This window comes from Dromaius novaehollandiae, chromosome 6, assembly GCF_036370855.1.
Source record: "Dromaius novaehollandiae isolate bDroNov1 chromosome 6, bDroNov1.hap1, whole genome shotgun sequence".
In the NCBI taxonomy this organism is placed as follows: Eukaryota; Metazoa; Chordata; class Aves; order Casuariiformes; family Dromaiidae; genus Dromaius; species Dromaius novaehollandiae.
In genome coordinates, this window is record NC_088103.1 from 28,602,178 (window position 1) to 28,838,984 (window position 236,807).

The 236,807-nt window shown below is 41.4% G+C and overlaps 8 protein-coding genes and 1 long non-coding RNA gene across 19 annotated transcripts; 4 read left to right on the plus strand and 5 right to left on the minus strand.

Moving 5' to 3' along the window:
• Positions 1-3,322: 3,322 nt before the first annotated feature.
• Positions 3,323-17,644, plus strand: LOC112979746 (lysosomal acid lipase/cholesteryl ester hydrolase-like). 2 transcript variants are annotated; one of them, XM_064514004.1, is made up of 10 exons: positions 3,323-3,427; positions 5,759-5,891; positions 8,008-8,122; positions 8,982-9,180; positions 9,944-10,053; positions 11,611-11,747; positions 12,750-12,890; positions 13,870-13,941; positions 15,396-15,464; positions 16,947-17,644. In XM_064514004.1, the coding sequence occupies exons 2-10, from the start codon at positions 5,766-5,768 to the stop codon at positions 17,178-17,180; spliced, it is 1,203 nt and encodes a 400-aa protein (XP_064370074.1). In that variant the 5' UTR covers positions 3,323-3,427; positions 5,759-5,765; the 3' UTR covers positions 17,181-17,644. The 2 variants fall into 2 exon arrangements, with proteins under 2 accessions (XP_064370074.1, XP_064370075.1); XM_064514005.1 differs by lacking the exons at positions 13,870-13,941; positions 15,396-15,464; positions 16,947-17,644 and adding an exon at positions 12,978-13,232.
• Positions 17,645-21,201: 3,557 nt separating this feature from the next.
• On the plus strand, positions 21,202-54,504 carry STAMBPL1 (STAM binding protein like 1). Of its 2 annotated transcripts, none has more exons than XM_026094176.2 (11): positions 21,202-21,651; positions 32,682-32,888; positions 33,770-33,987; positions 35,214-35,289; positions 36,675-36,770; positions 38,142-38,496; positions 39,078-39,202; positions 39,873-40,010; positions 40,693-40,805; positions 42,896-42,995; positions 52,844-54,504. In XM_026094176.2, the coding sequence occupies exons 2-11, from the start codon at positions 32,805-32,807 to the stop codon at positions 52,868-52,870; spliced, it is 1,332 nt and encodes a 443-aa protein (XP_025949961.2). In that variant the 5' UTR covers positions 21,202-21,651; positions 32,682-32,804; the 3' UTR covers positions 52,871-54,504. The 2 variants fall into 2 exon arrangements, with proteins under 2 accessions (XP_025949961.2, XP_025949960.2); XM_026094175.2 differs by lacking the exon at positions 52,844-54,504 and adding an exon at positions 44,627-44,936 and having other exon boundaries at positions 21,203-21,651.
• On the minus strand, positions 45,419-53,661 carry ACTA2 (actin alpha 2, smooth muscle). Its single transcript, XM_026094179.2, has 8 exons — positions 53,519-53,661; positions 51,621-51,749; positions 49,917-50,027; positions 49,365-49,449; positions 49,110-49,271; positions 48,769-48,960; positions 47,641-47,822; positions 45,419-46,859 (listed from the first exon to the last, which is right to left on the minus strand). The coding sequence occupies exons 1-8, from the start codon at positions 53,645-53,647 to the stop codon at positions 46,716-46,718; spliced, it is 1,134 nt and encodes a 377-aa protein (XP_025949964.1). The 5' UTR covers positions 53,648-53,661; the 3' UTR covers positions 45,419-46,715.
• A 3,393-nt stretch (positions 54,505-57,897) lies between the features above and the next one.
• On the minus strand, positions 57,898-135,724 carry LOC112979761 (uncharacterized). 3 transcript variants are annotated; one of them, XR_010389728.1, is made up of 11 exons: positions 132,806-132,872; positions 131,205-131,282; positions 130,941-131,083; positions 130,612-130,765; positions 128,281-128,411; positions 69,822-69,938; positions 69,257-69,296; positions 63,479-63,847; positions 62,136-62,311; positions 58,175-58,314; positions 57,912-58,079 (listed from the first exon to the last, which is right to left on the minus strand). It is a non-coding gene; the product is annotated as an uncharacterized LOC112979761 (long non-coding RNA). The 3 variants fall into 3 exon arrangements; XR_010389726.1 differs by lacking the exons at positions 130,612-130,765; positions 130,941-131,083; positions 131,205-131,282; positions 132,806-132,872 and adding an exon at positions 135,457-135,724 and having other exon boundaries at positions 57,898-58,079; positions 63,479-69,938; XR_010389727.1 differs by lacking the exons at positions 128,281-128,411; positions 130,612-130,765; positions 130,941-131,083; positions 131,205-131,282; positions 132,806-132,872 and adding an exon at positions 70,230-71,500 and having other exon boundaries at positions 57,898-58,079; positions 63,479-69,938.
• FAS (Fas cell surface death receptor) lies at positions 71,593-86,966 on the plus strand. 3 transcript variants are annotated; one of them, XM_026094180.2, is made up of 9 exons: positions 71,593-71,859; positions 79,327-79,492; positions 80,077-80,211; positions 83,275-83,386; positions 83,746-83,810; positions 84,133-84,210; positions 84,642-84,715; positions 85,231-85,255; positions 85,613-86,966. In XM_026094180.2, exons 1-9 carry the CDS (start codon positions 71,830-71,832, stop codon positions 86,026-86,028), a joined length of 1,101 nt encoding a protein of 366 aa, XP_025949965.1. In that variant the 5' UTR covers positions 71,593-71,829; the 3' UTR covers positions 86,029-86,966. The 3 variants fall into 3 exon arrangements, with proteins under 3 accessions (XP_025949965.1, XP_064370080.1, XP_064370079.1); XM_064514009.1 differs by lacking the exon at positions 71,593-71,859 and adding an exon at positions 75,093-75,474; XM_064514010.1 differs by lacking the exons at positions 71,593-71,859; positions 84,133-84,210 and adding an exon at positions 75,080-75,474.
• Positions 135,725-151,902: 16,178 nt separating the features above from the next.
• Positions 151,903-159,305, minus strand: CH25H (cholesterol 25-hydroxylase). Its single transcript, XM_064514012.1, has one exon. The coding sequence runs from the start codon at positions 153,272-153,274 to the stop codon at positions 152,450-152,452; it is 825 nt and encodes a 274-aa protein (XP_064370082.1). The 5' UTR covers positions 153,275-159,305; the 3' UTR covers positions 151,903-152,449.
• Positions 159,306-159,448: 143 nt separating this feature from the next.
• On the minus strand, positions 159,449-174,029 carry LOC112979725 (putative lysosomal acid lipase/cholesteryl ester hydrolase). Its single transcript, XM_026094121.2, has 9 exons — positions 173,698-174,029; positions 171,931-172,051; positions 168,093-168,291; positions 167,598-167,707; positions 166,791-166,927; positions 165,142-165,288; positions 163,457-163,528; positions 162,240-162,311; positions 159,449-161,423 (listed from the first exon to the last, which is right to left on the minus strand). The coding sequence occupies exons 1-9, from the start codon at positions 173,815-173,817 to the stop codon at positions 161,190-161,192; spliced, it is 1,212 nt and encodes a 403-aa protein (XP_025949906.2). The 5' UTR covers positions 173,818-174,029; the 3' UTR covers positions 159,449-161,189.
• Positions 174,030-182,809: 8,780 nt separating this feature from the next.
• On the plus strand, positions 182,810-188,488 carry IFIT5 (interferon induced protein with tetratricopeptide repeats 5). Its single transcript, XM_026094152.2, has 2 exons — positions 182,810-182,952; positions 185,123-188,488. The coding sequence occupies exons 1-2, from the start codon at positions 182,948-182,950 to the stop codon at positions 186,555-186,557; spliced, it is 1,440 nt and encodes a 479-aa protein (XP_025949937.2). The 5' UTR covers positions 182,810-182,947; the 3' UTR covers positions 186,558-188,488.
• A 223-nt stretch (positions 188,489-188,711) lies between these two features.
• On the minus strand, positions 188,712-225,945 carry SLC16A12 (solute carrier family 16 member 12). 5 transcript variants are annotated; one of them, XM_064514014.1, is made up of 8 exons: positions 206,588-210,741; positions 206,266-206,465; positions 201,649-201,866; positions 199,462-199,565; positions 198,021-198,164; positions 195,145-195,736; positions 193,796-194,055; positions 188,712-191,848 (listed from the first exon to the last, which is right to left on the minus strand). In XM_064514014.1, exons 3-8 carry the CDS (start codon positions 201,756-201,758, stop codon positions 191,586-191,588), a joined length of 1,473 nt encoding a protein of 490 aa, XP_064370084.1. In that variant the 5' UTR covers positions 201,759-201,866; positions 206,266-206,465; positions 206,588-210,741; the 3' UTR covers positions 188,712-191,585. The 5 variants fall into 5 exon arrangements, with proteins under 5 accessions (XP_064370084.1, XP_064370085.1, XP_064370086.1 ...); XM_064514015.1 differs by lacking the exons at positions 206,266-206,465; positions 206,588-210,741 and adding an exon at positions 225,610-225,945; XM_064514016.1 differs by lacking the exons at positions 206,266-206,465; positions 206,588-210,741 and adding an exon at positions 225,141-225,223.
• Between the last annotated feature and the right edge of the window lie 10,862 nt (positions 225,946-236,807).

Here is a 236,807-nt window from a genome sequence, read left to right on the forward strand (position 1 = left end):
GTCCCCTGTAACACTGCACCCCTGGACACCTGACAGATGAGCCAGCATGATCTAGATAAGGTACACAGCCAGCAAATACTCAAGCATCTACAGACTTAATTAGTGTTTGCCAAATTAAGTAATAAGGAGCTAGGTTGGATGGAGCAATAAGGGCAAAACTGTGACTTGGAGGGAGCCTCAGGCTGCTGCAGGGATGGTCTATCCCTCCCTTCCTCTTGCTCAAGACCACACAGGTTTCCTCAGAGGGAATTAAAAATAGCTTGAAGTTGGGAGCCACCACATCGTGAGCTGTGTGTGCATGTGTCCTTGTCTATGGCTGAGGTTTAATGGGTTTCATGAAGGGGGTGAGGGGTTGCCTGGCTGATCCCAGGTGCAATGCTCTAGATGATCAGTAAATTCCCTTCCTTCTCCACCTGGTACTAATATGGTTGCTCCCGGGGCACTTCTATAACAGTGCCTGCTGTGGCTAAGCCACTGGCTCCAGCATCTTGGCTGCTCTCATGAACATCCCCAGTGCATGACCAAGCCACTGATCCATCTCCACCCTAGTTTTCATGTATCATGTCTTGATCCCCAAAGGTTTTTGGCAATTATCATTATCTACAGAAGATATCACTGGGGCAGAAAGCAAATGGAGAAGGTGAAAGGCAGAAGTCACCTGGGCATGCAGTAACTGAAGAGCCTTAGGCTCCATAAGCTCTTTCTACTCTCTTCTGTACTACACACTCATCTCTTCATGTTGAAAGTATCTCTTCAAGGTGCACTGAGCAACATGGCTAACATCTGTCGCATGCTGGTGTACCCTCTTTCTTGAAGAAAAAGATGACTTTCGGTATGGAGTTTATTTACTACCCACCTGGCTCTAAATATGTGCTGGAGACATCAAGGGCAGAAAAACACACTTTATGCTGAGAATGAAAAGTGGTGAGACTGATATAAGGACTGCGATAGTGGGTAGTTCCCAGGAAATCCATTCCTTTAGGCTCAGGATAGTTTCGAGAAAGCTCTCCCACAAACAGGAGTTTTATCATCACTGGAAACAGTTGTAGGGCTAAAGCTGTTATATTGACTACATCTGCAGAGTCCAGTGCATTTGATAACCTCCCCAATGACCGTAAGCACTATAAAAGGACACAGACATGTGCCCACTTCACAACATATGATAAGGAGAGAACAGAGAAGGAAGCAAGGCTTAATGTGTGACCTTCTCTTTTGTATCACTCTTTCAGGATTCCTCATTCACAAAGGCTGATCCTGGCCTGCTCGAGATAATATTCCCTAGAATGAGTTCTCTGGCAGTTCTGCACGATGGGGAATACAGCAGTCCTGTACAAGTGAGTGGGGCTGTATATCTGCACAGAGTTGTTGACATGCACAAGCATTTGCAGGATCAGTGTTATTTTATTGGTACCTCTCTGTTTAAAAGTAGCCCAGTAGCGTATTGACTGAGTGATGCCTCAGCAGATTGATGCAGCTGATAAACAACTGGCTTCTTTCCCATACATGCCTGCTCAATCAGCAGATAATTATCTGACAAATGTAGGTAGAAAATTTATGAGAACCACTGAAAGTGCTGGGGAAGAGGAATAGGCTTCAAAAACAAAAGGAACAACATGCACAGAGCAGCTTCTAAAATGAATGCTACCTTTGAATTTTACAGGATTTGGTTTGTCTTTCCCTGATGAATGTGTGTGAATCCCCTCCTTTGCCAGGCATTGTAGAAATGTCTTCTTCAGTCTGCACAGCTAAAATGTGAAAAACATTGACGTGGTATGTGTAACTCTCATCAGCTCTACTGAGCATTTAAGCTTCTGCTCCCAAATTTTTTTCCTGGGAAACACACTGTGGTGTGAACCTTGAAATCCAATTTGTCAGCATTACATTGCAGGGAACCGTCCCCAGTAATGGACTGTGATACCCTTGGGTAGTCCCATCACTATCGGGGATCACTGCCTCACCCCTCACAAGAGAGGTTTACCAATCCTTTGCTCTTCTCTCCATTCCCAATAACTAACAGTATCAGAAATGATATAAGCATTATATATCCCACCTGCTGGAACGAGGTAAAATGTTACAGATCATTCCAGGCTGACAACTCCATAACGCAAAAAAATGTAGTGTGGTGTTAGCTGGGAATACAGCAAAGAAAAGTCTGCTGCATCTCACACTGAGGAGGGATATCAAGAGCTGCTGAGCTGTAATGACTGAGAAATCATTTTTTTGGCCATCTCACAGAATATCTCTACTTTGTAACTCAGAATTGTTACTGTGGTTACTCTCATGTTATGCTCTAACAAAGACTTGCTTCACTCCTTTGCCCCACATGAGACATAGATTAATAGAACCCACATTCCAGAGAACTTGCTGAACAAGCATCACTTGCATCTGGTGTTCTTCTAAATGTTTTCAGACTGCTCACCAGGCCATGCAGAAAAGCAAGTTCTTCAGAAGACATCCCCAACTTAATTGGCTGAAGGAACTGGTGCTCATGCAGGAGGATCCTACTTTGTTTGTAGCCTTGCTGCCTAAGGACACAGAGCACGTCCTTCTGGCTATGGTCACCTGTCTAATTTCAGTGAGGACTGAAGCCCTGGGCTGATTACAACTAATTCAGCGATGGGATGGATGTCTCCAAAGATATTATATTTTCATAGGGTTCATGAAAATGGCTTGGAAGAAGCAAGAGGCATCTTGTTAGTGTCCTCTCCGAGAAAAAGTTTACATGATGTTTTCAAACTTTATTCGATATTTGAAAATCCTGACAGGAGGCAGGCTAATCCAGAGCAAACTGGTCTTTGTGTGTTGTGCTGCACCTCAACAACAGATTTAGGAATGTGTGTAGTGTTAAATATACACCTTTTAAATTACTTGCATTTTTATTCTAATATTACCTAACAAAAATGAATCATCCCAGAGCAAACATTACAGAAGACCAGTGACAGGTGTAGTCTGCTTGGCATCTTAGAGCAAATCTAACACACAAGTTTCCATACAAACGACAGCAGCAGAGGCCACATTCTTGGGGAGAATGTGTCAACAGAAGCTGGACTCTTCCTCCTCTTCATCCTGGAATAATATAGTGAAAGCAGTCCCCAGGACAGGTGACAGCACAGAGCAAGATCTGTCATAGCCCCAGGTCCCTGCTAAATATCCTAACCACATGTTGGTAAGCACTTCTTAAATGTCTCCTTCCAGAATGTTGGACAAAGTGCTGTTTATCACTTCTGAAGTACTGCCCAATCATCATATAAACATGCTCTCCCATACAAGCAGACAACACACGACACCCTCTACTGCTGCTCTTAAGTGAGTGCTTACTGTGTTTTGATTTCCTTTTAGTGGCATAGTTACTGCCAGTGAATCAGTCAGCTAGTGAAGGCAGCCTAGGAACTGCCAGCAGAAGACAAGTAAGGCACTCAAAGCAGAGGTAAGCTTCTTTTATATATGTGTTCATGGTCTCTTCTCTCTTGCCTGTCTCCAAAAATATGCACAGTCTCTGTTTTGTGTAGTTGCTTGTGAGAGTAGACAGCTGTTTTCCTTTTTGATTGGTAAGCCTGCTGCTATGCAATGAAGTGCACGTTTGCTAAAGCTGAGAAGAGGAAGAAGTCTTTGACCTGCACAAATGGGAGAAAGGAGTAACTGATAGTTTCATCTTGTTCTACTTGTTTTTTTCTGAGGATGTCTGGGTGTATGAGTGAATGTCTCAGTATTGTAAGATTGTGCATAAATTGGCCATTTTGCTCTCATGGTTTCAAATGCATTTAAATTTTTCTCATGAGTTAACCAAGAGATTCTGATAAGCACTAGCTACTTTAACAGCCCTGGTGGTTTTGTGTCCCACAAATGTTATGACTCTCTAATGGGTACATTGATGAATTTCTAGAGGTTGTTTAAAGCTTATTTTCATTAAATTTCAGAAGTCTTCATAACTGGCCTTTTGAATGTGAACTGTCTTCCTCTACTATTTTTTTTTAGTGCTTCTCTTAATTCCTGTTTAACATGGCAAATGATTCCCTTTGCCTTTGTTTCATTAGATAAAGAGTAGATGGCTGTTCAAAGCTCCTACAGTCAAATCTTTGCCTCTGAAATTAATGAGGCAGTTCCTGCCAAGCTTTGGAGTTAATTGGCCCACTCTATCTGATTTAGAGAGCATTCATCTGGAAGTGCCCTAAGGCATGCCAGCTACCACAAGTGATAAATAAAGTATATAGAATAAAAGGTTACCCTAAAAAGGGCAGCAGTTTAGCTTTCTCATTGCCTCATCTATTAGTACAAAAACAAACTCTGATTTAAGCTGAACTTAAGAGTTTTCTTCCCAAATGACATTCCACATGCAGAAACAGAAGGACATGTTTACTCCTGTTAGAACAGCACAAAACAGCAGAAAGCAAAGATTATCTACTATACAGCTGTGCCACCAGAGCACGCAGGTGGAAGGTGTTCTATTCTGTTGACAGAGGATAGGAACTATTCACTTACAAAGGGAATAAACTGGAGTGAGTTCAGATGTCAAGATTAAAGTTGTGAGTATTTCCCAGTTCTGGTTTAATCCACTGTCTAGTGACTCAAAACTGATTTAACTGAAGATGAGAAGAACTAGGAACTCATTCCCTCATGAGAAAGTTCAGAGATAACAAATCTCTTGGTTATACCTCCCAGAAAAACCCCTATCCCCCCCAACTTTACGCATCTTCCCCGTGACGTGCCAGGCTCCTTTTTATGACCTGGGTGTTTCCTCTCTGCTGCTTACAAAAGTAGCTACAGCCAAAAAGAACACCTGACTTCTGCCTGCCTTCCCCTCAGCAGGGCACTACCCCCAGCAAACACTCCTTCCCCAACAAACACTCCCTAGAAGCTCCTGGGAAGCCCATTACCTTACAGGCTTGTCTCACTGTTGAGCTTGCTAGAAATTCACCAGTGACATCAAGAAGTTAATTACGGGATGGACAGAAAGGTGAACTAACATAAACACACCGCAGTCATACAAGCACGCCTTTTTCTTCTGAGGAAACCAAGCCTACAAGGGCAGTAATGTCCCCATGATGGTGAGGCAGTCTTACAAACAGCCTTCATGAGCTGGAACCTTACATCGCGTTACGCATCCCTTTTGTTCCACAGATCCTGTTGTTGCACATTTTTAGGTGGCCTGCCTGATCTTGAAGGTCCTTCTCCACCTGCAGAAGGACTGCGCCTTTTCTCCTCATAGCCCTCAGCCTTCCCTCACTCATGCAGGCACAGTGTACAAGAACTGTTAGACGAAAAAGGGCTTTTCCAGTTACGCATGTTCCTGAGCTTCAGGGACAAGTCCTCTTTGTACAGTTCTTTGCACTGGAAGGAAAACTCCCATCCCACCTACCCCTAGCTGTCTTGGAGGCAAGGAAGGTCATCTTGCACTGAGCGTTGAACATGGCAGCCCTTCTCTTCCCCTCCAAACAGCTTTAGCTGGGAGTCCCACACCCAGCACCTCTCAGAACAGAACAGATATAGTCCCGTGCCACAAACTGGCACCGATCTCACACAAGCACATTCCCCAAGCCCATTCCACATCCTCCTGGAGCCCCTGACTCACTCCCGACCCCCGTTACCTGGCCTGAGCTCCACACCATCCCTCCTCGCACAGGTACTTCTTTCTGTCAGACCCTGGGGGAACACACCCTGGGTGGCTTTGGGGAGACTCCCCACTCAGTGCTGTGGAATTGCACAGAAAGACCCTTTTCTAACGCAGGGAAAACACACGTGCATGTGCTCTTTCACACAGACCCAAGATGTGGTGCCTCCTTATGCTGCTGGGCTTCCAAGGAATTGCCTTTTCGGCAGGATTCCCCTCCACTCTCAACTCAGAGGAAATCCAGAAAAGGAAGCCTCGCAACCCCGAATGCTTCATGAACGTTGTAAGTTGCATTGCTCTCTCTGCCCTTCTTTTTGAAGCATCGGTTGCACTATCAGTGCCCCTGTGCCATCACTAACAGTCTGCGTTAAGACCCTGAAACTAACTTTCCCCAACCTCCCTTTGCCAAAGCAACTGCATCAGAGTCATGACTGCAACAAGGGCCAGCTCCGAACGTGCAGGGGACAGATGTGACCCTGGCACATTGCATGAGGACAGACACAAAGCACTGCAACAGCGAGCGCCTGCTGCTACTTTTCACTCAAAGGACAAGCAATTCCCCAGGACCTGCTGAAGGGCTCTTGGGATCTGCGCTACTGAATTTTGACCCCCCAGCAATGTCACTCAGTCCAGGACTGTGGCCAGAGCACATGCTACCCAGACCAGACCAAACTGAACACCAGACTTTCCCTGCCTGTATTTCGGGTGAACGCCAACAGATACATGAGGAACAGAAGCCTGGGCTATGCTTATAACAAACACCAAGTCTTCGTCACGCAGGCACCCTTCCCACCACGCCTTGATGTTTTGGGCTACTGCAGGAAGAGTGGGAGAGTGCAATCACGGCAAGAGGACAGATTTCCCCCAGCAACGTGACAGGCAGCACCAGCCCAGGGGAAACCATGGCTTCTTACCTGAACACTCTGAGCTGCCACAGAGAACACCACCTTAGCAGTCGAGGCAGCAGCTGGTTTCTTGTCTAAGGGGAAGCAAACCTCCACTAACAACCTGTTTGCTCGATACAAGGGGCAAGGGACGCTGAACCCCTTCTTCAAACAGTAGACTCTCACAACACAAAGCAACACAAGACCCCATGCTCTGACTCACCAAAGCTCTCCTCACAGCACAGCCAAAACTAGGGGTAGGTGGTCTCAGGAGTACCTTCATGATAGGAGCCCCACTCTTGCTTGTCTCGCCTGTATGGCTTGCCTAATCATGCTTTGGCAAGAAAGCACTCATTATGGACCAAGACCACGTCATTTGGCATCAATCCAACACAGATCCTGCCACATGTTTACTCTCCAGAAAGCTACGACTTGCATCAGCCTTGCACAACACGACAAACTGTTGCACCTGCACTTGCTGAAAGGGACGAGACTGCCTCCTCTTGGGAGACTGCACCTGAACTCAGTGAAACCCGACCCTCCTCATTCCTTTCCCAAGCCACTACACTTCCCAGCAAGCAATGGATCCATTCACTTTCACTAGAACTGCCCCTCTGAAAATGGAATGACACACGGTTTCAAGCTCTGTAACGCACTAAACGCTGAGCCTAGTCTAGTGCTACCTCCCTGCCTTCCTATGTATATATGCATCTGCTTCACACAGTAGAGCTTAGGAACAAGATGGTGCTGAAACGCAATTCTGACATTTCTGCTCTGCGGCACACACGAGCAAGGAGTCGATGCAGCTGAATACTGCACTCAGGCAAGCAGGTTAGCCAGCCAGTGCAGTTCCAGTTTGGCCCACATGGAGTCAAGTACCAGCCAACTACCACCTAAACAGGTCTGGCTACCCAGCTACCCTCGCAAACAGAAGGCAGTCGGCAAGACCTTTGCTGAATCTTTCACAAGACCGGTAACGTTCAACTCTCAGCCACAGTCCTCATGGCCAGCAGCCTTGCACTACTGTCCCCGACAGCCCACAGCCACACTGGCCAGCTTGTTTTCCTTCCAAAATAGGACAATGCAGTCCTTGGTATTTCTATTTGAGAGACACAGCATTAGAGACCATGCACATAACACATCACCCAAGGAAAGCTCCCTCGCTCTCACTGCCTTTTGCATCCTCCAGCCTTTCCTTCATGGCTACCTTAGAGGACGCACCCAGTCTTCTCCGGGAGGGAGGGGCATGGGCAAAGCTGTGCTGTGCTGTGCTGTGCCGCCCTGCGGGAATCTTTTTAGGGACCCTTCCCACCAGCACAAGGTACAGCAAAAGACAATAAGCTCCGTGGTATCACATTCGCCTTCCTGGCCCTTCCTCAGCTCCTCCACAGCTGAGCAACTTCCTGGCTAGCTTTGCAGTCTGGCACAGAAGCGGCCTCCAAACAGACAACACCTTCTCCACACACCTCTACACTGTCAAAGTTTGTTAACAAGCTCTCCTTTGGCTTCCTACAGAGTGAAATTATCAGATATCACGGGTACCCCAGCGAGGAGTATGAAGTTACTACTGAGGATGGATACATTCTTCGTGTTTTCAGAATTCCTGGTGGAAGGAACAGCCCAAATACAGGTGTGTCAGTTACAGCACATAAGGAAGGTCTGGGAGCCAGCTCTTACCTGGGTCACCCATCTTTCACCTTTGCACATGCAACAGCATGTTCCACACATTTCAGCTGCAGCAAAAGCACCTAGTCAGGAATTTGGGATGAATTCTGAATCTAACTCAAGTCTGCACATTCACTGTCTGTTCAGATTTGAAATTCCTACGACTGTTTTCCACAATTCCATTTCTTTCCTTTCATATAAGATATGATTGCTGACAAGTCTGGAAAACGTTCTTGTCATTAGCCTCCTAAATAATTCAGATTTTAAAAAAACTTTTTTTTTGTTATGCTGAATGAGAGAGTTTTAGCAAAAAACTCTCTTATTTGACATTAGGATAGAGATTCCTTGCCTTATGAGAGACAGAAAACATATTGTCAAGGAATCTGAGTATTCTGAATCACCCCATTGGTGAGAAATCCTTGATATAATGAAAATTTGTACCTGGAATTCAAGGCTATAAATCATGGATACTGATATTTTGTTTGCTGCTCTTCCTTTGTTGTCTTGATATGTTTGCTCACAGTCTTTCACCTCTACTGATTGGTGGTAGAGAGCAAGTGAGCTATAGGTTGGTTTCTCAGTGTAGAAGGATGTGGGGACTGGCCAATTCAAAACATTCTTCATTTGGTAGGACTCACATGAAACAATGAGACTGCTTGCATGGAACCCAATCTTCCAGGCATTTTAGCCGAAAAACCCATGGTCAACATCCATAGGCTTATTGAAGGAAAGATTAAAAAATCCTCTCAAACCAAGCTCTGCACACCAGTTTTAACTAAAAATAAGCTATTTCTACAGCATAAGAGAACCCTTTTCTTTTTCAGGGAAAAAGCCTGTAGTCTTTCTACACCATGGTACTGTAGGAGACTCTATCCACTGGATTTCCAACCTGCCCAACAACAGCCTGGGATTCATCCTAGCAGATGCTGGCTATGACGTCTGGCTTGGAAACAGCCGAGGGAACACTTGGTCTTTAAAACACAAAACCCTTAGGCCATGCCAAAAAGAGTTCTGGCAGTTCAGGTATTCTGCAGAGTTACTGACTTCTGTGGAATTAGTGATGAAAGCAACTTTCAGGGGACTAGCAAGCTTGGGGAATTAATACTGGGGTGTAGAACCTTTCCCCTTCAGGCTACTGGTTTTCATATTACTTGATTTCAAATGGAACATACAACATTCAAGGGGACTAAAGCAAATCATCTTCCTGGATGCAGCCACTTATGGCCATGTCATAAGGGTTTGGGGAAGGGCTTGGTTGGGCTATCTGGACAGGCCCTTCTGGAGTCAGCACACACAGAAGCAAAGCTGGAAACACCCAAGTCACCCACCACCTTTGTTCACACACAGTGCTGGATTCTTTGGGGGAAACACCTCCAAAGTTGGGAGGCATCTGTAACCTTTAAGTCTCCCACCAAAAACCATGACCACGGTGCAGACAGGAGAGCAGGCTGCTCAGCTCAGTCTAGAAATCTGTGATGTGTCACAGCTGAACACAACCAAGAGAGAAATAACTAAACAGAGAAATAAATGACTAAATCCACTTCCCCAAGGGCCACAGCTAACAAACAAAACTGGTACTTCCTCAGCAGAGAGCCTCAGGCAGCCTGGTAGCACAGCTGCATGCCTCCACCCCTTTCCCCACTCACAACAAAGAATCCAGATTATGTGCGTAATCTCATCTTTGAACATGTTCTTCTCAGTGCTATAAAGAAAACCAGCATTCAGAAACTCATGCTGTGATAGCCAACCTTTCCATTTGTCAGCTTTTTGTGTTTCTCCCCTGTAGCTTTGATGAGATAGGTAAACATGATATTCCAGCAGAGCTGTACTTCGCCATGAATAAAACTGGACAGAAGCAAGTGTATTACGTTGGCCACTCAGAGGCTTCAACCGCAGGTAATGTTAGGACTGCCTGAGTACAAAACAATTAATATCACAATCTGATTGGAATGCATCTCTCTCTGTTAGCTATCTTTCTCTCTCATAAAAGTTATTAAAGGGAGAAGTACTTTCTGACCTGACATTTGCAAAATACAGGAAAATTTTCTAAAACTGTTCTGTTTATCTGAAACACAAAAATAAAGAGGATCCAGAAATGCTTCCAAATTCTGTAAGTAAGGATTACTAATACATAAAAGCTATTATTTACCAGGTACTCTGTACCTAGTTTGCTAAGTATCCTTATTACAATCTAGCCATTTACTGTTATTTTATCATAGTTTTGCAGCATTGCATATTTTTCTTAAAGTTTCAGCAACAGTAAGCTTTTACTAAGCTCAGTTTTTAAGATGGATATATATAATCCTCATAGATTAGATGTAAATACTAAAAACAACAATCCATAAAACAGTTCAAAAACAGTCATAAACACTGGCAGAAGACAAAAAAAAGAACCTAATTGTTACTAAGTCTCATGACTTAATCTCAGTTAAAGCATAACTTGTGAATGACTATAACTGGCCACTTTACTGTATAAAAACAAATTACCAGACTCTGGAAAACAGAAGAGAAAAATCAATACTAAAAAATTCCTTGCTATTAGCACCTATGTACCAGCATCAATTCACTTAATGGCTTTTGAATGCAACTTACTTCCATCTAGCATCATGATGTTTCTGGTTTACGCAGAAGATCCTTGAATGGATGCTGGGTTTTAACCAATGGGCCATAGTGTACCATGGCTATTTTACAACACTAAAATCAGAAACAGAGAAGAAAATGGGGGGAAGTAACATGGGGCCATATGCTTAGATTATTATTTTCCTTTCCTCTCATAAGGGTCTTCTGGTAAAACAAACAATTTAGGCAAAGACATCACCTTCTTTGTCTTCAGGTACCTATGTTTTAGACAATCATCAGTTAAAATTGTCATCAAATCCATCAGTGGAGAAATTTGGATGTGTTCAGAAAACAGGATGAGATTCATCCTTTCTGGTCTCTCTTCCCTTCTTCCCCAAATTCTTCCTTTATTTGTGTGTTCACTCACCCTTCTAAGTTTGCACTTACTTACAAGTCAAACAGTTGTTCTTAACCTGTCAGCCGTCAGATAACTACTGTACTACTGCATGCCAGCATGAACATATACAGTCTTTTAGAGACTACAAGCTGAAAAACTCTATTCTATTACAGTCTGGGGAACTTTAAAGGTAATGAATTAAGAAAATCTGAAAAATACATCTTTTCCTGAAAAATGGCCTTAATACAAAATTGTCAGTTCTGAGAAAGTCAAAGTCTGGACACACTGTAATGAAGCTGTCTCTTTAGAAGGAACTCAGCTTCCCAAGTGAAGTGTCAAGCAACAATCACTTTCCTTAGGTAAAATACGCAGCACAAACAACAGACAATGAACTGCTAATGTAGTCTCACTTCTTATTTGCTGCCTACTGCTTTTTCAATTATTTTGTCCGTGGAAGATCTCTTCGCTAACTCAGATTCTCTGTTCTATGTTTGCAGGCTTCATAGCATTTTCTACTTATCCTGAGTTGGCTCAAAGGGTCAAAGTGTTCTTTGCTTTGGGACCAGTAGCCACAATCACATATGCTTCCAGTCCTCTGGTAATACTTGCATGTATTCCTCAACCACTTCTCAGGGTATGTTATTCTTCCTTCTAAAAGACCTAATTGTCTGCTTTGTCTTTACTGGGCTCACTCAACTGGAGCTGATTTCTAAGGAAGTGATGAATTAAGACTTGAGTTTAGTGTATCAGGGTGCTAATGGTGGTGGTAGACTTTAGATTCCACAGAGCTAAATTGCAAGGGTTGACACAATCTCTGTTTTGGAATTTCTTTAAGATAACAGAAATATTTTGCCATTATTTATTTACATCAAGTACTTCTGAAGAAAACTCACAAATACCGGAATAATTGAGTCTACATACTTTACTAAACCTAGCCTTAAGCACTAGTAGAAAACTGCAAATAAGACATTTAACATTCTAAATTCATTAGACTGATCATGTCATCCTTGCAGTTTCTTTATGCTTGTGAAATAATTACTCATTACTACACAAGGAGCTCTTAAAGGGAGGTACCTATTTCACACCAGAAATTCACAACAATTTAATATATTTTTCTGGGAATGGCAGAAATCCTGCATTCTATACTTTTAAGTCAACTTGCAGGAACGTGCACTCTTTCTGCCTCTGTATCCACTGTATCCCTGTATCTTTCTGTATCCACTATGTGGCTATAGAGTGTCTGACTCTACACGCTTCTCGTTTGTCTGCTCCCTCTTTGCTTAGTCTCAATATTCAGAGTACAGCTTTGTGTACCCACCTAGAAGACTTATTAGGGCAAAGAGGGACTCCTTGCATTTTGCAGCCATGACTGCAGTCAACTGCCCTCTCTCACTGAGGTCACTGCAGTAGAAACAGAAGTATAGCTCCTTCCAGGACTCCTGTCCAGTAACACACGGCAGCAAGAACACATGGTGTGCTCTTGGGAAGAATACACTTTAAAGGGTACGGGGAGGACAAGCAGTTTCAGCAATCTGAGTTAAAAGACTAGGCTATTAGGGAAGACGGAGTGACAGTTTCCTGCATGGTATGCTCCTGTAACAAGAAAAAAAAAAGTTTTGCACTTTTCCCTCCTCAGTTAACACTTGGCTACAAAGGAGTCTTTCACCAGAATGAACTGCTGAAAAGGCCTCTGACATTGATTTGTAGATCTTGGGGAAAAGTCTGTGGAAGTATCCTCTCTTACGCTGCTGGGGGCAGGATACGAAATCTGAACACGGTAAGCATGTCCAAGAGCACCTTAATACAAATAAAACTAAAATAACTTTGACAGAAAATAATGTTTCTGCCCTGTATCTATATACAGTTGCAGAGGCACACGGAAATATGTCGGGGTTTTCAGAGAATTCCAGCTAAGACTTCAGCTAATGATGAGATTAACCACATGACTTATTCAAATCACACAAGGAAGAAACGTGAATTCAGCCTGGTTTCATCTTGCACTGATGACCCTTGGTGTCCCCTCTTCTGAGGGCTAAATCAAAGAATTGTTAGATAAATACCAAATCATTTTTAAAGGACAAACAGATGATAGAGAAATATCTTTTTTCTTTTGTATAATTCATATTTTCCTTCCTAAATAAGACATCCACATCTTCAGAATGTAAGAGATTGTTTCTTTCTCCTTCCTACATGTCAAAACTTTAAGCCAAAACTGAGTCCCAAAAGCTATTCCTCCACACTTCTCTCAACAGCAAGATATCATCATTTTGCTCTGGCTGCTATCTTTTTCCCCTCCACCAAGTCCACATCTCTGTTCTCTGCTCCCCCTATTGCTCTCTCACACTCAGATTATATAATAGGTCTTCTCACAAAACCCTCCCAGCACACATAGTCTCACTATGCCCATCAGACAGTCTATTAACAACCCTCTTGTACTGATTAAGCACAGCACTGCTTAAAGGCATCAGACGAACTGTAAAAACTGGGAAAAGCCTTCCTACATACTCCCCAAATGCAGTTTTTCATATGACTAAGCATTAATGTGGGAGAGACTCTTTCAAAAGCATAAAACTCTACCTATTAATTCCTACTGTAAAATCATGTATTTGTGAATCTCTCTTCAACTGTTTGCTATTTCAAGAATATCCTATTAAAGTGGGATTTTTACACAGCAGTACGTTACTCAGGCCCTTCACAGTTTTACTCTGTCATAACACTGGATGCCTGCATTTGTAGTATTTCTGCTTTCTCTTCAGAGTCGAATAGATGTATACGTAGCACACTACCCAGCTGGGACATCGGTTCAGAACATCATTCATTGGCATCAGGTATAACTGCACACTGACGTATAAACTCACCCTAACTATTGCTTTCTACTCAGCTAGCAGACTACAGGGAAGTCCAGAGGCGGTGGTTCTGGGAACCTGCCCAACAGATCTTCTCACATACTGCTGTGAGCACCTGCCACAGAGGGAGGGTAGTTTACCTCTGGTCAGAGCAGTTGCCTGAACTGTCCCTTTGGTGTCAGGCACTGAGATTTCCCTGTGGCACATCGGGCCTTTGCATGCTAGCCTCGAGTGGCCTCCAGCCTTCATCTTTATTGCTGAAGACATTTGCCTTGAAAAGCTGCAAAGGAACTCGAGTACAGTCTAGGCCCTTGGCAGGAACTAGGAGGAGAGCGGAAACTCAGGCAGCCAGGGGATAAGCCAGAACAGGGAAGTGATCCAGGTTAAAGCTTTCTCCCAGAGGACTAATTGCAGCCTGGGTCAGCTCCCAGAGCCAGTTAAATACACAGATGCTTCCACTGGCATAATGAGAAAGTGGGGAACTGCCTCTGCTGCTGTCACTTTACATCACCCTCGACCTGAGCTTGTTCTATCTATGCTCTGAACCAGACCAGGGCAATAATTGTGGCCATTTCTGCCAACACTTAATATGGTCCTAAATATACATTGGTTCCTGGGCATACGCCTGACAAAAATTCCCTGCATTCAAAAATACCCGCAGAACCCAAAGCCAGCAAATGGAGACAAACTAGCAGATTTCTAGCATATCCTCAATTACTCAAAGCCTTGAAGTCAATCCACATAATCCAAGCAGACACTGTAGGGATAACTCAGGAACAGTTCCATGATGTTCTCTTACCCTGAATCACAGACAACTATTCACAAATCAAACTACTTATCAGGTTTGGATAAAAACAACAACAGCACTTACCTCTTCAGCAGGACAGATTCCAGTTTTTTCAGACAATACAGATTCAAGACTACTGTTAAGTGGCAGGCTAATCACACCTCACCTCCAACAGCCAAACTCCTGTAAGAATTATGGAATCACTGGAAATGTTATCACTACTGTGAGCAGACCAGACACAACTGACAGCCAAAAGACAAGACGTGTGAAGAGAGAAAACACAGTACACTAGACTAGTAATAGCCCCAACAGCTTCTAGACATCCACGTCCTCTTTCCAAAGGGAAACCTGAACCTAGCCACAGGTCAAGATGGCAATCCCAAGTTTACTCAACTAAGTCAAGTAACAGTTTAATAACAAAACACGCCAATGGTGGCGTCTGAGGATCAGGAGAGAATGTTAGCAAGGGGAAAGGCAATAAAGCCATGCACCCTATGATCCATACTCATTCCTTATTGAAACCTCCAACCAGAGTGAGGAAGAGGTAGGAGGCACTCACAGTCCAGTGCCTGGGCATCGTGGTCCCTGAACTCTGCTTCTCAGTCTCTTAACACTTTCACTGTATCTGTTTTTATTACAACATTAACAGCTAATACCTGCAGACCGATTTCAAGCTTATGACTATGGCGCTAAGGAAAACATGAAGAAATACAACCAGGTAAGACAATACGGTTTTCTTGAGAACTCATCCTTAGGTTCTGGCAAAACTAATAGAAAACTTCAGATTTTAGGACTTGTGACCTCACCTGGTACTGACAGAAGGAGAGAGTGGTCTGAAATAATCTTTCACTTGAACCTAATTGTCATGGGTGTAAAAAGCAAAGCATAGGGAGTTCCTTGTAGACAGCAAACAAAAGTGGATTTTGGTTGATTTCGTCTTCCTTACTGATGCGGGGATGTGTCCCATGACATGTCAATTTACTTGCCATTCCCAAAGGGCAAGACCCACACTTGAGTCCTGGGACTGGATAAGTATGGAGCAGTAACTCTTCCCAAAAAATCCTCAAGGCCCACCTTCCAGTTAAACATCAGCCTGACCAAAAAATGTGGAGGAAACAGATCCCTTACCTAGGCTATGGGGAGCTCCTTACTCCAAAAAGAAAACAGAAGGGATGCTTCAGAACAGCACTGCTGTGGAGAACTATATGCTATATGGAAAAAGCAGACAGAAGAAACTGGGTTCCAAGGAGCTTTGGTCACTGCCTAGTCAATGCTCAGAAATGCTGTGCTCCTCCTGCAACATGCCAACTTGCCTAACAATTTTTTGAGATTTGATAAGAAGAGTTGACTTGCAGAGCCCTGTTCTGAATTGGGGCAGGTAGTTTTACAGGTGGAGAAAGGCTCCAAAGATATAACAGACACTTCCATCCATGCACATGGTGTTTAAGTACCATGGCTGTATTCATTTTGGAATGACTGACTTTCTCATCCCAACACTTTGGAAAGTTAGGAAACTGTCCAAGAAAGCAGTCAAGCAGAATAACAACCACCGCCCTGAGATTATAGGGGACAATTTAAAAGCATTTTAGGAATGGTACCTTATCACCATGTAGACAAATAACCACCTGCATTAACTCATTTAGTTTAGGGCTCAGAAGATCTCTGCTCTATACTTCGGTGTTTCTTTGACTTCCTCTGTGATGACAGGCAAGGCAAGTAGCCTCACTAGTTATTATTCCATCTGTAGCAACACTATGACCTGAGAGAGTCAGCAAAGTCTGGAACACTGCAACTAAGACTGTTTCACTCCATACCCCCAAAAAGCATGAAGAGAACCCCACATTAGTCAAAAATGGGACACACAGGAACAACAGCTCTGCAGTCCTTGCTCTATAAACACAAGTATCTTCTCTCTCCATAGCCCCACCTCTCAGGGGCATGGGCAGAGCTCATACTGCAGGACAACGTGTATCCATGCACTAGAGAGAGGCCAAGGAATAAGGTAGAACATTGTTCTTCACAGCAGACAAGGAAGGGTGTAGGGGGAAATAAACGCTGAGAAGGCAGGCTTGGTCCTGACTGTTTTAGTGGAGGGAGAGAGGGAGGGAGGGAAGCAAAGAGATGCTCACACAGAATCTTTTCCCTAAAAACAACTTCTGGCATGACAGCATTCACTTCAAGTCTCCTCCCTTCCTTCCAGTCTACTCCTCCTGTGTATGAGATAGAGAAGATGAACACAGCAGTTGCTGTTTGGAGTGGTGGACGCGACAAGTTTGCAGATCCAAAAGACATGGCAAAGCTACTTCCTCGGATCACTAAGCTTATTTACCATGAGGATTTTCCTGATTGGGGACACCTAGATTTTATCTGGGGCCTTGATGCAACTAAGAGAATGTACCGGAAAATCCTTGAACTAATACGAAAAAACCCTTAAAGCTTCACAGAAGAAACTCATCCATCCAGTAAAAGCCCTCAAAGACTTCTGTTTAGCAATACGGGTGATTCCCGGGGAAGTGGTAAACAAACAGATACACCCAATGGATATTGGTATAGGGGTTTACAAACCAGTGTAGACTGGTTTGTACTTTGTTGCATTTCTAATAGCTCTAGGTTTTCCACAGTGCTACAGTTAGGTGACTGGAGTCTTCCTGAGGAAGTTGAGGTCCATGGGGATGACTACTGAAAATACAAGCATATCAGAAGACATACTTCACGCATCACTTACTTTGGGATATATTAACTGCTATAACTGATTTTGCTATAACTAAACTCTCTCTTCCCTTGTATATCAATACCACATACTCTAGCTGAGACAGAGGTATTATGCCATGAAAATACACAATGGGATTTACTCATTTCTCTGTTGAAGTACTACTGATCTTTGTTTAGATTAAATCATCTATCCTCTTGAGAGAGTGCTTGGCCTGTTTTTGTCTCCCCACATTTACCAACAGTGGCAAGACAGGCTCAAGAGACCTTCAGTCAGAAGATGACTCCGGCATGTAAGCAGACACTAGTTGGCTTCAATGGCTCAAACGCGAAGGAATCTGAGCTAAGAAAACTTATGTCATAGAGGGATCACCAGATTGATGGACAGATGCAGATATTCTCTTGCCCCTCATGCCCACACACCTACTAACGGTTTGTTCATGCATTCCCACTTAAACCCCGTGACTAGAAAGATTACAAATGTCTTCATACTTATAACCTGACAACTGAGGATTAAGGAAATGCAGACCCATCACACAGCAGTACATCCATCTCAAGAAATATTCTTGGTACTGGCAATTGTTGCTAGTTCTTCCAGCTTCTCAATTCACCACATTAGTGCATCCTCTCTGCTCACCTACAAGATGATCCAGTAGGTGAAAGATCACATTAAAGCACTTGCCACTACAGGCAAAGACAGGGTAGCTCAGGTACTGTGGGTATTTCTGAGTGGGAGCATAAAACTAGACTCTTGAATCAAGACTCCTGTCAAATGGGACCCATTCAGTCATCATCTGGCAGACGGATATCAATATCTAGGCAAAATGTATTTGTCTCATGCAATATAGAAAACATATGCTAAGGAGATAACAAACCTTGTCTAACAACCTGTGATATCAGTGGGAGTTGATGTCACAACCCCTGGAGATGTCGGCAGTCCCAGACACACAGACCAGAAAGCAGCTACTCTCACCTACACCACACTGCTTATGATCTCCCAGTGGCCTGACCACCCCCAAAGAACTCAGAACAGACCTAGCCCTTCTCCTCAGCGTAGCAGGGGAGATGTTGCATAGGCACGTAAAACAATACCTGCAATACAAACGACAGCTTTACGTCTGAAGGGAGGGGAAGCTAAAGAAAGAATTCTAGCTCAGGCAAAGAGGAAGCAAGTGCCTCCTTGGCCTGTCTCGCAGTAAAGCCCTCCACCTCTGCTCTCACGCGTCTGCGGCACCACCTAACATTCAGACAAGCTGCACGCTAGGAACCTAACAGCATGGCACTGCACAAATTGTGTGAAGGAACGGACAGAAAACAAAGGATCACAACACCAGACTCCTTCCACCCTCACCAGTGGTGCCTTTTCCCTACCACAGATTCAGCGATAACCATGAATCCAGGTTCTCCGGGACCCAGGCCACACTGCTCTGCCAGGCTGAGGCAAGCAAAGGGCAGACGCTGGAGATGGGTTCTGGGAGAGGAAGGAAGCGGGATCTAGGAGTTCCTCGAAACACAGTTGTGTGCATGCACGTCTAAGAACGAGCTCACTCAGCTCTGCTCGGAAGCAGCCACCACGGGGCACTCAAGCACATAAACTTCAAGCTATTCCAGAGGACCTCCCCATCCGTTACAGGAAGAACTAGCCACAGGAACAATGCCATGTAAGAGCCATAGAGAAGCATTCAGGTCAGTGAACGACATCACTCAGAAAAGAAAGAAGCATGCAGGATCTTCCATGCTGAATATCAAAAGGTGCCACGATTACAGAGAACTGATATTTCAGCCTAACGCCACCTCTGACACAACTGACATTTTCAAAGGGTTACCAAATTCTCTCACACAAGACAAAATCTATTTCCAAATGCCCTTCAGACAGGCTCCCTACTTACCAATACAGTTCCCTACAACCAAATGTCTTCTTCTTATTAACATCCATCAGGAATGCAATCCTGGAATGATCAGTGCCTGGACAAGTACAACATCCACACCCCTTATGCTTCCCCCTGGAAGACTGTTGGCTAACTAGACTATATCCCTGTAGCAGTGCAAGGCTCCCTCACACCTCTGCTTCTTCTCTGAGATGAACAGAACACACCTGAACAGCACCACTGAGCACAAAGAAACTCTCCACCACAACACAGACCGGAGCCTGTATTTTCAAGAAGATGGACTCATACTTCAGGACCTTCATCAAAAAACTGCAGCTAAAGGAACTTTCTAGTATGCAGAAAGGGCATACTAGAATGCACTAAGGCACCGAAGTCACACTGGCTTGGTCCCCTGTAACACTGCACCCCTGGACACCTGACAGATGAGACGGATGAGGCAGGCCATCCACGCCTCCAACACTGTGGCCACTGGAAGAAGACCTTATTATCCCCATTGTGCTGGGAGCAAAGCAGAAAGAAAGGAACACTTAGGCCTGCCAAGGGGGTTAGGCACACAAACGCTTCTGCGGACCTGACCTGTCTGGATTCCCAATGGAGAGCTGGGGCAGCAACCTGGGAAAACCCTAGGCTGCAACCCCTGGCTCTGATGCCTTCTCCTCAGAAGACGACCTTTGGGAAGGAGGATATGTGGACAGCCTCTATTTCCTACCTAAGCCACCCAACCAGAGTTATCTACCACCACCATCACCATCATCATTCTGCTCTCATGTTTCCTCCCTCTCCCAGTCCTTCATCTGGCTCCTGCCTGTGCAGATCGCAGAGCGGAAACTGACTCCATGCAGTAGGCAACGCGGCCAGGTTATTCATGTTCACAGACTGAAACAGCCTAAGTGGGGGAATCAGACTTAGCGATCTCCCTGTCTCCTGGCATGCTGATAAAGCCTCTGTCTAGAGCACCAGGCACAGCCCACTCTCTTGCCACAGCACACACTAGTAGCCTTATTCCAGCATCAGCTCTGCTACCCTGCAGACCTTCCTAGCCATACCAGCATCCTGGCAGATGCCTCGAGTGCAATCCAGGAGAAGCCAAAGAGAACTACACTGGGGCCCAGCACCACAGCACGCGACACCTGCACTTTATTTCTTCCCCCCCATGTCCCCACCCACCCTAAGTGTCCCATCCAGACACCTCCCATGGACTAGTCGGGGGGGGGGGGGGGGGAAGTCCTTTCATCTCCAGTGAACCTTCCTGTCACCTACCACAGTCACAGATTGCCCACTGCACTTTCACTTAAACCTTCCTCTCCTATGGCCCCTTATCCACAGACACCTTCTTTAGCAGCAGTTTTCCTTAATTCATGTTTCTCCTTACTTAACCCCCTCCAAGTTTTAACTAGCCTAGATAAAGTATGTATGCCCATTAATACTCAAGCACATATGAACTTATTTAAATGAGGACTGAACATAAGGAATGTAAAATCGCAGAGGAGGGAAACACACAAGGTAAGAACTACAACAAATACCGGGCGCGATGCATTAACCCTGCCTTAGGAACCTGCCTCGTGGGCCCACAAACGGCACACAACAGACTCGTCTCCCTACGTCTCTACCTAATTTTGCAGGCCTGCGCCCCCGCTGCTCTCCTCCCACGCTGCTGCACACTCAGGCGGGGCCGCTCGCTCTCGCTGGCGCCGCTCCGGCTCTCCCGTGTGGCAAAGCCACAGCACCCGCCGGCCGCCACTGCGCGCGCCCGTTGGGCGCTAACGGCCGGCGGCGGCTCATGGGCGCGCGCGCCCTCGGCCGTTGGGCAGCACCGTGCGGGCGGCGGGGCGGGGCCGGGCCGGGCCGCGCTCCCCGCGGGGCAGAGCTGGACGCGGCCATGCCGCCCAGGCTCCTCCTTCCGCACCGTAGCCTGGGCCGGCTGCGGCAGAGCGCGGACCGCAGGGGGCTGCTCGCTGCGGCGCCGGGCGCGGGCAGCACCTGCCTCCCTGCCCCCATTCCCCGCTCGCTTCTCCTCCGGCGGCCGCGAGGCGAGGGCAGCGGCGCCCTCCTCCGCGCCCGGCGGCGGCGGCCCAGGCGGGCCCCGCGGTTGCCGCCTTCCCCCAGCTGCGCCCCGGCGGCGGGGGCGGGCGCCGCGTGCGTGTCAGGCGCCCCGCGCTTTGTCTCCCGCCGCGCCGCGCTGCGCCGCGCCGGCCGCTCGCAGCCGCTTCTAGCGGGAGCCGCGGCGGCCGCTGGGGCCGGTCACACGGATGCGAGACGCGGCACCGCGCGGCATCGCCCGCCGGCCGGGAGCAGCCCGGCTCCGCGGTAAGCAACCGTCGCCTTCCCCGGGTTTCCAGCGCGGGAGCGCCCGGGCGCCCCCCCGCCCCCGCCTCGCTCCTGTTATTTGGCGCATGTGGTTTCTCAGGCGAGAGGGGGAGAAAGAAGCAGCGCCGTGCGGCGGCGGCGGGAGCTGCCCCCCATCCCGGGGGCTGGGATGTGGCGGGGGTCGTGGGGGGTAGCCTGGCTAGGCCGCTTCAGGCTGCGCAGCTCCTGGTGACCGGTGACATCCCGGTCCGCTGCCCCCTTGCCCCCCGCGATGCTCACATGGGCCCTGCTGGGGCCCGTCTGTAACGGCCCATGCTGTGGCGAAGCCGGCGGCTCCAGCAGCTCGGCTGCTCCCGTGAACGTCCTCTGACCCATCGCCATCAAGTTGTCAAGTCATTCCTTGAACCCAAAAGGGCCTGTTGGAAATCACCATCAGCAAGAGGAGGCCTGATGTAGGCAAGGCATAACTACTGGAAGCCTCAGGCAGGGCATGCATTGGAGCAGCCTTACCTCGTGGAGCAGGGATGGACCGTAGGCAGTGTGGTCATTGACAACTTCTCTCTTCTCATTTTGCAGGAAGGTGGGGGAGCAGTGAGCCTGTGTTTGTGTAAAGCTGCCGCTTACACTGTGTCCATAAAAATAGGTGATTATAGGATGGTGGTGAGCAGGGTTCAGAACAACTTTATCATATTTCAGAGAAACCCCAAACCTGTAACAGTACTCCATTTTTTAATAATTGTTCCTGTCTCTAGCCATATGCAAATGAAAGAATATCCTCAGGGCAGAAAGAGAAGGAAGAATATAAAAAGAAGAAACAGCGCATCTGTAACTCTTTCATAAGCTATTTCTGCTCCGTTTGTACCTCATACTCATCTCTGTAGGATCTAAGTTTCTCTCCAGACTGCACTGAGCAGTTAACTAATCTCTCTCACACATGGGTGCACTTCCCTTTTAAGAGGGGTGACAAAAATCACCCTTTTGTTTTGGAATGTATTTAATATGCACATGGTTCTGAATATATGTTGAAGAAGTCATGGGCAGAAAAAGCACAACTTGTGCTGATGAAGAAAAGTGGTGAGATTATGAGGTCTGAGATGGTCTGTGGTTCCCAGGGAATTCATTCCTTAGGCTCGGACCAGCTTTCAGAAAGATCTGTCTTCCGCAGAAGTGGGTTTCATCCTCTTTGTAGGCTGAAGTGGTTGACTGTCTAAAGCTGTCTGCCGTATATTTGATTTCCTTAGATCAACAGGTCCTAGAAAATGGGATACAGAGCCATAACTTCATGAGATATCCATAGGAGAGAGCAGGACAGTTTAGTGGTTGATGGTGTTGCTGAGGCAATATTCTGCATTACTCTGTAAGAGCTGGATTTTCGCCAGTACTAAAAGCATTTTTGTCTGGTAAATTGCATTTCTGTAGTTCAGCTGGAAGGTGCTAAAGGTATGAATAACTAAAGGTCATTGTTGACAAATGCAGAGTTTCTTAGATGACAGGAAAGTGTAGGAAGCATTGCTTCCAAAGGCTACATAATGCTGCAGGTGCAAATTTCATGGTTATGTTTTTATATAGTATTTTAAATGGCTGTAAGTGCAAGGTTTTTATATTGCAATATTGTGTTTGAAAATAGGGTTCAGTGTCTTGATCTGTCCTGCAGACATGTATTACTGATATTGCTATGTGAGTACTGCAAAGGCATTTATCACGTGGTTTTCTTTACGTGCAAGTATGCATAAGATCAGGCCTTATGGCATTTCCTGGAAGTTAATCACCAAGCCGAGAAAGTATATAGCTCAAGGTGAGGGGTGTCATGAGATCTTCAACTGTGCTGAAGGAGTGACAAGGTGACCTATGCATGAAGACACTGAGCAAATGCTTTATAAAAATAAATGTTTGGTCTCTGTTTGCCTGGCATATATGCATGGAGGTTTTTTCTCTTCTTATCTGACTCATGAGATTTTATTTGTGTATCGAAGGTTACACTTCCAGTTTGGCTTCTGACAAATTAGTTTGCTGCTTGTAATGAAAGTCTTTGTCTATATCATTTTAACAAATATTTAACATTTAGATTGCCATGACAGAAAATACATTTTCTGGTCATAGTTTCTATTATCAGTGGAAGTATCGGTCCATTACATGAAAACACTTGTCTTGCCAATACAATTCCTGAATGATCAGGCTTTATTTCCTGTTGCCTTCACGGTTCACCACTTTTTTTTAGCTTGATAATGTTTTAAAGTTACAGATTTTTTTCAAATGTGTTAACTCTTGGCTTCTAGGAATTATTTTTTCCTTGGAGAAAATGAGAGGGAATAACGGTGTAACGTCTTGAATTTCTTACTTGACATTGAAGGTGTTATTCAGATACAGACAGGTACATTCTTTCAAGTCCAGCTGGCATATCTCAAAGTTACAAGTTGCTGTACCTCACAGCTGAGATGCAGTAACTGCTTGTATGAATATTTCATATTGAGCCAATAGGTTTTATTTAGCATTAAGACACCCAAGTGAAGCTAACTCGATAGTTAGGCTACTAGTAGTAGGTTAGCACTGTTGTTTTGTAGGCATCCCTCTTGTAAAAAATCCAGCATTTTAAATTTTACATGGATGAGGACACGTCACAGTCATGCCACGCGTCAGGCACCTGCACAGACGCAACCCTTTCTTTATCTTAGTGCTTCCTATTGGCAGCTCTAGATGGCTCACGGTTCAGCACACAGCATGCTGAATTGTATTACAGAGGCTGTAGGCTGTCTGTAAAATCAATGTAGAAAGTATTCCTATTTCAAGTCCTCTAAATCACTGTCGAAAGGCCTTCAGAAATGTCTAGCTCTCTCCATTGATTAGGAAACAAATGAATTGTTGCAACTGGTAACTCACTCTATTAACAAGTGTCCTTATTATAATCTGAAAATGCTATAAAACTAAGTAGCAAATGTTGTCAGAAAAATCACTGCCATTTATAGAAAGAAAAAGAAGGCTCTAAAACCTTCCATTTCAGTGGGGCTTTGCCTCTGAGAGAAGTAGGACTACCGACAGAAAATCTGTGAAACCTGAGAATTTGCAAGGAATCATGCTTTGTTTCTTGTAAATCTATGAAGTGTTCCAGACCTCTGTGCTGATCTTAGCCTCCCACTTGTTTCCCTTAGCAACACTGCTTCTTGTCTCTGTAGTGGAAATTAGTTTTATCGGCTATGTTGTAATTTTGCCAGTGTGGCAGGTATCATTTCTTTCAGTACTTTAACAGAATCATCAAAGAATAAATCATATTATAACAGCTATTTCTTTTATTTCTGTCCACTTCTGGCCTGATGTGCGATGGTACACTGTAATTTTGTTGGAGGGTTGTTGTGCATTTCCTAAAGGAAGGAAATGGTACTCTTTCTCTGACCCTTGTCTAAAATATCCCTTTAATGGTTCATTGGAAAGATGCTGTACTGTGTAACCTAAGTCTATTTCGGTCACTGCCTAAGGATGTTACTGTTCTTTAATCCAAGATATTCTAGCATTGGTGATTTTCTATGTATTATGTTAAAAATGCTTTTCTACATCTCTGCTGAAAATGAATGGTGTTACCATAACGGAGGAGGGAGGGTTTAGGTTTTTGTTTGACAGTTCAGTAGTAGTTCAGATGCATGTTTGAATATTCAGTATTTCCAGTTTGTTTTTCAGAACATTTTCTTAGGAGTGACTGATAGTCTTGTAGACAGAGTATCTTAATAAATCTGTTAGCAAGCCACCATCTATGCTTACAGCTCAAATGCATAGGGTTACATTGTAGTAACCCAGACATATTAGATCTTACTTCCAAACGGTCTGCAGGTGAAGGTCAGAGCTCTCTTTTGTGCTCTAAAGCTATGGGGAAAGCGTTTAGGTTCTATGTTCACAGTGCAATTTTTCCCCTCTTTGTAGTGGTGGGGTTTTTCATCTAAGCAGGAGTTCAGTTTCCTTATCAACTTATTGGTATCTTGAATTCTAAACATACATCAGCAGGCACCTCCATCTTAGTTGCTGACCTTTAACAGTTAACATCAATGGGTTGGACCAGGGTTCTGTTTGTTGAGCATATAGATGCCACATGTTAAAGGAGAAACTGAAAGGATATGACCCTAAATCAAGATCATGCTGAACTAGAAGAGGATTGAGCAGTGGAGTAAACTATCAGTTACGTATTATTCCTCAAGATAGCAAGTGAGGGTTTCTTTTTGTGTGCTTCTTTTTGTGGAAGGGGAGATAAGGAGACACATTTTACTTCCTGTGCATGAGGATAAGAGAATTCATATATGGCTTTGTGTTGAAAACTTTTTTTTCCCCTACCAGGGACATAAAACATAGAAGAGATGCTCTTGCATGTGTCATATTGCATGTTATTTGCATGTTGTAGTTGTTTATCGGTTCTTAGGAGACCCAGTAACAATCTAATTTTATTGAAGTGGCTTATTGATGCAACAACATTTGTACCTCTTCCAAGAGGAAAACTGTTATTAGAAAACAGATAAAGTCAATGATACTGTATCTAAGTAGTTACATTCAGTGACTGTAGTCATCCAGATAATTGCAGAATAACTTTAAAGGTCTTCAGAGAATTGTGCTAACTTTAACTGTAGGAAAACAGGTCCTTTTATCACCCATATTTTCTTTACGTGAAAATAAAGCTGAATTATGTGACGTAAGATGGAATATGGAGAGGTGTAACCATGCAGAGAGTGGCACTAGATTTGTGTTCTGCAGATCTGTGCGTGGAGGATCTCCTCTGCACATGATTTGGGTACTCTCAGCACCCAAGGGGTGAAGATGCTGCTCTCTGTATGCTACTGACAAAGCCTACAAAGAGATCTTCAGATTGTGCTGGAGAGGTGGTTGGGACTGTCCCTTCATAGTAGGTGAAAAGAGAATATAGCCCTGACCAACATCTGGGAGAGATGACTGTATATCTCACCAACTGCTTCTGGGAGCTGTTGGAGCCTGGAAGGAGATCCTGGCAATGCAGGGCAGTGAGGCCAAGGGCAAGTGCTAGATTATGAACCAGCGCTGAGACAGGGTTTCCTGGAGCCGAGCTACTAAGATGAAGAGCAGCTTCTCATTTGGAAGATGTGGGACTTTCAGCAAGTGGTTCCTTCTGCAGCTACTCTCTATTGAAAACACCTTCTGTTGTTTTTGGTTGTTCACTTTTTTTCTCTGCACAGGAGGGTGATCTTGCCATTACATTCAGTGCTTTGTTGTTTTTTTCCGGAAGCAACTACTTAGTGTACTAGCTGAATCATTTGCTGTAATAGCGAACCGTTGTTTCAAAAAACATGTCGACAGATGAACATGCTGCTGCTTTTTGGAGAGAACCAACAGAAAGCAGTTAGCTATTTAGGTTATTTTTAGAATATGTTGTACCAAACCCACGTGCGTGTATAAATGATTATATGCTGTACCAATATATGGCCTGGGCATTTCAAAAAGAGTTGAATAGGTTAGGTGCTTGCATTTGTAACCTGTCTTTCACCAAATTCACTTGAACATCCAGCTCAGAGTACAGAAGTATAGGTATCTCCACCATAGGTTACTAGTTGGCATGAAACAGCCCTTTGTGATCTAGCAATCACTGGATGTGCCCTTTTACAAGTTTGTTGAAACAATTTAGTTTTGTTATGAGTAAGTAACAGGTGGTATTTGCACTTGCTAATTTGATCATTTTAGTGAAGACTGACCTCATTATGGTTTTAGGCACATCTTTATTCTGGTGGTCTGTAATCGTCATGCTTCCTAGTATAGTGACACTTAGTGTTACCATTTTAGCTTCTACTATTACAGTATTTAAGTAAGCTTTTTACCACAGGATGAATGCAGAGCAGTGATCCCAAGAGTAGTTCATAAAAACCATGACATGTTTTAACTCTTATATTAGCAAATATGTCTAGATATGCTTTAAGGATCTGGATCATGTTGAACTCCAGTGCATGATTTTGATGGGAACCACATCTGGGCTTTACAGTCCACCAAAATACCAAACAAAGGATGAGTATTTCTGAAATAATCTATTATTAAAAATATGCAAGGGGTAAATCATTGCTAATGATATTTTTAATGGAAGCTAAGCTTATACATCAGGAAGTGCATTTGAAATTTTTACCAATGATCTCCTTAAGGCAGCTTTTTAATAAGACCAATATTCAAAATATTGACAAATGTTGTTGGCAGTATTGAAGTCAGAGTGTTATGATTTTATAAGCCCTTCGGAATTTAGAAAATATATTACGAAGAGGGAAAATGGAAACTAATATATTAATTAATATTTATTTATGTTAAGCTGCTACCTCTTTTAAAATTTTAAATCCTCATCTTCTGAAGAAGGCAGCCTCAAGTTGAATTTTAGTCCTTGTGTTTCTGCAGTCAGCTAGTTTCTCGGGCGTGCTGGTACTCTGAACTGCTCTTTGTGGCCTTGTCTTCTCTAGAAAGTTTGAGCAGCGCCAGTCCGGCTGGGCTGCTGGCAGTCGCTGGTGTGCCTCCTCTGGCAGAACACATCCCTGCTTGTCTTCGTTGTCTTTGCTGGAGCACCATGGTCTCACATAATCAGGTCGTATCAGCAAAGGACATACAGCACAGTAAATAGGCATTTCAGAGCACGTCACAGAAATGTGTGTAGACTGATCCAAGCTCATTCTGTCCAGTCTCTGAGCTGGCATTGCAAACACAAACTATGTAACTTGATTAATTTAGTACTGCACTTGAGCTAATGAGCCTCGTTAGGCAGCCATGTGTACCACCTTACTCTATTGCAGAGCACAGTTACATAGCTTGCAAGCTTAGCTGGTTCTTACCCATCTGGCTCTGAGCACGAGCAAAGGCGCTCTTGTTTGTCCACATCCATCCATGCCAACGCCTGTTAGAAACATGCCAGTGTGTGGTGTACTGTGAGGGCACTGCAGAGTTTGTGATGTATTGTCAAACACTACTAGACTTCTCAAAAAACACTGAGAGTTCATGTTTGCATTCTCCAGGTCTTCTTATACCATCTCTATCTCATCAGCTGACTCTCTGTGCTCTGCTTGCATATAGCTGAAGTTTAAATTGCTGCCTTTGCTTTCCGTTCCTTCTCTGGTACTTGGTACCATACTAGTTAGCCTGCATAAAAAGAATGACTTTTAATGCCATATAAACCACTGCCCCCCTTGCTGAGACCTTTTCTGTTAATACAGCTGGATTTTACAAGGGATTAGTATATAATATAATAAGCTGTGACCTGTAGGAAGACAAGTGTTTTTTAAGGAGGGAAATGGGATATGGTGAGAAGTGAGTATAGCTACAGTGAAATCAGGAAAAATTGCCTAATTCTTGTATTTTGATAATGACACTCAGCAAATTAATTATTAGAGAAAGTTTGATTTGCATGTTAAATATACAGACTCAAACATTAACTTAGTCTAAGTTTGTTGGAGTGCTTGAAAGTGGACAGCAGAAAAATGCATATTCACTCTTAGAATTTAGAGCACTTTACACTCTACTCTGATTGACTAAAACAGGTCCAAGCTAGCATAACTACTTATTCCCTGTGCTTGGGGTTGAAATATAGTTTACTGTATTAGCATAACTATTTTGTATGTTTGAATATACTTAGTTTCAGTTACACAGAAGGGTTTGATATTTGCATTTTTCTTTGCTCTTATAGAGTAAAATATGAATTTATTTCAGTAAGACAAGAAGTCATTCATCAGGACTGGGCAATTTTTCTTCAGCCCTGTACAAGTTCTTAGGGTGTATTTTCAAAGCCAGTTCACAGCAATCTGAAACAGCACTGCCTCTGAAAAGCACAGTGTGTCTATCACTAGGTGTATGTTTCTGCCACCCCGCTTTCACTGTGAGATCGAGAAATTACAAAAGCAAGTAATTAATTAAAATAAGTCTATTCAGTTTTAAGTTGAATCAGATCTGTCTTGTCTTGAAGTCACGGTAGCCAACAAAGTGGAGGTGCAAAAAAGTATGTTGAGGGCAAGAAGAGCCCCCTGGCAGTACCATGGTCTTGGACTAGCTGAATGCAACTGTGAAACTGCACAAACCGAGGCATACCAGAGAACTGAGAAGCCAGGTTTGTGGTGGTGTTTTTGGTAAAGCTTAATCTTCTGCATTTTAATGATTTGTAATTCTGGCCAGTGTGTCTACATGTTAAGGATAATATATAGTAGTGCAGTCATAAAACCGCACATGTTCTTTTTTTTTTTTTTTAATTGTGCTGCCTTCTGTAAGAGCTAGTATGTTTGAGTCATTTGACATTTTTGTAAATGTAATGCGAAGTTGTCCTAGTATTTCTAGTATTCCTTCTCTATTTACAATGTCCATTTCTGAATGTGCTTCTCAAGCTAAATTAAAAAGTAAGTTTCCTTTTTTATTTGTAGTGATTCTTCTGCTGACCTCTTTCACTGTGGCTTGACTTACGCTCAGTGGCTTGCAGAGCTGCAGAACATCGTTATTCTTTCACAGCTCCGACACAATTTTGAGGAAGTCTGAGTTTCTGCTAATACCAGATGGCTCCTCTTTAATACACCTGGTGTTCTAATTGATCTTCTTCTTTATTAATGCTTCTTTAGGTTAAAGATCACTTAATCACGCTTATCTTTTTAATCGTCATATTCTTAGAGGCAACCAAGATAAGAAACATCTGCAAGGGTTCCATGATGTCTCCCTGTGCGAGTTCAAAAGAGACTTTTGCTGGGGGATACCACAGGCTTCTTTAACTAAGACCTCTTTGGGAATACTGGCATGAAACAAAATACTGGTGGCTTTTGTGTGTCCCACCTGCTGCACTAACATTTTTCTATTTGCCCATCAGCTAGGCTGAAAAGTCTTAAAGCTGTGGTAGCAGTTGAAATTACCATACGGTCAGTACCCTATGACATGCATATGGAAAGATGTCAAGAGCACTATCTTAAACATTCATTTCCTCACTAGATTTTGAAGGAAGTCTGTAAGGGAGAAAGTGCATGAAAAAATAACTTTCTTATTCAAAAGAATCGAAATAGGGAATTGAATAGAAATACATTTCTGCACCCCTTGCTTTTGGACAATATTTTCTAGAATAACTTGAATAACTAGAATATTTGGCAACTTAGAAAGTACTTGTCAGAGTTATATCCATACTTTACACCATAAGCAGCCTCTCAATCAACCATCATAAATCTCCCAGGTGCTTCAAGGGGAAATAATAAAATTCATAAGTAACAGATAAGTGAATGAATAATTTTTTTTTTTACATCATCTGTTCTAAAATAGATTATTTTTAGTTCTCAGATATTTTTTTATTACTGCTCCTGACTCACACAGACCATATGAATGCACAGTGTCCTACTGAAGACTTTATTTCTGCTAAGAATGTGAGCTGTAGGGGAAGAAGAGTAATATAAGCTTTGCACAGGCCAAGCTTTTAGACCTCTCCTTCAAGTCTACCTCAGCTACAGTGGTCCAGCTGAAGGAGGCTTTCAGGTGAAACTAGCCACAAGGCAGTATGACTCTTGAGGTAGGCTAAAGCAAAAATGCTCCGTTACTGTGGTCCCATAAGGTCTTTCTGCAGACCATGAATAGGCAACGAATAGGACTTTGCTGCCAGGTTGATAATTTACACCAGAGCTCTATTCATATGAAATTAAATTGTTTAGAGAACTATTTTCATCAGTGCTACCGCCACAGATAATGTTGATGTCATGGGCATACAAGCTAAGCTTCATTTTTTTTATTTCCAAAAGAGTGTTACAAATTGTGCAAGCATTTTGCATACCTTAACTTGAAAATATAAACCATGAAATTGAATTCACAGACCTATGGCATAGCTGATGATGAAAATAAAAATCCTGAAAATGGAGAACATGGGTATAAAGTCAAGCGTGAATATATTCATTTAGATTGATAGGTCATTTGTATTTTATCAAAGCAGGGTATGATTGATTTAATAAAATGGAATAAGTATACCAGTAAGGGCTTTTACAAGTTAAAGAGGAAGAACCTGAATATTATAAAGGAAGCATATTACTTACATGAATTTAATGTCTCCTACAAAACTTGAGCTAATGGTGAAAATTAAATGCTGATTTAATAAATACTGTTAGTTTTGGGAAAAATGAGGAAGACTCAAATACAGGAATTAACTTTCGAGAAATAGAGCCAGCTAAAAAAACAGTCTCTTAGGACTGTTTTTCTCTAACCCAGAGCTCTCTGGCCTCTAGAGAGAAATGCGCTGAGAAAACGTCTTTGCTGAACCTTCTCTGGGTGCAGGACTTCTGCTCTGCACCCACTTTTTGTTTTTTGCAATACATAAAGTGGGTTTGACATTCAGGATCCAATCTGTTTAGACCGAGAGCATAGAAGTGAAAAACCACATTAGTAGCTTCATTTTTGTATTTCCAGCATAATTTAAATAATTCATTTCCTTTTCAGATTTTTTCTTCTGATGACCGCAACATGTCTACCTATTTATTTTTACTTGTTCAGAGCTGTGCAGGGACAAATTATTATCAGTTGACTCATCGTATTTCATTATATTTTGAGTGTTGTTGAAGTCAGCCAGTTGGGCAGGTGGAACAAATGGTGCTTGAAACATTTCCTGTACTTTATGTTACTGCTGTTAGTTCGTATGCTAAGCTGGGTTTTATTTTTAATTATAGGTTTAGCAGGAAAACAGATGCCAGATTCGCACTGTTTATAAATATATTTGTCAAAACATATGCTGAAGGAATCAGGTTTGTGATTAGGCTCTTTGAACTTTTAATTTTTTACTTAATGCTTGAAAGTATTTTTGAAGTTGCTGTAAAAATTTGTAAAAATTATTTTGTTCAAATCCACTGTAATAATGTTAGAACAAATCCACTAGTCAACAAGTGTCCTGAAAGCCCCTCATAGATTCCTGTTTTAAATTCCAGATACTCGCTACGTTCTAGATTATTAAAAAGTACGTAAGTACTGTATACTGAAGTAATGAGTGGGAGGAGCACAGCATGCAAACCTATGTAGCATACGAATGTATTTATCTGAGTGACTTCTTGTCCTGTTTCATCCAGCACATGACGACAATCAATACATCTGTACTGAAGCTTCCCTTGGACTAACAGACTCTGAGACAGCTTGCTGCAAATACTGAGCACTGGATTGATACTTCAGTCCATCTTGTCTTTTGTAGCCAGATGGAGAGTTTGGAAAAAAAGAGTGATTTCCTTGATTTGCAGACAGAGGGCACCATGGAGCAGCCATTCTCTGTTAGTTCATTGGTATGTATTGCAAAGAAATGCTAACGGCTCAGCCCCCTCTTTCAGATAAGCAACAATTTACAAGAGCTGTTTAGCAGTGTCATTTGTTAGCTACAGCGCTTTTTCCCTGAATTCTGCCAGTTCTTCACACATTCTGCCTGAGGACTCCTTTGTAATTTAAATATTTTATTTCTATAAAGGTGGTTTATGGGGTTTTAGCTTGTTCCAGTGATCAGCTTTTTAAGAAGTTGAAGTGAACATTTTGAATAGAAAGAAGTAAAACTTTTCAACAAAGTAAGAGGAAGCAATTTGCAGTAGCCACTTATTAAGCCACTTAGAAGGTAATGATTATAATAAGCAGCTATGCTTCTTCTTCAGTAGAATTAGTTCCAGCTTCTTAATCTTCAGCTGCATCTTTTAAATCTATAAAATGAACATCTGAAGTGAACTTTTGACCTGACTAGGGAAACTCTTTGTCAGCTGGACTATATGCAGCAGAGTAAGTGGATCATATAGTAGGAGTTTGAGTATACAGATTCTCCACCAAAATGTTTCAGTATCTTAAAACAGACCTTTCAGAATTTCATGTTTGGGTGACTCTAAAGATGACACACTTTGTGTTGCGTTTGATCATTTCTACAGAGCTTGACTTAATTTTATCTCCCCCCCCCCCCCCCGGGGTTTCTTGTAGTTTGAGGATTTGGGGAGAGGGATAGGATTGTTTTTATTTGTTACAAAATTGAAGAAACATGTTAAGAATGTTTTAACTGTTGCTAGCAGTGAGGAAGAGGTTAGCTATTTCAAAAAGAAAGCTGAAGTTTCTTGGATGAGATGACTTGCTGAAGGTCTAATGAAGGCATAATGTCTTGTTCTCTTTTTCTAATCTCTCTTCTCTTTTTCAGAAAAAGCTAGTAGCTATTCCTGACCATACAGACATCTCTGTGACTCCAGAGGAGAGAGTACGTGCCTTAAGCAAACTTGGCAGCAATATCACAATCAATGAAGATATCACTCCACGTCGTTACTTTAGATCTGGAGTAGAGATGGAGCGAATGGCATCCATATATCTGGAGGAAGGAAACCTGGAAAATGCTTTTGTCTTTTATAATAAGTTCATAACGTAAGAAACAGTTTGTTGTCATTATAGCTTTTGATTCTGAGTAGACTGAAAGACTCACAGTGAAAACAGGGCACCCCTTTAAATTAGGAGAAAAATGTTTATAATTGTTTTCTTACTGAGTAGCTTTGTTTTGAGATCTTTACTCTAACCACAGTCTTTGTTATAATTTCTTCTCAACTATTAGTATATTAGTCATATCTGTCTATTAACTGCCAGGCATGAATTAACCTAATATACTGAGCTTTCAGATTACTGTACCAGCCTGTACTATGGGCACTCTTGGCTGCAGGTTATTCTGTTACAAACATGCTGACAGAAAAATACAGTGCATGGTTTAAAAAGCAATATTTACAGAACAGGTCTGAGACTTTAACAGGTGAACACTATGAGCTTCTGCATATCTTTAAGACAACTCTCAAAATAGCCATCTGAAAAATACATCCATGGCAGATTTAAGTGTTTTAACTCGCCTAATTTGCTGTAGGAGTGAATGGTTTGTTTCACTACTTTTGAAAGGTTTTTTATATGCTTTTAAAAGAATTTTTATAATAGGAAACCTTACTTCCCTCATGATCTGAAAACTAAAACGGAATCTTGCTTATTCAAGTTCATTTTAAATGCATATATCTCTGTAAAAAGACTCTGGAGGTGAACATTGCACAGAATGCTGAAAGACCAGGGAGAATGGTAGAGCTGCGTATCCCAACAATTTTTTGCAGCTGAGAGTGTTTCCATAACCGAGATGGCTAGATGGCTTAATACTACAGTTAGCTGTGCAGGTTGGTCTGGTAGAAATAACTGCTTTAATGACAGTCAATGCTGCATGCTAGACTTCCCATCTAAGATTCTGCATTTTATGTAAGGACAGCAGAAATAAGATTTTTTTAACACTGGCTAGGTTGAAGAGTGCTTTTGAGGGCTATTTTCAGGTGCTGAGTGCTGGTTGTTCCTTTCTTAACTGAATCCATAACCTGAATGGAAAAAACACAAAATATATTCCGACATAGAAAATGACCTCCTGTCATTACATCATGTGTCCAATACCAGTCCATACAAGAACTTAAGTGATAGTTTAAAGTAATGAGTATGTAGAAACCTTCTCAAGTCACCTGGGATGCAAAGTTTAACATTTGTAACATATGAAACTTATCTCCCTGCCAACATAAAAGCTATTATGAATCTTCCTCAGACTACTAAGGCAAACACATGCATGTTTAATTTTCTAGCTTGTTTGTAGAAAAACTGCCCAGTCACCGAGACTATCACCAATGTGCAGTACCGGAAAAACAAGATATTATTAAGGTAGGGTTATTGTTTCCTGGCCTTTAAGAAACTTTCCTACCATTCCTTTTTTCCCAGTGCAAGCAGAAGCCCAAGGTAGCCACCACAGCTTGAAGTTCTGAGAACTTTCTCCATTTCTCATTCATGTTTTATTTCAGTTTAGTCAGTTGATCATTACTGGAAATTAAATTATCATTCTAAAGGGTGAGCAAGAACTATCTCTGAATTAAGTCTGTGGATTGTTGGAAACCCAAGTACATCTATTTCTAAAAATATATATGTTTAAAATACACTAACTTAACAGTACTTAGAGCTTGATTCTGGTCCCAGTTACACGAACAGCTAATAGTCCAACCTCTGACTGTTGCAAACAGAGGGAAAGAGAGGTGTATGGAATTACTGGTGTCTGTACATTATTTGCTTACCCTGCCAAATAATCAAAGTATATTTTTGCTTTCTCTATTGCCAAATATGCATTTAGTTGTTCTGTTCCATTTTTACCAGATTTTTTTTTCCTCCACTTGTATACAAAATGGTTTCACTATTGTTTTGCTACAAGAGAATTTTCAAATACAGCCTTATACTGAATTTAAAACATCTGGAATGAGAATTTTTAGAGCATACACTTTCTTCTGCTTCATACTGCCATATTTGCGTGGCTTTTTTGTACTGTTAAAGTTGAATAATGTTATCTGCAAGGCCAAAAGGCTTCATGCCAAATTTTATTTGAGTTTGGACCAAAATCTAGGAAAACATCCCTATTGAAAAAAGGCATCTAACATATGCTCCCCTCCAACAGAAGTCAGTAGAACTAAGCACATGTTCACATTCTCACCCTAACCAACAGCCTCTAAACTATTTTGCAGTTGCCTTTGCATCAGTAGAAAACACTGATGGGCATTTTTTTTGTTTAAATGAAGAATCTACCTGGGAGGTCCCAGGAAGCTACCTGTGTGGATATCTCTGCAAATAGCTCTCCCCGTACCCTGCCAAGGAATGCCCATATGCAGTTCTATTTCTGTCCAGGGAATCCTAGAGAAAAGTGTGGCAATCCTACCTGAAATAATGAAAGTTGGAGTTAGCTTTAGGTATAAAATACAGCTAAATCAAAAATGTTAGTCATCACACATCTGTTAAAACAGAGATAACAGACGGTTAGAAAAATGACCCATCTTTCCTTAACAAGCAGTTACACCTTTAACTGATGTAAATTAATATAGCTTCATTGAAATCAGTGTACTATGTAAGTTCACTCCAGCTGATGATTTAGTGTTTATTTCTTCCTTTCCTTCGGGAAAAGAGTAGTTGTTTATTTTGAATTTTTTGAAATCTGTATTACAGCTGAATTTGTTTACCAGGTGGTTCTTTTGAAAAGTAAATTTTATCTATCTTTTTTCCCCCCAAAGAAATTGAAGGAAGTTGCATTTCCAAGGACAGATGAATTGAAGAGGGATCTTTTAAAAAAATATAACTTAGAATATCAAGAATATATGCAAAACAAAGTAAGTTTTATATGGATATTGAATCATTGTATGAGTATTTTTCCATCATATAAAACTTCTTTAAAATTTTAAGCAGTAAAATGATAGCTCTAGAAAAGTTAATTATTTAAAGGACTACTTTAAAATGATTTTTTTTTCTCAGAATTTCATCTGTTTATCATCTGAAAATAAGTAATGCAAGTGTGTGCTTGGAAACACATGTTCTGTGATGATATTAACGTAATAGAAATCTAGAAATATCTGAATCGGTCTTTGGTGCACTCTGGTTTTCTTTTTATAAAGAAGATGCTGTTCAGACACTTACATGAGTATGTGGAAAAGGCCAATTGACTCTTAACACTTTGGATTTTAATTGATCCTCTTGGAGTCTTTAGGTAACTGTTAAGAGCTGTGTCTTTTGTAATAACATCACTGAAAACAGGATCTGTAATTTTAAAAACTTGTCTTGCAAAGAGTGTCTAAGAAAGTGTCTTTTCTATCCTCCCCTTGAAAAGGACCTAGGGAAGTATGCAACAAAAATGTGTATTCTGTCACTGATTGGTTTGAGGCTTCCTTTTCTGCTATAAATTGTTCATGATATTTAAAAAACTACTATGTTCTGTTTGTTTTTTTTTTTTCATTTGCTTCTGATGATGTTTGATGCCATCCCTTTAGCATGGAGCAAGAAGGACTGTTGACACCTGAGGCTTCCCCGCAGTTTGTGGAAGAGCAGTTTGTTTGGGGGCAGGTAGCACAGACCAGAGCAGAGAAGGCACCTAATGTGTGTGAGGCTGGGGAGGCTATGCGCGCAGAGCCAGATTAAGCCTCTTTCAGTACAGGGAGCAACACAAGGAAAGTTAAACTGACCTAAAGGAAGAAAGGTGGCAGGAGAAAGTCAACCAAACAAACAACCGAAACAGCAGCAACAAGTAGCAAAACCAAGCAACACGTAACAAAGTGGGTTATGAAATCTCTCCAGAAAACCAATATGCTCATGGATCTCGTTACATTCAAATTTGTAAGGACTTACACTTCTGTCTCATCTCCTTACCACTACTATTCTGAAAACACTTGTTTTGTAACACTTTATTATAAAAGGTAAATGAGTCAAGTGTTATCACTGCTGAAGGAAAAACACAAAGCATCACAGGTATGTGTACTGAAAGCTTTGTGTTAGGAATTCCATACCTACAGTATTTTATCCATGTCAGGCTACTTTTGTGGATATAGCCATGTCTGGCAGTTCAGCTTACAGGTCCAAAGGCTTTTAAAGTTTAATGACAGGATTTGGTGGTCTTATTAGCAATTAGATTGCTTACTTTCCCTTTCTTTTGTAGTAGTAGTATTTTTTATTGTTGTTCTGAGAATCTAATTACTTTGCATATGTTTCAGAACAAATGTGAGGCTGAATTTCTGAAGAAATTAGAGCAGCAAAGGCTAATAGAGGCAGAGAAGAAACGAATTGCACATATGCGGCAACAGCAGCTTGAATCAGAACAGTTTCAGTTCTTCGAGGATCAACTTAAGAAGCAAGAACTAGCTCGAGATCAGAAGATTAAAGAGAACATGGTTATGTCCGAACAGATAGATGGAAGTATGCTATCTTGTATTTCTGCATCTGAGAACAGTTCTTTATCTAACACATTGCTTGAGAAAAAAGAGAAGAGTGCCACATTGGGCTGTACTGGACATTCACCTCCAGTAAACCGGGCTCTAACGCCAGCAGCTGCTTTAAGTGCTGTTCAGAGTAAGTGCATAGATCTGTTATTTTTTATTTTATCTGCTTCTTTGCTGCTTATAGCAACACGCACATTGCATATGCATATGTACTTATTCAATGTGAGGGTGCCCATAGTGAAATAAGAATGAACAGGTTAATGTACACACAACAGTTCCATATAGTTCCAAACAGTTTCACATTTCCAGTTGAATGCCAATAGATGGATCTGGAGATCGAGCCTCACTCCTCCTATGGAGTCTGAATCTTGCCATAAACTTCAAGGGAGGAGAAGCAGAATCTGCAGGGGTTCATTTGGAGAGCTCTTTTGGAAAACCTTGGCCTGGAAAATGGTGTCAGTTCACTGTCACCTCAAAGGCAAGTTAGCTGGTGTCTTTCATGGGTTGGTGACCCCCATTTAACACAAAGTGCTTACACTTTGAAAGATTATTTTTAGTCTCATTAGAAATCTGTTATGGGATAAGTATAATTCTCTCCTTTTTAATAATTGCATGTAACTAGGTACATTTGAGAAATTCACTGTGTAAATTACAAATCAATCTCTCTCTCTCTCTCTCTCTCTTTTTTTTTCCCCTGTGTGTGTGTGTTAGCTCAATTGGCCGAAGCACTCAGAGGTGTAATTTTACCCAGGGATCTCTGTCACAAATTTCTGCTGCTAGCAGAGACAAATACAGTAAGAGGAATAGAGACATGTGGAATTCTCTGTGGAAAACTGGTACAGTTCAACCTTCACATTTTTATCGGGAAGGCATTTTTAAGAGCAGTGTATTTTCTGGTAATGCACTGATTTTACAGCAAAAGCAGATCTAAACTAAGTTTAATATGATTAACCTCATAACATTCACTTCAGATATAGAACTGTGGCCTGCTGCTTGGCTGCTGGGGTCATCAAATTCAGAACAACAAAAAGGAGAAGAAACCCCCCCTGTCAAGCTGTAGCATTGATTTACAGGCTGTTTTTTTCCTTTGACCTAGATAATGGTTAATGTCTTTTCAGAGCAGGGAGAAATGTCATGCCGATGCTGGCATACAAAGAATTTTAAAGTCAATATCCAAGTGCAGTTGAGTCATATAAAGGCAAAGAATAGCAAGAGTAGTAATGTTCCAGGTTTCACAAAAATAATTATAGTATTCTCAAATAGCTGTGTGTTAAATTTTTTAAAGTACATGTTTTTGACAGTGGTCTCTGCAAACATTTCAAATACAACAACCTTCTGTTGTTACTAATACTGCCCAATGCATTTTCACAATAAAACACTAAGGTGTACATTCAGGTGTCGTAAGTGAATATAGCTGAGGCTGACATGTTTCAGATTCCCATTCAGCATTTATTTATTAGTTCATTTGTTCTACTCTAAGTCATCATCTCAATGTTTATTTTACAGACACACAATCAATTTACTATTACCCATGTAATAGTGCCAAAGCAGTCTGCAGGACCAGACTACTGCGACATGGAGAATGTGGAAGAATTATTTGGTGTTCAGGATCAGTATGATCTCCTTACTTTGGGATGGATCCATGTACGTATGCCTCATAGGTTCTGGCTTTTCCTGTTTTGGCTCTGCATGCTATATGAAACCAGCCCTGGAAATAGCAAACTAAAGGAATAACTTGTATGATCCAAGTGAATTTGCTCACAATTCTAATCATTGTGATGTAACTGAGCATTAATGTTCATCATAGATAATAAGTATTTATTAATCAGTGAAGTTGTGAGGCATCTGGTTGACAAAATGAGAATGGTTTTGCTAGTACAACTTCTGTTTATGTCTATTTAAGGGTATTTTTTTTTTTTTTTACTTTCTAATGCCATTTATTTTCTTCCATGTTCAAAATTTAATTTGGGGGAGGTATTGTGTTGTTTAAACTTTATGTTAATTACATGGAGTGGGATTTCACTCTTAGGGATTTTGGCCAATCAGGTCATTTCCCTTTGTCCTGTGCTGCTTTGTTCTGCTTTCTTTTTCCCCATGATCAGAAAATTGCTTGCACATCTGATTGTGAACGTGTCTCCATGAACCTCACATTGAAAAGCTACCCTGACAATGTAGAACCTGGGATAATCTGGGAAGTTAAGAGCCCAATCTGGGGGAATTACTGATACTTTGAGTTGCTACAAATTATTGTTTTTTCTGGAATGTATGTCAAACGTGATTTGTTAGATATAATTCACCATGTAGAGATTTCCCTTTCTTTTTGTAGACACATCCAACACAAACTGCATTCTTATCCAGTGTTGATCTTCATACTCATTGTTCTTATCAGCTAATGTTACCAGAGGCCATTGCAATTGTTTGTTCACCAAAACATAATGAGTGAGTTCTGATTTTTCTAAGTAACGTTTAGATATTTTTCTCTGCTCCTTATCTTAAAACTTGATCAAATACAAACTGGGATGAAGGATGGGAATGGGTGTATTGTGAGTTTGTTCTCTTTACGTTGTTTAGACTTACATTCCAGTGAGTCTGTATGCACAGTATCATTTCTAGTTTCTCTCCCCTCCTCCCCTCCCAGCTCCAGGTTTTACATTGTATGTGTTTTTATACTCTGCTCAATCCAGTAGTAACAATAGAGGATGCTTTCCTGTAGGCCTTATTGTCAATGGCCTGCCCGAGACCTATCTTTATTCTCTCTGATGAAGGAAGTGGAAGGGTTTGGAGATATTTGTCTAGGGTGATACGAAAATTGCAAATGGGGAGTGAAGGGACAAAGCTTACACTTAAGGTCATATTTTATATTTCATAAAATACAAGCAGTAAGTAGCTAGTTAAAACCTGGAACTGCACAACAACTACTGTGAAAGCGTATAGCCTTTTCTGTGCTTGGCATTTCAAACTCCTAGGGCTGTTATTTAGTACTGTGCATTTCTTCAGCCTTTCTTACTGGCCATCTGCTCCTATAGATGACTTCATGGATCCCATTTGAACTTTTTGTATGGGTCATTCAGGTAGCAGAGTTGTAAATACAGCTTGAGTGGCTAGTGCACAAATGCTAGGGTTAATAATCCTGAGCAGCAATGTCCCCCTACATTTTAAAAACTCTGGAAGTCTTGTAGAAGTCTTGTAGATGTCTCAATAGCTTCTGCTGCTATCCTGTAACCAGCTGTAACCTATTACTCCTGTCTGTAACATTTATTGATCATGTTTTGCTCTGTAATCATTAGGTATTAACTCTTTTTTTTTTTTTTTTTTTTTGGGGGGGGGGCAAAAATAAGCATAATTTAATGTGACCAAAGTAAATGAAATAGGTGTGTGATCAACAGTAGTATCATTTTATAAGCAGATTTGCTTAGAAGTTGCATTTACCCAGAAAAAGCAATAAGGTATATCCATTTCTTGGAAAGAGAAGAAAAGTGTCAGGCTGTTTCTGTTCATGCAGAATTCTGATGAACAGAATTCTGCAGCAATGCAGCAGAAATATTGCTGGTGGGACTACAGAGTCTGATCAGATTGTGCTGCCAGCTGTGACTGTGCTACAAATTACCAACTGTGGAGCCTATTTGTTGCACAACAGAGGGGCAACACATTTGTTGGCAGGATGGAGGTGGAATTCTGTTCCTCCACCTGTAGGATGCACAGCAATACTGTGTGCCAAAGCAGCCTTCACAGATGGCTGAAGAGCTCCTTGCTTACTTCTGTTATAGCTGGCCTCAGCAAGATCCAAAGTATATGTAAATAAGAAAGAAGATAACAAAAGCTTCATGCTCTGTCTTCTCAATTTCTTACCCCACTTCACCTGAGCAATGATCTTGACTTCATGGAGACTCTTTATCTGAGTATAGACTAAATGTCTACAGCCCAGCCCTTCAGTAGTATTTCTGATAGTCTGTTTCCTACCTCAGGTTAAGCACAGTGAGTCAATGTTCTTTACAAAAGAAGGGTAGTTGTTTTAACTTACTAAATACTCCAAGTGTTAATCATGCATATGCATGATTATATTTTCTTCTGCTTTGAATTATTTGATTATCTAGGTTCAGTACCTAAAAAGCTGTGGGGAAATGTATTCTCTGTAGTCATTTATACAGCTAAGCTTAAAGGCTGTTCTCGTTAAGCTGTCCCTGTATAGAGTTCAGTGAGGGAAATGCAATCCAGACCAGCCAAGTTCCTGCTCTGAATCTGTTCCTGTATGAACTGGCCTCTTCCCTTAGTGGGGCTGCCCTGCCTAACAGGAATAGCACCAGTACTCCCCTCCTCCCCCCCCTTCCCTTTGCCACCTCTCCTTTTACAGGACTAAAACTCCATTTAATTTCAAATATCATAAGAATCTGACTCAGCCTTATCTCCTGTGAATCAGAGGTTATTGAGTATCATCTTGTCCTTCTGTTGAGCCAAGCAATTTGTATGTGAAACACTGGACTTCTCTTACAAGGCCAGTACTTAACAGTAGTTTCATCTTTTACTTCCAGCACTGGTATCTTCAGACTTACTAACACTGGCATGCTTGAAGTTTCTGCTTGTAAAAAGAAGGGATTCCATCCACATACAAAGGAGCCTAGGTTATTTAATGTAAGTATATAATACATGTTTTTTACTATTCAAACAGAAATTATAACTGATTCAGACTACGTTTCCTTATGCTTTTTTCCCATCTTAGAATAATGTAATTCATTACCTTTTCTTCACTGAAAGGTGGACCTCTCAGAAGTCTACTTAAAAGTCAATAGCTGTCATGAAATTACTTTTATTAGTAGCTGCCTCTGGTTAGGAACAATCTGAATGGCAGTTTCTATCAATCAGCCACTACTTCTTGCTTTCAACAGAAGCAAAAGCCACAGATTCAAACAGGAGTTGTTCTTGAGCTCTTCAGTTTTTAAACAAAGAATTCAGTTCATCTCCCCAGCTACAGTGTCTCAACAGAACAGGCCAGATGCTGCAAAGTGCAGCTATGAATAGATTAAGCCCCATTTCCTTCATTATCTGTAATTTTCCCCCAGCTTCTCAGAAGCTTTTCTCAAGAAGTACAAAATTCTTTGGTGTTATAAGAGCCTAGTATGCTATTTGTATGCCTGAACAGTAGTCATTCATAATTACTTGAAATGTCATTGTTTTCCGAAAGACAACGATCTTTTTACCTTGGAATAATTAAGACTTTTTTTTTAAATGGGGCTCAGTTCAAATACAGACCAGCTCATACCTACAGCTCAAAATTAAATAATCAAATGCAGAGAAATAATACTGAAAGAAGACATTAGAAATTACTTTTTTGTGGTACAACTCTTAGAACGTCAGCATTAATCCTCAAAAAGGAGAAGAGTTTCAGTTTTTTGTTTGTTTTGTTCTTTTATCATTGACTCTATGGCTATAGAGAAGGTAGTCCAGGTCTGAAAAATTTTAAGGCTTTTGTTCCAGGTTAGCTCTTCTCAGTGGCCCTCTACCAACTTGAGTTCATAAGTGAAATCACTGGCCACTTGAACTCATTTACAGACATTAGGCATACTGCTGGTATCGCATACCAAACACAAATTTCCTTTCAAGTATGGTCCCCAAAACAGATTGATCTTCCAACAAGAACAGTAAGATTTTTATTTCCTTATTTCCTGGAGGGAAAATATCGGATGCGATAATATGAAATAGTACTGACCAGCAGAACAACCCTAATTTGCATCCATCTGACTTACAATAAAAGCTCTTTCCCACAGCCCCAACACAAGCATTTAGGACTAGTTAGTGTCTTTAGACACAGTCATGACTAAGTAATAGCTTAAAAATTCATCATTTGAGCAGAAACATCTGAAGCTACTGCAGGAAGTGAACAGACTTCAAGCTTGTCTTGCTGCTGTCACCCATGCACCTGTTCTATTGCAGCACACTGCCTTTTCCCCCTCCATTTCAAGTATACCAGGCTGTGATTCATAAAGGACAACACAGAACTATAATATGTTTTACAGGCCAAGCACTAAGCAATAGCCTTTTTAGAAATCTATGTCTGATTGCATGTTGTAGTCCTTGCCCTGTTTAGCAATCTACACTTGTGAAGATAAGTTTGCCTATTAGCAGGCACAGTGATAGGTACAATCACAGTTGGATATATAGGCATAATGTTAAGTAGGCTCAGAAAATTACAAGGAAAGAGTAGCCCACATCTGCTGTTTTACACAAACTGATTTCTGTGAGTAATGAGTTGACTTCTTCTACAGCCATGTACCCATGTGGTCGGGAAAGACATAAAGATAATTGTGCTGGATCTGAGGTGATAAGGATGGACAATAGCGATACTACTAAGCAAATGGCCAAAACAGAAAAATGGCTTCCAGTTTTCCTACGTTTTCAGAAATGACTTTTATATTTATACATTTTAGATTGAATGGTTTGATATTTATTGGTCTTGACCATTTTGGAGTTACTTTGTTGCTCTGTCAAGATGGAGTTCAGTGACATTAACCCTGAAACTGTAAATGTATCTCAATAATACAACACAACAATAAAATGAACTTCAAACAACTGTAATGCTGTTGAAGTAATGCTTCTTTTGTCACTGTTGGCATTAATTGTCTTCTGAGAAATACAGGTTTTTAACAGCGTTTGGCTTTTCCTGACTACCAGCTACATACCTCTCTAACTGCTTCAGTGCATTTACATTATAGGTACTAGTGGCAAGTAAGTTGGCTTGGGTGATTTGTCCTTCTCCTGCCCCCACCCTGCCCCCCCCCCCATTCCATATTTGTATAGTTCTGGTTTCTCTTATGTCATTAAACAGAAATCACTTAGGAAAACACAAGTCCTTTACCTGAGAGCTGACTCCCCATCACATCCTGGAATAACAGAGATGCATTGGACTCCCTTGGAGGAATGTGTCTTCTGCAGCAACCCTCTAGTAGAAACTCCTACTTGAAATCAAGTTCTGCTCCTGAAAGGGACTCCCCAGCTCTATCTAGAGTTAGATTAAAAGATCTTTCTAGAGTTAGAAGGACGAAGCATACAAAGTAATATTCTCTTACAAGACTTTATTCAGAATCTGCTCTGAGAACCTAAATGACCTGTACTTGAAAGAATAAGGTTAGTATGAAGAAGTTTGGAACATATACTAACCCTCAGAAGTTGGACAAGATCTGGAACCCAGGAGTTAAGCAGACATGGTAAGAGGTGCTGTTGCAAAGACCTTACAGTCTGAAGGATAAGGAGGAACAGGCAAGTGAGGTAAACTGTTAGGTTTGAGGCAAGGAAACTGGGTACCAAAAATAAATAGTAGCCTGGTTCTTGAATTCTAATGAATATAGATTGTAGCAATTTTCTTAGAACTGACTTTTTCCAGGCCTGTCTCAGTGAATTCTTTATTTATATACACTTTTAAGACAGTAATACTGGCTTCAGCTTCTATACATGTATTTCTAGTTTAGCATCAGTTTCAATGTGTTTAAGACAATAAATGGAATCAGAAAATCACAGAAAAAGAAAATTGTCTAGAGTCATTTTATCTGCTTTGATTACATTATCCAAAAAACAGTTCAAAAGAGAAAATATATTAAGCCAGCTTAATTATGCTTTAGGCCTTGCCAGAAGTCACAACACAAAAATAGTAGGTCTGCACTCACCCTGAGGGCATATGACAAAGTCATGTGCTCAGTCTAATTCTAATGGCAGAGCTTGGTCATGCCCTCCCACCAAGGAGCAGGTTTAGTTTCTTTAAAGAGGAAGCATGGAATTGCTGTAGTATGTATCATACACCTCTGGGCCACACTTACACTAAAAGAATTGGCTTTTCCAGCGTGACAGCTGTGAATTAAGAAGTGATGTGGCTAGATAATTATTTCTGGATAGACCAGGTGCAAAGCAGGGTGCCTGCGCTCATCTTCCTATCAGTCAGATGCTCTGTGCCTTTGATGCTGCCCAGAACTTTGGAAGAATCAAGATTGGGTCTATTTTCAGACATGAATGTTTACTGAAACTAGACACCGGTAACGTGGAGCCTGATAGCTGAGTGCTTTCTAACATTCATGTCATTGAACAAAACGTACCACTTTTCTATTAAGCCCAGCATAGTGTAGTAATAAATTCATGCCACGAGATGGAGCTTTAAACCAGTTGTAATGGTGTCTCCACAAATGCCTGTCTCTTTTGTAAAATAGGAGCAGCAATTTTGTAGCATATTTAAAATTTATTCCAAAAAAATACACAGTATCCAATTACTCAGAGTCATTATGATGAAGGATTTATGGAATGAAGTTATAAGAATGTATTTTCCTGAATACATTCACCATAATACACTAAAGAGAGATATAAAAGAATTTAAAAGCATTTGCGGTGAACAATGGATGGGCCTGCTTCATCATATTCCTGTTTGCTGATCCACATCTGCTGGAAAGTAGACAGGGAAGCAAGAATAGAACCTCCAATCCAAACGGAGTATTTACGTTCAGGAGGAGCAATAATCTGTTTAAGAAACAAAGGAATCAAATACAACCTTCCACTGTGAATAAAATACATTTGTTAAACAAAATTACTAAAGCAATTGTATTTGATGTTAATGGAAACACTGTATCTGTATGCTAGTGTCATCCCTTGTATTATTGCTTGCAGCAATGGCTAACTGTAAAGTTAGAAAGTTTATAATTGAGTCTGTGACTTAAACTCTCAATTTCTCTGACTCAGCCTACCCAGCAAGAGTAGTGCATTTGCGTATTCACGACTGGAAGTTAGAAAAGGGGAGCTTATTAGTCTGGAAACACATAATGATAGCCAGGAGATCTTGGAAAAATAAGTGGCCTATGCAATACTCTTATTGGTATAGCAAATAAAGTGTTTGCAAAGCAAGGAAGGGGAGTTTGAGGCAGCAGAAAGACTGACTTATCAGAGGCTCGCTCTCTTCTGATCCTGTAGGCCAAGGACAAAACGAGCATTTCCTCTCATCTCCATACTTCAGCCTAAAAGGGCTGAAGAAGCTTACTGAAGCCCCAGGGGAAAATTTACACTTCTGTTTCCACACTATCCATAGTCCTTGTTAGGGCAGTTTTGCACAATTCAGCATGAATGAGGAAATGAGGAGAAGCCTTTCTTTTACTAGCAGAGTTACTTGGGGTGATTATTTGCAAGAACATATACTGACAATTAAAAATATCTACAAAGCAATTTGATAAGTTGCCATTTTTCATTAGATTTTTGACAACTTTGTACATGCTAGCTCAAATATAGTCTACAAATAATTGCACTGTACCTTGATCTTCATAGTGCTGGGAGCAAGAGCAGTTATTTCCTTCTGCATCCGGTCAGCAATGCCTGGGTACATTGTAGTGCCTCCAGACAGCACATTGTTGGCATAAAGATCCTTTCTGATATCTATGTCACATTTCATGATGCTGTTGTAAGTAGTTTCATGAATGCCAGCAGACTCCATGCCTGGGGAAGTTACAGCAGAACACTTAGGAAGCAACTCAATACAGAGATTCAAAATTGTTAACATAGAACTACCAACATGAAGTAAAGTGTCCCTCTGGGAGATGCCAGTCTTCAGTTGCTGTGGAAATCTGGAAAGTCATTCTGCAACTGCCCACGCTATTTACTTAGGAGTACCCTGGGATACAGTCTTCTTCCCCTCCTTACTTACACGTAACTCCTCCATAAAAAGAAAGCTGGGGTGTGGAATAGTTGAGTTTCCAGTAGGCTCTTGCAGACAACCTCAAATGGCCTAAGAATTCCTTATATGGTTCTGGAATAATTTGTTTTCTTTATTTTTTTTTAATTGAGCCAGCTCAGAGACAGAACAGTCAAAATATGTCCTAATACCTCTAAGTATGCAACTACTTTATCTATTTCTGAGCTGAAATTCTGCCCATTGGCAGAACCTACACTGGATTCCTGTGTGACCTCATTGCAAGCCTGCCTTCAACACTGTTGATTAGCATGGCATTAAGTTGGCTTTGCTCTGTAAACATGAAGCACCGTGGATTCAGGATTCCCAGCAGTCCTTTGGAAGAATAAAAGTAGTGCTCCCCTGCCCCCCAAAAGCACATTCAAACTACAGTCCTCCACTGTTTAGAAGCGGCTCTGCAGCCACACTTCTCAGGGTAGCCAACTACATAACATACAAAATGGCATGGGCCCAAAGCCAGAAGCAAGGAATAAACATTCAGGGTTTATTTTGGGAAAGCATTTTGCCTTACTGTTTGACATGAAGTTCCTCCCACCATATTAATAGTGCTGTTCTAAAATATTATTTTGTAATGGGCCCTAGGACATACTCTTGTATAAGTCTAAGTGAACTAGCAATGGGAAGGAATCAAAAGGAACGAGGAATTTGATATTTATGTGCAGTTTACCAAGGCAGAACAATCATTCAACCTACCAATGAAAGATGGCTGGAAGAGGGTCTCTGGGCAGCGGAAGCGTTCGTTTCCAATAGTGATCACCTGACCATCAGGAAGCTCATAGCTTTTTTCCAGAGAGGAGGATGAGGCAGCAGTGGCCATCTCATTTTCAAAGTCCAGAGCCACGTAACACAGCTTCTCCTTGATGTCACGGACAATTTCACGTTCCGCTGTTGAGAGGATTCAGTTTTTAGCTTGGCATTCAGTGAGGACTTTCTTGTTTCTAAGCAACTGTAGAACCACTGCTATTCCTTCTAACGCTATTAGAAACATTACACATTAAAATAACTCTCCTCCTCAGTTTGCACTATGTCCTTACCAGTGGTCACAAAGGAATAGCCACGTTCCGTCAGGATTTTCATGAGGTAGTCTGTCAGATCACGGCCAGCCAGATCCAGACGCATGATGGCATGCGGCAAGGCATAGCCTTCATAAATTGGCACGTTGTGGGTGACACCATCCCCAGAGTCAAGCACAATCCCTTTGAGAAGATAACGCAAATCGTTCATTCTCAGATGCACAGGAGCACACTTAGTTATTTAGAGTGCCTGTGCCGCCTTCCCCAGAAGCCTACCTGTGGTACGTCCAGAAGCGTAGAGGGACAGAACAGCTTGAATAGCTACGTACATGGCTGGTACATTGAAAGTCTCAAACATGATCTGAAACACAGTTAAAAAAGTTACCTAACAATAGGGTTTGTAGTTTAGTTGAAGCAATATACTGAAAGAGAGCGAAAAGACAAGATTTTCATATTTCTTGATGGCCAGTAATAGCAAGGAAGGAAAAACACATCTAAAAATATTTGTTCTTTCAGGCATCTCTCTGTATCTGGCCTGGAACTATGGTTTATGAATATAGACACATGCACACATTAAAGATAATTCTGTAATAGGCCTGGGCCTTAAAAAGGATCAAGATAACAGCTTGGACAGACCTAAGTCCTCACATTCAAAATGATTCAGAAAGAGTGTGCAAATTTGACAGATGGTCACTATATGCTATTCCACCTTCCCTAACTCAGTGATGTAGACAACTGGAGAGTCAAGCTGGCATGACTAACTGTAATGATCAAGTTCACATCCTGCTGAGTTCACAAAATTGGAATTACTCCGTAGTATGAGCTTACCTGTGTCATTTTCTCTCGATTGGCTTTGGGATTCAGCGGCGCTTCTGTCAGCAGAGTCGGATGTTCTTCAGGTGCAACACGGAGCTCATTATAGAAAGAGTGATGCCAGATCTGAGGACAATGGGAGAAGCCAAAGGAAAGAAACACTATCACCAACAGCTCAAAATCACTTCCAGCCAGCTATTGCGCTCCAGCACTCTGACTGCCTACTAGAGAGAGGTTACTGATGTTTCACATGCAGTTGGTGTTACTGCCTTCATAGAAATTACCAAAGTGACTAGAAAAAGAAAATCACTGTCCTCAGGTTTTACTGCTAGTAATATATTACTTTTAAAAAGACACACAGGTTAATGAAAATAAATATGCTATTCTTACAGTAGAAGAGACAGAGCAGGAGAGATTTGATTGCAGCAAGGCTATTTCACTCTACATTGCTCTTCAAATATAATACGAAAATGTGGATCTTGCTTCTGTTTGGATTCCTTTGCTCCATTCTGGCTTTCTGCTGATTTACATAAATCAAGGGAACTGTCTTATTTCAAGTCAAAAAAGTAAAATCCATGAGCCAATGGCATTAGGACCCAAGTGTACAAACGCATTTTTCTTTCCATCTTTTAAACAAACTCTCAAGAAGCAGTATCAATACTGACTGGAAGTGAAATAGCTTCCCAGCATCCCTTAAAAGATGTTTATTCTAGAACATACAAGGACCCCTGCAGTAGAGTTCAATAGATAAGGGGTCTCTTGAAGACAGTTTCTTCTTTTGGTTTGTAGAGGTCAGCCCAAGAATTCATAATAAGAAATGAAAGCAAATGTTTTGTGGGGCTAAAAGTCAACATGTGTTTATCACCTCCTCATGGCTAACTCATATTCTTATCAGCCATTAAATATAAGGCCAAGTGGGCTGCAACGAGGAAGTTAACACACCAGTAAGAAGTAAACTGTAACAGAGTTTCTAAATACCAAAACAGGTTTGTTAAGCTTCCTTTCAAGCTGGTGGTGATTATGGAGTACTTTGTTGGTTACATCTCTGAAAGATTTTCCAATCTTCCCCAATAAAGCCTATGGTGCTATGAGAATCAGCAAGTCCTATGTGGCTCCACACTCTTCTGCAGTGTGTTCTGCTGTCCTGACACTCTGCATAGCTCTAGCTCCACAGCACAACATAAAATAGAGATACCACCTTATTTATTTCAACAGTACAGCCTATCACAAAACACATGGCTCTGGATGCCTTTCATCCAAATACTATCTCTGAAATGGATTCATTTCATCTCAGTTTTGCTAATCTTTCAAACATTAAAATGCACATCTGTAAGCAGTGCCTTTCATATCAGAATTACATACGTGTTTTGTATGTATGTACATACAGAGTTTTGCAAGAACAGAGATACTTTCTTCAATTCCATTTCCTCACTAGCAAATTGAGGATATTGCTATTTTTTGCTTTACAATAGTTAGCAAAGATGTGTAGCTCAGACTGGAGGAAGAAAACTCCTAACAACAATTTGATGTATCCCTAGCGATACTTTAGCTTTAGATGCATATTAACCTTTGCTAGTCTGGCTTCAGTTGCTAAAAGCTTCTGACTAACCTACACTTGATAGCACAACACTTTGATCTACAATTTACTGAGTAACCTGTCAACATTAGGTTCAAGTAGGCCTACCAGTGATACACATCATTTTTTCAATTCTGAAATACCTTCTCCATGTCATCCCAGTTTGTAATGATGCCGTGTTCTATGGGGTATTTCAAGGTCAGGATTCCTCTCTTGCTTTGAGCCTCATCGCCTACGTAGCTGTCTTTTTGACCCATGCCAACCATCACACCCTACAAAATGACACAAAAGGAGTTAGTCTCTCAAGGAAAGGTGTAACAAAGTAGTTAGAACAAAGTATTTAGAACATTAGCTGTCAGATAACCCCAATTGCCAATGACAGTAGTTACAAAATACTTTATGAAAGCTAATGACTGCAGAATTACTCATTGTTCTTCAATTTCCAAAATTAAATTTTTAGTTAACTTAAACCTCTGGAGTTCATGTTTGTACTACTGTTTAAGTAAGCAGCACAAGTACAATGTTAAATTCATCAAGATAATGTAGAACAATAGGGTTGTCTTAATGATCATTATTATTTAGGGATGAACTGCCTGCTAAAGTATCATAAAGTGGAGTTAAACTGGAGAGCGAAGTTGTGCCATCTAATGGTCAAGAGTGAGCAAAATATACTTTATATTTCCCAAAGCTTGAATTTCAGTGTTTTTTAATCTTGTTTTATGTTTGAATGCTAAAACATTGCCCTTGGAGATACAGGCAATTTAAAACTACTGGTATAGGCTTCATTTTAGGTATTTTCATGGATCCTGCAGTGGTCCATGGACCAGAAGTCAAAAACGGCTTTGGATATGCTGTTGTCTCTTACTACGTTGAAGTTAGAAATACTGGAAAAAATAAATGCACACTACGATGCTTTGACTGCATTATGCTCTTATCAAAATTTAGTCATTACATGCTCCAAACCTTGTCTTCTCTAAACTGTCCTGTCTTGGAAACAGGCAACCTGGATTTGCAATTTATGATGGGAAGATCTTTTCGTCAGGAGACTAATGCCACCTGTGATTTGTGGTCAGGAAAGAGCAGTTCAAGAAATCTGCAGTATTTTTTTCCCACCATGACTGTGTGGCTTATTTTTGAACACTTAATACCATTCACACTGAATGGTATTTGATTATTTCACACAGAAAATGGTATTTGATTATTTCTTTAATTATGGTAATGCCCAGAGGCCTCAGTTAGACCTCCAGCCCTAGGTCCTATACTGAAAGACATACATTTCTCCTGCCCTGAAGAGCTTAAAATGTACTTCCTATGTGTATAAGTGCCACCCATATTAAAACCAGTTTACCTGTTTTCATTTCACCAGGTCCTTGGATGGCATAGAAGCAATTAGGCGGATCTTAAAACCCAGCAGCCAATTTCATTTTTGTGACCTAGCCAAGCCGCTCTTGTTCATGCTAATGATGATCTGACTCAAAACTCTCTATACTTAACATCCCAGTATTTTGTAAACTAATAAAACAGACTGGAATGCATCATAGGCTCAACTGCAAACCTTGAAGCTATAGAAACTCAACCCTAGACAGGTGCTCATCTGTGAAACAGCTAAATGAATCAAGTCAGGAAGGTTAACAGGAAGCTGACTGAAAAAATCTCCTTCCTTCCTTATTCACTCCACATCATCTATCACCAACTTTTACAGCAGTCAAAATTTCTAGATACTTCTCTGTAGAGTTTGTTTGTTTTTCAAACTCGCTTTACTTGACAAATTCTCCAGGTGACCTTAAATTAAGGACAGAGAGAAGAGGGTATAGCAGGGAGAGAAGAATTATAGGATTCTGCCGTCAAGGAAAGAGACGTGGTTGGACTCAGATGGGTGCACTGCTGGACTCCTTTTGCCTGGAGACGCTGTGTTACGCAGACTGCTCAGGGCTGGGCTAGCCCCAGACACAGGAGAGGGTGGATCTGGGATGGAGACCTGGGCATGGGGCAGCAAGGCCTTCTGGAAACTCAATATGGAATAATCAAACCAGTTCATTACCTGGTGCCTGGGACGACCCACAATGGAAGGGAAAACCGCTCTTGGAGCATCATCCCCAGCAAAGCCGGCTTTGCAGAGCCCTGACCCGTTGTCACAAACAAGGGCGGTGCTGTCCTCTTCCTCGCACATCTTCTACGTCAATGTCCTCAGGCCCTCCTGAGAGAAAACAGCCCTTTGAAAACAGCAGGAAAAGAATAAAAAGAACACACTCAGGTACCAAAACCACTGCTGAAGACAGAGACTGCTGTACGAAAGGGACCAGCATTAGCAAGCAGAGGTTTGGCCCTGGTTTGGTAAGAACAAGGCTGGGAGGGCACAGGAAGGAAGAAACTTCCTTTTGAAAGTGCGAAAGTTTTTGACCATGTTGGCAGGAGGGCTGTATGCACAAGAGCTTATTCAAGGAGACTCCAAAGGAGACTTCCAGTCCTGCTGCATGGACAGACAGACCATTAGCAAATGTTATCTAAATAGCAAATGTTTATCTAAATTTGGTCAAAAAATCCATGGCTGGGGCAGGGGAAATAAAAGAATGCTGGACTGACAGCTGCAAAAACAAAGATCCCTTTACATCAGATTCAGCACAACACTCCCCACTTTTCTGTCACCCTGACAGAATTCTGACCCCTGTGGAAAGCCTTTAAAGGTAAGAGCACTTCACCTCCACCATTCAGTCTTGGGCTTCTGCAAGACAAACCACATTAAACACTAGTCAGGTACCAGTGGTATTTTAATGATACAGATATTAACCCACTGTGTCAAGATGACCAATTACATTTATGTTTCCCCTTTTAAAAGAGAAGAAATGTTCCTAATTTTTTTTTAAAAAAAAAGCTTCTCCCAGCCTCCCTCTAGCTATTCAGAAAAAAGATCATGCCTTTAGAATCAAGTTGGGGGAGTACGTGTTTTAAAAACAGGCCATAGCATATGCTCCATCACCATTTAAAACCAGCTAATAAACTGCATTTGTAAAATGGCAAAGCAATTTATGTTGGCTCCCTGACTCAGTAAAACTGTTTTCCTCCTCAGGCAACAGAAAATAGCATGGGTAATAAAAATGCTTCGAAGGGTTTGTATTAAAGTCAGTTATAGAAATGATCACTGAATACCAAGGCTTGAGAACTATTTGCCCACAGTTTATAGTGTGGTAGGGAAATCCCTTGACTAGCTCTGAGCCTAGACTTGCACGCGGAGTTCAGCAAACTGCAACGTGTTAACAGCTAAAGGAGACAGCTGTGATCCACAGATCCAGCTGACTCCACACAGTCACTAAACTCGTCTGCCACAGGAATGCTGGAAGTGCAGGATGAAGAGGGGTACAGGGTCAGTGAAAGCCCTGGCTGATCAGGAAGGCAACACAAAAATGCTGTTTAGCCTCTATGACAGATGGAAGAAACATGGACAGTTCTCCTAAATCCTCCTTTTGAGATACTCCGTCACTCCACAGCCAGGCAGCCCAGGGACACGGCTGCAGCTCAACTTCTGCAGGCTGCACGGGCATAGCTTACGGAAGACACGGACAGGGAAATCCTGACCCGATGTGCTCCAGGTATTTTATTGTTTTCACTAGGAATGGAGAATAGGATGCAGTTTTTCCATTTACTAAACTCTTGAGAAAACAGGTTCTTTACATTCAAACATTTACTCAATGGAGTACAATTGTTATCTAACATGAATGAACAGACTGGTTTAGACAAACCATTTCCTAATTAGGGAAAAGGCTTTTCAACCGTCTGTTTTTGGAACAGAGTTCGAGGTCAGGGGGTTTGCTCAAACCAATGCAGCTAATGCAATGCCAAAAATCACTTGGGGGAGGGAAGAAGAAGGGGCAGGAAAGGCTACATTTCTGAGCTTCGTGAACTCTAAATGAAAACCATATTTAGTAATAAAGCACAAAAAGTTGAAGAAATCAAAGCTGAATTATTTCAGACAGGGTGCTCTCCTGCCAACCAGTGAGTTACAGCCCACGATTGCCATAGCATGCAATGGTAACATCCTACAGCAGCAAATATCACTCAGCACTGTGGAATAAAGGTAATTTTTTCTCCCAAATAATTAATACAGTATTTAGCCTCTTACTTCTACTTGTTTTCCATCTAAAGATAGCCAGTCACCCCACCAAACTCCACAGCAACCTGTTGAAAGAACTCCAGCCTCACAAGAAATACTGTGTGTAACCTGTCCCTTAAAGAAATGTTTGGCTTTTTGCAGGACAGTGGTTTCATGCACATAGAGACAAGGACAAATACACAGGCAACCTCATTGTATCATATTAGATACTGCTATTTTGCACACTTCTCAGCTCTTTTACAGCCACATGCCCCAAAACACTTTCTTAAAACATGTCACTTTACACTGAGTTAATAGCATTGAAGCAAACCTGCTAAAAAACCCTACTACACAGCAGGCAAATCCACCCCAAGCAGAATCTCATTCCGTCCAAAACTAATGCCCCAGGGTCACATGGGTTAATTTGTACACAAACGCAACCATAATTCCAGTGGTGCCATTACACAGTCTTTATACTATTGCTTGAGTGTTGGTAGAATCAGCAAACTCATGAGGCAGAACTTTATTTCCCTTTCAAAAGTGCTAAGAAAAGAAAGACAATGCAGTATAGATATTACAAGCAATTGAATTCAAAATCAAATCATCTCTAATAAGAAATGCATAAGCAGAGTACAGCACAACAGTACATCCTCCTGAACAGCTTCCATTTGACTGTATTTAATAAAAGTCTTCCAGAAATCTGTCAGTCGCTGTTGGTTCAGTCCCACTTACCCTGACAGCGCCTGGCTGGGGATAGCTGCTCTGGGATGGTGCACTGTGTATCCGAAAGCTCTGACGCTATATAGCCCCTGCAGCTCTTCTCCTCCCACTGGCCTCCCAAACAAGGAGCAGAGACAGGCAGAGACAGAGCTGAAGTCTCTAACAAAACCATATAGGGACCTTATTACAAAAACCTCTAATCTGGGTGGCCACAGGCCCTGGGTCTCTTCCACTGCATTCCAGTGCAGAGCTCATGAAACAGGAGGAGACTTTCAGCTGTGTAAGATAAACACTTTAAAACTTCAGGAGAGCTGCTAAAATGCACTGAGACAGAATGTGCCCATGATAGCCACCCTCAGGCAGAAAGAGCATGTGTTCAAACAAAAGAGGTCTAGGCCTCCATAGTAACACCCAAGAGATAGACCGAAAAGCTGCAATAGCAGCCATTTATAATAGGGAAGGTGTTTTAACAAAACACTTGGCTTTCATTAAAGATTGTGACAAAGACATTGAAAATATTTCTGCTAAGCTAAACCGCTGCTGAATTTTGCTACAAACTCTCTTTAAGAGCTTGATATTTTGATTTGTACACTAAACGTTGCCCATAGGCTTAGGCGTAACAGCAAGTACCTGCTCTTGTGTAGGCATAGAGTGAAGTCTTGGCAGGTTGAGAAAATGGGTTTTTTAAAAGATTGTCATAATCCCCTTTGGGCTGTGGTGGGTTAGAATCAATCTTCTTTCTCTGTCAAGTTTGTTTCCTAATGCTAGTAACTGTGGGCCAACTTCATCCTAGTGTAACTCCACTGATGCCACAAATCTGGACAGCTCTGAACTGACATCTCAAGCACATTCATGATAAAGTTGCTGAATTTTATAACCTTCAGCTAGCTTTGCAGCTGAACATATTTTTAGCAAATAAAGCAAGGATTCTCACTGTACAAGTTATTTTCAGAGCAGGACTGGATTTTTACAGCTGCAGTCAGCTGTTCTCCAGACAGACAGGCTCTATTGGAGAAGCATTTTCATGGTCAACAACGTATTCTCATTAGGTTTGTACTAAAGACCAAAAATCAGCATTTCTAAACTGCATTACTAAACCATTTTAAATTCAAAATTGCTCTACACACAGAAGCTAAGAAGCTAAGAAAGATGTACGGTAAGAATCCAAATGGGATCCTTACTTTATGAGTCTTGTTACAACGGGGGAGGGAAGTGTTCATGTGGTTGCTGCCTAATTGAGTAGTCTTAATGCAAGAAAATCTCCCATTCAACCACAACAGGAGTTTTTCTGGTGTATAGACTTGAGGCTTAGACCGCTAGCAGAGATACCAGAATTATGGACTGAAGACCAAAAAGAATTTAACTTTTAAGGAAAGGAACTTTTAAGGAATGTATTTGCCTTTGAGGGTCAGAAACAGAAGCTAACAAGTATTGGAACATGAGCCATGCAAAAGCAATACGTTATTTCACTTCCAGTGTCTGGGCAAAAGATAAGAGATATTTTAAAAGGAAAAAATGGGGGGTGGGGGGGGGAAGAGGTAAGCAACCTACAACAGAGGATATTTACAGATCCTTCCTTACATAACTCCAACTGACTCTTAAAGGACAGCCAAAACTAAATACTTTGTCTTCAAACAACACTCAAAAACATAGTTGACAATACCTTTACATACCTTGCATAAAACTGTATTAGATGGGGGAACTCAGATCAAGGGGAAGGAAAATTTCACACAGCAGAATCCTTCGCTGCATTATCATCTGTCTGATTTTGATACAAACATCAGTCTTGTACCCCCTAGATTGGAGCAGGTTTTCAGAAGTGTAATTTACTACTTCTCCTTGGAAATTCCAAGATCAGGACACAGATACAAAAGAATCCAAACTCCTCACCTTAATGAAAAGAGGTTCATCACCTAAAAAAGTTTACTGACGATGATGTGCTTGTGGATACAGTAGATACGGGATTGCAGAGCCAAGTAAATACCCCTTCAGCAGGACTGGCAAGCAATTCATGTTGCGCCTTAGCAGAGCTAGAAATAAAGGAAACACTTTTCTATGGAAGAGCTCTCCAGATATTACAGCAGGCAACAGCCATGCAGATATCACTGAAAGTTTCATCTCTCTGTCAAACTTCATTATAGCTGCTGTAAAGTTAGCCTGGTGGGTACACAATTAATGGTGGTGGTGATGATGGCAGTGGTAGCAGCTTGGCTGCTAGGAGGACTGGTCATTTGGGTGGGGATCACACATCACTTCGAAATATCTTGCTTATTGTGGGCACCAAAGGTTTGGGAACCCTGGCTCTCAAGGTGCTCATGAAAAAGACACAGCTGACACAAAGAGGAGGCATTCAGAGGAGGCAGTTGTTAGTATGACAGTACGAAGGAAACACCAGCTGTTTGGAGGGACCTACCAGATGAAGGACATCTGCTAGAGACAGGGCTATTCAGATGAAAGGTAGAAGTAAGCCCAGAGCCTGCATAGTAATGAATACAGAGGAACAGCACTATAAAAGTCTACAGACACTGCACAATCGTGCCTCCAGCATACAATGGAGAGGCAGTGCTCGGCACGCAGCTTGTCTCTGGGGTGTGACGCTATGGAAGGTCCTGGGCAGGAAGGAAGGCAGGCAAACAGGTGAACTATGCAAGGAAATTAGGTCAGTCCAGCTTGAGGGACATTATAGAACGTAGCAGGTTATTTTTTCTTTTTAATGATGCCATGCTCAAGTTATGATCACACAGATATTATTAAAGACACATGGGAGGAAAAAAAAGGATATTACTAGTTTACACCTTTTTTCCTCAACAACATAGGTAATTGCTGGGGGGGTGGGGGGGAGGGAAGGGGAGGAATTTACTTGGCATGAGATGGGAATAAGAGCCTAAACATAATGGAGCAGAATGAAACTTCCCAGAACCGAACCTGAACGCTGGGGATCAAATTTGTGAACTTGCCTCCATGGCTACAGACACATATCAGCTTAGCCCATACCTCTATTGGTTTTTGGAAACAAAAGAATACAATACCACTCCTGAAAGTGGTTTAGCTCCCCATCTGGAGGCCACTTCCATCACCACTTTTTGCTGCCAATCTTTCAGTACTTAGCCCGCTCATTTCTATTGAAACTGCCAAAGTGCAATTTGCCCTGTGTGTTTATATTCCAAGGTTTTAGTTCTTTTATCGTGTCTGCACCCTAAAACTGTATGTTTTGTACTTGGTTTCCCATAAGATCTTCTCTGTTTGTCCATGCTAGACCCTTCTGCAGCCTCCAACACAGGAGCATGCCTGCAGTATGATCAGAGAAAAGAAAACAACTGGAAAAAGTCATTTTGCCTTTTTCTTTCACACCCTTTTCCCTGTTCTCTTTCGAGTGATACCAGCCAAGCTCCCATGCACACCAGGAGCTTCCCCATTGACTTCAAGTATCTTTCAAGACATTGATGCAACTAGTTACCAGTTTCACATATAAAGTTCATGGGTTTTTTTCAGGAACCTGTGCAGATTGTGGTACGGACAGAAAATGCGCTCAGGACTTCATGCCAGCAGAAGCCGTACAGCCACCACATCTAGGATATGGGCTGCAGCTGTCCTGAAGAATGCAGGCTCAGAGGACACGCGCTAGTTAGTCAATGCCATACTTTTTTGGTAAAGGAGGGCAGAAGCTGCAGTCTTATCCCCACTGTTTCAGAAAACCGGGAATAAAGTAACCTCTTTACTCATAACACTACAAGCCATTACTTTATAAGGGAAAGCAACTTCTCAGATGTGTGTAGAGACCTTCCTGCTTAGATCTAATTGGCTGTTTAGGAATGAGGCTCTGCTAAATATGTCTCTGGCTTCTTTTTATTTGGGGATTCCTTTCATCTTCACAGCATTAGCAGAATCTCTAAATGTTTTGGTTTGTCTGGCTTCAGGCCCTCTCTATCTCATTGATAGGCTTTACACTTTTTTCCCCCCTTCTCAGAAAGGCAGGAAGGAATAAGCTTTAGGAAGCAGGAAAGTCCTTCTAATAACCTGATTCATTGCAGCCGTCACATCATACGCATCTGTAAAGCATCAGATCAACCAAAAGCTGTCAGATACATTGACTAGCCTTCTCTGTGATTGCCAGGCTCTTATACTGGCCTCTCTCTAACATCCAAGACAAAATGGCTCTAACCAGTCTCAAGACTGCCACTCGGTTCTTTTCAACTTATAAAGTTTTGAGAACAGTTTTGCCAGTGCTGTTCAAGAGCTAAAGGATGCTGAGTTCTTCTGACATGCCTCTTGGGTGGGGTAACGAAGCATGTTATTCACAACCTCCCTTCCTCTTCTTGACAGGATATCTTTCTCTATGATAATGTTAAGTAAAGCTGCTCCTAATTCAAAATCAAAGGAACATATGCAAAACTAAAAATGAGTTAATAGCTTCCTTCCCATCCTTCTTATATAAATAAATAGAACACAAGAATGAGCCCTGCTGGGTCAGGCTGATCTCTAGCTAGCCTGGTATACTGTCTCCGAGATTTCCTGATAGCAGATGCTTAGGAAAGAAAGGGGATGCCTACAGTCATAATTTTCTCATATATCCTCCCAGCTTCCTTATGTGCAGCATAAGGATTTCCTGAGACAAGAGGTTGTACCCATATCTTCACCTGTAATAGATGTTGACAGATTTTTCTTCCATAAATACATCTAATGTAAACACACAGTTTTGGAGATAGCTTGTCCTCCATGATTTTCTGTGAAAATAAGCTATATATTTCATCTGCAAGGCACCATCCATAGCTCAGACTCTAACTGGCATGGACGTGCCTCAACATTAGAAAGAGGACACCAAATGTATCTCAAGGGTAGCCAAAGGAACACAGTCTTTACACCCAGAGCTGCAAATCCGCCAGAAATCCCAGATAAGTACTCAGGCTGATAGCCAAGGCTGAGCTCTGCCCTACTACGGGTAAGCTCTTAGCAGCACCTCAGTAGCCAGTTTACAGCTTATGCAGACGTACCTGCTCTAAATGACACCATAGACAAGGCTTCACAACAATGTTACATTATCCTGTCTCTTTCTCCTTTTCATTGCATCCATAGCCTAAAACCGTATGTTTTGTATTTGGTTTCCCCTGAGATCTTGCCTCTTTGCACACACTAGATCCTTCTGCAGTCTCCTGCATCAGCAATACACATTGGCATATTTCCTAGGAGCTTGGAGAGAACAGATCAGAACTACTCTGGTAACATGCTATCTAAATTTGTCCAGATAATAAATGAGAACTTCCCACCCTATTATTATGAAATACAAGCACTGTACTTCTAAGGAACTAAGACCTAAAAGGTCTATGCGACGGGGCAAGCAAACAGGAGAGGACAGAAGTTCCTCTTCCTCTCTTCCCCTCACAACAACTTTTGAGGTCCCTGACCAATGTTCCCTCAGACTGAGAGCAATAGGGACACCATGTTCCCACTGTACATTTATAAACAGGTGACTGGGTAGAAACAAGCCCTACTATTATCCCACCAAAGGAAAGGTTTAAGGGTGAGCTTGCACATCATGAGGAACCAGATAGTACTCATCAGTGAAATACACTAGAAGCAGGTTTCCTAAGACTCTTACTCACACATTAAAACTGTGAACTCTTATTATGACTAGTTATAGGCCACAGCTTTACAAGTTTAAGTGCCTATATTAGCCATTAGGCTGCCCCTCCAGTGAATAATGAGGAAAGCACCTCTAAGGGGTAATTTCTTTCACTACTGCATTTAATCATTTTCTATAACGTCAGAATTTCACTCCTCTTTTTCTGACCAACACACAGCTTCGTTGCACATGTGCTCTGGATGACAAAAAACTACGGAGAGTCTCTCTCACCATGAACTTTAACAAGCAGGTAGGTACTTCTATAGAAGGCCCAGCCATGGTTTCAAGTCCTCTTCTCTTGGTGCCTGGGCTTGGAGCACTCAGAACGGTTAGGTGTCGCTGCTGGGCAGGACAAGGAGACATCTTACTGCAACTTCCTTGTCCTCTGTATGAGTCACTCTGCAGAACTAATAAACAAAAAGCTCCTGAGACCACAGTTTTACTCTTTTTCTAAACTTATGTGAGAAGCACTGCATGACAACGAAGGACTGAGTGGTACATGGCAATAAACTTAAGAATGTAAAAAAAAAAAAATACAAAAGAAAATCTACAACCTGTAAGACTAAAGTAAATACATAATTTTAAAAATATATTAGGATGAAAGGAAATATACTTCTGGAATTGCTATGCTATCATATGGAAATACATGCTGTTATCTGGAATTATCAAAAATAATGCAGCAAACGCAAACACATTTAATACACGAGTATTTTCTGTACTGTGAAAAGGCCAGATGTCATTTCCAAGGACTGTGAAATGGTTTCAACTGTATCACAGGATGACGCTAAAAGAGCGGGCAGTAAAATTAGACATGATGAGGGCAGCAGATTTGAGGTTTGGGTAGGCTGCATCCATGCAGGGGTTCCACAGGGGCTGGCCAAAGGGTCTCCAGAAAAATTAACATTTGTTTTCAATTATTCTTAGAAGTGCTTAGGGGAGTTCAGAAAACAGGAAGAAAGCTGGCTTAATGAAAATTTTAAGCAGGTAACTGCAAAACATGGAAAAATTAGCTTCTTGTCCAATGTTTTTTAAAGAAATATTACCAACTTAGTTGTGAAAGGTTCCTCCTAAAGTATTTTACTTTCTAAAACATGAAATAATTAAAAATTAGACCAATACAGAACTGACATATGTTGAGCAGCATGAGAACTGTCTGGTTGAAGTCTCACACACAAAATGGGGAAATCACTGCTGAGTGGGTGTGATTCCCTTCTCATCTCTGGCTATGCTACTTAACACCTTTATCAGTGATCTGAACAAAAACACAGCAATTACAGATAAATTTCACAGATGAAACAAAAGAGTTTTTTTTTTATAACTTGCTACAATCTACATTATAGATCTAGAATATGTTCTTCCTTCGCAAACTGTGAGTCACTGTTCAATATAAAACAGAGCCCTCATCAACACTATGCTGTTTGTAACGTGACGCCTTGAGACAAATCTTCGTCCCTCTGATCTGCGCAAAGGGATCCCTACCCCCATCCAATCCATAGCTCTTTTGCTCAACATCATTTTGGCTGATGAAAACAAGATGCAGACAAATACACCTGGCAAAGTGATGGCTAACTCACCGCATGTTGCAGTAAGGATAGGATGTCACCAGTGCTGTGTCTTCTGCTGTGTGTGCAGTGTCAGTCTGCTGTAGTCACACCTTCCTGCTTGCATCCCGGCTGCTGCCTGGGCCTGGAAGACCCTCCTGCTTTCTACTGCAGTGGTAATAGAAGGCTGACAGCTGATGATGGACAGTCACTTACCCAGGAGACACTTACCACACCCCTCTTGTTCATGCTCCAGCACATCTAGGTCATAAACCTCTCCACAAACAACGCTCAAGTCTCACAAGAAGACTGACATGGGCAGGTTTTTTGTCTTCATTTTGCAGATGCATCTTAGTTGTAAGTCAGGCTCTTATTCCTCTTTCTCACAGACAGTTCTGAGAACTATGGAAAAGTACAAGACAACATGCAATTTTTGTTTAATAATCTGGTTGGTTTTCTGAAAGTGTGCCAGTATTTTCCAGCCAAATGCTCTTTTTCCTCTTCCACAAGATGGGAAGAGGAAACTTTCAATTCCTTCCGCCTTTAATTACTTGTTTAAATTCCCTCTCAGACCAAAGAGTAATATTTTGCCCTGTTTTCCTTTGATAACTGTAGGAAAGACTTAGACACACACTTCTGAAACAAATATAACCATCCTCCAGAGCGAAGGGAAACCCCAGAATTCGCAAAGCTTTCCTCTGTTCCAAGGCCAACTGTTGCTCCCCTGGAATCAACGGCAAAGCTCTGGTGCCCACAAACTGTGGCAGGGGATGACTCAGGTCAAATCTGCCTGCAGCCCAGCTAGAGGCTTCACTGACTTTGATTGGTTTTTGATCCATTTCTTAACAAGGCTCTAAGATGACAGATATTGTTCTGTATTGCACATAAACATATAGTGTCTATACAGAGACTGGGACAGCTACAGCTCTCGCCACACGTAGCTTGCCATTCCATAGATGATGTTAACATCTGCCTGCTTTCACAGACATTTGCAGGACTCCAGTAGTATCCCAAGCACATACAGGTAGAAAATCATAAAGCCTGCTGGCTCATGTTCTGTTCCCCATGCAAATCAGTAACAACACTAAATAAAATACAAGGCTCTGTATATCTCAGTCTTATAATTATGGTTTCATTTGTCATTCCTGTAGGTACTTCCCAGGTTTCCCTTTCAGTTCCTCACTAATAACTTCTTGAATATACCTCATTCCTTTCACCTCTGCAAAACACTGTTGCTCAAACATCTTGAAAACGCCTGGATAGTTTCCACATTAGGCTACCAGAACTGCACACATCTCTTTCATCTTCCTAATTACCGCCTGTTACTGCATTATATTTAGCTGTCTCTGGGACTTCACTTACAAGGTCAAATGCTCAGACCTCTTCAACATAACACAAATCTTTCTTCCACGCTCTGATCAGTCTGCATTATACAGCATGAACATGCTGTTTAATAAAAGGAGAACATTATGCAATTAGCAGGTCTTCAGTATAAACACATTCTCCTTGCTGAATGGCATTTAAATAAAGCAGTGTTGGTATAGTATTGGCACAACTAAAATCTCAGTGCCACTTAAACTGCAAACAGCCCACTCCTCTCCAAAATATGAGTGGGGAGTCAGAGGGAGAGAACCACACTTGGAAAAAGGACTAACATTTGTTTGTTTTTTCTTAGCTTATGTAATACAAGCCGCTGTTTCCATCATGGCTAAACCTTCCCCCTTAGCTTGATTTTAACAATTTATAGTTACTGTTGTGCAGACTTTCTTTTTTTTTTTTTTTTTTTTTTTTGGTCAGATCCTGTTTTCCAGGTAGGCCCTCGGAACAAGAAACAACACGTGGAGTTTTGTACCAGGTCATTCAGGAATTGTGAAGCAGTAGCTGGGAGAGAAGGGAACAAGGTCCACGCAGCGACGGCCCTCACTGCACCCCAGCTGCGATGTTCGAAGCCCTGGTGTATGGGAAGAACTGCGAAGGCTTGGCGCCCTTCGCTAGGCTGAGGGAGAAGGAGCTGGCGGCCAGCCCTGCCTCCCAGAGGAGGGAAGTCCCCAGTTACTGATATAAAATATCTTTACATCCGCTTTGTGCACGTGCAGTGAAATCTTAGCTTCCTTTAAGTCAACGGCAAAATTACCATTGACCTCAACGGTGAAGTTCCGGCTCACTGAAGTGATTCAAACGAGAGCTGAGAATCTAGTCCAGGACCTCTACTTCAAAAAGGTAAGACAATTTCAGTATGCTAACTGTTATAGTGAAGGGATATGAGACCCCCTTCATTGCTCATGCAGAACTGAGGAACTGTTGTCCTCTCGCCAGGCTACGTCAGTCTGCAGGGCTTCTGAGCACCCCTGGGTAGGGGAGTACAGAGAGAAAGGCATGGGAAAGGTGCAACTGTTAAAGACTCGTGCCAGACTCTCTCCTGCCCACCTCAGGGACCAAGAAACATAAATGCTGTTTATTCTTCTATGGCTCCCTGTCCTGTCTCCAGCTCCTGCAAGAGACACAGGCTGAGCTGGCTGAGAGAAGGAGAGAGGCAGCTACCACGCAGGGTGGAAAGGATGCCTCTTCTGAAATACTTGGCTTCAAACAAGTATGTGAAAAATGATTCAGCTGAAAAATATCACCAGCATCTTATCTGGGAACTTAACAGACAGCTTCATCGAAAGCACACATTAGTGTATCCCATTTTGTTATGACCACCCCAGAGACGTACAGTTTTCCAAGCCCATCGTTTAATTGCTGATGAGAACCAATGACAGAAAACAATCAGCTGCTTTTTGATAGAAATATAAATTAGCCTGTATTACATACTCCTTTCATTTGCTTTATATTCATAAAAGCTTGACTATGCAGAGAAGATATGACTCACTTATGTAGCTGCATGATCTACTCAGGCCTCATGTCCGTTTGTGCAGATGTGCGGTAGAAGTGGGTGAGCAGGTGAAGGCAAGTAACGGCAAGTAACAGCGAGAGCCCCACCACCCTCCAGGAGACTTCCAAATCTTGCCCCTACCACGACAACCCTGTCTGGAAGAATTTTGTTCTTGGTATCTACCTGAAGCACAAGCCCTAGTTAAAAGCATACATCACTGCCTGGGAGACACACATTCAGAGTGAGACCATTGCATCCTGTTGTCTCTTTGAAGAAGAGCGTGTAACGTGTCGGAGGATGCTGAACTGCATGAGACGTTTGTAGGAGGGATAAAACTTTCCACATCGCTGTTCCTCCCCCTAAAGAATTTCAAAGGTTAAGCGATATCAGAAAAACAAGAGAGCTCAGAGTCCCAGCCACAAGGCCTTGTTGTACCTAAGTGTGCTAATCTCACTTGTTAGATGATATCCTAAATACAGTAGCATGACAGAACAAAGCAAAAAGTGGTAGAACTAAATACCAAAAGACATAGTATTTAATACAGTTTCATAAATTCTGACCAACTGCAGTGAGCTAAGAGATCTTTCAAAATGCTTCCTTTAGGTTCTTCCCTCTGCCCTACCTTTAATAAAATTTGTCCTAGTAAACTTTAAAAATATTATGTGAGCTTTTTTACTTGAAGGGCGGCAGTTTCCGTGTAACTTAGTCTACATCTGAAATAAAGCCATCTGGTGTTCCTCTTACTGCCATCTTCAGATCAAAGGTTAAAAACAAAACCAAAGACATCATTTAAATAACATTTACCTTTCAACTCTGGACATTTCCATACAGATCTTTCCTTCCTCATCCTCACTGCTAGATTCAGCCTTGGATTTAACTCACAGTTGCAGGAAACTAGTACAATGCTCAGACTAAACCAGCCAGGCTCTGTCCAGGCAGTGCCTGAGGGAACAGGGTTAAACCCCTCCTTGCTCACCTCTGGATAATCTAGTCTCCCAAGCACATTATCTCAAAAGCTTTTGCAGTGCATCTGCTTTACACCAAGTTTTGCAACCACGGAGCACAATCTTAGTATTACTAATAACATCCTCACAGAATGACTAAGAGCAGCTACCCTGAAAAAAGAAAGGGAGTGCCACAGGCCAGCCACTGCAGCTAAGCTGTCTGCTGCAAGTGCTGGGAGACAGAGCTCAGCATCTACAAAACATTTCAGAGAGATGCATTTACAATATATCAAGTCACAAACTCAAATTTTTAAGTGACCTAGGCAGATGTACAAAACATTTGCTGAATAATGCAACATTCAGGATCTCAGCACTCATGGGTAGAGTACACACACACACACACACACACACACACACACAGAGGACTGGGACAGGACAGTCCCATGGCTAAAACAAAGTCAAATAATCAACCCTAAGATAGAAACACATCTACATTTATGGTAAGGTTATAGCGATTGGCTGTGAGAGACACCAGGCATCCAGCCAATTTGCTTTTCCAGTCTAAGGAAATGCTCGGTCTGTTTGAAAAATGATTTTTTTTCCTGCTGTGAAGAATGCATTGACGTCATCAAACTGGGTCTGCTGAATGAAAGCATGGATCCAGGGTTGTGTCAAGAACTTGACTTGCAAGAGAAAGGACATGCATCTACTTTAGCTTTCCTCTAGAGTAACAGGGACTATTCCCAATGCTCCTTCCTCCACCTTCTCTAGAGGTGAACTGTTGGAGAGGACAATGACCAAGAGACCTGCTGCGAGTTTCAGTTTCCATTCTGTTTTGTTGCATCGACCCCATGTGCACACAGGCTCCAGAGAAAGGGATGCTCCTGAGATGTTCCAGCCCAGAGATCTTTTGTTAAATTCAGTTGCAAACCTGGATCTCACCTAGGTGCAGATGTCCTCCACATCCTCCATCCCAGCAACCTTTCTACTGGTACTAACGCTTCTAACATCCAGTATCACCTAGAAATCTTTTTTCTATTTTTGACACTAGCCTCTACAGTTCCACAGCCTGATCATCATATTACTATTATTTCTAATAGGAACATGCTGCATGCCAGAACTCCCTGATCTGACTTGATGTAGCACCACATGATAATCTCACAAAAAATCACAGGGACAAGTAGTGTTTCTAAACCTCTCGGATCTCACACTGCTTCCCCACTTGCATGCTGCCACATCAGCTTGTTTTCCGCTCCCAGAACATGGTGTTTGGGCCAATACAATGTTATGCTACCACATCATCTGACCAAGATGCTTTTGCTACATCACTAACCCAAGTGATTATAAATATCACCTTAGAAAGGGAAATTGGTAATGTCGAATTGTCAGAAGCAGGCCTTATCACACTGCAACCAAACAGCCAATAATACAGTGGTTACAGATCATTGCTGGTCCACAAGACCATAGATCATGGGGCACAGCTGGTGGGTGGAAGGTCACCATTATAATGTCTCAGTGGAGAGGTGGGACACAAAGGGCAAAGCCTTCCCCCATAAAACTGCGCTCAGTAAGAACTGATGATTTCAGGACTGATGCTACTCAGAACATTTAACAATAGGATTATCCAATGCTTATGATAAAAACCACAGAACCAGAAGGCTTTTGAAGCAAGGACATGCAAGCAGAGCTGCAGAGTAATGGATTACTCGGTCTCAAATCAAAAGTCAAAATTAGGTTGTTCTGAACATATATGGGAGGGGGGGGAGGCAAAACAGAAAAGCAAAATGCAACAAAATGCAGACAGAAAGTGAAACAAAATGACTTTATTTTGGGCCAGATTATTAATTTGTGACTTTTTTTCCTCTCCCCTTTAAACTTTAGATTATTTGCAAAATAAGAACTCCCATATCAAAATGTTTTGGTTTTACTATCTCCAAAAACATATAGTATCTCCTCTTTTCCTCCCTTTTTAACCAAAACTATTTGTTCAGATACCTTGCTCTCCTGAACTCCATTTTAAGGCAAACATCATCTGCTGAAAGACAGGGGAAAAGTCAACATACACAAGACAAAAAACCACAAAAACATGAAGACAACTGTAGCAAGGAGCTCATATTTCTTAATTTCAACAGCTAATACCTCCTACAACTATGTACCAAAGGTACCAAAGTTAACACATAAATCTTTTACACAACAATAACTTTCTAACATGTCTTATCAGTCAAAGGGCCATTTAAGTTTGATAGAAATACTTAGTTTAAATTATATTAATCTAGATTGCCCAATCATAGTACACAAGAGTTGCTAAATAATTACCCACATGCAAAAACACACAAAAAACAATTTTTAAAAAAGTCAATATATTTTAATTACAACAAATCTGTAACATCTTTAAAAAAAAGGTAGTAGAAAACAAGCCAGATCTTATGGGGTTTTTTCCCCCTATTATTTTCCCTCTGGAATATAAACATGGATTCAACATTTTGAAATCAGACCCATACGATGCACAGGCCTCAGGGACCTTCAGTGTAGTCACCTTTTTGACCATGCCTTATTTTACCTTGTCAAGGCTCTCTTCACCTGGAGAGACCAATTAAGGTAACCTCTTCAAAGATTAGCAATTCATTTGGTTGTAATGTCTTGATGGAGTCACTTTTCTTAGGTGCAAGTTGGCTTCCTGAGAGGGAAGAAAACAAAAGATCTGATGCTAATTAAGGCATGAAATGAATTCCAACTCAGTGATTCTCAGAGCCAGAAAACTGCAGTCACATGTCTCAAAAACTATTCCTTCGGCATTTTTTGCAACCATCTTTAACAAAATTTGCTATGACCAGTGCACACATGTGGACATGGAATAAAAAAATCCACAGAAATCAAAACAGCACAGTTAGCAGCTCAGCAACTTCACTTTAGTAAAAGCAGAACACCTAAGAAACTAAAAAGGCACACTGCTATGTGTTAACTGTACCTGGAGTTTGATCCCCTCCACAGTCTGATCCCTCTTTGCATATTAGGAAAGATGCAAGGACATCTGCTGGCAAGAAAAATAATGCAACAACCTGTACTCTTGCTTTGAACTCCTCAACCAAATCTGAATTGTGCCTTAGCCAGAAAGTGAGTAAAGAAAATAGAGTCAGAGCCATCACTTTCAGCAGCCCAAGAAACTGCTGCAATGCAAAGAACAGTGCAAAACTGAAAGCACTGGCTTTACAGTGCCCTCAGATAAGAGTTCAAGATAATCAAACAACAACTAAATAAAACTCCAAAGACATTGTTGCATCTTGGTTTGCATCCATTACATAAGAAAACAAACAGCTACAGTTACTATCTACATTAAGTCTGTCTCAGTACTAAACAAACAGCTACAGTTACTATCTACATTAAGTCTGTCTCAATACTAAACAAACAGCTACAGTTACTATCTACATTAAGTCTGTCTCAATACTAAGTCACATGCAGAGACTGTTGTTTTGACAAGTATCTGATGGCTTCTCAAATATATCTCAAAACCACCTTCCAAGCTAAAAACACTCCACTGCAAAACACACACTTCAGTGTAAACCACATGCACCTAATAGACACAGCTACGTTACTGGAGAAGACCCGATGATGAGGGCTAGATGAACAGCCAGGTGTTACTGAATGCTAAGCGATGCCTGCTGAGGGCCCAGTCTTGCTGAGTTTTGTTTTTAGGACAAACCACAATCCCCTGAGTGATGAATGTGAAAAAACTCTGCTGAGCTTTCTGCCAGGGAACCCACCGGGGTCAGGATCAGGACAACGCTGCTTGCAGTCTCCGCTCCCCCGTTACTCACACACAACTTTCTGCTAAAAATAATAGCCCAGAACATGGATTTGGGTTTGCCCAGTAGGAACTAAGCTATAAACACAGGCAGTGCAGCCAACACAGGTGTTTCTTGTCCAGCATAGTCCATACTGTCACGTTACCGAATAATCTGAAGGGGAGTGAGTCATAAACCACTGAAAAACGGGGTTTAAAATGAAAATGCCGGTTCGGTTATGGCCCCAGCCCTACCAAGGCAACAGCATTACGCTGAAACCTGAAAGACCAACACACAAACCGATCACTGGTGCTCTCGCACGGCTCCCACCGCTGCGAGGGCCAGACCACCTCCACCTCCAAGCACAGAGACCGCAGGGCAAACACAGCGGCGGCCCATCCTGAACGAGGACAGGGCGCCAGCCCCACGTCTCGGCCCTCCCCGCCCAGCCGCCGCCGCCGCCGCCGCCGCCGCCTGCACCCGGCTCCCGGCTCCCGAGGCCCGGGCCGCCCCGGGGCCGCCCACCCGCCACGCGGCGGGGCAAGGCCAGCCGCACCGCCCGCCGCCGCCTCCTCCGGGCCGCCGCGATGGGCCGCGCCGCGCCGGGCTGGAGGCGGGCCGGGCCGTGCCGGGGGCGGGCCGGGCCGTGCCGGGCCGGCGTGGTGTTTACCAACATGGGAGGAGCTGGGAGCGAGCGGCGCTGAGGTGGGAGCCCGGCGGCGGCTGCTGCTGCTGCCGCGCCGCTTTCTCTTCGCCGGCGGGCGCGGGACGGCGCTGCGCCGCGGCATGGCCGCGGGACTGCTTGCGCGGCTCCTCGTAAGTCTCTGCCCTGCGCGGGGCCGCGGGGGAGCGGGGCGGGCGGCGGGGCGCGGAGCTGCCGGACCCGGACTCGAACCCGGACCCGGACCCGGGGCCCGTCGCGGCTCCGCTTCGCGCCGGTGCCGCCAGGGCGCAGCGCCGCGACGGGGCGTTCAGAGCCGTCGCCGCGTTACTGGTTGTCGCCAGGAACGGGAGGCGACGCCCAGCTTTTTCCGGGAATTCAGGTAATTCGTTGACGTGACTTTGTGCTCGTCGTCGTCGTTCTGGGAAGCGACGCCCGCGAGCTGAGGCGCTGCCGGGCGCTCGCTGTTTCGCCGCACGCCGCTTCCCCGGGCGGCAGGCGGGGGGTCGCGGGCGCCGTGGGGCAGGTGGATGGTGGCGCGGGGTGGCAGGTGGCCGTGGGCCGGGTGGCAGGAGGGCCAGGACCGCTGGCCGTGGCGCACGGCGGTCCAGGCCCACGGCCCAGCGACCCGGCGTAGGCTGCACCGATGAGCCCGGGTGCCTGCCCGGGCACGGGCTGCGCTGGTGGGAGCTGCCCTGCACAGCAGCATGTGGCCTCAGTGAGGGGATCTGTTAAATCAACGTGATGGAGAATAGCAGTGTTTGAGGGGCTCTGAGCCACGGCCGAGAGCGACCCAGGAAAAAACAAAGAAATAGAGTCAGTTTGACGGGAACTGCAGCATTTACTGGGAATGGGGCAGGGCCTGGTTTTCTTGCATTAGTCATGCCCCACGGAGAGTATGAGTCTTCGCAGCTTCAGACTTTGTGTCACATGTGTAAAGTTCACTATTATTAGTAAAGTGATCTTTGCTACCCTTCATTTTGAAGGGCTGCTGTTAACAAGGAGGGTAAGCGAGCATTTTGGTGGCTTCAGCATTGGGGTCTCCACTGACGTAGATATGGTGGCCCCAACGGCTTTAGTGGCAGCTCCCACCCTGCAGGTGCTCAGGGGCAGCCCTGCTCCAGGGGCCAGGAGCTGGGGTAGCAGGGACCGGGCACGTGGCAGTGAGCCCTGCTCCCTAGCGCAGCCGGGCCCCCCGGATGCATCTGCGCAGCGTAAAATTGCTTCCCTGGCCACAGGTCTCACCCGTGGCAGGGGGACACCACGGAAATTCATGCTCAAAATCTCTCCACCCTGTGGCTGCGGTTGATCATGGATATAGTTTGTTTTGAATTTGGCAGGCCAAAACCTGGTGTTAAGGTAGAAACTATTCAAAGTCTGATCTTGCTTATTATATAACGGGTAGTAAACTATTTTATGTAAAGAAATTTAGAAGGTTACATCCATGCTCCTACACAAAGCATCAAACATTTAAATACAAAGGAGGATTTTCAACTGCTGGTAGAAGTGTATAATACCTGTTTCTATACAGGGAGAAAAGTCAACAGCACACAACTGGCTGAAATGTCAGTCTAGCTCTGTATCTTAGATCCCTTCAGAAGATAAACTCAGATAAACAATACGTCTCCTCCTCACACTGCTGCCAGAGTATAGAGATCATTCCTAGCCTTGTTTTTCATGAAGCTGTCAAATTCCAGCCCCCCTTAGAAAGCACTTCCACACACTTTCTATTAAAACAAATTCTGGGTGTTTATTAGTGTATTGCTGCACTACTTATAAATCAGTAAACTGGAGCAGCATTTGACTTATTGATTGGATTAAACCAGAATATGAAAGTAGTAAGTTGAGTTACACTTCAGTTTTGCAAGCAACTTTGTGTTGTGCTAAAGCAGGAGCAGTTGCAGGGATATAATGCAAAATAGCAATGGCCTACTTAGTTAGAAAACTTCTAACTTTACCCTGTAAAACAAGCCACAAAACCGCATGCTGTTCAGAGAGACACTGTAGAATAATAGGCCATCTTAAGAGAAAGAGAAATGTTATATAAGTATTTCATAATAATCCAATATGATTGCTTACAGAGTTGGCAATAGAAGATGTGCTTTTGAAAACAGGACATTGTACATTACTCTGCTGACCCTCCTTTCTCATTTCCCATAGGACTAATGCACCTGTTTAAATATATACAAACAAGTAGCAACAAAGTCACGGCATGACCCAAGTGTCAAGTATCATAAGGACCTCAATTCTGGAAATGTTTATCTGCTCATCTTTCTGTAGTTAACTGTCTTTATCTTTGATGCAACTCACTGAACAACAAGAAAGTGTCCCAAAGCAAACTGTATTGTGTCGCACAAGGAGAAGGGAGAAAAATTCCTAAATTTCTACCCTCTCCGGCTTCTCTTATTCATTCTTAGGCACAACATAGTTGGAGTGAGATGGGAGCTGTTAATACTGCTGCCTATCTCCTAAATGTAGGACTGTTTTAGATGAATATTATTCAGTGCTTCTAAAAAACAAAACAAAAACAAAACAACTAACCATTATTTCCCACATGCACACATAGAATACTGCACTGTGATTTGCATGTGAGACAGCCTGGATGAGAAACAGCAATGGCTTGAGTTTGGACAACAACTATTTTAATATGCTGGACTGTAAGTAAGGCTCCTTATTCTCACAGACACTCAGTAGATGCATCTTACTTGAAATCTCAGAAGCTCAGCATACTTCTAATTGTGGGGAAATACGAACTCCCATCCCCAGGCTTCAGAAAGCTGAGTGTGATTCTTTGTCTTGCTTCTCATAAAATATTTTAGAACATGAGGAAATGTTATTTTTAGTGGTTAGTTTGATGCTGTCAGCTTCCACCTTGGTGGGAAGAAAAGGAGATGGGGGGGGGGAAAGTGATACTGGAAAAATTGCTTATTGTATAGTAAAGGAACTGGAGTAGAGAATCCTCTTAACAAATGGTGTAAAATTACTACTCCTTGAAAAAGCCATCCTGAAAGGGATAACACAACTGTGTATTAAAATGGAGTTAACGTTAGCAATCATTTGTCAAAGAAATAACAGATGCAGATCAAAATTAGACCATAAATGAAATTTTTTTCTTTGCTCCCACTGGGTAACAAAGCAAGAAAAATCCCCCCCTCCTCTTTTTTTAAACACTAAAAGCCCCTGGTGACCTCACACATGTTGTTCCTCATAACAAATTTAGAGAGGGGGAAAAAAAGACCACCGAGCTCTGAAGGCATCAACATTAAGCATTTGAAATAGCATAAGGGGCTTACTAAAAAATAAAATCATTACAAAAGTGACAGGAGAAGCAGAGACTTATTTTTCACTTAGAGGGTGAAAAATTGTTGTAAAGCTTTTAAAAAGGCCTGCATGCAAATAATGCATGTATACATTTCGAAAGCCTAGATCTGATCCCCATAAGGTTGATCTGCTGGAACTTGTCGCTTGAAGGAAATTTACCCGGTATGAAGAACACTCAAACAGGGGAAGAATCTGAGGCCTGAGAATCCACAAATCACATCAGTTTTCTAAGAAACTGGAGCTCCTGTCACTCTGCCCTAGGAACAAAGATGAAAGCAGGTCTTCAGAGTTTCCTTAGCTGATGCCTGTTGCTGAATGCACTTTGGAAGACTGTCGGGGTGAAGGGGAGAGGGAGAAGGCAGAACGATCTCGGAAGTGCCTGGGCAATGCAACAGGAGCCAAACCAGAAAATCTGCACCCGTGTGATTGGTTTTATAGATTCTGCTAAGGTTAGCTATCGCTGATTGATTTTACTTCTATTGACAGCTCACTTTAATCTTTAGTTTAGATATGACAACTATTTTTTTAGATTAGGATAAGAAAGTTAAAAGACAGCCTCTATGAGTCATTTTAGACTGGAAAACATATAGCCTCTTCTGTTTGAATGTACACATCAGAAAAAAGCACCTATCAACCCTGCCACTGTGAAAGCCCCTAACGTGCTTCCTCTCTGTTATTAGCAATCGTTGCTCAGTGAGAACAAGGAGAGGAATTAAGGTGTGCTCAGGAAACTAAATGCCTGATGATGCGTTGCTTTTAAGAGGGGGCAAATCTATGAGGTACTAAAAAGTGAGTTTGAAAAATCAGGATGTTGCTTTGAAAGCTAAGCTCTCCAAAGGTTCCTGCTTTGTAAGGCGCTGCGTGCGGTCCCTGCGAGCAGAAGCTATGTAGGTGTCTGGTGCTGCTTCAAAGACGAGTTCTGAGAAGTGTTCCACACTTCTTGTAAGCGTATCAGGAAGTTCACCTCCATGAACGATGGCGAAAAGCTTCCATCGTGAAATCTTGTATTTCTCCCCTTCCCTAGCCCGCTGCTATAAAAACGTAAGAGGCACGGATGTTTGCTTGAGGGAAGAGCATCTCTGCGCTGCAGTATGACTGCAGTAGTTCAGTAAACCGAAGCAGTTTTACTGATGTTGGTCATTTAGAAAGATGTCTCCGTCTTTCCTTTTCTCCCATTTCCTACATGCTTCTCTGCGCGCTTTCTGTTCTGCGCTTCTCCAGTGTCGCCCTGCGCCTGTGCCGTGCCCAGGTGCTATTTATAGGTGCGTTTAGGGGGGCTGGAGCTGTGGTTATCTACCCTCTCCCTTTCTTTACGCTATTGTTTCACAGGCTCTTTTTTTTCCCCTTCCCTCACCCCAAAATGACAACTGCCGAGCTGACTTTGTTGCTCTAGACCAGGAGAGACGGGCTCACGAGGCCGGGTGGACGATGGCTCCCTGAGGGCCCGGGGCGGTACCAGATCCTGGCGTTAGGGCGCGCGAGGAGGAGGAGGAAAGGGTCAGGCCGGGCGCAGCGGAGGCGAAAACATTGCCGAGACGCTGGTCGGCTTTTTGGGGTCTTGGACCGTGCGTTTAAGCACGCAGCTGAGCGAAGGAGGGGGTCTGTGTGGGGATCCGGAGTCGCCACCACCGGAGTCGCCACCCCCACTCCCTCCATCTCAGGGGGAGACAAAAACGCTCGTCGCCTCGCGGTGCAACCTCACTGGCGCCTGCAGGCCGTGCGTCTGGCCACGCAGCCCGCGTGAAGGGTGGGAACCCCTCTGGCTCCCTTGTGCTTTCTGGCGCAGGCAGATTCCCCCAGCGCCTGCCTCGGACCGCCCCATTTCCGGATCCTTCTGCCGCGGTTGCCGGCCTCGCTGCAGCCGGCACCTCGGGCCGGCGCTCAGCCCCACGGCCGAGGCAAAGCGGCAGAGCCGCCACGGAGGGAGCCGACGAAGAGGTGGCGGAGCCTCGGCCGCCGGTGTGGGGCGGCAGGGCCGGCGATGCGGCGAGTGGCCCCGCAGGGCCGGCGCTGGCGAGGGCGGCCGCCAGGAAGCCGTGCAGTGGGGTGGCGAGCGCCATCGCTTCCTGTCAGAAAGCAGGGGACCGCACGCTGCTTGGATAAGCGCCTGCTGCTTCATCAAGTATTTTACGTCACACTCTCCAATCCCAGTTTTCAAATCAGTAATCCCAGTTGAAAGAAAGAAAAAAATCGTGTTAATCTGAGGTAGCGATTTGACAGCTTCTGTTGAGGTCTGCGTTAACTTGGTCTTTCAGCATCACCACGGACAGGTACACAGCAGCGCATCCTCAAGGCTTTGGCAGCAGCGAAAGTCCAAGTGCTGAAGGGGGGAAGTGACGGGCTGAGCACTGGGCTCTCCGCGCTCAAGTGCTAACCAGGTTTTTTGGCAGCTGAACCTTTTCTCAGATGCAAAGCATGGCTGCCCTGGCTTCAGTCTAGTAACTAATGTTGTTTAAATTTTAGAACAGATGGGTGTTAAGGAACGAAAATATTTTTTGTCCTCCTGTCTCTGCATAGACTCGAGGATGAAAAGAAGTGACTCCATGTAGGAGTCACCGGACAGTGGGCATTTTGGTCACTTCAGTTCATTAGCCACAAATAACGCTTCCTTCACTTGAGATGCCAGTTTGAGACTTAAACCCATCTTTCAATAAGTAGTTATGCTAATTAAAGAGTCTTTCTGCAACTAACTGAAGTTGAGATTGGCATCAAGCAATTTCGCACAAACTCAGGAAGATGGAATTAATCAGCTAGGCAGGAAAAAAATGTAAAATAATAAAAATAGCCAGTATTCAGATTATTAAGAGTTGTTTAAATATGTATATAGCATATCCTTTGCTCTTAGCATTAACAGATATGGTGCAAATTTGCATTAAGCTGCAATTGCTGAATGATAACCAACCATTCAGAATTAACTTCTCTTAAATATCCATGGCAAGATTAAAAATCTATTATTCAAATTAAGACTTTTTGCATGCTGATTTAAAATAAGAGTGGATCTGTGCCTGGCAAGACATCTGTGTTCCATCAGCTGTGCTACTGGGATGAGGAGTCTGCAGTTTCTTTGTCTTGCACCTTATTCTCCAGTAATCCCCTTTTGGAAAAAGACAACTTTCCATCTTTCTTCTTCACAACCTACCTATTCTATCATATTCCCAAGGACAATGTCATTGGTCCATTTCTTCCCACACATGATTTTTCTACTTTCCTCGTATCCCTCATAGACTTTGTCTTTGGGTGTTTCGTGAAATACTAAACATAATATTTTGTGATTAAAGAGGAGCAAGAACAAGGAACGTAGAGTTCAGCTTAGATTTTAGACTGAAAACTCTTCAAGACAAGGGCTGTCTTCATTTTTTTCTGTTATGGTTCCATGCAAATAGTATTACATAAGTTAAATAAAGAGTCAAAATACACAAATCACTTTGAACTATCATCAAAATGGGGTTAAGTAAAGGCAGGCAGTTTTTTAGCTCTCCTGCATAATAATATTTCAAGAAGGGGACCTAGTTCTTCAGCCAAAAAGCTGTCAGTTCATTATGTAGCTCCATTATAGAGATAAGACATGTCATACTTAGTGCATGCCAAGTATGTACAGATTTCCCCAGAAACCATTGTAAAGAATAAAGCAAATTATACCTATCCTGTTCTTTTTCCCGTTTTACTTCCAAAACAGAAAGAAAGAATGGTTTGAGCTCTATTTGTTCTACTGCGCTTTCTTATTATCATGAAAAGGGACAGGACAGTGACGGCTGGTAAAGTTACTACTGACCAGTAGTAGCGAAAAAAAAGAAACAAGGACCATGCAATTTAACTTGAGGAAAAATCCTCCCAAAATAGAGCAGGAGGGGTGGAAATTAATTTGGAAGGAAAGCAACACTTCTTCCAGGACTATGTAGGCATCATCTTCTAAGGACAAAAATAACTGAATTGAAAAAAAAGTACTAAGAAAGTACAGATTTAGGTAGAGTAATCTGAGGTAGAGAAAGCAGTTCAAGATACAACAGGAGTTCTTTAGCTTGTATGTAAGGTCATCTGTTAAAGTCAGATATACGGGCCTGTTCTCAAATACTAATTTCCAAATAACCAATACCTACAACAGTAGAGGTTATAGCATTAAATCTAATAAGTATTCTCATTATCCATTAACTCTTCTGACACAGTGAACAATTTCAGTAAGGGAGTGAATATGGACATCTTTAGCAGTGGAATAATGGTACTGGTGTAGCTCTGTGCTAGTAGTAAAATGCACCTACAATCTTTGACAATTTCTTCCATAATTTGCTGTTCTTCTCTTCTAGGTGGTTGGCTTAATTATTGAATCACAGTGCAAAAATGGTACTGAAGCTCCAATACACACAGCATATAATAAATTTATTGCAAGAAGGATCATTGCTAGAAGGGAAATTAAGTGTACCCTGGCTGAGTACAATTTAGGCGGTACATGTTGCAAGAAATGTGAACGTGGTGAGTATCATGATAAGACTATACTGAAAAGTGATCAAGTAGAAATCACAATTACTTTCTGCTGGGATAACTTAGTGGTGTGCTTTGTTTCTTGGATACAGTGCTTCATTCTAGCTCTACCCTTCTCCATTACAGGACCTCAGACACTTCCAAAGTATTTCTTGAGCTCAGTACACCAATAACTTTTCATAGATTTTTATATAGATAGTTCATATATAACATGCTCACCACAAAAGGGCTAACAGTAACATACACAGCTTTGAAAGAGGTTAGGAACATGCTAATATGGGCTTTTGCCTACAAGATTCTCCATGGGTTTTCACATTTTTCATGTAACATTTTGCTTGATGTCCTAAATTGTCCTTCAGTCCTAAGTTGGAGGAGGAGGGAGGGATATCAGATTGTATGTACGCTACATTGCTGAAAAGCACGTATTTATGCATAAAGAATATGAATTCTGCCAATATTTGTAAATCAAAAGGTATTACGTACTAAATAGGAAGTTTGAAGTAGGTCTTAGAGCTGATGGCTTCTGACCCAAGGTATTACAAGTCTAATTCTTGTTTCTCTCTCTCTCTCTGCAGGCTTTGTTAAAAATACTAAGTGCCCAACAAACATTAGAGAACACTGTGTTCAGTGCAAATACGGACAGGAGTACATCGATCATACCAACGATTTGGACAAGTGTCTGAGATGCGATTCTTGTGACAATGTGCTTGGTACGTCTATAGAAATAGCAACTCAAGCGATGACCCTTGTCTGATATAAGAGTAGACTGAAAAGTCTCGGAAAACCCTAAGTAAAGGGTAATATGCAGATTAAGATGTCCTAGGAACAGGACAAAAAGGAATTTATGGCAAAGTCGTCCTTTTATCCTCCGGTTCCCTTTTGTTGAGCACAGAGTAGGAGGAAGAACAAGCTATGTTGGTCCTTTATTTCCCCTTATACCTGCCTTTCCTCAGCCTGGGAGTATTTGGAGAGTAACACTGCACCTCTTCTATGCTTGCCTCTGCAGTACCTTTCCTTACTTCCCAAAGAGGCAGGTAACCCACTTGTACTGGGATGTTCTGGTGTTCTTAGTAGACCTTATAGCACTTAATGTTTCTGCACAGGCCTCAGCCTTGAGTTATGATACAGTCCTATTAGATTATCTTATAAACACTGTGATATTTTATGGATTATAATAAAAAGCTACCTGCAGGTCATGCTTTTATATGGCATATATTAACACATTTGTACGCAGGATGAAAAGTAGTACATCTTTCAGTAAGCCAGCTGTAGTACAGTTAGGAAAAACTGACAGGCTTCTGCACCTTGTTTTCTTCACCAGGCCTGAGCTCCTAAATTTGCAGTGGGCTTATGTTCTCAAAAGCTTCCATTTTCCTTTACCTTCTCACCTAGTACATTAGTTGGTCTAACAAAAGATAATACTTCTCCAAAAATTTTGTCTCTTAGTAACTAGTTTTCAAAATTATGCAAAAATGTGAACTAGGATATATGAAACAGCTTTGTTTTCCAAAAGACACTCAGTGTTGAGCATAGGCTTTTCTCCTTGTAAAGCAGGTCCTACACAATTTGGTCAGAGGCGAGGTAGAAAAGTGCACTCTTCTTTTTTCTCTATTTAAACAAGAGGTGTTGGGAGAAGTAGAGAAGGAATAATTCCCTGTGACTACTTTTGTAGTCTTTTATGTAATTAATAACATTATCTAAAATTACTGGAGCTCATATCATTGTTTGTCATACATTCAAGATGCTACATGGGGTACAGGACCAAATCTTGAGATGGTAAGATGCCCTACTGGATCAGACCAGTGGTCTGCCTACCCCACTGTTCTGCATTCAGCAGTAGAGGTAGGAGATGCTATTTATAGAGAGCACGTAAACCTGACTGCTGTCTTTGGTCTGATCCCTGCATATGCTCCCAGCATCCAGTTGTGGTTAGGGATGTTAAAAGGTACATCCCTATCTAGTCCTTTTAGTATCCATTTATGAGCCTGTTGTGCATGAACCTGCTGGGGGATGTTAAATTCCAGGAATTCACTACCCATTACATAAATATCCATCATAGATTTTTTTTTTTTTTAATCTATTAAACTAATCCCCTACTGGTTCTGCCAAGTGGCCTTTAGTTGCAGTATAGCTAGATTTAGGGAATGACAGTTCTGCATTCATCATATCCAAAATCCAGTTTGGTAAGCAGAGAGATAACTCTTATCTCCAGTGTGGTTGTACTCTAACCACCTGTTAGAATACTGATTTTTAATGTTTTCCCCTTCCTGAAACACCATGTGCATTAGCTCTCATTAGCTACTATAATAAGCATTTTTAGATGGGTAATGAAGATGCGTACAGGATAACAATTTAGTATTTTGCATACTGCCACAAAGGAAACTATCGGTTAAACTGGACAGGAAAGAAAGGGTGATGGGATGACTACGCAAAGTATGCCATGGACAATAATCACAGAATGGTTGAAGCTGAAAGGGACCTCTGGAGATCACCTAGTCCAACCCCCCTGCTCAAGCAGAGTCACCTAGAGCAAGTTGGACAGGATCGCGTCCAGGCAGGTTTTGAGTATCTCCAGAGAAGGAGCCTCCACAACCTCTTCCAGTGCTCTGTCACCCTGCCAGTAAAGAAGTTTTTCCTCATATTCAGATGGAACTGCCTGTGTTTCAGCTTGTGCCCGTTGCCTCTTGTCCTGTCACTGGGCACCACTGAAAATAGTCTGGCCTCATTCTCTTGACACCCTCCGTTAAGATATTTGTGCACATTGATAAGATCCCCTCTCAGTCTTCTCTTCTCCAGGCTAAACAGGCCCAGCTCTCTCAGCCTTTCCTCATAGGGGAGATGCTCCAGGCCCATAATCATCTTCATAGCCCTATGCTAGACTCTCTCCAGTAGTTCCATGTCTCTCTTGTACTGGGGAGCCCAGAACTGGACACAGTGAATAATGGGGTTGAAGAGATGTCAGATAATTGATAATATTAGTAAAGAAGGAAATTACCACTGGAGTTCCATGAGAATCATTTTTAGGATCACTCATTTGGTATTTTCATGCATGGCTTCAGCACTTGTTTTATGGTAGCACGTCATCAGATTATGAGAGATAACATGGTTTTCTGTTATAGCAGGGGACTGAATGTGATAACTCAAATTCCTTTCTATTCCTATATTCCTATGAAAACAGCTTTTATATTAGATAGATCTACTTATAGTATTTTTTTATGAAGAAAGTTTTTTTCATAGATGGAATGGAAATCACTTTATATACATTGAGGACAGGAGAAAAATAATTCACTTGTTTTGATATTTAAGCAGAGGAACATGTTAGCTAGAAAGAGTAGAATTCCTCACTGTTGGAAGTCCACAGGAAGAGAAAAAAGAGATCATCTATCTGGGATAGTAAAGAACTTAACTCTGCCATAAAGCAGGGTGGTGGGTTCCACGAATTTCTGAGGTCCCTTCAGTCTGAATGGGAAAAAGAAGCTGACAACATTTGGCAGTGCTATAAATGAGTCCCCTTCTACCAAGTACTTTATTGTATAATCAATTTTCTGAGCTTTTTGGCCAGCAGAGGTCTCATTGCCATCTTCCTCCTTCCAGTACTCCCACAGCAAGGTTCCTTATAAAAGTTATGTTGTTGCTGCAATTAAGCCTCGCCAGCACCAGCAGTGGTAGAGCTAAAAACACTAGAGTATGAGTACAACAGCTTGCAAGCAGAGGACTGACATAGTTGTAAGGCCTACTTGTTCAAACTAACAAACTTTAAGAACTCATTTTAGGTTTGGAGACTGCAAAGAAATGTACCCCAATACAGAACACAGAATGCACTTGTATAAAGAACCACTTCTGCAATTCTTCTGGGTCATGCACACACTGTGAGCCATGTACCATGTAAGTTTATGCCTTCATTGATTCATGTTAAATATCCAATTTTGATTCACCTTTCTCCAGCCAATTTAAAGATGGAGTCTATGATAATATCTAATCTGGGGGAAAAGACGCTAATTTTCCTTTGCTTAACTCTGTTAACGTAACTTGCATGCAGACTTTCCAAAGGCACATGAAAAAACTTCTATAAATCCACCAACTCTGCATATACCTTAAAAACTAGTTAAGTGGCTAAGCTGTAATATATCTTGATATAATAAACACCTTATAAAAACTGATAGAAGATTTTGATTTGTTCTCTTGAGAGTTTCTAAGCAGATAAAAAAAAATCTCATAATAATATTTGTTTGTGTTTTCTGCAGATGTGAAAATGGCCTAGTTGAAAAACAATGTAATTCAACTTCAGACACCGTATGCAAAATGAAAGGTACCAATTTAAAACCTAGCATGGTATGCAGTGACCTGGCATGATTCCTGACAGCTAGGGGCATCATATATACCAGGCACTGCACCGACCTGTGGAGCATGGTTGCTCTTTTCCCTTGATCAATGTGGAAATTTTGGGGTCATCATTCCTTTTTAGGGGTGACTTGTACTAGATAAGCCTTTAACAAAGTAGTAGCCTCTGCCATTAGGAGAGAACAGAAAGATCCCTATAATCTGACACAATTTTGTTTAAATTTTATAGTGTGTTGCAGTATTGCATTTCTTGACTTTGCTTTCATGTACTGTTTCCAATGTTTCAATAGAAGAAGGAAGCCTATCATGGATCGCTGGAGTTGTTTTGGGATTTGTACTGTTAATGCTAGCTGGAGGAATATTCTGGTGTAAGTCATTCCCTATTCCTTGTTCCTATCCTACTCTGAATAGGATGCTATTCCTCAGATGTAATTTTATTTGGTTGGCATCTGAGTAATCTGAGGTAGAGAAAGCAGTTCAAGATACAACAGGAGTTCTTTAGCTTGTATGTAAGGTCATCTGTTAAAGTCAGATGTACGGGCCTGTTCTCAAATACTAATTTCCAAATAACCAATGCCTACAACAGTAGAGGTTATAGCATTATATCTATTAAGTATTCTCATTATCCATTAACTCTTCTGACACAGTGAACAATTTCAGTAAGGGAGTGAATATGGACATCTTTAGCAGATGTAATTTTATTATTCTTTCTCAGATGTAATTTTATTATTCTTGGAGTGCAGAGGAGAAATCCACTCTGTGTTGGATTTTAAAATTGTTTTGTGTTGTATTGTTTCAGATAAGAGAAAATCTAAGGATCTTCCTAGCAAACAGTCCCCGGGTGAAGCAGTCCCCAAACCAGGAGTTCCTTCTGTAAGTGGTGTTGCTTAAGTCAGATAAAACTCAGCTTGGTGCCTGAACTTTTGTCCCCTTTAAATTACGCTGGGACTTCCCAAGCACATGGATGCCTGTCCTCTATTACATGAATGCAGTAGATTTCACCAAGGGGATTCCTTTGGGAGAAGTAAGAAGAAAAAGAGTAACCACCTCAAATTATTTCTTCACGTTACCTAACAATTTGTGGATGTGCTTCCTGAGTTACATGACCAAGATCAAAATTTTATAAATTATCCTGCCTCCACTGACCCAAGGTACCTGTCCCCATGCATACTTTTAGGCCAAAGCAACTGTGAGGTGATTTCCCTAGCTAAGTCACACAAAAAGAGGTGTGTCCAGTCTGATTCCCTGGCTAGGAAAGAGGGAAATCATGGGGAAAGCTAAAATAAAACTGGAGAGGCAAATGTCATGAAATCTGTTTATCCTGTTATGCAAGGTTGGTATCATACAAAACTGGTTTCAATTAACTTCTCCCCTGCTTCACTTTTCAGGAGATGGTACCTCTCATATATGCAGGTAAGAAGCAAGTAATTTCTTAAAATTCACTGTAAGAAAAAAATATAGACACAGAAATCTTGCACTATTTTTGTGTGTAATATTTTTGTGTAGACTTTGTCATTTTCTGGAGCTGTCACTCTGGTACAACAGAGAAGGCTTATTATAGAAATGCCAGCTCCTACTGTGCTTATTAAAGCATTTAGTGGTTTCATGTTAAGGAAAGTTTTAACTCAGGAGGAATTTCACATTCTTTGTTGTGTAGGAAACATGAAACTTTATCTGTATTGGATAGGGAAAGGATCAACTTTCCGCATAGGTGATTAAAAGCAGTAAGATATCAGTGCCAAGAGTTTTCCTTTCCTATTATGCTTCTAGATATTGACCTGAGCGCCCATATTCCTGGTATTGTGGGGGAGATGACACTCCAAGATGTCAAGACATTCGTTCGTAATCACAAAGTACCAGAACCCGTCATAGATCAAATTCTTCGGGATAATTTTAGTGATACATCTGAACAGAAGATTAAGCTGTTTCAAGTCTGGTATCAAAGACATGGGATAAAAGGAGCTTATGGAACCCTAATCAACAGCCTGAGAGAGCTTAAAATGCGTACTGCAGCTGATAAAATTGAGGAAAAACTGAAGGCAGCTGTTCCCAACAGCCAGGAAGGTGGACAATCTTACAATGATCACATTGAGCAAAGCACAACCTGCACTCTGGAAGGTGAAAACTCTTATGTTGATAATGCTGAGCTAAGTAAAACCTATTCTGACAGTTTGGAAGAGACATAGCATAGCATCATTTGAAAATTATTTCTAATTCATTTTGTATTTTTGTAATAATATAAACCATGAAGCTTTTAATTGTCATCTTCTTTGGCAGCTCACTAAGATCCAAGGAGTTTATAATGTGAACAAGGAACAGTTATGATTTTTTGAGATGCATCTTTCCTTTTTTAAAACGAAAAGTTATAACCATCTATTTAGGTTATTAAGAACTGTGAGGAAAAGTTTTAGAGCTCATTTACTAAAAGTTACAATATAAGAGTTCAGCTATTAGACTCAGTACCGAAAGAAAGAAGTCGATCATTACTTGAAGAAAAGGTTTAGTTCAAATGTGTGGTCCTGCATACTGTATCACTATAATGTTTTGCTTATATTAAAATTGCAGGATGTAGCTTTTCCCTCTTACTGAATTTTTCAAAGAGAAAGTTCTGGTTTTAAAAGTCTATGAAGTGTACCAGGAAAAAGCTTGAACAAAAAAATCTGTTCTTTTACATACTACACCCCTCATTATTTCTGAATATAGGTATTAATCTATAATGAAATTCTATTCTTTTGTAAGCAGGACTTTTCACTTGTATAAAAGTACAGCTTTGAGTGTGTGTGTGTGTGTAGGTGTGTAATATATTTCTGTGTGTGCATGTGTGTATACAAACTGTGTATGTGTGTACATATATATGCGTATGTATATATGCACAAGTTTTTATGTGCAGAAGCCCCAGGATAAGGGAAAGGTATTATTTCCCTTGTTTTCTGCAATGATTGCAAGGCTCTTCTAATGTTAAAACTCTTCAGAGATGCAGGAGCTGGAATGGCGCAGAACTGTGGTTTTGGGAGGTCAACCCAGCACAAGCTGTGGAGTCTCCAAACTTAAGTGTGCAACACTAGCTTTCCTAATGCAAGAAATGATAATAAGGAAAATGTAATAATAAAATCAAAGTAGTGAATGACTCTTCTCTTTCCTTCCTACAATGCACCTATAGATGTCATTTTTAGGTTTTATTTTACTCATGTCAGTAAATCACAAAATGGGGATCATTCTCCTGAAAAATATTTCTCCCTCTTTCATCACAGAGCCCAGAGGTCTCCTAAAGCCAAATAATCAGTGGTGCTGCTCTGCAGCCTACCTGCTCTGTAAGAATTGAGGGACCGTACGAGACTGTTCCGAGAGAGGGGGAGTTTCACACATGTGAAATATTTCTTGCCCTAGGCCGAGCTCTTTTGCACCCCTGTCTTTTGCAGTTCAGAGACAGAATTAGATACATGCCTACTACGCTGCTTCACATCATTTGTCTGCTGGTTTAACATTCTGACTTACAGAAGAAGCAAACCTTAAAAAGAAAGAAGGCAACCTACCTAATACGCATCTGTCCAGGAAAACCTTCCTACCCTTCCTGTCTCCCAGTGAAGCCTTCCCTGCTCAAACAGTAATTCACATGCAGTCTCACAAAATGTTTCAATCATCAGGAAGAAACCTTTCTAATTTCATTTTTCAGGTCACATAGGAAGTTAGATGACTTTTCTGTTTGGCTGTACTATCTGTTCCCCCGAGGGAAGCTCCGGTTTGTATCAAGGATCAGCCGTACCCAGTGCCTTTGCTGAGGAGACCTGCCTGAGGTCATTCCCTGCTGAGACATGCATGCATGCACCCCCAGAGCAAGGCCTGTCTGGTGTGTTGTGTCCTGACTGCTGCCATCTGCTCCTGCAGGTGTGGAAAGGGCAGGGCAGATGTGCCAGCAGGAAATCAGGTTCTGGGAATCCACCCCAAGGCAACGCTGGGTCCCCCAGGCCTCCAGTGGGGACTTGCTCCTAAAGGTCGTGCTACTACTGGCAGTAAAACACTTGTGAGGGCAGTGTGTAGCCCTTGAAGAGAGTTAGAAATGCAGCCATGGTTCTGTTAGTTGCATTCAGCATAAGACTGAAATGAAAAACAGGACTTAAAGAAGCTTCAGAAACTCTCAGTCTTTCAAAAACTTACCTGTGGGGCTTCCAAAGGCCAGAGAGGCCATTTTGTTGCCAAGCCAAGGCCCAGCTTTGATTGTACAGCCCTTCCCCAGTTCTCAAATGCTACATAGATGCCAAGTGCTTGAAAATACCTCCCAACCCACTTTGGAACCTCTTACCTCCAACCTCCTTGCATTTTTTAAGTGATTCACAGGTCTAATATGTCAGTATGCCACTACTATATTGCCAAAATCCCGACACAGTGCTGCTTTTCAAAGGAAAACTTTCAAGCACCTATAGCTAGATGGTTTAACATCCATGCACCAGACTTGTGCAACCTCTGGACTGTCTAACCACAGAGCCTGATGAAGGGATGCTGTTGTGTAAGTGAGTTGTGCCTATGCTGTCTGTACAGATCTCGCACAGGCTGGTCCAGCATGTTACTCGTTGCCATGTTTTGGCAAGGCTCCACTCATACACAGAGGGGTAACATACCTGCCTGGGAGTTTCCCCTCAGAAGAGTAGCATAATACTGGTGTATGTTGTGCCACATTATTTCCTAGCTTGCAGTTATATAGAAGCACAGTCAAGACAGAAAGAAGGAAAGCTCCATGCTCTCACTAGCCCTGGTAGACAGACTGCTCCTTGTACCATGTCCCACCCAGGAAGGCATAAATGAAGCTTAAAAGTATGTTGGCATTTGTATGACTTGAACTTTGGCTTTTCTCAGCTCCCATCTTTACCTCTCAAAGTAAGGCATTTGACATCTGGCCACCAGAAACTAGGGTTGTCCACCTCTCTCAGGGCTTCAGTGAGTCAGTATAACTGATCTGAACGAGACAGATTGTAAAAAAGAGGACACCAAATCTCTTAAATCTGTGATAATTAAATAGAATGTGAAATTTTTGTTTCATCACACTGGAATTTCCCAACCTCAGTACAACAAGGATGGTTTAAAAAAAAAGTCCCTGAGCAATGAGTCATATCCATAAGTGGACTGATTATATTATATAGTTGGCTTTTCAAAGCAGTGCATGTGCCCATATGTATCTACAGTGCAGTCAGCAGTGCAATGTAGAGCTATCTGACCAAGCTTAAACTAGCTGGCCTGGAGACCAAAAGCAATTTAGTTCTGATGACAAATGTTAACACATCCTGTTTTCCATCACTTCCCGTTTCTGGCCTCATTTGCACACTAGCGCTTCACAGAAAAGTAATGTCATGCAGGTTATATTAGCACTATTTCACCTTTTGTTCTCTTTCCCAGGAGGAAAGTCTGCACTGAGCCTCATGCTGATAAGCAAGATTACTGCCAGTAGTCCTACCTTAGCCACTCACTTAAACCTAATTCTGGTATCTTTATTTTATGCTCTGCACTTTGCACACTTGCAACCACTAGCCTCTTTCTCCCCAAAGGCAAGGCTGTGTCATGAAGAGGCAGCCATGTAAAATGACTCTTTTCTCTAGTTTAGGTGGCTGTGGGGGAGGCGGGGGGGGATGGGGAAGCATTAGAAATTATACCGAAAAACGAAACCTTCCTGCTGTACAGAAATCCAGCAACAGAAAAGCAAGTGGAAACTGAAACAGAAACTTGCTCAGGGAATGACTTGACACTTTTTGAAAAGCAGAAGGGGGAAGCTCCCTCTTCAGGAAGAGAAAACCTTGCAAAACACTTGCCTGTGTTATTTAAAAAAATGTTATTTAAAACTAACAAGAGAAGAACAGGAACGTAGAAATATCAGGCTAGAAGGCTGATCTAAGTTCTTTCCCCTGCAATTGAAAGTGACCACATGAGAGATGGTCTGCCCAGAAATTCCACATAGCATTTTGCTGCACGTATCCCATGTCCTCACTGCAAACTAAAATATTTCCTGTTGCCGGCGAAACTAGATCACTGTTACAATGTGGCACCTGAAGAAAGCATGAGATGTTAAAGACAGTTCTGCTATACAGTACTCCTACAATATGGAATAGTTATTTTTAAAGTTAATCTCATATTCATACTGAAAACTGCCAGTTCTTGAAAAGACACCACTGAAAAACAAAGTGCTGAGTACAAAGAGTCCAAAAAGTTTCTTTACAGATAGCATGATAAGCATGAAGTAAGTGTGAAAGAGCTCTAGACTTATTTCTTGTACAGAAAAGAGGGAAGGAACACAATACAAATTCATGAAAATAAAAGGGTATTGAGAAAACCCTTGGAGCTGGACAGATTTCCTGTTTTGAAGGAGTGATACGACCTCACATTCTGCTCTTACTGTTTGTCAATACTTTGATTTTGCACTTGAAAGAGAAGCTTACATTTCTCCTATCCCACTGCTGGCAAGAAGGAAAATGCCCATGTGTCTAGCCTCTCGTACGAAGCTGCGGTTGAGAATTATGAGGGATGTGGGAACAGTCACAAAACTTAATGTACAGTCAGTATTTTCTGGATAGCTTTTCAGTGGTTTTAGTTCATGTTCCTTTCCAAATTGGAAGCAAGGCTTAAAGCAGACAGAGTGCTAGAGAGTCTTTTCCCATTGCTTTAAATTGGGGTTTCTAACTCCCCCAACAAACCAACAACTGCGACAGAGTGCTGTTTTCATAGCAGGCAATCCAGCTGGGTATCACCAAAAAACATCCGTGATCCCAGGCATTTTGAAAAGAGGGTCCTGAACAAATACAGGGGAGGTGTAGTGACAGAAAGCAAGAGCAGGCAGGAGCCTAAGGGACAGCCCTCAGCCTCCCGCATACCCAGGGAACACAGCACAGGGAGGGCCTCCCTCCTCCCTCCTCTGCTGCCTTTTGCAGTGGTTCCCCTACGCATGGTTCTCAGCAGGGGAGGGCAGACATATCCATACATGCAGAGCTGGGATACGAATGAGAAAGGACAAGAAAGAAGGATTTTTGATTTTACTGCTGAAAAGTGCCCAGTTTCATTTCTTGCATATTTATCCTACAGTCACCAGTGGGATTGATACATTTATCAGATGATCTGCATCTAAGGTCTTACTGTCTCTTTTTTTCGGTCTTTTCCTGGTTCTTTCTGCACACAATAGGAACACCCCTCTCCAGATAAAACTCTGGGATAGCCGGAGCTGTGGGGAGCATCTTATGCTGTCCCCGGTGATTCATAGTCACCCTGCTACCACGGGCCAGCCACCATCCCCGCTGCTGCTGTTTGCGCCCTGATAGCCCCGCTCTGCTGGGTGGGGACCACAGTCGTCATGGCAGCTCGTGGGGAAGGGCGGCTGCGATCTGAGCTGATCTCAAAGGGTCTTGAAGCTCGAGGTCTGTCTCTGAGACATGAGGACAATGCCTATGCCTGCACATTTCTGCGGGGAGACTAAGTTTATACCAGACAGTGCCCCCTCATTTGTACGAGAATGGATAGTTGTCACCGGATAACTCAGTATTTTCGAACGTCTTGATCAAATCTCTTTAAAATGAAATTCTTTTAAACTTGAAATTAAAAAAAAAAAAGAAACTTGAAATCACATTAAAAAGGCGGTTTCCTGGTTTCTTTTCGTTTGTTGTGGGGAGGGGAGGGTAACAGCTGCAGAACGGCTCCTTGTTCACAGAAACCACACACCAGCCTCTGCGGGCTGCTTGCCCTTGCCGGCGCCCGGCAGGTGGCAGCCTCTGCCCGTGCAGCCCCCCGGCGTCCCCCTCCCGGCCCCCGGCCTGCTCGCGCCCCGGCCTGGTCCGACGAGGACGGACAGCCCACAGGAGCGCTCCTTCCCGCCCCCTCTCCTCCTCCTCCTCTCATCCCCCAGAGCTGGCGTGCTCTCTGGTGGGAGAGCCTTTCCCTCAGGGCAGTGACATTTTACAAATGAGCTCAAACATAAGTAAAAGGGTGGCTGGATGCGGTAAGGCACAAGCTTTGCCTGGGTAGAAGGGATCTGCCGTCAGGCTGAGGCCGGCTTGCAGCCCGACTCCTGCCTCGGGGCTCACCGGGAGTGAGGGGGCACCTGCAGGCTCGCCAGCAGCCCCTGTCCTTCCTACAGGCAGAAAAGTCGAACTCCGGTTTTATATGATTCCTAGAGTTAATATTCCACTAGATTTGCCGTATCAGCCTACCAACAACAGGACCGAAAAAGACATCTGTAATGTCATAAGATGACAAGTAACAGCTTTCATAATGCTCTTCTGATCTGAGGATGAGCACAGCCTGATTCCCTTCAACTAGCCCTAGGATTAAGCAGCTCAAGAAGTCCCACGCTGCAGTGCCAAGCTCTGCAGCCGCACAGCCAATGGTTTAGCATCACTGGTTTTCAGTTTTAACAGCACATGGAAAAGTTTCTGTCATAACAAAACACTCAGGCTGCAAACTGAACCCTCCGGATCTGGAATTGGCGTTGTTACTGAAGTACGTGCAACATTACCTGTGCCAGCATCAATATGTATTGCAATAAGGGCTTAATAAATGTTCACATATAAAATAAAACAGTTGCCACTTAGACATTCCCTTGATCATGACTTCTGTGACTGCCAAGGTGCCATACAAAAATAGGCATTAGCAGCGGCTGAAAAAGTCTAGGAAAGACTGGACAGCTGTTCTGAAATTTGGCCCTCCTAAGGGCAATCTTCATGTTACCAGAACAAAGTAAAAAAAAAACTGCGGAAGATGGGGGAGGAGAAAGGGTGGGCGGTGACGATTTAGAGGCTTTCTGGAGAAACTGGCTTATGAATAATACCCTTAGTTGCTACATGCCAGTGTAAGCAGTCTTGTCTTCTTTCTTTTCCAGGCTTATAAACCAGCCTATCACTCTAAATAACTATACATTAAATGTAACATTGACTTCTGTTCTAGCTACAGAAATGTTGGGAATAACGACTTCAGGAAGCCGGTTGCCAAGATTTTTTTCTTTTTTTAACCATTATAAAGTCCATGGCTGTTGCTTCAATCAGAAAACTGAAACAATCATGAGTGCTTGAAAATACACCGTCTCCTAACACGAGATATCAGCGTTTACAAAGTACTCCATGTATTATGTTTTTTGTTGGCTCTGTTTATGTATCCTTAGCAAGCAGCAAATCAGCAACTAGCTGCACAAAGTACACAGCTCCCTTACTGAGGTGTCGTAACTCGGAAAGAGAGCTTTATTCAGGTCTCCCTGCAACACGCAAAAGCCTTTCCCTGACATCAGAGGGGTTAGTGTGAGGAACTTCGAAAGAGCACCCTATAGAGATGTTGTAAGTAATGAGTAATGCTACTCTGTATACTTTAAATTGTAAAATATTATGGGGGCAGGTACTCTTAAGCACCCTCTTAGGAAGCACTTAAGTATTTTCTTAAATGATTTGTTGAACAGTTACACTAACAGGTGCTGCCAAGTCTTGCTGTGCAGTGGCTCTGCTACAAGGCAGAAGTTATACTTGGGGCTCAATGTCTATGGACTGCAGGATAATGTTACCTTTACCTGATGGCCTTAGGGAATACACACTGTAGGGCAGAGCTGAGGAGATGCATAGAAATTCTGTGGGGTTGTCTTCTCATTGTTGCCTACCTTTACAATTGTAATGGTCTGTTAACCTGCTGTCAGTGCAACTTCTTAGACTCTCCTTTTATTTGTAAATGAAAACAGACAGGAGCAAATTCATTAACTGGATTTTTGGAGCTGGAGACAAGACAAAGGCTCAGTTTTCTGTAAGGGCCAGAGTCAAAAAGTCTTTCAGAAACCAGCTTCCTTCTCCCTTCTCCAACAGCATTCCTAAATGCATCACTATAAAAACATACAGACTGTGCAGGAAATGCAGTTTTCAACATCCCCTAACTCCTCCAGGTCCAAGCCAACTACCAATACAATGTGCAAAAGCATTCCTCAGAAAGAAATGCTGTTTTCCTACCTTCTTTTCTCAGCTGTGGACCTATTCCAAAGAAAGATAGTTACATATTCATTTGTTTAATAAATAGAGGAAATGGTTCTTCCAAATGTGACTGAAAATACTGTTGCTCAAATTAAATCAATACATTGTTTGGACAGCAACCAAGCCCAGAAAATTTCAACAGAGAAAGTTTTGGAAGCTGTCTAGTTCAAAACAGGACTTCACGTGAAATGCTGCTCTACTTGGATTCAAGTTTGCAGCTGGGATTGAAATGGCAAGCTAGTTATCACTAGAAAGCAAAAAGAAAGCTTTTTCTTTTCTAGGCAGTATTCCACCTGAGGATCTAATCATTCATTAGCTCGTACTCACCAGATAGGATTAGAAACAACTTCCACTTAACAAATCTGGGCAGATTTACTGACAACATTAGTATACATAAGGCTACAGTAGGAATCCATGACAGAGCCAAAAAGCAAAATGAGACCTTTTAAATCTAAAAATGCTAAAACAGCCTTCCTGGGTCTAATGGCATAACTTAAAAACATATGATGCCTATCTCTGTGGTCTTGCCACATTATCAAATCCAGAAACGCAAGTCAGATATTTTTCCTTCTTCTTCTGCTCTAACCCCATATTTATTGGCCCAGTAGCTTTGAACACTCACGTGAAATGTGGCAGAACTTGGCTGGAATCCCCTTCTCTGGTCTGGAGCAGAAAGTTGCACATAAGTCTTTCACATCCCAGAAGCATGTCTTAACTCTGGGCTATTTAAGGACATCTCTTTCCTGATCACTCTTGTTGAAGTTGTTCCATTATATGTAATTAAATATTTGCTGGCGCGCGAGTTTGAAATTGATTCTCTCCGTTATAGGAAATGCCTAAAGTACTGAGTTCTTTATATTACTTATCTAGTGGACCACACATCATAGGTAAAGCAGCCAAAGAATTGTCCAGTTTGTGAAACCAGCTAAAGCATGTGGGCTCAGCAGTGTGCGAACTTGCTTTTACACACTGGCATCTACTGCTGATAGTAAGTACCTAAAATCTTCTGTGTGACTGTCTTTAATTAATTTGGGTAAGGTTACAGGAAGTAGCAAGAGCAAATAACTTGCTGGGAAGGCAGTGTTACACTATTAAGTTTTTCACTTTGCCAGACTACACTGTCCTTTGGGTTTTTTTGTTTGTTTTTGCTCTTTTTCCTAATAAAGCATCTGGGACTTTCTTCTTTGAGAATACAATACTGTTCATGATATCATACAGGAAATTAAGTCTTCTAGCTAAGGGTGAAATCCAAGAATTTTGCCTGCTGAACAATGAACTTTACGGATAGTTCCTATTTAGAAAGAAAGAGCTGGAAATTCCAACCACTTTAGAACAGACCCACACAGTCCTTCTGCTTTAAAAGCTACCTATTACTTGCCTAGACTTCTAAAGCAGGAAGGGACTTTGAAAGGTCACTTATTCCAGTCCTTTGCCCTGATGCAGGATTAACTAAGATGGTTCTGTTCCATCTCCAGAGATGGAGACTCCGAAACCAATACTGATGTTTCACAGTCCTTATTTTTAAAAAGTTTGTCTATCTAGTTGAATCCTCGGTGTACTTTCAGCCCTTTACATCTTGTCATACCCACTATGACATGAAGAGCAGATTGTTCCCTTTCCTTTTACAACAGCCTTTAACACATAAGGACATTGTTATCGTGCTTCCCACCTCATCAGTTCTGTGTTTTTAGGCTACGCAGCACCAGTTTGTTCAGCTTTTAATCCAAGAGCACATCTTCAGCACTTCTTGTAATTTTTTTTCTACTCTTCTGAACGTTCAAATTATCATGATTAAACGTGCTAATTCAGTTACCGTTGAATTACATTATCTGTCTTTGAAACATACTAATTAATCCACAAAGTAGGAGAGTATTTTTAGACGCAGATGCTCCTGTGTACTTTCTGTGTACTTTTCAGTCCAGAATTAGACAAGCAGGGGCTTCTGACTCTCTCTCATGTATGCTTAGGGGCATAGATACCTTTGAAAGTCTAGCCTAGTACTCTTCTTAAAAATGTTATGCGCAGAAAATTTCAAGTTATTAGTTAGGATCCAATGCTGCTAAATCTTCTGGACATAGAGAACATGACTTACGTCAATAATTAGGTAAAGACGATCAAGAACTCTCATATGTTTTCAGCATTAGGGTTTTCAGAAGTAATTTGGGAAAAAGAAACAGTATAGCATGGCTGTATAAATTGTCTACTTATTCTAATAACTGCAACTTACTTCCATACTCTATTTTAACTCTATACTGTACTTTGCAAAAATGTTGATGTATTCTTAATGGCTGACCTCACTCCCTGTGTCATTTTAGATGCTGGAGTCAGTCAGGTTTTGTGCATCTATTTGAAATACAGGGATTTTATCACATTTCCACTGGGCCTTCTATAGCTATAATTCTGAAGAAGATATATTTGTTATCACCTTAGCAAAGGAAGCAGAATTTATGTAATTAGTTCTTTAGGTCCACAAATAATTGGCAGAAAAATAATATAACAGCTGAAATGAATTTCCTTGGACTCTAGCCAGGCACCTTTGTAAGTGTGAAGGTATTTTACACATGGCCAAATTCACTGTCATAACTAGACCTTAGTCTATTCTGGCACATTTTCATGTATCTCTAAATACCACTCTGCAGGGAGCCCCCCTTGGAGCTGGGCTCTGTACAAAACTGTTGGGTATTAAAATTCCTTGGATTTTGTTTCTAGAGAAAACACTGCATTCATCAAGATGGGGTCTTTATTCAGCTAGTTTAGATATATGATCTAAAAGAGCTCTGTGCATCCATTTCCTTTATTCTGCTGTCATGCTAAAGATCTTCTGAGGAATTCTCTTTCCTATCTTGTCCTTATTGTAACAATGCCACAAATATTAAGTTTGTGTCTTTAAATGGAAGTCATTCTCTGTTACTGTATCAGGTCCTGAATGCATTTCTTTTAACTCTAACTGAATTATTAAATCCCTGGAAGTGTTTGGAGTTATGATTTCAACATTACAAGAACAATACATTAACATTTTGTGCTAACCAGAGTCCTTTGACCTCAGCCACGACGGCTTTGCTGCTTTACCCATTTTCTTGTTATTTAGTTACAAAATACAGCCAGACCATTACCAGAAGAATTATTCTAACTCTGACTTGTCTAAAATCCGTTCTTTCCTGGAATAAGTCTTTAAAAAATTATTTTTAACATAATTCTTTCGATCTTTGTGACTTCAGCCCTTTATGACTCATTTTAATGAAGCTTTCTATCACTATAATCAACAACTCCTCCGCTGTTGGGACATTGCAGACAGCCAAGATGATGTCTACCTACTCTTCTAAGACGTAACACCTGATGTGCCCTACCTCAGCTGCCATCCCCCTAGGGCAGTACTTGAACAGCCCACACACCATACCCTGCTATACGTCATTATTCTGTGGGCAACAGACACAGCCACCTTCAAGTTACTACCACCTTCCTTTGCTCCCAGTTTTTGTTCCATTCCTCCGCCTATTCACTAAGCAAGCCTGGATATGTGGAAGTATTAACAAGGTGACACAATGAGTAAACAAAGAACAATGCAGTTCAGGTAAGACAAGGTATGAGGAGCTCATACATGGCAGCAATATGAAACATGATTATGTGGATAATAAATGAGAAAGAAAATAAATGAAATAAAACAAAATCTTAGATTTAAAGTTTTCTCTTGAAGATCAGTAACAGATGGCCAACCTCTTAGGAAATAGATTCCTTCCCTAAACACACAAATTCAGGCGCTATCTTTGTATGTCATGTCTATGTACTCAGTACTAGTAGAAACCCTTTTAAAATACCTTATCATTAAAATAAATTCTTAATCTAAATGAGGTAATTGGATATCAATAATACTAAACATCTTAATCTAAACAAGATAAGGAAGCACTTCTATCACTAACTCAAGGGCATCATTTTGTAAATACAGCAAGCAACAGGATCTATTGAATGTTTGAGCTCAAGCTGACCTCAGCAAAGTCCCACTCATTCCTTATAACTGTATCTTTTCCCTTTTGAAGTTTTCCACACATCATCTTCCATATTAGCATGATTAAGCCTTGAATAAAGGGGCAAAACTATAGAATGAGCAGTTCACAAGGAATAAAAGTGAAAGTGTCTAGATGGTAAAGAGATGGGGAGAAAGAATTGTGAGTTCATGCAGGAGATTAACAGTGAGCTGACTGTTGACAGAGCAGAAAGATACTGTGTTTCCCTTGCCATTGGTGTAGGTGGCTAGGATCAGGAGAGGGCTTGCAGAAGGCAAGGACCTGGCTGGTCCATGGGCATCACACTGTGCCTGTAAAGGGCACAGAGGCAAGAATTTGGCAGACCATGTAGGCTTCACGTAGGGGTCACACAGTTTGGTGCTGCAGGCCAAATTTTATTGACTAATGCACCTACTTCCTGGCAACAGGTGGTGTAGCAGGTTAGACTTATTGTCTGTGGTGGGGCTTTTATAGAGATTAAAAGATCTGCTGCCTGATAGGTGTTGTCCTCTCCTTCCAAGATAACTGATCCTATTACTTTGGAGGGGGTTGTGTTACATGGCACAGGAAAGGACTGCAAAGCTCCAAAGTCTTTTTTGCAGAAGGGAAATTTCATAATTTTAATGACAGAGCAGGAGCGCCTACAGAGTCATAGGAAAGGAAATGGAAGAGTGTGACTGAGCTGACTTATCCCTGCCTTGTGAACCTCTCAGCAGGGGCCCTAGCTGTCTGCAGTGCCTCCCATTCTATCAGTAGAGAATTAGATGTTTGCCCTGGGGTGGATATCTAGCAGCTAAATGCAGCTAATGTTGGATATCTAGCTATAGTCAAATAACGTGCATCTTCCTTGTTTACAACAGGCACTAGATGAAGCCTAAACTTATTAAAGGGACCAGTCCCTTGGAAATTAATAGACTGAATTTTCCTCTCATTTAGATGGCTGGCACAACTCCTTCATTTCAGTAGAATTACTTTTAATTTCCACCACCAGTGTAAGTCAGACTAGAATCCTAACAGGATCATGTCTCCTCACCACAAAACTCCAAATCAGATCTTCGAGACAGCTGATGGCACCTAATGGCTGCCAGCCACATTATGCAATGGCTGCAGGAACTTTCAGTTCCATCTGTGTGCAAGAATAAAAATACAGAACTGAAGAAGAATCTGGTCTTGAGATGCATAGGAAAAAAAAAAAATCAAAAAAAGGGCTATGGGGTGTTACATCATGGTAAATCATAGGAAGAGAATTTCCTACTGCCTAATATGGAAGGGAAAGGAAGAAGAAATGTAATACATAAAAGTTGGGTACTTAATGAGATGTTGACCCTAAATAATTCCAGGACTTAAATTTAAAAAGAAAGGTATATTTGGGTTTTGCTTTTAACTGGACAAATTTCAATATTCAGTTTTCACCTTTTTATTTTTAAGTTTTCAAAAATATAGTCAAACCCACATGTAATTAACAGAATGAAGATTTTACTGTCTTTCAGAAAGCTAGACTCTGTTTAAACAGCTGTAGCCATTGCACTTAAAGTGGAAGATAAAAGTTTTGCATGATAAACAGTTTGACAGTAACTCCATAGAGGATATAGCTGCAAGAATTTAGTTTTCCTCCTTCACTGTAAAATGATGGTGTCAAAAATAATAGCAAAACTGCACATGTGGCCACATATCTTTCTCTCTACCCTCCATCTTCCCATTCTTAAATCTCAGCCTATCATTTTTCTCAGGATGCATTTAAATCTCTGTCATGGCCTCTGGCATCCCCAGTGTTGAGGACAGAAATACAGCAGCACATTTGAGCTTTTTTGTCTATGTTACTTCAGGGTCATCAATTCAATTCAACCCTAAAGTCCGCAAAGTCATATGCCAGCCTTGGGCCATTTTTCCCAAAGTGCAGCTAACTAGTCCTCAGTTTTCTCGCCATTCCCCTCTTGGAGGAGAGGAAGGGATGGTCCTTTACATCATCGCCTAGCACAGCAGTACCCAGCCAGCTCAGTGAACCCCACATCCAGTGCACCATGCATCTCTCCTTTGTCACCTGGCTGCATCAGCTGCACTTCAACAGCACAGCCTTTCTCCACAAGAGCAGCACGTCCAGAGCTGTTGTGGAAAGATGGATTTATCACACGTGTGTGCACACACACTGAGCGTGCAACGAACACACAGTCCGCCTGATGCTCCCTGAAAGCACTGATATTACTGCTCAGGCACTGCACAGTGCAGCCACAGAGAAGGACGTGCATGCTCAGGCAGGACAGCAGCAAGGAACAGGCTGCCGTTGCCAGAATAATTGGTACCAGCTGCTCCCAGCCGCCTTCTTTTTCAGGAGTAATTTGAGAGCACACAGTGACTGAGCCAAAGACTGGATGAACTGTTCTGGCAACAGAAACAGCTTGAACCTGGCCACCTGGAGCTCCTCAGCGCTTCCTATCTGATACATGCACATCTTCCTCTCTCAGAAACCACCAAGTGCTCTTCAGGGTGACGGCTCCCGGCGTTGTTCACATAACCTGCTGAGATTCACCCGGGGCGAACAGGAAGAAGGACGTTGCCCTGTCTTGAGGGCTGCTGCTTTTCACCTAGCAGTGGTTTGTCCTTGCCTTGAAATCTGCTCTGCACAGAAACATCCCACTGATCCTTCAGGACTGTCCCTAGAAAGAAGAGAAATTTTCTCAGCCTTTCCCTGAGATTCTTTGCTTTCTCTTCTCCATCAAAGCATATGCTGCTACCAAGCCCGAAGCTTTTCCCTCCTAATTAGCAGTATGGTTCAGAAGTCCTGCCTTCTAGGATATATTGCATGTAGCACTTGGACTCCCTGTTCTGTGTTCAGCCTTACCAAGGAAAACATCCCGAGCTCAAAGCACCTTCACAGAGCATTTCTGGATGTCTGTTCTGCTGCTGGGACAGCCTAATATACCTCCTTGCCCTCTCCCCCTGAGGGACAGAGCAGTGACACTCTGTGCCTAGCAAATTCACGACAGAAGTCACCAATGTGTCTCCCAAAAAACATTCCACAAAAGGAGCTTATTCCCAGCACTGTTTGTAGGGATTTTGCTGGAGAAGAAACAATAGGCAGTTTCCAGTGTCTTAACTATCTTGTTTCCTGCCTTCTCAGTAAGGCAGTCTGAAGAGGCCCGCACACAGTGGAAACAGCAAGGCTAACCCCAGTGAGGTGGAAGAAGTGCATGAGAGGATATGTCTGCGGAGCTGCTGAACTGGATGGAGTCAGCTGAAACATAGCGATAGAGGAAGCACTCTGGAAAGAAAGATGGGGACAAAATGTGTTGAGTAAACAGCAAAAGAAGCTTGCTAATGAAACAACCAGCAAAGAAGTTAGCTAAGTTAGCTAAATGACCAATTTAATCATGTTTCTATGGGGGTAGCAAACAGAGATGTAGAAACAGCTAGGTCACTCTATAAAGGATGATCAGCTATACCACTTGTCTGGGACCATTTTAGAAGAGGTAGACTGCCCTGCTGCCTGAAAAAAATCTCTGGGATGCTGTGTGTTCTGATTTTGCCACCAAGGTAAAAAATTTCCATTCATTAAGCAGCAGCCCCAGACATTTTTACTCTGTTCCCATCATTATGTCAAGACAGAAAAAGATACAGCTCTCATCCAAAGCTCCTCCACTGCTCATCTGACCCAACATAGTAGTACATCTCCCTCTTCTTTAAAAAGATGCCAGAACGATGTTCTTCCTCTGTCCCTTAAAAAGCAAACATCCGGTCACCTAACCGGAACTAGCTAAGTCTTCCATCTTCTCACTCCACCACTTCTCATTTCCTCTCCTGAAGAAAAGGTTTTTTTAATCATCTCCATGCTCCACAGTACTGGTGGTACAAGCATTTCCACCCCCCAGATATTCCACCTGATGTGGCTGAAAAGGAAAGAGAAATAGCATTTTGCTAATGGAATCAGTGTGCTAAAAGTCTCATGTACTGTCCCTTCCTCTGAGCTTGGTATGACGAACTGGCCACAGTTCCAGGAGTGTTTACATGGAAGTGGTTAGATTTCGTCTTGTTGATTGCTTGTGATATGCTCACTTTGCTTGTCTGCTTTCTGTGCTGTATATTCTCATTTTAAGCAAAAGTTTTACTGCTGTAGTACTGCTGTAGCAGATCTCTTCCTGATTACTACAAAACCATGCACAGGCTATGTCCCCTTATCTCCCTAGTCGGAGCTGCCTTAAAGCCAGGTGCAAATATGAATATAAAGGCATAGCACCACAGTGCCACCTCAACTTTACAGGAAGCTTTTTTTTTTTTTAATTGACCTTGCATAAGGCTGTTCAAAATCAGGGAACAGTGGCTTTACTTCCTCCCACCAACACACCACCAACACTTCTCCTTTCATCAGCCCGCAGTGTGTGCCAGCTGCCTGCCTCACAGCACTGCGCACCCACGGACGAGGCGTCGGCAGGGCAGCTCTCCGTGAAGACGCCTTCTATCAGCCTGGCACCGGGGCATCTGCATGACTCCGGCCTGGTGCCTTTGCAGGGTGGTTGCCAACAAAATTACACAACACGGATATCATCTCTGCTGAGTCCCTCTAGATTTTCCTGCGCTTCGGGCTGCAACCGTCCTCCCACAATACCAATTGTGGAATACCAATACCTGTCTGAGGAGGCTGAGCTAGATCCTTGAAACAGAAAAGCAGCTGTGTGTTTTTAAGCACAGATTTTCCCCTCCCTGACTCTAAAGGAGCTGTGGTTGCTAAGGGCCAGTGGACCTACATCTTTACATATATAATGTGGAAGAATAAAACTATTTAGACATTACTGAAAAAAAAATCATACTTAGTGATTACAAAAGTAACTCTTTGTGTCCACATCTTACTCTCATTTACAATTTCAGCTTGCAGCAAAATCGCTAAGACCTTCCCAGCAATTGAGAGCAGAAGTAAACCCAAAACCAACTCAAAGTTTTCAAAAATCAAAAGAATCTAAATTCCCAGCTAGTTAAATGGGAGGTGCTCTATTCAATTCAATACATTCACACTGACACATGAGAAAACTTGCTGCCCATATTGTTTAAACTTATAGCCTGGCACCTAACTAAAAACATAATAATCCAAATGTAATCTTTTTGTCCAGCCACCGCTGAGAATATTCTAGCTCATGATTCCATGTGGAATGGATCAAAGCTTAGAAAAGTTGCAATGAGCAATCACTGGACCTTCACGTTTGAGAAATGTTTTCATATCTCAGAGTTTCTTCAGAAAAACTTTTGGTGGTATATTACTGTCACGATTTTTCTTTGTTGATTAATGTAGCAATTCATCTTATACACTATTTTTTGTCTCATAGAAAACTCATATGGAGTAAGAAACGTCCCTGTGTGAAAACAAAAAAGCAAACAATCCTTGTTAGTATCATCTGAAATTTTGCCTCTGCTTACTGTTAATAGGGAAACTATTAGAACATTTGGTCAAAGGTCAGGAAACAGCAGTGGCTACTTAGGGAACTTTGCCATAGTGAATTAATAGATTCAAATGGAAACATTATTGGAAAACATGTTTTCTATCTCAAATAAAGTCACCTTATCAGGAAGTGTCACCAAAAACAAAAGGACTCTAAACCTTGGAACAGCCAGGCAAGCCTGAGCTTGTATACATTGAATTCAGTGGGCGCTGTTCCAGTAGGTTCCCTGGAAATAGAAACAGATCGTATCTACCCTGACAAATTATTAGCAAAAATAAAACCTGTTTTAGTGAAGAATCATTGTTTCAATGGAATACCATAAGTTTTACTGATTTTCACAAAACAGAAGCCTGTAAAAGAGAATTTTTCATCTTCCCTCCCTTGCTAAAAGGCTAAAAAAATTCCAGTTTTGCACAGGTGAGGGTTTCCTCAGTGCTGGCACCTTGGAGCATAGCCATAGGGTAGGGAAGTCCACATGCACAGCAGACAATACAGTGAAATGCCTGGGTTTTACTCTGAAGCATAAATCAGAACCATGACTTACATAAAGTCCTAATTCTATTGACTCATATCCAAGTTTTCTTCAGCTCCCAGAAGAACATGAATGGAGCTTACACAGCCTACAGCTCACTCAGCCTGAAGTTTTCTATTGCATATCTGAGAGGCACCACCCAGAATTTTACCTTTAGACCTCCCTGAAGCTGTTGTGCAGCCAGGATCCTTTAAGAGTCTGCAAAAACTAGCACAGGTAACAGTGTCAGTATTCGGCCTTGATTGCATTCTTTGTTCAAAATTTGTCTCAGCCAGTTGAACTGTACATACCATTCAAATTCTGAACCATATTAAGTTTTTTTGTTTTTTTTTTCTCTCTTCAAAAGATCCCTTTAATACTGCATAACTTAGCTGGCAATAACATCCATAGTGTTAAGTACAGGGAGATGCAGGTGCCTACTTGCCAAATGAAAATTCATTGGGCATTAGCTTTTGTTCTGACGCCAAACAGTGAAACTTTTCCTCAATTTCTATTCAGTCTTTCCAAAGGGAATGCACCTGTGGTCTTGACAGGTGCTCTACGTGCTATTCCTGGTCCACAGAGGTCTCCATGGATTAGCTGTGCACAGAAAAGCACGTTTATAAGACAGGCAACTGCGGAGCTTATGGCAGAGAAGCAAACAGACACTAGGAAAGACTGTTTCCAAAACCTCTGTAGAATAGAAAATAAACTATACATACTGCATTGTCTCATCAGTTAGCCACCATCAGGGAACGTTTAATCAGTGTTTCACTTTACTAATCTCTCTCTCTCTCTCTCTCTCTCACACACACACACACACACACAATAAGCAACACATAGGATAGAAACTGTTTACGAAGAAGAGCCAGCAGAGCCGTTCTGATCCAGCATCATCCCCAGGGCTAGGTTAGAGTTATATAAAAAGGGCTAAGACTGACTTCTTCCACTGCGTCCAAATTAAATCCAGCCAAATACCAGCAATAGGCTCTTTAATCTCAGGGAAAACATCAACAAATTAAAGAGAAAACAGACATTTAGAGTGACCAAGCTTACATTGCTCAAAAAAGAGATCAATCCTGTGGCTGCATTCCCAAGCCAAGGCTTGTGGTGATGGAGAAATTCTGTGGAGTGACCTTTAGCTTCTTCGTTCCCTGGGAAGAAATTCAGGGAAAAGCCAGCAGGCTCTTCAGGACATGGCAACATTCCCTCCTCTTTATAGCATCAAAGATTTGAGGCATAAAGAGTGCTTGCTCTCCTACACAGGCAAACTCCTCAGTATTTAGAGGCGTCTCAAGAAGCAGAGAGCTGGAAGACACCCTACCACTTGCGTGGCTGGGGCAGCCACTCCTGCAATCCATAGCTGCAAACTACACTTCTCCTGGGCATTTATAACAGACTTCTTAGCTCTTGCCACAGTTAACCAGCCCATGAACACTGCTTCTGCACTTCAGTGCTATCCAAAGCAGGCTTTGCAAGGTCTAGAGAATTCCCCTGCATCAGTTCCTCCACTCCACTCTACCCCCCTTTCCTCCCATTATAAGGCAATAAAACTGCAGTTCAGTCGCTTTTAACACAAAGGTTTATATGATCACTCTGCCTGTGTGTGTGTTTGTCTATCATTTGGTTGCCTCCTTTTCCCAATAGCTTTACATCCTCTGACCAATTTCAAACAAATCCGACAACTGAATAGCAGGCTTAAAGAAGTAGGTTCTCCAGGTTGCACAAAAGCAGACAAGGAGAAGGAAGATTTCATAGTAAAGAAAGGGCTGGAGTGTGAGGTCCATATTATTAGATACTGGAAAATCCAGGCACAAGCCATGACTCTACAAGAGCCCAGGGTGCCATTAACTCTGCTGCTGGCAGAACACTTGGAATCGTGCCTTCGGGAGCATTCGGTCCTCATTATTTATTTGGGGAAAGTGGGTTTGTCATCAGAGCAGGAAGCCAAAACAAAGTACTAATTGCACTGTATCCTCACAGCTGGGGAAACTTGTTATCTTTGAGATTGCTATCCCACCATCAGATTTACTCGAAATTGGCCAAAATGTGAAAAGGGAAAAGGAGGCGACTGGATAACGGACAACTGTATTACTCACTAACATAATTCTTTTTAGACATGGATTACCATAATATAACAAAAGTGATTGGTAAAGGAGGAAGCTAGTCCTGGAACTGTTTACACATGAATCAGCTTCCATAAACATAGACCTTTCTCAGAATCTAAATATAATTGACATGATAAAATTGTCAGAGCTGTACAACTTTCTCATGCATGTGAAAGGGTATTCACGATTTCAGTGTTTTGTACAGCATTAGGGAAAAGTAACACATTATATAAGAAATGTTTGCTTGCACTGTGTAGAAAACCTCTCCATTTCTCAAGCTCCTGACTTCTACATTTTCTGATCTAGCACTCAGTAACTAATCAAGCATATAATCGACTCTTTTGTGCCTGCAAGGAAGCCCATATGAAGGAAAAAAGGTATTATTATGATTTAGTAAAAGCAGAGAAGCAGTGTGGTGATCCACCACACCACTGCCTCATGGTTATTTCAGCATCTGTGGAAAGATTCATATTACAGTTTCGTAACACCAGTCTCTGGTAGCAATAGCACCATAAAGTAGTCCTGCTCAGGCCTGTCAGCCACTCGCTCCTGCTCCTGGCACACTGTCCCCCCAACGCTGTGCCAGATCGTATCAAGGAACTGACTTGACTTTAAAAACAGAAACTAAAGATAATCCTGTTTTCTTTTTTCCCCAGAGCTATTTTTCACAGCAAATCAATTTCCTGACCTAAGTCACAGGATAGCTGGGCAAACACTTGTACCTGCGCTCCTGAAAGAACAGGAACAAGCCACAGGTGCCTGGGAGCAGCATGTGTGGAATCTGGGTTGGAGCAGGAATGTCGTAGCTGATACTGCCTTTTAAGACTTTATTCTGTACAATCACAGCCTCAGACTCTGGTTTGAATATATGCAAAAGAAAGCTGCAGGCCTTCTATTCCCTTTGATTGGGAATGCTATGGACTGATGAAAATAAACTGTTGATCCTTTCTAGAAGCATTCTGACAGTTCCAAAAAATGTTGCTGGTTTATGGATGTGTCCCCAGAATTTATGGGAGAGAATGCTCTTAGGTCTCCCAGGGCTACCCTGCATGTATTTCTATCAACCTGTTCTTCCCTCTCCTGCTCCCTTATGTCTCTGCTCTTCTTTAAACATAGCCCTGTATTGATGCCCTATATTTTCCATTTCTCTTTTTCCCCAGTTTCTAATAATCTACACCCAGATCTTGACCTCAGATTTCTTTTTAGTTGTCACCTTATGAGATCTTTGCCTCAGGCCCTTTCCAGCCCTTGCTTTTGCATCCAAGATAGTGTGACAGCATAATATTGATACCAAGCCAGAACCTCTCCCTCTGCAGTCTGGAGGCTTACCCTTCTCTTGGCTCTCATCCCACACCATGGGATCCACACTGGAACCAAGCACAGCCGACAGAGTGGTTAGCCCTGGAGGAAGGCGACTCTGTGTAGCCATGTGGCCTTTGCTATGGATGCAGCGTCACGCTGGTGGCTTGGCGTGTGCACCAAAGGGTGCTGGAAGAGAGCAGAGCCCAAGCCAGGGCTTGGGGTACAAGACAACAGGGGATGCCAGAGACCACCACACATGGGGAAAGGCACCTTGTCCATATTTCAGGGCACTTAACCACGTCCCCAGTGGGACCACAGGTCCTGATGAGGTGCCACAGAGTTCACAGGAAACCTCCTAGGGCTTTCCTGCCCTCCATGATAGTTTGACTTCCTTGCAGGAGCAGGAAGAATTTAGGGGGAAGAATTGTGAGGGAGGGAGACAGAAAACCCTCAGCAAGAAAGATTGGGCTACTGGTAGTCACAATCTCTTCAGTTCCCCAATAACTCCAGGAGGTAGCAAAAACTTAAGGACACAGTAAGTTGTTACCTGGTCAGATAAGGAGCTTGTCCTCTTCACCTCTTTTTTCACTTACTTATGTTTCTTATTATTTTCTGGCCTCACAGCTGGAAAAAGCTCACACTGACAGCGACACTGACCCCCTCCCTCAGCCTGGCCTGAGCCTCTTTGCCTCTGCGCCTGCTCAGCCTCTGGAGCAGTGCCACGTCCTCCATGACAACTCCCAGCCTGACCTTGCAACATTTTCTTGTCCCAGATTTCCTTTCTGCCCCACCTCTGGAGCAGGTCCCAGAGCCATGCCTCTCGCCACACCTTTCCAGCAGCCTTCTTCCTCCCCCCCACATACACCTTCAGCTGCATGCCACTGGTTTCCACTGCCAGTTAGATTATTTTTTTTAGGAACAGATGCAGAGACAAAATGAGCACAGCTCCAGTGATAGTTTACTGAGCAGTACATTATGACAAGTATATATGAGGATAGCAGGCTTCTTCATTATCCCTCAGTGCAACCCTTTCTCTGTCCAAATGGCCTGGACCCACCTGCCCTTGGCTTAGGTAAGTCCTGACATGGATGGGTGTAATATTATGTAGCCTGCAAAAAGATACTTGTGAAACCTCCTTTCTCTATAGCATCTCACTCCCCTGCTCCTTGGATCCCATCATCAGCCCATCCTGCTAACACAAGGTGACCAAACCAAGGACCACAGTACCACTAAAGCGACAATGAAAACACACACATTTCAAAAAAGCAGCATACACTTTTCCCTAGACATTCTCTGCACAGGATCAGCCCTGATCAGGATCATTCAGTAAGTACTAACCACCTCAGAAGCTGGCCCAAGCAAAGAACTGCAGCTCTTACGGGGAATTATTAGAGAGAACAGCTGACAGGGGGAAAAATGATAGGTTTTTTCTCAGGAGTACTGATATCCTCAGCCAAAGCTGGACAGCCACTGGTAGCTAATCCATGGCCACAGAACACAGGCACAGAGAAGAGACTGGAAGCCAACCTCTCCTATGATGATGAGTGTGAATCTTTCTGTGGTTGCCATGAATCAGAACCATATGACAAGTGCACTGAGGTCTTCCACACCAGCAAGAAACAGGAGCAAGATGGGGCAAGATGATGTTGAAGGCTGTATGAGACGTAATGCAGTGGTAATAAGACCCCTGGAGCAGTCACGTCTTCAAGACCTGTACTTATCTCTGCCCCATGGACCCGAACCCTCCAGCACATGCTCTGCCACAACAGGATCCCACTCTGGTGGACCAATGGCAGGCTGCAAAACACACATTGCGCCCAAGCATCAGCAAGACTCCGTTTAATTTAATCTAGCACTGTGGTTCTGCACTGTCTCTACATTGCACGCAGCCTAATGCTGAAGAAAGCCAATGGCAAACAACATATTTCACTCTGCTGGCAGAAGCTCAGCCAGACCAAGACCCATGCCCCAGCTGCTGTTGTTGCATTCCTCGGTAATTCTCGGGTAAGAGGCTGAAGTGGAACATTACTTGCACAATGCCAAGATGCAAATAATGACTAGCTCTGGCACTGCTTAGAAAAGTTACTTCCTGAGATAGCAACTGATCTGAGAAACAGAAGGCTGAACCACCAAGGAAACTGCCCCAAAATCCCCACAAGGGAACAGACTGTATGCCAGAACATCTGTGATACAACACACCCATAATTCTTGCCAGCACAAAACCATCATTGCTGTATAATCTTGCTTACTGTGCCAAGAGAAATCAGATTCGACCATAACCACACCTTAAAAAGTCTCAAAAATTTTTAAGTAGGAGATCCCACAGTGCACAGATGTGTTATAATTGCTTGTCAGAGCGTGTCCTCACTGATCTCTGGACATGATATGCAGATCCTGCCACATCCTTTTCCAGTCCTCCTTTCTCAACCTTGACAAGCCAATCGACCATTCAGCAAGTCCCCTATCCCCTTCAGGGTGTGAGTTGCAGATCAGGTCTTGCATATTTTATGCTGATTCAGCCTGCATTAATAGGCAAAAAAATTCAGAAGGAAATTCTGTAAGTTTGCCAATGATGCTGCCACAGACATCAGATCAGTCACTTTCTGCTGCAACACCTCTGTCCTCCACGCATACCTCTCAAAGCCATAGAGCCTCACAAACAGGATGTTCCCCCAGAATCTCCCTTTAAAACATGCTGTAACACATTCTGAAGGTATTTCTTTACATAACATCACACCATATTTTACACAGATCAGTGGAAAACACCCTGGCTCTCTTAGGATGCACTGAGACACTCTTCAGAGACATTAGAGTTAAAATAATAAAAAAGAAGGGCACATTTTCTCTTTTTCCCACCAACCACAACCTTAAAGTCTTTTCATCTCGCTCCTGTGTCTTTCCCCCCTCCCTCTGGTCTGACTCTTGACTCCTCAGCATTCAAATCAAGTGGCTTCTTCCTCCTTGCTGCTGAGATATGAGCTCAGGCGTAGGGGACCCAGCTCTCAGTTCCTTTGCCTTTGATGAGTCAGAAAGGACCGAGCATGCTCAGTGAGGAGAGACCTTCATAAATTTTTGCTCTTCTATTTTAAGAAGCCAGTGCTGAGTAAACTGTAACATTTCAAAGTGGCCCAAATTCGGGAATTTTTTTGTTAGAAAAGTTCATGCTCATTACAGATTGAAAGGCCAGCCTCTGCCAATTTTTGAAGCCATGGTTTGATGCAAAGGCCTAACAGACCATCTGAAAGAAGGTATCAGAATTTTTTTTAGCTTTGCAAACAACCTCATTCTCAACCCCTAATGTGAACCTATTCCTAGCATTTGACTATTAGGGGACTAAATCCACTGTTTTTATCTAATTTTTAGTTTTATTTTCCTAATCTTAAGGCATATTTCATGACTGACATTAAAGTATTTAATGCCTTTCAGGAAGAGCTGGCTCAGGATTTTTCACTTTTGAAGGTTTACACTAGAAGTGAATCTGTCCATTTTGCAGTGTTGCATAGTTTGGCTTGAGATCACGTGTTACATGTAAAGCTGTGTGTAAAGTGTACACGATCTTAGATGTCTTTTCTGAGCAGGCTCTTAGAGGCCTGTCATGTATTTGCACATGGAATGTGTATGTTCTATATGTATGTTCTTGATGATATAGTTGCTTTTGGTGCATGGTCTGCAGAGGAGAACTGCTGGAGTCTGGTCTCAGTATAATTTGTGAAAGTTTCATGTCATGCAGCAACTACGACAGTAAATAGTCAACTACACAGTCATTTTTGACACCAAAATGTAGATCCCCTAATATCATTTCTTAAAAGAAATCTGAAGAAACTTCCAGCTTTCAGAGACAGTTTACAGTATTTAAATAAGAGGAAGGTCAGACAGACTACACTTGACATTGCTGGGAACAGACAGATGGTTTTGAGAAAAAACAAAAAAGGCCACTTAAAGAAAAGCAGCTAAAAAAGATTCCCATTTGTCTACTATCTTGTTAATAAAATGAGCTTTCAGAAACACTCACAAAGGAGAGCAAGGAATTTCCCTAGATTTCAGGGAATGTTATCCATCTATCTCCCTGTTCATATTTAAAAATCAAATAAACATTATGTAAGAGAAGGAAGACAGTATATATATAAATACACATATATATATATGTGTATATATATATATATATATATATATATATATCTCACCGGCCTGCAGTGCAGTTACAGCAATTGAGTAAGAGACCATAAATGACAAGAAACAACACAGGAGACCTGGAAAACCCAGCCAGTAGAGAAAGTAACCTAACTTTGCAAGAGAACACTGTTTTAACTTTTCCATGTTTTATCAAATCTATTTCCCTAGATCACATCACCACTCAGATAACCAGGTAACGAGCCCATCACCCCAGAGATGGGCTCTCTTCCAGGCCAGTTGCATTTTCCTTATCTGAAATAAAACTAATACTTTCCTGGTTTATTAGGAGTTCCATTTATACCATATTTAACATCTTTTTTCCTTGAATAAAGGGGCAAAACTATAGAATGAGCAGTTCACAAGGAATAAAAGTGAAAGTGTCCAGATGGTAAAGAGATGGGGAGAAGGAATTGTGAGTTCATGCAGGAGATTAACAGTGAGCTGACTGTTGACAGAGCAGAAAGATACTCCACACAACATACAGTAGATCTGTGCCTTTGCACCCCAAACAGCCATGATCATCTGGTCTTTCCCAGGATTATACAGAATTGAGCTAGAAGAGAACCTGAGCAGATATCTGTTAACACTGTCTGTTTTTAGGCAGAATCACTAGTGCCTATGGATCCTAATGGATCTCTCTCTAAACTGCTCTTTCTGACAGTGATGACTGAAAACCCTCCCGAGAAATCTCCTTGAACATTTCACGATCCCTACCTTCATAAAGTGTTTTCCTACTGTCTAGCAAAGTCTTCCTTATTGCAGTTGAAACTCCTTATTTCTCATCCTACCTAACGGAGATGTGGAGGGAAAAAAAAAACAACAGACGTTATTTCCCTCATCTTTGGAGCAGCCTTTTATATATTTGAAGAGCAGTATGTCTCTCCTTAGTCTTCCAGTTTTTTCCATCTTTCCTCATAGGTCTTGTATTCCAGATCCCTGATCACTGTTACTGCTCTCCTGTTTCATCTCCAGTTAGTCCACATCCTTCTTAAAAGCATACTGCCCAAAACCAGACACAGTGTTGCTGCTGAAGTTTTGCCAGTGTCTAATGGGGGGTTACTTCATATATCTTACAAGCTAAACTCTTCATTTATATAACCCAGGATTTGTCATTTCACAGCAGCAGCACTGTTGACTCATTTTCATGTTTTTACCCACTCAGTCCTTTTCCTGTCACTTAACCGCTTGCTCTCCATCAAAACCTATGACTGACTGTTCCTTATACATGATTTAATTTAAATCCCATCGTGTTTTTACCAGTCAGATAATTTTGACCATTTCTTCCATTTGTCAAGATCATTTTGAGTTCTACTGCCTTTGAACTTACTGAAAAATATTATTGTACACAAGACATTCTCCTGAAGCATCAGATTCTTCCACTTTACCCATCCTACAGTAGTTTAATTTGCATCATGTTTCCCTAATTTGCTTATGTGAACAACATCAAACACCTCACTAAAATCAAAAGATCTGAAACCTACTCCTTCCTCCATACTCGCAGGGCCAGTTACACAAAGTCTTAGAAGGAAATAGACTAACCTGCTTAGAAACAGTTTCATAGTTTATTATGACTCAAAGCTAAGCTGATGAGCCTTCAGCTCTATTCTTCTATTTTCCTTCTCACTGGAATGGAAAAAATAAAAAAGGGTCTGAGCATTGGATACAAGGGTGAAAAGACCAGTATTTATCTCAGGTCAGAAGAATTTTGCAGATCAAGCTTCTGAAGTCAACAGTAAAGAAGAAGATATCAGAAAAAATTATTATAGAATAAAAACCATAATATTATGATCAGCTATTTGCAGCAATGCAGCAGCTTTGGAAGCTGGTGGATTTCAAAGGTAAGAAGTAAAGGGCAAATGCTCAGAAGAAACATAGTAGAAAACCACATCAAAAGTATATGAAAATTATTAGTGCAATGCTGAAAAATGCTTCTAAATTGTAGCCTAGAAGTGAGTTTGATAATTGGAAGAAAAGAAAAACTCTATTTTATTTTGTTTACTTATCCCTGGGAAGAAAAAATAAAATCATATTTCCAAATCTGGTTTGAATTCAAATAGCCTGAGGATTTGTGGATACTCAGAAAAAAAGGGAGCAAATGTGTTTTTCTTAAGTGAGAAAATTATTGTCTTTACTCCAGTAACTTTAACCAGTAAGTGATTTTAATGGGCTGAGAAAGATCTGTCTGTACAGATCTCCGGTACAAAGATCTCTCCAATTCATATTATTATTCCAATAGTCATCCACTAGGGAAAGCCCTTCTTGAGGAATACTGTTGCAATCCGTCACGTCAGTTGGCTTTACCATGCATACTGCATGTGGTACAAGCCTTGCTCCTCTCACAATAGGATGCAGCCAAACTCGATTACTGCAGCGTCAGCACTCTATTTATTACATATTTTGTTGTTTTTTCCAATAGGTCCTCCTAAAAGAAGTGCTGCCACCATGTATCAGGGAGGATCTGGATAAATACTAGATCAGGAATTGACATGAACTGAAATGCTTAAATAGCAACCAGTTAATTCAGGGAGTTGCTTCTCCACACGTATCTTGGTGCTTATAGAATCACCTATAAAAACCTTCCAAACTACTAGAACTACAGATTCCACACATTTTTATGGTATTATTTAGTGAAGCAAGAAACCATTTGAGGGCTAATACAGAATAAGGAAGGCAGGATTTGGCATCAGCAAGCCATTCAAAAAGTATCTCAGTTTTAAATAAAGAACAAGGAGAATTTGTCTGCCAAGTATCTGTGCTGCACAGAGCTGTGCAAAGTGCACCCAGGGGGCAAGGATAATTTCTGGAGCACCTTACTGTTGGAATGGAAAGTATGAATGTTTCTGAATGCTGACAAAAGCATACGTAGGAGTGTAAAACAATTACATGTCACCTAGTGAAAGTCCACAGGCCTACTTCAGTTTCAATCACCTGATATCAGCTAGTTGAAACAAGTCTAATATAGGCAGATCTTCCGGTACTGTTCATCCACTGCTGGAGGCAAGCGTGGGTAAACAACTAATCTCATTATCAACATTTCCATTCTCCCATTCATCTTCAAGAAATGGGAATCCCTTCTAAATTGAAAGCAATCGTCCCACATGCTTGCCCATGCATTAGGGTATGGGAGGAACTAATACACTCAGAACTCTTGAATTTAATTTATTTAATTTCTCTTCCTTCTTGATGCCTATCCAAGAGAGAGAAGCCGACATGGGAAGAAATTTAGAATGTTGATGTATATGTTTCTTGAAAAATATTATGAACTGAAACACCCTTCAGCTAATCCTACCACCATTTTCAGCCAACCTATTTTATCCACTTCAGATTTCTAGCAAAAAGAAACTCTTTCAAACCATAAAACAGAAAGAAAATTGAAGAACTAGTTTACACATCCAAAAATCATGATATTAGTTTAGGCTTCTTTGAAAAACAATCCTAGTCTTAATATATATTATTTCTGTTTCATTAAGATGCCATTTTACATATTTAAAAACACCCTGAAAATAAAACAAAGAGTTTGCCACAAAGTAAATAATCTGATTGATGTGTTTCCTGGGGAAAAAAAAAAAAGAAGAGCTACAGTATGATTCAGCTAATCCAATCTCCTTTTGCATCCAAGCTACTTTTCCCCTTTATATTCTAAATCAGTTTGTTCTCAGCATTGAATATCCCTCCCATTACTGAAGCCAAAAGTATATGCATGCAGTGCAATGACGCATCCAACCAAGCTTACCAAGACCCAACTTTCTCCAAAGAGTAAAATGAACAGGCTGATGCTGCTTCCAACAAACTAAGTCTGCTTTGTGCTCTCACTGTTCCCAGGGGCCCAGTTAGACGAACACAGACTCTAACTGCTGAACTGTGTTCTCTAGCTCTTGCCAGTGCTCACTGGCTGGCAAAACATTCCTTCTTTCCACATCTGTAACATCATCCTCACCAATGCTGCAAACATGCTACTCTTGAATTTATACTTGCAGAGAGCCAAACTCTACTGAGGCTCTGAGCCTTATGGCTCCCTCCATACCATAAGATGTGGGGAAGAATGTGGGAGGATTGCTTTAAATTTAAGAAGGATACCCTTTTTCTTGAAGCTGAAGGGGAGAATGGTAGTCTTCTGATGCTGCCGTTTTCACTTCCATCAAGCACAAAAGTAAGATTCCCTTCCTGAAATAGCAACACTGGCATTTTCTTTAATATTGAAGCTTTATTTCAAAATGATAGGTGAATTCTCCACCCGTACTCCAAGAAAAGCCAGACTCTGGTTCACACCTTTTCTGTGAATGCTGCAGACATTGCTGTACAGAGACAGAAGAACTACCTAGCTCAAGGTCACAGTCACGCTTACGTTGGGGGCTGACTCTACGGCAATTCAATTTTCCCCAAAAGAATTAGTATAATTACATTGGGTGTTCTTGTTCAGCCCCCATTTATCCTGTCTACCCTTACAAGTGATATGTGATTGACACCAGACAAACGAGAGGGTCTAGGATCATTTCTAAAAATGCCCTAACACTGCCTGCCATAGAGATGCATGGTTTGCAACATGAACATGAGTTTAGTGTAAACTGCCTAAAGGAACAATGTGAATATGAAGCAACGGCCTCAAGATAACCCAGAATTTCTGGCTGCTCTGGCCCTGGCCAGCTCTGGTGGAATGCAGACACAGGCAGGGCAGTAAATCTTTGACCACCAAGTTGAAGGGAGATGCCTGCAGCGACCACCTAAGCAACAGAGAAATCCTGTCTGGCTGAATCAAACCACTCTGAAGGGAAGGGTAGAAGAGGATTTAAAGTAAATTAAGGAAAGAGCCATATAGTGTTAGTGTCTGGGATAAAACTTTAAGGATTATATGCATTTCAGCTGTAGGAGTTGGGAGCAGGGGAACAAAGAGAGACCTACGGATTAATCCTAGATACAAAAGATGACACCTGAGAAGTGGCTTTGGCTCCTGAAAGTAGGTGTGATAAGCATGGACACTGAATACCCCAACTGAGGAAATGTTAGACTGCTAACACTTCAAGTAAGAAAACATTTCATTAATAACATTAGAATAAACATTTATGCCAACTACAAAAGATAGTTCTCCTGTGTACCTCCCAGTGTCCCTCAGCTCGCACCAAAACAGAAACCTTAAATAGTTCATAGGCATGAACACTGAAAGAGACAACTTAATGACTCACTATACATTTTGAGATTTCAAACAGAAGGGCATGTCCCCAGAGGAAGCATCTGGAAAGATCAAGGACTTTTTACCTTGTTTGGTTCTGGAAAGCATTGCCTTTCAAGCCTAGCTTCTTCCCGTAAGTAGATAAAAGTCTTCTCAGTGGAAGACTAACTTTCGCAAAAAGTATTGGCTCAGTTGTATTTGGTGGAGAAAATAAGTATGTATGTTACAATGTGTGAACAACATGGAGAATCTACAACATGGAGAATCTATCAGAGGTAAACATATGCCAGGAAAACTTCCTTATTACTTTCTTCATTATCAGAATTTCTCAGTCTTAAAAACAAAGGCTATTCTTTTTTGTACAGTGAAAATTGAAACCAAATTAATTTCATCTTCTGATGCTGGAGACTTACTTGCCAAATTATTCTGGCTCAGCTCGGACTTGGTAGCATTTAGTTAGTGGTGGAATAAACAGCTGGGAACATGCTGCATCTTTGAAGACTGCGAATGAAGCAAATGTTGCAGACAAATTTCTCTGACTTCAGAGTGTTCACTGTTCCAGTGAAAATTAATTCAGCACTGATTTATAGCTATCACCAAATGCTGTCTATACTTGCAGAGTGGTCAGCCTAATATTTTCTCTGTGATTACATCCCACATATTTTGCAGATGTTTTTCACAAAAAAGACCCCTAACAATTTGGTTGCCTCTGCTGACCTGCAGCACCAGGAGATACCCACTGCTGTCAGAGGGGAAGTGGCTGGCACAACAGGAAGGCACGCTCACTACTTCTTTGGCCATACTACTTAGTATCACTATAGAAAAAGCCTTATTCTTGCTTTTAAAGTGCTCGATAATGGCACCATGGATTTTCAGTACAATGCAGGGAATACCTGGCAATTCTGAATTGGATTCAAGAGCCACTTTCTGGTAACTATATATTGCTCCTCTGGAATCAAATAGGACAGTACACTGGGCTTCAGCCTTTAACATCTCTTTTCATCTTTTACACACCCATAACACACACAAATTCCAGTTGCTGGACTCAATTTTTCACTTTCCTACACCAAAAAGGAACACTCTGCCCAGCTCTCAAATCACTCTTGGTGAAGATTTTTCAAAGGGTCTCTCTGCTGGGCCCTTTTGCAGCTTCAGGTGTACGGAAGGATGACAAGAAGGAAACAAGGTAAGATGAGCAGCTGCAGAAGTAAAAAAATCTGCTCTGTGCCATTCTGTGACTCTGGAGCATTCAAGAAAATTCAGATCCACTGCAAACTGATACTGATACACACCAGTTACTCTCTTAAAATACCTCCCTGGCTTCTCCTCCTCACTTCTGAGTTTACCCTGTAACTTGCTTTGAGAGAGTGTAATTGCTCAAAAGAGCTCTTTAAAAATGAAACCGGTCATCTCTACTGCATACAGTGGAAAGGCAAACATCCAAATAAGTAGAAAGCTGGGAAAGAAGCAATTGTTCTAATGAATTGGAGACTATGGGTTATTGAACTGTACAATGAAAGAACATTTCTGAAAAAGCAGCTTTGCAATACACAGTTGAAGTTCATATGTGGAGTTAGCTACCACTTCCCCAGGCACTTGCTATGCTCTGGCAAAAACTTCATTGTAGAAGCATGAACTTACATGGTAATTTAATAAGTTAAAAGTTTAGTCACAACACAGGTCATTCCTTCATGAAGCACTTACTCAAAAATATTAAGTTCATTTATAATTAAAACACTTAAATAGAGACATCCAATCTGTCAGTAAACATTGCCTTTCTAGGCAAATTCAGTAAAGCCTAGCTTTTCCTCTATTTACATAGTGGTCTGTTCACTTAGCGTTATTGTTGTTACTGGCTTGCCTGAAACTATTAACAGTATAAATCACCCCCTACTTTAAAATAATGCTATTGGTCCTGAATACACTCATGGTTCTTGCCATGACACTATCACCAAGGAGCTACTCTCAATCCATAGAAAACGAACTTCCAAAATGGGTTTGCCAGGACTCCAAGAAAATTAATACAAGGCTTTGTATCACCAAATATAATTAGATAACATTGTAGGCAGCTTTGTAATCAAACAACATAATAGGCTGGCATTACATATGTCAGAGAAAGTAGCATGCTGCGTCTATGTTTTGTCAAGAGGACAACAAATAGGAGTAAGGATGCTAATAAATACACTTTAAACAACATGCCAGAAGCTGAAACTGTAGGTCTTGAACATAACTTTCTACATGTCAGTGGCCCTGGAATTTCCTTAAGAAACAGAATAGGGAGATAAAACTCTGACAAAATGTGCTTTTGTAATCACATTAGAATGTCCCTTGGAAGACATATAAAGGCATCAGCTGTGTCATCTGCAGCTGTAAGACTCTTAAATGGAATCCTGTGAAGGCCAAAAGCTTTTGGCATCACTGAATTGGGCAAAACAGGACATGATAACAATTTTATTCTTAAATATGTGATATTGGTACCTATGTTTTTTTAGTTTGCCTCAAGACCTACCCTTACCCATTCTGAGGGCTGCGGATGCCATCTGCAGAGCCCTTGTGTCTACCAGGTAACTTTCTTTAAGGGTAGAGGAGATACTATGGGAAGCAAAAACACTTGAGTAATATTTTAACTAAGATTAAGCATAGGGGAAAAAAAAGTCTTCAGGAAGTTAGTACTAATAAAAGTAGGTACTTATAGAAGGGACACATTCATCACTAGGACATCTGCAATGGCATAACTAAGGAACAGTTTACAGTCCAGAATGATTTTCTAATAAGCTATTCTCTGCACAGATAATTATTTTGAATAAAATTTTTCCTCCAGAAAAAAAAAAAACTTGCTGCCCTCACTACACCTTTTCCTTTCAAATGAACGTATTAACAAAATATTGTTCTTGCTTCATTTCATAAAAACACTCAACTTGAATAGCCTTTTGCATAGCTCCCAAAGTAGAAAAGATAATTTTATGGAAGTAGGGCTCTTAGAACATCTGTTATATTTCTCTCAAAGCCAAGAGCAAAAATCCAAAAAAGTAAACACAAGAACCAATCTGTATGACACAGGGCCAAATGCAGTCATAATATAAATCAATACTACTGCCATGTCTTTTATCTCCAGCCTAACATAGCTCTAAACCTAGCTCATGTGGGTTACTTCAACGTATTCATAAAAAAGAGAAAGATTACTATGTCATGGTACTGCATGTTTTTCCCATCAGTTGTAGAAATAACTCGCACACTCCAACCCACCCAGTTTCCATTGCACTTCTGGCCCAAACCTAAGGCCAGGGCCTGGGTCCTCAATGTTATTTGGTCCATTGCTGTTATGTCCAACCAATGAAAGGGTCAGCCTCCAAATCCTAGCTGAAAGGCAGCGGATACCACATCCACTAAGAGGCCACAGCAAAACTGGCTCTTAGCTGCTGAAATACTTCTCCATTATCTTAGGGGGAAGTGACACAGGGGAGCTTAAAGCATGCTTGGCTTAAACTAACGTGCTTGCTCCTACATGGGAAAAGAGAAGAGCACTTAAATAGTCGGATGACAGTGTTGGATATTAATTGCCATAGTTTCCATTGTTCACTAGCCACACTGTACTGGAGGGAGCTTGAAACACCCTGAAACTGCCTGTTCTCTCACATATTGCTCCCCATTGTTTTCCAGCACAGAATGAGGAGGCCAGAGGAGGTACCAGAAGAAGGATCATAAAGATTAATTATTTGAATGATCCACAATACAGTTCACAAGCTCTGGTCTGACAGAAGGTCTTACTAGTGCTAAAAACATGTCCAACACTTGACTTACACAAGTTTTTTCTGTGGAATAATTGCTGTACATTTTACAAGAAATGGAGCTATAAGATAAGTGCCCATTACAGTGGATGAGAATTTTAACATGATTCCAACCAGAACAGACTGTTGCCCAGAGGGCTCTTTGAAAGTGGCCTTCTCAAGACCATTTTAGGGCAGCTCACGTGGCATATCTAACGATAAACTAAATTTCAGAAGGCTCAGTCTCAGCCAAGATTCAGTTATTTTGATACTTGACCGCTTGAGGTGTTTGTTCTCACAAGGGCCACTGAGAACGTTAGACCATGTAATCTGACCTCCTATATATCACAGACCGTTACATTGCACCCAGATTGCTGCTGATCAAGCATTTCAGTCCTCTAAAAAAGGTGCAGAGAACAGGAGAAATCAAAGTTAACAGCAAAACCTCAGAAACAGAACAGAACCAGTGAGATGATATGTACCATGTGATCCCAAGAACTAACTATACTGCTCTTCAGCTTCTCTTTCAATCCTGCTCCCAGACCTGCCCTTTCTCCCCTGCCTCCCCCCACACCATGGTCACTGCTTCTTGGGATGGAGGTAGCAGTAGGCAGCGGTATGGGCAAGGCAGGTTTGTCGGATTTGGTAGGTAGTGACAGGAGAATCCCAAGGCACAGATGAGGCTGATTGAGAGCAAAGAGGAAAAAAAAGCTAACCTTGTCTTCACCCAAAATTGACACTACTATTAGTTCTTTGTCTCCTCCTCAGAGCCCCTTGCCCCCTGCCAAAATGCCACTACCCTCTCTCAGCTACCTTTCTATTTCACCCAAGAGCCCACTTCCCTACTCCCAGCCTTCCTTCCCTTTTTCCTCTTCTTCTGACTCTTTATTGCTACTAAAAAAAAAAAAAAAAAAAAAAAAAAAAAATTTGGAAGCCTCAAGCATTCTCTGGCTAGGAAAATTCAGTTTGTCCTAGCCCACTAAAAAGTCTTTGGCTGGCTCTGCCAGCCAGGAGTTTCCCAACATATGAAGACCTAATTAATGTGAGACTTGGAAGTCAAGTATTGTCCATACCTACATTTGCAAAATAGATCTAAAAATACTAACGTAAAGTGTTATTATATTTCCACAGCTGAGATATTCCCTAATTTCCCGTAATTATAGATAAGCCTCACGCAAAGAGGATATAATTAGAACAATGAAAGTGTTTGTTACAACATTCACTTGGTTGGACTAAAATTGCAGTTTTAAGTAAGAGGCTTGTGTTTTCTGAAAATTACAAGCATCAATTCTTCTACCAGGAATATGACATGAAAATTATATTTTTATGTACTAATATCAGGTCAGTTTTATATTGGAAAATAGCTTCTGGAATGCAGAAAGAAAAGATACTGCTGCACAGTCTCTTTCCTAGCAAAGTCACCAAAGATTGATGCTTACTTCAGTCATAGCTGGTACAACCCCTCCAATAGAAATAAATCTAATGATAGAAGTAGGGTCCTATTTAATCTGTGCAGAAATGAATTTGTGCTTTGTTGTAAGAACTAGAAAAAAGCATTTTGCAATCAAGTTTGTTAGTATACTTCTGCTCTTCCTTATATAATTAATAAACTGCTTTATTTTTCATCAAAGGATGAAGTTATTCACAGACAAAATGAATTTGGAATTAGAGACAGACTCTACCATGTTACATCTAGCCAGGCTGATTCTCATCTTTGTTTAAATTATTTTAAATTATTCCTGAAAAACCCTCAAAATGACTGAAAATTGCTGGGAGCCCCATTTCAATACCAGAAATTCTGTTTGACCAATGTAGAAGTAAAAACTTCTCTTAGATGTTCATCCCAGAGTCTTGAGTATGGAGTAGAGATCATGAGGTAGATCTCAGCATACCGATTATACAGATTAGGAAAATACCCTTGTAATGAAGGAATGATGTCAGCTCCCACACACACTGACAACCTCTTCCTTCCCTCTCGCACAGGCACATACTCAGTGAGTAAGTCTGCCACCTTCATAGTTGCTTCACCTGAAAAATTACTCCTACTACCCATATCCCATAAATATGTGTGGGTTCTTTGGGCTGATGAAAGTGTGAAGTCCAAAAAATGGCAAGGCTGATACAAACGAACATTACTGTAAGAAAAAGCTATAGCCTAAAACATTGCCCTACTGGGAAAAAGGGCACTTGGAAAACAGAAGGTGAAGTGAGTTACAGACATCTAAAGAAAAAAAAAAAACAGTCAGTCCAGCTGTATAACATAAGGCAACTCAATACTTAATAGTTAAATAAGGCAGTATGGATGGCCTTCATTTATGAAGCAGATTGGAGTTCAGTTCAATCTGCATTTTAAAGGCTAGTCATAGTTCTCTTGCATGTTATCTGGACACTTCCAAAAACCTTGCAGAGCCAAGGACAATGGCTCAGACAAAACCAGAGTCACAATAGGTGTAAGCAATTAAAAAAGGAGTGATCAGCCATCATCCCAACCAAATCCCCCAAGCTAGCGGACCCTCCAAAACCCTATCCTTAAACCTAGTACACCTATCTCCACAATGCCTGAAATACTGCAGAAAGCACTGACTCTTATTTCTGTATCTGCAGGCACTACGGTTTTCAGCATTTAAAGCCATTCTCCAGGCCCTGTTTGCTTGAAGTCTAATTCTAAACCAAAACCACACCCTTACTTTAAGCACACGGTTAGCTCCTCAGCAGACCTCAAATTAAACATAATCTTTAACAGCCATAGAAGCTCTCTCTTGCTGTAAATCTGTAGACATTTCATGATCAAATAGCAAAACCCTTTCTAGACTCTGCTTTCTCAAACTAATTCTAGTCCCAAAACTCAAGGTAGCCTTAAGCACTGTACTGGTACCTCAGCCAACTGCAGAAACACTACAAGCTATTTGTTTTCAGAGAACCATTTTCCCTTTGTCTTCACAGATGCTACAGAAACCAGTAATAAACTTTGCTCTTCCAGCCCTGCTTTCTCAAACATTGGCCCCTAACTCAGCTTTATATATACTGCAGATACTTCAGTAGGCCCCAGAAATAAGCGTAAGGTATTTGATCCCAGTCTTTCTCTGTCCTGACAGCATACAGCAGTAAGACATCCTCTCCAGGCCTCAGTTTCTTGAATTTTCTCTCCCAACTCTAACTTACTCATCTCCATAACCAGAGATTATGTACCTCAATCATTACCAGACATAAATATTATGAAGCAGACAGTCAGCTCTTTGTTTCTGCAGTTTCCACAAGCAAACCTTCCTCACCATCTTAGATTGCCTCAAACACTACGCCTGGTCCCAAGTGTCACACTATCTTTAGGTCTAATACAGGTATCCCATCTGGCCACTGAACTCCATGAGAAACGTTCCTTCCTACTGGTACAAGTTCTTATTCTATCTTTACAGGCAGTAGAGGATTCCTCACCACCTTTCTCTAACACTTGCCTCTCATAATAGCAAAAGAGACTGGAGGAGGAGAAGTGATACCAGTATCAACTGGACAGGGTCATCTAGTGACACATAAGTAATGACAGAAGACCCAACTTTCAAGGGTGCACTTAGAGAGATAAAAGATGGGACAGGAACGGGGCTAGCCCATATGACACGTCAATGTTAATTTTAGTCAAATGATATAAACACAGTGCCCTCCTGTTCATGGAAAGATGGCGAAATGCTATTCTGAACTTGTATGACAATAATTTCACTTCCTCATCAAGGTCCACATTGCTGATTACATTTTCCCATTACATCCTCTGAGCCAAGCTTTTGTACTGCGCTTTAAAGAAAGTGATATGGCAGGAAGTTTCTTAACATATGTTTTCTTGCATTCAATCATTAATGAAAAAATCCTCATTTCTGAGAGTTTTTTTTAAAGGGATTTTGCACTACTTTTTGTTCCTTTACCCGTCACACCCAAGGCAGGAAAACTAATTTTCTAAATCTCTCCCAAAAGGACTGATGTTTTTCATCTCTCAGTAAGTTAGCTCTCAATAAGTTCATAATCTTTTAACCAGACTGTGGAATCCTTCCTATACCTGATCTAGAAACATCTCAAAGATACCTTTCATTGTTATATTTCTGAATACTAATACTTTGACTTATCTATAATTCCAGATCTAAAAACAAAGTCGAGTAGCATTTCTGTGACAACTGAAACCAATAACCAATTTAACAAAAACATGAATAGTTTCAACCAAAGATGATAACCAGAAAGAATATTCTGAAGAAGGCAAAAAAAGCAGTTAAAAGAGTCCCAAAACTAAACAAAAAGGTAAGCAAACGGTTGGTTTCCAGGTTTTTATATTATTTAGGCATCCAAATTAACAGTTACTCTGAAGCAATGTTTATTTCTATGCCTGTAGGAAAAAGTTGCAGATCGACCCCAAATTAAATATTTTGGGCTATCAGATTGAAAAGTCCATTGTATGAGGTACTATATTTTACTAGGCAATTTGTTATTGCTGAAAAAGCAAATTTAAGATGTGTTATTTTCCAACAACATTAGCCAGTCTAGCAAAAGACAGTACTTCCCACTACAAACTCTGTTGTACATATACTTATGACAGTTAAATTAACTTTGAAGTCTGCTCAACTTCCTTCCTTTCTTCCTTGCTAAAATTAGTGGTTCATGTCTGAAGCCGTCATCTCCATCCTTCCCTGCGCCCAATAGTGAAAGCAAATTTCATTCCAAATCTTGGATATTAATTCTCCTCTTTCATTTCTGTTTTGAGACCAAAGTTTTCATTCTGTTAGAATTTGGGATTGGGTCAGTTAGTCTAAGCCAAACTGTTCAAGAAGCTTCAAACATAATGTGAAGCTTTCTCAGCATTTTATTCTGGTGCTTCTATATCCAGTCACAGTTTAAATCACGTAAGCAATTTTTGCACGAAGATATAAAAGAAATCTGGGGAAGTATTTGCAAAGCCTGATGAGGCCAACCTCACAAAGTTGCCTCCATAGGTTCCTCTAAAGATGCTGATTCAGAGCAGGAGCCTTGCAGGTATCCTGAAGTATCCTCAGTAGAAACCCTCTCCCCATTGATTATAGAAGGAACAATAAGGATTGACCTCCTAGGTGGAAAAATTAGTGACTCACCCCTTAAAGCTGAATTCCTATGAAAGCAACAGACAAAAAAGCCCTTTTTTCATATCCAGAAGTCCGTGACTGAACCTGGCAGAAGCATATCTGAGGAGAAGTGCATGTTGTATATGAAACAGTTGGATACAGAAAGTTTTATCTACCGCTCCCAAACAAATTAACAAATCCTACTTACATGTACTTACATTTGCAAATGCAAAGTTTAATTAATGACCTAAGAAATAAAGCCTACTGATTTGCATGCAAAAAAGTTATCCAATACTGCGCAAAAAAAATGATTGCACAAATACAATTGAAGCCATATTTTGGTTTCACAGGCTAGGACTCCAAGAAAAGTAGTTTGATGAAAAGCTTTCCTAAGGAAGAGCTTCTTGTTTCTCAAGGAATTGTTTATTTACTGTGTGAACTGTTTTCAAAAGCATCAAATGAAATTTGCTCAAAGCAGAAAAGTGTCACATAAAGGCAATTACACGGAAGTCTACAACATGAAAAAATACGCTGCCACTGAAAAAAATACTCAAGCTAGCTTTCAACCTCCCAGCTGCAGGACTGGGAGCAGGAGAGGCTTGTTAGGTACGAATGTCATAAAAGCTCAATGTTACTATGTATTTCTAAGGCTATTAAAGCCAGATGGCCATACAATGGAACTTTTCTTTCCTCCTCCTTTGTTAGAGCCACAGAACTTTCATTTGATCTCTCCCTTTTTACCTACTCCACTTGCTCCAGTCATTCCCTCTGGGCGTGTCCCCTGTTTCACTCATAGTCACATCACTTTCTGTTTTCTCTTAGATCTTTTCTGAATTTTTCCCCTATGACTCCAACACGCCTTCATGCTCCTGTATGCACAAAGTCCATGCACATCCCTATCTTCCTTCTGCCTTTCACCTCTAAATTCACTGAGCATATTCTGTGCAGTCACTGACAGAAGCAGTTTCTTCCCTTACCATTCTACCTCCTTCCAATGCTGGCACTCAAATGAAGCGGCTCCCAGGCTACATGCAACCCAAGAGCCAATATGTGATTCTTATCCTTCTTGAGTATCAGTTCTTTTCCAAGCTCTGTCCACGATCCCTCCCACTTCTTCCTTTCTACCTATCCCTTTTGCCCAAACTAGAACTTTCTCCTGTATCTTAAGCATCTTCTAGATGTCAAGATGTCACCTCAAGCCCAGAAAATCTAAACAGGGCTCATAATTCCTTTCCAAGCATCTGCCATCTTCTTCCTCACTCACTATGCATAAGCTGCATCACTATCAGTAAAACTTCAGGACACTGTTTCTGGAACTGGCCTGTCTGGGTCCTCATATTGAGGCTATGCCTAAGTTTCGCCAATTTTTTTTGTACAGCACCACTAAGATTTATCCTTCATTAACTATTTACACTTCTAAGATGCCCTCCTTCAGGCAGCTACCGCTGCAACATCTTTCTCCTTAGCAAGAACTTTCTTGGCCACACACAGCCAATATGCTCTTTCAAAGTTCATTTCTCTCATCATTTCATTTTTGTCATCAATCTTTCCTCATTTGACTTTGTCAATGCTCTCTTTGCATCTTTTCTTTGTTGTAGTACATCAAACAGATTACTGATCTTCACCTTTAAAACCTTTCATAATATATTCCATTTGTATTTGCCATCTCTCATATAACAGCAAGAGGTTGTATTTGAGCTGTGATTGGCCAGTGATGCCTGTTGCCTGCTTACTATATTTTTAAACATCTGCCTTTGTTTCTATATCCATTTTGCACTTGAAACTTGGAGGAGCTCCCATTGATATTTACAAAATGAAAACTGCTAATCTCTTTTGAATACCTGCTTAAAAACCTTCTTTTGTTATGATACTTAAGAATCTTGAAAACAATTTGGCATACAGAGATCACAGTCCCTCTTGGTAATCATTACTGTCCTATTGTCTCTGTGTGCATGTAGTTCTTCCAGACACTTCTGTTTTTCATACTTAAACAGTAACCTTTGTGAGACAGGGATTATCTTTTTGTACACTACAGTCAAGACATCCTCCTCCTCTGTAACTACAATTTCTAGGCATTGCAATAGTACTGGTAATAATAATAACAAATAACATGCAATCCAGAAGATTTGTGAACTGAAAAAGAACTAAGTCAATTTAATAAATTATTCACAAGAGATAGCTCTACCAGATGAGACTGAGCTAAGGAATAGTTAATCTCTCTGCATGAAGGCAAACTTTTTTTTAAGTTTCTCCACTTTCCATGGCTAAGAAGTTGGATGCAATGCAGAAGTAAGACTCAGAATGAGAGCGTATGCAAAAGAGTTACAAAATTCCTCTAGGAGTCATTCTGCCAGAGTATGATAAATCTGTTTTGTAATTCTTCATTTCTTGAATAAGGAATTACTGATGATAGAACTGAAGAAGCAGCAGATTTGTATGGAATGTAAGTAACTTTGGCACTGGAAAGGATGATATTCTCCAAAATAAGGAGCATTCAGGAGATTTTAATTGCAGTGTGATATCCATTATTTTATACATATCTGAAGTCTGATATGAGGGTGAGGAGAATTGTATCTTAAATGAAAACAGCATCTGGGAAGTAGGGTTTGTTTGCTTTGCATTTTTTAGCTGTAACCTTACTTGTGAGAGATCGTGGTTTCAGCAATTACATTACTGCAAATCTGTTCTGGAAATTTCAAAGTTATTTTTACAATTAATTTTATTTTTTGCAAAACCTCAAAGATGAGAGAAATAATGAAGAGCTTAGTTCATACACTAAGGGGAAATTTTCTAAAAAGATAATTTCAAGATAGGAAATGAGTGTGTATGACAGACTTGTTACAACAATTATAGTATCATGAGCTGCTATGGTATGTCTCAGTACCAACACAATACTGAAGGAAATGTATGCTATACTTCGCATCGCATCTCCAAACTCACCCAGAAGAAACAGGACAGTTGCTCAGACAGGGCCTGATCCCACCACCAGGAATCGATCCCCTTCTCTGCCCTGTGGAGGAGCTCCCATGCCTTTCCCACGTGGGCGCTTTCTCCACCATCCAAACAGCAGCCTGCAAAACGCCAGATGCCAAAGATGTAACAAGGATTGAAGCAGCTATACAAGAACGTCCTGCTCCTTCCTAACCAGTCTCCACACTTCTATTATTAATCTCTGATGAAAGGAAAACCACCTCTGTCCAAATGGTTTTCTGTTACTGAGACCGCATTTACATCGAATCTGAACGCGGCAAGACCAAGGCATGCCAAGCACCAAAATCTCGCAGGCACTGACGCTCTCAACACTTTGAAATCACGCTAATCTCATAAGGCACCAAGGGAATTATGCAAGTATAGTAAAGTATAAAAGACATGTTTGACAAAAATAAATAACAACTATTTACTGTATCATGAATTAGGATTTTATAGTAGCCAAATATCGCAGCAAACTTAGAGCAAATGAAGCTTGCTTTTCTCCCCCATGGCTTTTGGAAATGAACACTTAATTTGGAGAAAGGACTCCCAGAGCAGAACTATTTGTACTCTTGAAAGAAAAAAAAATTTGCTTCCTTAAATAAATGCGTTTTCAAAAGGTAGAATCATCTGATATGCATCAAGTCAAAAATGGAAACATGGTAAAAAGGGGGGGGGGGAATCATTTTCTTTTACATTTTTATATTTATATGTAACAGAGGGTGAAAAAAAAAACAAGGAAAGTCTCTGGAAATGGTGGGGCCCCTTGGAGGTTGAGAAGCAGTACAACTACACCAGTCACTTTTGCCCAAGGTCGCCTCTGTGTGCAACACATTGCTTGTGATGTCTTCCTACAAAATGTAAAGTTACAGAACCTAGAAGGCAGATTAGGGTTTCTATCATGAGATCCATATGCACTGTTTCCCTCAGGTATTCTTCCAAATTCTCTCCCCTCGTGCTTCTCTCCCATTTCCCAAGCTACTCTTTTTAGGCCTAATTAGCCAATAGTGTCTTCTCTCAGTTTTTCCTCATGCTTCCTTCTCTGCTTACACTAACTCAAAACCCAGTACTCCGCTCTCCTCTGACAGGCCTTGACTTGCTGGTTCCACCCTCTGTTGGCCTTCAAGGGTCTGACTCCAGTCTGGGCACCTGGCTATAAATGGGTCACTGAAGCGTCCCCTTTTCTTTCATATCAAATATGAACGCAAGCATCCGCCACCTATCCCTACCATCCCTGAAGGATGAGAAGGTGCAAATATTAGTAGAAAGAAGTTTAATTTAATGAAGGGAAAGGTTTGAAAATACTTGTTACCATGTGATACTTTGTTTCATCAAGGCAATCCCTAGCCATGCCAGGCAGATACATGATCTAGGGTTATTTCAGAGGAGTCTCCAACCTTCAGTGATCTATAAGCAATATCAAATAAACAGCAAATGCAGGTCACTTCGTATTTCCCTTTTCTTGACAGTCTGGCATATTTCTGTGACTGTGAATGTTGGAAAAAATACAGACTGCGGACCAACCATTTTTATTAGGTTCTTCATTGACGCTGGATTTTCATGTAATACATAATAGGATATAAACCACATTTAGCTAGCTGAAAGTCTACGCACTGATCTTTCAAAAAACAGTTGTAAATGCCTTTGTTAAGTTCAAAGTTGACTCTTGCAATGTTAATTCACCTTGCCTTGAAAGAAACAGCATCTCATATGAAAAGTGGTGACTGGCATTTTCAAACTTTCAACTGCCAAGCACATCCCTTTCACAGATCTCATCACTGTTGGCTTCGGCAAGGGGAAGCATGGCTTGGAAGGGCCTGCTTCCACCCTGAGGCATGATCATTTTAGACAACCCGAAAGAAACCCCCGATAGCCTATGGCTAATCTTCCCCTGTAAATGGACGGGGACGTTGCCTTAAAGAACAGTTTTGACTTGTCCATCAAAGTTAAGGCCCTGCACTGCATCATCATGCTTTAATCATTAGGGATAACTGTTTGTTTGCATTCCTTGACTTGGCTTTTCTTATTAATGGTCCACTCTATGCCATAAACAACTGACTAGGACCAGGAAGACACTGAGATACACCAAATACTACTGAGTACTCTGAGGTGAATTCTACTCCTGTCTCTCCCATCTGCATGGCAGTTCAGGACAATGCAAGTTAAGATTAAAATATACATAGGTCAAGAATAAAGCCCAGGTCATTGCAGGTGATTCACTCAAACCTGGATACTAAGGAACTGCACTGATCTTGAGATCGCAAGCTCCCTGAGATACCCTGCTTTCCAAGAGCTATTTACCTTACTACACACACAGCAGTGAAGGCCTTTCGGCTGCTTGCCTGAGACTGTAGAGTTCACTCCCACACATTAGAAAAGGTCACAGATCTTGAAAGAGCACTGTCCTCACAGCAGATTTAGTTCTGGTTCTGCTCTCCCATAAACCAAGAACCTACTAAAAGTAAAATAAAGAGAAAAGACTGAGCTCAATTACAAAACTTACTTTCCTCAATGCAGGACAAGGAAACACAGAACATTTTAATTACTGAGACAGCTCACTTCCTATGTTATTCTTTGCAGGCTGCTCTGATGCCAAAGTGCAAACACAAATAGAACAGAATTCCACTTACTGAAATCAGACAGCAGGTCATGAAATTCCGCTCATGAAATAACCATTTCTTGCTGTTTCATATTACATGCTCTTTCTCATTGCAGACCAGAGGAATTTTAGAAGTGAATTTACTTCTACTGGGAAATTCTTGTTAAAAAACTCCTACAGTTTGTGCATCAAAAACCGTAGCAGGAAATGTAACATAAAAGAAGCACAGTCAGTAAGTATTCTAGTTACTGCAAAACCAAAAGAGAAGAAACAGGTTAAATGTAGTTTTACGTACCCTACCTCTCAAAGTTCCCACATCAGGTTTCATCAGTTTATGGTCATATTTTCCTTTGAAATAAATTTTCTTCTTTCGCTGTAAAAGAAGCTACATTGTCATCAGAGGAAACTAACTAGACAGAGGAAATAGTGCTTTCTCTATAGTCAAGCTCATACCAAAATCAAACTGGAAAAAAAAATTATAGTGATTGGCTCTGTAATTGCTCCCGTGTAGTTTATAATAAAAAATAGGTAAAGCAACATTTCATTGTTCTTTGTGATTGCTAAGCTGATAAAGATTAGGCTCTTTACTTGGGAATTTGCCAATCTCTACAGCAAATAGCCTTAACTACAACCAGTTGTGTGTGATCTGAGCATTACATGTGCTTAAACATATACTTTGACTTTTAACACTTCAATTTTAACTTCTATCGTTGTGAGCTGCTTCTCATTTATATTTTTAATTTTGTTACTTTATATTTCTGTGAATTGTTCTGCATGGAATGTGAACCCCCACAAAAAATCTGATATGTAGTGTAATAACCACTGTTTTGTGCTTTGCACTTACTGGGGCTACTTCATCATCATCAAGTGGCGGGCAAAAATTACACACTGAGTCTAACTCTGATCAGCAGAAAAACTTCTGACTGTGAAATCAGATTCAGACTCAGAATGTTAAATGAAAATGGATATCAACATTCACTTCAGAGTGGGCTTTGAAGAGATCCAGCAGCAACCAGGGAGGACCTGCCCGTCCCTTCTTACTATCCACTGCAAAATAGCAGGTGAGAGGAATCTCCAGTGGGACTGGCTAAGGAGTTGCCCTGATGAACAGGGTCTACAGCACCTGCTTATGGGATGGAGAAAAGATGCCTTTTTTTTTTTTTTTTTTTTTTAATTCCTGTCATTCTTCCTTGTATCATGACTGGACTAACCCATGTGTCAACCAGAGATGGAAGCCACATCCTGCAGCTGCTGAATGGAGGGTCATGAGGAATGGATGACTAGGGACCTGCGTGCCAGATAGGGGAAAAAATGTTTCAGTTCACCTGTTGGTGAGTAGACATTTTTGGCTTTATTGCTTTAGTACTCATGTGTATTGCCAGCATGACGGCTGGTTCTCCTATGATGCCAGCATATATATTGATGGCCAAATTTTCTCACAGGGCATAGAACGGATTTTCTCATATAGCAAAGCTTGCAAACTGTAGTGTAAACATCCCAGCAGTTCAGGCCTCTGCTTGAATTTCCTTCTGTCAAAACTTTGGAATGTTCTAATGCATCTGGCTAAAAAAAAATAAAGGGGGGTAGGAATCAATTATAAAGTGAAAAATCCTGCCAGGGCTACCAGTCTGCAGGAGCTGAGGTCTGTAGAGCCATCCTAAGGTCTGCAAGGACCATGGTGCTCCACTAACTCTCCATCGAAATGGCACTGCCTGGTGCCCTAGGGAATGTTTGTTAAAAGTTTTAATAAAGCTGCAGCCTCTGTATTTAGCTACCATGTGGAATATGTCTCATTACTTCTACGCCTTTATCAAACCAAAGCTTACTAAAATAGAGCACTTAGGTTCTAAAACATTGAAATATTATTTTTAAAATATTTAATAAAATAAAATCAACCTTTAAATGAAAATTGAGGATTCATGTATTCCCCTCTGATGTATGTGATGGAGATGATGCTGGTATTCTAATACATGAGGCATAGACAACCTGTTAAATGAAAGAGAACTCTGTTCAAGTTCCCTACAGAACAGACGTATTTTATTGTTAAAGTATTTTGATCTGTGGGAAGCTATAATCTTCTGAGTAATGTATCTGATAAAGACACATCCTTGCTAAAGAGAAGCTGAGCCCTGGTAGAAGGGCAGGGAGAGGATTATTGCATCGTTCAGCACTGATTGCTCTTTGTGTTAATCGGTATCTGATGAACTACAAATAAACTAAGCTACATTTTAGCATTCTAACCATTTTCACTCCATTTATGTTTGTCCAGATCAAATGTAGGGAAATAAAACTTGATAAAATCAACATCTAAAAAATCTACCTCCTTCTTCTTTAGTGTTGTAAGTGGTATGTCAGTGGTATAAACAAACATCACATCTCCTTGCTAGAATTTTGGCAGTATACAAAAGTACATTTAATTCTGCTTTTGTTTAATTTGGGAGACTAGATGTTCTAATGCTTCCACTGTTTTCTCTATACTCACACTCCATGAGCGCTCTGTTTATTTCTTCTCCATCCTTTTCACTTTATTCTCGGGATGGGGAGGAGGAGAAACATCTGTAATCCACCCACCCACAGAATCTGCTAACTCCATGCTGTCATTTTCTACACTCCTACACACCTATGACTCGGTATTCTTACTACATCCTATTTTCAACAGATCTGACCCTTCATCTGTCTTCCTTCCATCCTTTTCTCCTTTTCCCTTACATGCAAGGTACACTCCCATAGCTGGCTTCTATCCACTACCTCTAAATATTATCTGCCCTCATAATTTTACCAGACAATTTAGAAAGATACGAGAAGTTTGTCTACAAACTGTAATCTGCACAAAACAGAAACAAAAAACTGTACATAAAACTGAAAAGGGAGTTACTGTATAATAGAAAAGGGAAATGAATTAAAATACAAGCTCATAATAAAAATTTCTAAGAATGTGCCACGTTAGAATGCCAGTGATAATGGTAGTGGTAACGCAGACCACAGACAAGACTATGCAATGAGCTAAACAGAATTCTTATAAAATCTGTAAGAGCTGCAAACTGATTGTTTACTTTCATCCAGGCATGCCAACCTTTTAATTTAAATCAATCCCCTATTTCCCCCTACCTACTTTTCAGAGCTAGTAACCACTTTCCCAACTGAACCCACACGAACACTGCAACTCATCAGTCAGACACATTAGACATCATAGAGAGCTTTTTGCATCTACATTACAAGCTGGCAGCCTCAGTAAACTAATTCATGTACTTCTGCTTTGACTAAAAGGGGAAGAAACCCTCACTAAGTAGCTCACCAAATGGCTGGTTTAGGCTCAGAAATAATGAAAGGGCTATTGTGAAAGGAATAATGAAGTTCAGGTGTCTGTCATAATGTGTTCCCCCAAAAGTCAAAATGAATATTACTGTATTTACATCCCCAAGACAGCTTTCAATTCATCTACCCTCCTATCTCTTCACTTGACTTTATGCCATCTGCCTGTCCAAAACCAGGGGAAAAGACTTGGGGACTGGTTTCTCTGTAAGTTTTCAGACCTAAGCCACAACTAAATCTCACCAGTTCTTTCTGCCTAAGACATTTCCTATCCAGCCAGTCAGCCAAAAACCTTAACCACATTCTCACCATGTCAAGTATTGCAACATTATTTTCTCTGGAGTTACAAAGCACAGTCTTGTCCTGCTTCAATCTGTCTAGAGACCAGCTGCAAAGATCAGCACTCTCAGCTTTTGCCCTTTGCATCCTTTTCTCTGCATCTCTTCACTGTTGACCCCTATCTATATCACATGAAATTGAAGCTCTTTTTCCTTCCTTTTAAAGCTTATCCCATCCTACCTATCTATTCATCCATGAGGAAAGATTAGGTCCCACTTGCAGTCAGACAGCTCACCATCATTGCTCTTCTCAAGACAGCACCTTCCTGCAAAAATTCATGCTTGCAAGCAGCTCCCATTAAACAAGGGCAAAAGCACTCTGCTATCCTTTTTCAGGCCTTTCCTGTTCACAATCCTTTGTCATGATAGACAGACTAGCATGCTGACCCAAACTGCTTCACTGTCTCTTCCTATCTCCTTCTCCTTCACTTCCAGTCCTCTGCTTGGACCCATCTGTTATCTCATGCTTTACACTTAGAGTGTAAGTTGCATTTGGGGGGAGAGGGGAGGAGGGAAAGGAAGGATGTTGTAGGTATCATATGTTTATGCAGTTCTAGGCACAACAGAGGTCTTCATCCAAAAGGACAGTTCCTAGACACTGTGAAAACAAACAAACAAAACCAGCATGCCCTGCTCTGTCCAGGCTGTGAGAGTTGAACCCATCTCCAGACTAGTGCAGGTTTCATGTATAATTGTTAGCTACTGTCACTTCAGCATGGCTCCCCTTAAACAGGCCATCCTTGGTCACCGAGTGCGTAGTCCTGCACGGCTTTCAGAGCCCTGTTCCCACAGCCATAGCGAAGGAGCCATCTTTTAAAGAAAGAAGAAGGAGCTCTCTCTTAAAGTAGCTTTACATCGTGCCTGTGACTTGGAGCAGGCCCCAGCACACTGACTCACCTCGCCTGCTGGCAGGGCTGCTTCCTGTCTGACATGAAATGAGGAGCTCTAGGCTTTTGCAGTTAAGAAGAGAGGCCCATGAAGTGATTTCCAGTCTCCCAATAAACGCTCTCCCAGTTCTGATGACTATGCTCCCGGCCTCACACACTTTCTGCTGACAGACTGCACACCAAGTTCAAAAGGTCAGTGAAACTGCAGCAGCCGCTGGGAGAAGGTGGCAGGCACGGCAGACTTCAGCTCCACCACTGAAAAGGAGGAAGGGTGGTGCCACTGCATCACATGGCAACGGGAGCAGGGAGAAGGAGGATAGGACTCCTGCCAATTCCTTGTGGAGCACTGCCAGCCATTTCTCTAACTCAGTGAACTTGAAAAACACTATTGAGGATGGAAAAGTGTTCATCTACCTGCTAGCAGAAAGTAATGTATAAGTCTCTGCACTTGGGAGTGGAGAAAGGGTTCTGCTTGGATTCATCCCTCCTTTTCCAACTGTGCAGGCAAGTACTGGTAAGGATGAGAAATACTGTGGGGGCAGCAGAGAACTGGAGAAAAATCAGAAGCAGCCCATCACCCCCAGGGAACAACAGTACCTGGAACAGACCAGCATTAAGCTGGCCAGTTTGGGAACACCTGGAGACTCAGGAAACCACATAACCCTGGAGGTTGGCAGACACCTCTGGAGATCAGCTAGTCCAACCTCCTGCTCACAGCAAGGCGAGCTTCAAACAGTGCCCATAGACCTCAGGGAGGATTTGTCTCTTTGCTGACCTCAGATGGCTGGTAGCTTTCAGGGCCTGAGCTGAAGTCTAATGTTTGTAGCACTGGAAACAGGAGGTGGCTTAAACCAGACTCAATAGATCATGTGAATGTCATTCTTAGACTCTAGACTTCGTAACACATGATGCTTGTACTGCCATTTGTTCCTCCAGCCGTCTGCTTTCTCTGCAACTTCTGCCACATCAGTGTTATCCAGCAGCCTCTTCATCTGCGTGCAAGATTGAAAGGACACAGAGCCAAGCATCACACACACAATGAAGACATTGTGTCCCAGACCTCTTCAGTATCTGTGTTGCTCGTGAAGGAACTGGGGGGGGCGGGGGGGGGGTCAAAACCCCTCAGTATGAGGAGCATTTGAATTGACACTCAAGTACAAACAGATTTGCTCTATTAGACTTTCTGCCACCAGAACCGATTACATCAGTCAGGAATTGAATACGCCCTGACCTAGATTTTCAGAAGCCCATAAAGGCAGCAGTTGTCACAATCTACTTTCACAGATATTTAGGATTTGCTGTTACATTTGTTGTTGGGGGGAATGTATGGGTTGAGAGACAGATTTTGGGTAAGGACACAGTGATCTGCTTAGGGAGCAGGAGCAGCAGGATTTTACTTGACCAAAAGCCTGGGGAATTTACATCCTGTATCACTGTTTGAGAGCCAGCAGGAATGTTGCACGCAGATTTATCAAAGTTAGTTAATGTCCTGGTCTTGCCACTGTGTTATACTATGAGCCAGTGTTAACTGATGCTTGGACAATGATTCATCTTGTATTCACTGTCAGTGATGACCTTTCTTCATTGTGGGCATTTCTAAGCTAAACTCAAAGGCAGAGTATGCTAGGAGTCTTACTGGAATCTTCTTTAATACCATTTCCTTTGGGAAGTTAACTGGCAGATTTGGGCTTTATGCTAGATACCATCAAACATCTGCTGTTGTTTTACAGCAATTCATGTAGCAATATATTACTGAAGAGCCATAAAAAGTCATGTTTTTCATAATGTCAAGACTTAAATGTATCAAAAGTTTTCTCAAAGAGCTATTAGAGTTCTATGGTGGCAAGGAAATTATAATCGTTAGTTGAGAGTATAAGAGAGATTATGGTGCTGATCTATTTTTTCAACAATTTTTAGCATCCCTTTTTAAACTGTTAATATGAGAGGAATGTTTTTAATTAAATTGAGTTGATAGGGAACACATTAATCTCTGCTAAGTGAGGAAATGCTGTCATGAGCACTCAAAAATTATTCACTGTCACAGCCTACTTTTAGTTTTCCTTCTTGTGGGTGGCCATGTCATACTGGACACATTAGCCTAAGCAATTTAGCACTAAGTGATCATAACTGTCTATTACAAGCCCCCTCCCCAGCCTCACCCGTTATCTGGCCACACATGTCAAGCTAGCCTCCTCCTCCATAAATCACGTTCCACAGCCTTACTACTCAAACCTTCTTTCCTTCTGCACCCTGCCCAGTTCCACACACTGTTCACGATTTCCCCAGGCTCCACATGTCCCATGCTTCAGCTCTTTTCTAATAATAAGCTAAGGATTTTGTCCCCCCCCCCATCCCCCAAGGAAGACAGTAGCATCTTCTACAAAGCTACCAAACCTTCATTCACGGGAACCTGAAGTTGGGTTAGAAAGTAAAAGGCACTGACACCAGGACACATTGTCTTACTTCAGTCTCACGTTCAAAACTTCTTTAAAAGTTGAGGAGCATCATTAGGAATCTCTGCTCTGCTTCTGACCACACTTTTTGCAAAGTGCTGTCCCATGCTGCTGTGAACTCTATCTGACTTTAAGTTCCTTGCCATACAAGCTACCCTCCCCACTTCACCCCATTTCAACAGATGGATGCACTCTTTGTTAATCCAGCTCTGCCCATCCCATTACTGTGAGTTTTTTTGCTCAATCTCGCCCATTATAACTTGTATAACTCGCCACATATAACTTGCACATTATATAGTTAGAGATTACTGGCATGCAGAAAAGAACAGATTTAAACAAAAGAGCTTTGTAGACCAAACTCAGATAAACTTTAGTGACCTCTTGAATAAAGAGCTAAAGATTAGTTTCGGTTCTGAATCATATGTGATATTTTCTATGGTTTCTAGTACCTATAGTTATGACTTCTGTCAAGTTAGGAGATGTAATCAGAACAGACTAAGCAAGCAGGAATGACATTGCTTTACATATGGCAAGAATAACTCTTGGGTTTAAAAAGCCACAGAGATCAGGGTAAGAAATCATAGTTTCTGTAAAACAAATGTATTAGGGATGATTTGGCTGTAAAATGCAGCCAAATTAGCTGCTTTTAAGAATGCCTGGATATAGATTCTTGCTCTGGCCATTAAAAAGCAGAAGCAACGTTTACAGGTTTTTCTTCTAGATAATCCCAAAACCCAGAATAGGTCTCAAATAAGGTAAGACACAGTGGTAGGAATTACATTATTTTCACCATCAGACTCATGCAAATTCCATGTATAAATTGTGCACAGCATCCTGAAAATAGAGCATTTTTTATTTCCTGATGACATCAAACCATCCATCACAAAAATTTAAAGGAATAAAATATCCAAAAAACCATAGCACATACTGTAAATAGTCCAACTAGGACAAGCTTTTTATTAATGAGGTTACTAGATGAAATATACATAGCAATATGCATAAAATAAGCATCTTGCATGCATGGGAAGTTGCTATACAAAACCTCAAAGATAAGCCTGATCAAGGCAATGTAGAGAAAGAACAGGAATACACAGCATTTTGATGTCAGAGAGGAAATAAGAGAACGTGTCCTCCAGAAACAGTGTTGTGCATATCAAATTCCTACATAGTAGCTAGGTGATTTTTTCCAAAATACAACTAAAGTTTTATTGGCTGAAAAGAATCATATTCCGATTACTAAAAACAAAAAATTCTTATTACTTTGGTGTGGATAAGAAAAATATCCCACTTGATTAGATTTCAAACAATGTTTTTCCAAGTGAGACGATCAAAGCCACAGAAAAGCTGTGAGGTATTTTTTCTTGTTTGTGTGGTGCATACAGCTGTTTCCAGAGAGCAGAGCAGGGGCTCTGCACATCTGGGCACCAATTCCCATGTGCCCGCTGGAGGATGGGATCAAGGCTCTGCCCTGCTGAGGCAGACAGAGACACCAGAGGAATGGACCCTGTTCTGGGCTTGGGTCTGCCCTGGTTTATCAGCATCTCTTTGGCACAGGCACCGTTTCCACCAAGCTCTCTTCTACAGAGCCACTAAGAGTTACTCCTGTACTACTTCACTGTAGGCTCTGAGAGGACATGGGAGCTTGCGACTGGAATCCCAGATGTGATGCAGAATTTAGGGACAAGTGTGTGGGTCAGACAAGTCTGTGGAATTCGTAGTTAGGAGCAACAGCTGTGGAGATGGTAAAGGAAAACAGTATAGGATGGAACAAGATGAAATGAAGAGAGAAAAATAAACAAAAAAAGACTGCTGCCAGAAAACACATTTTGGCAAGTACTTCTGAAGCGAAGAGTCAAAGCACTGCATCCCAATAAAGTCAATATTATGTTTCTGTTTTCACTTCAGAATGAATTTTAAATAAATGTAACAGGTTCTTGCAGAATATTTGCATGTCATCAAGGTGACAAGTCCCAGTAAGAAAGTATTCATACTGGCCAGTTTTAGTCTCTTGATCCTCAGCTCACCTGCCAGCTCCTTCCCTTTCCAACTAGGAAAGATTACAGTCTTTCAATTTTCATTGCCTTAGATGGAGGCCCAGTAATGAAGCGGACTAAGAACCAGAAAGCTTTCAGAGGCAAAACTAGTACGACAGAATGGTGGTATTGAGTCAAGAAAAAGAGTGGGGGAGAGCTAAGAGAAAGGCAGCATGAATGAGAACTATAAAGGACAAAAATGTTTATGTTTAGAACAGAGTAATTCCTTTTTCCCTGCTATAAAGCCAGAGAATGATGGGCAAGACAGAGAGAGTTAGCTTTAACCAGTGTTTAGGTTAGTCATTTCCCCAGTTTTGGTTCTACGGCCTTCACACTCCTGCTCAAGCTCTAACAAAGGATTTTGCATGGATGGGAAACTCCCCCTTTACCACAAGAAAAATTCCGCTCTTTCCCTCCTTAAAGGCTGTTATTCCCCTTCCTTATTACAAAGTTGAGAAAACCCCAGAATACGTTTCAGATCCTTGTGCTTTTGAGCAAGCTTCTTTCTTCCTTCCTATGAGCTGAAACTAACATTTGGATCTGGAAGTATTGCTGAAGCCTTCATCAGCACTTCCTTTTTTCAAAGGGGAGGCTTAAATAAATAATCTTCATCTTGGCATGCTACCAGCCAAAACAAATCTTCTACCTGGGAGAAAGGATTTGGGCCCACTCAGTCCTTCATTCATTCTTTCTCTTCCACATGCAAGACAACCTACAGCAACCAGGATGACACAACTCAGATCAGTGAAATACCGGCAGGTGAGGAGGAATGCTTTCAGACTACTGCTCAGAGGAAGTTAGTGTAGCTCACTGCAACTGCTCTGCAAAAGAGCAAGTATTTCTGGAGCTGCTAACAACAGATTTTAACTATCAGTCGCCTACTCAGGCTAACAGTGAAATTCTAACCAGAAACAAAATACGGGGGAAAAAAATCCCTCCACACCAGTGTTTTCATTTTCAGGTATGTTCCAGGGCTTTTTCTCTCTCTTCCCACTCCTTCTGGTCTGCCTCTTTCTCTCCCCACTCAAAGCCTGCCCTTTCCTGGCACTGCTGTGAGGGGTATTACATTTACTTTGGGTCAAAGCAGGTAGAGTTTTAGGGTGTGCGCGGGGCCAGCGAGTAAAAGTGGGGAGCTTTGTTGGCACCTGGAAGCAGGAACATACTGAGCCATGCAGGCATGGGAGAAGGGAAGTATGGGGAAGCAGCTAGAACAGAGGGCAAGGAGGCTTTTTGGAAGCTGGGATGCTGACCCAGGGCATAGTTGAGCTGGATGGCGCTATGGTTTGGGATTCAAAGGAGTCTGAAGGCAAGGTACGGAAAACTGGACAATATGGATTGCTACACCCAAGGAGCCTGGAGGTCAGGGTGCACAGTTTGGGACAGACCAGACTGGTAGCACATGAACACGTGTATGGGTGGGGTCAGATGAAGTAAAATTATTGCAGAATTATTGCAGGAAAATTATTGCAGAAAAGAACAGGGAGGCTCAAGATGAAAAAGCTTGAGTAGGAGCTGCTACTGGGACAAGTGGAATTTGGTAGGAAGGAGGAAGAATTTTATTCTTTGCCAGTGTCTGTTGAAGTAGAACACGAGTAAGAGGGGGAGGGAGAAAAAAAAAAAAAGTCTTGTATTTCAAAGATCTAGTTAGTTCTGCTATAGTGTCATGGTTTGGATCTATAAGAGAATCTTATGTAACAAGAAAAAGCCAAATGAACTGAATCTGCCTGATTACTTCCCAATTAGCCTACTTAGTTTTCAAAGATCTTACAATTTACAGCTAAATGAAAGCAGTTTGTAATTTCTGGGACAATCTGTCACAGTGATCTCACTGCCACTTAACCTAGAATGCTGTTGGTCTCAGAAAAAGCTGCTTTATATTATGACTAATGTCTCTACCCCAGGATTTGTAATAGTTTACTATCATCCAACCTTGGGTCATAAACTAAACTATGTAATTTACAAGAAAAATGATTAAATTAAAAAAAAATGTTGATGGCAATGATATTGCAAACATTTTTTCAAAGGTCAGTGGCAATTTAAAAATACAGATACAATTGAATTACAGCATTTCTGTGACTTCACTGAAAATTGCTGCCATCCTATAGCAAAACTGCATTGCCTCCAAGTCTCGGTCCTGAAAGATGGCCTCTGAGGTCCACAGAAATCCTTCCTTCATTGACTTCCATAGACTTTGGAACTCAATTTTAGGACAAAGATTATTTAGTCAATGTTAAAGCTACCTTTTTCAGAGAATGTCAGGTAGACTGCTACTCTCCTAATATTTTCTACCACTCAAACTACCACTGACTGTCAGATGAAAAAAAGTGTCTTCATTAGAGATCTCTTCAGTCATGTTCCTGTCTCATTCCACTCCTGGTGTGGTTTCAAAAACTGACCTTCCCCATGTATTTTTTTTAGCCTCATATTTGTTTTTAAGCCTCTCCTTCTCTTCTGTGTACATGCCACTGAACTTCTATTTTAGGCAATATATTGTGACTGTAAATGCATCAGATTTTCCAAAGACCAACAGCAAGTACATGAAATCATTCAAAGGCGCTGTTTCTATAACGCATTACATTGTTTGAGTTTGCTAATTCAAATGGCCAGCTGGTTAGCATGCAATGAGAGCCAAAATAAAAACACAGCAGCACAGTTTCACTGACTGCTAGTCCTCTTGTTGCAGTGAAAGCTAAAGATAAGAAGGTTCTTATCATAAAAGACTTCTGGTACTATTGCACATCAACCAGACTTCAGGAAATAATACAAGTTTGTGTTTAATATGCACAGAATTGGTGTCATATGAATTACCTCCCAAAATTTACTCCACAATTCCCATTACTCACTTTTCTATGTGCTGAGTCTGCCTCAGTTTCCTCTTCAGCATTCACCAACATTGTTAATTCTGGCTCTCCCTTTTTAAAGGGTTGCTCTCCCTTTTACAAAGCAACTGCCACAATTCTCAATCACCTTCTTCTGAAGAAATGTGATATTGCTGACCTTAGCATTAGGTCTTTTCTGCAGAACTGCTTAGTTTGGATCATAATTTGGCTTTCTGATTACAAAATATTTGTTTTCACCCTTCTCAAGGGGGGGGGGGGGAGGCATAGTCCAAATCCAAGAAATTACCCATGAGCCAGAAATGAATTATTGTCTAACACTCTCCCACCACAAAAACCACAGACCCTCTGCCCAGTCCTCTGATACAGTAATATCTCCAGCTTTCTCCAGGTTTCCTATACATTCCACAAAATTCTCAATTCTCTCCCATGTCCCCCAAACCCCCCCACCTCCCGACACACACACAACAATGTCACTCCTATCTCATTTGGTCTTTCAGCTAAAAAAGAGACAGCACAGGCTGCAGTTAATCTGGAGCTACACATCTCCAAAAGGACCAGCTGGCTACTTTCACACGAATTGAAGAATGATCAGTTCCTCCCTGCCTCTTCATAAATGGGCCTGTAAATATCTTTCTCTTCCACCTAGTTAATGATTTTCATATCAAAGCTTAGTATCTTTGAGGCCTCTCCTGGTCTGTTCAGTTCTGCTGAGCTGCGTAACAAGTCCAAAAATTACTGGAATATCCTGACAGGCGCTGCAGTTTCATAAGCGTTGTTTCCTTCTGAAACTGAGTTAAAAATGACACCATCACCACACAAAAGCTTCAGCTGTCTTGTTCTCTCAGCATGTCTTGACTTAAGGAAAAAGCCCTTAGATTGCTTCTGAGATCAAGCATAAATATCCATCTCCCCAGATCAGTGCTCCCTCTCAGTCCTTTGAGGAGTTGTGGAGAATTTTGCCTCTTTCATACTACCAGCCACCACTCTGGTTTTTTGTCATCTCCAGCTTCCCTACCACCACCACACATTATATATCACAGTTTTATATATAAATAACAGATACACATACACTATCATGAACTATCCACACATATTGCTTGACAATCACCTAAACTGTCACACATCCATTTTTAATAATTTCATATTGGAATAACTGCACAAGCAGGGTGAAAATGCAGTTCTTCTCTAGAAGCCTCTGACAAAGGTGGTTAGACTAAACACCAGTTACCTTGCATTGGTTCCTGTGCTGATTTTTTCCTCATACTGCCATCAGCATTTTCTACATTAGAAGGCAGAGGTACTATAAGTCATGACTTGGTATAATTGTCAGAAAAACCTTATGGAACACTGGATTTTACACCTTCGATCATGTGCAGTGCAACAAGCAAAACTAGTTTCTAAAACCCTCTCTATGCCATGGCCAGCTGGAAATTTAGTAGGTTATTCTTCTACATTATTTAATCAAGGTTTGTAATAACAGCACTGGGAAATAAATAACACCCCACTATTATTTGTTTTGATATTAATGCTTTCTAAATAAGATACATCAGCTTTACAGGTACCTGAAAGGACTAGTTCCTGATAAATTAAATTTGGCTGTCTTATTGAGAAAGTTTTGATTAAATTGTGCTTCTGAAGAAGCAAATACAGCTTTCAGAAAACACATGTTATAGGCTTCTTTGCTCTTAGTTCACAACTCCACTGTAATGACCAGGAAGGTTTAAGTACCAGGTAAACTGTCTGGAATAGCAGAGCAAGTATACTATTGAACCCTTCTGCTAAAATGGTTGGTAGGGAAAGAGTGAATACTTACTTTCCACTGGTATCATCATATTTTTTAGTTAAAATTCTCCTACAATTATAAGGTTAGTTCTTATTTCTTACTCTCAGATGTAGTTGGAAAAATGCATGACAATGGATGAAGAACAAGATTGATTTGTTTGGTTTGTTTTTCTCCACCTGTAACAATTGGAAAACATAATTCATTCTTAGTGAATCCTTAGTTCTCAGAACAAAGATTGGCAGCAGGAAGCAGGTGCTATCGATAAGCCATTTTTGAATGCAGAAGGTCCTTACTATACCTATTATTTCTTGGGAGTGGGAGCTGTCTTTTACTGTGTTTATAGAGCACCTGGCACCTCAAGTCTGGCCCATGGTCAGGGTTTCAGAATTATATTATAAACAATATTATTTGCAGTAGTGCTAACTGCAAGTTATTAGGATCTATCAGGAAGGCTAACTCCTAAAAGTGATACTGATGCTAGTACATAAGCACTAATGTATCATATAACTCTAGGACTAAAAGGTTTGAAAGAACAGCATTGAAGTGATAAGCTGAAGCTCAAGACACAAAATAGAGAATCATCTGGTTACACTGATACGCAGAGAGGCATGTATTCTCAGCTGTATGTGCTCTCCTCTTTTGTTATGATGAACAGAAAAAACGTGTGCATAAGCTTTTAGAGAAAATCTGCTAGCTGTGCCAAGTGTGGAGGAAAATGAAATTCTTTCCTCTAAGAAATGATTCAATTAGTCAAAAAAGGAATCTGACTCACAGAAAGAAAAAAGCAAAAAATAATCACCTAGAGGTTGTATATGCAATATTGGGTAAACTATGCAAATAAGTTATCCAAATTTCAGAAGGAAAAAGAAGCAGAACAATAGCTTTGGGGCCCAGACTGGACAGTGGTGGAAGGGAGATTTTGGTTATAAACAAAGCAACAGGATTTGCTGGGGGGGGGGGGAAGAGAGAGGAAAGAGAAAGTAGACTACCAGTCACAGTACGACCAAAACAGGGTTACTCATGCTCTAATTGTCTGCCAGCCGATCGCAGGCCAGTGATTTTGCTTCAGCTTTCTGACTTAGAAAGCGTGCATGCTACATAATTTGAGAGCGGAAATGTCACAAATGAAAAAAGCAATTCCCATGGGCAAGTCACAAGAAGAACCAGATACTTTGCTGAAACTAGGATGAGCCATGGCTGCTGCTCAGGCTTGTTTCCTTTCTGCTCACAAGTGTAGCAATACTGCCAGTTCACTGTCTCCCACAGGTTTCAAGTGGGAACAGAGAAAAGATACTAAGTGCAATTAAATGTTCTTTTGCTTTTCTCACCAGCTTAGCAGCACAGCTAATAAGCCATTACTCACTTTCTGGCATACACACTCCAGATACTTTGGGTTGGGCCTGATCATGCTACAGTAGTTGCTGGCAAGAAACTCTGACATCTCAGACGCTGTCCTATGGGCCTAGGTCAGCCTTGCCCTGCAGATCCAACAAACACGGCCCCGCTAGAGCATTCCTCTTCCCCTTACACATCAAGCTACAGAGCTTCCTCGCCAGATGCTCTGGCCCTCACTGCCCATCCAGGGCAAAAACCTTGGACTGACAAGAAACCACAAACTGGAGCATTTGAGAAAGCCCACCACCCACAAATGTACTTACTGCTTAGTAAAGAAGTCCAGCAAGAGTTAAGCTCACTACAACAAGCACAGAGAGCCACACGAAGACCTCCTAGGACTAAGATTTAGGAAGGAAAAGCTTTCTCTTCTGCTTTTTTTGAGCTCAGCTCTTCAATGGCCCAGGGATGAACCAGGCTCCAAGAGACAGGTGGCTAAAAACAGCAGGGCAGATAACAGGAAGCTCTTCCACTGCAGGAAAGAGCTAGAGAGAAAACATTTGAAATGCAGCCTCAATTGCATTTAGCTGAGTAGGACAGGAAGAGGGAAAGTCAAGTGGTTAGCTTCCCAAACTTTGTTTTCAGGACAGAATATGAGGTATAAACCCCTGTCTGAAGAAGGACACATGCATGCAAGGCATGAGTTCTCAACTGCACTGTTATTCAGATACAAGGGAGCAATCATCTGACTGCCTAAGTGAAAAAAAAAAAAAAAAACACCATAAACCTGGCAAACCAGCTGACAGCACTCAGCCAGTTTTCTCAGGGGAGGAGGGGAAGCTGTCAGCAGCTGCTCAAGGTAAGCATTTTGGGGCACCAGGAAAAGAGAACTGACGGTGGAGAAGACAGAGTTACGATAAAAGAGAGGGAAGGCAGCTGGTTGGCATTTGCTCTATCTGTAAATTATACTGACTAGGTCATTTCTGAGCTTGCAGTTTTTGCAAGTTGCAAGCATCAGACGAGCATGCTCACCCAGTATTTAATCATTTCAGCCCTTAGCACCTGTGTAATTCCCATATACTTTTCTCTGGTTAACCTCACAAACTTTGTTGTGTCAGATATTTTGACTGGCTCCAGAAGTTTTGCAAATAAGCCACTTGAATGGGCTTTTCAATTACTCAAGTATGTTGTCTCTTAGCGGTGAAGTCTACTACAGCACCTCTGGCTGTTTGAGATGGTATAAACAGGCCTATGCCAATACAATTGCTACTAGTACTTGTTTCATATCCTTTTGATACAAAGGGTACATCATACTCACCCTAAAAAACAGATTTTCTATAGCTCATCCTAGACTTTGGGCTACTTAATCCCCTAAATTCCTCACTGCTTAGTTCTCAGGGCAAATAAAAGTAATTAGTCTCTAAACTCTCCCTGGAAGTATATATTGCATCCTTCCATGTCCCTCCCTAATCACATATCTGTAGAACTGAAGTTTCTCTCAATACACTGAAGCCAAACTAGTCAAGTTTCTGCCTGCCTGGCCTACCAGCCATCCAGCTTAGTCTGTTAGCTTTTTGCTTTTCCGTATGTAAAACCCATTACCTTAAAACTGAGCATGGAAGAGGCACTCCAGTCCATGTGCCCTTAGATTTTTTTAACTTCATTTTATAGCCAACTACACAAAACTATTTTTGCATTTATGCTGACCAGGGGCAGAGTTACCTGTTGCAGGTTGCTGTATTCCACTGCTGTGGGAACTTCCAGAAAGAATTAAATAGCAGAATGGAAAAGATGTGAACGGATGTGGAATTTGCACAGCCCTGGCAATGCAGGATATGAGTAAGAACTTGAGGGCTGAAGGCAGTTGTGCTGTGGTGGGGACAATATATCAGTGCAGCCCTCCTTCATTACCTGATTGGTAGTGTGCACTGCACCGAGTGATGGTGACAGACATGACTACAGACACATCGGTTTCCTTTCCCTGTCTCCTTTCTGTCCTTCTCCTGCCCAGTCCACTTCTGTAGCCTTGATCATGTCAATTACTGCAATGTGGGGGACAAGGTGATTAGTAGGCTTTTTAAACTGTCTTTTTAAAAAGAACAATCTCTGAAAAGTAAGATTTAAAAACTTCTCAGCATTATTCTCCACAGCTAAAGTCTCCTTTATATTTATTCTATTCCCTTTAAGAGTTCGGAATACTTGTTTTGCTTGTTGGAGGGGGGGATGGAGGCTTTTTAGCATCCTAAGCAACTTCAAATTTCCATAAATTAAAAACACACTTGACTTTTGGAAAACAATTGTTTGGCAGTTGTTTTTATAAGAAAAGCATATTGAAAACACAAGTCCACATTGTCCTACAAAGACCTTCCAGGTCTGATTATACTGAACAATGCAGGACCAGCCTAAATATTCCTGAGCAAACTGGCACATCCACCAGGCCCAGCACACCAAGCTAGGGTCTAAGATGCAGTTTATACACAGGTGTGGTAGTAGGCGCACATTAATTACTCTCTCAGCCAAAGTAATCTGGGAACAAATCCACAGCGGTTTTGTATTTTGAGAGTGCTTTTTTCTTAGCCCAAATCACTGGGTTTTTGGAAGCTGTACTGTCACTGGTTCAATAAGGATTGCATGGATGAATACAGGTAATAGTGAAAGCTGAATGACTGGGGATGAAAGCAAGAATAAGTAAAACTGCTGAACTGACTCCTGAGGGGCAACATATGACAATTAAGTATTCTGTCATTACAAATTGTTTCAAAACTGCTTTAGAGATGGAATAGTCAAATAATCTCAAAGGGACACTAGTTTTCATTGAATACAGATAATTCACAAGATTCACTGAGTCACTAAATCCATTAATATCATAATTATTTTCCAAATTAAAAAAAAATCATAATTGTTGACTGTAGACTGCGGGGGGGGGGGGGGGGGTTACTGGCATGTGATCAATGTGAATAAGGACAAAGTCTGTTCCAAAAGTGAACAGTGACTCTGCATGGCTCTAAGCTTCACCCATTCTCACTGAAACAGCTGAAGAACATATTTTCCAGCAGCACAGAGAACGTACCCACTAAACAAAAACCAGTCTGTTTGCAAGGTTGTAAACTGCTACCTCAAAGTTGCAGAGCCAGGCATCGTTTGAAAGACTCAGCCTAAATTTCAACAGAAGTATAGTGCTAAATTGCCAGTGAGAATTTAGGAAGTCCAGGAATTTATAAGATCAAACAAATATTTCAAATATTTAGCTTTGTGTTACTTTTCAGAACTAAAATACAGTAACAAAGAGAAAGGTACATAACATCTTACTGCGTTGACCTTCATTAAAATAGCATTCTTAAAGATATAAATTTGACAATAATCAGCATCAGACATCTCATTTTATGGCTTTAAAGATCTTTGCAAACATCCACTATTTACTCATAAATCACTACAGATTAGCTTTCAGCAGATTAGATAGGAACTCTTTGTGGCACATTGTAATCCATGTCACATTACAAGGAGGAAGGAAGCTAGCAGAATTTTGGAACAGGAGAGAGAAAGTTGGTTTTGGTTTTCTGACATAAACTGTTACAATACAGTATCATGATGTTCCATTTGTCTGGTAAAGACTTGTGGTAAGGACTATGGGGAAATACAAATATAGGAAGTAACATCTGTAAAATTCAGTTTTAAAATCTCAGCACCATCAACACACAGAACTCACTATGCTCTCATGCTCATAGGAGAGAATATGCTGACCTTTCAATGAAAACAGGAAAAAAAACCCAACTTCTATTTGCTTTATCTTCAGCATATCTTTTTTTGTCTATATTTTACTTTTCCTTCAATTGCAAAGATCTGATGTTACAATCTTATCCAGGTCTCCTGCCTACATATTTCTCTCACACGTACATCTAAAGCTATATTACAATACTATATTACTGTTACAGAAAGTGCTTCAAAGTACCTGCAATACACAAATCATTTTAGTCCCACGCGGTTTACAACCTAGTGAACAAGGCATGTTAGGATTATACCATGGTGACAGAATACAGAGATTTCTAACACAGAATTCAGATAAGCCATTCCAGCCATGGACTAGTCAAATTTTCATACTCTTTTTTTTTTTTTTTTGGCTTTCCAAGGTCATGCAAAAACAAGCCTTTAAGCTGAGAGTCTAGGTGCAATTTACAAGAGGTTCAGCCAATATAGTGGGGGAAAATTCCATATTTGAGGAAATGCATTCTTGGTGACTGTCTAAAGTCATGCAAAGGTTTAGGTTGTTAGGGAGAGAGCAGCACGCACAATTGTCATGAAGTACGTTCTCGCCTTCCATTACCATTTTCACTGTTACTATGCTATACTGTAAATGCTGAATGGAACTATCTCACTTGACTTGATAAAAGTAATCACTGTTTTGCCTGCAGGTGCCTAAGACATTTTCTCCAGTAGTAAAACACTTGTTATATCAACTCTTAAGCATTCACAAAAAAAGAGAAATAATCCCCATGGGTTCAGTTGCATCTTTGCTTGTGGGATTTGCTCGTAGGCTTCCTACAGAGACACTATCCAAGTACCAGCTAGCCCTAACCTTGCTTACTTAGCCAATAGTACATAACACAGACTATTATAATGTATAGTTACAATATATAGTTATAGTATACAGTATAACCCACTGAAACCACAGAGCATCCTCATCAGATATCAGTATGTGCCAAGCTGCATGCACAGGGAGTTCTAGAACTAAGAGTGCAACTTTGGGATACCTCAAAAATGGCATAACAGCTCAAAGAAATCAGAGATTGTATTTTGCTTCCTGAATTTGGCAGGGAAAAGAATATTAAATTTTATTTGCAGCACACCCTAAAATACTTAAAATTATAATAATCAGTAAGATTGAGAATTCTTCCTTCCAACTGAATAAATGCATCACAGAAATTCCAGTTTTATATTCTTTTAAGCTTCAGATTATGCTCTCAGGATGCAATTGTGTGTCACGTTCTTATCCCTGAAAAAGAAGTGTTGCACTTTTAAAGTCCATGATGTCCAGAGAGCAAAGGGAGAGGTTAAATATAATGAGACTGAAGCATTTCATACTATTTATGAAGATGCTTATCAAAATTATTTTGTATTATCCGAAAGATGCAAGGTGTACAAATATACTGCTCCTTTTATAATTTTATATTATTGCCAATACTAAGAGCTCTCTTTTCTCTTGGACAAACAGCCTCTCTAAGGTCACACGACCCTCTAGACATAACATGATGACAACTACATTTTTGGGTGATGACGAGTAAGTGGTTGTTACTCACTTTCTCTCATATTTGCACCTTCCCTGTTCCCATCATATTCCTGAGTAGTTTGTTAGTAACAGAGGATAGAAGGTTATAAGCATTAAAGTGTTACATAGTGGAGATGCCATCCTAAGTAATCCATATGGATTTCTGCTGAATAAGACACATAAGACCTGCTTATCTCTCCATGTTCATTTGCCAGACTACCTGGCAAATGTTTTATATATAACTATTCTTCTAGCAACATGTAGCCTTGTTGTTCTATGGTTTAGGCTCTTCAAAGGTTTGATTCTACTCCTCTCAAATCTGCTGTATTTTGTAAAAACTGTTAATGTTCCTTGCCAGTGTTTTACACACCGCTAACAAGTTAAATGATGTGGTTGTAAAGGAGAGATGCAGGACTTTGTCCCTTTTATTAAGAGGCTGCTTACTCTTCTGCTCTCACACCATAATTAGCATGAAAATAATTCAAGCTTCTCACATATGTAACTCAATAAAATTTCACCCTGCCTTTTTAAACTGCATTTTTCATTGTTCTGTTTCTAAAAGATTAAGAACTATTAAAAGTGTCACCTTACTCTGGAGAAAAAGCAAATTGTTCACTTCTGAAACAATATGACAATATTTTAATGAGGAAACTCCTACCTCTGAAACTGAAATAAACTACAACCTATGCAAAAGGAATCATACCTGTTCATAATATTAATGGAGGAGCGAATATAATGAAACAGAACATGAGTTTAAAGGAATGATCACATTTATTTCCTATTAAAAATAGTACATCAAGATTTAAAATATAAATATCAAAATTATTGCACAGTCAGCAAACTGGCTTTGGCAGCATTTTTTAACATCAGTGTGCAATAATATGCTCTGGCAGATTAAACTCCACAAAATCCATGATGTGTACCTTTTCTGGTTACATCATAAATCATCCTACAACAGCAAGATAATTTTTCCTGTGCACGTATAGAACATCATACAGTAATACAATATATGCTTTATGAAAGCTGGAAAGAAGGAAAGAAGAGAGAATGTCTCTTAATGCTTCCCTTATACCTTTGACTCAAACAAATTTAAGCAACAGATATTTACTATCCCATTTGCAGTCATTCAACATAGGCAGTTCCAAGTATACATACAGACACATATATTGACAGGTTTTGTTATAAATAGCTATGGCTTTCATAGGTAGCTTCAAATACACAATTTTCTGTATGTCTTTGAAAAATTAATATCCTGGTTTAGTCTATCAAAAAAATGAGTCCATCCACAGGCAAATATCCTTAATGAGAATGAGACTCTGTGAATGTCCCAAAGAGTCTGTCCCAGTGGGTGAAGTATGGAGCATAGTTTGATTTGAATTTCAGATGATGGAGATCATGATGTGGAGCTCCTCCATACAAACCAAAAGGCACAAGTCGGTGAGTTGACCACGGAAGGTCATATCCTGAATGGTCCTCCACTGACAACCAAATGTTTACAAGGAAGAAAATCATTTCTGTCAAAGGATGGCATCTGAGGAGCACTGGATTGATGGCAGCAAAAAATCCCAGTGAAAGCAATTCCCATACACTGGAGTACTGTGTAGTAAGAGCAAATGTTGATATATGCTTGTGATGCACCTTGTGAAAGGTCTTGTAGAGCCAAGGCACTCTGTGATGAAGCAAATGCCAAAGGAAATACTCAAAATCAAACAGAAGCAGGCAAGCTCCTACTTCCAGCAGGACCTCAGGCAGCTCTGGAGCCATCACAGGTAGATTCACCGGTCTCCAGTACCAGTGGAAAAATGTCACTGGGAAAATCAAAACAACATGATGATAGGCACTTTGAATAATGCAAGGCACCATCATTCCAAGAGTTGGATAGCTCTGTGGCTGGATTTTGTATTTTCTCAAGTTTGGTAGTCTAGTGCTTAAAAAGTCCAGTGCAATGTAAGGAAGACAGAAAGCCATGTATGCTGTAAAAGAAAACAGCACTGGAAAATACGGTGACTTGATCAATGGCTCCTTTGCTGTGACAAAGTCCCAAAGGAACTGAAGGCACAGCCTATCCTGCTGTCCATCCATTCTGTAGCTGAGCAGGACTCTGTTGGGCACGCTGCAGTTCATGCTGCTTGCAGTCTGAGACGTCTGTAAGTCCTGCAAGCCTTTATCTAGCCTGCTCAAATGAAAACTCCGCCCAGTTAGAAATCCTCATTACCGAGCTTCGAATACGTAGCTTTAAAGAGGAAGTTCCCTTTCCTGTTACACAGAAGCAGTATAATGCATTACAATCTCACAAAAGAATTATCTCACCGGTGAAGTGCAAGAATTACAGCCAGCTTGGGTAATCACTTGAATTCTAGAGAAGACTTGGGTGAAAAGAAATGTGAGTAGAAATGCACAACTCTCTAACACTGGAATTCAGAGAAAGAGGGCAGGAACATTTTCCATTCCACTTACTGCATACACTTGAAAAACTACCACCTTTCACTGATCTTAAATTATATCATCCTCTGTTATCCTTTTGCCTTTACATATAAGGAAATGCAAGTTAGCATTGATTTTTCCTATGACTCCTACCAAAGATGTATGTGTAACTCAACTCCAGATCTAACCTTTGGATGTTGGGTGGGTAATGCATGTGTGCAAACACACATTTTCCTAAGAGTTCCTCAGGCATACAACATGGTAAGTTGAAACCTTGATGATATCTACACTATGCTTCCAGTCTGAATGTGGGGGCTACAATTTGTCTCCATCCACTTCTGTACTTATTTTCTCCTCTATTTTCCAGTACCTACTTGGCATGACAAAACCCAGCTGACTTTGGCTAGACACAAAATTGAGCCAACAATTACGGAAAAATAAAATATCCTCCAGTTGCTGGGAGAGATACAAGGTTAAATCTCATTTCCTTTCCAAACAGATACTTAATGACAAGTACTATTGCATTATTATACTGTTCAGTCCACAACTTAACAGCTCTTTGAGTGGCAGGATAAGGGAATCATCCTTTAACCCAATCATGTAATCAGAAGGTCCACTGGTTAGAACTGTCTCCTTTAAAGGATCTTCCTTCGACCAGTAGCAAGCACACACCAGACAGAGGCTAGCAGGCTCAGGTCCAGCATTTAAAATTTCTTAAAAGTATTTCAGGGATAAAAGATGGAAGTTTTGGTTTAACCACTGTGAGATGCTTCTTCTGTGCTTTTTGAAGAAGATGGACAAAGCTTAGAATATTTGGGGAAACAGAGTTTGCCATCAACTTCCTATGAACTCACCTCCTTTGTAGGTACAGCATTTATTCTAACATTGGAAATAAGCTCAGCTTCCTGGATGACTTTATTAGCTTGTTCAGATGATTTTAGTTCTTTGCTACTCAGAAAAGAAATCTGATGGAGGAAATGGGAGTTAGAATTTCATTGCTGCTTAATAATTAAGAATGATGAATTAGCAGTGACCTTTTTTGATCTATGCACAGACTTCTAATCCTGAAGTTTATTTTCAGTCTCAACTATTTTCTTCTCAAGAGATTCTGCTCTTAATAAAGATTTTGTTCCCTCCTTAGACTCTGAGGGGTTCACTAAAACAGTAACATTAATATGATCAGTACTATTATTCAGGGAGTCAGAAGTTATCTTTTAGAGACAACTATGGTATGGTCTTCAGAGACTCTACCTGTTGCATCTATGTTTTAGGAATAGATTCACATTTTCTACTGATGTGAGACTGTTCTGTTCTGTTGAACTCAATGAATTTAGACTGTTGAATTTAGTGAAACTGAAGCCCAGTAAAATACACTGATTTAATGGCTGAGGATGTATGTCTAGGAGTTTCATTCAATCTTCTGCCAGTATTTTATCCTGACCTCCATATCATAACAAGGACATGAGAGATGCATTTCTATTGCAATCACTGTCTGAGACAGAAAATTTTCTTGTGAGAGATGCTTTCTCCTGATTTATGTATATACAATCAGAAATTAAGTCTGCCACATGTGATATGTGATCCTCTATTTTATAAGAATTATGCAAAGACTGAATTTGTTCTATAATGTACTCCAAATCTGCATACAGGAAGATAGACAGAAATTGCTCAGCTGCCCTAAAGACACTCCTCCAACTAATCCCTAACAGCTATGTGAATTCTCAAGAAGTTTTAGCACCAGTGCTGCCTATAAAGTAAAGAATGGGCATTTTGCCTGCAGATTAGGTCATAGAAAAATATTCTGAAGTCCCTTCAGGAAAAATCAGAGAATTTTGCAGTCTTATTGCTACTATATCCTGAAACACAAAGTCCAAGCAAGTGAAGCGCTGCAAACAGAGCTTACCTCAGTGACTGCCTGCAGCTCCAATCTGGAATCTGCACACAAGCAGAGCAGGCAGAGGCAGCCATGGTCATGCTGCACCCCATCTGCTGGCACTCAGGAGGATGAACTCTGCTGGCAAGTTTCACCCCTGCTGGGTCTTGACTCAGGCTCAGCAATGAGTATGCTCAAAAAATGAAATCCTCATGTGTCAGAGAGGGCAAATCCTCTTTAGGTCTCTATTCTCCGGTAACTGATTTCAAGCTATTTGGCTTAGCCACGAAAAAGCACCTATCTCACATATTTATACTGCTTCTCTAACTTGGGTTTCTTTGTCAGTGCAAGATACAATGCAAAGAAAAGACAAAATACATGCAAATCCTATCTGTATTTAATTCAGTGATATAACTCCAGCTTTTTTCACTTAACTTACGGTGCTGCCAAACTTTCCCATGTGTTGCAAGATTCTAAGTAGGTCTCTAAAAATCAAGACTCTTGCGACGGCGTTTAGGTTGAAGGGCACATAGTTTGGAATGAGGCCCCACAAAGGGTCTTAAATAGATTCCACATGAGGACAAGACGCAAGCACCGACCCCAAGCTACACTGTTAGGTACACGCTATAAGGTGAATAGCAAAACATTAACAAGTGGGCAGGAAAATGAGGAAAAAGCAGCATGAGGGGAAACCAGGATCAATATGCTGTAAATAGTATCACAACAGCAGAGACAAAATATCTTTCTCTCTCCTCCTCTCCCTCTCTATGGTAGGATTATTGTTGTAACAGGGATAGATCAGAAGACAGGTCTCAGGACACACTGAACCTTCTATCAGAAAAAGGGTGCTGGGGAACAGGGTTGATAACTTAGGTAGGACAGTTACAGCAAAGCAGGGTAGCTACTAGAGCAAATGAAGAGGGAGGTAGTCCCTTACCTCATTTTAAAACAAACTGTTAACCCTGCTGGAAAAAAGCAGTTGAGGTCTTTAAATACTAACTCACCTTACTCCAAGAGACTGAGCGCAGGCAGACTATTCAGCAATAGTTCATGGCAGCTCTGTGGGGGTGAGGGCTTAAAAAAACTCTTTATGCTCTGTGTGTTCCCCTGCTGTGGCCTTTCTGCATGCAATAGCACCACCCAGTGCAGAAATGCATTGTCAACAGCTTCGCTCAGGACAATCGCACTTCAAAACAGCTTTCCTAAGATTTCATTTTAAGAACTCCTTTCAAAGTAAATGCTTATTTTCTGTTAATGTTACAGTTCTTAGGAAACATTTCTTCCATCTTGTCAAAATTGCATGGGATAGAGAAATATGCACTACTTTGCAGTGGGACAACTTTCCAAAGTTGGTACGCACAGGCCAATGTCACAGGCCTCACAGATAAACAGGTTGGGAGGGAAAGAGGGAGCTTTGCCTATTTACATCTTTTCAATCTCCACTCCTGTTATGTTTAGGTATACTGAGATTCAAGTCCTGGAACTGAATCTAGAGAAGGGATGTGAGCCTTTATTTCTCATATCCTAGGTAAGCAGCTTTAACCTAGAGCCCTTAAATATGCTGGGTACTTGAGGATAAAAAACACACATTCCTCTTCGGTTTTGAGGGAAAATTTTAGCCTAAACCCAAAATGCTTTTCTTAACAGACCTGATATGTTTTCTTAATAAACTTGTTTTCATATCAACACTCCACCTCCCCAAACAAATTTCACTGAAAACCTCTCCAGATAGCAGGGAAAGAAAGCTTAATTAAAGGTTTCCAAATGAATTCTTAACAACAGCTGGGGAGGGAAAACTGCCAGCAAAGCAAACTGTTAATTCTCAAGTTATATCTTAACACCAGGATTAGTTTTCAAAATAATAACAACCAAGGTAGGATCTTAAAATTTGTTCATTGTCCTTCATAATTCAGTAGTGTGATACTGATTTGTAACCTCTACCACTACACACATTCATAATTTTGGGAGGCTTCAGAATATGATATGGGCGCTTTCCAGCTCAGTTTCCTCAGAAAATAACTTAGGCAATCATGCTACAGGTGTGGCTACTGTCCATTCATTCCATGTCCTTCTTAGTCTTTTATTTCATTGATATTTTCAATCAAATCTAACTGCAGGGTAGCAATCTCAGAACTATTATCTGCAAGTCAGTTATCTGAAAATAAGCTGCTAGAGAAGAGAAGCCATATGAGCTATGGGCAATGCTGCAGCATGAGTTTGCATCTTGTAAGACATCAAAGAAGGGGAGAAGACATTATGAATCCTTCAGCTACAGGAGAATCTTCCATTTGGACCATGTTTTACTATATACCAGAAAATTTGTTCCTCCATCAAGGAGGAAGAATGCCATATATAATTTCTCCTGTGATTAAGGTATTCATGTTTCTTTTTTTGTACGGTATATTCACCATAATCTAAAGAGTGATTTAGAGCAAATCAGTCTGTTTTGTTCCCAAGCTGACAGAACTATTTCTCTTACATGGCCCCATGGAGCAGGTGCTGTTTTACCACCACTTCCTATGCTGAGGCACTTCTGTGTTGTCTGAGCTGATGTGTAACCCTCTGCCATTACTAGATACAGAATCACTAAATACTGTGAAAGTGCTTTGCACTGGGCTAGTACATCATCCAGTACAGTACACACCACTAATGTACCCTGATCCAGCCATCATCAGGGCTTGTGTGTGGTAGGCCTTCTGCATGAGAAGAATAGTCTGAATTTTTTTGCAGATGATTTTATTAAAAAACCCTGTTCAGATTCCAATCCCAACATGGACATAAACACATGTCCATCTGCATGCATAGGCCCTTGTATGCCCATCTGTGTTGTAGGCCTATGAGAGTCCAGCATTGTGCACGTGCTTCAGATGTGCAGAGGTCTGTGAGCCTAATAACCCATCAGCTGCACAGGGACTCCTTTCTCCTGCTTCTAGCATAGCTTGATCACATCACAGTGAGCCTAAGTCAGGAAAATGATAAGCCTGTCAGAAAAAAGATGTCCCGCACCTTCTCTTTCTGTTATGCTAGCAGGCTTTGATGTTATCCCAAGCTGACGTTTCAGCCAATCTTCAACATCATTGTAACACACAGGTGGTGATACAACAGGCACTAGATAGGTAAGATCTGCTTTGAAAAGTGTATCATTTATCACTACTCATTTGCTCTTCCCCTCCAGGTTCACAGGTCTCATTTCACACATTTCTATCCATTGATGCCTCTGCAAGTTTGTCACACACTGCTTGCAACTCCAGCAGGCTAGGGACAGCAGAGTAGTTTATAATTCCCATACCCATCCCTGTTCCAGCAAAGCAGAGAAGTTCCCTAATGGCTTTTGTGAAAAATTTTCCTGTTCTGACTTTATTTCCAGTCATGCAGGTGGGTCATCAGCTGATAAAACCGACAGCAAATAAGATTTTATATATCCTGCTATCTTGACTACACATCTCCTAGTGTATTCACAATGTACAGAAAGGAACAGACTGAGCATATTTATTATCAAAGATGACAAAGGTGAAAAGCTGAGTTACTGCAGTACCTAGGTGATCACTCAAGTGTACCAAGGCAAAGATTAGTTCCTTGCCCTACAATGTGGTTAAATGCTATTTATGAGATTACCGGACAGTCAGTTAAGCAATCCAATTACACAAGGTTTAAGAATGCGATACAAGAAGCTTTCCACCATGTCAGTGATTTGAAAGGAACTCTTTACCTGGAGGCTTAGAAAACACCTCAGTCCTGCAAGCAGTTACTCACAATTAATACCTTACTTTGTTTCGGAAAGGTCTCAAAGTCACCTGAAACAACGTGAATGGCCTTTTACGTTTAGGCAAAGCCTCTTTCACAACAGAAGTAAAATGGAGCTTTACTTGGCTACTTTATTTTGTATTGTACTTGTTGTACGGATGAATAGCTGTGAAAGACAGACTCTGGATTCTCTGTCCCCAAAATTCACATGCTTTCATGAAAAAACATGAAGTGAAACAGAACACATCACTCCGAACTCCAAGCAGGACTTCCAAATTTATTGAAAATATCTCAAGCGTAAAAAACATTACGCATGTAGCTCTTGCTGTATCACACACTGTCACAACGGCTGTTTTAGCCACTTTCAATTCCAACAGACTTTCTTTCAGCACAGCAGTATGAAGCAAGTACGGCTGCTACGAATATAAAGCAAACTTAAAGGTCCTACTAGGAATCACAACTGAAATATCAAGAACAACTTTTTCCTTAAATGAAACCTGAGGACTCCCTGAGGTCTGGATTAGGAGTTAAAAAAAAAAAAAAAAAACACACACTTGATTTATGGCTTATGCATTTTTTTGCAATTTGTTTACAAAAAAACCCTCTGTCTCAGTTAGAAATGCACTATTTGCCATGCCATGCGAAAAACTGTTCTTCCTGTTAGGATTATGGACAGAGATCTGGGTTGAACTCCAGCTATGGCACAGAAATTATTATTTGGACTAAGACAACTCACTCTGGAGATTCTTCATACCATCTACACTAGGCTTGTAACTTGCACACAATTCAGAGGAGCCAAAGTCCTCCACGTGGTCACTGGAAAGAGCAAGGCACCTATGCCAGAGACAGTGAGAGCTCCAAGTCAGATCCCTGAAGCAGAGGTGAATCCTCTCCCCCCATTAAGTGCGGGCTTAGCCCCATTTTACGGTGGAAACTGAGACAAACAGAAAATGAGACAAATACTGCCAGGCTTTACCAAGGTGTTTTGAGGTTCCTGAATACAATGGTGGCAAGCACCACATAAGCAGCTAAAAAGTAAACAGAACTTCAAAGCAGCAGCTGATTAAGGGGGAAGTCCCTACAAATGAAGCCACTTGAATCACAGAATAACTGCTTTGATTCCTCCCTGGCCAGTAGGATACTGGGGGGAATCTTGTTTTCTAGTGATCATTTTACCAGTGCAAACAAAACACCAGTATGTTACATCATTCTATTTGAAACTCATAACCTATTGACAGAGCTAACAAAAAGTGGTATTTCCTTTAACTATTTGGCTTGTTCCAGGAATCTGCAAGGGTATACGACAATCCTATCCATGGCTGGTACATGAAACATGAATGGCTTCAGGGATGCCATTGAAATCAAGAAAAATGCAGTAACGAATCAGTCCCAAAATAGGAGATTTCAGCTGACAGTGGTGATATTGTCTGGCTTCATGACAGTTGTTTTGGGCAACATTCAAAGAGAAAGTCATTTGATGTAGCTAGCTTGTAAGAGATGGCTAAAATAATAACACAGAAAAAAGTTGCTAAGTGCTTTCTAAAGTACCAGCACCAAATGGGATCACTGCAGTACAAGGAGTACCTCTAACAGGTACTCAGAAATGACAATATACTGAGAAATGACAGTGCTTTCTGCACAGCAAAATACTAATTGTTTGAATTTTCAAGCACCTGAGGTGCTGAGTGGACTAACTTGTCTTTTAGACATGTCACTAAATCTATATGCATATGAAATACTCCCTCTGTGCAAAGTCAAACTCGTGTTTTCCGAGCATTACGCCACTGTGTGCAAAATCAGCAGGAAACGATGAGGATTTCTGCAGAAGAGAGCAATAATACTGAGAAAACCAAACCAAATATGAATCCAATTCAGTAGTCATTGCTGGCATTTTAAAAATGCATCATAAATACACAATGTAGCATCATTGCCAAAAAAGCACAAGCTTCAGAAAGACGAATTTCTGATGGACTAACCCTCATGAAATACCAATCCGGTTTAGAGATATTTCCTCATCAAGTTCATTATTTCATTATACATGCGGTAAGGTGCATCAAGACCCCAGATGAAATCCAAATGTTCCCATTCTGGAATGTTTTTGTGGTAAACCAAGTTTGTGATCTGAGTGAGCAGCATGGCAACATCCTTTGGGTCTGCCAGCCAGTCCTGTCCACCAGTCCACACAGCAGTTGGCACAGTCATCTCTTTTATTTTGTAGAAAGGGGGGGTAGACTGAGAAGGGAAAAAAAATGGGAAAACAAATATACAGACATTAGAAAGAACAAGTCTTCAGAGTAGTATTAAACTGCAGGGTAATACACTAGCAACTGTGAGAGGAACATGTCAGATTACCATCTCCTCTCTTTTGCTCTTGGGCAGACAGAGATGGAGATAGAATACTGGCTTTAAAAAGAAGATGCAGCTCCTACAGTTCTGCAACATTATAGCATGTGTAACAGGAAATATGTGGTTTGGGGAAGTTACAAGACAGCTGTGTAAGGCTAGTGTGTAGTGGGAAGTCTGGGAGAGTGTATCTCATTCAAGTATTTCCAAACCCTAATCAAATATTAAAAGTGACTGTTACTCAGAGTAAGATACTGCAATCTTTCCCCGTCACTGAACTGACAAGGGGCAAAATATTTTTAATGCTGTGCACAGCAATTTAGAAACAAACATGGGTGGAGATTAAACAGGCTGAAGATAAGCACTGTATATGAACTGCCAGTTAGTTCCTTCTTGTGAGACGTGCAGTGGGATCTAATGATCTAAGCATGCAGGACACTAATTAAATCTTATCAAAAGGATCACCCCCAAGAAACAGTGTGCAGGCACAACTGTGTTTCCAAGCATGGACTCCATACAGATCAGTAACACCTCACAACACTCTAGCCCTGCCTTTTTTCCACAGAAAGCAGTGGATCCTCAGTCTGGGTACTGGACCACATGCAGCACTATCACATCACAGTCTAAGGCAGCATCAACAGAACTGCCCAAATCACTTTTATTGTGCCTCTCAGGAACTGTAACACATCTGTAAAAGATCTCTACCTGGTTGTAGTGAGCCATATTTGCAGCCTTGCTTCCCCAGTCATAAGCTTTGAGTTCCCCAGATCTCACAGCCTAGAAACGAACAAATATTCACACATACAAAGAAGAATCACAACGCTTCTATCAAACATTTTCAATAGAGAAAGTAGGATTAATATTTACCTACCCAATGAAACAAAGGCAACTGACACAGGTAACTGTGAGACACCGGTATTAACCAGGACAAGTATCGTTGCCTTGCTCAGTGTCACAGGCATGGGAAATATTAACACTCAAGAGGATCATGCTTTGTCCCTTAAGATTCCACACGCTTTCACAGCAAAATAGGAAAGATTAAGGAAAACAGTTTAATGTATCCAAAGCCAGGATGTGGCAACTCCATGCTTACTTCAGAAATATTTACAGAGCTGTCTAAATATATATAAACACAGCAACAAAGCTTTCTTATAAAGTCTACTCTGCATCATTTACCACCTATTATTTTTCAGAAACAGCAGTCTACGCAATGAGGATCTGAAAAAAAATTAAAAAGTCTTCACAAATTTCCTTCCAGACAACACTTAAGCAGCTATGTACCGCAAAACACTCCAGGCCCACATTCCTTCTGAATGGACTATCAAGCCCAGCTACAAGATCACAAGTAGCATTAACCACTGCTTCCATGACAAATGTCTTCTCTCATCTGTCAGTGTATAGCTATGCCTGCTGAGCAAGCATCAGGCACAAGAGCATCACAGGCATGAAACTGTACAATGAGGTGAAGTGCAAAATACACTAACAAAATATATAATGAAATCAAACAGAATGATACAGAACAGAAAACCTGCTGCTTTTCACTGGCTAAAATATAGCTTGTAATCAAAACAAGGTTTGTTGAAGGGGGAGCAAACGCTTGTCACGGCATCTTTCTGAGTTACTTTTCCTGCTTGTATTTCTTGCTTGTATTGTTTGTTGGCCTGAAATACTTAAAATTAGCATGGCTTCAAAAGAAATATACCAAATTGGGGATTGGGGGGGGGGGAGGGGAGAAGGAGCTGGCATCAGAATCATTATCATAAAAGCAGCTGCAGTGAACAGCTGCCATTCTGACAAATTCATCTGGGATATACTACATATATATTCTGATATTTTATTCTCATTCCATTTAAATATCAGAAGACACCAGTATTCTACAAACAAGCTAAAGCCATGGACATTTGAGATTCTGAAAACTCTACCTGGCTCCAGTGGATCATGTTTTGCACAGATGTGCCTGCAGGACAGTGTGTTGAATACACATCCACTCGACTCTGCAACAAGATAATTATCATGGTTTATTCCTCACAGTGCAACAGTTGGACCTGCTATTGCTTTTTGAACAACTAACTGAAAATTTTCCATTCCTCTTAAAACTGTTCTAACAAAAAGTTAACTGAAGCCATATATACAGAAGAGGTAAGCTGTTCAGATGCTTTGGGGATTACTTACCATTAACTGCAGAACATTTGGCCAATTTAAATTAAACTAGAATATGGGATTATTTTTTGATGCAAATCTTTAAAGCAAGAGTATGACCACAAACTCTCTCTTTTTTCCTTTCTGTTTTTATTTAATATAAGATGTGAATGTAAGCCTTCCCCTGGGGTACTGTGAGTCCAAAGACAAAAGTACTGTTAATATGATTTCAACTCTCGGTAATAAGAGTTACTAGAAGCAGAAATGGAACCCATTTAACTTTTTTTCCCCAGATGAGTGGAATGCAAAAATGTAAAGCACAGAAAATGAAAACTAGAATTACACAGAGAAATAAAGTATACGCATGTGCGCATATACATGTGTATATGCACACACAAACACAGAAAATAATTTAACACAAAAAAGTTTACAGCTGAACTTTAAACATGATGATGATATCCTTTAAGCTTAAATACTTAAAACCACTTTTCAAAAGTGCTAGTATTGTAAGAATTGGGAGTACATTAACTAATATTTAGATGCACCTCCTCAGAAACCTGGAATTATTCTACGTCTACACTGGTAGCTGCCAGTCCAAAGTGATTCAAAATCCCATACGCCTTGAGTTAAGAAGTACATAACATCCGGGGAAATATATTATAATTTAAATCCTAGCAGAAAAAAATTATTATCCACCACTAAAACCATGAACACTGTATGCACTGGGCAAGAAATAAGGCATAACCCAGTGCTTTCACCTTGATGTAAAATATACAAAGTGTGCTCTTTGGCAGACAGAATGATGAAAAAAAAAAAAGCTGATTCCATCCTATTCCATTAAAATAAAACGTCCTCAGAGTTCATCCACCTGTGGGGTATACTAACACCAGCTTCTACTGATTTCTGAGAGTTAAGAAACACTTCAAGAAGCATAATGAAAAAAGGTGTTCTCATGCCAACTGCTGTTAATTAGCTTTTAGAAAATAAAAATCCTATGAATTACCCCTCTGGAACTAGGGCCACAGTTGAAGGTATCAGCAGAGGCAGAGACTGGCACCAGAAAAAATAACTGCACATATCCACCAAGAAATCAGAAAAAATATCAACAGTTCTCTTGACAGTGATGGAAACCAGTATCTTTATTCCTCTCTTCTTTGCAAAAGGATTGAAATACTTGCTCCATCACCCATGATATTAATGTACTTTTCTTACCCATTTCTCCAACAGACCTAAAAGAATTTATTTTGACTTTCCAGTATCTTTTTAAAAGGTTAATTCTATCCATTTCAACTGGACAACTTTGAAGTTGAATTCCCATTGACACCAAAGAAAGATCTATATCCAAACTCAGTATGATGAAGAATTTTTTTTTTTAAATGCATGTGAAGAGCAAGCGGTTCAGTGGTACACAGTCGATAGTGTGTTAGAGTTCACAGTAAGTTAACTACTCAAAGTCATCAAAACATACCATATTCAAGTTTCTCTCATTAAAACCACACAGAAGAAAGAATATGTTGCCACAAAGGTCATCAAGAAGTCTGTGGGTGCAAACATGGGTAGCAAGCCACTTCAGCAAATAATTCTGAGGAAGGAATTGTTTCTTTCCAAACATATCCTACAAAATAACAAACGCAAGAAACAAACATGTAATTGCATAAGATGATTTGGTTTTAGTTTTTATACTACAGCATTCTTGAGGTAACTACTTCCGTTTGCACTGATGACAGGTAAGTCATATGAAAATGATCTATCCTCTTATCAACCTTGCTTACAGTCCAATGGGAAGGTCAAAATTAGTGCCTCTGCTACAAATGATGCAGTCAATTACCCCCACAAAAATTATATGGAAACAGAGTCCTCCAAGAATTTCAAACCTAACCTCAAATTCCAACTGATTTTAAACTCAGTATTTCACAGCACTACTGCACAGATTCTTGTCATTAGAATTGTTTAAGGCCAAATATTTTAAGCTGTATCTGCTAATAAGTGGCTTTTATATTTGCAACTTCCTCTCTTCTAACCATGTAAGAAAACAAGTCGCATGAGCTGCAGTGGCCACTTCCTCTTGCTGTTTTTAAAACCTCCAAGGATTGCAAAATGACCCACTGAGCACTTAAGAAGTGAAACAACCCTTCAAGCATATGCCTGACCCATGGGTTCATGGCTGTCATGTACTCCTACACTCAGGCTTTTTTGTAAGTCACCATGACAATCAAGTTCCCTAGCACAACACAAACATCTGCACTGCAGTAAAACAGAATGTCTTACATGAGGGCACCAGTCAACAACTATCCTGATTAGACAAGTTCATTACATGAGGAATAGGAGATGACAATTGTTAGCATCACTTTTATGCTAATTGCCTCTGGAAAAGGAAACTAGTCATGTGTGCGTGCACACATACACACGCATTAAATTTATACAAGGTACATTAGAAAAGTGTTTATCTCACAGAATGAATAGCTCTGTGTGGGAATCTCCATGGGTAGTGCAAAGAATGGTGCAAAGATGGTTAGAAACGACACGCAGTGGGGTGTTCACAATACCTGACTTCGGGCACCTATTGCAGCCTGACAGCCTGCCTACATTCCCTTTCTTCTTAACAGAGAATGGCATACTCCTCCACAGAATGATTCACAGCACCTAAATAAAGCTGCTGCTCTTAATCATCCTCTGAAGAAGCCTCTTCCAATACTAAGTGGTTAATTGTGAAACAAATATGTTAAAGTTCATGGAAATTCAGATACATTATATACATTCAGATGCATTCTACATAAAGCTATCAAGACACTCCTAAAACAGACCAGCTATTTAATTAATCCTGGGATTTTTGTAGCCACATTCTAGACACATGTAAGTCAGGAGAGAGAATTTTATTCTGTTATATTGTACTTGCAAATACTATATTTTAAACATACAAATTGTCATATTAGACAGCAGTAAAGCCGGAGCAGCCACTGTTGACTTCCAAAGCATTATAATGGAAAAACTGCCCTACTATTCTTGTGCAATATGTTAATCTCTAATCCACAGCTATTAACATCCTTTGCTACACTGCTTTCAAACAGAAAGGGACATTCTTCATTTGGCTTAGAATATTTATACCGAAATACAAACCTTGAGGAGCAGGTCAGGAAACACACCCAATTTTACCAGAGGGCTAGTGGCAAACTTGACTGTAGCTACAGGTGCCAAGGCAAAGAACATTTTTATTTTCTTAGCCAGGTTTGGTGAAGTTGAAAAAGCAATGAAAGCTGTAAATAATATGAAAATAATTAACAAGTCTCACTGACACAAGTTAGATCAGAATTTTAGCTGGCTGTAAATGTGTAAAATCTAAAATCTGTGAAACGTGCAAAGGTATTTTTAGATTATTACCAGTCTGGAAATAGTACTGTACTGATTTAGTTTGATTGTTGTCTTTAGCATCAGTTTAGGTATTTTAAATTCATCTAACTACTAGAGAACACAAATTAAACTCAGCATATCAGAAGGATTTTTCTTCTGAAAAACAGGTTCCAATAACATACTAACTAACCTAACAAAGTTCTTTCTATCTACAAGTCTAAAAGCACCTGAGTCAGGCCATGCATATAGCAAAATATTCTGGAAAGGGAAATTTTTATTCCACATACTTCTGATGATTCTAGATCTCATTATGTATAACTTAAAATATTTCCTTGAACAGAAACCGTACTGGTGGCTACCTGTGAATTCGATTTATTATTTTCACAGGTTCCTACTTTAAATAAGCACATAAAGGTTAATTCTTTTCTTTTTAATGTTAATGAATATTCCTAGAAACAGCTAAAAAGCAGAAGCAGTATATTACTGAAGCCTTATTTTCTCATTATTAAACCAGATATGTGAAATTGTTATCAAGTCAAACACAGCATGTTCTAATTAATGCATCTCTTCACATACCCATTGTGGTACCCTGCGAATGGCCAACGTAAAATACTTGTTCCTGGCCAGTTTTCTTCAAAATAAAGTCCACAAAGGCTGGAATGTCATACTTAGCCATTTCATCAAAGCTACAAAGCAAAGATAAGAAGTTGGCTGTATAAGTAAAATTATCAGTGTGGAACAGCTACATAGAGCTTTACTGCACTGTAGATCAGTTGTCTGGGCATAAAGAAAAGCTTCCTTTAGATGAAGCAGAATGCTCTGGTGATTGAATCTTCACATAAAGAACTACCAAAAGCAATGAGAGTTCTGCTGATCATCTGTGAAGGCCCCTATACCAACCATAACACTCCCCTTACTACTACATATGTGACAGCATATGTTATCAGAAAAAATGCCATATATTCACAATGTGACTGAATTGAGATGATAGGCAAAGAAAGGAAGATGAGCCAGTTCACAAACACCATTAAGTTTTTCTGTTTCTTTAGTTTCTCTACCAAATGAGGCTACCTGAAAACCCAGAATTCTTCTTGCTTCACTGTGAAGTGTATATGTTTCCTGGACCAGGTGTTCCCTCTGCTGTTTCCCAGCCATACATCATAGCCAGCATCTGCCAGCATAAAGCCAAGGCTGTTGTAATCCAAGTTTGTGATCCAGTTACTGCCATCTGCAAGCAAACCATGCTGCAGAAACACAGCAGGCTTTGGACCTGAAAAATAAAGACAATACCAAATTAGGATGCTGAACTGTGGAAATGCAACATCTCTGCTACTGGTACTGATATTATCACTATCCAGCTCCCTTCCATGACTAAAACTCTGGCAGAGTCCAAAGAGCAGTATGGGTAGCCAACAAAGGAATCAATGTTTCAAAGGCCTTTCTCCCCTTAACTTAAGTAGTTGAAAAGAGCCAAGGTCAGGACATGCATGAAGTTTAAAAAGCCTCTGCCCCGATTCCCCCACCCCAAAAAGGGAAATTATGAATTTATGTGAAATGCAAATAAAAAACCCTGAAGGTTCCTGCTCCTAAACAAAGAAATCAAAATAACATATAATCCTTTGGGAGAAACATGAACTTCAGAAAACCCAAAGACCTGTCTCTGGATCTTGCAATAGCAAAAGTACTATTTTTTCTGCTTTAATAACTGGAATTTGATAGGTGGTGATGCTAACTCAGTGCTAGAGATTAGTCAGGAATTCACCTTTTTCAATGACACATCATTCTACTACAATACTAAACTCTCACAATACCTTCTCCATTGATAATTTGGATTTAGATCTTTCAGCAGAAACAGCCAAATCACAGATATCTCTGTCGCCACACCCTACATTCCAGGTCATGTCCATAGACATTTGCTGTGGATTCCAAAACCCAAATTATAAATATTCCTTCCCTCCTAGCAACCTTTGTATCTGTATCTTTGATTCCTGTGATCAGGAATCTTTTCAGTATCCGCTTTTCCTATTTTGTTAAAACAAACAAACAAACAAACGAACAAAAACTGCAGTACACAGTTCCTGCAATCAGCAAATTCCTGGGAAAGTGAAACCGGCACTAGAGCTAGCATAGTTCACCACCACTTTTTACTCCACTGTTCTTACCATACTTCATTGTTTTATTAAGAGCATGCAGGATTTTCAGGACTAACATTAAATTTGTTTTCAACAATGTTCATTTTTAGTTTTGATGCTTCCCCCCCCCCCCCCCCCTTTTACTCAACTCAGATCCACCAACTTCTGTTTTTTGAAAAACTCTCCCCTCGGGCTGCTACTCCCATGTTTCATAAAATAGGAAGGATAAAAAGTATTTAACTATTTTAATAGTTTAATTTTGTCCACTGATTAGCCACCAATTTCTGCTAGTTCCTTTTTCACTTATAAAGCAATCAGCAGATCTACATGTGAAATGCACAATCACATGACAAACTGACATGGACAATGATAATTTTGTAGAACCTTTGTTCCTAAAATCCCCAAAGGGGGAATGAGGGAGGGAGAATCTTAAACTATTCTCTCCCATATAGAATATTTTTTTCTAATCACCTCCCTCCCCCCCGAAATTCTAAATGCAAAACACACTTCAAAATTTAAGTGACTCCCATTCTTACCATGATGACCCCTCTCAGTATTACAGCTGCAACTCCTTTCAGTAACACAGATTTATTAAATTATAACTGTAAGGGGAATAAATAAGCTTACCGAAAACAATTAACAGAACCACACTTCAGGACTACAAGTTCTCACAGCTGACAAAAACAAAGAAGCTGAAGAAGAAATTATTTCCATACCCTATTTAACCATACGATGCAGGCTTTTTTTAGATTTTTAGTTAATGCTAAAACAAAGTCACTGATGTTTTGGTTTTAAGCTCTCCAGACATCGTCCCACTTTTTTTTTTTTTTAGTTGTGGAACCATAGGAGTTGGGTTGTTTTTTTTTTTTTTTTTTGCAAAACGTCATGTGATACCTAACTGCAGTGGATCCTATTCACATTAAGTAAGTATTTCACAAGAAGAATTATGGCATACATACACCAGGTCAGCAGTAACACATCATCGGTATCTTCTGAGAAAAGATACAAGGTCTATAAAAACTTTAGATCAACATGAACTTTGAAATGTTCATTCTTCTTCTAGGACATCATACTTCCTCAAACGTGCTTAGTAATCCTTGTTTTTAAAATTAAGGTACTTTGCAAAACATGAACTTGGGGTCGAGGGTGTGGCAAGGGGAATGCGGAGAATTCCCACAGGTCAGGAAACTTCTGTTTGCTTATGTCATAGATGAAAGAGCCAACAAAAAAAATCAACACCTGCAAAGGCAGCCTGTCTTTTCCCTGGGGACTTTCCTGAATTTTTAAGTATAGAGGCATCCGTATGATATGACTGGCATCATCCGTGCACTGACATTCACACATCTACCTTGTGAGTGATAAAAGTTAGGGCAAATATCCTAACCCATATAAAACCAGCAGTTAAGGTCAGGCAGACTCTTGTTTGGCCTTTGGTAGCTAGAAGGTCTTTTCTCATAGGTCTTGTTCATACCCCAGGCTGCAGGACTCTTTCCTTATGTAAGCTGCATATTTATTCCCCTCACTGCAAGTTTTTTAAGTTCAAAAGGCAGTCTGTAGGATATGCACGGTTTCCGTGCAAATGGGCAGCTGTTGCACATGTGTATTTGTATGAAGAATTTTTTGAAAAGGGCGATGACATAATTCATGTCTGTCAAATTCAGTGATTGCTGTTCAGATAGATGAATGCCATTTCTGTACACAGAGTAAGAGTATAGCAAGTTAAAGGCTGTGTCTCTCTTCTTCCACATACATTTTGTCTCATTTTTAAAGCATCCCATCACTGAGTCCTTGCAAAAACCTTTGCACATATTTCTCCCTATCATTTAGTCTCAGCTTATGCTACTGTTTTCTTTCTTCCCCCCATGACTCACCACCCAAACACCCCTGCATCCCTTCCCACAGTTTTATGCCAGCTTTCATAGTAATTCTTACAACAGCCAGTTCTCTTCCCCAACCCCCTCTATCAAGTCACATCCAAAAAATAACATAGTCTGGGCTGACTGTTGTCAACAACCTGTTAGGTATTCTAATTTGCAATGCATTTTTAAGATGTATTGTACTCAGCATGTCCTGAAGGGATTTTACTCTTATTATAATGTTTACCTATTTAAGTACCTGTGTGCAACATGACATCAAAGTAGCATGCAGTATTGCTCTAGCTTGTAATTTACTGCAAAGGCAGCTTCAAAAAGGTTAAAATTAACAAATTAATTCTTATTTCATGCAGAAATCAGGCTGTAATTATTTTGTGAATGTTCTCCTGGGATCTTTGGTAGTTTGGTTATATTTCATCAAAAGAAAAATATTAACTGCCCCTACTTCTGAAAATGGTCAGGTAATTTTAACAAAATTCTTCTGTATAAAAAAAAGTATTTTTAAAAATGTGCTTTGAAACAACACAACAGCAACACAATTAATCAAAATATTTTATTACTTGGGGGGAGGAAAAATAACAGGACAAATTTCTAGTAAATAGAAAACACTGGGTGAAAACTCAGGCACTTGGCCCCTCAAGAGTCAAACAAAGAGTTCGCATTCATGTCACAAAATAGAAATGTCAAGAAAACACAGCTTTCTAAATTCTTGTCCCTTCCTTTACTCAAGTCACTCTACAAGTGTCTGATCTATTTGAGCTATAATATTCACTATTAAAACATTCTCACTGCATAGGTCATAGACTTTAATCTTTGTCTGGGTTATTACAGGGGCAAAAGTTTTGTAAATCAAAGCAATCTTTTTTATGACTTCCCTTTTTTCCGAGCAGAAATATATCTTACCTTTGTTCCTCTCATAACCTTTTCTTCCATAAGGAATTCTGTTAACGGAAAGGATGTATCCATCTTCTGTTGTCACCTCATACTCCTCACTAGGGTATCCCCTGAAGGCAATAATTTGACTCTGAAGAAAGAAAAGAAACTGCCTTGGAGACAGACTGTCACCCTCCCTAATTCATTAACATTTGTAAGGTACTCTGGGACCCTTGCACAGAAGGTGATGTAAAACTGAAGTACGCAGCACGAATGTGCCACACTACTCATCTCTTCTATGCAGACAGGTTTTCTTCCGAGACTCATCCTAACACAGAGTCAGGACCTACCCTTAGCACAACCCTAATTTAGCAGTCTGGGAGGTCTCCCTACTCTGCCCTCATCCACTGTCCCAGTAGCGAGACATTTATAGTGAGAAGGGGGATCAGAGCATTGAAAAGCAGTCTGGGAAAAGGAGATCACACTAACAAGGCCAAGGCCTGAGACACGGAAGCGGCAGATAAAAACTGAAAACAATGCCTTCTCTCAAGAAAAGCAGTATTTTCCAGTAACAAACAAGTGATCACACCAAAAGCCATTAGCACTGCAGCTGCGTATCAGCGGGGAGAGGGGGAGAAGGAAGAGTTCATCTCTCTTCTGAGGGGAAAGACCTTAAGAACATTTCAGATTTGGACATGAACTTTATGCCTAATTCTGTTGCACAGGGAAAACGCCCACACTGAGACACATGCTGAAGTGAACCACAGACACAACAACTTTGAAACACTGTGGTTGCACTCTTCGTGTGTGCGAGCTGCTGACAGTACCACCTCAGCTTGTGGGTTTGAGTGCCATTTCTTACTCTCCTCCCTCGTAAAACTGTACTTCCGTTGCACAGCCTTTAACTGAGTCTGCTGACAAACCATATGAGAAAATAATAATAAAAAAATTATTCTTAATACTATGATTTCATGAGCAGTTTTCTCTCTCATCACTTACGTCTCAGCCTTTTCATTATTTTCATTTGTTGCACCAGGCCCAAACTACTTAAGGATAGAAAACTTGCTATTGTTTCTATGACACCAACTCTGCTTTGAGAAAATGTAAAAAAATGCAACAAATAATCTACTCTTAGGCTGTAGGACACAGAAGAGAAATGCTCTGGGTAGAGAATTTAATTAATTAATTTCTGTTAAACATATCTTTAGTCATCTACAGTGACATTAATCCCCAAATGATTTTAAGACTAAATTCCAGTAGCTTTAGACTAAATGACTGTTTTCAATACAAGAGATGAGATTTAGATGACATTAAGGACTCAACCGTTTCTTTTCATAGAGTTTAAACGCTTCTGGATTGAAATCTCTTTTCATATATGATAAGTGGCGCAGCTCAGATGGGGGAGAGGGAAGAGCGACAGACCCAAGTTACCGACGCTAAATACTTGCTAGAGTTGGCTGCTGTGGCAGAAAGAGGGGGAAAAAGCCTGGGGGGGGGGACGACGTCCAGCGGCAAGGCAGGCGGCTGCGAGGAAGGGGCCGAGAGGACCAGGCCGCCCGCAGGTGCGCGTCCGCCCCGCGCGGATCGGGCCACGGACACGCGAGGGAGCCGCCGGGAGCGAGGGGAAAGCAGCGGGAGAGGGGCAGGATACCGGCGGGCTGACCCGGGCCGGGGCCCTCACCGCGGCGCGGCCCGCCGTGCCCAGCCCGCGCGCCGCGACGGTTTAACGGTCCCGCTCGGGGCCACCTGCCGCCCGCGGCACCTCGGCGGCGCCCCCCGCCGCCGCGCGGCACTTACGATGTTCATGTTCGTCTCGGGATCCACATTCCTCCTCCCTCTGCCCGCGGCGCCCGAGCTGGCGGCGCTCTGCAGCAGCAGCAGCAGCGCGGCCGCCGCCGCCGCCGCCAGGCCCCGCATCCTCGCCCTGCCTGCAGAGGATCACCCAGCCCCGCACGGCCGCTTTTGTGCCGCCGCCGCCGCCGCCCCCGGCACCGCGTGACCTGCGCGCAGCGCCCGCCGCGGGCCGCCGCCGCCGCCGCGGAGGAGGGCGCTGGGCCGGCGGCGCCGTTCGGGCCACGCGGCGCGGCCTATCGGCGGCGCGGGCGGCCCCGGGCCGCGAGCCCCCGCGGGGGGGGGGGGGGGGCGGCGGCACCTCCCGCCGCTGCGCGAAGGGCCCGCGCCGCGCTGCCGCCGCGCTGCCGGGGCCGGCGGGGGCGCTGGGTGGATTTGGCTCCCCGCGGCCGGAGCGGAGAGGCGCCCGGCGCCTGGCCCCGCCGGAGGAGGCCGAGTGGCCTTGCACATCGGCACGCTGCACGCCTGCGTGTCCGCAAGCGCCGACACTTTGTAGGACTACAGCGCATTGTCAGGCGTTGCACGGAGAGGTCATCTATCCCATAGCTTTGAGCATCGCCTAAATATATCGAATCTAATACAAGCAGGCTTAAGTTACATGGTGGCATGCACGGTTGCCACCACAGCTTCCAGCAAACCTATCTCCTTGCTCTGATGCAACTAATTGGCATGGCATGGCTGTAATCTCCCAGAGAACAGTGCCCGCGGTCAGAGGGCGTGCGGCCGTGCTTGCAGAAACTTGGACTGAATTCAGTCCTGAAGTATAATGTAAATATTCATGTTACTAGGTCCATAGCAGTATCCTCGGAATAATACAGAAACCTGAAATAAAATACACAGTGGTAGAACAGGAATGTGTCAAAGAAGAACAGAAACGTTCCTGATTACTCAGAGAACATTAAGATTTTCAATTAAAATCTTAATGCTTTCCAGAAACCACATAAGAGAGTTCTCAATTTTCTCCTCTCAAGTATGAGAACACAGGTGTCGGCTCACGATACGAGCGGAGGGGTTGGGAAGCAGAAAAGATCGTATGATGGAGCGGGTGGATTGCAGCGCCTGGATACAACTGAAAAACTGAAAATCACAGCTTTTAGCGAGGCTAGTAACAAGACTGTGTTACACTGCTAGGCAGCCAGGCTCCCCACAACCCAAAGCCTTGGTCCCCTGCTCTGCGAGCCAACCAGTTGTGCCAGGCACACGGGGTCACAGCGCACCACGTATGAACGCGTCCAAGCTCCCACGCTGCAAGTGTGCGCAACAGGCTGCAGAAAGTAAATCCCGAGCTAACTATGTCTCAGTCTCAGCATCTCAGATTTGCGAGTATCAATTCTGCAACTTTGCACGAGAAATGGAAGAATTCTTCCACCCAGCAAACAGCGAAACAACCTTCATTTTCCTTAGATTGGCTATCTCGGATAGGCCTTTGGGATATAAACTGTAACTCCCCTTTCTGCATATCCCATTCAGCAGTAAGAAAGTCTCAGTCTGCCCTGCTCTGTTTGCACCTTCCTTTACGTGCTGTGTTTCCTAAACAGAAATCTTACACAGCTAAGACATAGGGAAGAGGCCACTGCTTGCTCTCCCCTTGCATACCAGAATATGAAAGCGCAAGGAAGGATTTGCCTTGATGTTTCTTTCAAGTTTATAAACAAACACATTTTTAAAATAATGATTTTAAAATAATGATTTTAAAATATTTTAAAGTATCCTTAAAGCATTCTACCAGTCTTGCAACACAATTCCAGGCCCAGGGCCCAGGGCTTTGTGATTTGATACTGGCCTATTTGCTATAGGGCCTTAGTCAAGGACCCTGAACTTGTGCTGCAGTAGGGGAGGGGAATAATTATTTGGAAATTACTTAGAAATGTACTAATTTGTAGCAGAGATGCTAAATATCAGCGTCAGTTACTCAGAGGGTGACACTTTGGCATTTTGCTTAATAGCCTGGCAGTACTCCAAAGAAAGAGTTGGGCATGTTGATCCTGGTGCCTACACAAATTCCTTCTCTGGTAATGACATTCTGCCTGGCTGAAATCATCCTGCACTTCCTTTTTTTCCCAACTCAAACTGTTTTGCATGGGTGATTACTGTGCTTTATTAAGCATTCACTTTAGGACACTGCGCAGTTTCCATTGCCCTCACGTGTGAAATGAGGTTAGACCTCTCACACTGTGTCGGCGACTGCTGGCGCTGCAGTCGCCTTCAGGTACCGGGAGAGCACAAGCTGCTCCAGAAGTGGAGAACTAGCCCACGCTGAGCTCCAGCCTACCGCGATCGCCTTGCGAGAAACAAAACTTCAGTTAATGAAGTTAAAGGCTGCACACACGTCTATGAGCTGCAGCACCAGTACTGACTGCAGAGTAGATACAGCCAAAGGATTTAAGTCTGTGGAAATTGCCTCCTGTGCAACATGGCATGGTGTCCTCTCTCCCCCATGGTGGGTGTTTCATTAGACTGCTACGCTATTGCCATTAATAGCATTCTTCTCTAGCCTTGTCAGTGGAGGCCTGTGCCTTTGGAGCCAGTTTTATGCAATGAGGTATACATCTGTTTTACTTCCACCATACCTGTGGAAGTAATTCGTGTTTGTGATTTTCCTGCTTCCAATGAATTTTTGGGATGCAGTTAGTTTACAGGGTAAACCATCAGATAAAAAGCACTATTAAAAAGTGCAAAGATAAAATGCCTGACATTTAGAAACAGAATATTATAAAATAATAGTAATATGGAGTCTCAAGGGCACTTTTAATAAATTTATAAGCTTTTCTGTGATCTTTTTCAATCACAAAGATGCTAAGGACACAGATGAACTGTCTTTGGGGAAATATGATAGAAGAAAAGAGCCTTCTAAGGCATTTCAGTATCACAGCATCTACTTGTTCTGATATGTAGAAGGTAGTTTATGCACTTGTTAAAATGATGATGCAACCTTTGTATTCCTGGATCACGTTTCTTAGGGTCATATTTTATTTAGAAGAACTTGAGTAGCAAAAATATTGCTCAGTGTTTCACTTCGATTTTCTGTAAAATTAATTACAGGGTACTCTTCCCTACAGAGAAAAACCCAAATTACAAAATGCCACAACTGCTGTGGCCAAACATAGTAATTATATGCTAAACTAGGCTAATTGTAACTAGCATAAAATAGGGTATTTAAAGTGATTCTGTAATTTACTATGGTATAATCATCTACATTATTTTAATAATATAAACTACATTTTTGACAATTATTTGGCTGAGCTAATGATCCTGGGGGAGAATTCTAGTCAGCAGGTATCCATTTCAGTTCAAAGGAAAAGTACAGATTTAAATTTTATCTCTAAAATGTGTAAATACTTTTGAAGCCATTCATATTCTTGTGTGTGCTCTGAACACTCAACTAATATAAGCTTTTGTGTTAAATATGACCGCAGCTGTTTTTTTCTAGCCCTGTTCTGCTCATGTGCTTTCCAAGAAGCTCTTGCATTTTCTGCTATGCAGTGCAGCTCTCACAGATACCAGCCAACCCAGCTGCAGCTTTCCCTGAAGTCAAAGCAGCAGGATTACAGAAATGGTTCTGAATTTTGCTGTGTTCTGTCAAGCAAGTTACAAAGATAGCTACAGAAAGGCCTTGCAAATATTCTTTTCTTACCTTCACATACTCTATTTTAAGCACTTTCCTGCACTTATCTTATTCAATGATCACTGCTGCCCAACTGAAGCATATAGATGCAACTCAATTTACAAAAATATGGATGCCAGCACAAATCATTGCTTTCCTGTTGTAAAATTCCTGTATTCTCCCATATGTACACATGTGCACTGAAGAGCGTCTGCATTTTCTCATCCTGTTTGAAACAGACTTTTAGGTCACAGCATGGATGCAGTAACTATGAGACATGCAAAAACAGTGGTGAGGAACATGCTTTCCTCATTAGAAAACAAAGGACCATCCTACGAATCCATACTCCAGTTCCTTAGTTATCATATTGCAGCTTCAATCCAACCCTGTTCTTTCTTGCCAAGAGAAGGTCTATGAGCACAACACAGACTAAATGCCAAGCAAGCTGGTAATACAAGGAAAACAGACAGCCAGGACAGAAACAGAAACAGAAACAAGAAACTCATAGATACTTAGTAGTACAGTAAATCACTAATGTCTGCAGTTGATTTTGGCCTTGCATAAACATCTAAATACATTTTTCCACAACTACCTGCAGCACAGATTTTCCATAAAATACACAGATCCATGTAGATCCCCTAACCCTTTTGCCTGATTATTCACTGCCTCTTTTCACTGCTCATCAAATACCTGATTGCTGGAGGTTTGCAAGCGATGCAAAGTAATAGCTGGGCTCACCTTTATCTGGAACTCTGAAACCTCAGCTCCAACAAAAAGTTATTCACCTAAATAAGACAAGAAGCCCCTATCTGAGCTGTGATCCATAAAAACCTTACTCAGTTGTTATCTGTACACAGACATGCCTGACTTTTTTACAAGTTTTCCGGAACTGCCCCAGTCATGGTAATGCTGAGCAGCCTGTGTTTCACTTGGATTTTCTTTGGTCCAGCTGGGATCCAGCCGGAGCCTTTCTTCTGTCCCCATCTCCACAGGGCCTGACCCAGAACATACCCAACAGATTGATCATATGAAGTCTTTACAATATGCGGTGGCATCTATCATTTTCTTTCAGATGAGGTAGTAATGACGGTTGTTCCCTTTTCCATAATACCTAGCGGTTGGAGTGCTCATTAAGAAATGGGAAGACCAGATTCATCCCTCAGCTCAGCCTAAACTGTCCAAATTCACATTTTTCACATATCAAGAGGGTGCCCAAAACACCAGGCTATCTGCTAATGCAAATACGGGGCATTCCCACTCCCATTGATGATGGCCAAGAGTCACGGTCACTGGATCTGAAGTCAGAACACCAGGAGAAAAAGTATGATGTGGTCTTCTGGCTCAAGCACTTCTCTGAGAAGGGGAGTTTTGGATTCCAGCCCCTGTTGCTTCTGATTTTCCCAAAAGTTTCATTACTGGCTGTGAACCACCGAATGGCTAATCTCACACACACAGATAGCCCTCGGATCAGTACCTGGTACTAACCAAGGCTGTCCTACCTCTTGTAGGAACCAGAAGCTCTCATATGTAAGGTAGGCAATTTGTTTTTCCTCGAAGAAAAAGGAATGAACTCTTCTCTATTTATTTGGGAAAACAGGTGAGGCATGGCTTTCAGGCTGTGGATACCAAGTAGAGAGAGGTGACTCCCTGCAGCTCTGACTGAGGCATCTAAGACCAAGGGAAGGACAGATCTTAATCTGTGCTTCACATGCGGTGTTAGCTTGCAGCAGCTCCTAGAGGGTGCGCGGATTTTAGCTCCCTGCTCAGTGATTTCTGCTTGTTGGCGGTTTATCTTACAGCAATGGCATGCTCGCTCTTATCAAAGTTGTGCTGTGCAGATATTCAAACGAGGATCAGTGTTTTTCACACATCAGCCTTCCAAATGTGGAAGCCATAGGGCATTTTATATTTACATAACACCACTGATACACGGACCAAGTTTACCAAAGGCACTCTCAGAATTTAACATGAAAGCTTCAGAAAGTGAGAACAGTTTCCCAAATTAACAAGGAGATTATATAATTACCAATTAGATTACAGTCTTCCTTTCTAATCAAGGGGTCAATACCTGTTTTATCTGTGCTCTTTCTGCTTCATCACGATATTATTCACACCTTTTCAAACTCCAGATAACCCTCAGGGCTCGGACTTTTTCCCCACTTTCCTTCTGCATGCCAGAGGTATTATGACTGCTGGTTGATACAGGAAGACATATCTCCAGCACAAGTGGACCAATACTCCTGTTTATGGATTGCCACTGCCATGGGAATGGAATCACTTTGTTCCTCCAGCCATCCCGAAGTTACTTCTAATGCGAAGGGAAAGGAAAAAAATGTTTATTAAAATGCAAGATTAGTAAAGCTTACTTCATTTAGAGACAGATATTCAGAAACAAAAGAAAAATCTCTCTATATAGTGGGTATACTTTAAATTAGCACCTTAATTTGTTTTTAATTCCTTGATTTGCCTAATTCAAATAAAAAGCTATCATATTACCACCACACCAGCAACATAATCCAATCCTTATGCAAAACCTGCATCCAGGATAGGATGTCAGCGGAAGGACAAACCTAAAGATGTACTTCTCTCCTGGGATTCCACTCCGATTAAAACTCTCCCCAATTTCTTGTACGACTTACTAAAGAGAGCACTTTGTAAAAAGGTTGCTTATTGCCCTTTTTCAGCTTCAGACAATCTGATGCTCATTAGAGCTGGCTAGATGGAGCCATCTCCTGGCCAGACCATGAGGATGAATGCAGTTTATCAACAAGTCAAGAACTGAGCTCTACTTTGAATAAATGCTTCCTACATACTTTTGAGGGTGGGGATATGGACTTTTCAAACCGCACTAGGTAACCTTCTAAAAATTAAAACCTAAAATTCTTACAAGTGTACAATTTCGAAGTCACAGAGTATATATGGATTATAAATAACAATGAATATTATTAATTTTTGTCTCTTGACAGAGATTAAATGTGGTGTAGCAGCAGCAGTTCTGAGACAATAGTGAAGTTGGAAATAAATGACTTCTTGGCTTGCTGGGACAGAACCACCACCTTGTGTATCCTCCACTAAAAAAACCTCACAAAATGGAGGGACCTGACACTGTCATGTACCAGGGACAGCAAAAAGTCTCATGTGGCATCCTTGCATGCATTTTTATGAGCTTATTATTACAAAATATTCCTCAAATATTAATTATGAAGGGACATTAGAAAGTCTCTATTAAAAATATTTGTTAGCAATCATCAAGACAATCTCACATTTTAAAATGGAACGGATTCCAGAATGGAGAGAAAAGTTCTATGGTGTTACTTAAAAAGACTTGTTTATGGGCCAAAAGGAAGCACACCATATATATATGTGTGTGTGTATATATATGTAAGTAAAGCCAATAATTTGTTTTTAGTGTAATAAAAATCTTAATTCAAGAATCATCTAGATGTAATTATTGCAGGGAAATGAAGAATGATAATGAAGTTAGAGTACTTACATGCAGAAAAAGTCACAATAAGAGTAATAATACAAATAAAATCGTAATATACACACACTTGATTTCTATCTCTTTTCCTGAAGTTATGCTCACCCTTCCTTTGCTCCTCTGGGTCTTTAGTCAGTACTTTTGGACTGCTGGGGAGAACACCACTGTAAGTAGTCAGCCTCTGAAGTCCTTCCTTGGGAGGAATATGATGTTGATGTTGCTGGTTTCTTCTTGCCCTCCCCAGAATCCTCCTGAGGTCATTTGTAGATGTTTGCTAACATGCTTTTACACCTTTCTCTTTCTTCATTGGTCTGTAGCTCCAGGTTACATCCGAACTCACTATATATGGTGCAGTTTATATGTGTTAGATACTACTACTTTGTTCTCTTTGTTACTGTCTAAAACCATTTTTGTCCCTCCAGGTTTGCATTTTTTTTTTAATTGACCATTAGTGAGTTGTTTATTAAAACTATATTATTAGTAGTTATTATTAAAATTATAAAACTAATTAGTTCCAGGCACTTGGTCAATTAGAGAAGCTGCTGTCACAGTTAAACCAAGTGAAACAAAGCTGCAGACAGGTCAAGAGAAGTTCAGACAGAGCCAGCCTGACAAGCCTCGGCCCTGAGGCCTTGCAAACTCAGTACACAGCTTATGGCCTCGTACTAGCAACAGCAATAACATATTACAGGACTACACGGTTACAGTGGTGCATGTAAAAAACAAAGCAAATCATCTGAAAGGCCTTGAGGCCACCTCACACCCACAACTCTCCTGTAACATTGTACTGGGGCTCCTTGGACACAGCCGCAGATCTGGGGTCCACGTGGCTTCTCCATCCTTCTTCACAAACACACTGGGAATATATTGCTGTCTCTTATACTGCTTGTCACTGGTTTACATTTTTTTCAGCATTGGCTGTAGCAATAAGTAAGTCGCTTTCACGATGCTTTGAGCATTAACAAAAACATTTTCAAACTTACATAGCCATTAGTTATTTCCACACAGACTACGAATCTGTCTGTGTAACAGGTCTGTAAGCACATCTTCCCATAGTGTGCTTCCAGGTTACAAAGCAGTCCTGAATAGACTTAAATGAGTCTTTTGCTTTGCTGTTTCCTTCTTATTTTCTCAAAAGGATGAAGATAACTGGTGCAAATATTCTGGTTCTGATCATAAAGTTTCTCAAAGAGAAAAATCCTACTGCCTGGACAAAAACTATTCAGAATTAGTCTCACCTCTTCTGGAAATCTGTTCTATAGCTTGGTCCCTATGACCAACAAACTCTTGCCCTTAAGGATTTGTGTTCTGGACAGTTTTAGAGGAACCCTGGCAATATTGCATCTGTAGCGAAGGCAAAGGATGTTCAGAGGGTCAGCAGGTCTAGGAGATGACTGACTTACACTTGGGAATACTTCTGCACCTTTAAAAGTACGATTTTAGCCATCTGGAATAAGTAAGCCAAATCTTCAAAGGGAATCAAGCTTCTAATTCCTGGTGAAAATGGTACTGGCCTAAGGGCAACTGAAATGATGATCTAACAAGTATTAAATGAAGCAGTTTGGAGCACCTGAGGATCTAGGAGGTACAAATCTGAATTGTTTTTATCCTAAATGCAACGCTGAATGATACAATGCCTTTAAACTAGGAGCTTAAACTGTAGTGCAAAATTTTGCCAAGATTCGTCAGCAGAGGCAGGAGGAGGAGGTGACCCCATTCCCCAGCCTATACAATGGTATCGAGTTCAGACTGCATTAGTCTGAAATATTTTCCTTACCACAGAAGTCTCTGGATTTTAAGCAAAGTAAATACTCTGAGCTACTAAAAGCTATTGCCACTTTCTCTGCAGCACAGTTCAGGATTTGGCATAAAGCCAAGAAGGGGCGGGGGGAGGGAAACCAGCACAGTGACTCGAGTTTCTATTCCCCTACTGGCAGCTATTCCAGCTTCTCTAGGAGAGGCAGAGAACAGTTTCACTTTCTGATTCCCAGTAACTTACACACAGATCACATGAGCACTAGGGCACATAAAAAGGCACTCATAACAACAGCGAGCAGCGCCCTGCTGCACTTCAAATCTGCCCTAGGAACAGCTACCAGAGAAGGAAAACCATGAGGTAAGTCAGCAGCCTCTGAACTGCCTTCTCGCTGTGCTCTTATGCCATGTGAAAATTATATGTTATTATTATGAGTAAGAAATGGAAGCAGTCAAGGACTTAGAGGACCAAACATTAGGAAGAAAACTACAGAATATTTACGGGGAGAATCAAAATAAAATAAATATTCTGTTGAATGCTGTAATGTTATTGCTTCTAGGAGAAGGGTCAGTCTCTATTTTGTAAACAGAACTGAGAGCAAATTTCTGCAGGCAGTTCATGGACAAAGTAATGCAGGTTGTAGTAGTAAATGGCAAACAGCTAGATGGGTGACTGGCACTGGTATTTCTGAGAATTTATTTTCTGATTTCTACTACTGTGAGGAGTAGCAAACAAGACAGTGCAAGTTATGCACTGCAGTTTGTAGCATGGAAGGATAACATCTTCTGAAGACTGTCACACACATACTCAAATTCAGCAAAGCCTAGATGTTTATGACAATTTTGAAAATATCAGCACTTAGAAATTTTATGTTGAACTAAGCTAAATTGCATTTAATCTGCATCACAAATCTGTTTTCATGATTTATTCATGAATATTAATTTTTCATGAACATCTTTTCATTAATTACTCTCCACTGTTGTTTTCACCCATCGGTTTTTATGGTTCTCAGCTGAGGCAACAAAAAGCAACAGAAAGTGCAAAATCACATATTTAATTTTAGTATAAGAATCGAATGAGACTGTATACATGCTCCAAGCTCTTCCTGGAATATTTTGCTGAACTGGGATACAATAGCTCTAATTCTGTAGCATTCACTTGTAGCCAAAGGTTCTAGCTGGTACAAGGCAGTGCTAATAGCAAGAACCTAACCCCACTTCCCTTTCATCCTGGTAGAAATGTAATTTCCTCACACAGAGTTTTCTAGTTAAGCATTGTTGCTAATACCAATCAAAAACATCGGTTAGACAGAGGAGATTATTTCTAAACAGCAAATAGTTAATGATGTGAGCTTTTGAAAATTATGATGTGTAAATATGGCTTTAGAAGCCTACAATTAGGCAATTACTTCTTGAAATCTTAGCCACAACTTAAAGCTCTTCTGCATCACACTCTGCCCCACTCTTTGGCCTGGTGCTCTCCTGATCTGCAAGAGTGGATGAAGCAAGGATGTTGCCACACAGCACATGTAGAGGAAGCTAAAACTTGACCAAATTTGTGCTTGTTTATGAAGGCAGTGATGGCAGAGAGCTTTGGTGCTGACACCTTAGCTTTTCTGCAACTACAGTGGTCACACTGTCTTTCCATATTCTGAGGTTATGGTTCACGAAGCCAGCAGAGACGTGGCTCTGTCCAAACACTGGAGCAGCTCCTACATGCGGATGTCATTGATGCAGGATATGACTGTTCTCAAATCAAAGGCACACAAGAAACACACCTCTGAATAAAAAGCAAGTAGGTGGAAGCACACAAGGTTGGTTTGACATGGCATGATTCTAGGGCAGATTTTGGGCTCTAACGCCCACATGTGTGCTTACAATATACAGAAAATGAGTAGTAAAATGCAAGAAAATCTCTTTCTAGGGTGTAATAAGTGAGTAAAAACAAAAAAAAGGAATAGAAACAAGCATATTATTAAAAAGCCTTTACAGGAAGCAATAATATTCGCAGATAGAAGCTATAGGAAACAAATATCAGTTCATCGGTATCATCAGAACATAAAAATGGTGCTATGATCCAACAAGCAAGCATTTGCAAATTCAGGATATTCAAAGTAAATTTTATAATACAAACTTTAAAATGTACAGAGATACAGGAAAGGCACTAAATTACTTCCTCCAATTTTGGGAGGGAGCTTTTATTTGATTACCTCTTTTGGGTAGGCTTCCGTGAATATTTTAAGGGCAGAAATATATTCCTGCGGCCCTAAGGTGTGCCAGCTGTACAGTAGAGATTGACCCTCTGCTATGACATCCAGACATCCAGGATCTTTTGCAGTTACACTGGCTAGAACTATTCAGCTCCTTAGAATGATGGCTTTCCACAACTTTGGCTTACTTAATGTATTGTTGTCTAGTGGTAACAACTGCTTTTTTATTGCCTGCTTTTGAAGTATGTCATGCCTGTTCTAAAAACAACAGTAGCAAAAAGCAGATCTGATATAAGTAAGTTCTTCTGTGATTTCTTCTAGTATCATTTCCAAGAATGACTTCAAGAGCACTCTGCTGCAACTAGAATGTCATTTTACATGGATTTTGCTGAAGGAGGATGTGGATCTAGATAACATAGAGGACAAGACAGGCTATCAGATTGAGTATCAGTGCATACAATCCAATGTTGCAAGTTACAATATGCTATCGTATGTGTGTTACCTAAAGCATTTACATGAGGATGCCCTGCAAAATCTACAAAAAGCTGAAGAAGAAATTGAAAAAAATCATCCAAATGAAACAGACAGGAGAAGTCTTGTTACCTGGGGGAACTATGCCTGGATTTATTACCACATGAACAGATACAAAGAAGTTCAAGCCTATTTAAGCAAAGTGGAAGATACCTGCAGAAAGCTTTCAAGTACTGCTCGCTATAAGATTCAGCTTCCAGAGATCTATGCTGAGAAAGGGTGGGCATTATTAAAGTTTGGGAGAACGTACTATGGCAGAGCAAAGGAGTGTTTTGAAAATGCTCTGAAGAATGAACCCGACAACCCAGAATTTACTGCCGGCCATGCAATAGCAACGTATCGTGTGGAAAGTATGACTCTGGGAAGCGGCGAAAATGAAAGCTCATCCCTGGAACCCCTGAGGCGTGCAGTGGAACTGAATCCAAATGATACTTCTGTTGTGGCATTACTTGCGTTAAAACTTCAGGATTTAAATCTAGTTGAGGAAGGGGAGAGATACATTGAAGCAGCAATGGAAAAAACCCCTGATCTTCCTTATTTTCTACGATATGCTGCTAAATTTTATCGAAGGAAAGGACAATTGGATAAGTCACTGGAGTTGCTGAAAAAAGGCCTAGCAGTGACACCAACATGTAGCTTTTTGCATCACCAGATAGGACTCTGCTACAGAGCAAAACTGTTTCGACTGAAAAAGCCTACAAAGTATGCCCCCAGAGAACAAGTGGAAGAACTCATTCGACTTAGCATTTTTCATTTTCAAAGAGCAATTCAGCAAAAGTCAACATTTTTTTCTGCCTACAATGACCTAGCAATGATGTATGCAGAAGGAAATAAGTATCGAGAAGCAGAACAGACATTTCAGAAAGTGTTTCAAATGACGAATCTACACAGTGCAGATAAACAAGAGCTCTACTACTATTATGGACGCTTTCAGCATTTTCATAGGAAATCAGAATCTGAAGCTCTTAAATATTACACAGAAGGGCTGAAAATTGAGACTGATTCTGCCGGGAGAATTAAGTGCAAAATTGCTCTGAAGAAATTGTTGGAACAGAAAATTCAAGAACGTTCAGCAGATGCAGCAACTTTTAGCACACTTGGACTCATCCATCGACTAAACAATGAGAAACAGCAGGCAATTGAGTGCTATGAGAAAGCCCTGAAATTGGATCCTGAAAATGAAGAACATTGGAGTGCATTATGCGAGCTACGACGTTCATCTTAATCTAAAGCTCCCAAGAATTCTCTCTCACAACCCCCCCAACCCCCTCCAAAAAAGTTTCAACAGACTCTCAGAACTATTTTTTTTAAGGTTGAAATTATAACCAGATGAAAGACATGGTAGCATCACCTTCTGGCGATAACGTAGAAATTGAAAGCGTTGATTCTTCATTTGCCAACTAAGAGTATGCTTGCTAACATTCAAGAGCTCTGAGTGCTCTTCAATAGTAACATTTCTATAAAGGCTGTATTTGAGTTGTGATCTCAAGGACACAGGACTTCTAAGTTAGAAATCGTATCTTCCACTGAGAAAAAGGGAATGGTAATATTGTAACATTCAATCTATCCCCCACCAGGGTAGATATTTAATTTACCACCCACCAGGTTTCCTCTTGCAAAGGTGGCCCTGCCTAGGGAAAGACAGGAGAGGGAGAAGAACAGGACAGACTGGAAGCAGGACTGACATGCCAATCCTGAAAGTTGGCAAGAACAAAACTGGGGTTGAACTCAGGAACTGGCGATTCCCTATCACGTTGTACTGCCTATGTGGGCAAAACAGTACATTAGGTGACCCCACTGCCTTTATCAATCTTGAGGTGTCTAATATCCATGCTGTTTCCCTCTAAACCCTTCTGAGGGCAGCAGGGAGGAATTCAAGATTGCATTTGCACATCCCTGCTCCCCTCCACAGCCTGCTACCAGAGCCCATCCTGCCCCTTTCCTGGAAAATAAGCCTTGCAGAAATAAAGAGAAGCAATAAAATATTCCAAGGAGAAAAATGTGAGCCTGAAATTTTCATGAGTCAGAGGTTGTCTCCACCACAATGAAGTGAGTCACAGTGAGACCCCACAATTCAAGATCTCTTATTTATCGTGCCTTGCCTTGTTTTGGCTCTGGAGGATTGCGATGGACTGTGGTATACTACCCTGGGATGCTCTGTGCAAACATTGTTTTCCAGACCATGTTTAATATCTCGAAAATGCAAAGAACTTCGTTCCCACAGGGTGGTGCTGCTGCATTGCCGGCATGGTCACCCAGGAAAAAGCCTGAGCCGGAGCTTTTGGTAGCAGACAAAATGAAAAGCAACATACAGTGTCCAGTGCAACTGCCAAAACAGAACGACGCAGGGGCTGAACGCATCTCATTTGCACGAAGTGCGAACACCTCCATGGAATCTGCGCTTTTGGTGCAGGAAGAAGAAAGGAGTGAAGACAACCCTGCACAGAGTACTCAGTTATGAACCAAAATACCAAATTACAACACAGCAGAGTTGTCCAAAGACTTACAAATATATCCATTTTAAAAACCAATTAAAGATCATATTATGCACTTACTTACACTGAATTTATTTTCACTGCGTGGAGAAGAGTATTATTCCAAGCAGGATCTGCCTGAGGTAGGATCCACGTGTTTCTGTCTTGGACAGATGCTACCCAAGCCAGGTTAGACCACGCTGTCCCTGGAAGCTATATAGGCTCAGCAGGGCAGTGCTGCAGCCAAGCTGAAGTTCACCAGGGCCCAGCAGGGCTAGCAGGAACGGGCAGTATTATCCTGGCTATTTATTCACAACTGGCTTAGGTATCTCTGCCTACAACTGCACTGTGCCACGCCAGCATATCCTGTATGGAGAACAGCTTGAATATTGTTGCTGCATAGTTCTGTTTCCAAGCAAACATTTTCTGCTGAATTAGTTCTTTAAAACAAGAATTAATCCTAAGTGCAACATACGAATGGAAATGCCTACAAAAAATACCTTGAAATAAATAAAAATTTATCTGAAAACACTAATCATTTGTTACACAGTACTACTTAATAGGGTATAAATGTATATATTATTATTCCAAAATTCTTTCATAATATGTAATTTTGGCATGAATAACTGCTGACATGTCATGAGGTTGAAAAAAAGTAATTAAAATTTTGTTAACAACAGCAGTGACATAACTTACTGAAATAGCGTATCTTCTTTATAGACCAAACGACTCCCTATTTCTTGGTATGAAACTTTTGCAGTTAGATCTAAAAATGACATTTTCATCACTACTAATTAGCAGAACTGCCTTTAATTGTTTTTAATGTGCATATTGTTCCTAACTCATTACAGAATATTTATGGAGAATTTTTTTACTTTTTTAATGAATGTATCTTACAACCAAACTTAAGGCCCCTTGATATATTTTCATGTACTGTCACGAGAGTCACAATCAGATTACATCCCACGATCACACAAACAAAAAATTAAATCAACAACTGAAATTGCCTTTTATTTTTTCTTAGGATACAAAATTCTCACCAGTCCTGACTCAGGCTAATGGTCCTTCCTCACAGGCACAGACCAGTAAAGATAGCACCTTCCCTCTGCTCCTGTTCTCACAAAAAGATGGCTGCATAAACCTAGAAGAGTGACTGCAGATTATTTTAGCCAGAAAAACAGTCACAAACCAAAAGAAAAATATGGTTCAGACACAAGTCAAACTTGCAATAACATGTTATGAATTTTGTTTTCTTTCGGGGGTAGTTTATGGGAAATAATCATTAGGAAACAGAGGTTGGTGGAAAGACAAAAGACACGAGTTCAGTCTGGAGAACGAAAACTTTTCCAGATTCTTTGGCATGCAGGTGTTTTGGACTTCTGCTTTCAAAAATAGCTCTTCTAGGCTAAGTTAACCAGCTCTGTTATATTTACAATCAGAATCTTGCCTGAAGAATGATATTGCAATATTCCAAATTCAGACTGGAATATTTCTAGTATTTGGCTTTGAATATTAGTTCAGATTCAAGATACGATTTTTCTGGTGCAAATACTCATTTCTATTTGTTACCTGTATGTCTGCATCAAACTTAGAAGCCCTCTCACCTTCACTGTGACCAATTTAAAAGCATGTTAGGAAGAAATGAAGGAGTCCTAAAGCTGCACTTCTGAAAAATACACAAACCAGATGAAAATAAGTCAAAGCCATGGGCCACAGTCATTCGTATGATGGGTCCACTTTGCCCGGCACTAAAGATATAGCAGCCCCATAGAGGAACTCCTTGGTCAAGAGTGCTTCTCCCACAGGAGACCTCCAGCATGTACCACGCTGGCTGCCTCTTAGAAGTCCAGCAAGGAGAAAGGGGCACATTTGGGGAAACTTTTGGCCTATGCAGATATCTGGGGTGCCCTGGGTCACTGGCCCTGTGGCATCCGGTGGAAATGCAATCCATCCTTGGTTGCTCCCACCCGATGCCACGTAGAGCTGAAGTAATGCCATGTCACTAGTTTTAAGCAGGTTTTGCACTCCTCAGTCTGTGTTCTGTGCATGTAAATCATGCCACTTGCTCTGAACAGGTTTCTGGAGTGTGGTTGCTATAAATGCTTTGAACACTGCCAACTGAAGTCAAACAGTATCAACGTTATATTTGAAATATGCATGAAAAATAAAACTACTTTACACACATACTATTTATATATATGAAAAATACATCATGCCCTTATGGTTGTGTTCTTTTTACTCTTGATCTAAATCAGCTTCATAGTCTATGTTGCTTTCCCTTGTGAGGCGCTGAGTGGAATAGGACATCATTAGCAAACACTGAATACCTTGTAGATGGTTATCAAAGCAATAGTTCAGCATTGATGAAAATTTGGACTCTGATCACTTTACTAATGAACAGAACAAAGCTTTATACTGTATCAAAATACAGGAATGATTTGCATGTCAGAACGTGAAGTTCCTCCATCTCTGACAACAGCTTCATTTTGGAAATGCAGAAGCATCCCATTATTTAATAAATCATCACATCAATAATTTATCCCATGAGGTACATTCGGTCTATATCATTTACAAAGCAGACAGCTGTAGTTTTTTGCTAGCACAAGTAGCAGGAAATCATCAGCAAATCACAGCTGTTGTTTTCTGGCCACCCACAGCAAATGACCTGATCAACTCTTCAGCTGGTACAAATGAGGAATTTACACCATCTGAAGACAGAGCTCCTGGATCCAATAAAGGAGACAGCCCTGACATTACAGTATGCAGAAACAACCCATCTGCCAACATCCTCTTTCCTAACAGCCTGCAGAGCGAGCAGTTTCTCAGTTATCTGCTTGCACACTCTGCTTCAACAACTGCTGATTTCACAGAAGGAAGAGACGGTGCATTTGGAAAAACACGAGCCTTTCCGCCTGGCCTCCTGGGCTGACAGGCTGCCTTTGCACCTCCACCACCTAACACAGCGAAAGCAGGCTCTGCCTGTCAGTGTGCCTGGTCTTCCAGCACAGATGTACTCCCAGCGCACCCGCAGCAGCGCAGCCACAGCCCTTTGCCACCTTCCCAGAAAGGGAAATTCAGGCTTTAATGATCTCCAGGAAAAAAAGTGACAACTGCCTTAAAATTTTGGTGTAGCTGAAGTTTGGGAAAGTAGCTCTAAAAACATGTATCAAACGAAGTTGCAACTTGCATACAAAATTTAGGCACACTGTAAAAAATAAAGCTGCCTCAGAGATGCTTTCTACACAAACTACAGCTTCCTGACAGATTTTCTTAAAAATGTCTTTGGCATGTAAAACAGTTATTTGCAAAGAGTTTTATGCAGATGGATAAATGTGAAGGTTTTTGGTGGGTTCTTCGATTAGTCCACTGAAACATAACAGACCAGGACACCAAAAAGCTTATTTCCTCAACATGGTTTAAAAAATAATTTAAAAAATAATTTAAGCTTAAATTTTGTTGTTCATTTTGTTGATTACATCATCATTTACTTTTGATTATAGCCAATTATCTTCTTTGATATTACCAATAGAGTCAACATACTGCATTAGAAACAAATCTGTGAACACCTGTATCTATAAACTCTCTTCACTTTTAATCTAGCTCTGTCCTATTATTGTATTAACTTTGTATTACTGTTGCTGTGTGTCGATTTTTGCCTACTAAAACATGACAGAAAAATCGAACTGGGAGATGCTTTGTTTCACAGGAGTAATATCCTCAGCAGCATAACACCATACAGCCACGTCTGGCTGTGCTGTGCTGAATCTTGATGGCACTTGTCATCTGTTGCTGTAGCTGTTTGTATCCGCAGCCAAAAATTCAACATCCTTTTGGTCTAATTCTCCTGTGACAGAATAAGCTATTGCGCCATTTGCCCAGATGTGCTGTTTGGTGTTAGCATCATTGGTAAGTGACTGCAAATGTGTTCTTTTGATTTTCTTTGCTAGTCTTGCAAAGCACAATAATGTTGAACTAAATATCATAGAAAATCCACACAGGAGGAATGATGCAGTGTAGCTGCCAGTTGTATCCACAAGCCAACCTGCAGGGAAAAAAAAAAAAAAAAAAGAAAAGAAAGAAATCATGTTTAAGGTTTCCAGGTTTCTGATAATTTACAAATTCTGTGATCAGCAGCACTGCTGCAGTTTTACCACATTGCAGTACAACTAAACAATACAGATACATGTAGCTGTCACTATACCTCGGGCAGTGGGGGAGTAGGAATTTGACTTTAATATCAGCAGGTAGATAAGGCTTTTATGGGCTTCTTTTCAGAGGTCAAACCAATGAGAAAAGGCACAGCAGTCATCACTATAGTACTAAATAAATATCTTTCATATGCACAGATTTAACTGTCAATCTTGAGACATGCTTAGGGAGCCTTGGGATTAAATATTGTGTGCGTGAGAGCCTCATACAGAAACATTAAGTGAGTCATGCCCTAGGCTCATGCATCATTTAAAAGTATTTCATTTCGCAGTATTTTTGCTATGGCAAAGCTAAATTAAAAGCATCAGAAGCAGAGATTAATTGGAAACTGATGCGAATGGCAAATAAAATATGCAAGACACACACACATATACATAGCCTTTTTAAAAAGAACTCTGACCTTCTGCAATGCTCAAAGTTGTGTCAAGATCTTTTTACTCATCATTACTTCATTAGAATGACACTGACAGGAAAAACAATGTTTAGTTGTTACAGTGATGAGGGCTGCCTAAGAGCAAACAGTAGTAAAGCTGACTAACCCACCTGCTCAAAGCACTTCAGAAATGAGAAGGGTAAGTCCTCTGGACTAAAAAAAACTTAGAAAGAAACTCTCCTTTGGTTACGTTTTCAAAATCAAGTAATTTCACAAAGAATCTTTTGTTTTCCCCACCCACACAATTCATGGTCTTAGCAGGCCCATTCCGTAGTCTTTCTCTGAATTTCATATTGCTCCATGTGTAGAAATCACCCCATCAAGACAGTACTTAACTGGGATCTACAGTCTTACAAAAGGTCTAGGTGTGTTATTTCTCTGCTCAGGGGCTACCTTCCCAGTCAGTGTGCATTTGCTGCCCCTTCTCTCCTGTTACATCACACCAAAGCCCACCTACAATTCTTCATGGAAGACTGAAAAAAGAGATTACAAGGTGCTCGGCACCTTCTTCTCCCCAGTCCAATAAACACACCAGAGGAAGACCATTCTGACCAGTTCAAAGGAGAAATATCAGGACTGTAAATAATTTATCCAAAATGTTGCAAAAATGCATGCCTTGAAAATCAAAGCCACAATACAGTATTTACTCTTAGCCACCAATCTCTAGTTCAGCGTCAATACAGAGAGGGATGGACAAGTTGTTTTTGTGTCTTTGTTTTTTAAGAGGGCCAGATGGCCGCCTTTTCTTGCCAATTTTTGCTAATCCTGCTCAGACGGGGCAAGGAAGCCCATAACAACATGTAGTGCTACCTTTATACAGTGTCCTCCTACTCAGGTAGCCCCAGGCAGCCTCTCAGCTGTCAGACATTTTGCTAAGGAGAGTACTTAGCTGGATGCAGTGCTTGGTGCCACTCCTGGTGGCTCCGTCCTCCCCTCCTCTGGGGAGGCAGAAACAAGATGCAGGAGAGCAGCCCGGAGCTGGAAGGCCAGAGCCCTTCCATGGCAGTGAGGAGATGTGCAGGGAAGCCCTGACTCCACCAGGCACACACCTGGGCTTAGCCTGCCCTGCGCTTTCATCTCTCCGCTACACACACTTCCACAGAAAGAGGATACTCCATGTGAAGGTAAATATGAGACACTCAAAGTTTCCATGACTTTAATTTTCCATATTTCCCAAACGCTACTAATCAAAACATAGAAGTCATTAAAACTGGTAATAAAATGTTTACTGTGACACTGATATCCCTTTTTGACCAGTTCTAGACTAAATGCTGGACACTTCTGCTTTGATCCACAGGTAAATCTGGAGCAGCAATAAGAATATCGGAAAGTCATTTGTGAACTGACCTGCAACCGGTGGGCTCACTAGATATGGTATGGCATGCAGAAAATACACAACACCCAAAGCTGATGATAAGGAGGAAGTTCCCACTACATCTGCTGTCACCACAGGGATCAGTGTCACGTAGGCTCCATCAAAGTAGCCAAAGGTAAATGAAAAAGGCACAAGCAAGGGGAAGTTTTGGAGAACTGGCAGGAAAAGACAACAGAGGCCATCCATTCCCACCGCAAAGAGGTAGCAGAAGTGCCGATACTTCTTCAGACACCTGAAAATTTCAAAACAGGAAGGAATAAGAATATCATTGGACACAGTATCTCAGTTTCTACGCCCTGACATGTAGCATTTCAGCCTCTCTCTCTTTTGTATTGCTCAAGTTGAAGTCCAGTTTCATACACGAACTCTTCAAAATGAAAAGCTCAACCATCAACGAGCTCGGATAGGGAAAGCTGGCCATCTACAGCTGAAGAAATGTAACACCAGAAGCTGCACACGCTGCTGCTGTGGCTCTTGCAGCTGCCCCTGGTGAGGGAAGCAGCTCAGCTTCCAGGATTTTGCAGCCCTTCAATCAGTGCTCTGAAGCTTCAGTGTTCAAAGCAATACTCCACTGGACATTACCTTTCCACTCAGTACCTCTCTTAGCTGTCATGCTTCATTCACATCAGCCCTTAAACATTGGAGTCAGTGGGAGTTAAGTGAGATGGCAATTCCCCTTCTCCCTGCCCCACAAAACAAATGATTAATTTTCCCTACAAACTGGATAAGCAGAAAGAATAATGTGTCCTTTAGAATCAAGATACTTCTTAGCTCAGCCAGTCTTTACTGATGTTACAGCCCACCTATGCATATCCACGGCTGGAATGAGCTGGCTTAGCAAAGCAGTGAGTCCTCGTATACTGGAACATGTGTAACGACTTTAGGTCAGTCCTTTTGAGCAGATCTGTGACAACAGTGGGCCAGACCCTTGTTCCTTTTCCATCACTTTGTGCCTCTCCAGCAGCACAAGAGAGATAGAGGGGCAGGAGAAGCAGAGTGATATCCTCTACAGAATAGGTACAGAGGCTCATGCTCAGTATACCTTTTGCAGTGGGTTACATTTGCATCGTTGAACTTAAGGGTTTTCCACAAGCACTTCATTTCTTAGGGAAAAAACTAAACTAGCAGAATTCAAGAAACTCAGAAAAGACAAAACCATTAAACAGCAAGCATTTCTAAAAGTCAGACTGTGTGTTGGTTTGTTGGAAAAGTTATGTGTGCTACAGACAACCTGTCCATAATGTTAACTTTCATAAGTATTACACTTGTCTCCAGCCTCCCACCAGCTACAGCTTACATTTGTTTAGCCATAAGCCATTACCTTCTGTCTGTTAGCCATCCAAAGGTGATATTACCAACAATATCAATGACACCAAGTATGGACATGAGGAAGGCAGCTTGGTGATGACTCACTCCAACAGTCAAAGCATAAGGCACTAGGTAGACAAAGAGAGGGCTGCAGCCATAGGCCATAAATAAAACCGACACTGCCAGCACCATGAAGCCTGGCATCAGTAAAAAGTCGTATTCCTTCCACGAGCAGTAGCATAAACATTCATGGGACCATGCTTTGATTAAAGGCGAACAGATGGACATTTGCCTTAAGTCTTGTTTCTGTGCCTCAGGAACATAATCCTGTTCAAGAAACTCAGGAGCAGTTTTACGGTCCTCCTTAAGAGCAATAGGCCGCATCAAGGCACCACAGACACAGAGGTTTAAAACAAAACCTCCCAGTATAAGTAATGCTCCACGCCAGGAAAACTGCTCAATTAAGAGCTGGACCACTGGGGCCAAGATGAAGGTACCAATTCCACTTCCCGACATGGCTATTCCATAAGCCAGCGCTTTTCTTCTGTTGAAATATTTACCCACCATTGCAATGGCTGGAGAATAGCAGAGTGCAAACCCAAGTCCTGGAAGAGAAAGTATAATGCAGATGGCTTAATGCTGAGCATGACACATGGAACACATTAAATTAAACGACATAACCTGCTTTCATTAGCACAGCTGGATAGTCCAGTCACAGTGTGAAGAGAAACCAGGATGACTCCTTTCTTCCATTGTCAGTGTCACTGACTTGGCAAATCCAACAGATCATCATTAATCTATAGGAACAAGGCTCAGTAAGGAGTGATGGGGTTCATTTGATAATAAGCACAAGGACTATCAAGAAACATCAGTAAAACTATATGCCAGCCTCTATTGGATGAGGTCTTACCCCAGACCCCATGCAGCAAATGGCACGGGGCACGCTGGCCTGATGAGGCACTGCTTTGTGTTCAGGCTATTGCAAACCTGTCCACTAATTTTTATGTCTCTGAAACACAGCATAAGGGATGTGTCTCTATTACAATATGTTCTACAGTAAACCTTTTTTAGTCAGCTAAACAAAGTCCGCACAGCAGCTAGTCAGAACCCTGACCATTTTTAAATCCCTGTGTACAAGCAAACAGGGGGAAAAAAAGCCTCAGAAGGCAAAACCATGTCCAGTTTAGTAAATAAATAAGACCCATCTCTTTGACTGGGGAAAAAAGGTGTGGCTTCTGCTGAAGAAACCAGAGTGAAGACTTTAATCATGAAATGCTTGCCCTAACACTGAAGTATATATTTCTGAATCAGACATAGAAACAAGTTCCTGACTGGGGTTTTGCAGCATGTCCTACATTCGAGTTAAAACTGTCCCCATTGCCTTTGGCAGGAATTACCAACAGGGACATAATCACCTGGAGCTGTGACAGGCTTGCAATGTTCTCCTGAAAGGCCTCACTGTGTCCAGCAGGCACTAAGCCTCCTAGGACAGGCTAAGGGGATTTCACTGACTCGGTGCAATGGTCGCCTGCTCTGGCACGCATCAGGATGCAAGAGGAGGAACAGGGCCTTGGGCTGGACTTGTTGGGGCAGCAGCACCTGAGAAGAAGCTCTGTGCCGCACATCACCACTTGAGAGCTGTGAAAACTATACTCTATTTGGGGTATGCACAATTCCCCCCCGCCCCCGCCAAGTGAAAATGTCCCAAAAAGCCAATAAATGTCCTTTGAAAACTAAATGGAAAATTTAGGACTGAAAACATGTTCATACTTCTCAGAAGAAACTCTGCTACTTATTGCCAGTCCCCACCTCCTCTCTGCTTCACCCTTCACAGTTTTAAGTCTTGCTGCTTTTAGGGATCTAGACCTTAGTCAGTTATGTTGCCAGCTCCTCTCTGGGTTGGTTACAGGGTGGCTCTTAGTGCATCAGCACCTGCCGTTACCATGAATTTTTCTACATTAATCAGTCCTTACAGACTAAAAGTTCACTGCTTGTACAATGGGCTCTTTACAACTCCACGTACAAAGTGCAACTGCTTTCCTACCTCAATATTCATAGCGGTTCTCATAAAGGAAGCCTCAGTGGCATTCGAATGGTATGTGATACGGTCCTTTGGGTTACAAGGAGCCTTTTTATTTGTTACAAACACATTTGTCAAAGATTAACACTGTAATGCTGGAGCAACCTGCACCACAATGAGGATTCTTTTTTTGTTAACAAATAAGCCGTTGGCAGCATGTGAACAGCAGTAATTCCACCAACTTGTTACTAAACAGCAGGAGACCAAGTACAAGGGCTTATATCGCCGTGGCTACCAGGTCACATTAATGAGTAAGGAATGCCAGTGTAACCAGCAGCCCTTCTTAAGTTCTTCTGTGTACAGCAAAAGGAAAGACTGGACAGAGTAAGAATATGGTTATCATCATACCTGAATGCAAAGGGACGATCAGCTACAGCAACACAATCAACCAGGAATTTGCTTTTAAAATGGAACGTGATATAGATAAATATAAGGTGTGCAACTGAGGTGCTAGGTATTCACAGGCAAAAAGGAAATCTTTTTGTGCAGCATCTGCAACAGCAGTCCCTCTTGCCATCTCACCATTTCAGAAGATTATCCATAGTCCTCTCTCAACAGGTCTTAAAGAGTTGCTTTTGCAGCATGCCAACGTTGGGCTGTGTCAGACTTGTCAAGCGCTGAAGCCCTCACAAGGACAGCCAAAAGCTCTGTTTTATAATGAAGGCAACAAGTCTGAGTATCTCTACAGACCAGTGCTTCGGCATTGTGAAACGGAAAAGGAGATTATCCCTCTTTAATGGGAGGATCACCATTTTTAACAGTCCTGCATTGCTTTCCTGACTGGAACAAACCGGATGAATGCCTCCTACCTGTAAGGACTCCTAATGATAAGTAGAGATGTTCCAGGCTGGTGGCAAATGAACTCAAAATTAGTCCAGTAGATGCAAGCAGCCCTCCTAGCATGATACCAACTTGACAGGACACATGATTACTGATCAGACTCCCAAGCGGGGCTTCGGGGAAAAAAAACAACAACAAATAAAGCTGTTAGTTAGTGGCAGGTCCTTATACACAGTTCATTGCTATGATCATCAAGGAAAAGGAAGCAGCGGGCAAACAGAAGAAAACAGTGATGAGAGCTACACCCAGTGGTGTTCCAATATCCTGTCCATCATAACAGTGTGAACACTAAAAACCTTCTGAAAAATATTTTCCTGAAAAAAAGGGTAAAACTGAAATTTAGTGCAACTTTCTCAGTGCCCACTTTAATAGATCTAAATCATTATGGGACACAGCTAGTGTGCAGTTTTGGGGGTGGAGAGAGGCCACAACCAGGCATGGCCCACACTGTTCATCATTCCACATTTACAACTGGAGAGACCTCTCCCTGCCTCCTGCCTGGAGTTTGCCCTTTGGCTCTCAGGAGCTTCCAGGTGTGCTTCGCACAGCCTCACTCCTCCCCAGCCATGCACGCTTTGCATCGCGCCCACGGGAGAAGTCTCACATCTTTTGTAACCGTTCCCAGGAGGCCTCTACCCCTTCCCTGCGCTTCTGCAAAGGTGACGCTTACCAGATCGCCCTGCCTCCACCCCGGGGTGTCACCACCAGCCCTTTTCGTCTCTGCCAACTTGAATGCCAGGGCAAGGGTACCCTCGTATCTCTTTCTCCAGGATACAACCTGGCTGATGCAGTAGGGTGGCTATGTCTCATTCCAGCTGTGTCTGCCTTCTCTGCAGGCCCTGTGCCTTCACCGCAATTCTCATGGACTAACCCTCTACCACAGGATTAGGGCCCGGATTTTCACATAATTGTCTAGCTTTTAAGTAAACCCGTGAGAAAGTCAGGACAACTGCAGTATTGATGCACGTCATTTTAGTAGCACAGAGTTCTCCTTTAAGGGAAAAGGATCTTTGTAAACACACAAGTTTACTAAAATCAAGCTGGTTGTGACTCGATCTGAAGGGAAGAAAAACACTGCGTTAAGTCTGAAACATGCTTCCAATCAATCGGAAAAGAAACAAATGCTCGTTTAGCTCTCAAACATAACTTGTCCCACTAGACTTTGTCAAAAGCACATTTCTGAAAACTTGCATCGCTTGACAAACCAAAGTTCTCTTTCTTTTCAGTAGTATGAAGACCCTTCCTTCCTGCTGAACTCTGCTGGGGGGAGCAGCTTGGGCACACCATACCCAAGAGAGCCTACAGCCACAGTCTTCCCTGGCTCCATTGGCTGGGGAACGCACTAAAACTAGATGTCCTATGGAACTGAAGGACAAGCAGGCACATGGGTCTTAAAAGAGTAATACACACCACAGAGCATTGTGGCACAGTCTACAATGGAATGGATCCAAGCCGTTCTGGCGTAATCCTGGCCAAAGTATGCCTGGAACTCCACAAAAAAAATGGAGATGCACCTAGGAAAGAAAACAGGAACATCAATCTGTTAAACATGGGGCAATTGCCCACAGAAAACATTAGTCTCACTATTCTGGGAGAAAAGACAAACTGCCTGAAGGTCCTCTCCAGCTCCTGAGAAAATCAGATCTGTGGACTAACTGAGACGGAGAAATTTTTAAACAATGGTCCAGAAGAATTGGAAATGAAGGACTGCCTTGATGCATATGAAGCAAGCCACAGGAAATGGGGTTCTGTGATTCTGTGACAGGGTGTGCAAGTTGAATAATTACAACAGTACTTTATGTAAAGAGTTTAGGCTAGTGTGATTCGATGGGAGAAGAATCCTTGCTTTGCATTGGCAATAACTGAATCACAAAACGGCATCCAAGTAACATCCCAACAGTGGGATTAGACAGATTAGACTGATTTAAACCCATTGCAGACAGATCAAGCTAATACAGAGAGATTATGAACATTAACAGCAAGTTTCTCACTACGGTATCTGATGCCAGATTTTTAAAACTGCTTTTTTTTTAAAATTGAAATAAAATTGAAGTGTGCAATTATCACCAGCAATTTATATCCTACATCATGATGTTGCTTCCCTGGTACCCAAAGCTCCAGCTCCTGTTCTTGACCCACCAGACTGCCATGCAATGGTGGCATTCATGCCTGTGCAAACCAGAGGGACAGGGCCACCATAGCACCTACAGGACCTGTACCACCTCTAGCTATGTATGAATGAGCGCACAAGCGCAAAGCAGCGAGAGCTGAAAAGCAGTATCTCATGAATACAGACACAAAACATGGCAGGAGCCCATGGACCTTCTAATAGTTTTATTAAAATGCTTCCAGGAAAGTCACTTTGCTCTCCTAACAAGATTACTGTTCCGCGTGTCTCTGCAGGGGAGTGGATTAAAAGGCTGCACAGTTTCTCTCTAGTTTCTGAATAAGCAGAAGAACCCCCTGTTCCACTCTCTTCCTCCTCCTGCAAATCAAAGGTCACTTTCTTCAGCTCTACTCTTGCATGTATGTACTCTGGAAGTGTGCCAGTCATTACATGATTTCATGGATGTAAGGTGTTTCACATGTGAAAAAGGAAAGAAATCCACTAAGAAATCTCTGTTGTTATCATGGAGTTGGTATGTTTGCAGTGGATAAACTGCCACTGTGTCAACATTTGCAGGCCCTATTTATGCTGTTTATTCCAAGATCTTAGACTTTAGATCCCTAAATCTGGCGGATTTATTTTAAAAGAAATATGTAATTTAAGCAGGAAAACTGTATTTATATTGACTGTCAAACAAGACACTGTCTCTGCATCCCACACTTACCAGAGTGCCTCTCTCTCTCTGCTTAATATAGCTTAAATGTCCATGTTCATACAGACGAGCCTCCTTGGTATCTGGTTGACAAATAAAGTCACCCAGCACCAGCTGTGGAAACCATACTGTCCCCAATGTATATACTGTGTTTATACAGGACAGAAGTCTATTCCTGTTCTTTCTATTTCTGAGGAATACAGGAAATATTTCCTGCATATTTAGGATACCGGAAGTAAATATAGAGGGGGGCCTCTCTAGGTCACTGACCTTCTCAGGCTGGGTAGTACCTGAAACACTTGTAATAGGAGAGGGGATTACTTACAGATTTCTCAGATAGACTTGGGAGCCAAGCAAATCCTCTGGAACTGGCAAAAATGACCCCCCCCCCCCCCCCGTAGTGTTACAGGGACGCAGGGGACCTGAAGAGACCCTACATGATTCCTCCCTCCCTCCCTCACCAAACCACTACAGCCTTAGATAACAATGCCTGCTTGAGATTTTGATTCTGCAAAAAAATCAACGAGAGGGTGTTGAGAGAGAAAACAGCCATCAGGCCAGGCAGGACTAAAATCAGAGGGCTCTTAACCCCTTAGCTGTCCCCACACCCTGGCAGATTTTAGAAAGCCTTTAAAAACACAGCAAAACAGAGGTAAATATCTAGCCAGAATCAACCTCTTCAGCTGTGGGCCATTAGAAGAGATCTCAAATATATTCCTTGCCATAAGAAAAAAAGAGTAACACCAGAACGGATCAGAAAGACACGAAGTCACTTTACCTCGTCACAGCCCTGGTACAGATGGTGACAAGGAAGCAACCGGCAACAATCATCCATCCCCAGCCACCATCGGGAGGGGACGCACGCAGAGCCCTCCGGGGCGATGCCATGGCGCTGGGGCCAGTCCTCCCTCTTCCCCCGCTCACTGGAAGGGGCTGATGCCAGCCGACATGTTGAGCGCGCACGGGGGATTACCTGGTGCATGGGTTATTTGCCATCTGAAGAAAGAGTGAGAGAGAAGAAAAAAAAGGCAGAGGGGGCACTGCACACAGTGTAAAACTGCACTGTCAAGCTAGAAAATACTGCTTTGGTTTTACCACATAGAAGTGAGGATTTTCTTTGAAACACAGCTCATAAAATTTCTTAGAAGCAAAATCGTGCCATCAAAATCTGGCCCGGTATCTAGCATCATTTATTCCAGAGTAATTTTCCCAGCAGTTACACTCTAGCACACGATAACCTTTTTCCCCACAAATGTGATGGAACAAACATTTAAGTCACATACTTTGCTGGTACCAGTCACTGCATCTCCTTTATCTTCGGTGTAGTTTGGCTTGAATTTTATTCTGAGCTGCAAAGAATCTTCCCTAGAAATAACTACACTCCCTTGTACACAGCTTAGTGCAAAATTCATGTTTGGGGGAATACAATTTTCCCCTTTGTATGAGAGTGAACGTTCCCTGCAAATTAGAGCAGAGCTGCGCATCCACTGTGGGAATGGAAATCACCTTGTTATTCTCACAAGCAAAACCCGAAATGAAGTCTGTAAGCAGGCAGGACATGGCGACTTTGGTTTCTGAGCATGGACAATTCACCGAAGGTTGGAGCTGTCCCCCCTTCCATCCACTTAAACCAAAGTCATGTCTGCGTCCAGACCGTACCTCAACGTGAGCTCTACGTACAAGCAGAGAGGTGCAGGGCACCCGCAGGAGACCAAATCACACCCACTGGGCCCTATATGAGGACCTGTCGCAAGTGTTTGAGTAGCTTTGCTAATCACGTCATGGTCACCAGCAGGATTTGGACCATGTTTTAGCCATCACCAGAGGCCACCCATCCCCTGAATGAAGCAAATATTTATGAGAAATAAACAAACTATCTGTTACATCTTCCAATTTTGCTTGGAGAAAACCCTAAAACAGTCTCTACATTACATGATATGGCAGATGCTGAACGTGAAACATTCCCACTGACAAGAACCACAGACTTCCCAGGAAACGTTACCTGCTACAGCATAGAAGAGGAGTGTAGAGCTACACAAAAGTGCAGCTCAAAAAAGCAGCCACATGGCTCAAAACATGCCTTCGCAGTTCCCAGAGCTGCTCTGTCAGGTGCTACTCAGGGCTTGGCTCTACAAAGCCTGGAGCTCCCTGGCCCGATCCAGCAAGGCAGCCAGAGCTCAGGTATGATAAAAAGAATACCTCTAACAACCTGTTTTGCTTGTCACTCCCATGGCTCTTTGGACAGATACACATTGCTCCAGTCTCTCTGATTATATAAATATGTCACTGTTTATAGAAAGAAGAGGCCATATAACAGGCCATCTGACATAGCTACAGTTTGGATTATACGGCAATGGTCATAGCAGCTCACAAAGATCAAACAACAATTCACAGCTGGGATTATTAGAGCTTTTGTAAGCAGCGACCAGACCTGGTACCTCAGTCGTAAATGCTTCTACGTGAGTTTAAAGGGCCAAGCTGGAAGCAGTCTTTACAAGTCCATTCCTACAACTGATTAGAAGAAACACAAAGCAACTGAGATGCAACTGAGTTTGCAGTTTCAAATCTTATCTTTGAAGTATTCAATTGCTAGGGCTCAAGTTATCTAAAAGATCAATGCAAACTCTGGAACAAAGACCAGGACAAACAGATTTACTTTTCTGACACAGCTTTCTAAAATACGGTACAACTTAACAAAATAGGGTACAACCTATGCAGCTGATAGAGCTTTCTAAGCAGCCTCGGCAAACACCCACATGAACCAAAGAACATCACTGACCTGCCCAGAAGCCTTGCAACTTCCTCCTTGAACTGTACAGTTCATTTTTTCACCTTACCTATTTGCTTCAGGACAAATGTACAGCAACACATGGACCAGCGCATACCCGTGCTCTCCTTCCCTACTACGTTCTGAAACAAAGTCTTCAACACATACACACTCTTCCCTTGTGAAGGTGTAAGGACAAACAGATCAAAAATGGTAAAACAGATTGGCTAACCCACTAAGATAAGAAACTATGTGTGTGGGCAAGGAAGTACAGAATTATTCATGAAATCTGTGTGAACAGAGCATTAAGGAGGCTGAAAACGCATGCAGCTAAAAGTCAGAGGATGCCAAGCACATGATAGAGGAGACACATACATGGACTTGCCATTCAATTACGTACATTTTGCAGTTGCCTTCCAACACGCACTGCAAATTTGTGAGCACACCATACCTCTCGCCATTTGTTGAATCCATATAACAGGTAATTTTGTAGGATTCATGTTATAATTGGACTAAGCTGACCTGAACTAATGAATGATTCTGTTTTCAACAGATAGTGGCAATTATACATTCCTTTCTACATACCTCCAAGCAACAACTGTCCTATTAAATATGTGCAAATATTAGATTGACCAGTTATTGGATGACTAAGGTTGTCGTTACATGATTTTTCATTCTGGATCAGTGAATGACTAGACCTTCAAGCAGTATGATTTGATGTAAACAACAACAACATCCCTTGCTACTTGGCTGGAAAACAGTGTTCAACACTTTCGTAGGTGTCTTGAACAAGCAGAGCAAGGAACAGTGCCCTGCACGATGTGGCCACCACACTTTGGACGAACACTAAGAGTCTCAAAGATGGATTTATTGTATCATTGCAAGTTTAATACATTAAGTTTTAATGCCTGAATAGTTGCATAGCTCATGAAAATCCATGACAACTACCTGAAGTGAACAGTGAACTGATAAAGTTGCAATCATTTTGTTCTAAGTTTTACTGACAGTAAAAACTAATGCAGTCTGGTGCAGTCTGCATAAGCGTGTGATACATAAGAGGGGCCCTAAACAATTCAGATGTACCTCTATAGCACTTTTGCAGCACCTTGGCAAGGCATGACTTCTCATTCTGGATCTGAGCAATATATTTCACTGCCCCATCTTAAGGGAATGAAAATTTCATTTCAAATTCTGATTATTAAGGGTGGAGAGCAAGTTACAGAAATGCCTGAAGGGGATAGCAATAATCCTGTTTTATTATACATGTAACAGCAAGATGGAATTATACACAAAATCTTTCAGAGGAATTAATAACCTCCAAATATGGAGTCCTGACTAATTTTTACATACATAAAGCAATAGGTACAGTGCCAGGACCTGAGCCTAGACCTCTGGCTCAGCTTCCCAGGCAAGCTTCAGGTGGGGTCCAAGGCGCTAGTCAGCATTTTAGCTGCATGTTAACATACCTGGGAAAAATTTGATCACAAATTAGGTTAAGTAAGCATAGATTCAGCATTTGGTTACGTGATCACTTGCTGTTATTTTCACAGAACCCTGTCTGCCAATGTATACACGAATGGCAAACATTTAATGAAGTTACAAGCAACTGAAAACAATCGTATCCTAGGAAATGCCTGACAAACACAGTATTAGGCCACCCAGCCCTCCTATAAGAGGTCAGTGCAAACCCCATCTCCTTGACTTCATGTTCGCTTCAGGGGGACCTGTGCCCATCACAGCCACTGAACTCTCAAACAGGTAACGGCCCTTCTTGTTGCACCTGTCTAGCGTACACTTCCTCTGGCATCCTGGCAATTTTATTCTGGAGTTAGAAAACTTCATTTCCTTACACCCTGCTGCTGTTTTCTAATTATGCTGTACTGCAGAGAGCACAGATTGCAGCCACTGCAAATGAAGCCATCAAATAGCCAGAAAGCGCACTCCTCTTTTGAGCAGCAGTGTCCTCCCCTTCCCACAACAAGCCTGGTTTGCTCTCTTGTGTTGCATCCTTCCTGACGCTTTCTGGTGCGGGGTAAGACTTCCATGACGAATCTGTTCAGCCTTCAGCACAGCAAGGCCTGACCCCAACTAGCAGCACTGGTCTCTACTACAACACATCTCACACACACCCCAAAGTTCCTGCTGCTTGACGTGGCTGAAGCAAAGCAGGGTTAAAAGAAAAGCTCACGGAAGAGCTCTGCACTTTGCAACTTTTGTTAGATAATTTTCACCCAAGCATTAAGTAAATATGCTTTAGAGTGAATTCACAGAAGACGGCAGCGGCAACAAATTCTGCTGATACCTAAGGAAAGCCTCAGTTACCCAGCGTGCCCTGAGAGAGTGACTAGTTAGTGAGCTGGTTCCCAAGTTAATATGTTAGGTTCTAATGTAGCAGGATAAATAACCTATCAGTTGCTTCAGCAGCTGTTTTCAACAACCCTGGAAAGAAAACAACTGTTCCTAAGAGCACCTGCCTGACCCAGCCAGCAGAAAGGAACATGTGCAGCTGCTAAAAAGATACTACCTTAATGTTGCTCCTCCTCACGAGATCCCTTTTGCTAGTGAAAGGGACACAGAAATCCACTGCAGCGTAGCAACCGGGCTGCACTGAGGACATGAGCCACTGACCTTTTTAAAACGTGACACGCAGCCAATAAATCACTAACTGCCCCTTTGTCTGTCTGTCCTTCCATTGTAAAGATTTTCTTCTTTAAGAAAATTGATTCAATGATGATATCACAACAGTGTGAAGACGTGAAACACTGGAGCGAAGAAGAATCACTGCACTGAGAGAATAAATGAGCAAAGAATTCAACATGTATTTTTACCTGAAAAATAGAGAAACGTGCATGAGACAAGAATAAGGAGAACAGTTTAGATAATTTTCTTCCTGGATCAATGTATGATTTAAATACATAAACATATATAAACTGTACATGCCATTTGCTACCTTTGCTGTGAAGATGGGTTGAGCTAGATCCGAGAAACTTCTGACAGTCTCTGTATTCAGAGTGCCAGAGCACACTCCTGCAACAGGTTCCTTCACACGAAGGAATTCAAATTCCATTTCTTGTGAACAGGAACATACACAGCTTTGAAAGTCATTTTGAGAAGATTCATGCACAAAGAACAAGCATAAGGCAGCCTAAGCATAGCTGGAGAAAATTCATTAGTGTTACAGTGAAAGGCTAATGGAATTGTACATATTTACTACATTTACCCTATTCACCTAGCTCTAGAACAGTTTTACTATCTTCCTCACTTTTCTTGTCCTTAAGATTTTTCTGACCAAACATTAACTATTTGTAGGCATTTCCTACATTCAGTCATATTAATTCCTTGTTGAAATCTCTCTTCTTTTTTGTTCCCTTTTCTCTAACTGCCAAATATGTAATAAGATACAGAAGAAAAGAACTATAACCATGGAAAGAACAAAAAGGGCACAGAATGACAGAATAAGTAGCAAAGTATAGAAAAGAGAGAGAGAAAGGAGGAGGAAAGAAAAAAAACAGATGCTAGAGAACAAAGAGAAACATGGTATGTGCCATGTGACAGTGGATCATAGGACATGTATGCAATTAAGTCTTTACTGTGTCTTGAAAGAGTTAGTTTCTTTAGGAGGTCTTGAAGGCTCAAGGATGGACTTTATATGATATAAACCTTCAGTAGAGAAGCGAGCTTAAATCAAGTAGCACATTAAAGGGAAGACAAAAAACTGACGGAGCATGAAATAAATCACTACCGTCTTGTCATGGGTTTCTTTAACTCCACGCTATCAAAGATGTCTCTTCTCCACTAAATAGTGTCCTCTTCAGAGGCTTGCCTAGCCCCTTAAGTCATTTTTTATAGGTCAAATACAGTAGTGCACACCTTCACGCTTTCACCTTTAAATGGGACATTTGGTATCTGACGAGAGCACCGGAGATGCTGACAGCTGCAGAAGCTTCTATCAACTGGATTATTAGGAAACATCACTTTTTCAGCCCCCTTTTGCTTTATTTCTCTGGCAATTGCATACCATGGTAGGCATTATAGTCAGCGGTCTAGCAGCCAGCTAAATTCCAAGTTGTTCTTTAACACACGGGAAGTAAATTCTTTAATTCCGTACAGCTCTTGGGATTCAAAGGCTATTTCTAATCTAATGTATTTTCTCCAATAAAGAAATGAGCGGTTCCATTCAGCACCCTGGGTGAGCTATTTAACTGAAAAAGAACAGCTTGTTTTGATTTCCCCAAAGGCTATTTATCAAGAATCCTATGATTATGACTTTGACTTACTCAAAAATGACCTAATAGGTCCTTTCCAACTCTACATTCCTATATAAAAATAACTCCATTAAGCACCTCAAGGTTGCTGCCCTGTAACATCAGCTTTCTTCTCTGTTTAAAGATGTCTCTATCCAATCTCTAGATAAAACCAAAGTTTATGCTTTTCTGAGGAGACTGGTGAACATCACAGCACATTAGACTGGCCCACTAAAATTCTCCTTTTGTGGTCCAGTAATTTTGAGATGATGTCTATCTAGATAAGCAGAGAGTACACTTAGCTTCAGGATTCCATAAATCCAATATTTCTGCAGTGACGTTATAAATGGTTAATAAAAAGAACCACTTATCTGAAAGTTCATTTAGAGACTTGTACTCAAACCAAAATAAACAAATAAATAATAAAAAAAAATAAACCCAACCTCTAATTGCTGTCTATTCTATTACTATTAAACCAGAAGCTTATTTAGCCAGTTTGTAACAAGTGCTTCACCTTGGTTTCAGTTTTTTCATTTAAAATATACCTGGATAAATGTGGATATGCTACTCTCCAAAACTTTAATCTCTTTTATATATGTTAGAATAGCTGAATAAGTTAAAATTAGGAAATGATCACTCCCTACTGTCCAATGACTACAATACACAAGACTCTTCTACGACGACATTTGGCGCTTTTGGTGTCGATGTGTTGCTGGTGAGGTATCTGTTTATTAGTTGAGACCAAGATAGTGTCAGAATTCTTTCAGATACTAATCATTTTTCTAAATTCTGCAGCTAGGACGTGGTGGGTAGGTAAGAGTTGTGGAAGGATCTTTTTTTTTAAAAGAATAACTTATATGTTTATTGATTTACAATTACATTTTTACTTTTGATTTTTAAAGGTATCATTAATGATGATTAATCATTTTGTCAAACATTTCTCATTTATGCTTGAACTTTCAAGTATGTGATATTCCAGTCATTTTCTGAGTCATCCCTATTAGTTCAAGGAATCATAAATGCACTCCTCTGGATCAGGCACTTATTAGCATCCCGTTATATCCTTAAATAAATATTAACATATGATCATAATTGTTTGGAAATGCTGAAAAAGCTTTTTATTTAAAGTGGTTTTCAGCTGACAATTTTCCCACACTTGCTATATTAATTTTTCCATCTTCAGGAAAATGTTGCCATGAGAAAGAATAGCACTACAAAGTTGTCATGGAACATGTGGGAACAGGGAGCTTTTTCTCAGACCATCCTGTGGTCGGCCTGTGAAAACTATTACTCTCCCCTACTTTTATTGATGTACACCAGATTCTGCTTTGGCGATAACAATCCAAACGTCCATCTCTCCTCGGGTTAGCCAGAGACAACCTAGCAAAGGAGATGCAACGCAAATGCTCTCCTGGTCCCTCAAGGGAAATGGAGGATGCTATCAAGCGCCCCATGAGTGCCCAGGCACCAACACTGCAAATCCGCGGGGACAGAGAGAAGCACACTGAAGACGACAACAGACACACAACTTCCCCCGCTGACCTGAAAGAAAAGTACCAACGGCCACACAAAAGCTGTGATTGCCGCCAGCTCTCCCGCACCTCAGCTCGGATAAGGAACCCGCGTGGACGGACCCCGGTTCCAGCACACGGCCCCAGCGAGGCAGCACAGCCTGAGCTCACGCCGCAGCACGGGAGAGCTGCCAACCCGCTCTGATGTCCTCCTAAACGCAGGGGCAGCCAGAGGGAGGACCACGGGGAACTGATATGCCCTCACCTAGAAATCTCAGTGATGCACTTTCAGAAAACATACTTGTATTTTGAGCTCTTTTGCAGTTGTCACCCTTTCAGCCCTTCCTTTTTATGGAAGGGCCTTATTCCAGTTACGAAAAAGCCATTTGGTTCATAATGTCCCTGAGGTTCCTGGCTGGGTTTTAGTAAAATAAGGACCTGCACTTTAAACAAAGATACGTCCCTTTCCTGTTCTTTAAGTGTACAGAGCCTGAGTAGCACTCTCAGGTTTATAAGAATTTACAGGGAAAAATACTTTTCACCATTAGTTTTCAAGATGCAAATCATACAAAATTGCTTTTCTAAAGGGAAAAGAGAGAACTTTTTAGAAAACAAATTCTGTACCTACAGAACAAGTTATCTAGAAGATTACCTCTGTTTATCTGATGTTCTAGGGCTGCTGTTCGCGTCAGTCCATTTTCTTTTCCTTCAATATGCAAGATTTGTTTGCAAAAACTAATCAGGCATGAAAAGGCAAGGCAGGCTATTTCCTTTCATTCACACAAGCTGATGATTCAAAACAAATCTATTAGGCTACTTAATGCTGCATGTGCTATTCTAGTGGACAGTATGCACCATATGATACCAAACTGTCACCATGACCATTATTTTCCTGAGGAGGTTTACAGCTGAAACCATGAACCTTGTGAAATTGTGATAACCTTATTGCTACTTCAAAGCCACTATTAATTCTTCCTTCTAAAAATGATAACATATAATTATTGTACATAAAATGATAGATCATTGTAATTCCCAACAATAATGGAAGAGAATCTCTAAATACAGGAGAAACAAGAGTTTAAGGAGAGAAAAAAAAAAAAGAGCAAGCCTGCTGTTTCTTGAAACAGGCTTTCAACAGTAAGTACTGATGAATATTGCTTTATGGAGCTAGGTACTTTTCAGAAGTAACTGGACAGATCACAGTTACCCTAAGAAAAGCAAAAATAATATGGCCATAGGTATATACCAATGAATAAGTCTCTGCACAAGAAGGTCCATGTGTGTCATTGCACTGATAAGGCTATAAAATACCTCTCTGTGATGACCCCTATTGTAAAAATGTTGTACTTAATAATGAACACATTTCACAAAACAGTGTCTGAAACTCTTTTACCTGAGTAAATATATCACTCATTCACTATGTAGTTCGCTGCATATTAAAAATACATAATTAAAAAAGTGCAAAATTAAAAATTATGAACAAGGTTTTTTGGTCTCCTCTAATTAAGAATCTTGAAAAGAAGCCAGAAACCATACAGCCAAATCTGTAAAATATAACATCTATAAAATACAAGTGAGATTTGTAGGAATCCATATATAAATGTATATGTGTGCATATATATATACACACACACACATATATAAAGGTACACTTTGATGAGCTACTTCTAATCTACATAAAACCACCTAACTATGATTGAGGGCAGTATCATGTACAGCATGAACACGAGTAAGTGTGTGAAAGAGTCAAATATATATATATTATATAATACACATCCATTCAATACATATAAAGTTTTTCATATTCCAAAAACTTAAAATGGACTCAATTCCTCTGTGTTTTCAAAAGCCATTACTGGCCTAAACCAAGCCTCAAAGCCTCCCAGAAATGCTAAAACAAGTCATACTCTCATCGCAGTCTTGTAAATGCTTTTCTATTTAACTTCATGCTTAGAGCAATCTATCACCAAAGGTATGAAGACAAAAAAATAATCAGCATACAGGTATCAGGGGACTATATGAACAGCTTTAACCAATCCTCAGGAAATAGCATCAGCTTCTGTTTCAAAAAATTCCTCTCTGCCCAGATGAGCACAGGCTTGGTTTTTTGGCTAAATGTTGAAGTGCTGATCTTATTTAAGTGCTATTTACTATACTTCCTTAATATAACTTGCTGTCATATACTGAGCTTGTTTTTTGCAGTATTTGATACAACTTTTGCATATTTGCCTGTATTGCTTGAATGCTTTAGAGACAGTTCTAGTGACTTTCAATCCATCTTCTGCTCTGGTAGCGGAGTAGAAACAACTCAACTTAAAAATACACGTCCTGTTTTTTTTCCTGTTGTATATTCTGTGAGTTTTTGTATTAAGCTAAAAGCCCACCTGATTATGTCTATAGTGAGGCAAATGCCTACTTTAGTTACATTCATGTGACTCCCATTAAAGTCAGTAAGAATTGCACTGAAGTTTCCTAAGGCAAAAGTTTATCTCAACAGTTCTCTTTCTGCCCTCCTTCCACCAGCTTTGACCCCATAATTATTACCTACTGGTAACTCAAATACAGTCCTTCAAGGCTCTATAATATGAACTTCAGAGTGTCATTCAATTAGCTTCAAAACACATATCGTACAGGTATTTAAAGCTCTGAATCAGTCATTTACACTTTGACAATAAGATATCTTTCCATGCACTTCAAATGCTTTAACTTTACTATGATGCTGCTTATACTGGGTAACTCAGCATAAAGCAGCTTTCCATGAGTTTAAACAAATGGCTCACCTTCTGTTTAGAAGAAAATGCCTATTCCTTGAGTAATTTGTTTTCCATATTAAAAAAAGTCTGCTGAAATGCTTAGAATTAAGTTTTCTAAAATACTCACCAGAACTGGTGACAATCCCATTCATCTCTAAATCACTAGTCTGTAGTTGTGAGCATTTAAATAAATATTATATTAAATAAATATTTTAGAACATTAAAAAGTCATCGTATGCTTCAAATCACTCATCTAAATGGAGTGGGGCTCTCATCGTCAACTTGCAGCATCAACCCTGCTTAACGTAGTAACTTAACCAGCTTCTTCTACTTAAATTGTGCACTTACACACATCCTGGACAGTGTTAATAAGCTCCTGTCTCCTCTTCTGATGGTCATTATTGAATTCCTGCTCCTCAGAAATAAAAATATCTCTTTCATTAATAAGCCAAACATGCCCATTTTACAGATTCAGGGTGAGGGGCTCCACTTGCTGAAAAGTAGTCCATGTTATCACCACTCCTTAACACAACAGCTCCAGCTATCAAAGGACTCGTCAGCATAAGGGAAACTTACTCTGCTGTTCTGAATCACTACTGTTTTTTCCAGTCTAGCTTTAAAGAATGACACTGATGATGTTTCCGACACTTTCTAATAAAATATGACGACCAAAGAGAGTCACATTTCAGCACGCCTGTCTCTGAGTCTAGACTGGTGTCTGGGTGTGATACTGAAAAGAATCTGGCTAGATAAGACTGCCTTCCTGGTATGAATGACTGAAGCTAATAAGGCTTCCTTTAAACACAAATCACATGAGACAACACATGCTACATACGCTGGTCTGACATACGTCATTTAAAAAACAAGTTCTTCCCTAGAGAGAGTTAAAATTCAGAGAATTAGCTTTACTGAGTAGATGAACTAGCTGCAGTACAACTCCATACCACAGACAAAATGGTCATCTCCACTAGCTCTCGTTAGGACTGCAGATACGAAAGGCAGAGTCTTGGCCCTACTGGGAGTTTTGCCACGGATGTCAACAGAGCCAGGGTTTCATGCGACGTCTTGAAGGGTCTAATACAGAAGGAAGGACTGCACTGACACAGAGCATCTGATCTTGCTCTCACACCAAACTGGCCAGGGGCTAGCAACCTTGTCTCCTCACCTACAGAGGAAAGCATGGCAGAGGTCGTAGGGTATCTCTGCACATGAACAACCACAAGATTGGTACCAACCAGAAAGAACATGATTATCTTTTCTTGCACGTGCATTTAAATGTAATAGCAGGAAAATTTCTTAGGAGAAGGCATGGGTAGCAATACACTAACTGAATTAGCAGGTGTGACTAGCAGGACAGGTGTTCGGAAACATGGGTCTCTCCAGTCACCATGTTCCATCAGAAAGTGCTAAAAATATTATCAGTGCCACTATTTAAAGATTGGAGAAAACAGAATATTGAGAGCAGATGCACTGATACAGGGGATAGACAAGTCAGCTAACAGTAACTTTTCTATCCTCAACATGGACAATTTTGATCCACACAGCTGCTGCCATATTTGTGGCGATAACATCTCAGGCTGAAAGTTGGTCAGTGCTGAGAAACAAGGTTTAAATCTCAAATATAAATGTATGGAAAACTGAACAAAATCCTAGAGGCTATGTGAAACAGTAATACAGACAGTCTTTCTTCTAAGTCAGAGATGACAAAATGTGCAAGAAAGTAGGCAGACATGTATGTGTTTATAGAAAACTTCTAAAGTGCCATATTTTGAAGGAGAAAGAACTAAGATTGTAATTGTTTATTTTATTAAAAACACCATATGAAAGGTAACGAGAATAGTGGTATTAGCTCTCATGTCTTGGCCAAATCTAACTGGGTAATTTGTATTCTATTTGCCTAAAAATTCTCTCTAACACTAATATTTTTCTCCTTCTGTCACACACACTACCTACATTTGACATTATAAAGGCAGAACTGCTCTCTCTAGATGTCTCTGCATTTTAGTAACAGGTGAAATGATTTATATAAAACAGTCCAGTTCTGAGCAATTGTTAATTATTTTGGTAAGATTATCAGGAAACTCTAAATTCTCTAACCAGTCTAGGGCTGGTCAGAATCATATCTGCCTGAAGGATAAAATTGCAACACATGTCCTGTTGTCCTCTACATATATCTTTTAAAAGAGAGAGGAAAGCTTCAGAAAATAACAAGAGAGAAATGCTTCCCAGCATGCTAGCATATCTGCTAGTAAGCTGGGAAGGTAACATCAAATCCTAAAATGAAAGACAAAGAAACAAATGGAGGTCAAGGGAAAAAACTTTGTTTGCCATTAAAAAAAAAAAAATCTCTGACCAGCAAGAACCTATTTGACTGCATAGACATGGTGAAAACATGCATCTGCTCACAGTTTGTCTTGCTGAAATAACACACAAAGTAAACTACATGCAAAGTTAAAGAACAACTGACATGTCCTGAGCAGATCAGCACATTCTTCATGTTCAGTCTTCCATTCTGCCTCACTGAGCATCCGCATTTCAACAAGATCCCTGCTAAACAGCTTATTTAAAAGTTTTTAAAGCTTTGTGAAAAGTGCCTCTGAAGTTCCCACCGCAAAGTGAATTTTGGTGCAGCTGCTTGATTACATCATTTGCAGGAACTTTCTATGCTACTTACAGGTTGTACTGCTGCTAATGCTTACTGCAGCCCAGAAATACAGTTTCTCAATTTTAGGTTAAAAGCCATGTCTTCCTAAATGATGTTTTGTTTTGATAAGTGAAATGTAAGAAAAATGCCTATAGAACCAGTCATAAATGAACTGATCAAAATGTTCCATCTCTTCCCTCTGCTAAACTCAGCCCTTCTAATGAGAGCGGATGGGTGCGGTGGAGCATTTAGAATCACAGAGCCAGCTCTGCCTGCCAAAACCCTCATAAAACATCCAAACATCCTATCAGCAAACTCTCAAATGGAAACACTTCAGAAGCAAATGATGCCAATTCTACTACTTAGTATGTCCTACAGACCAACCGCAGACCACTTATCATAGCATCTTGAACCACTATTCAGAATTGACTGTATTAGAAAGTTTACAAAAACAAATACTTGACTAAAAAGTTGAGAAAAAAATAGTAGAAACAAGTATCAGCTTTCAGCCTGGTGCTGTACTCCTACAGGAATTATGACAACGTTAAAAAAAAAAAAAAAGTCCTAGATCCACTATGTCATCTTCCTTCTTGACGCTAATGGCCAAGGAGCAGTTGTGAAGAGAGCAACTGCTAGCTATTCAGATTGGACAGTCACATGAGTATCATCTGGTCGCAGTTTCATCACATGCATCTCAACTCAGGAACCAAAAAAACCTCAATAGAAGGACTCAACAGCTATCCTCTTATCCTGTTATTCTAGCCAACCTTATAATTGTCCTTTAACTAGATCCCCTTATCAATAATCCTTGTAGTAGGATCAGTTACATTTTAAACAGCTTATTATATGGAATGACAAGAGAAACAAAAGCAACTCAAGAATGATTTTGCCAAAAAAAATGTTTATCTTGATATACAGAGGATGAATTCCTTAAAATTTCTCTCAGATGAAATTAAGATTTTCTCTGAAAGAGTGATTTTTTTCAAGAACTGCTTCTACTTATAATGGAAATAAGTCCTATCTCAGAGATAAATTTTTATAAGAACATTAAATTATTTAAACTGCATCTTCTGAACTACCTGAAAGAATAACCTGGAGTATCTGAAAGAACAGATGTTACAGAGAACAGTTGGTTCACCCTTGAGTTCATAAACACCACGTTAATGAAATGATAATCTTAAATCTCCTTGTCAAAACTGATGAACAAAAATTAAAGGGCAAATTCAATTAATATCTTGTTCTCAGCTAAAAGTTCTCCCAGCTGCAAAAAGAGTCCTTCTCAAGTAACACCCATACATGGAAAAACATTGCTAGTATATTCTGCCTATGAATGTTCTTTCTGAACAAATTACTCCTCAGCTGACATGCTTCAAATCCTGCATCTTTAGGTCACTTTTCTTCTGGAGTAGGCATTTCACGTTATGTCAGTTTGTACTTCATAAACTTTAAAAGATTAGAAACTTCCAAATTCACCTGAAGGGAAAAAGAAAAAGCTTTTTTTAAATCAGTCCTCAAGTGTCAGCTGATCTCCTTTTTCTCCTGCACAATCACCCTAAAACACATCCCACTTATTTCACACATTATCCTGCTTGTCACTACATTAACATTTTTCTTCCTTTTTTTTTTTCCCATCCCATTTTTATGTAGTTCTGCAGTACAAACTGCATAGTCCTTCCCTGCCGGGAGGTTTCGATACATTGTCAACATCCTTTACATGTGCATTATATTCTCTAGAAACAACAAAACTACTTTAATTTTCAAGGAGTCTGTCTGAAGAGTAGCTATATGTACCAGGTTTTGGGTTTTTTTTTTTTTTTTTTTTTAACAAGTGTCTCCCAAGATTTACTTCCTCGTCTAGATACAAATAAAGCATAAAGTTACCCACTAAAAGGGTCCCTCTGCAATATGCATCTGCTGAAGTGTCCGAGATGGCCATGCAAGAGCTCTCATTCAAAGTATTTAATTAATCCATCCTTTTTGGCACACAGTCAGAACTTGGCAACTCTGACCAGCTTCATTTTAACATCAGTCATGGGTGGGCTGTTTCTATCCAGTGTGCGCTATAAGCAAAAGACAGCATTACATGGTGCGGGTTTCAGCTCCCGGAAGACCTGTAAGATTACTCTCCACTCCATTAACTTCATTAAGAATAAACTAGCTGTGTGGGACAAATCTATTTATTCTTTTCAACTTGCTATTCCCTGAGGCTAAATTAAATGGACACTAATAGAATGAACTCTGACCACAAACAAAAAAAGGTGAAACACTGGCTTCATCCTAAATTTCTGGTTTTCTCTTGCACTGCCATGCTCTACTGCCATATATACTCTGCATCTGGATCCCTAAGCAAACCGAATGGCGATTGTTCAGAGCTCGAGATCCATGCTGTGCACCGCTGAATTAAAGAATATGGTATGAGAATCCAGTGTCTGCTCCTGCAGGAAGCAGGCTCTGGCTGGTGTGCACAGTGGTGTCTCCGGTAGGAAACTTTGTTGTCCTGCCAATTCACATCTCAGCCACATGTCAATTTACAAAAATGAAAACCAAACTTAACCAATGTAATTGTTCTCCAATTACATTCTGTTTTGACTGCCGAGATTTTCACATTTTTAGGGTGGAAGCCAGGTCCTTCAGTACATAATTACACAAATTGCATATTTTTGCTGTGACTTTGAGGGCCTTCAGTATCAGCTGCGACGCTGCATTCAGTACATTCTCCATCTGATGTCAGTTTCTGCTGTCTTCAAATTGTATTTCATGGCAGCTGCATTTCCTAAATTAAGTATTTTGTCTTAGAAGTGACCCAACTATCAGACACAGAGAAACAGACCGAACTGTTTTTAATGAGGAAACACAAAATATTAAGTCCCCATTCAACAATGAAAACAACTATCATACAAAAAACTTTAGATATTACTGGAACACAGCACTGACATCTCTCAAGTGGAGGGATTACCTGTTCTTTTGTATTAATTCAGTCCCTTCATGAGATGAAGGGCTGCTGTTCTCAGCTGATTGTTCTTTCCTCAACTGATTTCCATTTCAATGCTCTCTCTGCCCACAGGAAGACTTTTTTTAAAAACACCTTCAAAAAAAAAAAAAAAAAATTTGATGCACCTCTCTTTGTCAGATTTGCTATTGCTATCATCATGGTATAGCTGTATATGGTGTAGTTTGCCCCAAGGAGCATTCGGACTATTTAAATAAAGAAGCACTATTTCAGAAGTTCAGCAATGAGAGAAAAAAAGGAGTCAACAATAGAGGACTCATTATAGAGAAGCTGCCCAAAAGCCTGTCACCTTTATCCAGAAGAAGTACTGCCTGTTAGATTAAGCAGATCAGATAGCATAGCTTTAAAACCTTCATGGAAGGAAGTGTAATTTAAGGAGGGATTTGCAGCAAAGCAGGGTGGCCAAGAGATGCACTTAATAGCGAGAAAATTCTCCAGGCACATGTTGCAGCACAGAGCAATCACAGTGAGAAGAGACGCAAGGTGTTTGCTATCCACCCTGCTAAGATGTCTTCTGGAAAAGCAGAACACTTTAACGTGTGGGCTACCAGAAATGCAATGTTCCTTACAAAACAAAATGTTGCTTCTAATGGTGAGGAGAAGTATAAAGAAATCAACACGATCAAACTGGAACATCACATCAAATCAATTCCTTGAATGCCACTCGGAACATCAGGCTGCAAACTCCAAAGTTAGTCCCTATGATGAAAAAGATAGTACCCATGCCCCCACCAAATTCAGTACCACACTGAATTTTAAGACCAATTATTTATTGAACATCAACAGTGAGCCAGGCCTGTTCAGACAAGGCTCAGTATGAGGTCCCTGGCCCAGGAAGTTTCAGTCTAAATAGCTGAGACACTGGATGCAGCATCAAGAGTGACAGAAAGGTGAAGATGACACATGCATTGAAAGGGAAACCATTTTGGCTTTGAGAAGTTTTCTTTTTATTTCAACTCTTCTCTTCCCTATTCTTCTAATAACTTTTATGGGCAAGTAAAGGTGATGAGCTTGTCGAGCTGATTTCGGAGGCTTCTGAAGGAGAGGAACAAATGCAAAGCCAAGGAATGACCAATTCAAATACCCATGCACCTTGAGGAAAGCATATGAGTAATGCATGTGATCTCACATGGAATCACATAGTCCATCACAGTATTGTCAAATTAGGTCAGAGTGGAGCTGGGATACAGACCACAGACAAGCAGCCCACAGTACCATCCTACAAACTTCTAAATGCTGTGCACCAACAGGTTGCCTGAACAAGCACCTCTGTCAAAGGACCTCCAATCTTGTCAAACACAACAACTTGAGGAGATAAGCCCTAAAATGGACCAAAGGAGGAGGAAAATATAATTTGCCTAAGTCGTTTGACTTTATTAAGAGTTGCGTGGTGTTCAAGCAGCTCTCAAAGCCAAACAGATTTAAGAGGTGTGTACAATGAGTTTTCTAATACATGACTTATTAAACACTGTGACGGTCCCAAAAATGCTGTGGCCAGCAGGAAAACCATTTGAGTCAGGAGGGACACACTAATTAAGAAACTCAACAGCACCATAGTCTCCAAAAAACCTCTAGGGAGGTAGGGGAAAGATCCCACTTCCCACATTTGCATTTCACATCTGGGAACTGTGAGTCATCACATCCATATTGGTCCAAATCCAGAAACTGCAGGAAGGAAGCAAGCTTTGGGGGCGGGGGAGTGAAAGACGGGGGAGTGTTTCCATCGTGAACAAAGGGAGCGAGAGAGAACTCAGCACTGTCCTACCGAGCATGAGGAAAGTTAAATTCCCAGCTTCAAAACTACTTTCAGGTCCTATTCAGACAAGAGCATGCTGGAGTTAAGTGGCTGCTAGCTGAAATATCTTCTCAGTTTTTGTCCCCTAAACTTGCCTTTAAGACGCCACGCAACAGCTGGGAAAGACCCTTTGTTTTTGAACTACACTAAGACAGTGTTTTCTTCTTCTATTTGTTTCCTTTCTGGAACTTTGTTATCAAGAACTGAAATTTCTCTTTTATCATATTTTCATCTGCATTCTTATCTAATGCTTGAAATGAATTCAAGAGAAGCTTAAAAACATTAGATACACTGTTACTCCAGAAGAAACGGAGTATAAATGTTGTGTGTAGGTAAACTCCCAAGGACACTGGAAAATCGAGACAGCTGAGGAACCCCGGAAGTTTGGCCATGTCTCCTGGCAAGCTGTGAATATCATTTTCATGGTACCACCAAGTGTCAAGACCAGAAGAGACATTTCTTTTGACAAGCACAGGCCAGCTTTCATCTAGCAAAGAGAAAATTTGTAATTCCAAATCCCTCTTAGATCAGACACACAACTTGTTGGAGAGGGAAGGATGTAACAGTGAGTTAAAACAATAATAATGTACATTCTAATTAAATATCCACAAATGGCCTAAGGCTGCGCATTACCATTATTTATGGACACTGTCATGATGATCCTCTGGCAGCAACTATTGTACTTACCATTCAAAAAGCATTCAAGAACAGTATTTCACAGTAACCTCATAGATGGTGATAAGCAGCACAGTTAATGAAAATAGTGTTTAATACTCAAAAGAGTTTTCTAAGAGTCCAATTTATCTCAGATGCATTGCTTTTACAATATTTTTTAATCTCTATTGAATTAAATGGACTTACCTGAGCTTACACTTTGTATCGACTTGTAAATCTGCTTCCTGGAGCATATAAATACGGAGATATGTCTGTAACATATACCAGACATACAATACACAAAAAAAGACAGTTGCTATGTATATCTCTCCATTTGTCTGTCATTTACATAACACCCTAAGACAGCATTCATACCAAAGCCAATCAAATGATCTCATAATAAAATATTCAAAAAGGAGAAAAAGAGTAAATCCAAAAATCCTGCAGTAAAAACAGGTAACATTGAATAAAAGCAAACACTATAGACTGCTTCATTTACTGCCATCTCAGCTCATTATCCCACCAAATGAAGCAAGCAGAAACTAATAAATATGATACATAAAAGGAAAAAAAGCACTGCTTTATAAAAATTATATAAATATATAAATAACATACATAAATGTGTGCATGTGTGTAGATATGTGTATATAAAAAAATGAAAAAAATAAAGCAGTGCAAGTTCCAAGGAAGAGAAAGGAAGAACAAACTGATTTGTAGACAAGCTGGGCTTCCATCACAGTGAATTATAGCTGAAAAACAACTTTTCAATGGTTTTTAGACTGTATACAAAGTAACTGATAGACTTTACCAATGAGTACATGCCTTCCAACTCACTAATAAAATATATTATCTCATTCCCTTAAGGCAGCTCCACAATCCTGAGCTGTCACAGACACTGGGGAAGAGGTCTGTCACAAACTTGCTCATCTTACTACTCAGTAAGTTATCTTGCTGTCAAAGTGATGATCTATTGCCTCTGGTGCCTGCAAAGGTTATAATTTTGCAAGGACAAAGTGACGTATTTTGTCTTTACAGTGAAGGGAAAGATACTGTTTGTGCCTCCTGGCTACAACTGGATTCTGCAGGATGCCATTAAACATATCTGGATCTGTACTACCACCGGTATCTAGCACCATGCCTAAGAGCTGAACATGCAGCACTCACCCCTCCCTCCAGAACTCAAAACTGAGAATGCTTCCTCCCAAAGTGGAAAGATGAAGGACCTTAAATCCAAAAACTTTGTACTTGGTGCATGGCTCCTGAAAAAAGGTCTCTGTGACTCCCAGGTGAGCCAAATGAGAACACAAGAAAACAGAGCTGCCATTTCATAGGTTGGTAATTCATGCCTGTATTCCAGATGCAAAACTGCATGAGCCTGTTCAATTCAGCAGGAAATGGCCACCATCCTTGCTTAAGGCTGACCTGAGTATATAGTAAAATGGGAGGAACATAAAGGCTGTGCACAGATTACAGAATTTTATTCAAGATCCTAACTAGGGCTCTGTGCTATCAGAAAGGTAGAGAAATGTGCAAGATCACAGCTTTTCCCTGCATGTAGTTATACCCAACACCCTACAAGCCTAAGACCAAAGAGAAAATTTCAGAAAAAGGGAGTCTCCATCTGGACATCTTCATCCAGACCATCTGAATTGTTTTGCAGTCCTAGGGGCAACAGCTCTTTGACTTACCACATGCTAGCAAGTACAGACAGCTTCCAGGGAAGAAAACAAAACTATCTTTGAAGTTTGATAAGCCAAATAGGAAACACCTACATTTTCAGAGAAGAAAAAAGTAGTGATTAGCCTGGATGTCTTGGGTTTTGCTTTGAAAGGATTACATCTTTCCAAGTTTCAGCATATCAGGGCTTGGGAGCCTACTGCCTGCAGGCAAGCTGTACCTTGCCGTTTTACAGTCCACAGCCACATCAATATATGTCAATTAACACAGGCAAACAATGTGGTGTATGAAAGATGTATTTGGTTTTCATAAAATTGTTGGTAAGAAACTTTTTCTCTTAGAAAGAACAGTGAAAACGAAGATATGCACACTGCTTTTTAAAATCTACATGAGACTATCAGAAGACAATCCAAACTGCAATTGTAGTGACCCACCCTGGCACAAGCAGTAAGGACAACATTTTTCTCAACTGTAATGCAGTTCTTTATTTTATGTTAGAAGGAAAAACTCTTATTTTTTTCTCTGTTCAATAAAGACTATAATAGCAATTAATTACTCCCTCAACTTCCATGAACAATAAAGTGTACCAGCATTCTCTTAATACACACACATACTACACAAAAGAAGTTGATGTGGTGCAAGTGCTTTCTGAGTGGCCGCGATGGGATCATGACACAGAAACAAGGTGCATACAAGTAAGAATGAGAACAAGTCCTAAAACAATATGCAAAAGCAAAAGTTACAGTGATTTCCAGACTCAAAGCAGTTATACCACATTACAGAAAACTCATGCTCCGCTGACTTCTCAGTCTCACTGTATGAATTAAAACAATGCTATTTCCATAATCAATTCTGCCTTTCAGAATTTCACAGCAGGTCTATGCTACATTCAAAGTACAGTTAACGTAATATGCACATGCAAAAGAGAATGAATTGCGTGCAAGTGATAATTTTACTCTCTAGGTTGAAACACTCTTCGAGGTGTTTTTAGAAAAGCAATTAATAATCTCTCTTAGAATTTTAGGCATCCATCTATCTAGCAGAATATAATCTGATTAACAACATTCATTTCCTAATGATGCCTAGTTTTATCTTCCAGGAAAAAAAGGCTTCTAAAACCCTTATGCTGCAATGGAGAACAGTACAGAAAATATCTCCTGAAGTTATACAAACACACAGGTAGACATCGGTGACATAACTTCATTAGGTGAACACTCAGAACTGCATCTGTAAAAATACAGAACCAGTTCTTTCGGTATACGATCAGCTAACTGCATGCTAGCAATTACATTAAGATATCTGGGCTTTCAAGAACATTTTTCAAGCAACAACCATAACTGCATCTACTACAAGCCACAGTTTGATAAGCAGTGCTTTCAGCAGCAGCAACGCCCACAGAAGCGGCTCTTACCTCCTGCTCCCTGCCTCCTGCTCCCTCCTCCTGCGCCACTGGCAGCCGTTTGCAGGACCACAGAGTACAACGAATCAGAAATAAAAGTAATCAATAACCAAAGAAGAAAAGGCTCTCCTGAACCTGTTTCAGCTCCCTGATGCAGTTCACCACAGTCCCACAAATGGCTGTACTAGTACAACTCGGAGGGTGGCAGGGGGCTGCTTACGCAAGCACGGTCGTCTAAAGAACTGCATGCCAAATTTCTCCCTGAGAAAGCAATTGTGTTTGCACCAAAGCATCTGAAAAATCTCCCCCCCTGTGCCCAATCCGTGGGATCCTGGCCCAGGAATACAGATCTGGAATGGATCCCTGGGGGTCTCCTAGTCCCGTCCCTCGCAGTGGCAGTCAAGTACCAACTGAGCAAATTCTGTCAGTCAGGAAACCTATTTAGTTAAGTCACTTGCTAGTTGAATGAGTATAATACAAATTATGGTTGAAGTGAATAAACGAATTGGGGAAAAAAGGTTTCTTAGGTTTCCTCTTTCTTCCCAGTAGCTAAGCCAGTTTTGATACAGCTTTGTAAAATAAAGTTGCACGCTGCTATTATTTCTTTCATTGCCACCTCCAAACTTGAGTTTAAAGCAAAAGTTAATGATTGAATTTTAAAGTCATTAAAATGGAAGCACTGAAGGAAAGTCCTGAAAAACCTTCAATTAAAATGCAGCTGCTATTATACTGTTGTAAAAACATATATAAAATATAATGCAACGGAAAAATAGTATATAAAACAAAAAAACCCCAAACCCCCAAAACGCACAAAATAATGAGTGATACATAACTACACACAATTTGTATGAAAAGCTGATTGTTACAGTTAATGATCTGAAGTGAGAAATAATACACCTCTAACCAAGGCATAATAGAATCACTCTGAGCAAATGTAATCCTGTTGCACTTCATTAAGCTTCGTGTTATCCTTGAATTTCCCAGCACTAACGGAAATGTTTCTTCATTGCCTCTGCAGGAGCAGGCTTACAACAACAAACAGACTCAGCTACCCAGCTAGCTTGTTAACTTAATGAAATCAACTCCATCACAAGGCTATCTATCTCAGAAACCCAAATTCACCACAAATTAACAACTTACACTGAGAGATATTAAACAGAACACTTAAAATAAATGAGTGGCAAATTAGTCTGAAAGTTCAAAATAAGGATAATACTTGCTGCATCTTCTGGCAGTTTTTTTCCCACCAAACAGCTCCCTGAACCGTGTCAGCCTGTCTGGGAGCACGTTTCCCATAAGGTCCGGTGGTGGTTAGGCACGTGCCTAAGCACGTTATTTCACACCTGGTTAAGCCCTGCAAGGGACTACGTGCTCTCCTGCATACGAATTACATACACATCCCAGAAGAAGAATCAGTGACATCTGGGACTGGGATCGCTGCGGTCTGCACAGCTTACTGTTTCTGCAGAAGAGCGCAGACCTTCCAGCCCGTTGTCGAACGGCCACCGCGAGCTCTCGGAGCTGCCGTGGGGACAGGCAGCCCAGCAGCCCACCGCGGCAACGGCCGTGAGCGCGGGCGCGAGCGCATCGCCTGCAGAGCAAAGCCTCGCCCTTCCACCTTGGGCACCGCGTAACCGACCTGCAACAGGTACGTGCTTCCCGCTGACGGAACAGGGAAGAGAGAATTAAGTTCTCCGGTGCCATCTAGGAACTTGAAACTGCTTTTTTTCCTTAGCTGGCCGACTGGCATCTTGTTTAAACAACAGCTTATATACGCAGTTTCTCAATAACGTAGTTTACGCACTCTTCTTCTTACCCTTCGCAACTCTAGAGTCCGCGACACAGGGACCGCGCGGAAGATCTCAGCCGAAACGCCGCCGCAGCGCCGCAAACCGCGGCCGCAGAGGACGGGGCTGGCTGCGCCCCCCCCCCCCCGTGCACCGCCCGCGGAGCCCCCGGCACACACGCGCACCCCTCCCCCCCCGCGCACCGCCCGCGGAGCCCCCGGCACACACGCGCACCCCTCCCCCCCCGCGCACCGCCCGCGGAGCCCCCGGCACACACGCGCACCCCTCCCCCCACCCCCCGCGGAGCCCCCGGCACACACGCGCACCCCTCCCCCCCCCCTCGCGCACCGCCCGCGGAGCCCCCGGCACACACGCGCACCCCTCCCCCCACCCCCCGCGGAGCCCCCGGCACACACGCGCACCCCTCCCCCCCCCCTCGCGCACCGCCCGCGGAGCCCCCGGCACACACGCGCACCCCTCCCCCCCCCGCGCACCCACCTGCGGGCGCCAGTTCCCGCGGGTCCCGGCGCCGCGGAGCGGAGCGGAGCAGCAGGGAGCCCGGCGCAGCGCGGCGGGGGCCGGGCACCCGCTGGGGGAGGCAGCGGCCGCCCCGGTGCTCGCCCCCTCCCCGCCCGGCAGCGGAGGCTGCAGGTCGCCAGTCGCCCCACACGCCGGACACCTCCTGTGCCCGCCACCGGGGGGGCTCGGGGGGAGCAGCTGAACGCTGCGGTTTTATCTCACTCCGTAAATGAGTTTGAAAACGCCCAGGAGCTGCCCCGGCCGCGTTAACATCTCACCACGCCGGCTGGCTGTGGCAAAAACCCACCAGCTCCCCCTGCAGAGGCCGCTTACCTTCTCCGGCTCTGTCCCGGCCGCAGGTTTCCCTGCTGCGGCTGGGCCTGGGTGGACGCTCCAGGCGTCCTCCGCGCTGGACCGGGACCCCTCCTTGGGCAAAGGCCTTTCAACAGTGGCAAGGGCAATTTCATCGCGTTAACCTGGTTTTGCCCATGAGGGCAGAGCCTGTACCGGGATTTCTGGGTGAGCGATCTCAGGATTTTCAGAAGGTATTTTTAAGCTCTTCTAAAGACAAACATTTAAGACTGGAAGTAATAACAAAACTCTTGTATGCAGATAACCGCTTGTCACATACAGCAGTCCTGCATGTCATACACAGTCAGGAATCGTGCTGCCATTGCTCACTAGTTCTAAAATGTTTAAACTCAGCTCAAAACCCCAGACCAGGGGAAGGACTCACATGAATTTGAGCAGGCTTTGGACCCTAGACTCTTGGAACAAGTTTCAAATTCCAGCAGCCTTTTGTTTATCCAAGAAAGATAAACTAAGTGGCCTGTTGAATACTGCAAGGGTTTTCAGGCAAGATCTGGAAAACAACAGGTCTTTGCTCAGAATGGACATTAAACATCCTGTGACACTTTCTATAAGAACAAAGATAAAGAAGGACCTTTTCTTTCCCTCCCCAAACATGCTTGTCTGACAAGGACTGCCTGGTTCCTGTCTTGTACCCAGGACCTTGCTGCCTTTGAGTGTTGCTATAAACAGCAAGTGCAAATCGCCCAGGAGAGCACGAGCAGAGCCTAAGGAGAGGGTGGCTGTTAGGTGTCTGACTGCTCTCCCAGGGTAAGCTCAAAATCCCTCAGGGTACATAAGTACACACAGCTGGAGTAAGCAGAGCTGCTTCTGGGCAGTTTCTTGGTAGAAAGGGACTCCTCTTTCCAGGTCTTGGGGCTACTCTGAATGGGACTGTGGCATACAAGTACTCCCTTATTGCTGCATGGTACCTTGCAGCAGCTGTAGAGAAAAGGGCTAGATTTTCCCCACAGATTGTGTGGGGAACAAAAACTTTTTATTGAGAAAAAAATGCAGCTCTCACTTTCTTGGTGAGATTTGGATTTTGCTCTTTTTACAGTTCTGTGGTATTTTTGAAAGATTTCTAAGCTTACAGCAAGTCTCATCAGCACCATCATAGAAATCTACGACAATTCCCCCATCAATGATGAGAACAACAGCGATCACTCAGGCTGGCTGCTGGCATTTTGACCTCTGGGTCAACAACAGGTAACACTTTCTTCTTTGTGGTGCGCAAAGGACGTGGTCAGAGCACCACAGAAAAACACACAAAGCACATCAGATATTGTAAGTATGGGGCATACTCATGAATATGAGCTGCAACACTACTCATTTTTTGCTGACCCTGACTAAAACAATATGCGTGACTTCACGTGGCTCTGTGGAGCAACATTCTAACAATAGCAGAAATAAGAGGTCTTGGTTTATATTCATGTTTTGTACATTTGTGACAGGTTTCCTTGAGTCACTGCTAGAACAGATTTTTCTCATACAAATTGCAACTGCAGACATCTGATAAATGATCTGTTTCACTGCTTCATCTAGCAGTTTGACAACCACCACAGAAAATAATTCACTTGTAGTGACCTTCTCGGTTGCTGGACTATGCTTGTTACTTCTCTGGAACTGCTGTCATCAAGACATCAAAGGAATACATTCCCTCACCTGGAGTGCCTGACCAGGTTAAGACAACACATCTGGGAGGGGTGTTTTGTTTTGGTCTCTATGCAAACATGAGCAAGAATAAAACCTTTACAGTGTCTAATTCTTTTTGGTTTGGAAAATGCAGAAAAAGTGTAAAACCAGAATGTGATGGGTGAAGTGAGTGCTTTTATAGTTTGGAGGACAGTTATGTGCCATGGTACAATGTATGAACAACCTTTCTCTGCATGTGTGTGCTTTAAGTAAGTGCATACTTAAAATTATTTGTGATAAACTGAAAACCACACTACCCTCCTTCCTCTCCCTTCTTCCTCCACCCCCCTAATAAAAACAGCCAACATTACAGGGATATATTGTAACTGCATGCTCATAACATTTTCAAATCTGGTCACTAACTTTTGGATCTCCAGCCTTTGATATTTTATAGTGAATGGGACTCATAGCCTGACATCTCTGAAAATTCAGCCAAAGACATCACAGGTTGGACAAACTGTAATCCGCATAGTTTCCTCAGTTTCCCATTTGCAGCTACAACCCTCATCTTGAATACCCCAAGGCGAGTAGTTGAGGTGCTCACCTGCTAGTGAGCAGAGCCTCCTTTAGATGAGGTCCAAGCTGTGTTGGTCACCTACCTACCGGACTTCCGGAAGATCATAAAACAGTGATGAATTCCTCAAAATACGTTGCTCTATTAGTCACATATGCAATCTGTTTTAGGAAAAAAGGGTATGTAATAGCTATTTCACAGCCTTCCCTCTTTTTGCAATAGAAATTCCTGGAAAGTAAGAACCATTGTATGGGGTCAGACGAAAAAATTAAGAACAGCCTTGTTTCTAAGGATGCCAAGGACTACACGCAGCTACATCTTGCAGTCTATTTTGCCTAAACGTCTGCATCACCTTCCTGAACTTTGGGAAAGGCTGGCAGAAATATCCTCTATTTCTTGATATAAACTAAATATAGACAGATTAATGTTTAGTATTATTTGAACAAGAGGATGATCTATCTCCTTTTAGTGATTACAAGCTTCCCCACTTCAAAGCTAGGAGTGAGAAAGCCCAGAAGTTATCCTTCATTTTTTCTTTCACTTTTCTTCAATAACAAAAGAACAGAAAGACAAACCCTTAGTCCTGCCTACACATGGAAGGCCCACAAGGTATGAAATCAAGTTATGTTGCACAATGTTAGACTATTTTGTTATCATGAAACAGGACTGTCATTTTTAACAACCTGTTGCCTTGCTGCTGTTTATCTGTGGTCTCTGGTCTGGTGTAGCATTGAAATCCTTTAAATGGAACAGCCTATCTATAGAACTAACACCATGGCATTTCTCTTTACAGTAGGCATGTTTGACATCCAGCTACACAAATCATTATCAAAAACATTTTCTAACACTGGTTTTCCCAGTGTAAACTGGGCCTTATTCACATAAGTAAGAGTTTACAGAAACAAGCACAAATCCCAGAGAGGAGGCACCCCAAATTCACTCTTCCACTGCGCTTGCACTTTTAGGTCTGAGTACATGCAGTAAGCTTTTGGATGCTTATTAATGCACAGATTTACCAAAGATCAGCACTCCAGCTAGTCAGAAATTTCCAGTGCAATAGTTTTTCACTAGAAAACAGATTCACTAAAACAAATGTTCTATGGAAATACGGTTCTGACAAACATTTGGCAGTACAAAGGCAAGAGATTTAGGAAATCTTGTCTGTCAAATAACTTTCCTTTGGCGGCCTGCTAGGCTTCCTGCTAGCTTGCTTTTTTGGTGGAAAAAGGGAAACTTCAAAATGTCTGAATTTCATTTCAGATCAGAAGGAAGCCTTAATTGGATGCTGGAATTTTTCACAACATGGGAATAATAAATATGAATTAATTGTACTTGGAAGCAAGCCTTCGCAGAGCCATTCAAGTCTCTGCCTTCCATACCCACTTGACTGCGGACTAGAGGCGCAGGCTATTTCGATCTATGCAGAAATCTGACACCAGAAATAGCCATAGTGTTGCTCAAGTCTGAAGAGAGCTAAGCATTTCCATGGCTCTACAAATTTTCACGGTATTTTATTTCTGTTCTCCCACTGGATGACAAACACGGCTTGCCATGCCCTTCAGCAGCGATGGTGTTAGCAGCTTACCCTGCACGTCACAACAGTAAGGATGCAACACCAGACTCCCCCTCACTTGTACCAACACTCAGAGAAAAGCACAGCGAGGTCTGCCCCTTTGAACAGTTTGCACAAACAGGGCTGAGGGGGGGAACAAAGCCTGAAGGCAGTGCAGGTCTGCTTCATCCCACTCCCCAAACCTGGCCGCAACACCAAACGGAGGGAGATGGTGAGCCACCACCCCTTCTCCACACCTCTACATGGCAGAAAACCTGTCACCTGGGGGGAATGGGCTGTACCTCAGACTAAACTACAGTCGGCATTCGCTGACTGCTGCGGCTTTCGAGGAGAGCTCTTCACAGTTCACTGGATATGCTGTTGCTGCAGACTTTCGTTCCAGCTCACCTGCAAAACGTACAGCTTAGCAGCTAGCAATAATTTCAATTCAGTTTTTACTACTTAATTCCTGTATTTGCTGTGTTCGCAGGCTGGGGAGGAGTTTCTTTGCTTTAAAGTTTAATATATTCCTTTATATAAAATATGCCCATTGATAATATCTCGAGCAAACATTTACAAAGCTACCAAACTCAGAAAATACATTCATTCCAACTAAAGGGCAAATTACAAGCATCAGAGATTTCTGTTTTACTTGGAGATGTATCAGGTTAGTGCCGGGGCACTTACGTAACACTAAACCTTACACCGCATGTGTGTGGCGGGGGTGTGTGTGTGTGTGTGTGTGTGTGTAAGTTTTTTTCTGTTTTTTTTTTTTTTTTCTCCTTTCTTGGATTTGAGCATGTGTGGACAGAGTGCTAAAGCAGAGCCAGCTAAATGTACAAAGACTCCCTGCTAAATATCCTGTGGCAGGATATTTAGGTGAATCTTGTGATGCTGACTCTCCATGGCCTTGCATTTCAGCAGTGGCTACGTGGCTGCCAAGCTGGACAGGCTGCCACCGCTCTAAGGGAACAAGTTGCATTTCCCTGCTGCCACACTGGAGCCACTAAGCAAGGTGCCTCATGGTTTTCCAGCAAATTCGTTTTAACGTGTAAATTCAGCAGCCACTTGAAATAAGATAGAAGTGGATTTCTGAGACTGATTTCTATAGGAAAGAGAAGAAAATGGGAATTTTTCATCCAGAAAAGAGCACAGTCACCCAAGTCCCGAGTGGCTTGTGTCTATGCACACCTTCACAGGATACACTTACCCCAGTTTCTAATAGCGATGGAATAAAGAAGGGTTCACTGCTGCTCTCTTTTTTTAAGCCTCCTGATTTAATTGGAAAGGAACTGGGCAGGAACTGAACTGGTGGGTGGCAATGCCACCTCGTGGGAAGAATGGCATCGAGGAATCGACTCTCCTTTGTGCCACTGATACTGTTTGGCAGGGGAAGGTTTGAGGCACCACTTCTATCCATGTAGGCCCAGAGCTAGCAGGTCAGCACAAAAAGAAAAAAAAAGTTTACCAGACTTTCCTACTGTAAAAATACACAGATAGAGTACAAGGCTTGCTGATTCTGCAGTGGACGTGCAAAACATGAGACCTCAATCTCAAGCAGATGCATCCAAATGCATGAGTGCTTTCACGCAGGCCTGGGTAAAAACATCCTTCACTATTCTTGGGTGATAAATACACATCTATGTGCAGCCTTGAAGCCTAATCTTGTCTGCTCAAGAACACAAAGTTTAAAACACTAGAGATATGGAATGGTAGTAACTGTATCAGCTGCTGTAAGACTAATGCTGCTAATTGTAAGACTAGTAACAGAAACTTATTTCCTCATTGATAGATTTCTGATTCAAGCTTTACACTTGAATCAGAAGGGGCTTGTTCATTCTAAAGAGCACTTCTCTGATGTTTGTGTATTCAGTCTTTTTCTTGTGGCCAGATGTTCCCAACACTAAGTTGCCTATCATACATGATAATCTTCCTAGCAGGATAAGTGAAAAGGTCAGGAACCAAAAGGGAACAGATTCTAAATTACCTTCTTTCCTCAAACAGGCCAGCCAGGCAAATAGGCTAGGATAAGAAAAGCTTATTCTTTTCTCACTTACATGAATAAAGAGATTTCAATCTCCAAGATCAAAGAGCCCCATATTTAGGAAAGTAAGACTTGTATACTGTCTTCATGCAAGTGGCCATCAGACTATACAGAGTGATATTCAGTATCAGCTCTCTTGCTCCTAAGCTGATAAAGGTACTTATAATTCCAGGGTTGGTATCTGAGAACTTCATAGTAGTGTGCATAGAATGAAACTATAAAAAACATTTTTACCATAACACTGTGAAGCAAATGTCCATGGGAGTCTGACAAAGAGGATCTTGAAACACTTTCCATGTTGTATTAGGCAGGTTAAAAAAATCAAGCTCTTAGAGAGAAAAAGAAAAATCAGAAACTGAAAAAAGTCTTCCTAGCAAAAAGCTAAGCTGACCTTGATGCTTGTTTCCATGAATGAAAGTTGAATTAATTTTCAGAGGTGAATGCCTCTTTTCTGCAGCTTCACCTTTTCGGATGCAATTTCTAAGCAAGGGAAGAGAGGGGGGGAAAAAAAAAAAGAAAATAATTTTGAGAAGGATCAGCTCCTGAATATTTTTGGGCCTACCGGTAAATGAAAAAGAGCAGCTGTAGTGTGGGACAGGTTATGGGCCACAGTCTGCAGCCTTCACCAGGAAGCAGCCTTGGCTTCCCTTGTACAATTCTTCCCTCTTCAGAGAGGGGGCAAACCAGTCACGCATAGAGCACTGCCACACTGCGCAGGCAAATCTGCTGGAGAGACGACTTCAAACCTCCTATATTTGAAGAGAAAAAGAGATAACTTACTTTCTAAGCTGAGAAAGAAGCAACTCTAAAACACTAGGAAATTTGGGAAAGGGTTTTTGGTTTATTTCATAAATATTTCTGGATTTTTCTGTGCACAGCTTTTGTAGCCAAGTGCAATATGCTGAATGCTAGCTGGGTAACAGCATGATTATGTCCTAAGAACAGTATGTATTTGTTTACTTAGTCAAATAACAGTAGGGGTGAGGATGCTCAAAAAACAAAACAGTTCTACTAAAAGGAATTAAAATTTCTTTTAAGTAGATTCAGCTACTTTTCACGATTCATTTAGCCAGCCAGCTTTGATAATGAAAAACTCATATTCTTTTAGTTGTTTGAATTAATATACATTATTTTTTAAAGACAAATAATTTTCAAATACAAAAGAGCATTCTTAATTTTCAAATCAATTCTAAAGATTCCTTACTTATTTCAATCTCCCAGCAAAGCCTAAACAACTTTCTCATCTGAAGAAAGGACTTTCTCACAGCTCCAGCTGCCCTTCCCACACTATACTACTACATTTTGCAAAACAGATATTCACAGACCACATTTGACTATGCTGCCTCAATAACACACTGGACCAGAGACAGGCAGACAATCAGGATAGGATGGGGCAATGCCGGTGGGAAGAGAGAGGGGACAGATTCAGCAGAATAGATGCTACAGTTACCTCAATGCAGTATTACTTTTTTATGATTTAGTGCTTTATACAAGAATATTTCAATTGCAATCTCCCAACTGATGCAGCTCTTACAAAAGCTTGTAGACAAGAATATTTTGATCTCCACATTTTTCTTACTGGCTTGAGGCGTTAGCTTCCACATCCTTCCTGGCACACACATGCCTATTTCTTACCCAGCCTAACACTTGCATTGTGAGCTCCTGCAAGCCAAGACTAGTTTTCTGTTTTTGTGCAGTGACTAACAGTATGTATGTAAAAAAGCAAGTCACAACATACCAGTAGCCATACCATCCTGTTGCTTGAAGCACTGTCGTCTCTGTTGCAACAGTCTCGCGCATTATCAAGCAAGTGATTGCCTTTGGTGAGGCTCTCTGCCTTCCTCTAAGCCTTGTTGCTTGAAGCTTTCAGTGCAGCAAAGAGATTACGGTTCTCCCTCTCAGAGGAAAGTTCCTCTCACTCAGGAATTTAAACCAAAAGCATGTAACACTTAAAGTAGTTCTTGCATCTTCTGTGAGCAAGTGGTAATGCAGTTAGCTGAGGCTGCATCCATCAGCCATGGGCACGAATGGGGATTTCGGATAAACTCAGCTTCTCACACGCATTGACCAGGCTGCTTCGGGACATGACAGCATTTGTTACAGGGTAACTTCTCTTCTGCTTTGTGCTGGGAAGTCCAGATTTGCCTCAAACTTCCAAGTTTTGAAGAGAGATGGGTCAAAAAAGCTGGAAAACAGTGAAGTGACCAACTTGGAAAGACACTTAAGAATCAGGAAGTTCCCTGATCACTCACAACTGTGGAAACAAAGCAAGCAAAAAAACCACTTAAAACAGGGAGTGACACTTGCTCTGTTTTCAGTACAGCACAATGCCATTTCAGGCTATTCATCCTCCTTTATTGCTTTGAATCATACCTTGAACTTTGTGCTTCACAGGTGCTTCTAGGGTGTTTAGAAATAAAACCTGTAGGCTTGAAAGCCCCTGCTCTGGAGCCTGGCCTGGCAGCACCACCCCGCTGCTCGCTAGCAGCCCGGGGCTTCCCCAGCCCAGGGGAAGCTGCAGGAAGCTGACCCCTTGCTGCAACCAGCTGCTTCCCACAGCTGTGCACAACACAGCAAACCGCCAAAGGCCAGCAGAAAAGAGCTGTGTTTCTGCCAATATGATATAACTGTTTTTGATGTCGAGACCATTCGGGGGCCAGTACATCCCCTACTGTGCCTCTCACGTACTGAGAAAGGCTACATTTGAGACCAGGCCATTGCCTGCACTAGAAAGCACATCTGCATCTAGATACAGCAAGCACACCTTGCTGATAATTTACTCAGAGGTGCTCAAACTAATAGCCATTAACTGCTGTAACTTGCCACCATCCAGCTGCACTCTTCCCTTACTTCTGATGGGGGCCTACAGCCCCACTGTACTCCCTTCCCTGCCTCTCCCACCCAGCCTGTCCCCAGCATCTGCCACACATCCTGCAGCAGCAGCTCTGGCGCAGCCAACACACACCACGGCGCTGGCCTTGGTTACTACGGGGCTGCCCAAAAAACGGTGGGCTGCTGGGTGCTCTGGCACAGAACTAGTTTATTGCTGACACTATAGTACCCTTTCCACCTTATCACCCTTGTCACTCTCCTCCCCACCAAAACCCCTGAAGGGGGCCCTGCCATGTCCCTCTCCAAGGCTCACTAGCATCCCTTCTTCTGAACCTCAGAGCTTTTCTTTACTCTTTTCCATCTTTCCACATGCCAGTACCTCCTTTTGCTCCAGAGGCAGTGAATCTCACCTTCGAGATGGTTAGAGGTCTATCCATTCAGGTTCTCCCACCTTTCACAGTTGGAATCACTTTGCTCTTTTTTTGTTGGGATTTTGGGGGTGAGGAGTGAGGGAAGGGCGTTTGTAGGACAGAATCCCAGACACAGGCACAGTCCTGTATTTCTTTTTTCCTCAAAACATCCTTATATTCATGCTACTATTAGCTTGCAATCAGGTCCAGGAATATATAAGAAAAAAAAAAATCAGAAATTAGATTCAGTTTTTAGGTTTAAAAAAGTGTTTATTTTCCAGTACGTTCTACAGTTTAGATGTCCTCCACCTCCCAGGTATTGAGAAGTCGTAAGGCACAAAACAGACTGAGGTCTTCTTCATAGCCTGTATTTTATTTTAATCCAGGTTCAAAGACATCTTGTACTTCAAAAAGCAGATCCCAACAGATGAACTCATCCAACTGGAAACAGTCGTGTATGTTTGTTTTGTCTCTAGTTCAACCCCATATGGTTTTCCCATCTCTAAAATTCAGTAGTGTCCTGCCAAAGATCACTTGCAAGTATCTTGTGACAGTCTAATGGGAACATAAGGGCTGGTAACACTGAAACACCAGGACAGCTTTGCGGAGGTTGGAGTGCACTACAAACATACCACTTGCCCTACAAAAGTCAGATTTTTGTACTTCCAAGTACTCCATACCATTGTTCTCCATCAAATCCAATATATTAAGTACTGTATCTTAGTCATCTCTCCCTCTTCATCCAGCTTTAGCAACTTTTACCTAATTTTTTATATATAAAATATGAAAATTTGATGTTGCCAAAGTTGTTAAAAATTGGGCTTTTTTAGGGGTGGTGGTGGTGAGGGGGATGGGATGTGTTTCAGTAAGAACAAGTGTTTGAGTTCAAAAGAAGTGGAACTTGGTACAAGCCATCAGAATTGAAAGCAAGGAACCCCACTCTTCTGCTTCAACTTAGATTAATAATTACTTAGCATATTTAAGAAAGAGAAGCTACATGATTAAAACAGCCTGGCTTGTTAAGAGGTCTCACAAATTTATGTGGAAACAAGTACTTTGAATACATATTAAACAATCTCAAACTCACTCCTCAGGTCGGTCTGCTCCTCCCCCCTCCCCACTCTCAAAACACAGTTTCACAGATCCAGGTATCTCTAGGTTCTAGGTATAACTCTTCCACAGTGGTGCAACAGAGCTTAGGTTGCTCAAAATTCCAGTCTATACCAGTTGCAGAAAAGCCTATATTGCTTTGGTTCATCTATTTAACAGAATAAAACTCTTGAACTGCTTTTAGGCCCTTCAGATACCTCTGTAGGAAGAAATGAGGCAAAGAACCCTCCCAACCAAAAGACTGCAGAGAGCAACTGGATACAAAACACAACTGAAAAATTCAAGACAACAGCAATGCTCTAAAGTGCTCCTCTACGGCAAAAATATTGGAATAGTGCTAGAAATCAATCACACCGTTATCTGTGCACTACCGTAATCATGGAGGAGATACATGGGAGCAAAACAAAAGCTGGGACTGATGAAGGCAAAGCTTAAAGGAAAACATCAAAATTACAATACTAGCAGATTCACAAGATGGCGCTGGTAGGGAAGTAGACTAGATTTCAAGGTAATAAAGAACTAATGTTGCGGTAGACTTTTATCCTTCAGGAAAGAATTTTACTTACTACAACTATACTCTTACACCAGACTCTTGATTCCTCCTACTTCGCCATTTCTTTTAACTCTCCTGTCTATTCATTCAGTTTACTAATGTTTTTCCCAACCAAAAAT

Bases quoted from the DNA above. Each gene is read 5' to 3' on its own strand.
- LOC112979746 (XM_064514004.1), top strand. From the start codon at position 5,766: ATGTGGTGCCTCCTTATGCTGCTGGGCTTCCAAGGAATTGCCTTTTCG. The intron at 5,892-8,007 runs GTAAGTTGCATT...GGCTTCCTACAG, and splicing joins CCGAATGCTTCATGAACGTT to AGTGAAATTATCAGATATCA. The intron at 12,891-13,869 runs GTAAGCATGTCC...CTTTCTCTTCAG, and splicing joins GGATACGAAATCTGAACACG to AGTCGAATAGATGTATACGT.
- STAMBPL1 (XM_026094175.2), top strand. From the start codon at position 32,805: ATGGAGAGTTTGGAAAAAAAGAGTGATTTCCTTGATTTGCAGACAGAG. The intron at 35,290-36,674 runs GTAGGGTTATTG...TTCCCCCCAAAG, and splicing joins AAAAACAAGATATTATTAAG to AAATTGAAGGAAGTTGCATT. The intron at 42,996-44,626 runs GTAAGTATATAA...CTTCTTCTACAG, and splicing joins AGGAGCCTAGGTTATTTAAT to CCATGTACCCATGTGGTCGG.
- ACTA2 (XM_026094179.2), bottom strand. From the start codon at position 53,647: ATGTGCGAGGAAGAGGACAGCACCGCCCTTGTTTGTGACAACGGGTCA. The intron at 51,750-53,518 runs GTAATGAACTGG...GTCATTTTGTAG, and splicing joins TGGGTCGTCCCAGGCACCAG to GGTGTGATGGTTGGCATGGG. The intron at 49,272-49,364 runs GTAGGCTTCTGG...ATCTTCTCAAAG, and splicing joins CGCTTCTGGACGTACCACAG to GGATTGTGCTTGACTCTGGG.
- FAS (XM_064514009.1), top strand. From the start codon at position 75,412: ATGCAACAGGAGCCAAACCAGAAAATCTGCACCCGTGTGATTGGTTTT. The intron at 79,493-80,076 runs GTGAGTATCATG...CTCTCTCTGCAG, and splicing joins TTGCAAGAAATGTGAACGTG to GCTTTGTTAAAAATACTAAG. The intron at 80,212-83,274 runs GTACGTCTATAG...AACTCATTTTAG, and splicing joins TTCTTGTGACAATGTGCTTG to GTTTGGAGACTGCAAAGAAA.
- CH25H (XM_064514012.1), bottom strand. From the start codon at position 153,274: ATGAACTGCAGCGTGCCCAACAGAGTCCTGCTCAGCTACAGAATGGAT.
- LOC112979725 (XM_026094121.2), bottom strand. From the start codon at position 173,817: ATGCGGGGCCTGGCGGCGGCGGCGGCGGCCGCGCTGCTGCTGCTGCTG. The intron at 172,052-173,697 runs GTAAGTGCCGCG...TTCTTTCTTCAG, and splicing joins CCGAGACGAACATGAACATC to AGTCAAATTATTGCCTTCAG. The intron at 167,708-168,092 runs GTAGCCTCATTT...TTTGCTTTGTAG, and splicing joins GAAGAATTCTGGGTTTTCAG to CTTTGATGAAATGGCTAAGT.
- SLC16A12 (XM_064514015.1), bottom strand. From the start codon at position 201,758: ATGGCATCGCCCCGGAGGGCTCTGCGTGCGTCCCCTCCCGATGGTGGC. The intron at 199,566-201,648 runs GTAAAGTGACTT...TTTCTTTCCTAG, and splicing joins TGTACCAGGGCTGTGACGAG to GTGCATCTCCATTTTTTTTG. The intron at 191,849-193,795 runs GTCAGTTCACAA...TTTTCCCTGCAG, and splicing joins AGTGAGCCCACCGGTTGCAG to GTTGGCTTGTGGATACAACT.